Source organism: Onychomys torridus, chromosome 1 (genome assembly GCF_903995425.1).
Source record: "Onychomys torridus chromosome 1, mOncTor1.1, whole genome shotgun sequence".
NCBI lineage: Eukaryota > Metazoa > Chordata > Mammalia > Rodentia > Cricetidae > Onychomys > Onychomys torridus.
The window spans coordinates 138,885,531-139,151,591 of NC_050443.1; the positions used below are offsets into that span (position 1 = coordinate 138,885,531).

The following is a 266,061-nucleotide window of genomic DNA, read 5'->3' on the forward strand; positions in this document are numbered from 1 at the left end:
TGGGTACTTCATTGCCACCTTGATTAGTAATATTGTATAAATAACTCCAAGAATGGGAAGGCAAATGTTGATTCAGAAAGTAAACCTAATCATAGCATATATTCAAACAAAATAGAATACTAAAATTGTTCTCGTTGGAATAATTCACTACATTTATAAGAGATCTCAAACAAGGAATACTTAAAATTATTTTCTTTTTTGAATAAAATGTGTGCATTTAGGACTGTATGCTTATTTGAGGGTATAGATAAATGGATAAAGTGTCTTTTTGCCAAGAATTCTGTCACTGTGGCAGTGAAGGCTCTTGTTGATCTCTTGGGAATGTATCTTCTGACCATGTGAATTGTGAGCTGCTGCTATGCAGTCACATGAAGGACAGGGTCATAGCTGATGGCCTAGCATTTTCTCCTCAAGCACATCACTATTATGTCTTTTAAATGGAAGCTAAAGAAATAAAATTCCCTCTGTGACATCAGTCAACAGTGAGGTGCTCAATCTGTTTTACACAAACTTGCTTATAAAGTCCCTAACACATTTATTTCATCCTCACAATTATACAATTAGGAAAGGCAGAGCATAAAACAGAACTGCCACGCACATATCAAAAGCTGAAATCAATGACTAGCAAACAAGAATGCCATGACTGGCATCCAGGTCTAGTTTTGAGTACAGCATTTCTTTACCATGTTGCCAACATGATCTGAAATACTTGAAGGCACAATATTATATTGAAAACCGCTAGGTATGAAACAAAAAAATTGGGCCCAAATAAAAGGATTTTAGTGACAATAACGCTACACGTAGCTGTCTTCTAATGCTGGAAAATAACTCATGGACACTCCTAAGCCTACAAACTCATTCTCACAGTACATTAAACCACAGGCATGCACTTTGATCCCTTCTCTAGGAGGGTGTGAAAATCCTAACAGTGTGTTTCTTCCTCACTCAGTTTTCTTTACAGCTCTTGATAAACCAGCTCTTCTGGATTAAGCACTCACAATGTGTTCGTGGTTTTCAAACGTTTCTTTCCTTTTGAAAACTTTTGTTCTCTGTAATTTTCATGCCTGACAGGTGAAACAAAGCAATTGGAATGATGAAATACCAACACTGTGTTCTTCTCTGTATTCTTACAATGAAAGAAACACAGACGATACATAGGCCTCGAGCACACCTACTTTTGTTCATTGGAGGAAAAGTACTCTGTTGAGATTTTCCCTGATCTCTATCATTTTTAAATATAACTTTCTTTGAATTAATTTCTGAATCTCTTTTATTCCTTTTACCTTTCAGTCCTTAGGGGCAATATTCTCATTCATTATTTCTTTGGTTGTATTCATTGAAGTCACCAACTCTGAATAAAGGCTTGATTCCAATATGCTTAGAGTTCTTCAGAAAAATAAATCTGATGACTGTACAGACAACTTGTTTTGTTTCCATGTGGCTTCAACTAGTTTACAAATCCCAGGAAATGGTCATACATTAATCCTTTTTGTCCACAGCAAATGTAATACAAATACCACTATATCATCTCCAAAACAGACCAACAAGAAAAATATTGAATCATGAATAAGTGAACTATTTGACTTGACTCTCATATTTTAGAGCAAAGCAGAATGCAATGATCTTCTAAACAAGCACCCTTACACTATGTGCTTAACATACATTTAAATAATCAGTGACAATATTGGTTGGGAGTAGTGTTTTATTCATTTCTAGAAATTTAGAAAATCCCTTAGTATGAAATTCTTTATCAAAGGCAATGACAACATAGTTTTAAGGTAATATCATGAATTCCATCTTAAGGTCTTCCTAATTGCTAGAAACAAAAAAAATTCATCTTTTCCATGATAATATCAAATTAATAAATGATAGCTTCAAAGTCAACTTAAATAGGTTTTGCTTTTGAAACTTTAGAAATTGTGTTTTAAAATTAGTAAGCATTATGTTTCCTCCTAAAAAGTTAGTATGAAAATAAAATCTTCTCTGCACTCATCACTTTCAAATAATGTAAAATTTAAAATTTTTGGTGTAGATTCTCTGTTCTCCCTAGCTGTGGTCACTGGCTTAGATCTCAATACATTTTCAATTATTACTGGAGAAGTGTTTTAGGAAATCTGTCTTGTGACACAATGCATGCACCCCAATACTAGTGAGTGACTGGTCTCTGAGTATATAGTGGGACATGTGTGGAAATGTAGGGAGTTTCGGTTGGAAATTCCATTCTGACACAGCTATGTTGTGGACAGCTACCTCAGGTGTTATGAATACCAAGGACTTCTTTGGTGAGAAAGAAGTGGAACACTTCTGGGTACAGAAGGTGGGTCTGGCTGCCACTGTCTCATCAGGGCGTGTCCATATTCATCCAGCACAGTCAGCTCTACATCACACACAAGCTCAAACAATAATATAGTTGGTTGGTCACTGTCTTGAGTATCTTAAAAAAATAGTATCTTAGGTTGATGTGCTGTGTCCAAAATGAATCACAAATGCTCATTAAGGAAATTCAGTTTATTGACACTGCACTGTTTTTATGAATTGTTCAAACAGTTTTAAGAAGAGAGAGCACCTTGCATACTTTTTACTCTTTTACAGGCAGGAGGAATAAACTCATTCAGCAAGAAACTAACTGCCCGGCTAGCTCAGTCGGTAGAGCATGAGACTCTTAATCTCAGGGTCGTGGGTTCGTGCCCCACGTTGAGCGCCAGATATTGGTGAAATTATTAAGGCCACTCCACGTAGTTAAAAGGGAGGTTTATTTTGTGGGTACTTACAAATGAGGGGGTAGGTTACAGGGTCTGGCAAGGGTATAGCGCAGTCTGGCGGTGTTCTCTGGAGAACTCTGCTCGGTCTACCTCCAGCGTCCAGAGTCCGGGAACCAACAGAGAGACCTCTTCCCGATCCTTGGTCTTCCGCTTCCTCCTCCGCCCCGCCTTGTGGGCGTGACCATTACCAAAACCTCAGTGGGGGTTGGAACTTCCAGGCCAATGCTGGGATGGCTATCCACTACAACTAACATTGCTATAAGTCCACCACAATAAAACATGGAACCATGAAGAATTTTAAAAATTATACTCCAATTCAAGACATTAAAGACAAAAATAGAGTAAACCAAAAATAATATTCACCAAAAGGTCACACTGTATTTTTTTAACATGAATACATCCATGCACACTTATTTCATTATTTTATATTTTAAAAGATGAACATGAAGTTATTTGAGGTAGAAATTGATTGAGCAGTTTCTTCATTCATTGATATTTCTGAACTTCTTTCTGTGTTTTTAAATATATAAGATCCAAAAGAAATAAAGATCTGACATATCTAATTGCCCTTCTAAGAGCTTGGCCCTTCATGCAAGCAGAATAGACGGCACTTTAATAAACTGAAAGAAAACACGTGACTTATTTCTTATCCCACTTCTAAATTTTGTTTTCAGATGCACACTGCACATGGAAAATACACAAAATTTTATTGACAGAAGAGTACAGTCACCCTTCATAGCTATGAGGGATTGATTCTAAGACTCCCTACAGATAACACTATCCAAACATCCTTAGTTCCTGTATCTGCGTTTGTCAAGCAGGCATAGACCACCTCTCCTCCTGTCTGCACATCTTCCTCTGGATTAGTTACAATGTATCATTGAACTTAAATGCTTCATGAATAAGTGCAGTGTGCTACATTTCTCAGGGAATAATCATAATAAAAAATTCTCTAAATGTTTAGTACTGATTCAGTTTTCTTTTTCTGACTGTTTTTGGTTCACAGTTGGCTGAAACTATGGATATTGAAGTGTACTATACAGAGGGTCAACAATCTATGTGACAAAAGAGGATTGAAAGGCCTGTCCTTAAGAAAAGAGACCAAAATCAAAACAAAAATATCATTAGAAATTACCAAAAATACTGCAAGACCAAAATTTCAATGCTGAGACTAAGAAGGCAAGAAAGGCAGCAGCTTGGATTCTGTAACTGAGATGTGTACCATGGGGGACTGGAAAATTACAGCTGTTTTTTCTGAGTCTAAACTGTCAGGTCACAGCACTTCCTGTGTGGTTACCATAGAAATAATTATACTACAGGACTCTGGGTTTCAGATGCGGTCAAACCTTAGAGCAGAAGCACTGTTTTCTCTGTTTGCTCTCAGTGCCCTACAATTACAAAGCAGATAAAATTAAATTGCAACACTGAACATTTAATAATAGTTCCATAATCAACCCAGTAACTACACTGGAGTGGGAAAGTGAAGTTAGTGGCTCTTTTCCAACCTCAGAGTAATTGCAAATGTTGGAGGAAACAGGAAGTCGAGGCCAGTCAAGAGGGGAATGGCCTGATGTTAATCAAGGAACTAGGGATAAGTATTCCTTTGAAGGTATAATATCAATCTTCAAATGAACTTCTTTATTTGAAGTACTCAAAACTTTAAAGGCACCTTCTTACTAACAGCATATTCACTCTGATTATTTACATACAAGTTTTATTCCTGAAAATTCCATGTATATGTGATGAGTACACACACACACACACACACACACACACACATACACACACATACGTTTCAGCTATCTTTGCTCATGAGAACTACAGTGTTTTCACTTCTGCAATAAATTCTGTTATCTGGTACACAATCTCAACAATCTTTAGGGTCTCGCTGGGCTAAGACATGTTGATAATCTCCTTATGAAATGTTTCATATTTCTCATTTGGGTGTGGTGAGTCATGTAGGGGTCCTGGGATGACAATAGTATTATTTTAGACATTGTGAAGAACTAGATGACAAAATTACTTCGAACGAGCCTATATTTTAAGAGTGTGTATTTTATTGCTGTGACTGGTTTGTCTTTTCATTTATCTGACGTTGATAATTTAATTTTCAGGCTGCAAAGCAAACAATTTACTTTATTATGTGTGTTTACACATCACAGTTTATCATTCCATACTAAATCTCCTTTCTACTTAAGCTTATCTCAAGGATTTAAAGTGATTCAGCCAATTAAAGAGATAATGCATGAGTGTTGTAATGTTTACATTTTGATTATTAGTGATAAACAGGTATGCTATGCTTAATAAATGGAAATATTAAAATAATATATGGAAAATTTTAACAAATAATTTGTTCAGCATGGAACACCATAATAAATTCTGAGGCATAAGATATTGATGCCATTTCTAAGAGTCTGAACAATTATTTAGGAGAACTGAGTATTCTAGACATAAATTAAAACAACCACACAGAATATGGCAGTAGGAAAGCTGTGTATAGGAAGGGTGACTACCAGAGCTGGGGACATACTGAGAAGCTTTTTCTGAAAGCTAAACATATAGAATATCACTCATAGAGAAGTAAAATTCCAAAATATTCCATAGCTGAAAAGCAATATATATATCAAGTTTACTTACACAGTTTAATTTTAAACTGTAAGTTAAATGTGAAATATGTAAAGTTCTGTGTACTGAAATCTCTACTGTATACATTTATACCCTTCTGGAAACTTGGTCCTGGTTCTCAACAATATCATTCCCCATCCTAGTCAGTTTAGAGGTAAGAGCAGTCTCAAATCCTTCCAGTTAATTAGTCAGCTGGTGTTTGTTACATAACCAAATAACTCCAGCATGCTGTTTGCTTTTCTGAGTCTTTTGAACTCTTACTCAAAACTCTGCCAAGGCATTTCTGTCATTTCTATTTAATTTAATGTGAGGCTTCTTCCCCTTCCCAAGCCCCAAGCTTGTGGTACCAATTCAAACAGAATATTAGAACTATTCCCTTTACCCTTGCCAGGGATCTTTTAGTCATGGGATAAGAATTCCTTACAGAAAAAGTCCAACTTATCACATTCATCTTTCACAATCATCAACCCCTGCTCCTGTCTAACATTATCAAGATATACTCTCTGGCATGCACTTACAATTCTCTTTTGCTACACCTTAATTATGTCTTGAAGTTCCTTTGGTGAGTAATCCCATTTTTTAAACTTCCCTGATTTATGCCAAGTCTTCACTCTAATTACAGAACCAAAAGGTAGATCAGAGAGGAATTGAGGCCATGTATTAAGGAGGATAAGTATCATCTTCCAGGTCTTCCACCTAAGTTGAAGCAACAGCACAGTTTTCAGCCCAGAGAAGACTACTCTTGTACCAAGAAAGTGGAAGCTCCTCTTGGAGGCCCAGGAGTTAAGAGGCCAGTGGGCTCACATTCTTAAGCAAACACACCCATGATCCTTATTCAGTCTGAGTGTATCACTTGTTCCCTTTTAGAGTTCTATTCATTAAGCAACAAAGGCAACTCTAATAATAAACATTAAGCTCTCATATACTTGTACAATTTTTAGAATACATCCTACCTTTTAATCCTGAGTTCAATCTATCTTTTTTTTCTTTAAAAACTATAGATTTCTCTAAATGTTATCTTGAAAGCTTCTAACTTCCAAACCATCTCCCAGTTGATTATTGACCAACTGCCCAATGTATCAATATCCTTCTCCTGCAAGACAGAAACATTTAGCAACAACCAAGTACCTAAGAGTCCTGATGATTATTCTCTCTTCATATCTCAGAAAGGCTTGAGACATCATCACAAGGCCACAGTGACAGGTGATATTGACTATCAGCTAGACAGGAGATAAGCATATCAGTGAGAGTTTTTGTAGATGGATTAGTTGAGATGGGAAGATCCACCACTCCATAGCTAAACTACAGGACTGCATCAAGAAGAGAATGATGAGTACCTACAATCATTGTTCTCTGCCTCTTGACTGTGGATGCAATGTGACTGGCCACCTCAAGTTCCTACCACCATGACATTCCCACCATAACAGATTCTATCTGTGAAAGGTAAACCGAAATAAACTCTTCATTCATTGCTTCCTTAAATTATTTTTCTTAGATAATTTGTCACTGCAGCAAGAGAGAGCCATATCCACTGAAAATATTGCAGATAGTTGTATGACACCTTTTGGCTCCCAGGAGCCAAACCTAGGTTCTCTGCAAGAACAACAAGGACATGTCTAAGAGCTAATTTGTCTTTAAAATTAGAAGTATACAGCTACTAGGCTGAAAAACAACCTGATTCGCTGGGTGGTAGTGGTGTATGCCTTTAATCCCAGCACTCAGGAGGCAGAGACAGGCAGATCTCTATGAGTTCAAGGCCAGCCTGGTCTACAAAGCGAGATCCAGGACAGGCACCAAATCTACACACACAGAAACCTTGTCTCGAAAAACCAAACCAACCAACCAACCAAACAAACAAACAAACAAACCAAAAACAAAAACAAAAACAACAACAAAAAAAAAACAACCTGATTCTATGATCATTTCCTAAAGATTATGCTTCCTAGCACCACTTGGAAATGATCTATTTCATTTGGGTCTCACATTAGTTTTCTTAACATTGCTTTAAGAAAGAATAACAAACATGATGGTATAAACCACAGAAACATAAAATAATCACACTTCTGGAGTCTGGAAGTTGCCAACCAAGGAGCTAATGGAGTTTTCTCCCTCTAAGCTGTGAAGGTGAATCTGTCTCTTATCTCACATTTTGTTACTTGTTGGATGGTTTTTGCAATCCTTTTGTGTCTGCAAGGATTTCTCTGCTTTGTGCTTCTGTGATTTCATGATGTCTGCTTTAGTATTATTAAATTTTGTTTCCTTATTTGGACACACAAGGAATTAATATCATAGATACAAAAGTAACATTCAAAGTCACATTTGTGGATTGCCTGCGGGTGGAACAAATGGACAGACCACATAAATGACAAGAATTCTTTGTCTCCATGAAAAGCTAGTAATACCATCTGGTTTTATATGACTTTATGTTTGCAAAGATGGTATATATGATGTTTCAATGAAATGATAAGCTGCCATACAGTGGAAGGTTAATGTCTATCTTAGTTAGTCCTTACAAGAACTCTGTATAGTTGTATCATTACCTGAGATTATGGTCTAACATGTCCATTGTCTACAAGAAAGATTTACCATTGATCTTTAATTCACAAATTATTGTACCAAATATCTTCATCATATGCTTAGTGAAAAACATCTCAGTGGTAAGGCAGTCCTTAATATTATAAGAAATAAAAGGGAAGACACAGGTTCTTCTTAGAAAACAAAAATATGAAAAATGGGGCATTGTAACAAATTTTTCTTTTTGCAAATTAGTCAGACTTAGTGTAAATATTTATAAATTTAGGTGACTGGGTTTTTGATGTTGTGTCAGGCATAAAAATGAAGATAAAGTCATTAGTACTATTGTTGGATAAACTGAGTTTTTAAATGTGATTTATATGAAAACATTTATGCAAAAGGGCCAATAGATTATGTACAAAGATGATCTGTTTGGAGGTAGTGCTTATATGCAGAGGACAGAAAATACTTCACACATAATTCAATAGCTTTTCAGATGCAGAACAAATATCTAAATAAATCTTATGGGGAATTTTTTTGTTCAATATGGAAAATTCTGATGCTAATTTCAGAAAGGCTCTACTCAGATCCAATACTAGTTAACTTGTAACCCTGTGAGAAATCAGAACTTTATTTGGGAATATCAAAAATAGATAATTCTCTTTACAAAAGCAAACTCAGTGTTCTGAGCTTGGTCACTGGATACATACATAAAATATTAACTTACAAACTCAGGCCACCTCCCATGAACATGTGCAGGAAGACATGCACTAAATTACAAATTCTTTCTTTGAAAGAAGAAACAACTTTGTCTGAATGTTTACATAATTGGACAATGAGCCAATACAGCAAACAATGTGAACCCAACATATATTATAATGTCACCTCAATTATACTTATTTGTGTTTTCATGTGTACTTTCCTCCTAGTTTACTCTGACCTAAGGGCCTCATCCTTGCTCCTCATCATAGTATAGCTGAGTGACTCCTAGCAATCAGTGGAGTCCAGTCACTGAGAAGAGTGACTCAAGGTCTTCCTTCCAGGCCCCATTCATGTAAATAGTCAATAGCTGCTGGGCCAGTTAATATCTATGTAATGAACAACAGTTCCTATTCTTAACTTCATTGGGCTGATGTCCTCATTGGTGTGACATTCATAAGTAAAAGATAATTCAACAAAATCTAAAGTTATGATTCTTCTTTTTGTTGTACAAACTCAAAACCTATTAGATTTCAAGATATTTTAACCTATTAAATGGAAATAACAATACCACTCATCTGATGGACATAACAGGCATATACACAAAAGAATATATTATATATGAAGATATCTTTCCTTAAGACTGAAATTAGTTGTCATTAAGAGGATGTGATAAATCACAATCAGATAAGACAATGAAGCAATAGACAGCATAGTTTCCTGTCTACAGGCAAAAATCAAACTCATCATAAATTGTATTCATACATTTCATTCTAAATTGCTTATACATTCAACTAATTAGAAAGTGAACTAGAACACAAATACTATTCTTATTTATTTTGTTTAATTTTGTTGTCGTTGTTAGTGTTTTAAATTTATTTTGTTGAGACAGAGTTTACTCTGTAGCTCGAGCTGGCTTGGAACTTACAGCATAGTCCAGGATGGCCAGACACTCCTGGTAATTCTCCTGTGTCAGCCTAACAAGTGCTGAAAGGATGTCCCATTCTTTATCATAAGCTACTGCTCCATTCTTTGTCATTCTTGACAATCCTTGTAAAGGTGATAAAGCTCAGTTATCACATCAAATCATTTTGCTTAAGAAGCCATTGTAACAGGAAACTTAAAGAGTTCTTATTAATGAAGTCAAACCCGAGGCCAGTTATTGGGGTGATTGCTGGAAGATCAGAGACACAGAACTAGCCACAGTTTTCTCACCTCACCAGTTCCTCAGCTGGTCTTGTTTCCTCAGGCTGGAAGTTTCTGAGTCCTCTTCCCAATGGCTCTCAGCTGGACTGTGCTGCTCCAAAGCCTGAATACTTCTCCAGCCAAATGCTTAACTAACTAAATGCTTTACTCACTACATGCTTTTTTCTCCTTAGTTCCTGGCCCTCACACCTTATATACCTTTCTCTTTCTGCCCCCACTCCCTGGGATTAAAGATTGGGTTTCTGGGATTAAAGGCATGGGTCACCATGCTTAGCTGTTTCTAAAGTGGCCTTGAACTCACAGATCCACCTGGCTCTGCCTCCCAAGTGCTGGGATTAAAGGCGTGTGCTACCACCGCCCAACTTCTGTTATGGCTTGCTCTGACCCATTTTCTAGCCACCATTTTTGGCTTTGTTCTACTGGCTGTCTGTTCTCTGACCCCAGATATGTTTATTTCGGGGAACACACAATATTTCAGGGAACACAATACCCACCACAAGTCATCATTTGTATCAACTCCAAAAACTAGGAATTTTTTCCCATATGTGTACATGTGTATATATATTCATGTGTGGTATTCATGTGATCAGTGCATATATGAAGACCTGACATTAATGCTGTGTGTGTGTTTTCCTTAGTTGCTCTCTACCTGAATTTTTTCAAGCAGGGTCTCTCACTAAACTTAGAGCTCACTTACTCAGCAAGACTGGCTGACCAGTGAGCTCCAGGGTTGTTTCCATTACTGCCTTCTCCACATAGGACTGTGCACAGCTGTAGTACTTGGCTTTCTTTCTAACAGAGCCATCTCCTCAGTCCTACTAATAGTGATTTCTTAAGCTTAACCTATTGTAAGCTTAAACTTTTTCTGTAAATATCATTTGCTTAGTTCACTTCACAAACTATTATTTTTATTGTTTGTTTTTCTACAGAGGAGATAAGGCTGAGGGTTTTGTTGTTTAAGCACTAGCCTTATCAATTCTCTGATAATCTCATGCATTGTATTTTGATCATCATATTCATGCCCTCCCAACTCCTCCCATATGCATGCTTTCCACCTGGCCATTCCATTCTACCTAACTTTGAGATTTCTTCTTTTTTATCTGTCTGTTTCTTTCTCATGGAGAACTGCAGAGCTGCTCTTTGAAGTAGACACTTCACTGGTGTATGGATGACTTACCAGGGGTTACACTGTTAAAGAAAATGGAGTCTCCTTATCCCAGGAGCAAATAATCTTCTCATCTAGTGGTGGGATTTCAAGCTCATCGTCCCCTGTGTGCTGAAATTTGTCTGGATGAAATTTGCACAGATCTTGTACAAATTGTCCCAGCAATTATAAATTCATATGTGCAACTGCCTTGCATGGTGTGGAAAACACCTTCCTTGATGTTATTGACTACCTCTGGCTTTTAGAACCTTTCTATTCCCTTGAGTGGCCATGAGGGATATGATATATATGTCATATTTAGGGTTGAAAACATCATAGTCTCTTATTCTCTGCACATTGACCACTTTGGCAAGGTCCCTCTGTTAATTGCCATCTACTGGAAGAAGAAGCTTCTCTGATGATGGTTAAGAGATGCTGAGATCTGTGAGTATAACAATAGGTCATCAGGACTCATTTTAATACTATGCTTGTTTAGAAAGTTTATCAATCAGTTTATAAATAAAGAGTTTTGTTTTTCTCTTTCCATTTTTCTTTCTGCAATTTTTTTCAATGAATTTGAAACTTTTTACATAAAGGACAATAATTATCCTAGTAGCCACCTCATTTTTATATAAAAGACACTGAATATTTTCTGCCTTTGAGAAGAATGACCAACTTTATTCTTCCATAAGTTTGTTGTAACTTCTTATCAGAATTTTTTTTACCTAGTAAATGATAAATAAATGTTAATCACTGTAACTAGCTAGACAACTATTGTATAAGTTACTTTTCTGTTGTTGTGATAAAACACCATGACCAGAGGTGTCTTAATGAAAAAAGCTTATTTTTCCTTAAAGTTTCTAGAGGAAACACCCATAATAGTAGGTGAAGCATGACAGTACACGCAGGAGGCTGAGAGTTAGCATAGCAAAATGCACACAGGAAGCAGAGAGAGAACTTGGTAGTGAGGAAGATTTTAAGTTCTCAAAGCCCATCATAGTGATGTTTTTATCCATCCACATGGTTTCATGTTCTAAGGGTTCCTGAACCTCCCCTAAGCAGCACCACCTACTAGTAGACAAAATCTTCAAATACAAAAGCCTGTGAGGAACATTTCTCATTCAAAACACTCTACCTATATAATCTCTGAACTATGCTTAATATAGCTTGAAATTTTACCATTTTTACCTTGTTAGACTTTTAATATCCATTCAGTCATCTTCCCTTTATTAATGTGATGTTTCCTCTCTTAAAAATCATGTGTTCTCACCAAATTTTATGTCCTAAATGAATACCTCTGTTCCATTTGTAGTATTGATCAAAACACTTATTAGTTCCTGTTTTAAGTATTCAAGACCCACCATTGCCTGCATCTACATCTGTTTCCTCTTTCTAGTTTTAGTTCCTCCTCTGATACTTCTCTAGAAACCCTATGTCCCAACATTCTTTAAAGTATCTATACTGCAGTCCTACACATAAATCCTTATGATTTTTTCACCTAAGAAGACGTTTTCTACCTTTTGTCTCCATGGTGATCCTTAAAATAGTCCTCACCACTCTTGGCCTTCAAACTCTGGCTTCATTATTTACGTACCAGTCTTTCCTCTCTTTGTAGTCTATGGGACCTTCAGTAGAATCCACACCCAGTTCCATACTTTCATTTCAAAACATTTACGCTTGGATAATAAATTGCTGACTGTATGATTGGATTGATATTTAAAATCCTTTAGGACAGAAAAGCAATAAGGGTAAATATCTAATACAATAGTACTTTAGTAGAAATCTATTTTTCTTATCAGGAATGTGCTGGTTTCTTTGTGATATGATTTCTGGAGAACAAAGGACACTAATGACATCTCCAAATGTCTTAAGATTCCAGTTGTCAACCTATGGGAAGTGCTGAGGGCTGTTATTCTTACTCCTCCTAATAGTGCCTTTGTTCTGCAAGCTTCAAAGGATGTGAGCTTGTTAAATGAATTTATCCTACATGTTAACAAACAAGATATTATAGAATGACCCAGAAGGAGGATACAGAAAAATTAAGCCATGATGAAATCAGTTGGAAACCAAGACAAAGGCAGACCTACTCCTGTCCTGGTAGCCTTTCAAAACCAGATTTCTGGTCAAAGAAATAATGTTTTATTAATAATATTAATGATTTGTTATTATGTTTTCCATCATTTACAATTCCATGTTACCAACAGTTGCTGAACATGGAATTGGAAAATATGTGCACTTGGACTGTGACAAAGCTGTTATGAAGCCACTCAGTCATATTACTGACCATAGATGATACTCCTCATTGTATGGGAAGATGGCCTGCAAAGTGTTAGACACTCTTTAAGTGATACCACACTTTCCTGGGTGTTGCCAAGTGGAGTGTTTAAAAATTATTTTACCAGTAGTCTGAGGTCACTTAGATCTGAGATTTGTGAGTAACATGAAAATAACATACTAAGAAGCCTCCCTGACTCTGCAATGATGGCTCTTTGTGTGGAGCAAAGACAAATGCGTTGTCTAACATAAGTTCAGAGAACCTTGCTTACTCATGTGTTCCCATGCTTTGTAACTACCAAAGTTTCTCCTGTTTTCACTTTTCTCATGTAAGTCTACTTCAGTGAGTCATATTTAACCTCTTTACATTTTCACTCTGCCCTCTGTTCAGGGGAATTGAGAGAATTTAGTAGCTACTTCGATTATTCCTTGTGTTCTTAATCTTTTATTGAGTTTGCTCAAAGGAAAGGAGAATGTGAAAGGTTTTTTTTTTTTTTTTATGAACTTTTTGTATAGCTGCTTTGTCTCTTGTTTCTGATAACTGTCACTATCAACTGTCTCTCTGGCCTCTTTGCTGTTGCTCTTCCTAAGAAATAGCACAGTACCTCATTTTTTTTTTTTTAATTTAAAAGAACCTGTAAATTCCACCTTGTAACCTTCTAAACAAAATCATTTTTAAACCTCATTAATTGTTCAATTTTGATTGTATCATTTCTTATTATGTTAGGGATATAACTGATACTCTAATTAATCTAAGGCATAGTCATTTCATAATATTTCTGAGTCAGATTGTTTCAGCTATAGAAACTATTCTTTTTCCAGATCGTTGTATATTTGATTTTAATTATAAAGCATTTACTTTACCAGATATTTTTGAAATTAAATCAGAGTTTGATATTTTTTATAATTCTTATTGACATAAATGGGCATTTAGAAATGTGTTGGTTATTATTTTGCCAATTTGACATAAGCTAGATACATTTGGCAAGAGGGAATCTCAACTGAGGACATGCCTGCACAAGGCTGGCCTATGGGAAAATCTATGTAGTATTTTCTTGATTCATGATTGAAATGGGAAGGCCCACATCGCTGTAGGCAATAACACCCCTGGACAGGTGACCCTGGGTTGCATAAAAAAGTAGGTGAAACAAGACAAAGAGAGGAAGTCACTAAGCACCATTCCTCTATGAACTATTTCAGTTCTTGCCTTGAGTTATTGCCCTGACTTTCATGAATGATGGACTACCAACTGTACAATTGAATAAACTCCTTTCTCCCCAATTTGCTTTTGGCTATGCTGTTTATCACAGCAAGAGAAACCCTAACTAAGACTGCAGGATAATGAAAGAACATTGAACATACTAATGCAATATAGGTTAAAATATTAGTTTGATACATATTGGTGTGATATAGAACCAGCAATTTTATCATAGTAGTGACTATGAATAGAAGAAGAACAACAATTAGGTTCCACTCACCAACACTATTTCTGTGTCCTGTTACAGTAGGGTAAAAATCTGGTGATGTAATTTTCATTTAACATAAGGTTGGTGACACAAAAATCTACTTTGATGTCACCAAAATCTTGAGGACCATATTATGAGGTTAAGAAGTTTCTGGGGAGTGGGAGATGGCACCCTAATAATTTGTTTCCAGAATCCAAGCATGGAGTAATTCTGGTCAGGATGTAAGTAGAGTATCTGACTCTATCACCTGAGGCCAACTTGGGTTAGTCATCAAACTAAGATGATGTTTCCAGTGTGTGAAGAAAAGACTGTCTTCTCCCTGACTGCCAGCAGACCAGGAATAAAGGTGCATCACTGATACCTTTGGGAAGGGAGCATTACATCATTCTATGATGTTCCAATGACTACACAATGTGTAAAACCTGTGCATTCTGCTAAAAGCAGGATAGTATGAGATTAAAATTCCCTTTTCTTGTGATATCATTTCTATTTTTCATTAGCTTTGATATAATTTTATAATAGCAATTGTTTATATACTTTTCCTTTTTAAATAATGCAAATGTAATATGTTTACAGGATCTTGGAGTCTTGAGTAAATACTATGAATCTCTCAAGAAGAGGAGGATTACCTTAAAAGGCTTGACAACAGAGCCATGGCACAGGAAGTCTGCCCTGGATGTTCCACTGCTGGGAATTGGCTCTCAGAGACAAGTTCACCCACCCTGATGAGTCAAGGCATTAAAAATGATGAAGAATATGGACTTGGTAAGCCATGATTAATTGCTGAATGGGATGAAACTCAAACAGTATATGCAAATGTTAGAATTAATGTTAACTTTTAAAATGATCTCTTTCCTTTTATATACCTTCAATATCATTGTTTCAAGTAGTGTTTATTTTTTTACTTTCCTAAGATTTTCACTCATAGAAGTACAATACAATTCTAGAGAAATTAATACAATATTTTGATATTAATCTCCTATCACTAGTTTTGACGGCACACCATTTTGCTCTTACGTATTTTACTAGGCTGCTAGATTGATATTTTCATGCTTCTCTCCAGCAATGGAAACAATATTTCTTTAAATGAATTTAAATGCCATGAAACACTGAACCAAATAACCAAGACAAAGTTGCAGAATACATACAGAGTGAAAATTTTAATAAGCATTTATAACATTTTGAGGGAATGCTACAAAGAGTAGACTATGTAGTAAAATTACATTCTAGACAGATGTTCTTTTCAATCCACTCACATTATGGGAATGGCATAAGGTGCTGTAGCAGTGAGAAGCCACACCTGAGGAGGATGAGAGACTTCATTTTAATCCTGTTTACTGGGATTTGGCAGATCTGCAGAGCAGCACTCTTCTTGATACTGCTCCATGCATTTAGCCTCCTTTAGTCTGTAGACCCATCACTTAACTGTTCTTGGCTTAGAGGCTAATATGTTTAGATGAGGGAGCTGGGGACTGTGTCTGGACTCCTCACAGACAAGGAGAAGATGGAGACATGACCTTAGAATGCTTTCCACATTCTCAGTCCCCAGACAAACAGCTTGGGGCAATATGATTCCTCTGTCTGGAGGACCATGGATTACAGAAGCATCTCTCCTCAGGGATACAGCATTTAAAAGCAAGATTGAGAGCTCTGTGCTTGTTCTTCAATTCCTGTGACCACTACTTTTCCAAAAGATAGAACATGAAAGTTAAACAAGAAATGGATCTGCAAATCACCAAGTGAGCTGTCCAGGGAGGGACTGGGATCACATGTGATTGCATGGAAGAGAGAAGAAAAGCTGTGTAACTAAGCCTCATGATTTGGAGATTGTGTCCAAAGCATAACTCAGCCATTATTTACTTACATCAGAGTGAAGACAAGATCTCCTGAACTACATATGCCTGAATTTTGCAGCTAATTCACTCAAGAACATCCCTATTTATTTTCCTGTAAAGACCTTAACTTCATCTTTTTTCGCCACATAATCAACAGATATGTTCACAGTGAACCTAAGTGACCATTTTTTTCACAGTCAATAAAATATTTTTATTTATCCAGTTCTTTTTATTTAAATGGGTGTTCCTGATGAGACATTTACCATCAATCTCTACTACCCGAGGTTGATTTCAGGGGCCCATTTTATAGAAGGAGAGAACCAGTTTCCTCAAATTGTTGTTTCCTGGACATCTTCCTAAGCCACATGGAACACACACACACACACACACACACACACACACACACACACACCAAAAAAAAAATTAGAACATAGGTATTCCTAATTACACTTTCTACACATAGAAAAGTATCTAAATTTTAAATACCTTTATTTTGTTTAATGAAGAGCTCTAGGGAGAGCAGGCTAGAAGAAAAGAGGAGGAGAAGAGAGTTTCCAGCCCCATAATCTTTCCTCACCTACCTGTTTTCTCCTTAGCTATTCATAATCTATTTACAAGCCTTTGGGATAAGACTAAAATACTTTTAAGTTGGATGTGATGTAGATCACCCCAATTATTGACTCAGCATCTCATTCTCCATAATATACAACCTGCTATTAATGATTTTATGTGTTTATTTCTTATATATTCACAAATATTCAAAGTGAGAGGGGCTCCACCTTCATGAGACATGGAAATTTTCCTTTTACATATTCTTGGTATCAACAAGGTCCTAAAACTATTTTAATATCTACATGCATTTTAATGCTAAATTACTTAAGGGGACAAAAATATCTTTGTCAGTACACAGTCCGCACAGGACCTGGGAATAGGAGGTCAGGGAAACTGTGAATATACATGTTTTCTTTTCGTTTTGAGTCCTTGGGTTTCAGTCAGGATGTATTAAGTCAGATTTATGACTCAGAAACTCAGTTTTTCCCTCTCACGCAATGAGTCAAAGAGAATGGAGAGTTGGCTAGAGCTTAGCATAGACTGCCAAAAAGAAAAGCCCTGAGCCATCAAATATTCTCCTTTAAAATCCAGAGCAGGAAATGAAGTGACTAAGTACTATTTATAGTAGTCTTTAGTCTATTCCAAACTAAGAACTTCAACACCCAAAGCAACTTATGTAGTTAAGGTGTCATTTAAGAATTTGGAAATACCAGTTATGCACTAACGTGACTAACAATAATGAGAATGTCCTGCCTTGTTTATATTTCTTGAATATGTAGGAACATGTTAGTCCTCTTTTTAAAATTAAATGTATTTATTTATTTAACATCTTGACCACAGTTTCTCCTTCCATTCTCTTCGACCAACCCCCTCCATGCACTATCCACTTGCCTTCTGTTTCTGTTCACCAAGGGACAGGCCTCCCATGGGTATCGAAAAAGCACGCCATACCAAGTCGCAATAGGACTAAGCACCTACCCTTGTTTTAAGGCTGCACAAGGCTACCCAATATGGGGAATAAGTTCCCAAACACTAGCCAATGTGTTAGGAACAGCCCCTGCTCCCATTGTTAGGAGTTCCAGAAGTAGAACAAGCTACACAACTATCACACATATTAAAAGGGCCTAGGTCAGTCCCATGCATGCTCCCTAGCTTTTGGTTCAGGCTCTGAGCTCCTATGGGCCCAGATTAGTTGTTTCTGTTTTTTTCTCCTTTGTTTGTTTGGTTTCTTGTGTGTGTGTGTGTGTGTGTGTGTGTGTGTGTGTGTGTGTGTGTGTGTGTAATGTCCTTGACCCTTCTGGTTCATACATTCCTTCTTCCCTCTCTTCAGCAAGATTTCCCAAGCTTGGCCTAATGTTTTGTCTTAGGTCTCTGCATCTATTTCCATCAGTTACTAGATGAAGGTTCTCTGACAATTGGGGTAGTCTTTAATCTACGAGTATAGCAGAATACCATCAGGCATCATTACATTGACATTTTCTTCTCCTTTTGTGTTTGGTTCTAGCCTAAGGCTCTAGGCAATCCAGCCTATTGGTTCTTGCACTCCAGAAAGTGTCAGGGGTGAGCTCACTCTTGTGGCATGGGTCTAACACTGGACCAGTCAATGGCTCACCACTCCTACAATCTCACACCATATTTACTCCAGCACATTCCATAGGCAGGACAGACTGTAGTTAAAAGTTTCTGTGTGGGGGGTGGTGTCCCAGTTCCTCCATTGGAAGACTTGCCTGGTCACAGGAGATGGCTAGTTCAAGCTATATATCCATTATTGCTAGGAGTCTTAGCTGGAGTCATCCCCTTGTAGATTCCTGTGAGTTTTCTTGCATAAGATTTTTATCTGGCCCAAGAACACCCTCACTTCCAGTCATCTGTTTCACTAACCACCCCCTCCATTCACTTCCCAACCTGATACCTGATGCACCCAACCTCATCCATCCCAAGTTTACCCTGGAGATTTCTTCTATTTCTCCTTCTCAGGGAGCTCTATGAATCCCACTTTGAGCCCTCAATTGTTACCTGGCCTCTTTGGCTCTGTGAATTCTACCATAGTTATCCTTTACTTTACAACTAATACCCACTTATAAGTGAGTATATAACATATTTATCTTTCTGAGTCTGGGTTACCTCACTTGGGATGATTTTTTTTTTCTAGGTCCATCCATTTGCCTTCACATTTCATGATGTCATTGTTTTTAACAGCTGAGTAATACTTCATTGTGTCAATGTAAGACATTTAGCTTACCAGTTTTTCGATTGAGGAGCATCTAGGTTATTTCCAGGTGTAGTTAGAGTTTTCCTGCCTGGCCCAGTCAGGACAAATCTCTCTTACCCGCCAGTCCCACAGTTGCTCAGACCCAACCAAGAAAGCACGCAGAAACTTACATTGCTTACAAACTGTATGGCTGTGGCAGGCTTCTTGTTATCTACTTTTTCTATCTTAAATTAACCCATTTCTGCTTATCTATACTTTGCCACATGGCTTGTGGCTTACCAGTGTCTTTACACGTTGCTTCTCATGGCGGTGGCTGGCGGTGGCTCCCCAGCCTTCTACTTCCCAGAATTCTCTTCTCTCTTGTCCCGCCTATACTTCCTGCCTGGCCACTGGCCAATCAGAACTTTATTTACACAGAGCGATATCCACAGCACTTCCCCTTTTCTTTTTTTTTAAGGAAGGTTTTAACTTTTACATAGTACAATTACATATAACAAAACAATTATCAAGCAAGAATTACAGTTACAATATTAAAGAAGATATCCTATCTATCTTATATTTATGAGTCTAAGGTTTTATATCTAACGTATCTTTTATCATAACTGAGGAAATTATAACTATCTAGTCTTCAACCACATCAAAGACCTCAGAAGGATATAATATTACCTGAGAACCAGGAGAAGGATGCAAGCAACCGTTTGATTTCTTTTGTCTAAATTGGGGGTAATATACTACCAAGATTGAAATGCCTATTAACTGTGCCTTCCAGATTTTGTACCCCATCCCCTATATGGAAAGGTTAACTTGGGGCTTTAGATCCAGACACTAGAAGTGAGTGAGGCTACCCTACCTGTGAATAGTACTATACCAGAAACTACTGATGACTACCCTGTAAGATGAATAAGAAAGGCCCTGACTGTCTTTGGGGCCTGGCCTTTGTGTGGCTCCCATGCCTGCATGGATTTAAGGCCCTTTCTGTTTATAAGAGGAGGCACTTATTTCAATGGAGATTATACCTTTTTATATTATGACACCATCTCTGCTTCTGACAGAGTTACAAATGATCTCTATGTTGTCATGTGAAAACATTTTGCCCTTTCTGCCACCTCTGTATGCATAAAGACCCCCTTTTTCTTTACCTTAGCCAATTTGTCCATGCCAATACTAAATTGCACTCAAGACTTTTATAAGCTGGGACCCTGCTGGAATCCTGAGGAGGTCTCACAGGCAGTGGTGGTGCACCTCCCTGCTTTCCTTTGGGTACCTTTGACCAATGTAACACATTTCCATAGGGTGGAATTGATGAAACAAACCATAATAAAAAGAGACTTTGGAATAGCAGCAGCTATAATGGCCACTATCCTGCTTGCTGTGTCAGGTGGTGCAGCAGCCACAGCCTCCCTGGTTCAAATGGGAGCCACCGCCTCTACACTTACTAAGGCCATCGAAGAATCAGCCTGAGCATTAAGCACTCAACAGCTGATTAGTTCCCATTTCCAGTCAGCTATACTCAGTTTGCAGCAACAACTAGATTTATTGGATGAAGAAATCCAGACATTAAGATGGCTGGTAAGAGAAAACTGTGATCCCTGATTTTCCTCCTTTTGTTTAACCCCTTACTCAGTCTCAAATATAACAAAAACTGGGAGTCAATTAAGGTAAATTATATTGGGATCATGGAGCACAGTATTCTTCAGCTTTTCAATACCACTCTCTAATGAAATTTCGAGCCTGAACTCCACACATGTGAAACCACTGGAGGTGTCCACAACATTCTTTATACAAATTTGGGATAACATAAAATGAATCCTAAATCCTTCAACAATTATAACATGAGGAATGATAGGGGGGATGATACTCTTAATAATTCTGTTGCCAGAGATGGGTAAGAGCCTGTCAGACAGGCTAACCTAATACATAGGTACAATCACATATTGGGGGACCCCTGAGGTGAGAACAACAAGATTAGAGAAAATAACTCTAATTCACACTAGCAGCCATAAAATAAAATAAAATGGGTGATACGAGGCCGATAAGGCCTAATGCACTGGGCCATGCCATAAGCTAACAAAGAGCTCTGATATGCACAGTAGTAGGCCCAGAGGTAAATCTAAACACCTATGGATACGTGATTTTTTTACAAGGAAGCTCAAATTACACAATTAAAAAACAAGCATCTTCAACAAATGGTGCTGGCATAACTGGATGTTGGCATGTAAGAAAAGACAAATAGATCCAAATGATCACCATGCATAAAACTCAAGTTCAGGTGAATCAAAGACTTCAACATAAATGCAGCTACATTGAACATGTTAGTATTTTAATACATGATCTTTCATAATGTTCAGGGAAAAAATGTCAGATAAATATTCAGAAACTTTTATATTTTTTGCCCTGGTTCTCTGGAGTAATGAGTGGGGAAGGAAAAACTAAGCTTTTAGGATCATCTCCTGGCATTCACTTCTTTTGCCCAGGAGCCACTGCAGAAAGACAGAAGTGAAAGGACAGAGCAGGAGAGACAATGTACAGGGTTGAAAAGGAGAAAAAGGTTAACCACTGGGACTAACCTGCAGTACTGTGATAAATGGTTTGGGAGAAGACACATAAAGATAATTTTTAAGGTTGGATCACTTGTTATATGTATAATTTTTCTTTGGAAAAGAATTATGTAAAATTGAAAACATATTTATCAGATGATGAGTTTCAGTCAGAGATGAGTTTTCTAGAAATAATCTAGATAATATGTGCTGAGTAGGGACCAGCTTTATAGACTTAATTTTTCATGGAATTTTAAAGTTCTCTAGAAAAAAAACATAGCTAATAAGACTAAAAAGACGTGCTTTTCAATGCCAATTGGAAAACACAAAAGAATAACAATAGATTAACATGATAATAATAATAATAACTATTATCATTATTACTTTATTTGTAACAAGATCTCACTCTGTGACCCACACAGGTTATCACACTCATTTAAACATTGTCCTTCTTTAAAACTGTGCTTTAATCTTTATTTAGTATAGGTGAGGGGGATCATATCTAACGTCTTTATTACTCCCTTTCTCTTTCAGTTTTAAAGGGGGCCTACTAGTATATATTCTAGTTTCAAGAACTAGTTTTGTCTTTATAGCTCATAGTAAAGAAATAGGATGGCATGGGCACAGATTGACCCTAAGAAGGAGGTTCAGAGGAGACAGTGATGCGTTTTTCTAAGTCAATATCTAAGTTGAACACTGTGGTGGTTTGAATAAGAATTGTACCCGTAGGTTTGTTCATATAGCTGAATGCTTAGTCTCCAGAGAGCGGCACAGCTTGAGAAAGAGTAGGAGGTACAGTCTTCTTGGAGAGAGTGTGTCATTGGGGGTGGTAGGCTTTGAAATTTTAAAAGCCCACATTAGGCCCTGTTCTCTCTCTCTCTCTCTCTCTCTCTCTCTCTCTCTCTCTCTCTCTTTCTCTCTCTCTCCCTGCCTGCAGATAGGATGTAGCTCTCAACTACCACTCCAGCACCATATATGTGGCCACTGTTCTAGACTAAAACCTTGAAACTGTAAGCCAGCCTCAATTAAATGTTTTCCTGTATAAGAATTGCCCTGGACAATGAAATTCCTCATAGGGTTTCTGAGTGCTGAGTGTGCCCTGTGGCTGCAGTGGAAGCCCAACATGGCAGAAACTTATTGGGCATTCATGAAAAATTCTCCCCTTCCAATGCCAATGGTGATTGAAAGCCCAATAGGGCCAGCTTTGGCAAGCATTAACATAAGCCTAGGAACTGCAGCCATGTGGTTGAATTCTCCAGAAGAGCTGCCAGCTTAAGTCGTGCTGGGATCAAGAATAATGGGCCTTGGTGGTTTGTGTTCCTGGAGTTGTGTCCATGCCAATGGATACCCACACACTCCAGAAGAGAATTTAACATCACTGCTGCCATTGTTGCTGTTATAACAGTGATGACCGCCACTACTACTGTTTCTGAGATTGCCATTTCATAACTGGTTACTACAGCTAACATAGTGGAGACCCTGGCAGCAAAATAGCTACCACAGTTAACTAATTTTTCATTCTACTGGGCATGACAAATTTAAATCAATAGTTATATACATTTTGATTGGCTTTGAAAGTTATAAATTTACAAACTCAAGTTCCATTTGCTCCCAGGATACCATCTTACAAGGACTCCAATTTGCAGTAAGGCTCATTAAGGAAGGGAATGGCTCAGTTGCCTTTAGCCTACTGGCTATGGGTGGGTTAAGACTTCTGTTGGTCTTTTCTGTGTCAAACACACAGATTGCAAGCCCAGCACCACTTAGAGATCTTGGGCAACAGTTAACTCTGTAGCTCTCACATGATTGAGTCTGTATGATAATGAGTATTCAGAGACGGGTAATTCCTGGGGGGCGCTCGCCAAACCTAAGACAGAATGCCTGTGTGGCCTGGACAGGTGTCTTCATGACGGGTAAGGTGACCTGCTGATGTCACAGGCAACCTAAGTCAGAAGCTCGTTTTTTTAGTAAAAGGTAGGAACCTGTAGGTCCCTGGTCCCTGTTTTGGGTAACTGTTGTCTTGGTTGCCGACCTTGACCTTGATATCCTCCCTATGCTAATTCCCTGAGAGATTCCACCCTCTTGAATGCTTAAGGGAAGCTCCTTGTCTATGTAACCAGCATATTGGGTATTAACTGCTTAGATGTAAGATTGTAAAACATCAGGAGCAGGGGTGGGGATTTAGCTCAATGGTAGAGCACTTGCCTAGCAAGCGCAAGGCCCGGGGTTCGATCCTCAACTAAAAAAAAAAAAAAAAAAAAATTAAAAACCATCAGAAGTGAATTTCTGCTCTCTGGGGTTCTCCCATTGTGCTGTAAGCCTGTATTTAAGACCTCCTCCCTCCTTCAATAAACGGCATTGGTCATTCAAAAAAAAAAAAAAAAAAAAAAGAAGAAGAGGGGATCAAGATCATGATGGGGAAACCTACAGAGGCAGCTGACCGGTGCTAGTTGGAGCTCACTGACTCTAGACTGACAGCTCAGGAACCTGCATGGGACTGAATTAGGCCCGCTGAATGTAGGTGACAGTTGTGTGGCTTGATCTGTTAGTGAGGTCCCTGGCAGCAGGACCAGGACTTATCCCAGGTGCATGAACTGACTTTTTGGAGCCCATTCCCTGTGGTGGGATACCTTGCTCAGCCTTGATTCAATGGGGAGGGGCTAGGCTCTCCTTTAACTTGGTATGCCAGACTTTGTTGACTACCATGGGAGGCCTTACCCACTCTTAGGAGTGGATGGGGGTAGAGTGGGAGGGAGGTGAGGAGGTGAGAGAAGGGGAGGGAAGAGGAACTGGGGTTGATTTGTAAAATGAAAAAAATAAATACATAAATATATTTAAATAAAAAAAATTGCTCTGGTCATGTTGTCTCTTCACAGCTATAAAATAGTAAGTAAGACAGACATATATAAATATTCTACAGAGTGTTATATTTTATGATTTTCTTGTTTATATCCTCAGTGATCAAATATTGTCAACTAAACTTTTCAATACCAGATTGAAATCAGTTAGTGAATAAGAAAGTAACAAGGTTCTGAGGCATAACTTATCCCTCCATTTATGATCTTCCACATTTTTGTTATTTTATTTTATTTTTTTTAAAAAAATTATCAATATAAGCTATTCAGCATATATTTGTACCACTAAATCAATGAGGTTGCTTACTTATCAAAGTAGACTATCTCCTCTATTAGTAACAAGGCAAAAAAATTTTGCTGGGTGGTGGTCACTCACAACTTTAATCCCAGCACTGGGGAGGCAGAGCCAGGTGGATCTCTGTGAGTTTGAGGCCAGCCTGGGCTACAGAGTGAGTTCCAGAACAGGCACCAAAACTACATGGAGAAACCCTGTCTCGAAAAAAAAAGAAAGAAAGAAAGAAAGAAAATTTTATAAATATGAGTTCAGTGTTCATGTCTGAAGCCTTTCATGTTTTCATATGGATGTTGGCAATCTGAGACATTAAAGGATTTTCACCTCAGCAGAGATATGAATGAACAACATACAGGATGTTCCTGCCAGCCAAATGCATCTTGAGATGTGTGCAAAGAAATACTATAGATTTTAATACTCAACTTAGCACAGCATGAAATGGTTCCCTGTAGTGTTCTAGGATTCGTGCCAGTTTCTGTTTGATGGATATGAACATCTTGCACAAAATGAATATCTTGGGTCACATTGAGGAATCATTAACTAGAGAAATGATTTTATCCTCCTCTGTGTGGGACTTAGTATCACTTCTCTCATGCAAGGTTGGCTTCAGGTTAAAACTTGATCCCTTCCCTGAGTACCCGTGTCGGAATTCTTTGCAATAGTATTGACCTGACTCTTGAAGGTGAAAATCTGGGTGTGCCTTTTGTGGATAGATTGGCATCAACAGTAACCAGAGGGGGTATTGTTTTTGTTTTGTTTTTACAGGTGGTACATTGGGTGGAGAGAAAAAAATTAACAACTTTGTATAAAATAGTATCTGTTTTATTAACTTTAGATGAATTAGATAATAAAGTTAAGACTAAAATACAAAGCACATTTATATTCTTCCTAAAAATTGTAAGGTAAAATGGAATATGTGTGGTAGTTTGAATGAGATTGGCCCCTAAAGGTTCATATATTTGAATGGCCAGACAGACCCCAGTTACTGGAAACTAGGGAAAGATTTGGAGGTGTGGCCTTGATGAAGGAGGTGTGTCAGCAGGGATTTCAAAAGCCTATGACATTCTCAATGCCAATAAATTCTCTATCTCTTACTTGCAGATAAGGATGTAAGCTCCCAGTTACTCCTCTGGCACCATGCCTGCCCGCCTGCTGCCCTGTTCCCTTCCATGATTGCCACAGCCCCACTCTCTGAAATTCTAAGTCCCCAACAAACTCTTTATCATTAAGTTTCCTTGGTCATGGAGTCTCATCACCACAGCAATAGAAAAGTAAGTAAGATAATATTATTGCTTCAATTCCCTTTTAACAGATGGTTTTCAAAATGGGAGTTTTCTTCTGTACTTTAATGATAACGTATAAAGGTGGCAAGAATCGACATATTGATAGAAGTAAATCTGATAGAAGGGGGTGTTTAACTCTTAGACAGAGTATAAGTCTACAAAAAAAGATTCCCCTCAAATTCTCTCATCTACGGCTAACATAAAAATAAAGATGATAATAATATCTACAGAATGGCTTAATAAGTAGCGGCTGTGCTGTCTGAACTACAATTTAGTTTCACATTCACACACCAAGTTTGCAGAGTATCAGTAGTGCAGGTATGGCATTTGGCAGTTTGCAAAGGGGAAGACTCATCCCAAGGAGGTTATAGCATCCTAAAGTGCAAACTCAAAAATGTTGAGGCACTAGTAACAAAATTCAGGTTTTCAAAAAGTCAAAACCTACTTTTTGAGCTTTATTTTCTCTCGTCTCACCTCACCTTGCCTCGCCACGCCTCCTCTCCTCTCCTCTCCTCTCCTCTTCTCTCCTCTCCTCTCCTCTCCTCTCCTCTCCTCTCCTCTCCTCTCCTGTCTGTCTCTCTGTCTCCCTCCCTCCCTCTCTCTCTCTCTCTCTCTCTCTCTCTCTCTCTCTCTCTCTCTCTCTCTGTGTGTGTGTGTGTGTGTGTGTGTGTGTGTGTGTGTGTGTGTGCCTGTGTCTGTGTACAAGTGCATGCTGATGTCAGCAGACCAGAAAAGGGTATCAAATCTTCTGGAGCTGGGTTTATAGGCAACTGTGAGCCACCTTGTGGGGAGAATAGGAAGCAGAACCTTCTGCTCTAAACCATACTAGAAAAGATCAAAACAGAGCTTAGAGTTCCTGAAATAATGAGAAAAATATTCTGTAAGGTATCAGTGACTGTAGCACAAGGTAATTGTTATGAAATTAAGCAAGGTTTTGTTTTCAAATACTGGACATCAGAATGAAGAAGAGAAATAGATTGTATATTCTGAATATCTTCTGGAGGTTGGGTGAATATCTGATTTCAAGAGTAACTTAAAGAAACAAAGGATTACACAGGTATTAGAATTAAAAAACCATTTTTAAATATCAAGTTTAACCATTTATTAGCTGTTGAAGAATTATTTTTCTTCTCCAAAGAGTGAAAACTTAGGCTAAGGAAAACTATGATGATGATTTTCAAATCTGTACTGTAGACTTGTATATAGTGAGTAGTAAATTGGGAAGACTTGCATGACATGAACAAGGTGTTCACTTCAGACTCAGGCCCATCCCAATTTTTTTAAGGTGACTCTTGAACACTATCCTGTTGTATTTAAGAAATTAACTTATGTAGTCATTTGAGCTTTTCTACTTTTTTTTCATTTTTTATTTTCACCGCTTTTTAGCAGTGACAAAGGACATGTACCAAATGCCACACAAAACAAGAAAATAACCAAACAAATGGATTTTATGAGAAAAGATAAGCAGAGAAATTGTGATGAACATCTTTATTTTGGTAGTGTTGTGTGACATAAGTTCTGAGGACTTAAAATTGATCCAACTTAAAAAAAATTGATCCAACTTGGCATCTGGCATTAAATTTCTGTTGAAAGCTACAGTGTATATTATAAATGGTGCTATGTTGCACATTATATGGTTCAAAGTTGTCCACTGCCCTCCTGACATATTTAGGAATCGACATACATTTGTTTTCCTAGAAGTAAACACTATGATTGACTCATGGATCCTCATAGAGGTTATACCATATGGTAGTGCTAGATGACAGCTCCCCCTTCTGACCAAAAGCATCCATGAGCCTATGCATATGCATGGCAGACCACATCCTTCAAAATTTCTTCTAGGGAGGGCTTCCTTTGTAGCTCTATGGTTGGCAACACATCTAGACAAACAAACAAACAAAAAACTACATAGTACCTATCTGAATCTTCATTCCTGTCCCATTCACATAACCTTTAAAAGATCTAAGGGAAAAGAAGGAAAAATCATGTATTCAAAGGCATTTTTGCATTGCTCATGGAATTAGTTCAATTATCTATGCACACAGTTTTCATTTTAGAGCTCTATTACTGTATTTTAATTTCATCAAGGCAAGAGGTTTGCTGAAATAACTAATATCCATGAGAAGCTCTGTAGCATGAACTTTAAAAGTTCTTGTTAATAAAATCAAACCTGGGAGCCAGGTATTGGGGTGATTACTGGAAGATCAGAGAGACAGAACAAGCCACAGCTACCTCACCTCGCCAGTTCCTCAGCTGATCCTGTTTCCTCAGACTGGAAGCTTCTCAGTCCTCATCCAGAATGAATCTCAGCTGAACTACTGCTCAAAAGCCTAAAAACTTAACCAGCTAGTTTCTGGTTTTCACACCTTATATACCTTTCTACTTTCTGCCATTACTTCCTGAGATTTAAAGGCATGAGTCACCATGCCTGGCTGTTTCCAGTGTGGCCTTGAACTCAAAGAGATCCAGAGGATCTCTGCCTCCCAAGTGATAGGATTAAAGGTGTGAAAGCCACCATTTTCTGGCCTCTATATCTAGTGGCTGTTCTATTCTCTGGCCCCAGATAAGCTTATTGGGGTGCACAATATTTTGGGGAACACAATATCACCACAAAGTTCCAATGCAAATGTGCTTTTCAATCACTTCTTTCAAACTCTTCATTTTTTGAGCCAAATGCTAGAGACACAGAAATGAATAAAGCAAGACAGACCCCTGACTTCGTAGAGGTAATAATGCAGTGGGGAGAGGGCAGGCTCACCTTAATTCATACTTCTCTGGAATGTCTGGTATTACAAAACATGTCACATGATTTCCCAATGAGCCCTAATCATTTCCTCCATGTTGTTGAGATATGTGAACCTACTGCAATACCATTGCTCAAATACAGTACTTGCTCTATTCCTTATTAAGTCTCTTCTCTTTGTAACTTCCACTGGTGTTTTAAGTGAGTCAAATAAAAAAAACCAATGGGTAGAGATGCTGTGAGAATAAGATCGTGTGATATGAAAAATGTGACATTCAATGGTGGTTATAAGCTTTAAGTCAGAGTCAGATATGCCTACATAAATGACTTCCTGCTATTTTTAAGATCGTCCAATCATCCAAATATGAGGCATCATTTTCATAACACTTCTCATGCTGTCATTTACAGCAAATGATGGAGAAATACCAAGCATTGCATGATTTGCAGAATCCCCAGAGGCTTGGAAAGAGCAAGGAAGAGCATCAGAACTAAACAATTTTGTAGTCATTCTGGCGTGTGTTTTTGTTTGAGGTGACCTTCTGCTACACTCCAGAGGTTAAGCTATTCAGATGAGACTTTTGAAGCCAACAGCTAAACTCTCTAAAACAGACTCAGGAGCTTTTATATACTAACTCAGGAACTGGCCATAGGATACTGTTCGGTCGCTGTTTTCTTTGAGAGCATTGATTATTGCAGCCAAGTAACTTAACAAGCACAGGGTGTGTGTGTGTGTGTGTGTGTGTGTGTGTGTGTGTGTGTGTGTGTGTGTGTGTGTGTGATTTCATGTCCCTTGCCACCCTGAAACACTGCCTGTTCAGCTGTCTTCAAAGAAAAGGGCACTGTACCTTTTTCAGATTGCAATGGGAAATGGGTGTCTTTACCAGTCACTCTTTCTTGCCAGTAAGAGTTCATGCTGAGGTTTCATGCTATGGAGTGTGTTCCAGTGAGCAAGCAGGAGAGATCCATGCTTTGTTTATTGCTACTGTTTCTTTTTTTTAATTAAAAATATTTGTGAATTTATTTCATGTCTAAGGGTGTTTTGCATAGAGACAATGGCAGGGGATTAGTTAGTAAATGGGGGGAGTTTACACAGCAAAACATGAGTGAAATCTTTGAACTTGACTTCCAGGTTATCAAGTGATTTGGTGATTCATTTGCAGGCATGGTTCTAGGTAAGCAAGTGTGCTACTAAGCATGGCTCCAGGTACTTGGACCTGACTAGGGACAGTGACGGAATGAAGAACAGATAAACAGACAGGTACAGGGAAATCTGGGATCAGGTAGTCTGACTTTCAAATGGAGAAGACTCAGTGCTGTAGAAGCTCAGTGTGTTTATTATATGGAGCTGAACAAAAAGATGGGGTTATTGTAAGCAACTGAATAAGGCAGTAGGATTACGTTCCATTCAGGTAAACAAGGAACAGGGTTTATTTTGTATAGCTGGCTCAAGGGTACAAGTTTGGTTAACCTTGCTTTGTAGGGGAGCAGTCTTCAGGTCATAAATATCCAGGGGGGAAAAAGCTTTACAGTATACATCCTGTATACTGTAAATATTTGCACTTGGTTCCCTAAGAAGTCTTTGTCATTTACTGCTGAGCTATATCCCAGGGAAAGGCATTGCCGTTTTATCACTGGGTTTGAAACTATGGGGTCCTTAATATGGCCGTGCCTTATCTCAAAAATATACATTAACTTATGATTTCACTCACTTGGGGCTTCTTCTTTTGCCTACTCCTGACAAGCTGAATTTAATCACTGAGACCCAGTACAGGAGGAAAGTATTGACTTTTGCAAGTTGTCCTCTGACCTCTGCACCTACATTGCTGTCATGTTTTTATCCATACAGACATGCACACAAATGTGCACATATAGGTGTGCATACATAGACATACTATATTTCAAATAAATAAATACATAAATGGCTCATTTTAGCCACCAACTAATTTGATTGCATACCACTGCTAACTGCTCTTCTTCATGACCACATTCACTCAGTGGATATCCTAGCTTGTTTTTTTATAACCTCTAGAAACTCACTTAAAAATTGTGAGAGTACAGCTGATTTGAAAGTATAATTTTCTATAATAAAAACAAGTACTTACAATAATAAAATGAAATAATACAATGATGGAAATTTCATTTTCTGTTCTTTCTTCTAACATCTACAGGTTTTCATAAAAGAAACAATGAGCTTATGGGGTAAAAAAAGAAGAAAATCTATTCAAAGCACACCAAGAAAAGAGAAAAGGGGGCTAGAAAAGATATGCTTCACTATTCATAGTGGAACCTGGGAGAGGGCAAATTAGAATATTTTGTGCACACTTGCCACGTTATGGCTCGAATATCATTTCTAGTTTTCATATATCATATCCACACATTTCAACCACACTTTATAAAGTGAAGCACTAGGTTCTAGGATGGGGAAAAAAGAGAAGAATCTTAAGAGAGACTGTGGACTATTAAGAATTCACCAAGAAAGGGCTTGTAGAGCCAGGCTTATTGGTGTGTACTTGTAATTCCAACACTTGGTAGGCTGACTTAGGGGGATCATGACTTTAAAGTCAGCCCCTGATACATAATTCTGTCTCAAGCGAAGGAATGGAAAGGGGAAAAAAAAGAAAGGACACAATTCCATCATGGAAAAGAAAAAAAATCTGTTAAAATAAAACACAACTCATTCAAGAATCAGAGAGATGATTAAGCTTTGTACCAAATGGTGAGAAAGTATGAGTCAAACTGTGGGTAGAATGAAGCAGTTCTCCAGGAAAATTAGGAATAGCATTAATATTAGGGAGCTCTTTTTTGCTGTAGACTCCACATAGTGTCCTGTTGGAAAGTATCAGGGGGAAAGTGGGCCCAATGTGGAGGCCCAAATTACTCAGGGTCAGAGAATCTGAGCTTGCTTTACCCAGCAGAGCTGCATAAGGGGATGATTTGACCACAGTCCTGGTCCTGGTTACCAGGTGTTTGGAAGGTTCTACACTTGGCTGTGCGGAATGCTTTGATCTTGCAAGGGGGAGGTCTTTCGCCCCACCCCTTGGCAATGTGATAAAAAAAAATCCATTTGAATAAATGGAGAAGGCCATTGGGTATTGGCCCCAGTTTTCCCAAAGCTATCCTCCTTGCTATCTTTCTACCTGATATTTTCTTATCTATCTCTCCTCCTCATAGGAACCCTGGAAAAGGTGGAAGCTGGCCTCCACAGCCCAGATAAGAAAAATACTTGTAACTTACCTTGGTTAGCTCCTCTTTGCACTTAGTGGGTGTGTCTATTCTAAGGGACACACCATGAAGAGAGATTTTATTGCTCCCTGGGGGACCAGCCTCCAGCAGTACAGGGCTCAAGGGGAAATCCATAGAGTCAGAATATACTAGACTTTTTTTTTCTCATATCCTCACCAGCATTTATTATTATCTCTTCTCTTGAAGATAGCCATTTTGACAGATTAAATGCAGTCTCAAAATAATTTTAATTCACATTTCTCTGTTGCTAAAGATTTGAAACACTTCCAATAGTGTATATCGGACAGTGTGTTTCTTTTTTTGAGAACTTTCAATTCATGTCTTCAATTTATTGATTGACAGATTCTTTGTGTTTTGTTGTTTAATATTTTCAGTTCTTTATATAGTCTAGGTAGTGCTCCCTGCCAGATGTATAGCTGCCATAGATTGTCTCCCAATTTTTAGGTTACCTGTTTGCTCTGTGATAGTTTTCTGTGAAGAAATGTTTTAATCCATGCAACCTCATTTTCGCACTTCTTGGGGCCATTTCTTGTGCTATTGGATACCTATTTAGGAAGTTCTTGCCTATGCCCATATCTTTAAGCTTTTTTTTTCCCTCATTACTTGAGCTTTTAAATTAGGGCTTAAATCTGACTTGAGACAATTTGTGCAGGTTAACATTTTGAATGTTTTCATTCTTCTATATATGGATATCCAGTTTTTATACACCATTTGTTGAATTAGTTTTCTTTTTTAGTCTGCTTTTGACAATTCTTTCAAAAATTAGACTACTATAGCTACAAGGTTTGTATCCCATTACATTGGTCTACATGTCTTTTTCTGTCATTACTCTGTAATCATTGTCACTTGGCTTTGTGGTGTATTTTAAGGTCAGGTATTATAATACTGATAATAGCATTCTTTTCATCACAAACTTCCATGTTCTTTTGTTTCCAAAAGATGCATAGTGACTGTTCATACACTATTAACAAGTACAGATAGAAAATGATCATAAGGCTAATCCTTTTATAACAACATGAGAAGTTTTCAAGGACCTCAATATTGATGATTAAATGGTCATTTGGCATTTGAAGCAAATAGGAAAAGTTCCAAAAAAAAAAAAAAAGCTCAACAAATGGGTATGGACTGAGATGATGGAAAAATTAAAAATCATTGTTTTGAACTTTGATTCTTTCTTATTCTATACAACAATGAACTATTTCTCCACCACACTGTACAGTGTAATTAAAAAGTGACTTGTGTAAGACATTCCACATAGGCCATCTTAATGGTTGGAGACAGAATTTTATTAAAAAAAACCTTCCAGAACCAAAGTTGTACCCAACAATGTCATGAGGACTGTTTGGTAGTCTTCTGCCCATCCTATCTACTACACTTCTGAATCTCACTGAAACCATTACCTGATGTGGATGCTCTTTGAACGGATGAGATCCACACACCCCCAATCTGTGATGCTTACAGCTGACATGATGAACAGAAATGATTCAACTCTTCTCTGTGATGATACAAGGCAACACTTCACAAAACTGACACCTAAAATGTTGAGTGAATTTGGTTATGAAATTGTGTCTTGTTGTATTAGTTAACATTTCTATTGCTGTGTTAAAAAATAGAGGTTTATTTGTGTCTTATACTTCCAGGTAACCATCTATCACTGAGAGAACTCAAGGCAGGAACCTAGAGGCAGGAACTGAAGCAGAAGACATAAAGAATGCTGCTTACTAATTGTCTTGTTCTCCATGGCCTGCTCAGTCCATCTCTTATATAATTAGTATCAATTGTCCTGGGGTGGCATCTTGACCTATGGGGTGAGCCTTGCACATCAGATGTTAATCAGAACATTTCCAACAGATTTACCTATAGACCAACTTAGGAGGAATTGATTTACTAAGATTTTGTCTCCTCAGATATGTCTCAGTTTGTGTCAAGTTGACAAAATCAGCTAGGAGAGTCCTTTACCATATTCACCAGACTTGTTTTTTTTTTTTTCTTACTAACAAACTTCCATTTCTTCAGGAATCCTGAGAACTTTTGGCAGGGAAAAATTCATCTATAACCAGCAGGATGCTGAGAATGCTTTCAGGAACTCATTGACTCCTGATCCATTGGTGTTTATGTTACAGGGATAAATGAACATCACTAGTTGACAAATATATGATGATTGTTATGATTTTCATTTTGATTAATAAATATGTGTTTGACACTCATTGTAATAATTTAAAATTCATGGATTCTGAATGATAATTACTTTTGTACCAACCTAATAAAATCAGTTGGATTCACTAAGCAAAATGTCAGCTGTTTATATAAATATAAGAATAATAGAGACATAAAAACATGACCCAGTGAGTTGAGCATGTGGCTCAGGGATAGAGTACATGCCTAGCATGTTGTGGAATATTAATTTAAGATGTGTTACATTTGTTTATGCTGTGAAATATTTGTTTAATGATGCAGAGACATGTTACATTTGTTTGATTAAATAAAATTAACCTGCAGCCAGGAAGCTGAGTCAGCAGCTAGCTGGCAGGAAGTGTTAGGAAGGAACCACATGTAGCTAGGATTCTTAAGTTGGGGCTCGAGCAGGAGGAGGGCTGGGTTTTTGGAGATGTGAGCTAGGAGAGGAGGTTAACTACTTGCTATTCAGCCTCTCTGAGCAAGCAGAATTTCACTTGAACCTTTGAATCTTGAATTTTATAGAGGGATAGAGATCTAGATAATGTTCCCTTTAGTGATACATCTGGTGCCTGAGGGAACAGAATTCCTGCCTGGCTATGGCCAGTGTGGCTGAACCGGTACTGGTAGTTATGAAGTTGTAAATGCTGATTAGGGCTGCAGTTGCTTAAGGGGCAGCTACTCAATTTCATGAAAAACACCACTACCATTATAACCTTTGTGGGCTATAAAATTAATTGCTGAAAATCTTACAAACATAGACTATATTATCATTCTATGCAACCAAAATGTGCAGTGATGCAGTGATTGTCCTATGACATTTAAAACATTTCTTAAAACAATACTGTGTTCTTTTAAGTAAAATAATGTTTTAGGAAGCATGGGAAAATTTAATGTTAAATCTGGAATTTATTTTGGTTCCATGATACTTGCTGTTAACTAAGATCAAATAAAAAAATGTCCTGAAATTGTCATTGATCAGTCAAAATATGGAAAGACTTTTTCAAGATTTAAAGACCTCAAGGTTGATATGTATATTTCTCTCCTTTAAATTCATGCTGAGATTTACTTGGTGCTGTAATTGTATGAAGAGGTAGGACTTTGAAGACACAATCAGACCATCAAAGCCTTCCTGGGTGGGTTTACTGCTTTAACAGAAATAACACCAAGACTTTCCAAATGGGCAATTTTTCTTTTTCATAGGTTGACATCAAGGAGGCCCTTGTCAGTTGGGCTGGTCATTGCACTTCCCAGTCAGAAGACTACCAACTCATATATCAGAGCTACTTGAAATAGATAGAGGTCTTACCTATTCATTTTAGTCAGTGTTAACCATTCATAGGGAAATTCTCTTTAATAAAGTATTCTTTAATATTTGAATCATTTATTGAATATAGAGAACAAGTAGAAGCATCTCTGGAATATATATCTGTATATCATTTAAAATCTGTGTATAGTACCTTAGAAAGTAATTACAAGAATTTACCTTCTTCAAAGAAGCACTGAGTACCTTGAAAAGGTTAAAATATAAAAGTAACCCATCCTTAGCTATAACCCCAGACCATTCTCTAGAATATTTCTAGAGTATTTTAAAATAATATTTCCAAAACATATGTCAGAATTCACTTGGCCTCTTATAATGGTCTTTTTAAAAAGGTGAACTTTAATGTTGATTTTAGCATATGGTATCACAGTAGTGTGGGTGCTACCTTCTGGATTAAATGGCAAAACATTGTTAGTCTTAAATTTAAACTAAACCTTGATTTTTCTTTCAGATTATTAACACAGTGACAGAAGGAGGGATTATAAATAAAACAAGCTTTATCCAAATTAGAAAGAGCTATCAAAGAGAATTCACAAAGTGAAAGTGAACCAAGAAGGTTGCATTGCTCTAAAAAAATGTTTATTACAACTTTGGTGAGCAGAGCATAACTACACATGAAACTGTCTGAATCTCTGGTGGTAAGGACATGAGAAACAATGGTGCTTAGCCATTTGTTTTTGTAGCTACCCTGTCTTTGTTGCCTTACGTATGGCACTAGCCAAATGGTTCACCAATCAGAATAGCCCAGAGTAGTGGACCTGGGAGCTTCAAGAAGGCCCCTTCTAAGCTACATAGTGACTTTTTTTCCCCCTGTGAGTAAAATGTTATTCTTAAAACCCTCAGTATGGAACTTATTGGATCAGAAAGAGAGAGCAGCCTTCTTGGTCCTAGGCTGGTGTATTTAGGGCTCTAGGTGAGATAAATGCTTAGAAACCTTGTGCAGAGCAAGTCTCCTGCACTGCTTGCCAAACTCTTGCGTGATCTTTTTAGTCAAGTCAGGAGACTAAAAGTATATGTGCCATCACCCACATGGACTTAGCTTGCGGGTGCTGAAGCAAGTTCTTGAACTTCCTTGCCGACTCCTTTCCTGCGGCAACTTTTCCACCTCTTTAGCATAGACAGGTAGCTGACATCCAGACAGCCCATTTGCACTCCCAAATCCAAATGTCATTTAGAGCAAGGAAAAGAACTTAGATACATGCTATCCTTATTTTATTAAGGAAATTGCTAATGCAGATGCTCCTTGATTTATGTCCCATTAAATCCACAAACTTTTAAACTCAAAATTTTAATGTGCATTACCTGCCCCATGCCATAGAAATGTAGACTGTGCAGTGTTACCTGTTTCTTCATGAACCCATTTTCAACCAGGAGCTGTGGCTCTGCCACTGCCCAGCGTTGAATGAGAGCACATGAAGTCTTTAAAGGATGGCATTTTGTAATTGAATTCATACTGATATTTGCATCATTGTAAAGTAAATCAGAAGAAAACTGAAGCATCATAAATCGGGGGACTATCTGGACAGTAATGTATTCATAGGGAAGGATGATAGGCAGCATGGCAAAGCTTTTGACACCCTCTTTTTTGTACTCTTCACTGCAATCAAGGCTGTGCTTTCTGTCTTTAGCACAGCTGATGAGCACATTGAATTAATCATAGGTTTAATTTCTGTGTGGGCTCCCTGTTCCAAATCTCTCATTGGCCTTTAATTAAAGCAGCTAATTATCTTTCAAATCCTAAAGGCAAAAAAATGTTGATGGATTATTATCTTCAGTCTTAAAAGGCCATTAAAAACAAATGCTGTAATTATGCTGGCAACTATTGACTTTATATATGAAGTGTTTATAAAATATGTTATAGTTATTATGAATGTCTTCATCAACACTTAAATGTCACGATTCCATTTTAGTATATATGCCATTTTTCCTTCCTTCCTTCTTTTAAAGTTGGCCATGGTAAATGTCAAGATAATGGTGTATTTTTCTTAAGTTAGCATTATGACTCTAATTACCTAAGTACAGTGTAGTAAGATCTAAAGTCTGGATAATTTAGGTAGTTTGAACTTGGATGATAGTCATGGTCAAAATGACTTTTATTTGGGGAATTTCAACAATAAGTATATCTTAAAATAAAACCATTTAATTATTTGTTAAAACAAAATTTATCCACATGGATTGTCAAAAGCTACCCACTTTGGAAAATGAGTAATACAGCATGAAAACTTTATTATTTTATGCAAAAGAGAAAATTAATATTTTAGAAATGATGGGTTATCTTAAAATGTGAGTATGATGACAAAACATTTATAGAAACAAAAATTATGTTATGGGGCTGAAGAAAGGGCTCTGCATATATGCCTGAGTTTCATTCCTGTCATCCATGTTCAGTGGATCATAACCACCTGTAATTCAAGCTCTACGGGAGCCAATACCTTTGGCCTTCATGGGCACCTGCAGTTATACACACACACACACACACACACACACACACACACACACACACACACACACACACACACTGACAAACACAATTAAAACTTTGCAAGTCTTTTAAAAGATGTTTTCTGACAGTGCATGACTCAAACTGCCTGAGTGAGCTGTAAAAAGCCTGGCATCCATACAACACAGAGATTCACATAAGTCCTCATGGTTCCAGATTACTTACTTTCTTGAAGTTATCTAAAAATTGTAAACCACGATTTGGGTGTTTTATAGATAGAAAATAAAATATGTATTGTGTGCATGTTGAGATGAGAGAGAGAGAGAGAGAGAGAGAGAGAGAGAGAGAGATCACATCCTGAAAACTCAGGAGGTTATAGGATAAAATAATAACTCAAATGACATTAAGTCCTGTGACTCATGACTTGTAAAATCACCAAACTTTCTAGCCAGTTAGACATTTTCTGTATATGATGTGAAGAAATCAAGCTGATACCAACTTGGAAGTCATTTCTAATGGCTAGCTTTTATAGTACTGGAAGGTGCTATGCACACTAATAGGAGAGATATGCAATCAACAGTATTGCCCAATTGTGAACCCTGAAAGCTAGAGGAACACATGGTTTGGCAAGACATGCCCACTGGCACAATAGTGGCATGAATGTTATGGGAGTACTCAACAACTTTTGGATTGGATTTAAAACTCTCCTCATAAAATAGATTTTTATGCCTGGCACTGTTAACTGACCTCCAAAACCATAGCTAGATAGCTCATAGGCCCCAAGGGAGAACCTGATACTATTATTCTGCCAACTGAACATAGTGATAAACTTCTTCCTAAGTTATTATCTTTATAACAATACATTAGTGCATCTCTCATCATTCAGGGAAGTTTCTTTTTGCAGTAGTTGATTGATAACAGAGACCTGTAACTAGTCAACATGTAGAGAAGTAGAGACTGTAGAGTACTCGGCTCCAGATGGGACATCTATATCATACCCTCTCTCCCCAGTGCTTAAGGATCAGAGGAGCAAGAAGACTGGAAGATCCAGAGCGGGTAGACATCTGTAACAAAATAATTGGTGGACATGGCATCACAGCTGCATGTATGAACTCACAGCACATGGAACTGCATCCACAATGTAGACATTATCAGTCAAGCCCATATCCCAGCTCAAAGTGGAGAGAGTTTCACAAAGCCATCTTAGCTGAGGAGGTTTTCGGGAAGGAGAAGGGATCATCAGTTTGCTTGGGGATATGGTTGCTGAAAGGCTACTCATGCTCCAGTAGATCTTCTGACTGTGCACATACAACAGTGACACAGAGAGGATTAAAAAACAACAACAAAGATAGAGGAAGTGGAACAAAAAGGAGGCTGGATTTGTTCAGAACATATCATGTGTTTTAATATATAAATATATACAGGTATGAATACATATTATATTAATCATTTTTAAAAGAACAAATTTGTATTATTTTGTGTTACTAGTAACACTGTTAAATTCTATGCAGGTTTTATTTTTTGCCACACAATAATTTGGTGATTGGATAAAGAAATATGATAACTTTCTGAAAGGTCACATAACAGAAGGAACCCAAATCAGAGAAGGGGGGAATACAATGAATTATTTGAATCTTCTAATTAAAGTAAGATAATGTTATGCTGGACAATATAAGTAGAGATTAAATAAATGTTAGGGTCACTTTTTAGGAAGAACTTTACAAGCATTTGATGGGTACAGGGACAAAGAAACTATATGACAGAATCAAAATCAAATAACATAACTGTTTTATGCATATTATGATTACAGAAATAATACACATTAATGAAAACACAAAATATTTTATGCTGGGAAAGTGTTGATCAAAATCATGCAATCACATATCACTTGATGCTTTCCAAGTTTTCTACAGAGTAATTTAAATTGAAATTGAAAAGGAAGAGGGGCTGAAAAGACGTCTCAGCCTTTGAGCACTTGCTACTCTTTCATAGGTCCTGGGTTTAATCTCCAGCACCCGCATGATGACTCACATCTAAGTCCAGTTCCTGGATATCTGGCACCTTCTTCAAACTTCTACAGACATAAGGCATGCATATGGTGCACTAAAACACATGCATAAAATCAAAATGAATAAATCTTTCTTGAAAGGGAAGAAAGAATATCCACCATTTCAAAAATCACCTCAATGTCGGACATCTCAAAGTATTTCTGGAGGTCCATGGGATGAACTGGATGGCTTCGAACTCTGAGACCTCCAGGGTCTGTGATTCATAAATAGTGATCTACAAACATCCACCATCACCTACAAGAACACAGACACTTCTCTGCTCTTGCTGCAGTCTTCCTGTTTGACCCTGGAGAAACAATAGGATGTGAAAGCTGTATCTGTCACTTCCTGTAGACCCTCTGCCTAAACCCTCCTGTGGCTGTGCTAGTGTTACTTCCCAGGGACCATTGCCTTTCTTTCTCTTCAGTTCTTGTCATTCAGTGGATGTGGGTTGTCTAGACACCTTCTGAAAACAGTTTCCCAACCAGCCTGCTCCTTTCATTTTCTGCTGGGCAGAAACAGAATGACAGCCCATACACATGCAGAACTGTCTCATTTCAAACCTCATTTATGATGTAGGAAGGATTCAAATGAGGATTACAGACTCAAAAGAAATTTGAGAGAATACAAAGCCCTCTTAGGAACTTAAGTTCTAGGGAAGAGTAAATATGTTAACAAGGAAACGTCATATTGAAATTGTGAGTGGAAGATCATGATTCTGGACCCTCTTTCAACTCAGTAAAATAAGATCTGCAATGTGACTAGTCAGCACTGTGGCTTGCACATAGCTATACATTTTCTACTATATTCTATTCATTTTCTGCTATATACTAAGAGACGCTGAGGAAAATCTACAAACCTACTGTTTAGTACCAGGCTATAAAGATAAATTAAAGCTATTCTTGCCTTCTGCAGCATTGTAACAATAAACAACAACAATAATAGAAACTATGCACTTCCTGTTTGCTTCCTGAATGTTCTCTGCCATGGACTGATGTGTTGCACACCATGCCACCCTCATAATATTCCTATCAGTTACCTGTTTTTAGTGTTACCTTCTTAAAGTAAGAGGAATCACATAGCTATTTAATAGAATAATCACAATTCTATAGATTTGCAGATATTAAGTACTAATAATTCTGGCCGTGAAACTAGCCCTCGTCATCATTTTAAGGAAAAGACATGATAGAAAAATGGACTTGGGTTTGTTGTTTGGTAATTTGTTTTGTTTCAGTTTATCACCAGCCTTTTCATAGGCCATAAAAGTATTTCTCAAATTTCTCTAGTTTTGTTATGTGCATGAGTATATATGTATTCAAGGATGTGTGTGTGTGTGCGCGTGTGCCTGTGTCTGTGTTTGTGGAAGCTAAAGGTCAAGTGTTGGATGTCTTTCTCAATTTCTGTTGACCTTATTTTTTGAGTCTCTTTTCAGGGTGTCTCACTGAATCTGGAGCTCACTGATTCAGCATGCTGGCTAGTCAGCAAGCTCAGGCATCCCCTTGTCTCTGTCTCCTTAGTGCTAGGGTTTCAAGTGTGGACAGCTGCACTCAGTTTTTCTTGGGTGCTGAGGATTAAACTCTTGTCTTTAAGTTTGCTTGAAAAGCATGTTACTAACTGTTACATCTCTCCATCCACCATAAATGTGTATTTTAGGACACGGTCTCACTGCAACTGAGGATGAATTTAGACTGGCAAGGTTCTTGCCAATGTGAATGTTTCACAGTGTTGTGTATAAGATATCACTTATGTGGAGAGCAGTTATAATTACAAATGGAAAGTGGAAAGAAGAAAACAAGTGGACAATTAGCAAGAATGAAAGCTTATAAGAAGACAACAAAGAAGGAAAGTTGGAAAACTAGGGAACTGGGATTTTTCCTTGGCAGCATTATAAGCCACTGACCAGCAGGTGGTGGTAGAGATCCATATTTCCACATCCTGGCAGGCTGGTTTGGAGTCTAATCCCCACACACAGAAGGCAGAACAAAATAGATGCTGAAGCCAATCACTCAGCATAGTCGGCATGGCATTGAGAAATGGCTTTCTAGACTCTGTTGATGGGGGATTAGATTGAGGCATTAAAATATGTTCTTGATGATGTTCTTCTACTCATATGCATGTGAGGGAGGCAGCCAACTCCTACTTCCTATCTTACAGAAGTTTATTCTAATACAGTGGTTCTCAACCTTCCTAATGCTGTGACTTTTGAATACATTTCCTCATTGGTGAAAATCCCCAACCATAAAGTTATTTTCATTACTACTTCATAACTGTAGTTTTGCTACTCTTCTGAATCATAATGTAAATATCTGGGTGCTTCTAGAGGGAAAGATAACAGGGAGAGGAAAGAGAGGGGGTAAACAGAAGGTGGGTGGTAAACCACATCCAGACATGCAGGTTTGAGAAGGAGAGCTATAGCCCTCCAAAAGCTTATGGCTTGCTCCTTCATCTGGAAGCCAAGGGAATCCCCTAGCCAGAAGGGGAGGAGGGCTACATGATATGTGCAAGGGATTGAAGTTTAAGTTAAGATTCGTTCCTTTGAGAATGCTACTGTTCAGATTTGGATTGGATTGGTTTGTTGAGGAATAAGTTTGTGTAGCCCAGGCTGGTTTCAAACATTTCATGTAGCTGAGGCTGTCCTTGACTTTCTGATCTTATTCCTATTGTCTACATGCAGGAATAGGCAAGCACCACAATGCCTAGCCTAGTCTACCTTCTTTTTCTTTTAATTTTAAAAAATTGTAATTACACAATCCCCACCCCCTTCTCCCTCCAACCACTTCAGTGTCCCTGTCCCAATTCCCTTTCAAACTCATGGCCTCTTTTTATTTAATTATTATTGCTTAAACACACACATCACTGAGTCTTTAGTGTTGTATGCATATGTTTTCTTGATGAAACCAGAGCACAAAGTGTTTAGATTTCAGTGGCTCTCATAAGTTTAGACAAGGCATCTCAGCTGTAATCAGGTCAATAAAATATAGACAAATTCTATCAAAATATATTTTTCATAGTCTAAGTTTGAGTAAAAGACCACCTAAATAGATTTTCACAGACTTATATAAAATTAGAACTGGAAAAAAAATGAGTTTATTTTTAAAATAGTTTCTGAAATGTTGCCTAATATTTATATCCATGTACAAGATTAATGTCTCATAAAACTCTAGCGAATGTCTTTACTATGTGGTTAATTCGATGAGCTGGGGATTAAAGAGAGGATATATCTCCAGATTTTAACATTGTGTTCTCTCTATGATATGCACTACACCAAAGAATGATATTTGGGCTTTTATCATGGGAATCAACAGACACTGTCATAGCTCAGGTACCCAATGAAATAAAACAGTTACTGTCTGAAATGTCTTCATTGGGATCTTATGAGGTCTGATGAATAAAACTGATCAGTCGCCCAAGAGGGACTACAAATCAAATGGATCTTGACTCACACCACAGCTCTTCGACTCTCTCCACACCCACCTTCCTCCAGCTCTTCAAACAAACAAAGGTGTGTCCTTCTATGGTAGGAGTTCTCAGAGAATTATTTTCTGTCTTTTATTCTGCCTTACCTACACCAGACCTAGGACAGATAAGTAATTCATACATCTCCATTTTAAAGAAAATGCAGATTTTTCAAAGGAGACCTTGCCTCTTGATGGATGTCGCCCTTATGCAACTGCATCCCACTTCAGTTCTGACAGAGTGATTTGCTTCTTAGTCCCTACAGATCTACTGCTCACTTAGCCTTTGGAACAGTTTTCTCCTCTCAGGCCAGGGGCTTACTTTACCACAGTACTTAGAAATGTTTGCTAAATTATGTTGTGATTTCATACATTAATAGTAAAAACAAGATTTTCTTATCAGTCTGTTGAACCCCATTTTCCATAAAACCTATCTGAATCAGTCTTTTGTTCATAGCACTCTACCAAAAATAATGTTGAAATATAATGTACAAAAAGGTGAAATGATGGCCCTTCTAGAGATATAAAAATGAGAATGTTAAAGAATACCTTTTAATAACATGAGAGAATTAGATGAATATCAATCATGGTAGAAAGGAAAAGTCAGTCAGCAGAAACTGACATGGGACAAAGGAAAACTGGAATGAGGAGCCAAGGTACCAAGATGGATTTCCCAACCTCAATTCAAGGTGACCAGAGAGCCCAGAAGAACATCTGGACATCATTTATGAAGTTACAGAATCACTCTACACAATGAAGAAGGTCAGAATCTCATAACTCAGAGCATCACCAGACAACATTTAATTTTCACGGAAATGTGGTTTTCTCTAACATTATTAGTAACATGAATCAATAAACAGTAATATTAATAGAAAAATCCCAGAGCTAGATATTGGGGTGAAAGCTGAAAGATCAGAGAAACAGAACAAGCCACAGCCAACCTCACCTCGCCAACTCCTCAGCCGATCCCGTTTCCACTGATGCCCAGACTCAACCCCTGAGGGTCTCTGTTGAACTACTTAGGTAGTCACTAGCTTACCTCTACAAAATTCTCAGTCTGAAGTAAGAGTTCCTGTTTCCTCATGCCTTATATACCTTTCTGTGTCCTACCATATTACTTTCTGGGATTAAAGGCATGTGTCCTTCCCCAGCAAAGGCATGAGATCTTAAGTGCTGGGATTAAAGGTATGTGCCACTACACCTGGCTCTGTTCCCAGTGTGGCCTTGAACTGACAGAGATCTAAATGGATCTATGCCTCCCAAATGACAGGATTAAAGATGTGTGCCACCACTGCCTGACCTCTATGTCTAATTTAGTGGCTGGCTTTGTCCTGTAATACCCAGGAAATCTTTAGTGGTGTATACAGTATATCACCACAATTATTTTTTCCAACACTGTTAATTAATGATCTCTACCCTGAAAAGTTCAATACCATTTCTCAGAAATCATTGTTTCTAGTATTAATAACTTTTGGCAAGAGTAATGCCCTTCTTTCTTGGAGAGAGAAAACTGCTGTCCTATATGCTGCTGTTTATATGCATAGGAGTATCTCATTCTGTGGACATTGTGGCCATATGGTTTTGAACCAAAACTACCTATATCAGCCTCCTCAGTTCACATTATATCTCCAATTCTAACTTCTCCTAGATACTCTTGATTTGTATAATTTTTCTTACATCTACTTTCAATTTGTCATCTTCAATCTCTCTCTCTCTCTCTCTCTCTCTCTCTCTCTCTCTCTCTCTCTCTCTCTTTCTGACCTTCTCTTCTCTTCCTCCCACCCTCCTTCTTTGTAACCCATTTTCTCCTGTTTCTTATATAGTTCTGTTGCTCAAGTCATATCTTCAGTGTCATTGTGGATGTCTTCCCTTTGTTGCTCTAGGCTCATCCTCTACATTTTAGCTCATGATCCATGAAACAAAATTAAGATAAACATCATTTGCAAGTAATTGTGTCTTCAGTGTACAAAAGCTATTTCCATAGGTACTTTGTACCATATTTGGGAAATGGGCAAAATTCCTAGGCAAATATCATCTATCTCAAGATCTGCCTTCTCACCATACATCTTATACCTCCTGGACGTTCAGGCTGTCTTGCCTCCCTTTGAGTATGCTATGGCAGACCACTGTCTCAGCATCTATTCCCTTGTCTGGCATGCCTTTCTTTAGATATTAACCACTCTTCTTTCAAATATCCAAGGGTATATGTCTACCAACTAAAATGACAGCCTTATTCCTTTTCAGTACTGTTCACTTTCCTCACACCACTTCATATTATTTTACGATACTAACAACCTGTAGATTGTTCTGGTATCATTCCTTTTTAGAATCTAAGCTTAGTGACAGCAAGAGTCTTGTCTATATTTTCCAGTGATTTATCATTTATGTCTATAAAACTCCCTGCATCATAGTCTCATTTAGTCAAACATGCATGGATGGAAATGAAATAACAAATGATACAGGAACTATGTCCTGGGGGCTCTTAATGGTAAATGATCAAAATGATACTCTTGAATCTCACAAATTTCAATAAGAAACAAAGGAATTTCCTAAATATAAACGACTATTTGGAAGGTAGTGATGGGTGTCAATGTGACTTTAAAGTTAGAAGACAAAATCAGCGTTAACTTCTCAGGGAGTTAGGAGGAAGAGGCAGATTTGAAAACATTGTAATGGATTCAGTTACAGTTTGTTTGAATCAGAGTACAAATATGCTATTCATGATATAATCAGTTTTAATTAATACATTTCCTTGAATAAAATGGTTATTCAGTGACTTTCTACATTCTGGAATGAAACTATAAATATGGCAAAATTCATCATTCATTATACTCTCACTCAACTGCTTCTTCATTTTATAGTTTCTCATTTGGAGCTACCCACCCTTTTTACTTTCTCTCACTGGATTCAACTGTTTAATGAAGCAATCTCAGATTTATCCTACATACACCTTAGATAACATTTCAACAACTCTCTTGTACTCAACTCTGTCTCACTAAGTTATTTTTCAAACATTCCTGATGATAGTAAATAACAGAATCCTGTTCTTATTAAAATGCCAGCATGAGAATCACTTGGGGGCTTGGGTATTTAGCTCAGTGGTAGAGCGCTTACCCAGCAAGCACAAGGCCCTTGGTTCCATCCTTAGCTACGGAAAAAAAAAAAAAAAAAGAATCACTTGGGAAGGAGAAATTCAAACATTAATTTCCATATCTTATTTAAATTATGTAAAGTCAAGTTTTTGAGGACAGTTGACAATGTATTAAATCTGCTTTGAAAATAATATTCCAAGAACCTCACTATTTCTGTGCCTCTGTCTCAATCCAATTGTCTCCCATGTTGAGCTGATGACAAGGAATTGGCCAAAATCTCTGTTCTAAGAAGAAAAGAAGACCTCCTCCCAGTAGTCCCATCAAATCTCTGGGACAGAATCTAGTAGGAGCTTCACTTACTGTATCTCTAACCTAGCTATAACAAGATTGAAAGGAAACTGGAAAAAGATTTACAATAGGACCAAAATATAATAATATTCAACATAAATTAATTGTATTCAAGTATGAAATCTAAATAAAGTAAAAAATAATTTTAATGACACAAAGTATCATAGATACATTTGTGTTTCAAATATTAATACAAAACTATTACAGAAATCAAATTATAACTCTAATAGGCTTTTATATGGAACTAAAAAATGATTATAAAATATGCATATACTAGCATTACGCTTTCATACTGATAGTCTTTAGGAGACAATCTAGAAAGCTGGCGAAGTACACTTATCAGTGTGTCCTTGGATATTTTCAGAAATGACTGGCATGTATATCAGTGTACTAAGGAGGAAAATCCTCCCTGAATACGAAACAAAAGGCAGGAGAAACGACTTTTTTAAAAGATTAAGTCAGAGTGAACTAATCAGAGTAAAGAAAACTGATAGAATTAATAAAGATTAACAAGAATTATTAAATCAGTTTCCAGGATATGAGCGGGATAATCCTGCAATGACTATCTGCACACTACAGGGCTAAGAACCCAGTAGTTGCTCCGTCTATGAGGCTGGGTGTCTCAGAAGTCCTTAAGTGACTCTTAATGCCTGGGGGATTCCTGGAGAGTCCCTCCCCAATCTTCAATTCATGTTGGAAGATGGTACAAATAAGGTCCTGATGTTAGTGAAGTATAATAACAGCAGAAGCAGAAGAAGTAGAGGAGGAGAAGGAACAGAAGGGAGGAGGAGGAAGAAGATATACTCACCAAAAAGGAATGAAGGCAGGCAGGCCAAAGCAGAATACTTTCATTCTGACCTCTGTATAGCTAAGCTTCCACAAGACATTCTGGCCTCTCTGGAAGTCTTTCTTGGTGAATCCTTCAAGGAAGTTCCCTTATAGACCCTATCAAAGACATCTCTCTTAGATTGTCCTAGATCAAGTAAAGTTAACAACCAATATTACATGTCATGGAGTCTTCCTATGCAACCTAAGATATTGTGGAAATTTCTATGCAATTCAAGCTAGCCTTAGACCCATAGCTAAGTCTGAGTCTTAGCCTCATAGACTTGATCCTCAACTTCTTAGAGTGTATATTTTTTTCATTATTTGCTGTTTTTACTTCTCATAGATACCATAATTCATATTCCCCAGGCTTTGATAAGGGATTTAAACTAGGGATTTTTCAGGAAGCTTTCTGACCTTTAAGCTTTCAGTGTGAAAATCAATCTAATAAATCTTTAGAAATTTTATGTGAACTCACTAATTTCTATTTCACTGAAAAACTATAATAAAGTATCATTTACCAATAATCCATCCATTTATGAACACTGAATATTGGGGTAGAGGGAAAACAAGGTTCTTCCAGAAACCTAAATATAAACTTGCTGTAATCAATAGTACATGGCATTGGCACAGGCATAAATAAAATATGTTTGTTTCATAGGGTTGAACATCCATACAAAGAGTCAATATGTATGTGGTTATAAATATAACTCAGCAAGAAAAGCTAGTTAATATAATAAATTGTGGAGATATGGTTAAATTGTTCATCTAAAAAGAAACAGGATTTATTTTTCCAAATGAAAAGAAAACAGTTTGATTTTGACCACCCCCACCCCCAGATACAGCACTTATTCTGCTGTTCAGGCTGCCCTCATACTCATGGTCTTCCATCCTGCAGCTCTAGTTCTGGATGTTAGGCATGCTCCACCAAGCATGGCTTCCTTACTTTTTCTTTCATGGAGAAGTGGGGGAGTTGACACAAGCATGAACACCTCAATTCAGTTTCTATTTTCCACATAAAAAAAGCTTTGTTCACCATCATAGGCCTGTTCACCCAGTGCTGAAGCAACAGGCAGGACAGCCCTTGGTGTTGGCTGGCCAGTGAATCTAACCAGATTTATAAACTTCAAACTCAGTGAGAGACCCTGTTAAATAATAAGTTTGAGAGTGATGAGGACGATATTTGAACTCCAGATGCTCATGAGCAGACACATGAATACACCACACACATGAACATACAAAAAAGGGTAAATACATCAGAAGAAAATCCAGCAGATTGTTTGTATAAATTTGGAGAAGTTCCTTCATGTCATGACAAAAATCTTGGAAATTGTAATGGAAAACTTAAAGATATTTGTTCTTTATAAAATTACAGACATTATGCATGCCCAAAGTCTTGTTAAACAAAAACAGAGAAACTCAAAGCTATAAAATGTTTGTGGAAAATGTCCCATTGTATTTAGAATTAATAATTATTCTAATTTAGAACTAGATCATTAAGTATAAAAATTGCTTTGGGAATTCATAAGATACTGTGTATATGACTGTACTCTCACTGTATATATGACAGTAAGAAAATTCCCAAGCCTTTTCAAGCAAAAGGCTAAAAGAATCACGCAATTAAAATTTATAACCTTGATTACTAGGGGAGAGAGAGACACTTTCTTCAGTGGGGTGACACCCACTGAAAAGGTACCCATGGTACTGCAAAAAAAAAAAATCTAAAGAAACCCACTGGGTCTCTCTCTCTCTCTCTCTCTCTCTCTCTCTCTCTCTCTCTCTCTCTCTCTCTCACACACACACACACACACACACACACACACACACACACACACACACATGCTCAGTAGAAGAAGAAGTTGAAAAGAAGAATATGATCAGTGGGAGAGGTTGGGGCCAGATAGAGTAATGTGGGTAAATATGATCTAAATATATTATGACTTATATGGAGATGTCATCTTATTGGGTATTATTAATATATATCAACAAAATGTGAAAATAACATCTATTTGCAAAAAGAATTTTATTCAATTACACTCATAGAAGAATATGAAAAATTACTCCAGTTCTTTATTTCAGAACAAGTAAAAAATGGCCAAAGGTATTTGGTAAAAAAGATATGAAGTAAAGGCTAAGATCTGGAGAAATAGTCTTCCACAGGGAAGAATACACCAATTTGTTATCAAATACGAAATGATCAGCTGAGAAATTATATGTATACAAGTAATATTATACAGACTGAGTGGGTTATATTTTGTAGTATTTATGTATGTATACAGATACATATTATGCTTGTAACAGCAATTAATAAATAAAAGACTCTGATGATTTGAAAAAGAGCAAGGAGGGGTATATGGGATGTTTTGGATGGAGGAACGTCCAAAGCTGAATGATGTATTTATATTATAATCTCAAAACTAAAATAAGAAATGTTGCAAAGTGAAACAGAGAAGAAGAAACACAAAGGCAGTGGGAGTAGCTAGTAAGATCTCAATGTGTTTCCGCCAGGATTTCTTTTCTTTCTGTCCCCAAATACAAAATTGCTTAATGGAGTTGCACTTTTGACCACGGAAGAATTCTAGAAATGTGAATCAACAGAGTAAACATCCTGCTTTTCAGCTCTAACAACTGTTGTGAGCAAAGACAATTCTGAAAAACACAAAGAGACATGCTATAAATGAACAACCCCTTCTTCACTAGCTATAAATTATGAACAACAATAAAATCATAGTAACGAAAATACATTTTTTTAAAATTGGAATTGGTTCTAATTGATGGAGAAAATCCTGTAGCATCACCACCAAAGGAAATTGAAAAAAAAAATGTCTTGGCCAACCTGTTGACCTGAGACCATGGCAACTGAGAGCTAAGATAATCTGTTCCTGAGGAAGCAGGGAAGCAAGGGCAATTATTCACTATTGAAGCCTTCGTGGGTGATCTCACTCTGTCCCAGATGCATTTCATTATGAAAGAATAAATTAGCTAATGCTGCCAAGGTCAAGTTCACCTAAGGTAACAGGTTGAGGATGTTTCTGATCATGGGCCTATTGAGCAAACTTACATTTGATATCAAATAGGCAGAAACAGAAACTAATTTTAAAAATGTCAAATGTTGATATATAGATCAACTGAAGAACTTTAAAAATCTTGCTTGCAGAGTGCTGATAATCTAGCTAGTAGTTTCACAGCTATGTGAATGAATGCCTGTGACTCAGCAATTCAGAACAGAAATGTATGTATGTGGTCACCAAATACCACATGCAAGACTTTTCACTGTGGTATTTTCCAAAGCAGACACCAACTGGAAAATGCCAAAGTAATTTTATCAGCAAAGTTAACTACTTGTGCGATGCCTATCTATAAGAACTCTGCAGAATTGGAAGTGAATAAAATTCATCTACATTCTACATGAAAAAAAAAAAAACTAAAAACAAAAAAAATTGGATCATCTAGTAAATGCAATGTGGTCCAAAAAGAAACTGGAAATAACAGAATGTATGCTTCTTGGTTCTCAGAAGAGTCAAAAGAATACAAGGCATGGAGAGTAGGACCATGATGCAGCTTGAGGCATGGAAAGCAGACACTGGAAGGGATGGTTGGCTCAGGGGTGGTGCAAGGACTGTGAATATATATCCACTTAAACCTTAAGTTTTTTTTGCAAATTTCTGTATGCATATTGTATTTTAATAAAATAGTTTCCCCAAAATATGTGTTTGCAGGATGGAACATGAAGCACTAGGGAGAAATGAGCAAATTAACTTTCTTTTAACAGACAGAATTATTTTTAAAACAGTCCATCTGTAAACCAAATACAATTCTTTCTTTGTACAACTAATTTGATGTCTATCTTGTCTAATAGCAGGGAAAACAACAGCTCTGGTTTCTCCCTCTAAACAGAAGACTGTTCTTGCTCCTGCTCCAGAGAAAAATTGTCATGAGTTTGGCTCCATTTCCCAAGTTTACTGAAATGTATAGAGTAAGAATATTAACTTGGGTGATATCATTCTTTAAGTCATATCATAGTCCTTGGAAATTTTAACTTTGAAAATCCTTTTGGAACTGCTATTCTATGATTCAGAAAGGATCTGTGAAGAGGACTTCCAGTGTGTACTATAGGCAAGACTTTCTGTCTACCAAGCTGCTCCCAAGTAACTACACAGAGGCTTAATATCAATTTTAAATGATCAGCTAATAGCTCAGGCTTGTTACTAACAAACCCAAAATTGTTCAGTTAACTCGTATTTCTTATCTACCTTCTGGCACTTAGTGGTACCTTCTTTCAACATGGCACATTCATTTTGTTTTTCTCTGCATCTCCCATGATTCTTGAGACTCTCTGCCTTTCTTCCTCCCAGTGTCTTTGGGGTCTTGCTGTCCCACCTATACCTCCAGTTTAGCTACCAGGCAATTAATTCTTTTATTAACCAATCAAAAGATGCCTTGACAAAGACACATCTTCACAGTGTATAGAAAGATTATTCCATAACATCCCCCCTTTTTGTCTAATAAAACAAGGTTTTAACTTTAGCATAGTAAAACTATATATAAAAAAGTTATTAAGAATTACAGTTATAATATCTAGTCCATTTGTATTTGGCAAATTTAGATAAAATACTCTATTATTTATCTTATCTTTGTAACTCTAAAGTTTTATACCTAATTTACCTTTTATCATAACTAAGGAAACTTTAACTATGACTCTCTAGTCTTCAACTCCATCAAAGACCTTAGAAGGGTGAAATGTTATGACAGGAATATCTAGCTGCCTGGAAAGTCACCCTAGAGTCTGCTGTAATGTTTGGACATCCAACTTTGGCCTACAGTCCTGGTATATTTGACAGACATTTTTGAGAAAAAGGGAATTTTGAAGCTCTGCTCTATCTTCTATTAGCAAATTTTGGCAGTCACCTCTTTTGCATCCTGCTGGTCCAGTTTGGACAGTATACTGTCAGCAATTGAGGCAATGGCAGTTTCTTTGCCCAAATGGCTAGCTTTTGCCGTAAAGAAAGAAAACTCCATATGGAGATCCTTTGATATTCATCATCTTCTTTCGAAGAAAATTGGTGCTGTCATCAGCAGAGTGTCTCACTATCATGAAAAGCCTTAGGTTATCAAACATATCAAATGTCATATTCTGTAGGTCTTTGAAGTGTTTCAGGACCATCTCTCTATCTAAATATATATATTTATGATCTTGAAAAATACCTAACATGACTACAAGTTTGACTATTATAGAAGACTATTAAACTATATTTTAGATATATATTATATTTTTAATGAGCTACATAAACACAATACCTCCAAAAGAGTAGAAACATACATAAAGGAAATAACTTTAAATTTGTATCAGTATACCAAAATCCATAGCAATGTAAAATAATTTTGAGATTAATAGTTGTTTTTTGGATTAAAGTAGATTCAATAATCTATTCTTTTTTCTATCCTTTCTATATCCCCCTTTTTATTTTCAGAATAAGATTCCTGAATCTAATCTCCTTTGTTCTGTGTTTTTCCTGACCATTACCAATAACAACTTGTAACCAAGCCCCCTTAAATGATTTAAAAAAAACTATAACCCATCTTTTGTGAATGTGTACATTGTCTTTTACAGACCACTTCCTGTTTTCTGGGGGCACTGAAATATTGGGAGAACTTTCAGAAAATTCAGGATAATGAATAAGTTTTGGCTGGAGTAGTCTATAAGGCTGGATCATCTCTCCTTGAATGTAGAACTCACAAACTGTAACAGTGGCATTCTAAGATGTGGGATCACCTGAGCCATCCATTTTCATTGGTGTTTGGTCCTCTTGTTCTGAAAATACATAGACTTTCAAATGTAACATACATTACAAGTATGGAGTACATGGTATGTACAAGGCAGTTAAAGATAACTTTTTTGTTTTATGTTTGAGCCAGTAAAATATACATTATTTATTTGGTAGTTTTTCTGGGTTTATTTCTTTATGTCTGTAGCCAGGATTTCAGGGTGTCTTCCATGATCAAACTTGTTCCATGTCAACCTGGAATGAATCCACAGTCCTCATTTCCTGTGGAAATAAAAGAATAACTCATTCACAAAGTAGAATGTCATTTTGACTTCCATTTTGAAGTCAAGACATTTAAAAAATATATAGGTTGGTTTAATTTAGCAGTTTTTATAATCCAACACACTGGTGGAGCTTTCTCTGACAGCACAAGCCTAGAGGTAGCAGCTGGGAGACACCTCCCTGTACCACTGCCTGTGTGGGAAACTATGGAGAAACTAACTACCATGCAGCTTAGTTCATGGTATGCTGGTAGCTCAGGCACACAGGAAGCTACCTGGAGACCTGTTTCTATACCATAGATGGCATGAGAGACATGAGACTAGAAAGTGCATTTGGTTCCATTTTTGTATGTTTAGAGCCCTTTTTTTTTTTTAAAAAAAAAAGCTTTCTCAAGTTTTATGTGGATATATGTGGTCAGACATTGGGTGCCATTTGTAGGTGGACTTTTCTTTCACACCTAGCAATTACCAAATAACTAACAAGGAGACAATTATAAACAATTATAAACAATTGGCTGATATGTCATGCTTGTTTCTAACTAACTCGTACATTTAAATTTACCCATTATAGTGGGTAGCTATTCCAGCTTTGACCTGGAAATACCACTCTCTTTGAGGCTTTGGTAACTGTCATGCCTACAAGGCAGAGCCAAATATCTTAGAACATATTAAGTTTTAGATTCAGGTTCCTTAGGATAGGATACCTTTTAGAATGATCTTTGTAACATGCCATTTACCTATGCTCCAGACTTCTCTAGATTTTAGTATGTGTCTCTTTTTTGATATTGTTCATGTTGGTTGTAGTTCCATCTTATCTAGGTCATTATCCCTTATTACTACTGGACAATAATTGATAACCATTCCCATTGTACATAGTCTTGAATTAGTTTCCACTTTTGACCTGGAAATACCACCCACTTTGAGGCTTCGGTAACTGTTATGCCTACAAGGCAGAGCTGAGAGAGGACCTCTGAAGACCCGAGATCTGGATAGGGGAGCTCTCTTGGTTCCTGGACCCTGGACACTGGAGGTAGACTGAGCAGAGTTCTCTAGAGAAAACTGCCTGACTGTGCTACACCTTTCAAAGACCCTGTTACCTATCTCTTCACTTGTAAGTTACCCCACAAAATATACCTCCCTTTTAACTACTTGGAGTTGCCTTAATAATTTCACCAATAACCTATATTTCTTCTCTTCTCTGTGCTATACAGCTCATGGCTTGTTATTTCATTTTCTACACATCCTGCTTCCTCCGAATCTGCTCCTGACTTCTGAGACTCTGCAATTCTTCTTCCTAACATTCTCCTAGTCTGGCTCCCTTGCCCACTCTCTTCCTGCCTAGCTATAGACCTATCAGTTCTTTACTTACCAATGAGAACAATACATATTCACAGTGTACAGAAGGATTATTCCATAACAGTGTACTTTGGATACTGAGTCAATGTTGAATGGCTTTATATTACAGATACATATTTAGGTACCACTAAGACATTAGGTGGCTTGGTTCTACCTTTTGATGATGTAAAAACCTCTTCTTATTCTACTTGATTTCTAACTACCCTACTGGCATCTACTCTGAGATGGATGTTTAGCAATTTGACAGAGGTGAGACTGCCAGAAAGACTGAGATTATGGCTCAGTGGTAGAGTAACTGTGTAGGAAGCAGAAAGCTCTAGCTTCAATTTGTAGTGCTCAAATCCTCCACCCTTAAATCAGGCACAATATCAAAGGATATTCCGGGGATGTTCAGTGATGTTCACTGATGTAGAATGCTAGAAAAAAGTATAGGGGTGTACAAGTTGTTTAGAGAAGTCAAGGAATGAAAATTCTAAAAGAATAACAAGTTGAACAAGGATGGAGATTCTAAGAGTTATCCACAGGCTACCAAAGAGATTTACCTTGTTGGGATCTTATCACAAATGTATTACAAAGGAATTTTCAAGTATACATCTTATTTGCATGTATGACAAAAGGTAGAATAGATCTTGAGCTTTCATGAGCATTTATGAAATGATAACTAAACATATACATTTGCATATATATGTAACACAAGCACACATGCTATGTATTTTTATTCACACACACACACACATTTATATTATGCATATATACTTTTTCATCATTTGTCTCTATCCTAAAGAACAATTAGCAATTACATTCAAATGAACTCCTCTGTCTCTGCTGTCTAAAGTTTCTGGCTTAGGGTAAGTACACAAAAATTTCCCAGTATTACTAAACAAGGTGTTATGAAGGAGTAATACTCCATGACTAGCAGTGACTAAACTAGAAATTCTAAGACTTTACATTTGCAGAGTTTAGTCTTATTTTATTCTCTGGTTTTCTATACTCTTACATCTTTCCAACCTACCTCAATTAACATAATCACGCTAATGTCCCAGAGACATGCCTATCATTCTGATTCAGAAAATCCAATTTATACAACCATTTGTACATATGCAAACCAAAATACTTAATATAAGTTCTCATTTCTTCAAATACTCATAGTTTATGTTGCCCAAATTTCAAATATTTTCCATTCTATTATATGTCAAATGTTATTTTATGTTTACTAAATATTTAAGTCATCACCTTAGTCTCTTTTCTATTATTAAAACATAGAAGCATAGACTGTGCTACATATAAAGAGAAATTTATTTTAGGTTTTAGCCCAAGTTTGAAGGGGTATACCTACTGATGGCTTTGTAATTAGCAGTATCAAGATAGCATAGGTTACCATCCTGTGATAAATCCAGTGACAGAGGAAGTATGAAATATCTTGTGAAATTACCCTTTCTCGAGATGTCTCAATACTCCATTAATTGCATCTATAGCTTAAAGCATGTATCAGTGTAGAACCCCTAATCACCTTAATATCACTTATATTAGTGTCTCATAGTTTAGCTTAGATTAACTAATTTAATTTAAGCAAAGTGGATACTAATTTCAACATGAATGTCAGAGAAGAGAATCTATAATTAGCAATCACAGATAATTTCCTCATTTTCATGGCTTTGGTCTTTAGTTTTTTATTAATTTAAATAAAACTTGTTTGTTGTAGCTTCTGTTCCTTTCTTTCCTTTGCATGCGTTGCTAATGCATTTTTCCCCTTATCTGGCTTGTTTTTGTTTCCACTCATTAATATTCTATTAATCAGTAATATAAAGTACCAATGTCACAAATTAGTTAATTGTATTATTATAGATTGTGTTTTGTTTCTCATCTAAGAAATCTCTCTCTACTGTTCTAAACAAATATGTTTTTTCTCATTAAAGCCTTGATATATACTTGAATTTTTCTTTTTGGATAGCATAACTTAGAAATTTATGTCAATTACTTCATATATATATATGAAATATAAATATATATATATATATATTGGAAATATCCCCTGATACATGCTGCTGAAGGTTATTGCCTCTGGGTACTTATTGCAGAGGTCAGTGGGATAAGGGACAAAGGGGCAGGGTTCTAGCCTCTCCATCTACTTCAGCTAGAATACAAGTTTGTATAAATATATTGAGATGCTGTCAAAGATTTTCTAGAGTTCAGACATGTACTTTAGAACTCATTGCCTTCATGGAAATTATAAATCTTGAATAAAACTTTATACAGATTTTAATTTTGCATTAAGTTTTTTAGTATAATTTATTTATTTGTATTTTATGTACATTCGTGTTCTGCATAAATGTATGTCAGTGTGAGGGTGTCAGATCCCCTGGAACAGGAGTTATACACAGTTGTGAGCAGCCCTGTGGGTGCTGGGACTTGATCCTGGGGCCTGTAGAAGAACAGCCAGCACTCCCAACCATTGAGCCATCTCTCCAGCCCCTGCATTAAATTTTTGTGAGTAGAGTGATCTTGGTTGACCCATTGCTCAATATTTATAAGACATTTACTGAAAAAAGTTAATATGTGTGTGTGTGTGTAATGTGTTAGACACACATATTTCCAGTATTTGTCAAAATTAAGTATGTAGAACTTTCTACTACATTGTAGATGTCCAAATATTGTTAAGGACTTCATCTTTGTCAGTGAAAACAAATGGCAATTTAATTAAGCAAAGTGGAATATATTATGGTGAATAGTTGTTTAGTTTCAGTGTAACAAGATGCTGGTAAGCAAGGCCAGATAACCTAGGCTTTGGATACTAATTCTATGGGTATCTGTTGCGATTACAGGACTGGCCTTCAGTGGATCCTTCTTGCAATCCTAGGCAGGAAGGTTTGGGAGTTATGAGTGGAACCAAGGTCAGAAGATAAGTCTCTTCAAGGCTGAGAGAAGGCTTCTTTACTTATGAGCTCCAAGATTTTTGTAAGCCAGGGTAGGCATTTCTCTTGGGGATTGGTGGTTGTAAGTGCTGGAAACAGAGGTTTCTGATGGAGCCTGTATCCGATTCAATAGCTGAATCTTTTTTTTGTTGGCATGACTCAGAGGTCAGAGGAGAAAACATTATGACGTTTTGGGAATGCACTAAGGAGTTCTCTTTCCAAAATTTCCTAAATACAGCTGACTTTTACCTAAATCTTTTCCTCTCTCCTCACACATTCATTTATTTACACATTAATTTCATTTTTACTGACAGTGCTATCTAGCAGCATTAGGGATTTTGCTATATACATATTTATCAGTTAAGCTGTGAAATCTACTGCCGAATGATTGTAGTTGGGATCATTGGATATCTGCTGCATGACTGAACCGATGGTAAGTACTAGATATACATGATAGAGAAAAGAGGACTTGGCCCCTGTACTGATGAAGCTTAAAGAGTAGGAGAAGGGCTTGGTATTTGGACAATGAGTGAGTCTCATATTAGGCAGAAATGGAGGATGTGACCAGGGAAGCAACAAACGAGTCAAACTCTGCTCAGTGGCTCATAGAAATAAATAGCACTGTAAAGGATGACAGAGAGAACAGTATATTTAGTAATGGCATTTTAAACATCTGAACTCGGAGGGATTCTATGAGTCATTACAAAGAAACATTCTACAGCCTGTCCATCACAGTTTACTGTAAAATGCATTCTAAGCAGAGATAACAACAAAGTCTTTATGCGTGACTTTTGGGTGAGTCCAGATAATGGTGTTTATAGTCACATTAAGGATAGACAGTTGGTACTCAGCCAGAGAGACCCAAGACTTCCCTGAGTTCCTGAAGAAAGGATAAAGGAACTTTAGTTCTGTGTCCTTGTCAGACTGGGTAAGTCCTGTCTGAGGCTAGAGGCAGTGCCTAGGATGAGTCAAGGTTACAGCTTCTGGAGACCTGATTTCATCCTCATGGGCTGTGGTGATCAGTCCTTAGGCAGCTGTGTCTGAGGTATCTTGTGTTCTCTTTGCCAGCATTGTCTGACTTAGCTCTCTGCTGACCTTGGCTGTTTCCCCTCTTCAATAGTGTATATGATGTTATGCTTTTTAATAAACGTTCTTGGCATAAGTCATCAGTTTATGCAGGACCTTCTGGCCCCAGATACTGCTTTTGCATCTTTATTTCTCACCTTCTTTATTACTCATCCCTATCCTTCCCACTTGACAGCTTGCCATTTACGGTCCTTATTCCTGGGTTCAGGTCAGTCTCTAATCTCCAAAAACAACTTGAAAGAGAAAAGAAGTACAACTCTATTTGTTGTACCAGGTATTAGACATCTGTGTGCCCAAAGTTGTCTGTATCCTGCCTCTTCTGTTTGTGGGAAGCTGCTGTTTGTGGCATTTGTTTTCATTGTCTGTTGCATTACAAAACACCCCTTTTGCTATTTGCATTTCAGGTTGGCTATAGCACAGTATTTGCTTCCTTATTTAAAGTTTGAATCTTAGATTTTGTAGGGAAATCCCATGTGAATCTAAGCAGCAATTGCATAACCACATATTTGGAGTCCTTAAAGCACTCTAGAGTTTACAGTGTGAGTATTAATTTCTGCCTTCCTTTAGAAGATGTTTCTGGTCTATTTTAATATTGCCTGCATTGATATCACATCTAAATTATAAGCTTTACTTAAAAAATAGAGAATTATAACATAGAAAAAAGCCAAAAACTTTTAAAATTACAATGAAAATATATTATTTGGAAAATGCATATTCCAGGAGGATTTTATGCCCACTTTTATTAGATAATGAACAGTTTTTCTCACTGGTCTTCCATTTTCCTGATGTTATCACAAACTCTAGGAGACAGGTATAAGAAGGGCCTGGAGACAGATGCAGCCAGGTATCCTAATGTAAAGGAATATTTAAACCCTGTGTCTGTCTTCATGTCTTAAATATCATGACTTAAAGGACCTCTCTCAGCTTGGATGGTCAGCTAAGCACATCTACATAGATTATTTACCACTCTTAAGTTATAGTGAATCCTGTGGGTCTACTGATTAATATATTTATGATAATACATGGTTTTGATAGAACATTTTGCCACATTATGATGTGTCAGACTATATTTCACAAAATAATTTATTACTTAAGAATGAAGCATAATGTATGCAACTTAAATTTATTAATTTATACACAAAATGGCAAAGAAAAGCTATTTTCACTTTATCTTCATGGTTGCTTTATTTTCCTGTAGTAGAATATTAATTTTAGATGTGTTACTTTTGTTTATGTTGTATTTGTTTAACTTTGTGAAGCTGAGTTACTGTGCCTGCCTTAAGCACTGAACAGCCAACAGCAAGGCAGGAGATAAGATACGAAGAGCTGATAAGCAGAGAGGATCAAGAGAAGGAGAAATCTGGAAAAAGAGTGAAGAAAGAAGGAGCCAGAAAAGGGGGGGGACATCAGGGGCCAGGCACCCAGCTCCACAACCAGCAAGCCAAGGAAAAGTGCAATTTACAGAAGAGAATGGGATAAGTTAAGGAAAGCGGGCTAGAAACTAAGCCAAGCTAAGGCTGGGCATTAGTAAGTAAGACTAAGCCTCTGTGTGTGATTGATTTGGGAGCTGGGTAGCAAAGAGTAAAAGAGCAAAATCCCCAACAACAAAATTTTCCTAGTTTTATTCTCATACATGTTTATATACATTGTTAAACACATGTAAGATATAAACAAGAATTATAGAAAAAGGTCCAAAAGTATACTACTTAATTATGCCTGAGAAGCAAAATTATAAATTAGATTTTAGAATATAAGTTAAAAATTTAGAAATGGCTTTGCCTGGTTAATGAAACAGTGGTTAAAATACCCATATTTTGGGGAAATACCAGGTAAGCAGATATCAAGACACCCTGCAGTACTTTATCATCATTGATGCTGAGCCTACGGGAGATTTGACAACCATCTTACTAAAACGCGTATGAAATAATGTAAACAATTTCCAAAGGCTTTACAGAAAAGCACAAACAATCCAATTTGTTCCTTTTTAAGGAAAATGTTGACCTAGTGTTTGGACTTTCAGACCAAGTCCAGACATATTTCTCAAAGGTTTCTGAACTGCTTAATGCCTCTGCCTCTGCTTCTACTGCCAAGTCCTGGCTGGGCTAGGCCTGTCTGGAGGGCCACACCTTCCAGCTGTTCTTCCAGCTGTTCTTCCAGCTGTGCTCTTGACTCCAAGCTGGATTCTAAATCCTCTTTAGACCACTACATTAAAGTTACAGCCTGAAATGCAAGTTTATCTCTGTCTATTTTGAGATTATTTTTGAACCTGGGCTCACTGGCAAATTTAATTAAAAGTGTACACAGTACTGGGTAGTATAGCTCCATTTCGAACTGAATATCTAATATGAGCAGAATTTTATGTCCTGCCCCTCAAAAAAATTCATATACTAAGTTTCCAACTCCATGTACCTCAGAATGTGACTATTCTGTATTTGAACAATACCATGAAATGTAAACAAGGATCTTGATATTAAGAACTAGTGTCATTATGAATCAGTAGATATGTGTACAAAGGAAATGTTCATAGGACTCCACAGGGATAAGGAAGTCACTTGCAAGTTAAGAGAATGGGCTCAGGAGAAACTACCCTGAGAAACCTTGACCTTGGATGTACAGCTTCCAGAATGATGAGAGCAGATTTGTTATTTAAGTCACCCAAACTCTTACACTTTGTCATAGGACAGTCCTAGCAACTTCATACACATGTGTACTTAATAGATAAGCAAATTAATAATAAAATAAAAACATCAATATCTTCAAAAATTAAATTTTAACACAGAAAATGAGAATTATATTAAAATACAAATTTTACATGAAATTGAATTCTTAATATAGAGAACAAATATTGAGAAAAAAATAAGATTCTCCAAACAAGGAGGGGGAGGGAAAAAGGGATGCAGGGTAACACAGGAGATACAATGAAAATTAAGGGCCATTTGAGGGTCTTATGAAAACTTAATACAGTAGAAGCTTCCTAAAGTATATACATATATGAAGGTGATCTAAATGAAATTGCCAAATAATGGGGAAGACCAAACCCCAGCTGGATATCTCTCATCATCTAATGAAACCTCAATACTTGGAATGGGTTACATAATGAATTGTTGGCCAAAGGGTCCCATGGAAACCCCTAAACAACCCAGTGTGTGGCAAAGACTATAGGTTGATTTCCACAAACAAACAGAAAGATGCTATTGCTGAAAATAACATCTACACAACTCATTGATCAGTGCCTTGCTCAGCCATCATCAGAGAAGCCTCCCCTGTAGCAAACAGGAACTAATGCAGAGGCCCACACAGTAGGACCTGCAGAGACTGTGAGACCTTGGACACTCAGTCCTAAAAGGAATGTTTCTATCAAATCTCTCCCTTCAGGGCTCAGGGAACCCTACAGAAGAAGATGCAGAAAGAGTATAAGAGCCAGAGGTGGTGGAGGACACCAGAGAAACAAGGCTGACTAAATCAGCAGGATCCACACAAGCATGAACTCACAGAGATTGAGGAAACATGCCCAGGGCCCGTACAAGATGAGGTCCTAGAGGTGAAAAGAGAGGGCACAAGTCCCCATTCCTAACTCAGAAGCAATCTTCATTTGATAACTGTGTGTGTGTGTGTGTGTGTGTGTGTGTGTGTGTGTGTGTGTGCGTGTGCATACATACTTCTAAGTCCATTTAGTGTTCATCTTATGTGTATGAGTTCAGGGTTGACTGCTTGGGATTAGATAACCCATCAGGGTCTTGTCGCTGGAGAAGAGTGAATTCTCCCCTCTTGGCTTCTATTGGTTACCTATAGTTCTTCATCTATGGTTGGGGCCTTCCATCCACACTAGGATGTCAACTGGTATTATCATTGTGCAGATCTTATTTAGGTAACCATATTTTTTAGATTTCATGGATACAGCTTCCTTGTCATATAGAAGACACTATCTCACAGAAGATGTCCTTGTTCTCTGTCCCTTAAAGTCTTTCTGATTTCTCTTCTGAGATGTTCTTTGAGACTTAGGTGTAGGGGTTTTATTGTTGCTATATCAACTGGGTCCAGGTTCCCCATGGTCCCTTGTTCTCCGCATTTTTACCAGTTAAGGATTTTTGAATTGTCTTTGTCTGCTTCATAAAGAAACTTTCTTGATGAGGGGTGAGAGGTACACATGTCTATAGGTAAAAGGATGCCTCTTGCTTTTTAATGAGACTGAAAATATCTTGTTCATCATAGCTTATACAGTGATGGTACTCAAGGGCATTTCCAAAGCAGAGTATGGAGTGGGAGATATGTGAGTGTATATGTTTGCATGTATGTGTGTGTGTCTATGTTTGTGTGTATGTGCATATGTATTTGTGTGTGTATACACAAGCATATGTATGCATGCTTTTATGCATACACATGTTTGTTGGTATATGTATGTATGTGTCTATACATACATGCACACATGAGTCTATGTAAATATGTATGCATGCATTCATGTGTGTGTGTGTGTGTGTGTGTGTGTGTGTGTGTGTGTGTGTGTGTATGTGTGTATGCTTCATGAGAAGGACACTATCTTATTAGGAAGTTGACTGTTTCCCACCACTACCTTTCTGTCTTTATGAAGAAACTTTTTTTTTTAAGTAACAATCTCTCTTGCCCATTGACTGGAAGATTTCCAAACCCAGATCAATACTTTTGCAAATACAGGTAAGAGGAAAAACAGGACAGAGGCCAGAGTAAGGCATTCAGGATACTTCCACCATTCCTTCCCTGGGTCTCTAGGACCAGTCAGCTGGCATTTCTCCCTTTAGTCTGAGTCTTTCTAGTTCCCTTTATCAACCTCTCTTTGGCAGTCTTCCAGGCCTTGTTATATTGCCAACTTTCTCTGCAACTGTCTTGGAAAGCTATGAAGGCACACTTTGTCTCTGTCAGTGTGGGGTGAACTACAGCTGAGGACAAGGGGTGGAAGGTGACACAAATCTTAAGTCCTTCAGAAAGGAGGTATATGAGATCAAACCAGGGGACAGTGTCTGCTCTGGTTCAAAAACCTAGACACATACTTCAGCTCTGTCTTGTGAGCTGTTAAATAACTCCACCATGCACAAAGATCAACTAAATCTGATCCTCTTGGGACAAATGCATTCTTAACACCTCAATATAGCAGGACATTCCAGGTGGAATAATTTCTTAAAGGGAAAGCAATTTCAAAGGCTGATCATCAGCTTTAATAGATTTGTTCATCCCCATTTTGAAAAACTTGGGCCTAAAAATGTCATCGGTTTCAGTGGGGAAACTAGAGGAGGCATCTAAAGACAGAGAATTTTTGGCAAAGCTGAGTATGTCCTAAGAAACTGAAACTGTCTTGCTCACAACAGAGACAGAGCCCAGAACTGAGTCTGCTCAGTTGGGGGAATGGCCAAGAGAGAACATCCAAGCCTGGAAGACAAGCTGAGGGGTGGATGGAACTGTGTGGGGCGGAGTCTGGGGCTGAATGGGAAATTTGGGAACAGGAAAGAGGGCCAGAGTGGATTCTACAACCAGAAGGAAGCTGGGAAATGCCCCCATGAGTGGAGCCAGTGAGAGGTATGATATCTGGAGAGAAGAATTGGGAGGAAGGGTATAGGTTTAACTGACCACAGTATCAAGAAGGAGGAAGGAGGTTGAAAGATAAAATCATGTTTATTTAGCTGGTAATAAACAAGCAGGGTCAAGAAGTTCAGAGCAGGAGCCAGGGAAGAGCAGAGCCAAGATGTCTGTTTCTTTGAGCTTCAGAGTCCCTGTGTACAAATCCCCTGAATTGTAGGCTTTGGAAATTAATCCTCCCATGGTCTCTGCCAGTGCAAGAGAAGGAAGATGGCCGTTACACTGAAAGGAATTTAGATTTATGTTCTCAGCTGGGTTAGTAGATTCTTTAGGAATTTACACCAACTGTGCATACCTGTAGCTCTAAAATTAAAAGTTCAATTCTGTATAGTAGGATCAAAGCGTTGATTTAATAAATAAGTTCTACTTAGTTAGGAGTGCTTTTGCCATATCTGGATAAATTTCATGTTTTCAAGCGGTGACTGAGTAAATGACTTGTGATATTTTTGCTATCTCCTGTCAGGACAGCTGCAACTTACATAATAGGCTTTTTTTCTTTTCTAAACTTGGAGTTTGGGGGTTGGTGTGTGTTTGAGGTTTCAAAGTCAACTTTTAATGACAGTACCCACAAATGATCTTCAGTAGCCAAAACATTCTCACACAGAAAGGAAAACAAGTCTCCAAAATGAATGTTAAATTAACAGGTCACCTTAATGATAACCTTCAGATTCTGAACTACATCACCATATTTCTAAAACAAAGGTTCCTAAATATCCAAACTCTATAAGCTAGACATCCAAAAACACTGAGCAGGGCTTATGGAGCCTCAGAATTGCTTGAACTTTTATCTTTTATAACTGTCATTTAATTCTGTCATTTTTATAAATGAAAAATTTCACTCCAAATTTTTTTTTCAGTTAAGTCTCTCCTTGAAACAATTCACCCAACACCAAATTAGCTGATGTATATTAAGGAGGCATGTGCAGATATCTATATTGCAGTCCATTTATGAACCTGAGGTAGTAGTACATAAAGCTTGTTAGGAGAAGGCAATGAGAATTGCCTTACATTCCCATTGTTTAAGAAGAAAATCATTCCGTCAGTAATAATCATGGCAGGTAAGGCATACTAGGCACTTTAAAAGAATAGGGTGATGCATGAAGTTGTGAGATTGAAACCAAACATTGAGTGGAGATTCCAGGAAATTGAAGATTCCAAAGGTGTGAAAAGTATGCTTTTTTTTTTCTTTTTTTCTTTTGCTTTTCTATGGAAAAAAAGCACTTGGTGAGCAGAGTCTACAAAAGGGAGAATCCCTATGAGCTGTAGCCTACCTGGTCACAGGAATAAGGCTTACCAAAATTTTGGGGGCACATAGCTTGTTTGTCTACCATGTTTCCTGAATGTCAGACACAGGCCAACAGAGTCTCATATTGCCCTGATGGGCTTCAGTCTTGCTTTGCCCCATTCAACATTTCCAGGCTCCTATTCATCTCTTTAGAGTGGAAACTTTTACCCTTGTCCACCAGTGTTTATGTTGGAGGTACCTTGCTGTTTTCAACCTTACATGGCTCCAGAGCTAATAGTATGCCTTGAGTCTCAGAATAGACTCAAGACTTGGAATTTTTAACATTGAAAGAAATTCTAAGATGAAATGAGTTCTTTATGGTTGACTGGGTGCATTGTGTGTGTATGTGTGTGTGTGTGTGTGTGTGTGTGTTGTAAGAGGTGGATGTAATGGTGCAAGGTGTAATGGCAGAATGACATGGTTTGGATATGAAGTGTCCTGAACCAAAAGGCTCATATACCAAAGGTGTAGCCCATAATGGAACAATTAATGGAGGAGGGCCTTGAGTAAAGTGAGACCATCTCACCATAACTACCCCAGGCAGTTCAAATAGTTAAACTGATAATATGTGCAAAACACCACTTGTTACAAAGTTATTCAGAAAATAGTAGTTTTGGTTTTAGACAAGAATATTCTGCTTTGATGGCTTAATAGTTGAAAGGAAGCTTTACAAATAATGTGATATCTAAAATATATTGAAAGTGGAAATGTGGGGTTACTAAACAGGACTATGAATGAAAAGCTACAAAACTGAACAAAACACTTGAAAAGGTTAGGAGGATTAAAATAACTTTGTGATTAGTAAATGAGATATGATTACTAGGGGATCAGCCATGAAAAGAACTCTTCATGAGCTGGAACCTCAGAATGGCCCTTCAATCTTCAATCCCTCTTATATCCCCTTGACCCTAGAGATTCAGCCATGATGCATTTTATAGGTTTGGTCTCTCTGTTCCAAATTGTCATTTCCTCATTTCGTAGGATTCCCATGAAATATTTTCTAGATTATATCACTAATTTTCTGGTTTAGTTGTGATGGTACTCAGGAATCAATAATAACAGCAATGTGGTTTAATGGCTTAAAACTTGGAGTTTATATTGTAACGACAAAATGACTAATGGTAAGTGACAGTTTCCATTGACACTGCAGTCCTGTGACATTTGGGGTGTGTTTCTGTATACGGCTACAGTGTCTTTAATCATTGCCTCTATAATTAAAACAAAAAAAGATGAAAGTCACATATGTACAATTCTATAATTAGGAAAGTAAGATTTCCTAGAAGTCACTCACATGCTCCTGCTTAAACCTCATTCAATCACAGATGAGAGTCTTAGCTTACCAAACTGCCACTGCAAATAGAAGGCCTAGGGAGTCAGAATGCTGGATGTGTTTGTAGTGTCAATAGCTGATGATTACAACATGCTTTGTGTCTGAAGATCTTGTCTCCATAGTCCACTCTGATTATCTAGTTATCTTCCAAGTATAAACACCCAGTCACACTGTTGGGTTAGCTTTGCACATCAGCCATTCAGTATCATCTGTGACTCTTGGCTGACTTTCCAGAGTCAGCAGACAAAGCAAACTTTTAGATTTTCTATTATATCTTCTGTGATTCTCTCTTCTTGTTATCAATATGGACATAAAATTTTGTACCAAATTTTAAGTTTAAAAGTGCAGTGCAGTAATTGGGCCATGGTGGTGAAAGCTTTTAATCCCAACACTAGAGAGGCTGAGGCAAGTGGATCCCTAGTTTGAGGCTAGCGGTGTCTACAGAGTGAGTTTCAGTATAGCCAAGGCTACGCAGAGAAACTTTGTTTCAAAAGCAAACAAACAATCAAAACCAAACAAAACACATCAGAAAGTGTGACATTTTTAGTATTTTCTGTTCTTTTTATCTAATATATCCTTTTCAATGTACATTGTATACCTAAGTGTGCCCATTTAGCCTTTAAAACTCACTTGCTGCTGTGAACTTGATTGTGCTTGCTCCTTCTTTTGTTCTTGATTTTGGAGTAGGTATTCTGTTGTTTCCCTCAGATCTACTCTTCATAGTCCATACATGCATCTCATCAGCTACTGGGAATTTCTCCTGCTGATGACTCTCAAATGTATTTCATGAAAATGAATTGGGCAATGTTCCTTCTGTTTTAATTTTGTGAAAAATTTGAGGGAGTATTGGCATTTGATCTTTTTTTGAGAGCTAGATAGAATTCTGTGCTAAAACCATCTAGCACTGAACTTCTTTTAGTTGGGATAAATCAGTTACTGCTTCTATTTCAGTAGGGGTTATAGATCTGTTTAAATTGCTTTTCTGATAGTGATTTAACTTTGGTAAGTGGTATCTATTAAGAAAATTATCCATTTCTTTTAGATTTTCCAATTTAGCAGAACACAAATATCAACGTATATCCTTATGATTCTCCATATTTCCCCAGTGTCTGGTGTTATGTCTTCCTTTTCATCTCTAAATTTGTTAATTTGGATCTTCTCCAACTTTTAGTTAATTTGGATTATTGTTTGTCACTCTTATTAAATTTCTCCAAGAACTGACTCTTTGTTTCATTGACTTTTTGTATTTTCTTTTGTTTCTATTGTATTGATTTCAGCCCTGAGCTTGATTACTTCTTGCTATCTACCCCCTTTGGGTGTGATTTATTCCTTTTGTTCTAGAGTTCTCAAGTGTGCTGTTAAGTTACTAGTATGAGGTCTCTCTTTAGATGAATTTCTAAACAGTCTTATTAAATAAGAAACACAGAGCCAAATACAGGAGTGCAAGCCATAGAGATCAGAGAAATAGTGAGAGCCACCAGCTAACCTTAGCTCACCACACCACCATAGCCTCCCAAGAGAACCAACATCTTCCTGTCTAGCCTGAGTCTTTATTGCCTTGCTGTTGTTCTGCCTTCTTATTGGCTCTTAGCCCAGCCACCACACTTTCTAAGCACTGCCTGTATATACAGACCTCCAGGTCTCTATGGTTGGTACTGTGATTAAAGGCTCGTGTCACCGTGCTTGGCTGTGTCTTTGAACACACAGAGACTCTGCCTGCCATGTGATGGGATTAAGGTCCTGTGCTACCTGCTGAGCCAATTTACTGGCATTTATTTGCTTTTTCTTTTCTTTTTGCTTATTTTAAAGTATTAGTCTTAATATTTTTGTAATATAAAAACCACTTTTTATTCAGTGTTATTTCAGTCAACACTAGCCACTTTCTAAAGAACATAATGCAAATGTTTTAGTAAAATTCAATTTTGCAAAGGTGATGACTTTTATATAATACTCTATTGTTGGACATGTTATAAGATCCACTGGGTTAGAAGAATGGACAGAATAGAATTAAAATTTTTATGTATTAGTCACAATAAATAAGAAAAACTCTACAAATAACTTGCATATTTTCAAAGCATTATATAGTTTGGCTTAATATTTTGATTTGTTTCAGTTTTTAGTTCTCTTTCTTTTTTAAATTTTTTATTTTATAATTTAATTTAATTTTACATATCAGCCACGGATTCCCCTGTCCTCCCTCCCCCAACCCCCACTCTTCCCAACCCACCTCCCATTCCAATCTCCTCCAGAGCAAGGACTCCCCAAGTTTGACTACCTAGTTCAGGCAGGTACCAAAGTAGAGATCTTCCAGCTTCTGCCTTTTAAGGACTAGCTAGGATTGTTTAGGGATAACGCTTCTAATCTTATCATGTAAATAAAAATGTAAGATAGCAATCAATTTATATTGTAAGCTATCACTGATATTTTGTCATGAGTGTCCTTCAATGAAAATAGGTCATATATCAGTTCCATTAGAAGCATACATTTATAAGATGCTTCCTTTACTCAAAATTTTGTTTGTGTACTTTTTCAAAATCACAGATGATGTGATTTTGATTGGTCAATGTGAGAACTCGCTCAAAATATGAGTGATTTCTCAGTATAATGTAGGGTTGCGGGGAGAAGAACAGGTAGTGACCTGATTCATTTCTGTCAACTCTATAGTAGAGAAAAGATGTACAAATCAGGTGCTATTACACATGGTAAGCACTGAGCCCCAGAAAACCCGTGGACTTTTGAGAAGTGAAGACTGAGAAGAAATGACATTGTAGCCACTGCTTTCAAATACTTGGAGTTCGCTTGCTAGTGGTCATGACCAGTGCTTGGAAAGTATCTTAAGTTGCCACATGTAGTGTCGTGTGTGTGAGTGTGTGTGTGTGTGTGTGTGTGTGTGTGTGTGTGTGTGTGTGTGTGTGTTTGTGTGTAATCTAACTTGATGTATCCTAATCTTATTTTTAATTAAAATTCTACCAATTCCAAGTGGTCAATTCTTCAAATTATATTCAAGTAAAACAGACCAAAGCCATAATAACTCAGGCTTCCGTTCTTCTGTTTTACATATTTTACTTTTTTCCCCCTTTTCACTGGCTATAAATACAACCTGCCCAGATGGTGTAGTGGGCTATTTGGAATAACTTTTGGGATAACTGCTTGAATCTGTAATTACAAATATAACCAACCAGGATGTAAAAACATAGGTTTTTGGTTTTGTTTTTAATAATTTCTTCTTTAAGCAGTGTGATTCAAAACACATCAACAGGGACTGAAGAGATGGTGAAGCAGTTAGGCACATCTATTGCTCTTACAGATGACCTGGTTTGACTCCCAGAACCTATATGATAGCTCAAAACTGCCTACAATGTCAGTTGAGAAAGGGTCAGATTCCTGTTTTTGGCTAAGCATGTACCTGATGTGCATCTTTTATGCTTAAACACATTTAGGCAAACACACACAATAAAAATAAATAAATAAAAGTAAATATTTTCAAAGGCTAAGAAAAGAATCCTCAAATACATGTGTTACCTACACACATAGTATAGAGAAGATAAGTAACTTAATACGATATGATTAAGGAACACTGCTGTTGTAAGCTTCTTAGTTTTCTCCTGCTTTTAGGTGTTATTACTGACATTTGAAAGTGTGACGTATCTTATTCTTCATGTGAGTTATTATCAAGGCTACTTTGGCCATGTCTGTTTCATCACCCAGCAATGCACACAGGTAAAGACATTTCTAGAAATAGCTTCTCCCGTCTGTACTTTTTCTAAAGAATTATACAGAAGTCCCTGACAACATTCAAGTCCTGTTAGATACCAGAGCTCTACCTTTTGTTGGCAATGACCTCAAGTCTTTTCTTGCCTGGGGAAGTTTCTGCTTGATGTGCTCACCTTCTAAAGAGCTTCAACCCTGTCACAGAGGCTCTGCCATTATCTGTGGCATGAATAAAGGACATGCCAGCTAGAGTGCTCTACAGTGTGCAAGGACTGCTCTAGAACACTAGTCTTTGACAAATTGTTTAATCAGCTTTCCATAAGATGAACACAGTCCTTACTGAAATGGTGTAATTTACATTCTAGGAATGACAAAGAGCCTCCTCTTGATTGATTTGACAATGAGGGTAGCTGCCAGCTAAATCTGGCAAGCTATACTGCTTTAATTGGCACATAGATTTTAATCAATGTCCTGTATTTAGGCATAATAAATTCTCAGATAAGAATGAAGCTTGTCAGAAAGATGATCAGATCAGGTATACAGCTGACTAAATCTTTGTTGGCTCATTTATATAAAATGGTGTGTAAATATTTTCTGTCTGCTTTGTCTCCCCAATGCATTGTGAGTTCCCAGAATCTTCATGCCATATTTATTATTCAATATTTAATTTCTATGTGTAGAATAAATAAAGATATGAGTGGACCAGAAGGCCTAAGGTCAGTTCTCCCTGACTTATTTGTTTTTGACTGATACATGGTTCCCTTTTCCCTCCCATCTCCAAGTGACCACACTACTTTATTCTCAACTACAAGATCAATGAGTTTGGATTCCACATGTGAGCCAGGGCATGCCCAATTTGTCTTTCTCTGCGTGACTTAACTCATTTAAAGCAAAGTGCTATGTGACTTCTTTGTAAGGCTGAAAAATGTTTTGCTGTGTATATATGCCACATTCTCTTTGTTCACTCTGCTACTGATGGAATTTGTGTTGATTCCATGTCTTAGCTCCTGTAAATAGTGCTGAACTAAACAAGGAGTGCAGATGTTTCTCTGACATCTGGTTTCCTTTGGAGAATAAATAAAGATTGCTGGACTATGGGGTAGTTCAATGTTTTGAGGAATCTCCTTACTGTTTTCATAATGGGCTACTCATTCTCATTCTGACTAACAGTGGATGGATTCCCCTTTCTATGTGTTTTCACCAGCATTTGTTACTTTTTACCTTATGGCAATAGATATCCTATCTCATATGAGGTGATATTGCAATACAGTTTTGACTTGTGTTTTTCTGATGGTTAGAGTTAAATGTTTTTCCTAAACCATCTGTGTTCTCTCTCTCTCTCTCTCTCTCTCTCTCTCTCTGTGTGTGTGTGTGTGTGTGTGTGTGTGTGTGAGAGAGAGAGAGAGAAATGCCCAAAATCCAAACAAACAGCAAATTTTCTTCATTTATAGACTAGAAGAACTGATGCTGTTAAATTGTCCACAGACACACACATATTATTCTGTGGGTCTGAGACTCATTGAGATCTTTACTATATAACTTCAAATATCTGCCTTCACAGGTATAGAGGAAAGATAATCAATGCTGAGGCACATGTAGAACCATAAAATCCCCAAATACCCCAAATGATTTCAATCAATGGAAATGAAAGTGGAGATTTTAGAGGATTTGGTATTAAAATAAAGTACAAATGATAGTAACCAATATAGCATGGGATTGACAGAAAAAAAATACACACAGAGCACAGGAAATAAAAGGAGAGCCCAGAGCTATGCCAGCATACTTATAACCAACTGGTGTTTTACAAGTTTACCAGGAACACAATGAGGAAAGAAGAATTTCTTCAGTAAATGATGCAGAGACACTGAACAAGCACATGCAGAAGAAACAGTGGATTGAAGATTTGAACATAAGACTTGATTCTACGAAAATACTAAGAACTGAGAAATCCTTTAGGACATTGATTCAGGCAATACCTTTTAGCTAAGCTCTCAACACCACAGGCAACAACGGCAAAAATAGACAAATGAGAGAGATTACACCGGACTAAAAGTTTACTCAGCAAAGGACATAATAATAGAACGAGGAGTCAAACTACAGAATGGTAGGAAATGTTTTCAAAACCCACATTAGACTAGATGTGAATCTATAAAAAAAATCAGAACAGCTCAGCAGCAAGGAAACAATCTAATTTTAAGAAAAGAAAAATATGTAAGACCAAGCTGAATGAATAGACATCTTTTAAGTCAGCTCTCTATGCTCTTCCTCACTGTCTTTGATGTTTATCCTGCAAAGAGATCTTATTCAAACCCAGGACTTCATTTATCAACTCTACCAAAAAGAAAAGTCTCCAACGCTGCCCTGTTTCCTGAACTCTAATCTGTCTCTGGACTGTCTCTCAACTATGTGGCTCTGGCAGAAGCCCAATCTATCATCAGCCAAAGTGTACTTTACAGCTGAATGCCCATTGCTTTTAAATGTTGTCCTTTTTATCCCCCACACACAACCTTGAATCACCAGCAGGCTGGTTCTCTTCTTTTCCTCACTGGATATATTCAGAGAGTTTCAGGTCAAGGTTTTCCACTTTGCAGTGTTCAATGGCTTGGTTCTTAAAAATTAGTTTTCCTCCACTAGTCGTTAAAATTTATGATCTTAGTAGTAAGAAATTAATCTCTTTGCCTCAATCCTGTTATCTTTTTATATGATACTAATAAACAAAATTTGTCAACTATTTATCACTTGTCTGCCAATTGCATTCTCTTAGGAATTTGAACTGTATCACTAAACAAAAACACAAAAATAGTTGTATATACACTCATCATGGAAGACTGTTACTTTTTCTTCTTCTTTTTTTTTTGTTTGTTGTTTTTGTTTTTGTTTTTTGAGACATGGTTTCTCTATATAGCTTTGCTCCTTTCCTGGAACTCACTTGGTAGCCCAGGCTGGTCTCGAACTCACAGAGATCTGCCTGCTTCTGCCTCCCAAGTGCTGGGATTAAAGGCATGCGCCACCATCATCTAGCCTTTTGCCTAACATATAGAGGAAAGCTGAGTGGCAGCTGCAGGCACTGTGCTGGCCTGGGCTGTCAAAGTCTCTCCAGTCTCTCTGGCATGCAGTTGGAGACTCCATGGCCACAACCAGCCATAGCCCTTGGGATCATGGAACTTTATTTCTTGAATACTTTTCTAACTACTAAATTGTCTTCATCCCCACCAGGAACTTTCTGTTCAGAAATGTCATCAATGGTGATCCAATGCTTCAGAGAAGACATATGCCCAATGGCTAGCTGAGTACAACTGAGCTTAGATATGGAAGGAGTCATTGTCCTGTCCCTGTAAAGAGGTAACCCAATAGCTAATACGGGAAAAAAAAAAAAAAAAAAAAAAAAAAAAAAAAAAAAAAAACAACTTTAAAAATGGTGATGACTTGGATATAAAAGTACTGCAAAATGATATGTGAATTTCATATGTCAAAATTTTTGATACTCTATATATAATGGCAAAAGTTCCTAAAAGCAGAATTCCCTTCTAAATTGAATCATGAAGATGTAAAAAAGCTTGGCTGGACTAATATCCAATAAACACATGAGATCCAAAATAAAATATCTGCCAACTGTTCCGGAACAACACAGACAATTGACGTTTTTCTTTCCTATCCTGATCTTCTGGCCTCATAAGAAAGACATTATTGCTAAATCCAATATCATGAGATTTTCCCTAATGAAAACAAACACACACTCATTCACACACACACATATATTTATGTAAGTTTCAGCTCTTACATGTGTAAGTTTTTTATATAGTTTTTAATTAACACAGTCATTCCATTTATGTCCTCTTTAATTTCTCATCAGCAAGATTCTGTGGGTTTTAGCACACATTTTTTTTTTTTACTTTCTGTTAGGTTTATTCTTACATGAGGTTTGTTGTTGATGCTATTTCATATTGGATTATTTTCTTAATCTTTTTTGGTTATTTGTCATACACAGGAACACAGTTGATTTTTCCTGTTGATTTTGTATCCTGCTGCTAACTGAATTTATGATTACTACTAATAGTTGGGGGTAGATATATACAGTTATTTTTATATGAACAATAATACATATTAATAATTGATTCTTCTTTATTTGTAATTTAGCGACTTTCTCTCCCTTGCCTCTTACTAGAAATTTTACTCTGAGAGGTAGACAGGACAAAAATAGTCATTTCTATTTTGTTGTTCTTCTTGGTGGGAGAGTTTTAAGTCTTTCACTAGTGAATGTGATGACAGTTACAAGGTTTGCATATATGACCTTTAACATGTTGAGTTATTTTCTGATTTCCAGTGTGTTGATAGTTTTTAACATAAGAATCAACCATTAAGTGCCTTTTCCACTCTGACTGACACAGCCAAGTTTCTTTTTTAATATGATAGAGTATGTTGACTGTTTTTATGTGTTGAATCATTTTCACAATACAGTGATAAATCCTAGTTGGCAGTGGCTTATAATTATAGTGCTTTTACTGTGTTATTCTCTTTATGTTACCAACTCATGGCTGAGAATTTGCATTAGAATTTATCAGGGATATTGATGTACAGTTTCTTGTATTTTGCCTGGTTTAGGCTCAGGACAGTCCTGTCCTGGTAATCACGATACCAGGTATTTTCTTTTTTCTATTTTTATGGGAGCTTATGGGAAGGGTTAATAAATCCATTAATATATCTTCTATTCTCCTGGATGCTCCTTACCTACCTCTTCACTCAGCTAGCTCTCATTCTTCTGTTCTTATCCCAAAGCCTCTTACCCGTGGAGATCATCATTAGTCTTTCTTCTTTAGCATGGTTTCTCAGACCCTCATTTATCAACAGCACCAGATACAGTGATATTTCTAACTCTGCAATTATTTGTATAGACTTCATTTCTATCTGCTATCATAATACTGGAGTAGCTGAAGGAAAGAATATTATTTCCTGTATCTGTCCACACATCCTGGGTTCCCCATGCCAGGCACATATTTGACTCTCAGTAAATTCTAGTTGATTAGCTGGATATTGAAGGAATCCATGGATGATTATCTTCTTTGCTTTAGCCACCTACCCCCAGGCTTTTCCTGTGATTCTTGCTTATTAATTCTCAATCCCTCTCTTCAAAGCTGGTTTGGGTTGTGTTTTGCTACCCCCTTTCCAGACCACTCTTTCTTGGGTGCTCAGAAAAGTTTCCGCTGCTGACTCTGTCCTTTGGACACAGCTGCCTTACACAGTGAGCTGAAAGCAATAGATGGATCAGATCAGTTCAGACAAAGATCTCCAGTACTGTAACAGAGCACAGTTGTCGTCATGACTGAAGTCATCAAGTCCTAGCTATGACAAAGCATTGGAGCACATAAAAACAATGACAATAAATGTCATTTTTTGAGGCTTTGAGGATGTGAAATTTACACTTAGCAACATTGAGTAGATTTCAAGACAGCAGTGTTTTTGTTCTGAATTGACTGCTGTGATCAGGAAGTAAAGGCAATTCTATGACTAGGCTATTTAACAGTTATTATCTAGGCAGTAGAAAAGAATGGCACACAGCCAAAGCTGTAATTAGTGAAAGGTATTTGGTCTTTTTTGTGGTTTGTATAATGTGCTTGCTTTTGTATGTTAGGATTTGATTACAGAGTGCTCTGATTGTTGTTTTGTTCCATCAAAGTCACGGTGGCTTTGTCTACGTTTGTCTTTTCCTGAAATCATGTTCAGAAGGGGAGCACCATCTCCTAGCTGCCAGTACCATGCTAGCTTTCCACAGTAGGAAGGTATTGTAATAGCTCCTGGATTTCAGAAGTGCTTTTCCTTCTTAGAGTGAGTCACCTCAGTGAGGAGCATGGTGTTCAGGAGGCTTTCCATACCAAGTCTGTTTGTCCTTAAGTCTAAGACTACAAGCCAGTTTCTAGACAGGCAGATTGTGATGCACAGATCACAGACTTTTAAGAAAGAACATTTTGTTTTTCATTTTATCCGAGTTTCAATAAGTCTTGCTATGTTATTGAATTATGAAGTTAGATAAATAAAATCCCTTCCTTACTGAGAGATGCAAGGCATTTATTGGCCTGTACTCCCAATCATAACCACACAGATGAGTGGAAAAGCACAGCAGCCTTCAACATTTCCTCCCAAACCCACAGCTTCTCTGCAAAACTTGAATATTTTCCCCAAGATTAGCTATACTTTAACACCAAGGAAATGGACAATTGGACTTTAAAAAAGGAAAACTGACACCGATGCCCTGTGATGTGGGCTAAGACTGCTAAGAAGGGGCCAAGTGGACTCTGCAGTGTGAAGACAGTAATAAGTACAGGCTGCTGCCTTTTGTGCACTTTGAGGTTTTATATTAAAGTAGATGGTTATTTGATAACAGGAGTTTCATGGCTCACAGGAGCAGGAAGCACTGTGATTTACCCAAATTCTTCTGGGATCAGTGAAGCCCAAACTATAGAGGGTTTCAGAAAATCACTCTGTACTTCCTTCTATGAGAGGGCTTTGATCTTATCTAAGGCTAGGCAAAGGCAATAATTTGTCTCCAGGTCAAATCTGAGCTGAGACAAAGCACTAAGCTGTTGCTGACATCTTCTTGACTAAAGCAACTCAAAGTACTACATGGTTATGAGTTTTTGTAAGGCCAATTTTACAGCTTAATTAAAGCAAATAAGATATATATATATATATATATAGTGTGTGTGTGTGTGTGTGTGTGTGTGTGTGTGTGTGTCATACTTTGAGAGGAGGAGAGAGAGAGAGAGAGAGAGAGAGAGAGAGAGAGAGAGAAGATGGGGCATTAGAAATGTGTGTCTGAGGATAGAAGCCCCTCAGCCATAAAGGGACTCGGAACACAGGGACAATCTAATCTTCAGTACTTGTGTATCTGGCCTCGGTCAGTTCTTTTCACCATTCCCCAAAGGTTAACCGCTTTCACATAGTTCTTTCCTTTCTTTCCCTTAGTCTTATATGCACAAGTCTCAGGTTAATTATATTAGTCAATCCAAATAAGACAAAACTCTAATATTGGTGAATAATAATGAATTAGAAAAATAAGCCAGTGAAAGCATGCAGCCCTCAGAAGCCGCGGTTTGTCTTCAGGTAACTGATCATTTAACTAAGATCAATTTTTAAATGGGCTTTGAGAATCGGCAAGTTTCTCAGTTATTATATGTTATTTTTAAGTTACTCTCCTTTTAATACAATGTATATCAGAATTGGATATTGGCTAAAAATTCTGTAAATTTAAAGCTGTTATATTTTTAAAGTGTAAGTAAAGTTAAAGCATGAGTTGACAAAACAAATTTCCCAAACTGGGAATGGATATTTAATTTTAGAGAAATACAATTCTTCTTCAGATGTCTTAAACTATTTTAAAGTTTCTTATTTTCTTGCAAAATGTTTTTTACAGGCTTCAAAGAAAAGATGATCAAATGCAAAAACTTCATCGTGATGAAACTTGGAATTTGTCCCATATTTTTGAAAACAACTGTTATGAAACAAAAAAAAATTTCCAAAGAAAATTAAATGTCAAGAAACTGCTGTTGAACAAAATGGTGCATAACTAAGAGTTATCTTTAGATTTCTTTTTAAAAATAAACTCATCCATGTGGTAACAAAATACATACTACCAAAATACACAATTCATCACTTATGGGTACCAACAGACACACTTATCTATTAATTATTAGATAACTATTGGATTATCAGAAACATCCAAGGAAAAGAAACAATTATTTCTTTAAATTCAATAATATTTTATTCATATATGTAATACAAAAATGTATTGATATTTTGTACACTGATACATATTTTACAAATAATATTTTATATATAGCATTATATATATATATGTGTATATATATATATATATATATATATTTGTCTAAAAATTATGGTCTAATATACAAAGAACCTAAAATTATTACTGGAAAAAAAAGGATAGTTTGTAATGGATCCATCCAAAACTGAGAGGAAGTTACATATGTGTCTAAAACATTTTTTACTGAGTATTTCTAATGAGTCCATATTCTCTAGAATTGCCAAGTACTGACTTTAGACTATTAAGTAGTGTTATAAAATTATTCTACAAAAAGAAAGAATAGTTTATTTGTGATTATTAGCAATTAAAAAATGCCTAAATAACTTCAAAACTGCATGACCTTTATGATACCAAATGTATTAGTCAGTATATAAATTTTATCCCTCAATAACATAAGTAACACACTTATAGCATTTCTACCTCAATATTTCTGTAATACTAAAATTTATAACAAATATTCTTCAGTAGCCACAAAAAAATCCTTAGACTATTAAACTGTTTCTAGAATTTGATATCACATTTTCAACAGTAACAAAGTAGCAAAATTTCCCTCATCTAGGTAAGCAAAGTGCACACCTATATTTTTACGTAGCCCAAATAACACAGTTCACCCATGTAGAAAGTAACTATAGCTATTATATCAAGGACAAAAACTATTTAAAATGTAAGTGTCCTACCTTCTGAAAAATTAAAACACTGAAGTGTTTGTCACATTTAATTTAGTTCTTGTGACAGAGAACAGATCTTTTCTGCTTGATATTTATCCCCTCAACATTTTCTGAGCCAGAAATCAGCTGGTTTTGACATCTTCATTCAATAACAACTCAAAACGCTGTATTCATTCCACAAAATAGAAATCATGTTTCAGCCAGTGCCCAAATATGAGTACAGTCATCCATGCTCAGCTTCACTCTTGGCAGGTCTAATGTCAGAGAAGATAGTTTCTTAGCGTCCTTTGTCTCTATCAGTCCATCCATCTTAGTCTTGTCAGGAATCAAGTCTTGAAGTTCTAGTCTCTTAAACAAACACACCTTCATGTGTGGGGCAGAGGCACAAATCTCCATTTGTGTAAGTTTCTTAGCCACAAGAGTTCTGTGTAGGCTTATTAAACAGAGAAAGAAAACTTCTTTTCTTCAACAGATTCTATTTCAAAGCACTTCTCTGAGGACAAAGCAAAGCTACAAACAAAACCAGAATCCACTACAGGTGAAACTGAACATTGTCCAAGAAGGAAACATTATTTTAAAATTTACATGGAGCATTTCCAGGTACAGGAACACAGGCATGCTTTCTCTTCTTCCTCCTGCTCCACAGTGATCTGAAGTGATCCAGAAGAGACTCCTGTTTCCCAGCTAGGAGGCTGTGACCATCGGCTTCTGCCATGGGGATAAGTGTGTGGTCCCTCAGTCTCAGCACACTGAAGTGATGTGCTAGCTTCACTGTTAGTAGCTTGGTAGGATGTAACAGAATACATCTTGGCTTCTTGACTATATTTCATTTGAAGGCCAGTGAGAGGAGGTATGAGCGGTTGCATTGCAAGAGAAAAGCAACAAAGCCCAAAGATAGTTTCATCTTCATTGGGGATTTTTGTAGCTCCTTCAAACACTTCCTGAAATAGCTGATGCTGACTCACTTGCTTTGGGGACACTTTCATTGGGTCCGACATTTTCCTGGCACTTTGTTATGAGGTCTCAGATTATCAGTGTTGCCTGGCAACCCAGTAACATACTAGACATTTTTATTTTGATATACTTAACTTAAACATTTTCAGAATCTTTCAGAATGAGGACAGATGGTTTTAAGATTTTACATTTGATTTCTGTTAAGAAAGAATGTATTTAATTCAAATTTATTCTCCTAGCCCAAGAAATTCTGAATTAATTTCTTATGTGCTGGAGAGTTCCATTTATAGGGATGTCAATGTCCTCACCATTTCCTGCAGTCTCTAGCCCAGATGTTCTTATCTCTACCCACACTCAAAGAAATCTCTCCCCACAGACAGTTTAGTTAGAATTTCTGCTCCTGAAATACATGTATAATAATACAACTAATCCCTTCTTTTTCATGTATTTTTCATTTTTATTTGTGTGTGTGTCTGTCTGTGTGTCTTACTTGTGCACATGAAGGTAAGAAGAAGGTGTCAGATCACCAGAACTGGAGCTACAGGTAGCTGTGAGCATCTGATGTGGGAAATTCCTAAGGTCCAGTGCAAAGGCAGTACATGCTGTTCAGAGCTGAGACATCTCTCTAGTCCATATTTCTTTGTTTTATCATCATGACAAGATAAGAGATTAAAAGAGAAAGGGGAAAGGAAGGAAGGGGGGAGGGGGAGAAGTGGGAAGAAAGAAGTGGAAGGGATGTGACTAGAGAGGAAGAAATGGGAACAAGTTTAGAACTAAACCACCAGCTAGGGAATTGCTTTCTCTACATACTAAAAGCTAATTTCCAGAGAATTTATATAGAGAATAAATATCCTCACAGAGTATGTATCTGTAAGATTTAAATATAACTTGGTAGGAATGAAGTATATACCCTGCCAAATTTAACATATCAATTAGTTTTTATAGACTTTCCAATTAAATTCTTTATCACAAGATTATTAATGTGTTAACAAATGCATTCAAAACTTTTCAAAGAAAGGAAATTTTAATAACATGTATCTACAGAATGGAGTAAGAATATATTAGATCATATATAACAGCTGGTTACAAAGATTGTATATAGAACAGGATGTGATTTTGCCAAAATTAAAAGGGGGTACAGTAGAAACAATACAACTTGACACCCCTGAGAAGAGTGAACCTGATTTGAGGAAATATCTCCATTCAATAATCCATGAGCATGTGTGGAGGTCCATTTTCTTCATTGCTAACTGACATAGGAAGGCCCAAACCAATCTTTGAAGTGCCAACCCTGGACAGGTGGGCATGAGTACTACAAGAAACAAGCTGAACAAGCCGGAAAGTAAGTGTTCCTCTATGACTTCTGCTTCAGTTTCTAGACTTCCTACCTTGTGCCCTGGTTGCTGGACTGGAACTTTTAAGCCAAATCAATACTCATCACTCCCATCCCCAAGTTGCTTTTGGTCAGTGTTTTATCACAGCAATAGAAACACAAACTAGAACAGATGAAGAAATTTCAACATCAATTTTGGGCTGCTGAGCAGGATGCTTTTTCTCCTGCAGGTCTAGAGCAGTTGCTACAAAAAACTCTAAGAGCCTATGGTAAATAGAGATAATAGGTGATCTCATAGGCTGTTGGGCTACTGTTGGTAGGAAATAACAGTGTTTGGGGACAAATCTATGTTGCATTTGGCATATCTACCTTTCTTTCCTTTTTTTTTTTCTTCTGACCTTTACACAGAGTGAATTTTCCAACTTGGACCATCATACTGACATTGCATCTGAACTGATCTACTGCTTATAAACTGGGTGTTTTGCAGCCAAACAAGCTATAGGTTAGGTGAACAGCTAATCATTGAGTTAGAGATGAACATGAGATGTTTCAATTATTTTTGCCATTAATGTTTTTCATCATCTAATATTGCATTGCCTTCTCTCAATCTGGGATATTACTTATGATGGATGAATAAAAAACTTAAGCTTGGTATACATATGGTTGCATATAAAAGAGAGAAAACATTCATAGGCACCACATTTCTATTAAACTGGAAATTTGGGGATTCAGATGTCACAGAGCTGACATTCAATAAGGGTTTTGTAAAGAAAAAGGCAATCATTTATTTTCAAAATGTAAATATCAATATTAATTTCAGGCAGTGTATACATAGACAAGTTATCAATTCTCAAAAGAGACTGTACAATGTTAAAGGAATCACTTTTCTAAGTGAACATGTATGTACCTCAAAATAGAGGATCAACAAATAGAAATCCCAACCTGACAGCATTTTTAGATTAGCAATAGATGAGTCTATTAAGGCTAGACCTTTAATATCTCCCATCAGAAATGCATATACTGTCCATAATAACAGACTGGAAAATATGCAGTTGGCTAAAACATCACCACTGGTCAGTAGTGTAATCAATATCTAAAGACTAACTCATCCAGTATCAGCAAATTGTACTTTCTTCTCAAGCTAATCTAAAGCATTTACAAAGAAATACAACATTGTAGGCCATAAAACACCCCTTAATAAACTTAAAATGATAGAAATCATATATCATTTGCATGGGAATCACAATGGAATAAAACTAGCAATCAATCACAAAAAATAATCAGAAAAACAAACAACAACAAGGGTCCATGTACACACAGAGCCAACTAATCTTTATTGAGCAGAGAGAGGAATAAAGGCATTATCATCAAGCAAAAGCTAGTATGGAAACAAAATGTAATGAACCAACTGGTTCTATGCATGAAAAGATAAATGATACATTTATCCGTGAAAAAAATCAATTAAAAGCATACAGTAGGATGCCAACTATAACATTCTGAAAAGGGTAAAGTTATAGAAGTAGTAAAATGTTTAGTGGGCACCAAAGATTGTTGAGATGAAAAAAAAAAAACAAAAAACTGAGAAAACAGACAATTTTAGGGATGAAAACAATCTGTGTGATACTGCGGTAGTGGATACACAGCATTATTCATTTTCAGAGACCCATAGAATAGTGTGTGAAAGTCAGTGTGAACTTACAGTCCATGGGTGGTATGAGCTGTTGACAGCTGAGTTTTGTGTGTGCCATGAAAGAAGCTACATGATATTCTTTATACTTCCAATTCAATTTTGCCATCAATGTAGAATGTCTATAAAAACAGTTTAAGAAAAACTTCCTTTTCTGTGTGCTTTATACTTCTATGTTTAATTTCAACATGTAAAAAATTAGAGGTCTGTTATATGTTTAAAAATAATTATTGCCATTCTAAAATTATGTAGCTCAGTTTTTACATACTGGATGCTTAATTGTGTCCATGTATAATACATCTTTAAGAATTTCTTATACCCCTAATATGTCCCCAGTAATGAACGTCTACAGAGGAACAAATGATAATTCCTATTCAACTGGAGTAAAAGTCATGCAAGTAAAGAACTGGGATAAGATGCAAAGAAATAGCCACAAGGAAAACATCCTTTATATCTTAAAAAAAAAAATCTTTTAAATTCCTCTTAATAATCAGATACAATAATGCATGTAAATCTTTTGAGATGTTTGTATGTCTTACTCACAAAATACTATAAATTGTAACATTACTACTGACACTGTTTTTATTTTAAGAAAGGTAGATTATAAAAATGGAGTAAATTAAAGGCCAGTACCACCACAGTCAGCCTAGCCTACAAAGAGTTCCAGTCATGGCTGCACAGTGAGACCTTGTCTCATAAAAGCCTCTAAAGAAGCCATAAATTAAAAGAATTGCTTAATCTTTTCTAAATATTAGTATTTTAAAGTGAGGAATAACATATATAATTATATGTGTATATAACATTTAATATATATTTAATTATATGCTATACTTAATAATATATTACACATAATAATATATATTGAGTATGTAATTATAATTCCTTAGTCCAGCTTTTTTCATTTTGAAAATTCTTTTTCTTTCTTTTTTTTTTTAAAGGGAGTGTTCTCCTCCTTCCCCTTATTTATTCCTGAGCGTCAGAGTTACATTGTCAAAGCAGGTGATATATTTTCAAAAGTTGAAAAATAGAAAAACAGCAACAGTTAAAAAAAACAGAAGGCAAGAAAGTCAGAAACACAACATTACACATGCATGTTTAACCAAGTCTTCAGAGATAAACGAGTGAGCACTTGGTAAATACACTTTGGGGAAATAATGCCCAAAGGTTGTGTTTGCTGTTGTGCTTGGTGTTTGCATGTGATCTGAGAGACCAGATGACCAGTAATCTCCCTTGCCCTTTCTTTTCCTTAGACCCTGTCAGCTTTGCACACAGCTTTTTTTTCCCTTGGCCAGCACCCACTCACTAGTCCTAAGATGTCTGGGATGGTTAGGATTCAGCAAGTCACACCTTAGCCTGTCAGGACCTGGGGCCTCCTGTGACCTGCATCAGCCCATCGCTTCATTTCACCTCCAAAGAGCCCAGAGACAGGTCTACCTTGTTAAGCTCAGATTGCAGGAAGGCCAAGGCAGACAGCAGTTACTCTTGGCTTTCCTGTCATATCTCCTTATGTCCGAGATATACAAAGTCCTTATTAACCCCATCAAGGCCCAGGCCAAACAAGGAGAACTTAATAGATGGGTAATAGGACTGCAGAGTTTTAGATTTACTTTAAGCAATGCCAGTACTTACTAACTGCGTGTTAGACCAAAATGTATGACAGTTTCAAAATTTTTGATTTAGTGCAATTTCTCAGTCATTTACTAATGCCTGTGATGCTGAGAAAACATGCTATTTGTTTGAAAACTTTGACTTACCACACCTTAATGGTTTTCATTTTCACAAATGCCCTGAAAGTCAGATGGTAATATTTTCTGAATTACATTGATGTCATTCCCATACTCAATGAACTTTACCTACACTGATGGGAAGTGCTGGACTCCTCATTGGGCCAGTGTGGCCCTTCAGTCTTTCATGTGGTGGTGAGACCAGTCACCTAAATATTCCAATTTTCCAAGTTTCTGTCTACAAATTAAATGATATAAGTATAATTTGAAAAAAATACATAATTTGCAACATAAAATTCTATGCATAGGGAACTCAAGGGAAGAATGTTTTTAATTTTATAAATTAAATAGCTTTTGAAGAAGAAAATTTTATAGCAGAATAAGGGATATGTTCATCAGGTATGTAAAAAGCATTTTGAAAAAGCCTGTTCAGTATTCCATAACTAAATAGTAATCACTCTGCCTGCCATGACTTCCAATATCACTGCTCCATTTTCAATACAACAGGGAGCGATGCATTTCCTAATGGCAAGATGGTGTTAGGACCTAATTGGGTAGGCCTTGATTGCCTTTCCAGCTGCTCCTTATTCCTAAGATTCCTGATCATGCCCATGACACAGGCATGATGGGAGAATCCTGTGATCATGACTAGATGGCTGACTAATTCTTCCTCAAGACTCTTGTCACAGAGGTATCCAGAGATTGTTATGAAGAGCTTGAATTTCACCTCTTTAAATAACACGTGGGTTGATTGTTCTTATACTTGGTTGATTGAAATCATGCATGTTGCATTGTATCTGAAACTTGCTTTCCTATAGCATTCCTCTTTGTGTGCCGTGAAAAGAGCTTAGGGCTCCCAGCAGTGTGCAATATGGGAGAGAGAGAAGGGTAGGTATGAAGGAGTCTACCACAAGAGCCCAATGATTTTGAGGCAACGATATGCCTTAAGTCATTTTACCAAAATTCTGTTTGCGTTATTGTTCCAATCTCGAATTCTCCCTTATAAATACAGCAGCCATCAACTGTAAGCCACAGACTCTGAAGAAATTGTGGAAGAGTGTGCAAAAAACCTTAAAGAATATATTTTTTGTAAAGCATCAATCCTTTGAAGAACTGATGGCGTTCCATCATATATAATGGGAGTCAGGTAGACAGCCTCTACCTGCGTTTTCACATTGGCCTTCAAATACCCTGACATACTTTCTATGTTTGATTAAATGTCCTTAAGGCTAATTCAAAGACCTATTTTCCATCTTTCTTCCTTGATGTGGTCTTTATTTTCAAATTCTAGTTAATTGTGATTTATTTTATGATAAAATAAATGGGTACTTTACATTTCTTTATGTAGCCACAGGACTAGAAATACAAACAAATTTACAACTATACTTCCCATGTAATTTAGATCTTAAATAATAAGCCTGAAGTAACATAATTTTGCAATACTAGAAATTACCTTCACAAGTGTAATTTCATAGTATGTGAGAATTCAAGAAATTAGAGAGCATTAGAAGCCAAAGCATAAACTGAAAGCCCACTTTATCATTCCCTGAGGAGCAGATCATGAGAAAATACAAAATGTGAGCACTTGAATGAGGAGCTAAATTTTTTCATAATTGGTGTTCTCATAAGTTAAAATTAGAGTAAAATTTCTCAGATGTATCTTTTATATAGTATCTTTTATATAGTACATAATGTATTCACAGTAATGATGTCTTTCTGTATTTTGGATGATGACATAGATTAAAAATAAATGTTTAAAATATTTTCCCAATGCACATATTTTTTAAGTAAGTAATTTTTCTGTGCTTATCCATTGTCCTCCTCATTCCTAAGCTAACAACAAATGTGCAACCAAGAACCAGCAAAGGCTCAATGCCATTTCAAACCCTACATTTGGGTTAAATGGTAAAATACGTTCTTGTAGAAAGTTGGAAACACTCATTTGACAGATAAAAGCCTTGGATTGGTTGTTGCTGCTTAAACCATTTATAAAACAGTGGCCCTTTTTCCCTTTTAACATTTGCTTTTTTGTACCCACCATCTTTGAAGCTTAAAAAATGCTGCAGTACTTAGCATCTCTCTTCTTAGTCTAAATTGAGTTAATTGGAGTCTGTCATTTGTTCCCAGTTTGTGTTGGAGAAGAATGATTGAACAGAGTCACAGACTCAACCACACCATTTTATTGTCTGTAGGAGACAAAAAGCCAGTGGGATTTCCCTTATTAAGTTAACATCTACTGATTTCAAAATGTTTCAATGATACAAGTAGCAGCGGGGGCCACTGGGAATACCAACCTCCCATCAGTCCCTCTTTTCTTTCATTCCCCATACAATCCAGTTAATTCAAAGGTGATGGAGGAAAAGAAACATGCTATATGTCAAAATGACAGAGCCTATTACATGATCTGAGGAATGAGTAGCAGTGGGGATTGTTATGGGTGAACTCTTATTTGTACCTTTAACTGAATTTCTTTTCTGGCATGTTTTATTAAAATCTCCCTACATATTTATGTGGATGATATGCATGCCTGAGTAATCTCTTTGGGTCACCACCACCATGATTTGATGAATATGAGAAAAGAAAGATAAAATCTTTGTGACTCTGTTATATTCAAGACATGTACAAACCAGAAGCTAGGTTCCAAGTTGGTAGCTCAAAGTCAAACTTTGCTTTGGAACATACAGTTTCCAAAGTCAACTTTTATTATAAAGGAAGACATTCCACCCTTCAGAATTAATATGGTCTAGGTCAACTCTGAAATGCAACATACAAATATATTCTTTCTAAGGCTTAATAAATATTTTTGTAACATTTTGTAAAATTTAATGGTTAAAATAGAAACAAATAAATGCTCAACATTAATGAGTCATTGAGGTCAGTAAATAGAGGCTTTTCTTTTTTAACTCATAAGTATCATTAACAGCCATTATATAAAAAGAACGATCTTAAAATTCAACCCTTTAGAAAATTCTAATTGAAAATCACTAGGAACCATTTGACTGTGAATAAATGCAAAACAAATGGAAAACAGATTTTAAGGTACTGAGATCAGGCGATGGGAAAGAAAATAAATGTCAGCTGCTTAGGTAATCTACATTGACTAAGAAACGACAAACATGCTTCCAAAAAGGATATTAAGGACTTATCCTAAACACATCCTCCTCACAGCTGGAGATTCATGGAAGCAGCAGCCAAGTTGTCTTCCAAAATAAAACAGCATGAGAACATTGTTCATTATTAACAAAACTCTGTTTTAATTGACTATAGTACAAAAAATTACTTCTTAAAAGTTAGTGATAGTTTATTTCCACCAAGTAGATGTTCTTTGAAGAGAATAGTCAAAGGACAACCTTGGCATATCCTCACTTAGGTAAGGTATAGAGAAATACAAATTTAACTAGGCTAATTACACTGGGAGGATACCACATTGTCATGGATTTTTGGTGGGCTCTTTGGAAACGTAAGTTAAATAACAAAAATGATTGAGCATTTTATTATTGGAAGCCAAAGTTCAGTGACACCTTTTTGGGTCTGTTGCTAACTTCTACACGTATTTGTAGATGCACTATGCAGGGCCATGGGACACCTAGTGGTTTGTGATCTTTAATTTTACTTGCAACCACAACTTAGATCAAACTGCATTTTATCCAAAATCCCCAAAGAGTATGTTCAGTTCCAGATTGTTGGCTGATGCTTGTTTGACACAGTGATAGATATTACTATGAGGACCGATGAGACATATATAGAAATTGGCTGAGGGTGGGGTGTGGATAATGATACTTAGTGAATGTTAAGGATAACAGTCTGCCTGGATGATTTGAGCAGAAAACTATATTCTGGGAATTCTTGTTTTTTTTTTTTTTTTTTTTTTTGTTTTTTTTGTTTTTTTTTTTTTTTTTTTTTTTTTGTGTGTGTGTGTGTGTGTTGAAAATGCACAGTTAAGTAGCTCATGCTTTGCTTTTGTGAGTGAGAAGCCCTTTACCTCAGGCGTATCCATCCTGGGGCTTCTTGAGATCATAGAGCCATCTGTTAGTGAACAGGATACACATTTGCATGCTGAAACCACACAACAGTGCTTGAATACCATAAACTCAGGTTTCCTAAGAAAAAAATACCTATGTATTCTGAATATTACAGATAATTGAAATGTTCTCACAGGTAAAGAGAAAAGTTTGTTCTATGTAGTCATAATGTCTGGCCATTCAAAGTCCAGATATAAGGGTGGTTGTATATGAGTAAGTTCAGTATTACATAACAGAATGCCTGTTTGCATATTTTATAAACTACAAACACTGGCAATTTTTAACTGTTATTTTCATTGATTGATTATTAGTGTTTCCAACTGAAAACATAGTGAGAATAATGTATATAATGAAAAAAATAATGATATGTAAACAGATAACATTAAAAAAGTGAAATCACATATTAGCTTTACATATACAGAATATTGTACAAGTATGTAAACAACATGAGAAGCAATATAATTTCTCCCATTTCCTCTTGTTTAAAATGGCTAAAACTTGGAAGTATATTATATATTTCATATGTAAAGTGAACCTCAATCCAATCACTACATTTTTTTCAGAAATAATTTATCTTGTTTAGATCTATAAAATATACAGTTGAGAAAATGGTACCAGGTATATTTATTATGCTCTTAAAGTAGAATTCAATAACCTATTCCACAGTGACAATTTGAAGATTTCTTATTGAGGGGCCATATGTTATCTGTGGGTACAGTATAACACAGAGTAATTAGATGATAAAGCTGTCACAGATTTCCTAAATGTGAATACATTAATCACCAGATGTAGATTGGGGAATTTTATTGTATTAAACCTGAAAATATAACAAACTTTTACATTCATAGATGATGTTATATGCTAATACATGAATGTGTGTAAATATTTATATACTATAGAAATCGTTCTTTTATGTTCTAATTAACTTTTCTGTCCTCTTTTTTTTCAACTTTGATATTTATAATAGTCACATTTATGGCTGTTTAAATGGTGAATAACTTAAATGTTTTCTCACTAAAAAGAGACATAGCTCAACTTGATTGACTTTTATGTTGACTTTTGAAGAAGAAGGGAAAACAGTTAATTCCCTGTTAATAAGAATGAAGAATTTGTAGAAGACAAATTGGATGGAGTGTGTGTCTGTGTGTCTGTGTGTCTGTGTGTCTGTGTGTGTGTATGTGTACATGCATATAGAGTTACAAACTGTAAAACAAAATTATGAATATTCACAGTTCACCACTTATTTTCTTAGTTTTCTGAAGAAACAGTTTTCTGAGAAAACAAATTGTTGAAAGGTCTACTATCTATTTAAAGAAAATCAATATTTGTTGCAAGTTTACCACATTATTTTCTCCTTTTTTAACCTTTCCATTGATTCTACAGAATAGCTTTTCTCTAGAGATAAACTATTTTTAGGTTCTTGATAAAAATAGTAATTGGAGATTTGCCGTGTTGTTATTTGATACTACATTAGTTATCATTGAGTAGCAAAAAAGACTGAATATAATAACGTATCTTTCTCTAAGTGAATGAGTAAGTAACTAACTTTAAACTTTCCCTTAATTCACTATAAACTATTTCAGAAATTGAATATTTTTATTATTTCTTAAATAATTAAATTAAATAATCTATACCAATATTTAAATATATCCAAGTCAATGTCTTATTTTTAACACTTGGATGTAAGGAAAATTATCAAATTTTACTTTTAAAAGTTATATACAATTTTCTAAAATAAAATTTTCATTGAAAGACAAGACAAGATTACATGCTCTTGTTATTAAAATGTTTAGTATAAATTTCCAAACACAAAAATCAGTGAGAAGGTGGTGGAAACTGATCATCAAGATTGGATGTTGCTGGGCAGTGGTGACACACACCTTTAATCCCAGCACTCTGTGAGTTCAAGGCCAGCCTAGTCTACAGAGCCAGATCCCAGACAGGCACCAAAACTACACAGAGAAACCCTGTCTCGAAAAAAAATAATTGTGTGTCTTTTTTATTGAATCACTGTTTGCGAAGTTTCTTTTGTGCTATGTGGAGCTTAGATGACTTCATGAAGATTACATAGATTCATAAATTCTTCTCCCTGAAAATTACCATGTACTCTCGCAATTTTTCCTCTCTCTCTCTCTGTCTGTCTCTGTCTATCTATCTATCTATCTATCTATCTATCTATCTATCTATCTATCTATCTATCTCTTTTTAAAAAACAAATTCCTTCTTATCTTATTCATGATGTCCTCTGAACAGATCATTGTGATATTTATTCCCATGATGTAATGCTTGTCAGGGCAAACATACCGTCTATCCAGTGACTCCATAAAGAGGTAGTAAACTGCACTCATAAAATGATTACTCTATGCATAAAATGATGTGGCAATAAAAACAAAACATGCAGAACCATGCTTTTAAAAGAAAACAGTTTTTACAAGACAAATTCCATTTCAGGAAGTCTGTTAATACACTTGATGATCTTGTGCTAGAATTTTATTGTGTGTAATGATACTTGTAATATGTAATACATCATTGAAAGCATAGAATGGCATTGTTTCACATATTTTTACTTAATGACTACAGTTACAGTGGGATTTGTGGTTCAGAATATAAAAAGTAACTCCTTGATTTCTGTTACTACTTTATGAGCTAAATAAATCTTTTCTTTACGTTTCAATATACATATTGGAAAGATTTTTATAAGTGTATAATGCCAAACCTAACCATGTAAATATGAATATTTACCTACATGGATCACAAAGAACATGCCAATTCATGCTTAATGCTAAATGTAAGTACAGTAATTCTTTGCACCTTTCCTTGAAAAACATATTCAACCTTGTTCTCTGAACAGAGATCATGAATACTGTCACTTTGTATATTAGAGAAGACTTTTGTATCTCTACAAATACCATAACTGGAAGTCAACTTTGCCTTTCTACATTTGTGTATTATTTTAAACTTTTGAAGTTTAAAATGTTCTATGGTCAAAAGCAGAGCTGGAGAGTTGAAGAATGTGTTTGAACTTTTTCACATAGTTCACACATTGGTTGGTCTTCCCCAACATACCCTTCATTTCTTCATTTTTTTTTTTAACTTAGGCAGCCAATCATATCATGCACAACACCCTTTTTCTTTTACTAAAATTGACTGAGACCATTGGGGACTTAAAATTGACTGAGAATATTGGGGACTTGGTTGAGATGAGTACTCAGTCTTCCCTCCCTTGGGACCTTAGTTCAACAGATGACTCAGCACTACCTCCACTGGGAGCTAGGTTCAGGTGAGTATCCTTTCCCTTTGCTAACTTGTTATAGAAGTTTTGTAACTTCCTGTATAAATAACAGTCTTACCTTGTCATAGAATATCTACATCTTTATGTTGGATTCCTGATAATCCCTCTGTTTCTCTCTTAACTAAAAAGCCAGAGATAGGAAATTATGTGTTTTTCTTTTTTATAAAACACATACCATAACATAATTTTTACTGTCTTGAAATATTTCAGAAAATCAAAATTATTTTGTTATACCTTAACCTATTTAATTAGAAAGAGTTTAGAAGGCAGTGATTTGTACTTTATGACGTTGAATGAGTGGTGAGTTTGATCACTACTGTTCTTCTTGTAATGCATTTAAGAACTGTTTGACTAATGCCAGAAATAAAATTTCTCTAGAAGTATACTTAAATTGAAGAAATTTCTGACAACATAGAAAGGCTGACTTAATTATAAAAAATGGGAATAGAGCAAATCAATAGACCCATCATTAAATACTGTTGTGTATGGAAGTTCACTTGAAGAAATTGGTACTCAGAACCTTTCTGGCAGTTTCCATTTCTGTGAATCAGGCTGTACAAATGGCAAGTGTGAATATCTAAAATGTAGAAGAGAATCTTTGCAAGTGACTTCAGTGCTTCTGTTTGTAAAGGAAAAACTCTTTTGAAGGACAACATTGACTGAAGGACACTGTGATATTCAAATGGCTTTCCTTCTTTCCATTTTGATAGCAGCAACTCATCTAAAGAGCACCCATAAAATGGTATGCAGGTTACTTGGCACTTGAAATTATTACAGGTATCAGTATTCTAGTTTTTATAGACTGTAAATGTACATATAAAGAAATGAGGGATGAGCAGCATCGTGGTACTTTTATTGCTTGCAGTCAAGATTTACTCTACTCCCTCTACTCACAGAATAGCTAGCTCACTAATTTTCATCTAGTAACTAATGTGAACTTTTTCTTGATACATTAAAAAAGTTTAAGATGGTATCTTCCACCATTCTTAAACTATGCTAGCTATCTTTATCATTTTTATACAAAAGTAAAAACAAAATCCTGCATCATCATTCCTCTGAAAGATGGTATTGAAAAATGATTGCAATAGGCTAATGTCATAGAGTGTGAGATTTCAGAGGAACTGGTACAAAAACAATTCTCTTGCTCCAGAAAGATTTGGTGCCTTGTGTAGTAAAATGACCTTCTAAAGCCAGAGGTTGTTGAAAGAAGATAACTTGTCAAAGGTGGTTTTGCTTAGCAGATTTGATTTCACTGAACATCAGGGGACTACTCTCCAACATCTCTACAGAGGTTCTGTATCAAGTTCCCTGAAATTATCATCACCGCGGGGCTTGTACTGCCAGGCATAATCCAGGGCAAACACATTTTGTGATGCAGCCAAGTATATGACTTCAAGAACTCATGATGGGAATCCTTTTGCTCTGTAAATTGATAGTCACAGCCAGAGAGATTATGTAAATACTCAAGGGAATGAAATGCCAGGCAGCGAGTGTAACCCTATCTGGGTTGCAAAGCAAGAGACAGTATGTGCTTGGGACACATATACCAAAGAAGAGACTTGTCTAAAAATGGAAGCATGGTTACTTTTTATAGCTCTATTCCTCATGAGTATTTACAGTGATGTTAAATAAACTTCACATTGACAATGATACTGCCACAGAGCTGACATTATTCTATATCTTGCTGCCCACAGTTCTCTTCAAACACATTTAAATGTCTGAAATCATAACAACTAACCATTTAGTGAGCTCTGCTTTCACAAGAAACAGCTTTGAAATTAGTTATAAACTCAGTACATAAAAGGAAAATTTCCTCAAATCACTTCCTTGAAGTGTGATGATGCACATGACTCATATTTTAGGAATTCTTTATTGTCAAATACATTTACCTTCTGTTAACTTCTGGGATTCAGTTATCTAACAGATAAGTAGAAGTAATAGACTCATCATCACCAAAATGTGGAGAATTTTCATGGTTGGGTATCACTCAGTTCTATAAAGGCTTGAAGGAGACAGATTGACTACAGATTAATCAGATTAATGGGGCTCAGAAAGATTCCCTAAGATGAAGTCATATCAAAACTAAAGATATGAAGTAAAAATTAACACAGTAAAGAGAAAGAGGGAAAATAGGGGGAAAAACAAAGAAGTATAAGGGAGGGACTGAGAGAGGGAACAAAAGATGGTGGGAAGGAAGTAGAAGACAGTGGGCAGCTTGCATACAGAGAAGACACCATATTCTAGTTCACATACTCAAATCAAAGACTTCTATTGTCCTCAGAAGTGATCCAAAGCTCTGCATTTATGGGAAAAGGAGTTGAGAAAGGAGCCTGAAGTGAACCAGGCATACCATGAAGCAGATTTAACACATGCCAAGGAACTTACATTTTATCTTCTAAGCAGCAGTGGGAGCAATTGAACAGCCAATGGACCTGCACTTCACAGAGTTTGGCCTACTTTGTAAAGGAAGACAGAGTGAAGGAAGACTGGTGGAGTGCATTCTCACCTGTTACTGAATTTTTCTCACCCCTATAAATGTTTTATGTTCAATAAGTACCTGGGGAATCATCACTTTAAATAACTTCCTCTTTAGCCTAGGATGAAAAAGCAATACTATGCTAGAAAAATTTCTGAATATTTCTTTAGTTTTCTTTTCAGACTAAAATAATTTCTCTGAGAAACTTGGTCATATAATAATAATCCCATCACTAAGCATTCAGAGGGAATGGAGAAAGGAATGTTTGAAAAAAATTATTTAACTATGGACTATTGTGACCCCCAATCATTGATAAAACCTTTGACTGTTATATTGCTTGATGGTAAGCTGAAGCAAGGCTTTCCCATTAAGCAATCATCCATGCTAGGAGGTAGCATGACTTTTAAAGAATCAGCTTTCCAATCCTTCTCTGTCTGACAGTGCCACATCACTGTGATGCCTGATCACAGAAGGATTCACCTTCAGATATACTGCCCACAATGAGAGCCAGTGAAAATCATCAGCTACCTGATTCTTGACTTTGAAACAAAGATGGTTCATGAAAAGCTGAAAGCTGTTTAACTTCAATTAATTTTAACAGTGAAAGCAAGAAGGTTCTAAACAGTGTCATGGGCACATGAGTGTGGAGATGCAGATCAGTTTGGCTGGCTTTCTTTCTTTTCATTCAGCTTCAGGTCCCCAACCCATGGAATGTTGCCACCAACATTCAATATGGACATTCCTACATCAACTAACCTAACCTAGGACAACAACCCACAGATCCAGGAGCAAAGATTTCTTCCCATGTGATGCTAAACCTTTTTGAGTTGACAATCATTGAAAATAATTCGTTTTGAAGATGAGAAAGTGTATGTTAGTGTTTAATTTGGGATTTCTCGAGATATAATTGAAGTCTAATTACTATGCCTTCCTCTAAATAAGTATCCAATGAGCATTTGGGCATATGATGTTTGCATGAAAGCAAACATTGACAAGTTTAAATGGCAGATGCTTCATCGCAAAGTACTGATTAAAATTAGAAGCACAAAAGAATAAATGTTGTCCTGCCCTTCACTTATCCATCCCCACATTTTCTGCTTTTGAGTGATTCATCTAAGAATCCAAGCTCCTGGTTGGAATCAAAATACTATCCACTTGATACAGAGTTTTGAGCTTCTACATTCAGCAATGTTTCAATGTATACAAGCAGTAAACATAAAATGTCACTTAAAGAGAAAAAAGACAGAAGAATCATTGCATTAGATGCAGCAAAAGCATTTAATCCATTTCAACATCCTTTTAATGATTGAACACCTCAATAAATTAAGCACCGAAAATCGTTCCTCAGTATGTCAAATTCACAGTGTGCATAATTTTGAGTAGAGAAAAGTAAAGTATGTTCTCTAAGAGAAGGGACATGACTGGATGTCCACTTATACCAGTCTTTTTTTGCCACTTTTTTAAAAAAAAATAAAAATGTATTTTTATAAAATATACTTGAGTTGTGTTTTGCCCTTCGCACAAATACTCCCAGATCTCCCCTCTTCCCTTCCTATTCAAATCTCTCTCTCTCTCTCTCTCTCTCTCTCTCTCTCTCTCTCTCTCTCTCTCTCTCCCCTCTCCCTCCCCCCATCCTTATCCTCTCTCTCCCATAGAAAAAACACAAAAACAAAAATCCAAATGAACACAAAACTATGGAATCCCAGAGTTCCCTTTTTGTATTATTAGAGGTCCTGTCCAGAGCATCAGAAAAAAAAAATTGAAAGGTTTCAAGTAGAAAAGGAAAATGTCGGATTGTTATTCTCATTGGTGAGTAGCGTGATTTTGTAAACTTTAAAACCTGAAGACATCAAATACACACAATACACAGACACACACTGAAAATCAATTTCAGTCAAGATAATATTAAGAAAATTAGCATAGAACCAGAAAAGAAATTCTCAGGACATAAAACATAAACGAACAAACAAACAAACCTAGCAATAAAATGACTCTTAATGACATTCTGTTATACTCATAAATCAGCACCTTGCTCAGCCATCATCAGAGAGGCTTCCTCCTGAGTCAGAGGGGAACAAATGCAGAGACCCACAGCCAGGCATTATTCATTCATAAATAGGATGTCTCCATTCAAATCCTTCCCCTCAGGACTCAGGGGCCCCCAGCCCCCACAAAAATATAAGAGCCAGAGAGGATGGAGGTCACCAAGAAAACAAGGCTCTTTAAATCAACAGCATCAATGCAACAGAGACTGAGGCAGCATGCACAGGGCCTGCATGGGTCTGCGCCAGAAGGGATCCTATACCTGAAAGAAGCAGGTACATGCCCCCATCCCTAACCCAGAAGCAATCTCCAATAGATAACCACTTGCAAATGAGAGTTTAGTTTTCTTCAAGGAAGTATCACTATGGACACAAACTGCTCTTTGAGGCAGGCTGCATATCCAGCAGAATATGGCCAACAAAAAGCTAACGCAACAGCATCATTGGAGGTTGCCTCAGAATGTCATGTCAGGCCTATTGTTTCTTAATTTTATCTTTTTATTTTATTTTACATATACATTTATATATATTAGATTATATAAAATGTAAACATATATAAAAAGAATATAGGTATACTATATATTTTTTTCTTACCTCACAGATCCTTTGATTATATATTATGGCTTTCATTTTAGTGTCTTTACAAGATTTCTGAGTGTGCAAGTGGGTCTATGGGGCTGTGTATGATTCTTGTAACTTTTGGGGGGCTCTTTTTCTTACTTTTGGTTATTTTGATCTATTTTGATGTACTAGTCTTGTTTCATATTATTATATTTTATTTTATTCTTGTCTCTTAGAAGCCTATTCTTTTCTAATGAAAGACAGAAAGGGGTTGGACATGGACTGGAGATGAGGTGAGAAGAAGGAACTGGGGAAGTAGAGAAAGGAGAAGCTATAATCAGGATATATAATATGAGAAAGGGGTATTTTCAATAAAAGGGGAAAAAGTTCAAAAAATGTTAAAAATATTTTTCATGAAATTGTAGAAATAACCAAATAACAACAAAAAAGTTGCTATATTTTGACCTCTTTAATGGATTGTATTGTCTGTATGCAAATGTATCTCAGATCCAGAATCTAAAGACAGATACAGTACATTTGACCAGATAAAAATAATTCTGTAAATGTGTTATGTTGTGTTATCAATAAAGTAAAATTTTATTTTTCCTCATTTAAAAAATAATAAACATAAGAAAATTAGTAACAACTTTATTATAATTAACTTTCAGAAGTTATTAAAGCAATCATATTCCTAAGAATTACAAATCATCAAACACCTTGAGAAATCATTTGCATTCTGGTTACTAATTGTGGCTATTGCCCTCTGTTGAAAGTACCTATGTTTGTAATGACTCCTGTGTTCACCAGTTTCAATAACAAGCTAAACTTTCAAGAGGGTGTGAACATTTATCATATGTACTTTGTGCTCCCTGGTCAGTACATAAACTCAACTCACCCCTAATTTTAGAAAAGCTGTAATGGTAATTCTTAATTAATCATTGATTCTTCTGCTATAATCTTTGGTGTTTTATTATTTGATTAGTTTAGAATACCAATGAAATATTAACTAAGATTATCAATGCAGACACTTAATCTACAGAAGATAACTATATCAAGGATGACTATGCTAAACCAGACAAGACTATTTCTCTCAAAGAACTTAAAGAAAAAAAAAAACAGCGTGAGTTGTTCACAATAGTTCAGAACTGAGCTTATAGAGGATCCTGGACAATTAATCTGTGAATATTGATGACCTGTAACTTCATCATAATCTGTGTAGAGAAAAGATCCCAAGAAAGTTTTAACCCAGAAGCTGGGACTGAGTCCTTCAAGATCACAACATTGAAGTGCAATCCTCCCCATTGAATGTTTTCACTGTGAAATTTGTAGATTCAACAGATTGCTATGCACCTGTTGCCATAATTTCAGACTTGAAAACATTCCAGAACATAGTTCTGATCACAAAGCCCTGACATTCTTCCTTAGAAGTTTGTTCATTTCAATGGGTCATACAATTTCTCTTTCAAATAATACTCTGTCATGTCAATCATTATGACAATTAGTTTCCATATATTATTACTTCTAGCCTATTTCCAACAAATACTTTTTTGGGCTAATGCATAAGATGATATATTTGCATGCCATATTTAATGGAACATATATTTATAATGACACATATAACATTTTTATCATAGAAGTATATTTGAAGAAAAGTTCATAAAATAATATTGACTTATAATAATACAGCACTCAGCTGCATATTATATTATACTCTATTTTATTTTTCAAAATACTGATCCTAGCCTATAAGGCTGATTTGATCCTTTGACAGAAAAAAAATGCTTTGATAATTATTTGAACTGTTTATTTGATTTTGAAATTAAATGTAAAGAATTAAGTATATTTTTACTTTATGAAATATTTTTAAAATGGTAAGTATAAAAGATTTGAGGCTTTAGCCTATAAATGATAGAAATTTGTCAAAATGCTTTAGCAAAGTACTGGGGAGATATTGGACAATTTAAAATTATTCTGCCCACAGCACAGACTATAGCTTGGAAGAGGTGGGGACATGCTAGGTGTCAACCACCAGCTCAGGAGCCTGGCTCCTCACTGGACAGTAATGCAGAAACAAATCTCTTCATTTCATTCTTACCCTGCATGGTCAGAAGGCAACTGGAATGTCAGAGTTTTCAGAAGATGTTGTTGTAGTTTGCCAGAGGTCTGGGCTATTGTACAAGAAGGTTGTAAAATTCACTGTGCTGGAGGACTGGCGTTTAGTAACTTCAAGATCAAAAACCAAACTGCATGTTAACTGTGTATGCTCCATTATCTAATTATTTCATCTTCTCGGTCAGTGGCTTGACCCTTGATCCTGTCTGTAATGTCCAGCTCAGTGTAAAGTTTATCCTAAGCCTTGGGGCTTGAGAAATAGACTGTGATTCTGAGTAACAATGAAATTTTTCTTCAGAGAAACATTATCAGGTATTTTCTCTACCAATTTCCATTTTGTTCTTTCTGTATAAAATTCTCTAAAGAATCTAACCTGTACAAATGAGAAGAATTAGTGGCAGTGAGGGAAAAGTTATTTTCCATATCCCTAGAAGAATATGAAAGTGTAGAGACAAATCTACAGTCCCTTAAATCAAAGTGGATATCTCTGTGAAGATCTGATTCCAGTAATACATTTCTCAAGGTCCTAGTTTTGTAAAGAGTTGGCATCCTCTTCCTCCATTTTTATTCTTTCTATGTCTTTTCAAAAACATTTTAGGCTAATTATTGAGAAAACTAGTTTTCACCATGACAAAGCTGAAAATGAATGACACTCTCCGTTATTCATAAACACATACCCCTTTATCTATTAAGCTAGCACCTAATAATACTGGCACCAGCTGAAACGGGTTTACAAAACTCTAAGGAGCATAAGATAATGATCTGAACAGTACAGTATAAGAGCAGGTTATTCAAAGCACGCTTTCTCTCCAAACCCAGCCTTCACAATAACACACTCTGTGTGTAGCAGTCTCTGGTAGGGGATCAAAGCACTAACACTTGAGCTTGTATCAAAAAAAAAAAAAAAATCTAGTCATTAAAGAGCTAAACAATGAAATCAGAACTGTCTTTCAGATTGACTCAGGATATGAAGCCAAAAGAAATGGGCTAAGAGTGTCTTTCCAGTAAACGGAGGGACAAAGAATAAAACCAGTCATGTCCAACTTGAAGTAGACTCCTGAAGCGCAGGCACCATGTCAATTGGATACCTGTAGACATGTTCATCTCCATCATGCCAAACTGATGACCAACTGTACACATGTGATAAGGAGAAACAGGTTAATTTAAGTTAAAAATAAAGCTAGCCAGAAATAAGCCTAAGCTAGACTGAGCATTTAAAACTAGTATTAAGTCTTCATGTCATGATTTGGGACCTGGTTGGTGGTCCAAAGAAAAAACCTGGTACATGAGTCAGCATTACTTCTTGCATAGTGAGTCAGCACTTTTGGTTCAGATAAAGAATGTAAATAGATTATGTTATCTAGTGTTAACCATTAAACTAAATTCTACAGCTTTATCAAATTCAAAGCTTTATCAAATTATTACTGTTTGGTGTTTTCCTGGTAGTTTGTAAGTCTACTGAATATTTTTCTACTACTACTTTAATGAGAAAAAGAAAACAGATTCATCTCAAAGGCACTTTTTAACCTTAAGTCTTTATAAAACAAAGCCTTTAGGAAAGGATACTCACAAATTTAAATATATGTGTGTGTGTGTGTGTGTGTGTGTATACAGAAAATAAAATATGTCTGAAGTGTAAAATTTCCCATAGAGTTGTATAGAACTCAATGTTTCTACCATCCAGGTGGCATGTTAAATAAAAGTCACATCTGGAGAAATCTTTCATCTTTCACAAGCATTTGTTGCTCTTGCAGAGGACCAGAGTTCAGTTCTCAGCACCCATATCAGGTAGGTCATATCTTCCTGTGAGGTCAGTTCCAAAGAATCCAAATCCAACTCCTTTTCAGGGAACTTTCCACAGGCATCTGCATGTCCCTAGGCATTCTCTCTCTCTCTCTCTCTCTCTCTCTCTCTCTCTCTCTCTCTCTCTCTCTCTCTCTCTGTGTGTGTGTGTGTGTGTGTGTGTGTGTGTGTGTGTCTCTCTCTTCTCTGTCTCTCTCTCTGTCTCTCTCTCTCTCTCTCTCACACACACACACACTACATGTAAATAAAAATAAGTATAAAAACAAGTATAAATTGCTACATGGTTTCCTACATTTAGTAATCCATCCATCTCCCCCCCCCCCCACCTCCAGGGAAATGTGATTTTCTCTACATTTAGAATTTGACTTTGAATTTCTTGCTGAGTGAGTCGGCATTATTTCTTACACAGTGAGTCAGCAGTTTGGGTTCTGATAGAGAATGTAAACTAAGTGCCTTATCTACTGCTAAATAACCATGAAACTGAAATTACAGCTTTATCATTTCCCATGATATTCTCTTAACCTTCCACCCCTTTACAATTCAAAAGGTCTTTATGTTTGGGCTTTTATAAAATGGGATACTCCCTGTGTATACAACTCAAGTCCTATTTGTATTTCGTTCCTGTGGCAGTGCCCACAAGAGCATTTTTGTGGTAGGCGTTGCTGTTTGCACCAAACTTTAATTCATGCTTGACTAATGCATACCAAAATCCAGTAAACACCAATGAATGACATGTAGCTGCAGTGTCTTGCATGTGAATCAGGCCTCAGAAGTCTATGACTTCAATGTCCTAGTCTTCATGGGAATAATGACCATTTGGGGGCCAGGAGAAGAGAAACCATAGAAAGTGCCATCACAATTAATACCCCCTACCTGGGCTTCATAGAGAGTAGAGCAGGCTTGGGAACAGCATACACTATACAAATCTGCCAGAGGAGGCTAAGTAACAAGGCCCCTGGCCAACCTGAGTGCATAGTTTTTCCTCAGCTCACTGGCTAATGCCTATCCTCAGGAGTGTGTTCCCTTTCTTAGCAAACTGTCTTGATCTCTATTTCTACGTATCCATGCTCCATTGGTTTGTCACAGGACAACACAGATGTGGCTTTCTCGACAGGTGCTGTTAAGACATTTCAGTTCGTGCCCCAGTGACTATCACGCTTTAGTGGGGACTTGAGGACAAGTGGTTCTGAGTGTGTTGATCATCTTAGCCCAAGCCTTGTGAAAATGGATGCCTTCTGTTCATTAATAACCATTTGTATAATATTAACAACAGGGGAATATCACAAAACAGATTAGAATGTCATGACAGATATACTATTTCAAGAAATTTTTCTATCCCAGGTTATCTATACTATGTGAGTGAGACTCTAAGTAAATCTTTACATTTATGAATACAGAAATACTATCTTGGGTAGGATTCAGGCTATCCAAGTGCCAGAAAGACTGTTAATATGATTCATTATTCAGGTCTCTAATCTCTTGTACTGTTGTGAAATCTTTTCCTCCACAATTTGAAAAGGGTTCCAGACCACAAAATGTCCTTGCGTCACAAGTAGGAGAATGTGCCAGTGTGTTTCCACCATTCTGTTGAGCTATTATTGGATGAATTTTAAGAAACTATACTCCATCAGAAGGTGAGAACGTACTTTCAATAATCTTTTAATTCAAAAATCTGGGATTTGATATCACACGTGCATTCATCCAATTAACAATATTTGTTTGGGCTTCAGCCAGAGCAGCATAGTACATAGGAAAAAAAATAAAGATGATTGAGATATGATTGCTGGTCTTGAGTGGTTCTGATTTCAAGATAAGGACCTGGTACATTATCACATTATAAATCAGCATGACTGAGATGACAGACAAGATTTCCAGGCCAATAAAAATAAAATAGCACAGCTGAAAATGGAAAGGAGACAGAATTTCGATGATGTAATTTGAACTTCTGAATCAAGCTACATCTCTGAAGACCTCTCTGTTCTTTTAATTGCTTGGCTCGGTAATTTCTCTCTACTTTATTTTGTTTTGTTAAGATGTTTTGAAGCAAGTGTGTGCGTGTGCGTGTGCGTGTGCGTGTGTGTGTGTGTGTGTGTATGTGTGTGTGTGTGTGTGTGTGTTTGCTCCTAAAGATCTCCTAATAGAGAATAAAAAGTAAGATTAAAAACATAAGAAGGAGGTCATGCTTAAAGGCCTTGGACACAAGTGACAGCGGAACTGAAGGACAGATGTGTCCATGATGACTAAGGTTTAGTGCCTCCTTAGATGTGTGAGTAAATGCACCTGTTTGGTTTCTGGCCTGCTGATGGATACCCAATGTGAGGAAGCGGTAACCATGTCACTCTGAGGTGTGCAGGAAACAGAGCCAAGCTCTGTGCACAGACCACAGCACATGCTGCACCTGAAGCTAGAGTGAAACACTCTGACTAGGCCAGCTGAACTCAGCACCACAGTAAAGGAAGGGTGAATCTCTGTGTTTAACCACCATGCCCACCACTGCTGTGAGAGGCATGGAATCTAAGTCCTCCTCTTTGAAGCTGATCTCTGCCTACTAGCACTGAGCATGACAGGAATTCAATCTGTAATTCCCAGAGGTGTAAGTGGCAGTGGCTTCATAGACACAGTACAACTAGAACCGGAGTCTGCAGCTAGAAAGGGATTCCAACATTTCAATTCAAATGCTTGGGCCAAATCTAGGAATATTGTTCTCTTGTAATGGCATGAGGAAAACAGGGAAGGCTAAAAATGGACAAGGTAGTCTAACATGCACAAACCCTGAGTTCAATATAGTAAATAAACCATGCAAACTGAACTCACAGAAATAAGCATCCTGAACATCGAGGTTCAGGAGCAGGAGGACTTAGGGTAAGAAATAAAGAAGACAAGAAATAAAAATGACAAAAGTGATAGCTGGGACCAGGAGGTCTTACATAAGCTGATGACTTAGGCCAAGGAAGTTTATTAAGATGTACAGCATCATATACACCATTATTGAGAGGGGAATGGCCAGGGTCAGCAGAGAGCTAAATTAGATAATGATGGTACAGAGAACATAGGATACCTCAGACACATCTGCTTAAGTCCAGTGGTCCCCAGATAGTACCACCTTGACTCAGACTGGCCTTGCCAAGTTCATTCTTGGACAAGGACATAGCACTAAAGTTCCCTTCATCCTTTCATTAGAACCTTTGAGAAGGCCTTGGATGACTCTGCTCCCCAAGTTATGTATATGCATATGCACCACTGAACAGAAGATAGGCTTTAGCCTCACAGTCATTCCAATCAATATGAAGCAAAACTCCCTTGAAGTGTTATTTCATTACTAATGCCTTGGAATTGAGTACAACAATCTTAAAATTATGGTATACTAATACCATAAAATAGCCTTTCTCTTAGCCAACATTTCTGTTTCTAAGTTTGTATCTTAAGGATACTTGTGTGTGTGTGTGTGTGTGTGTGTGTGTTTACATATACCTAGAAACAAATATATAACATAAGTATGTATGTAATGTATATATTAAGTGCTGTGGATATCACTCTGTATAAATAAAACTCTGATTGGCCAGTAGACAAGCAGGAAGGATAGGGTAGGCGGGATAAGGAGGAGAAGAATTCTGGGAGGTAGAAGGATGAGTAAGAAAGACACTGCCAGCTGCCTCCATGAAAAGAAAGATGTAAGGTACTGGTAAGCTGCAAGCCACGTGGCAACTTATAGACTAATAGAAATGGGTTAATTTAAAATATAAGAACTAGATAACAAGAAGCCTGCTGCTGCCATACAGTTTGTAAGCAATAGAAGTCTCTGAGTGTTTACTTGGTTGGGTCTGAGCAGCTGTGGGACTGGCGGGTGAGAGAGATTTGTCCTGACCGTGGGCCAGGCAGGACCAGAAAAACTCTAGCTACAATTCAGTGAAGTTTCATTTAATTCAGGCAAGCCTCAGATTTGCCTTGTAGCTGATAATGTTCTCAGATCTTCCTGTCTCCACCTTCTGAGTGCTAAGACTACAAGAATGAGATACTATTCCTAGCTTATTCAGTATGGATGGTTAATGCAGGGATAGAGGGATATTAGTTCAGAGAATATAAATGCTTAAGATGTTCATTTCAGTATCCTATATAATATCAAATCTATTGGGGAAAGTTCTGTGCACTAACAAGATGAAAATAGATCCTAAAATACCAAGACATGTATGTAGAAATACTTACTAAAATTAGTGCGAGAAATGTGAGAATTACTAAATTACTAAAAATGTGAGAAGTGGTTGTAGTAGCTTTTGAAATGAAGCAGTATTTAAACATGTGTATGTGATACATGCTCTAAATCTATAGATTCAGACAAAGGGACCAAGTTGAATCAAATAAGGAGACAAGGTAAATCATGTGCTAGTGCTGTGATAAGAACGATGAACAAAAGGAGATCTCTTAGAGAAATGCTGTTTGGACAACAAACAGCCAATCCCAGCTAAATAAATTTTAACTGTGAGTGGTAAACCTGGCAAACCTTTAAAAGAGAACATAGACATAAGTCATTCTGGTCTTGGGGAAAGCAATTAGTCATTTAAATTATATAATTCACCCGAAGATGAAACTTTTATAATCAATTGAATTGACACAAATAAGGGAGTTCTGTTCCTCAGAAGACACCTAGAAATTCAAGCTATTATAGTTTGTGAAGAAAGAACATCAACTGACAGATGGTTAGTGTGCAAACTATATAAAGAAATAGAAGGTGGGCAAAATCCTAAACATAGAGTGCACTGATGAAAAATATAAATAACCAATAAACAAAAAACAATCTCATACTCATGAGTAATCAAGCCATTTCATATTTAATCCACATCTATTATGAGTAAGTGGAAGAGTTTAGGGAAGAATAGGAAAGGGGGTGAATATGAACATAGGCTGTGATCATTGCCTGTGACATTCAGAATGCAAATTCCATCAACCATAATTGGTTTTCCAGGTATATGTAGAAGCTGGTGATGAAACTGGAAAACAGACTATTTAAGGAATAATAATTACTATTACTACAAGGCATGAAGCTAAAGTTCTGAAGGACTAGAAAGTTGAAGGTGCAGAGAGAATTCTCACTTTATCTGGGAAAAAGGAAATGCTGTAGTCTGTGGTGGGTATTGTGTTCCCTGAAATATTGTGTGTTCCCCAAAATAAACATATCTGGGGTCAGAGAACAGACAGCCACTAGAACAGAGCCAGAAATGGTGGCTAGAAAATGGGAAGAGTAAGCCATAACAGAAGTTGGGCGGTGGTGGTGATTTCCTGCAGAAAACTGAAAAGAGACTCGAACACAAAGACATGAATAGGCAGCTAATCGAAGCCTTTTCTCTAGAATTAATTAGTACTCTATATGACCATTATTATCTTAACAAAGTTTAAAATAGTAGTCTCTTAAGTCTATGAGTAGTTGGTGTCAGACTGAACTCAAGAAAATGTGTGCCAGGTCATGTGAGATCCCACTGCTGTCAGAGAAGATGGTAGTGATGGGTTCTAATGGAAAGTAGGAGACTCTCTGTGGTGATATTGTGTTCTCCAAAATACTGTACACCCTAATAAACTTATCTGGGATGAGAGAACAGAACAGGCACTAGATATAGAGGCCAGAAAATGGTGGCACATGCCTTTAATCCTATCACTTGGAAGGCAGAGATCCATTTGGATCTCTGTGAGTTTAAAGCCATACTGGAAACAGCCAGGTTTGGTGACTCAAGCCTTTAATCCCAAGAAGTAAGCCTTTAATCCCAGGAAGCTATGGCAGAAAGCAGAAAGGTAGATAAGGCATGAGGCCCAGGAACTAGAGCTGGTTAAGCTTTTAGGCTTTTGTGTGGTGGTATTGTGTTCCCCGAAATATTGTGTATGCTAATAAACTTATCTGGGGTCAGAGAACAATATTAAACATAGAGGTTAGGCAGTGGTAGCACATGCCTTCAATCCCAGCACTCAGGATGCAGAGCCAGGAGGTTCTCTCATCCCAGATAAGTTTATTAGGGTGTACAGTATTTTGCAGAACACAATATCACCACAGTCTCCTACTTTCCATTAGAACCCATCACTACCATCTTCTCTGACAGCAGTGGGATCTCTGTGAGTTCAAGGTCACATTGGAAACAGCCAGGCGTGGTGACTCACACCTTTAATCCCAGAAAGTGAGCCTTTAATCCCAGGGAGTGATGACAGAAAGAAGAAAGATATATAAGGTGTGAGGACCAGAAACTAGAAGCATTTTGGCTGGTTAAGCATTTAGGCTTTGGAGCAGCAGTTCAGCTGAGACCCATTTGGATAAGGACTGAGAGGCTTCCAGTCTGAGAAAACAGGGTCAGTTGAGGAATTAGCAAGGTGAGGAAGCTGTGGCTTGTTCTGCTTCTCTGATCTTCCAGCATTCACCCTAATACCTGGCTTGGATTTGACTTTATTAATTAAGACTCTTTAAGATTCATGCTACATCTGGTGCCCAACGTTCATGGTACGAATTCACTAAAAAGCCTCTTGCCTGTGGCCTTGCAGACCACAGTTCAGACCTGAGCTATGCTCGGCCGGGGGCACAGGCTAGTAGGTTTTATTGAAGGAGGCAAAGGCAGGAGGATCCCGAGTTTGAGGCCGACCTAGGAGACTTGCTAAGGAGAAGTTTAGGCCGGGATCCAGCCACAAACAGTGGCAGTGGGACCATGGAGGCAGTGACTGCTGCTCTGAGTTGCAAGCTCCTTCTCATTGTGTTGGTGACTTTGGTGATGCTGCTGTCTGGGACAAAGGCTTTATCATTGCTTGTTCAGAGAAGAATTGCCAGGACCATCATGTTACAAGAAAGCATCGACAAAGGTCAGTTTGGAAAAATTTGGCAAGACAAATGTTGGAGAGAAATTGCTGTGAAGATTTTCTTATCTAGGAAAGAATATTCATGGTTCCTAAGAGACAGACATTTATCAGACTGTGATTGCTCCAAACCACAGAGGAGGCACAAAAAAAAAAAAAAAAAAAAAAAAAAAAAAAAAGTCAGGGAACCATGACCACACCTAACAGCAACTTTGAAAATCTTCAAAAAAGGTGAAAGGATCCCACAAACTAATTCCACATGGACTATGATAAAGCCATTAAGCTGATTAATACCATGGGAAGATCAACTTTGGACTACAAACTGGTCAGGACAATTTCGAGATGGCTAGCTGAGATGATCCAGCCTGACAGACTACTTGAACAAGGACTTGTGAGAAGCCCTGAACTTTCCTATTATGCAGAAACTGGACAAATGATACAGGACTTGACAATGAACCCCCAAATTTTCTTTTCAGGATCCCCTAGAGATGTCTTCACCCCCAGAAAGCAGGAAGTAATTTTAAGAAAATGATACCCACATTCCCAAGAGGTGGGATGGGAGGTTTTTGTTCGTTTAATGAGTTACAGATATTGTCATTGTTTACAATGGTTGGTTACAAGTTGTTAATTGTTAATGGTCAGGAAAAAAACTGAACAAGGAGATTAGATTCAGATTTTTTGTTTTAAAAAAAGTGAAAAAGAGAATATAGATATGAGGTAGATATAAATCTACTCTGATAAAAAAGATAAAGGAAAAATGGGTAGATCACTGTATCTACTGTAAAAAGAAAACAGGAAAGATATAAAAATGACAAAAGGTAGATTACTGAATCTATTATGAAAAGAAACAATACTTTTAAAATGGAACTACTTTTTTTTACATAGGATAAGTAAAAAAAATTTTTTTTTGTCTGAGTTTATCAAATGTTACTGGACTGGAAATTGTCAAAATATATATAATGGCGTTTTTTTGTCTGAATCTGTCAAATGTTAATGGACTAGACATCTTTAATGTAATCTTGGCTATGTATATTGTATACACTTATTGGATATGATTTTTCTTGTATTAGTTATAAGCTTTTTAAATTTTAGACAAAAACAAGGGAAATGTGGTGGTATTGTGTTTCCCAAAATATTGTGCATGCTAATTAACTTATCTGGGGTCAGAGAACAGTATGGCTACAATATTAAACATAGAGGTTAGGCAGTGGTAGCACATGCCTTTAATCCCAGCCCTTGGGAGGCTGAGCCAGGTGGATCTCTATGAGTTCAAGGTCACATTGGAAACAGCCAGGCATGGTGACTCACACCTTTAATCCCAGAAAGTGAGCCTTTAATCCCAGGGAGTGATGACAGAAAGAAGAAAGATATATAAGGTGTGAGGACCAGAAACTAGAAGCATCTTGGCTGGATAAGCTTTTAGGCTTTGGAGCAGCACAGTTCAGCTGAGATTCATTCTGGATGAGGACTGAGAGGCTTCCAGTCTGAGGAAACAGGATCAGCTGAGGAACTGTCGAGGTGAGGAAGCTTGGCTTGTTCTGTCTCTCTGACCTTCCAGCATTCACCAAATAACTGGCCTCAGGTTTGATTTTATTAATAAGACATTTTAAGATTCCTGCTACATCTGGCACCCAACATGGGATTAAAGGCGTGCACCACCACTGCCCAGCTTCTGCTGTGGCTTGCTCTGACCCCAAGGCAACTTTATTAATATACAAATAAAATCATATTTAAGTAAAAATAAAACATCATCACACTTTCAGCAGCACAGTTCAGCTGAAAGGTATCCAGTCTGAGGAAACAGGTCCAGCTGAGGAATTGGCAAGGTGAGGTAGCTATGGCTTGTTCTGTCTCTCTGGTCTTTCAGCAAAGTATTCACCCCAATACCTGGTTTCAGGTTTGATTTTATTAATAAGACTCTTTAAGTTTCGTGCTACAACTCTCCTTCACATGGAATTTTGGTTGGCTACCGGGCAGAAGGACACCAGCTTAGCCGTACTTGCAGAGATAGAAAGATGTTGAATCCAAAAGCAGACATAGAGAAGCCACACGTTAAAGATGTATGCTTGGAGGAAAATTCATCAAAATTCTTCAGGGCTTTCTACTCTGAATTGTGGGAATTAGGTAAAGAGCCTTCCCTTTCACAGAGGATTAGCAGAAGGTAGTATTTTGTAATCACTGAGCTGTCTATGTGTTTATTTATTTGGGATATGAGAAAAATAAGAATTGGGAGTAAAACATATGATTATGATCATAGAAAAACTAACTTTAACCTGAGGCAAAAGAAAAACAAGAAAGAACCTGTAAAAGTGAACCTGTACCAGAGCAGGAACGCTGTCACTATGGTGTGGCTCTAGTCCCTGCTTCCTGAGGCAAAGCTGCATTAATTTTCTGGGAAGTATCCTTGAACATTAACCAAAAAGTTAACATTGATTCTCTTCCTTCACAGGTTTTCCTGTGGGAGGTGGAAGTCCAGGGTGACAATTAAAAATTGTAACTGTAAATTAGTAAAGAAAAATCTGTGTGTTGCATGTGCTACTGGAGCTTCTGGCTCATATCAGTTTGAGCCCTCTGTTGCCAGCTTAACCAGGAACCATGATCCAGGGATCTGGAAACAATGATCCACTAGCAATCTACCAAGAAGATATCTTAGTTAGGGTTTCTAGTGATATGATAAAGCACACTTACCAAAAGCAACTTGAGGAGGAAAGGGTTTATTTCAGTTCATTCTTCCATGCCACAGTTGTTCTCCATCATTGAGGGGAATCTGGACAGGAACTCAAGGAAGCAGAAACTGATGTGGGAAGTCATTAAGGAGTGCTGACTACTGGCTGTCTCCTGTGGCTTGCTAAGTCGGCTTTCTTATACCATCCAGGGCTGCCTGCCTAGAGGTGGCACAACCAATATTTTGTTGGGCCCTCCAACATCAATCAACAATCAAGAAAATGACCTACAGACTTGCCTACAGGCCAAGCCTGTGGAAGGATTATCTCAACTCGAAATTCTTTCTTCCCAAATGTTCCTAGCTTGGGTCAAGTTAACATACAACTAGTCAGCATAAGATATCTCTCACAATGCTCAGTTCTTTCTTCTAATATTAATGTCAACAACTTATAAAATGTTAAAATATATGGAAGAGTAAATCAAACAGCATGTTATTCTCTCTGGACCCCATTTGGCCAGGGGATGGGTAAGAGAGATCTTTACAGATCAACATAAGATTAGAAAATATTCATAGATGGTAGGAAATCCAAGTGACTAAAGGAACCACAAATATCTGGAAGACTCTGATGATACGACTCTGATCTCATCAAACCTTACCGGTTCCTTCTGGACATGAGGCAAAAAGAAGTTCCTACTTAGATCTTTACAACAGTTAGAGTAAAATTGTGCTCATAAAACCCACAACCGTTCTCAATGTCATTGCTGCCTTTCTGGTAGTCAGCACAATTCTTCACAAGTGTGATTGGAACAAGCATCAGTATCCAAACATTTGAAAACAGTGGTAGGTGCTCAGTACTAGCTCATGGTACTTCCTTGGTGAGGATGCAGAATGCTACAGGAGTTAGCACAGGTTTACGAAATGAAATATTTTCCAAAGCCAGAAGCTAAAAGGGACCAAGGTGTTCTGACCTTACTTCTATATTAAATGACAATGATTTTACTTATTTCAGTCTCTGAAATTAAATGGTCTGCCTTTTGGAAGGAGACCTTAAGCAGCCTCTTTTTACATGCTGATCAAGATAAAATAAATATCCTTTTGGCTTTATTAAGGAAAACTCCTAATTCAAACATGTAAAAGAGTGTTTTTATGAGGATCAATTTTTTTTGATGTACTCAAGTAGTCATTACCATAAAATATTTTCATTATGTCAATTTCGATTGCCTTGCCCTGGATAACTCCCTATGTAGCAAAGGGAGGTCTATGCATACAGTATTGAAAACACATCACCACTATTTTGAGTATCCACTATTTCTTCGAAATTTGTACATTAGAGGGATTGAAGTGCAGAAATCACTTCAGATTTTGGAAAGTAAAACAAAAATATTATTATCAGATGCACTTGCCAGAGTCCTTCAAAGACTGAAATGTTTCCAGAAACCAACTTCTTCATAGAGTTTATACTTTTCACCGATCATTTTAATAGACTGTAGGTGTTTATGAAATATATGGCACCTACATCTAAGAAATTGTCCTTTGTGGAGAAACATGCACTGCTGAGTTTTTGGAGGGAAAGTTATTTCCTAGAAGTATCTTCCTTTGGTTCAAAGAGAGTCTTGGAAATCTGGCTCAGGAAGAACCATGATTCAATCACCTGAGAGGAAAATGTTTCTCATGTTTACACACCATTTCAAAAATGCTTAAAGTCCATGTGCTGAATGGCTGTCCTGCTCTGTGAGCTTCTGCAGCCTCACTTCAGTGAGAAATGAATCTTAACAATTAGGATTCTTTCCAAACCCTTTTCATACATAACCAGGATAGCTTATGGACATTTTGAATTAACACCCACTTTGGGCTTAGTCTTTGAAGGAAGGAAAACTTGAAGGAAACTTTCTCTTCAGAAAACATTCAGAAACAAGAAAAATGCACAAAAGCTGGCCCTGTAGATCATCCTGGAAGTGCTTTCCAGGTCATTGTAAACAAACATCATGAATGGTGTCAAATTCCACTCTCCACAGGGCATCTTTTGCTGGCTCCGCTTCAAAGTATCAAAGTACATTCACTTATAAAGTCAAAGTATGTTCCTCAAGCTTTTACTATCCCTGATGTCATAGAGTCCGGTATCCTAAAAAGAGTCATCCATTGTAAATAGACCTGACTTGTGGCAATGTCACAAATGGGATTCTCTGTGCTTCCCTTTGTATTTTAAAAATAATTTATTGAAATGAAATCTGCACATTTTAAAATGTTAAATTTTTTAAGTATAAAATTAAATGTTTTGATATAAACTGCTCACTAGCCTTTTTCTACATTCATACTGTGGTGCACCACTATCCTTATCTAGCTGAAAAGCATTTCTTATACCTCAAAGTAAATCTCATCTTTGTATGATTCCTCTTGTTCCCCTCTCCAGAGACAGCCATCCTGTTTCCCTTTTCTTGATCCTAAATATGAGACTTCTCACAAGGGCTTTTGCTGCCTGTGACCTCACCTGAAACTGTCTCTTTGCTTTTGTGTCCAACATCATTAAGTTTATTCTAGAGCTAAGGGCATTGTCTCTTTGTGGTCACTAAACTGCTAGAGCCTCTCTGCTATTTTATCTACCTGGATGCTCTGTCACCTGTCATGGCTGTGTGCTGTCTCTGCAGCTATGAGTGATATACAGCAGTCTTCAGATAAAGCATTACAATGGAATTCAAAGTGTGCCCATGTCCCTAAGCCTCTGTGAGGTATCGTGTCTTTCTCTTCCCCTTTTCATTCACTTTGTCACATGGGTAACAAGGATAAATTGAGAACTCCTTGAATTTCTCTGTCCATGTGAAAAAATGAAAATTAGTTAAGGACATCTCACTTATTAATTTCACCATCCACTGTCCCTACCAGCATGATCAAAGACAATGTTTAGAAGAGAGGAGGCTGGGTCAGAAGCAAATGTCTGTAGCAGAGGTTGAAGTGTGATCAGATTAAACTCTCATCCCTGACAACTAACACACTACCAGACACAAATTTAAGTGGTACTTCCATTTGCACTGATGGAGTTTATTGGCCAAGGTCTTAACCCCTCTTGCAAAAGTGCTCCTGATGAGTAACACTAATTTTCTGCAGACACATTCAAAGATGTCTGTGTACTTGTGGATTTTTATCTTGATTTAGCTTAATTTGAAACTCTAAATAGTAGCATCAAACTTAATATTAAAGCAAATAAGATCATCGTGTAACGTTTGACATAAAGTTAATGAAGAGAATCTATGAAAGGTAAAAGAGGAGAGGAAGCAGGCTGTAATCGGGAAACACATTTCCAAACATGAACATCTATAAGTCTTTTTAAAAAAATCTATAATGGAAGAGAGTAAGAAAATTCCCAGAAGTTGATTGCTATCCATAAGAAAAAAAAACAAAACCTTTTTAAAACATGTGAGACTAAAAATGAAGAAATCATTAAAACATGGCAGTTTTATGAGCCAGTGTAGTATTTATTAAATGATTGTGCTCTTTCTTTTCTGATTAAAGAAATAATTTTCATTTCATTCATTATAGCAGGCTAGATTACAAGGGAATTCAGTTTACAATTTACAACTAAAAATTCAAGGTAAGAGTGATAAATGTGCAATTGGCCCACTAAGAAAGATTGAGAAAACCCCAGAAGTCAAAAGAACAGAGGAATCTGAAATCTTGGAGAAAATCAAGCCGTTCCTTCCTGTCAGGGTTTTCAGCCTGGATGGATGGAGGTTTGAGCAGCCAGAAAAGTGGAGCAGTAAGGCCTAGAGAGGAGGTAGGACTGAGACCCATAGCTTTCAATGACTTCTACCCACTCAAGAATGTAATAGAAAAACATTTCCTCTGAATGACTGGATAGGGGTGTGGTCATAGCCTCAGCACAGACTGGATGGAGAAAGATCCTTCCTTTCTTGACATTCCATAAACAAAGATGAAATGCCCTTGTCAGTGTTTCTGGTGTTCCAGTACTGAGAGTTAGCAGTGTGGTAACTCCCAAAGGCCAAGAAAAGATTATCAGGAAATTACAGATGAAATGTTCCTTCTTCCTATACAGCTGTCCAGCAACAGATACAGTTCCATTGTTTACATGTAATTCTGACAAAGTATAAATTGAGGACACTTAGAAAATCTCATTTTCAATCTCCTTGGCTGTATGGAAGTCTTTGTGAAACTGTAGTCTTGTGCAGTTCCCTAAAACATTTCTGGATATGTTATCTAAACAAACGAGTCTTCAAAGACATTCAGATGTTGGAAGTGGTTGCTGCTGTGTCTTGTGAAACATATCCTTTTCCAAATGAACCTGCATGGGCTTTGCCAAGTCTACTGTTTCAACAGATACTTCAGAGTTTTCATTAATGTCAGTCCAAAGGAGAACTTCAGACTTTCTTCTTTACCATTTATGCATAAAGTTATGATACAACCCATAGTTCTCCAGAATCCTTTAGTTAAACATGACATTATTTGTCTTATTTAAAAGCAGTATCAAATATAACATTATAAATTACTGAAAGTCTATAAAAATGTGTAGAAAAATTAATAAAAACTGCAATGGATTATCTAAGCAGTGGGTTGATGAGAACTGAATAGAGACATGGCAAACTAGAGGCTTAATAACTTAATCAGGATGCAGAACAAGGGCAGGATGACAGGAGGTTTGGAAATAGATTGAGTTTAGATTGAGAAAGTCTCACAATTAATGAAAAGAAAAACTTGGAAATCTGCAAAACTAACAAAGGTCATGAAACCTAGATTTAAGTAGCAAAATGATCACAGAAAAGAAGAAAATTACACATTAGACACATGATAGTAAAAACAATAATAACCTGAAGAGCATAGGAAAAATCATTTGCAAATGACTGAGAAAAAAATTAAGCTAACAATATAAAATTATCATTTGCTCAAATCTTTATTACAGAGAATTCCAGAACAAAAGGAAGAGTTGCCTTAATTTCTGATTCTGATAATGGAAGAACCAATAATTTGTACTGGTTCTTCCACTGAAGAAGGAGTAATTGACTAGAAATAGTAAAATATATATATAAACAAATCTCTAAGGTGTATGAAGTATTCAAATTAGATAGTGACATATCATCAGGACAGAGTCTACAGCTGCATAGGCCTGTTAAGAGGTGTTTCAGGTTTGGGTTTACAGTTCTCGAAGCATCTTTTGATTGCAGAAGGTCCAGCTGAACATCTGTTAGGAGACACTACAAACTTTCTACCTCCTGGTACATAGGCTACAGTGTGTATAAAGTATAGGGTAGTCTTGAGGTGTGTGCCCAATTTTGATCCCAAAATACGATGGATCACAGCTGTCTGAAAAGACTGGAGACACCAAGAGTTTTGCAGTATCAAATATAGGAAGTGCATATCATCTTAGGTCTCTGCTTACTTCCACAAACACAATTTTAAGCTAAATTTCTAATGCTTTTTCTTTTTTTTCCTTTTTGGCAAAGTAAGAGGAAAAGAAAACACCAACATAACCTTGAGAAAATTACAGAAAATACAAACACATATGGTTGGAATTATCAGAAACAACCTTTAAAACGCTAATGTTAAAAAGTCAATGGCAAATTTTGGAAATGTTCCTGGGAATTTAAAATGCATAGCAATATTTTGTTAACTAAAAATGGTCTCTTGTAAAAACTTCAGTGAATAAAATTCTTATTACAATGTGAACACTCTAGAAAGTAGAATTGATGAACTAGTGAGGGAAGAAAGTATATCCACAATGAAATGTAGAGTGAAAAATAACAAAAAGTAGAGAAAACAGGATACATGACTAATAAACACAGTAACATACTCCAAAACAAAACAGGAATGCTGGAAGGAACAGAAACAAAGTGTAGAAACTGTATCTGAGAAAGTTTCTCCACAGGAGTGGATGAAGGACTCAGACTTAAGGACCACTGTGTCCTTGAAGCAAGACAAAATACAAAGAAATTGAGTTTTAGGGACATCTCAGTTAAGCTTAAAAAACAAATAAGAGAAAAAAATAAAGAAAACACATAAGAAGGAAATAACAGAAGAGACAAAATTTCTCCAAAGGACCAAGCATTAGTTTGGTAGCAAAAGGAACAAAATGGCACTTGGATGGTTATGTTTAATGTTCCCAGATAGCAACCAAGCTAGAGTTACTTATTCATGAAGCAAGAGACTGGGGAGGATGGGAACAAGAAAAAAAAAGAGAAAGAAAGAAAACTGAAAGGAAAGGGAAGAAAAAGCTGAACAAGCCTGGACAAAGCTATTGGCAGGGAAAAAAAAAATCATTTTGACAATATGTAAAAATCCTTAACAAATTTCAGCAATCAAGTCAGTAAAGTACAATAAAGGGTATTGGTTTATAATAAAGTGTAATTCTTACTAGAAATAGTTTAGTTGGACTTTGGATTAATGTAACTTACCTACCCTACAGTTACCTAACTATATGAAAGATAAACATCTGGACACATTTATAATGCATTCTTGAATGAAATAAGAATTTCAGAATGAGAACACCCCCCCCCCAAATGAAATCATCAGTCATTATTGCAAGAGTGAAAGACTAAAGGCTTTTTCTATGATCAGAAACATGATCAATTTTTTTAATCAATTTTTTCAGTGTTTACTGAACATTCTAGACAATGTGATCAGGAAATGAAATGAAGTAAATGGATACTTCAATTGGAGAGGGAAAAATAATAATTTCCATTTCTCAGTTGAAGGATATTGGTTGTTTCTATGTCCTACCTTTTGTGAATAGAGCTAAGCAAGTATCTGTGGAGTAGAATGTCAAGTTCTTTGAGCATATGCCAAAGTGCAGTGTAGCTGGGTCATATAGTAAATTTATTTTAGTTTTTTGAGGATTCTCTAATGAATTCCAGAGAGGTTGCACCAATTTGCATTCTCACCACCAGTGAATGAGGCTTCTTCTTTACCTACAGCCTTGCCAGTATTTGTTGTCAGTTGTTTTATTGATATTTGGCATTCTGACCTGGATGAGACAAAAATCTGAAAGTGTTTTATTTGCATTTTCCTAATTGCTAAGAAAGATGAGCACTTTCTGAGTTATTTCTTAGACATTTTTATTTTTTCTTTTGAGAACTCTATTTAGATCTGTGGCCATTTTTTAAAAAAAAGGGTCTTTTTTTTTTTTTTACTGTTTTTGAGTTCTTTATATATTCTATATATCAACATATCAAGCATCTGTCATATGGATAGCTGTCAGACACTCTCTCCTACTCTGTGGGCTTCCTTTTTACTTGGTTGATTGTTTCCTTTGTTTTACATAGTTTTTTAAGTTTTATGATGCCCCACTTTTAGTCACTGGCCTTAATTCCTGAGCAACTGGAGTCCTATTCTGAAAGACCTCTCCTGCATCATTATCTTACAGGGTTCTGACTAGTTTTTCTTCCAGCAGTTTCAGTGCTTCATGTTTCCTAATGATGGATTTGATCATCTGGAGTTTCTTTCTTTTTTTTTTTTTTTGTGCTCAACATAGGTCTAGCTTCTTTGTCTGCATGTGGACCACTGGTTGTTGAAAATGCTGTCTTTTCTCTGGTGTGAAAATTTAGGCATCTTTGTCAAATTCAGACAGCAATGGATTTGCACACTGAAGTTTGTGACTTCAATTTTGTTCTACAGGTCTGATTGTTTCAGTACCACACTGCTTTATTATCATACCACTACTATTTTGTAGTATATTGAAATCTAACATAATTTATCTAGCATTATTCTTTCATTCAGGATTGATTTGGCTCTTGATGGACTTTTGTGGGTCCATTTGAATTATAGAATTTTTTATTTGTGTTAAGACTATTATGGGGATTTTTATTTTGATTTCATTGGATCTGTATGTTGTTTGTGGTAGAATATTCATTTTCACAATATTAATTCTATCAATCTGTAAGCAGGGAAAATGTTTACATCTTCTAATGTCTTCCTCAATCTCTTTAGAGATTTGAAATCCTCATTTATAGAGGACTTTCTGGATACAAACACAGTTCCCAAAAGGAAAAATAAAAGTGACTAAGAAAGATCTCAGAAAGCACTCATCCTTCTTAACAATTAGGGAAATGCAAATGAAAACATTGAGATTTCATTTTGGTTCATCCAGGTAAGAATGGCAAAAATAAAAATATAACTAACAACAAGTGCTGGTGAGGCTATGGAGAAAGAGAAACCCCCATTCACTGTTGATGAGTGTGGTAGGTATTGTGTTCCCTGAAATAAACATATCTGGGGTCAGAGAACAGACCTCCACTAGAACAAAGCCAAAAATGGTGGCTAGAAAATGGGAAGAGTAAGTCATAACAGAAATTGGGCGGTGGTGGTGCACGGCTTTAATCTCAGCACTTGTGAGGCAGAGCTCGCTGGATCTCTGAATTCAAGGCCACTTTAGAAACAACTAAGCATGGTGACCCACGCCTTTAATCCCAGAAACCCAACCTTTAATCCCAGGGAGTGGGGGCAGAAAGAGAAAGGTATATAAGGCATGAGGACCAGGAACTTAGTAAGAAAAGCATGTAGTTAGTTAAGCATTTTGGGTGGTTAAGCATTCAGGCTTTGGAACACCGTTTAGCTGAGATTCATGTGGAGGAGGACTCAGAAGCTTCCAGCCTGAGGAAACAGGATCATCTGATGAACTAGCAAGATGAGATAGCTGTGGCTTGTTCTGCTTTTCTGATTTTCCAGCATTCACCCCAATAACTGGCATCAGGTTTGTTTTTATTAACAAGTACCTTTAAGATTCATGCTACAGATGAGAATGCAGATTGATGCAGCCACTCTGTAATTCATTGGAGAATCTTCAAAACCTTAGGTTTGTTCCTGGATGTTTTGGAGGCTATTGTGAATGGGAGTGTATCTATGATTTCGTACACACCATAATTGGTAATTAGTATATAGAAAAGCTAGTGATACTGCTTTGCTAGAACTGCTGACAAACTGTAAAGACTTCCAGTAGAATTTTTGGGATCTGTTAGGTAGACTATCATATCACCCACAAACAGAGAAAATTTGACTTCTTTTCCTCTTGGTCTTCCTGTAATTTCCTTCTACTGTCTTATTGCTTTAGCTAAGTCTTCAAGTGCTATATTGAAAGGGACTAGGGTCAGCCACATGTCACTATACTGATTTAAATGGAATTCCTTCTGCTTTTCTCCATTTAGGATGATCTGACTGTGGCTTTGTCATATATAGACTTTATTTTATGTTGAGGTATGTTTGTTTAGTATTATTCTTCCTATGACTTTTGTCATAAAAGTGTATTGGATTTCGTCAAAGGTCTTTTTCTTCCATCTAATAAGATGATGACATGATGCTTTAAGTCCATTTAAATGGCTTACTACATTTGTCAATTTATGTGTATTAAATCATACTTCTGTCTCCTAGGATATTTTAAAAAGCTATAGGGAAGCATACTACTTGATAAACTTAATAAAAATATGTGAAATACATTTGTGTATATATATATATATATATATATATATATATATATATACATATATACATATAGAGTTATTCTATATAGGGTGAGAATGATCCCCTCAAGAGCCATGGACTGACTATATAACAAAAGCCCCAGTACTAAGTGTGGAAATCTTCTCTTTGAGTTGTTGTTCAGAGGGATCCAAGAGACTCCAAAAACAATATAGACTCGGCCCTTACTCCTGGATACCTCTAATAACTTGAAGGTAAGACTCTATTAGAAAAGAAACCACATGTTTCAGACATGCAACTAGGAAGAATCAAGTTAGAACTAACCTGAAAGCCTCCTCCCTAGAGTAATTCTTATATTATCTGAACATGTTATGCAGGCTGCCAAGAGAGAAAAGCAATCAATAGTTCTATCCAGATCTAACACCTATGAACTACAACAATAACTAATATGGCCTGATATTCCTAATAGTTCAGTACTGGTACTTTCATCTTGAGGTTAACCAAGAGCTGTATGACTGGACTTAAGTTCCTTCTAAGAGGAGAGAAATCATGCTTGGTCCTGTAAATCTAACCAAATAACCATGGATAAAGAAGCCAAAGACCCTAGAGAAGAACCTATTATTGCCATAAAATAATAGAATTTTAACTGTATTCTAAATACTTTTTCCCCAGAGATGAGTGTAGCTTTCACTCCTCACCAAAGAAACTTGTGTGTGTGTGTGTGTGTGTGTGTGTGTGTGTGTGTGTGTTCAACAGATAGAGACTATTGCATAAATCTAAAAGTAGTTAAAATAAGGAAAACAGCAGACCATGGAGTGCCTGACCCCATTTGGAATCTACAATGGAATCTCTACACCTAAAGCTCAGATAACATTATAAAATAGAGGTCAGAAAGATTGAATGAGCCAGAGGACCAGGACATCTGCTTTTAGACATAACAGAGAAGCTTCACCAGTGAAATCACAACAATACGGTAGCCTGAACAAGACCTGTGAAATGACGATATAAGTCAACATGCCAATGGAAGGGGAAATTTTTAATCCTTTGCTAGATGAAGAGTTAAGCCTATAAATGGGTGCCAAGAGAGGAAAACTCAATTATCTCTAGCAACAAGCTCCCCTGAGGGTTATCTAATCACAAGTAGTCAGCCTTAAACAAATATATATATTAGCGGCTTATATGCATATATAGTACATAAGAAGAGACCATGAATTTGAGAGGAAATGGAGGGGTGTTGAAGGAATTAAAGAAGAGAAAGAATGATAGAAATGATTTAAGTAAAGTATTCATGTATGAAATTCTTAATGAGAAAGTAAACAAATTAACTGAATAATAATGATATAATTTATAACAATCTAGAAGGTACAATTCAAAGTGCAGCAAGAATTTACAATGACAACTAATATGCAGAATGAACTTAAGAACATCCAAGTCAAGGGTTAAAAAGTTTTACATTCTTTGAAAAGAATAGTGATGGAATTTAAATATTCTTATGAGCTTATTAAACATTTAGGTCAATCATTAAAATCTATTTCTTCCCATCCAAGTACTAACAAGGCCTAACCCGCTTAGTTTCCAGGACCAAACAAGATTGGGCACGTGCAGGGTTTTATGGCCATAGACTAAAATGTATTTCTTCCACACAAGAGCAGGCCCCAAAAGATGGAAGTGATTCAGGATGACAATCTGCATCCTTCTCTGGCTTCTGCATGCATACCCACGGGCTAGAGCTAGAATACCAGTACACCATGTGCACACACACACACACACACACACACACACACGGGGCCAGGAGGAGAAAGCAATGATAAGCCACAGGCATGAGTGAGGATAAGTACAGAGCAGGACTTGATGGCCACCACTCCAATAACCATTCTTTCTGCTATCCTTGATAATTCCATGTGTACAAGCCCGAAGCTTAGGGGCAGTGGACAGTTTTTATTTTACCTTGACATTAGATGTGGACATGTAAGTAGATTCTTGTCTACTAACTCCAAGTTCTAGGAAAGCCTCAAAACATAGATAACCATTATCTTTTTATTACCCATTCTGAATCCTGTAATACTTGATGGGATAGGAGGAGTTGTAGCAGGCTTTATTTATAAGGGGTCAAGAGGCAAGTGTACCTAAGAAATGCTGGGACAGCAAGCTGGAAGAAACCTCTGCATGAATCTACTTTTACACTTGTGTTTCCAGAGCCAAGCTGGAACTTGTCTAAGAAAAAAACAAAATAAAAACCCTCCCATTTCCACCTGAAGTATTTATTTCAGGCAGGGAAATCAATTCCCAGCTAATCAAAGACAAACAGAAAGCACAAAGTGCATCAGTAATCATGATAGTTATAAATGTATATTGAATACATAGTAAACCATAAGTTAAATATAATTATGCAGTAAAGGCAGAAGAAACACATCTCAGATTCAGAGCACTCCAATGATGTGTTCTTTACACCCAGATCCAACACAAAATTGTAGGTTGAAAATAACCAGTTTTTTTTTTTTTTCATTAAATAAACTGGTTGTACAGGAACACAAAACAAAAACAAAAACAAAACAAAACAAAAAAACCAAGAACTCTGCAACATTGAAGTTTAGTTGCTTTGGTTTGGTTTGGTCATCACCAGAAAGAAGAAACTCATGGAAAAAGAAAGGCCTAAGGAATTAAGCTTTTAGGGGGAGGAGGATATAAAATGCAAAGTAAAGAGGAGTAAGTGAAAGCAGACTAGAACAGAACAAGACCACCACGTGGTGGTGTGGCCTCACAGTAGCTCTCAACCAGGTTCCCCAGGAACACTTGCTATTCTGCAGGTGACTTGGCCCCATTCCAAAGTTTCTGACTTAGCAACTTTGTGTTGGAAAGATTTCCAGCTGATGTGAAGGTGGTTACCAGTTTGGGAGCCTCATCTTTGCCCTCAGTGGTTGGCTGTGCCATAAGAAAATGGGCCAGGAGCTGCTGCTGCTGCTGCTGCAAGTTCCACGTACACAAAATGTTTCAGATAAACCCTCATACCTGAGCTCAAACCAAGCCTAGCAGCTGAGAATATTTTTTTTTCTCATTTGCTCAGTGATTTTGATGTTCTAAACAAGCAAAATATCACCCTTCAGCTTTTTCTGACACAAAAATTTGGGTTCTTTGTGTAAATGTTTGAGAGGGTGTATAGAGCACAAAAAACAAATAATAGCCCACAAACTTGCAAATGCAAAACTACGTATGATCTTGTGCTTAGGAAGCCAACATCCAGCTAATATGTAAAACCACAACTCAGGAGACCAGTGGAATTGTGGCCACAGATCTAGATTTATCTGAAAATTTTCAAACGTGGGAACACATATAAGTAAGCAAATGTAAATACAAAGACTGTTTTTATAGCTAGTAGCTTTCACAAATACCATATTTTACTTCTTCAATAAAATAAATACACATTTATGTTGCAACTGGAACTGCAAGATTTTCAAGAAGCCTAACCACTGAAGAGCCTTTTGTTCTAAAGGACAGATAGAAAGCTCACCTGTATCTGAACACAAATATTTGGATATTAGCAAATAACTGTGTTGACATGACGTGTAACTCTCACCTCCAGCAGAATACAAGAGATGATTCTTGAGCCAAATATGCATGGTCCTGGCCCAGGAACACAGGTTTCCAGTTGCATCGTTATATCTTAAAGTTATAGAACAGAAATCATAAGTCAAGGCACTTTTCAAATAGCTTGTTGGGAACAACGGGTAGGTGGGAGTCAGCAAGCACGGAAATCTCTGTTGCAGATCCGATGCCATCCTTGATGATGGCATTCCTAGCTTTTAGGCTGGTAAAGGCTACTGGTCTTCTAAGTTAATACATTCTGAAAGATTTTATCTGATATTAGCAAGAAAGTTAGAACAGACACAGAGGCAGGCGTAAGTAGCTATTTAAACACCAAAGTCAGAGGAAGCTAATTTGGCTATGCACCTGCAACATTCCAACTCTCTATAATTACAAAATTCTAAGAATTTGGGTGGCCTCATAGAATCTTCAATGTAGGTATGGTTTCAGGGAACCTCAGTCCACGGTTCTCCCTGTTGGCCTCGTATCATATTTTGTGCATTTGGAGGTTGAATGTTGTTTTATGCACTTCAGTAGGCAGAAGAGCTCTCCCTAAAATCCAAAGTCAAGTAGACAGAAGAACAATCATAAGGAAAGAAAATAATTGGCAAATAATTGAAGACATTTTTAACCAGGAAACACTAGCTTTTAATGTATAAATGTCATGGGGATTGTCATTAGAGGTGTATTGATTGTTTTGTATAATTGGAATTTAAAGATTTGAAGAATCAATGGAGTCAGGGTTACCAATAGATACACATCAGTCTAAGCATGTCATTGGATTTCCCCAGACTTCAGTATGTTATATATTAATATGCTGAATATCAGCAGCAACATACTAATTCAATTGGTTTGATTAAGTTAATATTTTTCTTGGTAGGAAGAAGTTTTATTGCTTTGGGCACTGGGAATTTGAATTTAAAGTAGAGGCAACTCCGCAGCCTCAAATAGAGTTCCTCTTGGAAGAATTAACATAGGTCTTTGTCAGTTTAAACAAGTTCATTTTTATCAAAACTATACTAAGTAATGAAAGAATTATTTTGTGAAGATATTGAAAATTTGAATCTTCTTAAAGAAGAAAACTTTATTAGGTTAAGCAAGCAGTCAGTATAAAAACATGGTTAATGTGAGGATGTAATATCATCTTTATTGTCATTTCACTAAAATGAAGATCATCGTTATTTTTATGATTTGAAAATTCTAACATCTCAAACAGTGTTAAAATTCCTAAATATGACAGGATTTAAGAGCTACAAAAGAGAAAGAATTAAAGGTTCTGGCAAAGGGTTTGGAGTTCTGTTATTAGGGGCACTCAATTGTAACCAAGGATGGATATCACCAAAATTTCCTGAAGTCTGCTCTGGTATGTCCTAGGAAGTTGATGTGTGTTCCAGGTGAGAAATCTGGCCCTAAGGGTTGATCTACTGGAGTTTCATAGCACAGAAGGGTTTTTAATGTACTTGATAGGATTCTTTGCACTGAATCTGAAAGGAGGCATTGACATGGTTTCTTTTCTAATTGCAAAACCACCTGGTTTTAGAATTAATTCCTTTAGTTTTGTTGGAGGGAGGCTTTTGTTATTTTTATTTATTCTTTTTTTTTTTGTTGGGATGGGTTCTCTGTTTCCTGTTTTTTTTTTTTTTTTGAAGAAAAATTCTATAATCAATTTTAAATTTTTAGTAATCAGTTTTTAAAGTGTGTAATGGTTCCTTTTAACAAAGATTGTTCATACAGTCCCCTCCTCAATTTTTTGATACCTACTTATTATTTTATATATATATTTTTTTCCAAAAGGGGCAAATCTTATATTTAGAAGAACTAATTCAATTGTATTTGGCTTATGAACATATTTATTCATATTTTACTTTTAAAAAGTTTATACATGACTATTTAACTACCAATCAAGAGAACTACAGAGCAGATTTTATAGACAGATTTAATAGGCAGATTTAAATATTTGTCTATTAATTTTACTAAACCCATAGATCAAAGCTCACTCAGTCATCATCAGAGAAACTTCCTCTTGTGGTAGATGGGACCTAGTATAGAGACCCACTATTAGACAACATGCATAGAGTCAGAAATGTTGGGAACATTCAGTCCTAAATGGGATCTCTTCATCAAAAGTGTGAGGAAATTCTGTGGAAGAGGAGGCATAAAGATTGTTAAGAGCCAGAGAAAATTTATAACAACAAGGTACATGTCTTCCAGGCACGAAGCTAATGTATATATGAACACATAGGGACTATGGCAGCATGCCCAAGACCTGCAAGAGGTTCACACCAGATGGGTGTCAGTGATGAGAGGGTGAGTGGACATGAACTCCTTATCCCTACCAAGAAGCTATCACCAAGTCACAGTTGCCTGGAAAAAAAAAGTTAGTCTTCTACAATGGAGTCTCAACAGGTATACAAAACAGACTGCAGGCAGGCCCCCATGTCCAGCATTAGGGCCAAGATAAAATGAACTCAGTAGCACTTTGGGAGATGTTCTGTCTTATATTGTTTTGTTTGGGTTTTTGTTTGTTGGTTTGTTTGTTTTACTGGTCTTTTGGTACTTTGTTATGGTTTCCAATTTTGTGCTTTTATGAGTTTTGTTTGTGTGTGTTGTCCTGTGTTCTTTTTTTTTTCATTTATTTTTGTTTGCCTGTTTGTTTTTTAAAGAGAGAGAGAAAGAAAGGGCATAGAGTTAGGTGGGTATGAAGGTGGGTGGATCTGGGAGTCGGGGGATAGGAAATCATAAATCAGGATCCATTATATTTTTAATTATCAATAAAAAATAATAAATTAATATTTAACTGCTAAAGTAAAGCTTGATAATCACCATATAATCTTAAGAAATGCCCCAAGTAGAAACAATTCTTTGTAATAGAAACTTTCTTGCTGATAGGGTGGCAGCTCTTACCAGTGGGAAATCAAACAGTCTTTGCGCCTGGATAAGAGCCAGTCATTGTGGTTTAAATGCCCATTTGGTCAAGAGATGAGACTGTAAATCCGTGTTCTTCACGAAAGTTATTCTGTAAATATTGCTAAGATCAGATTAGTGCTTTAAGAACCTTGTTGTAAACAGAGTAAGGCTACAGTTCTACACCAGTGTGTTGAATTTTGGCCTTAGGAATTTTGAATAACCTTTCATTACATCCAACTCAGTCATATCCACACCATTTTTCTTTCGGGTTTTACGTTTACAAATCTTCATATGATGTATGTTAACCTTCAATTTTTTGTCCTTAACTGCTGTTTCCATTTTGAGACAATCATTTACTTTTAGAACAAAACTAAATTATAATCTAAAGTCCTTTCTCATCCAGAAAAAATTTTCTTTATTTTCTCCTTTAAGCCTCTTTACCAAAAATATATTTTATATCTATAGCTACCTATATCTCTCTTTTTAAACCATTTTATGTTTTTTTCTGTCTAATTTTTCTTTAAAAAATTTAGAAAACATTTCCTTAACAACAACAAAAAATGAGTGTATTAAAATGCACATGCTGGAAATTTAAACCATAAACAAAACATGTTCACAGTCCTGGAGATGTTTCTGCTTCCTTTTTCCAAAAAATGTTCTACTAACTATGCATCAGTGATTTAAGTCTTACTATAATAATAAACACTGAGAAATTACCTTTGGAAGAAATCATTGATTTCTCACTTGGGTCCACAAGGTGATCAAAAGTAGGAAGAAGTCTGTCATGTTTGCCCTTATCTGCTATTGCTCCTAGTTCTTTGGGGTCCTTTGTTTATTTCTGTAGTAAACATAATAATCAAAAAGTGCTGACTTCTCAAATTGTCTCATTTTCAAATCTGAAGGCATCGATATAAGCTTTTGACTCAAATATACTCAAAAGCACATAGGAATCTAATTTATAGTTATGATGCAATGAAACCAACCAATGTCACTATCTATCTGTTGCCTTCTGTAGCCCTCTAAGCAGGCAAGAGAAACTTAATTTGAAAATGACATTTTTTCCTTTCTTTTCATTGTCTTTAGTCGTAAATTCTAGAATGAACTCTGAAATGTCTGTGTTTCAGGCCTAAGCAAAATAAGAGCCATGGAAAACATTTTTTTTTCAAAAGAGGCAGGCTCAGGGCAAATGCCAGTAGACAGACATTAAGCCCTATCTATTAATGCCATGATTACAATTTAAAAACAACTCTCCAATGTTTATATGCATGTATACATGTTGAATCAAGCATAATGATAATATTGATATAATAATAATCTTAGTGAAAAGTAAATTAAAAACATAAAAGTAAAAATGAACCTACTGCAGGTTTGCAAGTCAGTTATTTTGAAAAATTCTAGAAGCAGATTAGAGTTTTCCCATAATACTTCAGTCACAAAATAACACTTTAAAACTGATGGCATAAATGCAGTTATCATGAACACATCCAACACAATTACAATAAATCAGAGTGCACTTGCAGAAGTGATAAACCATTGCATTCTGACACAGAACTTCCTTAGAGATGGTAAAGGCTCAGGACGTGAAGCTTTTTGTGCAGACATGTAGAGCATCATCACTTCTGTCTTAAGAGCTGGTAGACAGAGAAGCAGAGGTCTTCACAAATAGAAATTCTCTCCTAATTTTCATTAAATCTCTACTTTAGCAATTTCAGTACATATAGGATTCATCCTAGGTATTCTAACCCCCACCCTCCTTTATCTCCTTCCTACTCATGTCAACCCCATTCCTCTATACAAATCCTTTTCTCACATTCATGTATTTGTGGGTTTGCGGGGATTTTTGTTGTTTGTTTGTTTGATAATCTATTGATTTTAATCAGGGACGTCTATGTGGCCTTGGGGTTGGATTATCCATCAGAGTTTCATTCATTCACTAGTTCCAACACAATGGAAAATAATGACTATTTTTCTTTAAAAATTATTCGTAGCCAGTAGTTCACTAGGGAGATAGGGCCTCATGAGCCCATCTGTGGTTCTTACACCAATGGGAATTTGAAATAAAAGTCATAAAATCTTGTTTTTCAGATCAGCAGCATGATTTGAAATTCTTTAGTAAATACAAAAGTGTTTAATTGTAATTTTTTTTCAAGGAGTCTAGATAGTGTGGGCCATTCACCCTCCCTCTAGATGCCATCTCAAATAAGCCATGCTATTCATTTGGTAAAGAATTTTTTCTTCTGGGACATTTATTACTAGAGAAGACAGTAGAAGAAGAGGATGATAAATGAAGGAAGAAGGAAGGTCAGTGGAGAGGAAGGGGGCTAAAAAGTCAGATTCTTCAGAATTCACCTTAATTTCCTAATCGTTGCCACATCACATATATTTTTTAATGGTTTCTAAAACACATTTTCTTTTGAAAATTAGAAATTCCTTATTTTTCTTATATACCTTTTTTACATCATGGTTAAATTGTTTGGGGTTTTTAAATAACTTTATTTAATTTGTTCTCTTAGATGCCTTTCAATTCTGGTTAAAGTATGTTGCCAGCTTTTGATCTTGGTTTGACTGTACAGTACCTCCAGATGAGCACATACATACTATTGTGTTTTATTAAATGCCATTGGTTTTATAAAACCAATTTGAGAATACCAAACATTGACCACTATTTTCAATTTCACATTGAATTACTGTAATTATAAAGCATAAAACCAGCTGGAATACCAAAAGACAATTCTTCTCCACATATTTCCTCATTCTTTCAACCTGTTCCCCATTTTCTCTCCCAAATCCCACTCTTTTCTAAGCTAGCTAACAGGATTTGCTTCCTGCTTAAGAGACATTTCCCTTAGGTCTCATTCCAAAATGGTCCCCCCTAATCTGCCTCAGTTGTATCTCTTGTGTGCCTTAGCTTTCGTGGCTGAGCCAACTGATTCCTTTCAACCCAGGGACAGGGCTTGCTGTCTTGGGCTTCACTGTGAGGCTTTTACACTTCTTGTTGAGTTTCCATTGTGATTGCCACCCTGCCGAGCTGGTGAGATCAAGAGCCTCTTTATTTGGCATCTTTATGATCAAGAACTTGTATAGATTGCAAGACTGCAGTATGCAATAAAGCTCACAGGAAAACACCGAATTAGATACTGGGAAAGTGGCAGGACAGAATGGCAAGATTATGGCAAAAAAAATGATCTGAACACAAACATAAATAAGTGAACAAATGAAAGGGTATTCAACTCAGAATGAACTAATGAACTTCTGTCAAACCAAAGGAAAGTCTGGGCCGCAGAAAGAATGTCCACCCAAGAAGACATGCTTGATTAAACATTACAGGGATCATGTTATCTAGTTCAAATCCAGCAGATTTCTCAGCTTGAGGTGAATCATGTTGAGGATCAATATCTGTCAACATGAACCAGTACTTACTTCAAAGGAAATATGAGCCTATTGAGAAAAACAGGAGTGGATGGCCTAGTAACATGGATTTAGTTTGCCCCAAATAACAGGTTTTGATATGGAAATTGTTTCATAAACCTTTATAGAACACAAGAAAGTCATAATCCAAATCATCTTTCAAATATATTGGTGGGTATATAATGTAGGTGGTTACAACAAAGTTGGTAAGCTCTCCTTTAGGTCTCAGAGATACCTAATGGCATTCTGAGATGTGGTCAGTGTTAGATTACTAGTTTAATACAATTCTGGAAGATGTTACCTTGAAATCTCAAAGATGTCACGTTAGACACAGAGATCATCAAGGACTGGATATTATGGGGGACCACAAATGGCCCAAGATAATTTGGCTGTGGCTCAGCCATACTGAAACTCTTCATAGTCATGAAGTTTTAATATGTAATCAGCCCTATGTAAACTTTAACATAGATGTGACTTTTGTTTTGCTTTGTTTTGTATTTTAGTAGTTTGGATCATGAAGGAAATGATATGAAGAATGATTTACATCAAGAAAAGGAGGTGATTTTGGCATCTCTGAACTCAAGCTTCCAATTAGCAGGGAGCTACTTTCCTGTGCCTATTGAAAGCTTGTCTAAAACCAACACAAATGTATTGTTTTATAGTTGATATCAATGGGTGTTCCAATTGCCATGACCATAGATTCACAGTTTTGGGACTCAGACATCTGAAATCAGATTCAGTGGATGATATTAAAGCAGTGAGGAGTGTCTGTTCCCTGCAGGACTCCTAGGGTAGCATCTGTGGCCTTGCCTTTTCTAGTTTATAGAGTTTTGTTCATTGTGCTCCTTGGCTCCTGGCACCATCTACCAGCCTCAAGGTCAGCAGCACAGCATGTCCTTTCACTAGTAACTTTGCCTTTATCAGCTGTGGTCAAATCTCTGTCTCTCTCTTATCAAAACTTTTGCAGTTCAATTATATAACGAAAACTCAGGAATGTCATCTCAAGATTCAGAATCAAATCTGAAACTTTCTTTTACCATTTAACATTCAGTTTACAGTAATACCTTTGGGACCTAGAGAAAATATTGAGTTAATTAATTAATTAATTATAAATCACAACACTTTAATCATGCATAATTTCAAGATGTCAGAATTAGCATTCTAATAGTTTTTTCTCATCTCTGTGATCCATATCTGACAGGAACAGGTCAAGGTATGGAAGTACTTATTTTGGTGCATGGATTCTGAGATTTCAGAGCAAAGCCTTTGGATCCATTGATTATGGACACTGGGAGAGAATATCAACATAGCAGCAGGAATGTGGCAGAGGAAGTCCATCACCTTCTGACATAGAGAGAAAAGGGGACCAGGAACCAGTCCACATCTTCCTGCAGCCAGAATCTACATGCTGAAATTTTCAAAGACCTTCCCCCCACAAAACAGTGTCAGCACCAGAAGATTAAATATTCACTACATGTGCTTCTGGAAGAGAGTTCATACCCAAACCATTAAATACACTGAAGTTGAATTTCAGCCATTTGATGCAACTTTACCTACTGGTTTTCACTTGACTTTGAAAACACTCATGGGGCTGGAGCAATGACTCAGTATTTAAGAGTACTTACTATTTTTTCAGAACATGAGTGAGCTACCAACCAGAACTCATATAGGATGACTCAAACTTATAGGAATGAGGGTCCAAAATGGCAAGGTATTGAGTAGGAGAACCTGTAAGGAGCAATGAAGACTAGAAGTAAAGAAAACAAAAGCAACAGTGGGGACCAAGAGGCCTTGCATAAGTTGATGACTTCTGCCAAGCACATTTATTGAGATATACTATTTGCAGGGGGAAACATTCCCAATGTCAGCAGAGCACTAAGTCATACAATGTTGGCAAAGAGAACACAGAATATCTCAGAAACCTCTGCCTACGGACTGATAATCACATCCCAGCTAGAAGAGTTAGTTCCCCCACAATGATTCCTCAGAAGCACTGTTTCCAGCCCTAGACTAGCCTTGACAAGTAAACTGGACAAAGACACAGAACTCAAGTTTCCTTTGTCCTTTCATCAAGGGTTCTGAGAAAAAAATCCTATCCAGAACACCATCAAGAGTACTAAATGAAGGATTTCAAATAGAAAAGCAGAAGTCAAATTATTACCATTTGTGAGTAACATGGTTTTGTAAATTTTAAAAAACAAAGACTTCACAACCACACACACACACCACACACACACACACACACACACACACACACACACACACATTATAAAAATAAATTCAATCAAATTACAGGATAAAAAAATTGTATAATCATCAGTAGCAACTTTATATTATAATGAACTTTCTGAAAAAGAAAGCATATTTACAAATGTTAGATGATATCAAACCCAATGAAAAATCATCTGTATTCTAGTCACTTATTGTAGCCATTGGCCTCTACAGAAAGCATTGTGCTTTGTCATCCCTCCTGTATTTACCAGTGTCAATAACCAGGTAAACTTCCAGTGTGTGTGTGTGTGTGAACTTTGATCAGATGTACTTTTGTGCTCCCTGGTCGGTACATAAACTCAACTAATCTTTAAGGGTAATTCTTAAAATAATCTATAATCTTTCTGGCATTGTTTGATTAGTTTGTAATCCCTAGGAAATATTAACCAAAAGTTGTCCACTCATCCATTTTCTAATCAACAGGCAGTATCTAAATCAGGATAATTATTTATTCTTTTCAAAGGGACAAAAAACCAGCCTGGGTTGGTTCACAATAGATTCAAACATGAGATTACAGAGGAACCTGGGAAATAAATCTGTGAATGTTAATGGCCTGAAGCATCAATATTATCTGGGTGGAGAAAAGACTCAAAATAAGCTTATGATTCTGAAGCTGGGACTTATCCTCCAAAAGCACAATGTTGATGAGAACTCTTTCCATCAAATGTTTCACTGTGAGATTTGTAGATATAACAGATCTTTATGAACTTGTCTCCACAAATGAAAAACTTGTAAATTTTTCAGAATACCATTTTTTTTTGTTGTTGTTTTTGTTTTTTGGAGGGTTTTTGTTGTTGTTGTTGTTGTTGTTTCATTTTTTTGAGACAGGGTTTCTCAGAGTAGCTTTGGAACTCATTTTGTAGACCAGGCTGGCCTTGAACTCACAGAGATTCACCTGCCTCTGCCTCTTGAGTGTTGAGATTAAAGGTATGCACCACCATCACCTGGCCCAGAATACCATGTTGATCATGGATGTCAGACATCCCTCTCTAGAAGTCTGCTAAATAGGTCATGTGATTCCTTTTTAAAATCCTACTCTGGGATGTTAATCAACCTGACATCTGATTTCCAGAGGTTATGATTTCTAGTAACTTTATTTCATCAAATACTTATTGAGGTAATGTATAGGTTATATGTGTGTGTGTGTGTGTGTGTGTGTGTGTGTGTGTGTATAAAACACAACATATGCTTTTAACAATACATACCACACATCATTTGACCATAAAAGTATATTTGAAAAACATCATGAAAGCATATTGACTTACAGTACATTTAGTGCATGGCTATATATTATGTCCTACTATAGTTTCTTTTTCAAAATGCTATTCCTAACCCATTAGGCTGATTTAATCCTTTGAGAACAAACTTTGCTTTGATAATTACTTTGATTACTGGATTATTCAGCCAAAAATTTCTCTGCAAGAAATAAAATGATATCCAACAAACTCAGGATGAACTAATTGTCTCTCTACCATACAAAGACTGGACCCCAGAAACAACTTACCAATACAATGTCCCCTGAGAAGACAATGTGTTTAGCTGTGCACAATTGGCTCATTCTTGTAACTGGGTCCAAGCGACTCTTAAGGTCAAGATAAATTGTCTTAAGTCATCAGAACTGTCATTCCCAAACTTCTATAACTTCAAAGGAAATAAGAAACAGGTTATTCTTGAGTGAAACATGAGTGACCAATGCCCAGGAGCATGGATTCAATTTGCCCCAAATAACAAGCCCCATTTTGGAAATGTTTTCATGAACTTATAGGTATATATCATAGGGAGCCCATGATAGACCATGAAGATACCACCCAAGTCCAACTTGGTGAACAAATGAGTTTTATTGAGATCACTTATAGGAAACAGGGTGAGGGGTTACTTACAGGAGCACAAATGACTCACAGACAGTTTATCAGCAAAGCATACTATAGCATGGATGACAGCTCTCAAGAGCTGGGAACCTGGAATACACTGCATAGCCTGCAGGCAGTTCAAAACATTGGATATTGCCCTTTCCAACGGACTCAGTTAGTCTAAATCTCTTTCAGGCAACTCCTGAATTTTGCTTCCTCCAGGCAGTTAGTATTGTATCAGAGTCTTTTTTGCAACTTAGCTTGTCAGAAAGTGACTCTCTGCACCCTATATTGTTTACTCTTGGAAGGGAGGAGTTTGATGAAACTGATCAGTTTCAGGGACTTCCTGTTTTGAGTGGTTTTATGTTCTGTCTTAAGGAGCTTCCCTGAAAGATGGAATGTTTAATTCACGAAGGAATCTGCTACACAACAATATAAAATAAGAAAGTCACAAATCAAAACATTTTTAAATACATTGATGGGTGTATCATATAAGCTGTTACAGCAAACTGGGAAAACTCTGCAATAGGTCTCAGAGCTATCTAATGACATTCTGAGATTTGGGCTGGTGAAAGAGTTAATGCATTCTGAAATGTTACCTGAAAATCTCCAAGCTGTTAAGTCAGACAAGTAGGATGACAGCAAATGTTCCAAGATATTTGGCTCTGGCTCTACAACACTGGAATTCCATGAACAACTGTTTTTAATCTGTCAATATGTCCTGTAGAGTATTTAACAAGTGGGTTTTTTTGTTTTGTTTTGTTTTTTGAGTGTCCAGTTTTCATCATCAAGGACAGTAGGTGACTTGGGCATCTCTGAACTTGCGCTTCCTTTTAGTAGTGTATTATTTTCCCTTGGCTATTGTAAGTTTGACCAAAATAGAAAACAAATGTATTCTCTTACAGTTTTGGTTATATGGAAGATGAACAAGTGGTATGACAATAGAGTGTAAAATTTTGGAACCCTGAGATCTGAAACCAGATTCAGTGAAAGATAATAAAGTGATGAGCAGCATCCATTCCCTCCAGAGGTTCTAGGGGAGAAACCGTGTCTGTACCTCTCCTGTATTATACGTTTTTTCTTGCATTCCTTTCACTCCTTTGCTCGGGACTCTTCAACCAGCTTCAAGCCAGCAGCACAGTGTTTTCTTTCATTGGTCACTTTGCCTTTGTTTGCTATAGTTAAATTTCTGTCTCTCTCATGTCAAAACCTTAGTAATTGCATTTGAGGCTATGGTAGTTTAAATGAGATTGGCCCCTGGGCTCATATATCTAAACCTGGTTGGTCTCTGGTTGGTGGGAAGGATTAAGAAGTATGGCATTTGGGGGGAGGTGTATAACTTGGAGTGGGCTATGAGGTTTCAAAAGCCCATGCCAGTTTTCATTATTTCATTGCCTCCCCCAACCCCACCCCTTCCCCCTGCCACCCTCTCATGGTTGTCTCATCATGTGGACTTTTAAGTACTGCTCCAGCAACATCTGCAGCACAATGAACACTTTACTCTGTAAGTTGCCTATGTAGTGGTATTTTACACAGCAAATGAGGAATAACTATGACAAGGTCCTTCTGTGAATACCTAGGAATGTCATCTCAGGATGCTGACTCATATTTGAAAACTTTCTTTGACTTTATAACAATCACTTTCCAGGGGAGATGCATTCACCATCACCAGTTAAGAAGTGACGGTGGGCAGAGACAAGTAGAAGTAGAAACTTTCGGCTCAGGCCTCACTGCAGCTGGCCCACTACAAAAGGGGCTTTCCACTCCACGGAAGGGTCTTTCCTCAAAGTTAATTCTTCCAGGAAACATTCTAGTAGACTCACCCAGAAGTATGTCTCTTTGTTTTAGTTGATTTCAGGTCCATTCAAGTTGACAACCGTCACATAGCTATCTTCCTGGACATGGATTTGAACCTCAGCACTCATATCCTTCTGCTTGTCTCTCTTTGGAAGGGTTTCTGTCTTTTGTAATAGAAAATATAGGCTTTTCTGTGAATATATACTCTTCTAATTTATTAACAAATCCCACAAAAAATTACCACGTCCTTTGAAGTATTTTCCTGGTTTTTTTTTCCCAAAAATTATGATTAATGGGACAACTTAGAATTTTTTAAATTTAAAAATGATACTAAATCTCATGAAATGTCTCTTAGCCTGCACATTTTTTTTGCCAGCTACTCTAGTAGGAAGTGTGAAGCACAAGGCACTTGAGCCTGCGACTCTCTGCTCAACCAGGAGAACATGAGAATACACACACACACACACACACACACACACACACACACACACACACACTGAATACATACATACATACATACATACATACATACATACATAAAATGAATTGTAGTATATGTTCCTAACCAATATGTATTTGATTGTTTTCTTAAAGTAATACTTTAAAAGGAGAGTATGTGGACCCATGATCTGAGTGTGCTGACATTTTGTTCAGTTTTCCAGTGATTGTTGTCCTGTGGCAATGCTACAAGACAAGGGTCAGGGCTCTGCATTGGTGAGTGCTCTGTACTTGAGCTGGAAAACACCACGTGATATAAACAGGAACTGTGTAGGCCATGCTTCTGCCTATTGCAGGGTAGCTCATCAAAAATTTGAGGGTAGGCTTCTCCATGACAACAACAACAAAAAAAAACAAACTTTCCTGTGATAAAACTAACCAACTGTGTTAACCTGTACCCCACACTTCCCTGGTGAAAATATACAGACATGTATTTCATTCATGACAAGTTCAAATAATCAGGGATTCAATAATTGGATGCACTTGAGGGTAGAGTAGAGGTAATTTGAGAAAGTAGAAAAGGGTTGGCTGTAGTTAGAGTTTTTCTGCCTGACCCAGTCAGGACAAATCTCTCTTACCCACCAGTCCCACAGTCGCTCAGACCCAACCAAGAAAGCACACAGAAACATATTGCTTATAAACTGTATGGCCGTGGCAGGCTGCTTGTTATCTACTTCTTCTCTCTTAAATTAACCCATTTCTGTTAATCTATACTTTGCCACATGGCTTGTGGCTTACCAGTGTCTTTACATGTTGCTTCTCATGGCGGCGGCTGGCGGTGTCTCTCCAGCCTTCTACTTCCCAGAATTCTCTACTCTCTTGTCCCGCCTATACTTCCTGCCTGGCCACTGGCCAATCAGAACTTTATTTACACAGAGCAATATCCACAGCAGTTGGCAAATCCGAGTGAGGACAGTAATCTTTGAAGCTCCGTGTCCACGTGGTGGTTATTTTCTTTTCTCATTTTATAGCTACTGTTTGAACTGTGGTCTCACGGTTTTTAAACATTCTATAAATGATGCATTTAGGTATTAAAGAGTTTGGCAAATCATAAAGAAGGAGAAAGACCACCATTTCTACCATGTCTTGAAATCTCTGTTCTGACTCAGTGCTCCTTTCCTGGGGCTCAGCACCAAGCCTGACACCACTTCTATCCAATACTTCACTCAAATGACTGAGCTAGCATGATTTAAGTTATAAGTGCAAAGGTGGGTAGGCAGAATTACTGCTAATAAAATGATGGACATGTTGAAGGGCCATCTACACATAAAACAAATGTAGGAAACATGGAGAAGGGCAGCTACAAAAGATCTTCAAGTAGTCCACAGCAATGACCTCACGATTGTGTCCAGTGTTTTTATTTTCTTTCTCTACTGTGAGGAAACAAAGTGGAAAGTGTAGACAAAACACTGAGTGCTGTGTTGGCAAGCTAAATTTTATGGGCCAAGGCCATCTCCTGGATCTTGGCTGGCATGGTCCATAAGGTTCAGCAAAACCCTATTTAAGCTCATGCAATTATCTTATAAAGTCTTTAATCCACAGTTAATTTTAGAGAACTTACTATTCAGTACGTACTCCAGTTGCATCAGAGGCCAGGGATACATGCCATATTTTAGTTGCATGAAACAAACAGAAAAGCAATAATAGAATACGTGAAGAGGCAGCGAACTATGGCTACATGGAGAATAGTAAGTGAACAGAAATTAGCCCATAAATGCATACATTTAACTTAATAAAGGCATATTAGCTTATCAATCATACACAAGCAAAAGATACTTTTTACAATTATTTAAACCTAAACCCTAAATATGAGCAAGAATGATATTGCATCGGACATCAAATTATAGTCATCAAAATGTAAAGGCATAGCTACCATGGGGCTAACTTAACCATGCTGAAGGCAGCAGAGGCTCTGGGGGTCAGGCATGAGACCCATGGACCATCTGAACAAGACTCTGAGCTCCAATGGACTCTCCTGTATCTTGAAATCAGACTATGTGAAAAAGAAAAAAGTCATTCTAGTCTCTTTAGGCTACTGCAACAAAATTCTGCAACTTGGTTACTTTGTAAACAAGAAAGAATTCTTTCTCCAAGGTCTGGAGGCCAGAAGTCCTCCATCAGAGTTCGGCACTATCAGGCAGTGTGGGCACTGATTTCTGAGTAGCAGACTCCTGACTTCATGTTAGATCTTCAATCGAAGAAATTGGCAAGAGAGGCGGGGGCTAATTCTCACTGATAGAGTGCTTGCTCAGCATGCATGAAGCTCTGGGATCAATCCTTTGAACCACAAATGGTCTTTCCCTTCATGGCACACTTCATCCCAAAGTTGCTACTTCCTCCCACCTTGCCACTGTGGGTTAGGACTTCAGCATGTGCACTTTGAAGGGAAGCAAACTTTCACTCCATTGCAGACACCCATCTCACCATACAGTTCCTTTTCGTTACCTAATCTCATTTTAATTTGAATGAGTCATATTCGTAGGAGGTTCAGGTACTCCTGTAAGGGAGAGGTTTCTACCTTGTCAGGAACTTCATCTGAATGGACCCATGGATAGAAGTGCGGTCTAATGACAGTGGTTTCAGTGATGGACAATTGTTGTAGCTTGTACATTTCTTGGGGTAAGAACAAGCTTCATAGGCTGGAGAGATGGTTCATTGGCTAACAACACGCACTGCTCTCACAAACAAAATGATCTCTATTCCCAGCTCCCATGTTAGGTGACTCACAACCACCTAACCCTCCAGCACCAAGAGATCTGTTACATCTCCTATAGTTGTCTGTACTCATGAACACATACCTCCCTCCCACACTTGCATGGTTTTTTTTCTGGTTTAAAGATGAATCCAAAAACAAAACAAATCAATCAAACAAACAAAAAGCCTTGTGAAGAGTTGGAAGCAATCATTACCTTAATTTCTTTTTTTTTTTCTCCCTTGTCTGTGTGTAGGAAGATAGGATAGAGCAATTTTGCTTGTCACAGGGAAAGAAATGATGAAATATTCCATGCTGAGGAGCCCATGTTAAATCATTAGCTCTGGCATATGCTGAAAATACCCAAATGTGACTCCAGTCTAGAAATAGGCCTTACCTGGTGCCCATCATCATACCAAAGCTAGTTTTTCCCCTGTAAGGGAAAAGGGGGAAGAAAAGGTTTTTTATTTGTGATTCCACTCTGCAGAATAAGCTTTTCTAAAAAAACTAAGCCACCAAAATACGTCTATCAGGCTTGTGGTTTGGGGAAAGAAAAGATCAGCTCAGCTGATCTTTTTTGAAGATTGAAAAATGCCTGCTGCATATATGCTACTTAGTAAATACTTGGGAAACTAAATGGGCAGGCATGGTAACTGTCTCCAAAGTTTCCATTAGCTACACGCATAATGCTTGACTTGAAGAGCATATTATTACGTAATTATCCAAGACAATACAATAAATGATGTTGCTCATTCAGAGAGTAAGATGGATGGTATGTCAAGTATGTCGTGCAGCCTGTGTTTTTACCTTCTAGATACCAAATGAACCAGTTTTGAATCCACAAACAACTGTGACTCTGCAAAACACAGCTGTTTGGGCATTGGCCTGAGCACCACTCTGTGTGTTATGTAACAGCTGTTGAGCAATTGTACATTTAACTCAAAAAGCATTAATGAAAGAGAAAACAGTTCAATTTTTTTTTGAAAAATACACGAGAGAGAGAGAGAGAGAGAGAGAGAGAGAGAGAATATTTAAAGAACGCAGAAGTTCCAATTTAGATTCAAACAAGGGAAGGGTATTCAAGGACTGCTGAATCTAGGGAAATGGTGAGTTTTGTGGATCTGGCTTGCCTCCTATTTTTACCTATACAATTGCACTTTTAAAAATGTGCATTTATTTGCCTGTTGTCTGTTGCTCATTTTAATCAGCATAGAACATTTTGAAACAGAATTGGTATAGCCCGTGAAGATGAAAGTATTTCCTCTCTGATCCATGAGAAAAAATTGGGCAATCCCTGCTCAGATGAATAAAAGGTTAAACATAGTTTCTGTGCATGTAACTATTCCTGAGGAGACCCCAAGCTGATTTTGAGCCTATGTGGGGATCATCTTATGGATATCAAGATAGAGTTGGAATGGAGGAATAACAGACTGGAGATGCTTTGCCTGGAGTGAGATTTCTGCCTTATACTGTGAGGTCTATGATCATACGCTGTATTCCTCTATGTGTTTACAAAATGAGAAGCTTGGGTCAGGGTGGAAAGAGAACCAGGTTCCCAAACTCCTGTTCCTGCCCCTAGCTAAGTCCCCATGCAGGGGAGATGGCAACTGTACTACAAAGAAGTTATCGATAATTCTTAATAAACAGAGCATCCAAAGAATGTTATCTTGTTCCTCCCATATCTTGTGCTGAAGCGTCAGCACAGAGGAGCATTGTATTCAAAATGAAAACATTGGAGATAAAAATTGCCCCTTACAAAGTTCCCAGCTTAAAACATTCAGAATTTAAACTCTTAGGGAGTGATATTTACATTCTTTCTTTCTGTACTACTTAGAGTAATGATTTACAAGCATAGACGTTTCCCAAATCAGGCATTACTTTCGCTTTAAATGAATTTTCACAGCTGGCTTGGACGCAATGCTCTTTGAGGGTCTGTGAGTGATAGTGAACTCTGATTGAAAAGTCCTTCACAGTTTTCTGTTCCCACCGAAAAGACATAGACAATTTGAGAATTCTGATATTGCATGAGGTTGCTGAATTTTTTAACCCGGGGAAGATAGAGTCTAGAGAGAGAGGGTGTTTCTCCCTAACAGCACCCTGATCTTCTGGGGCAAGAATGGTTTTTGCTAGTAGCCATGTCCTGCAGACTCATAGTCCTCTACTTCCCAGATCCTAGTGAAAACAGAGGGTTTTTTGTTTGTTTGTTTGTTTGTTTTTTGACTCTTGCTCCTTTCAAAATCTTTGATTCCCAGTCTGTTACAGAAGGAAAAGTTACATTGTAGCATAACAAAGCATGAACAGGCAAGAAAAAAAATAAATAAATAACTGGCTTCCAGTGTCAGGAGCAGCTGCACACACACCCTCAGCACAGGTTTGGCTTTGTAAACTAATTCATCTGTAAATAGTGAGCAGTTTCCAGATGGAAGTTCAGGGCTGAGGTGCAGGTTCCTTAAGGATTTACATTTAAAGGCAAAGGCTCCCAATCCTAGGTGTTAGAAGAGAGTAGTGTCCTTTCTGCCCTGCCCTGAGACTGTCCATCCAATCATATCCCAATATGCAAATGACCCTTCCTGCATGCAGATAAAAAGGAGCAAGTGCTCTATCAGAACCAAATTGCTGAGCCTGTCACCTGTGTTCCAGGAGCCAAACCAGCAATGTCTTCCCCTGCACAACCTCAAGTTCCTGCCCCGCTGGCCAACTTGAAGATCCAATATACCAAGGTAAGACACTTGCAAGTGGAGCTTTCCGTGGGGTCTTGGTTAAAGCATAGGTCGATTGCAGTTTCTGTTAAAGCTGTTTGCTAACATAAAAATATAATGCTTGCAAAGTTAGTGGCCTGATTCAGTGATGAATTCTAAACCATATCAGACAACTTCTTGTAAGTTTATATCTTGATATATATCTTAGGGAAAAGGATTTTACTCTGTATGAAAGGTTCCTGTGCCAGAGTGCAGTGAACCAGAGTGAGCAGCAGTTCTATTAACCCTGTGCAGTGAGCTCTTATGGTAAGGCAGACAAACAGAGGAACTTACTGGAAGGAACCAGACATGTGGGAACAGCTTTTCTCCTCTGTCCTTCCTTCCTTCCTTTCTTCCTTTATTTCTTAAGGAAAAATAGCACACTAAAACAGGATAATATGACCAAATGTTTGATAATACTGTGTCGAGGTTGGACACAAGCCTGAGCATCGAATGGAAGCTGTTGCCAAAACCCCCAAATGGACTTGAATTACTTATTTTGAGATAGAAACTATGCTTATTTATTTCTCCAGGAAAGTTTGTTATTGTTGGAGATTGTTGGAGAACAAATGTGGTTGTTAGCTGATAAATATTTAGAGACACAAAACTTCAAAAACTTTAGCCAGGGAGAGTCAGAAAATGATCTGGTTGGGGTTGCCCTGAGACTCTGAATTTTTCCTTCCACATAATTTCATGCCTACCTTTGTCACAGATCCAAATTAAGAAATAAATTTCTCTCTCTCTCTCTCTCTCTCTCTCTCTCTCTCTCTCTCTCTCTCTGTCACACACACACACACACACACACACACACACACACACACACACATGAAAAGCCACTTAAAATTAACTGTGTTGTATATTTGAAAGAATAAAGTGAGAGATGAACCGCTCAACTCTGGGGAGAGCCATGTTGTCTTCTGAATTAGACAGTGCAAACCAAGGGTATTAAAAGAGGTGATAAGGGCCCAAGTGATGGCTTTGCACATTTATTTCCTTATGCATGAATTTGGGTGGCTTTGAAACAGTGACGCCTTTTGCATTTTCCTAAGCACATCAAATGTGGGAGCTGCCTGTCTTACATGTGCTCTTGCCTTAGGACAAGGTCTTCAGAGAGGAGTGAGCCTTGATTGTGACTGAGGAGCAGCTAGAACTGTACTAAGCCTGACTTTACAAACTTTTGAAAGAAGGAAAATGCTTTTCAATTTAGGTTATTCTTTTTCTTTTTTCTTTCTCTTTGTCTCTTTCATTCTTTCTCTCCCTCTTTCTTTCTTTCTTTCTTTCTCTTTCTGTCTCTCTCCCTTTCTTTCTTTCTTTTTTTTTTTTTTTGTCAAATTGGTAGATGCAAACTCTAGTGAGTCCACAAGCTCCAGACCCTCACAAAGGTCAACTGTGTGTACACACCACACATTTCAATCTCCCTCCCTTACTCACTTTTTCTTGTTTGGAAGAAATTCTTGTCAAAATCTGTACACCCAGTGTTTCATGAAGATTGGAATGAACGACACTTTTTATATAGTTACAATTTAATCACTATGAAGAGTTTAGTTTACATGATCCCAGCTTGGAATAGATTTTGGTAGTTGGGATGTCCTATAATTCTTTACTTAATTTGTCTTTTATGAACTTTGCTGAGTCTGTGAGGTGTGTGTGTGTGTGTGTGTGTGTGTGTGTGTGTGTGTCTAGAAAGTTTTAAGTGAAATATTTTCCCACTGAGTTAAGTTTAATTTAGTACTTAATAAGGAAGTGTGAAAATGAAAGTACTAGAAAAATGAAGTATTCCTTAAAGTTCCAAGTACAAGGACAAGACCAGAAGTCCCTTAACGCAGATGCTTCCAGATTGAAACTGCTTCACTGCAAAGACATTATATAAGGGCATCTGAGGAAGAATGATGGGCCTAAGTATTTAAGAGTCAGAAATGCATTTATTTGGTGTTCAAATACTTCTCTAGTTAATAATAAGCAACATCACTCAGTGAATTTTGGTTTTTCCCTGTATGTTCTATATAATTCTGGTCTACTCAGTAAGCATTATACCATTTGATGTGCTGGTTACAGCATTTTCACACTTGGCAGGACACCAGTTATGTATGCCATAAAATCTCAGTGGGGAGCTTTCTGTATGTCTGTGCATGTTCTTTTTTCTGTGTGCTACTGAAGAACTGTATTAAATTTGCATTCCCTAGAGGGATTGAAACAAGGGCTGTTAGCACCTGGTTGCAAAGCATGAAAGGCAGGGGTTAGAAGTATTTGTCAAATTACCTTTCCTGACCACTGTCACAATTTATATATTATTTCCCCTACTGTTTTTTTTTTTTTTCTTTATTATTTTCTAAAGCAGGTTGGTGTTTGAGGCGGGGGGAGGAGAAAACAAAAAGGAATTAATAACAAAAACCAAAAGAATATCATCTAGAGTCAAATAGCTACATACTCTTAACCTCGAGTATTGCTCTCCAAAGCAAACAACTCACTGATACATTTAGGACTGTTCTCTAGTCTAGTTCCTTAATGATGGGGTAGATAAAATGAAGCTTAAAGTTGATGAACTATCTTGCAGGGCATTACAAAAGCCCCCATCACAACCCTGTCTTCGTTACCCATTCCCAGGAGTTGTGAGAAAATGCCACAAGTGCCCTGCATTCCTGCTACTGAGCTTTTGCATGAAGAGCTCCTTTGAAAGTTACAAGACCCCTTGTCAAACTCTGTCACCTCCACCTGCCTCTGTTGTTTTTTTTTTTTTTTTTCTTCGAGACAGGGTTTCTCTGTGTAGCTTTACACCTTTCCTGGAACTCGCTTTGGAGAACAGGCTGGCCTCGAACTCACAGAGATCCACCCACCTCTGCCTCCCGAGTGCTGGGATTAAAGGCGTGCGTGCCGCCGCCGTCGCCGCCGCCGTCGCCGCTGCCACCACCCGGCTGCTTCTGCTTTCTTACAATTGATATAGGATTATGAGGAGTCCCATTTCCTGGGGAGGTGGAAACACTCACAGCATTTAGTTATTAAGAAGCACTTGAGGCAGAGCCTGGCTTGTGGGGAATGGCTAACACTAGCAATCACAGTCCCATAAATGTCTTTGATTCGTTTCCCAGATCTGTTCCCACAGTGCCATTCTCCTGTTTTCTCCTACTTTTCTGTTAGTCTGTCTTATATCATTGCTTCACCCAAGCAGGTGTAAAGTTCCCAGGTTTACCCAGACTTTTAGGGTCTTAAGATTCTTTTCTCTCATAGGATTTGCTAATTCCAATTTTTCTTTCTTATGTCACACACTTTCCTTTACAAATAAATAATAGGAAATTCAAGACTACAAAATTTTCACATAGGGTTCAAACTTCATCAATAATTAGCTAAATTATTGAATCAGTTTTTCATGCTCAGAAGACATTTTTACCTGCTGGCAATATTTCATGCACACAGTAAATAATTACAACCAAAATGTGTTATGATAATTTCACCTACTTGCTCACAGCAGCCCTACCGGAAGCGATGATTTCTTTTCTGTAGATGAAGCATCCAAGAGGCTGAGTAATAAAAACCTACACAGCTCACAAATGACAAATGTAGACCTTGAATGCTGGTTAGCTGCACCCCCATGCTGCCATGGCCACTGCCATACTTAGGGACATAGAATTACACAGTGTGCACTTTTTTCCTAAATCCTGGAGGGCACTGACTGTGAGCTTTTCGGGATGCTTCTTTCAGACCATAGGAAGCTATTGGCCACCAGTTTGGAGAGAAAGGAGACAATAGAGAGGGCAGAAGGAAACAGTTCTGTTCACTGGACAGAAAAGGAAGGTCTGGGCTTGGAGAAACAGTGAGGAAGAGGTTGAGACACAGGTGCACATTTTCCATGTAAATTGCATTACTTCAAGCACTGTGGATGAAATTTTGGCTACAACAGGTGATTTTGTCCTTAGATGTCTGATTTCATTAATCTCTCTCTCTCTCTCATCTGTGTGTATGTGTGTGTATACATATTTATGTACAAAGCATTATGAACAATTGAGTTTTCTGTGCTAGGCACAATTGGAATATTGAGATTTCTAGTTACCTCCACCTTTTATCTCTTTTTAAATTTTTACAATTTACAAAATCAGGGTAGTTGGGATTTCAAATAACTCCTCCCTGCTTTCCTTAATTTCTCCCATCTTCTCATCCCTTTTCCAGTGTCCCCTTATCCTTTGTTTAATGCATTTGTTGTGTGATTGCTCCATAATCAGATATTAGAATGCTAATATGACTATTGTCTCAAGAAATGATATTCTTAATGGATTGATAAGGCAGCAACCAAGTAGCTAGAATACATTCAATTGTGGAATGTTCTCAAAACAGGAAAGCGAAAAGCTGAGATTTGTCCAGGGTAAAGTGGAATAGGAAATTACATGGGCTCGGAGAGTGCTTTTTTTGACCACACTGGCTGGTGGAGTCTGGAAGAAATCTTGATGCTCGGGGGGGGGGGGGGGATGGGGGGATGGTAGAACTACCTTCAAGATAAAGCTGACTGTGCTATGGCTGCCTTCATTTAGAGAAATTTTTTCTAACTTCTGATTAAAACTATATTGTATTTGCTCAGTGTTTGGAAGCAGTTTAACAAATAGCTGAATTTCTGTGATTATAGTTGTTTAATAAGACAGACCTGAATTCAATTTCCAGAGTCAGTACTTGTTTCTTAACCTAATCTTGGCCAAGCTTTAATCTGCTTCGATTTAGATTTTTCTATCTATTAATTAGCATTTAATAAAGATGCTACTTGGAAAAGTGGCTATGAGAATTAAATAAGCAGTTTATTCTTGTATAATATTAGAGGGACCAGCCTTAATATTACACATCCCAGGGGCTCAGGAGAGAAACTAGGAACTGTGAGGACTATTTTCGGAAAAAACAGAGTCTCAGCACACTGAGCTCTTTAGTCCATTCACTTTAATTCTCAATTCTCTTTTCAGCCTCTAGCTTTACAGTTATATACCCAAAAATCACAGTCCTCCCCTCCAGCCAGGTCAGCAGGCCTGAATTCCTGCAAGGTTATAAAGGCAGGTAAGTCAGTTATTCTTTTTCGACCTGAAAATGAAGTGTTTAAGGGAGGAAGTCAGCTGAGAGCTAGTATCGGTATATCAAAAATGAAATTTATGTGCTCAATCTATATTCCTAGGAGCAGTTAGGTAAGAAGTTGGGGTCTATAAAGTTAGTAAAGCTGTAAGAAAGGGGGGATCTGAGCTAAATTGTGTAAAGCTATTACTTAATGTCCACCTGACCTAGGGAGTGTCTCCTTGTGGAATTTATCTTAAATCAGGAAACTAGTTTGTGGTGAACTGGACTTTATTTCTGTTAGTTCTAGAATGTGGCTAAGAGAGATAGCTGAAAGGAGAGAAAGGGTGGGTTGGGGTGAAAGAAGCCTTTCCTGAGGCTGTTTTCCAAATACCTTGAATGTGCATGTCCAGGGAGTGATCAGTCCACACTGTTAGCCTTTCTTAGGGAAAAAAACAATTGGGAAAACCATGAAGGCACACATGATTTTCATAACAGAAGACAGCTGATATATAACAAGCCAAATAACACCAAAAGCTCCTTGGAATTTGGCTTCCTCTGAAGGAATTCCTTGATCCCTTCACTTTGCCATAATCAGCTGAGTTCTTATAATATTTTCCTGTGGCCTGTAACAGTTTATGGAAAGTAGACAGTGTCTAACACTTATTATTTGGTACGTATAGGTCTGATTTTGATACGTATAAGTCTAACACTTATTATTGGTATCTTCCCGAACTGTTCTTTCAAAGATGAACCCTAGAGTCCTGAAATGGTTCAATTTTCAATGCCAGTAAAATCTGTCATTTATTACATAATACACTATTTATCTCAATTGAGATTAATAAGTAACTAGTAGGAAAAAACCAGAAAATACTACTATGTTCCTGTTACCAAGCTTGGGAAGCAGAGCTCAGAAAACATGCTGACCTGTTCAAGGTTACCCAGCTCTTAAGATACAAAACCAGCCGGGTGATGGTGGTGGTGGTGGTGGTGGTGGTGGTGGTGGTGGTGGTGCACGCCTTTAATCCCAGCACTCAGGAGGCAGAGACACATGGATCTTTGTGAATTCGAGACAAGCCTGGTCTACTGAGAGAGTTGCAATTATACAGAGCACAGAGAAACTGTATCTTGAAAAACCATAAATAAATAAATAAAACCAGAATATAAAGATGATGGATTGTACCATTTCAGATGATGTGTTTTTATATGCCATTCTTTTCTCCCTGACTACTAAAGACAGTGATATTCCAATCTCATTCAAGAAAACTTCAACACAAATCCTAAAGTAAATAGCACATAACCTTTAAAAGTTATTGTTTCTATTTCTTAAAGACTGTCTGTACACATGGCTTTTCAAACATAGAGTATACTTACTGAAATTTTCACTTACTCCCTTCCAAAATGAGAAGGCTATGTGAGAAACATTCAGAGAGTGTGGTAGACCCATTTGAAGAGCAATCCAACCTGAGTTAATGCCTCTGTTCTACCTTGATGTTTTCTGTAGAGGGCAGAGGGCCTAATACTGTTAAGGAAGAAAGATACACAGAAGAACTTTTTAGTGCTTCTATAGATTAATTATGATTCAGAACATGTATGATGCATATTTTATATATATATATATATATATATATATATATATATATAAATATAATTTTGTCATCCATTGGACTTAGAGATGATGTAACTCAAAATAAATGCAGCAACATTGTTTCTTTCTACTTGATTTAAAGGGCTTTAAAATAAGGGCACATGACTAGGCAGTTACATTACTAGCAAAGGAATAATGTAAAACATTTATGTTGGCTGCTCTTCCTTTGTTTCCACCCCCTTGACTACAGATAGTTGCCTACCTTATGGTATTTCTTCTCTCATTTCCTTTTACCTGCTCAATTTTGAATCACAAGATTTTGCTTTGCTGCCTCAGGGCTTAGGTTAAAACTAGTTATAAGAAATTTAGCCTTTTTTTTTTTTAATGTTTAAGATCCACATGACATGTTCCATTTCTCATATTGTTAATTCTACCCTGCTTTTTATCTTTTCATTTTCATCATTTCTCATTGTTGTGGTACATTTTCAGGTTTTAAATGATGAGAAAATATACACATTATAATATTTAGCATTTCCCTACACGCTTACATCACCACCCATCACTCTCTAATGCTGTGTCCCTGCCTTTCAGAGTTGGCAACATACATAGGTGATCTGGAGTGAGGACTGATTTTTAGCATTTCTCTTCCTTAGAAAATCTTAAAATACTTTGTACATTGAAAATGAAATTTTTATACATTCTCAGTGACTAAGAAAACATTGACTTCCATTATAAGGACTTTGAGCTGATATCCCAGTTACCATTGTGCAGAGATAACTTGAATTTAGGTCACTTTGTTGGAGGAAGTTGGGAGCCAGCAGGCCACCAAATCTCATACCAACAGATCAGAAGAGAAGATATTTCCTATGCCCATTAATAAAACTCACTTTGATCTAAATCAGAAATATTTTGAAGAAAGTTCATATTTTGGTAAAAGGAGAAAGATTTATACAGTCTGAAGAGAAACCAGAGTGTAGAAATTTATTATTTAAAATTGTTTTTCACCAAGTAGAGGTAGACTTAATAACTTTGACTCTGAATAGGCATCTTTGTTTTTTTTAAGTTGGGACACTAAACTACATCAGCAAATAGGAAGATAGTATGTGTATTATTTTTAATTTGATAAATGCAAAGTACAAATGTATAAATCAAGTTTAAGTTGCCTAAAACACTCTTTTAAAATTTTTAAATTTATTTTACATACCAATCACTCATCCCTCCTCCCATTTCCCTCCACACAACCCCAGCTTCCCTCCCACCCCTCCTCACATCTTCCAACAGGGTAAGTTCTCCCATGAGGGGACAGCTAAGCCTGGTACATTCAAGCCCCTCCCCTCTTTATCAGGGTTGAACAAGGTATCTGACCATAGGTAATGAGATCCAGAAAGCCAGCTCGTGCATCAGGGATAGAACCAGGTCACATTGCCAGGGGCCCCTCAGACAGACCCAACTACACAACTGTCTCCCATATGCAGAGGGTCTAGTCTGGTCCCATGCAGGTACCACAGCTGTTGGTCTAAAGTTTGTGAGTTGCTTTGAGCTTGATTCAGTAAGATTAGACTACTAGCAATAGCAGTGAGGCTGCCTGAACTGGCCTATCCTGTTAATCAGATTGGTGGAGGGGAGCGTCAAGATCATGATGGGAAAATCTACAGAGATAACTAAAAAACTCTTATTGATATTTTCATCAGATTAAAAACAATACTAAAATAAAAATCCTGGAATTCCAAGATTATAAACAACAGCTTTGAAATTCCAGTGATTTCTGGGAACTTAGGCTTAACATCTCTTGTACGTATACAATACTATAAAGCACCATGAGGGCATTCATAAGTATAATACAGTTAATTATTAAATGTGATGAAATATTTTATTTTAATAGTATCATCCCTATCCACCAAGCATGTCAACAGCAAACAACAAATTGAAAGTATAGTTCTCTCCATAATAGGACATTTAATAGGCTAAAATGGGTTTAATAATTACTACAATAAACATTCATTGAACTAAATTTCTCCATATACCCATTTAATATAATTATAGGAAGGGTAGTTATTCAAATATATTTGTTCTTACAAGTAGCTAGAAGATAATAAAAATGTAAGTCCAAGACAACTTAGAAAGAGAGAATTATGGTAAATTATACCAATAAATTCACTATAACTAATAACTAAGAAGAAAGAAAAGATGTTGTAAGTCGAGTTCTTACAGATACATTGAGAATCATATAGTTTATGTTGAGTTCTGTCTTAATACTGGTATGTCTGGTGGAGAATGCATGTAATGGCAGACTACTGAGTTCTACTTTGTGGGTGATACTGATATTTGCTCTCTAGCCTTGTGGGCTCATTGTTGGCTTGCAGAAGTAGTCTCTGGAAGAATCCTCTAGATATGCTTGATCCCTTTCATGTCAGTATTGGCTATTTTAGTTAGTTCCTAAAACATACTTTTTGGTCTAGAGTCCAGTAGCTCAAATTTTCCTCTCTGTGCATTAGAGTCCACTACATGTTTACCTCATTTCAGCTTGATTCTAGTGAACCTGTTTACTGGGCTATGAGTATCTCAGGTTTGGTCTATGCATTGTCCTAATTCCACATCCCTTTCCCCAACAAGTCTTGCTATGAAATTTATTGATGAAATTGCTACTTTGGCTATTTGAATCCAGTTAACTGATTGATACTGATTAGAAAGTCTCTTTTCTTAGACTATGAACCTCCAGGAACAGAGCTATGCATAATATATTTCTTGTTTTCTCACAGTGTCTTGCATGGTATATGTCTCATACTTAGTCATTATTTGACAAAATATTTCTCTGATCAAAATGGTGATCATTTTTGCATGGCACAGCCAGTATAGTCATGATCCAACAGCAGCTGAGACAACATGAGACTTAGCCTATGAGCAGTCAGGGATCTGGGAAGGATTTACTGGTCCCTGTGCCTATCTGTTGAATTATTGACAACTAATGGATTCTGGGAATGGGACAGTCATCACTTTTACTTGTATATCCAATGGTGAGCCCACCACGCTCCTAATGGATAATTTCAAATGCATGGACACGCAAATAATCTTTGTTAAATTCAGATTTCAAACAAATAAACTAATAAAATAAAGTAAAAACCATGGATATAAGAAAGGGTGTACAGATAGGTTGGGAGGATTAATGGAAGTGTTGAAAGATTAGGGAAGTGAGGAGTTGCTTTGTACTTGAGGAGAAGTGTACTTTGTACTTGAATGAAATTGGCAAAGAAAACAACTCAATAAAAAAATTCGAAGTGGTCATTCCTGATTTGGTTATATAAATAAAGCTAAACAAACACTGGACTCACAGTTTTCTTTGGTATTAAAAGCTAAATCTGAATAATGCTGAGTCATGGGTGGTCACAGGGTCATCCAAAGCCTATCTCTTCAGTTATCTAAGCCTACCAGATAAACTTCAATCTTATTCTGAAGCATCTACTGCCTTTAGTATGAAGGAGCAGTGTACAGTTTAAATGCATGATTCTAATATCAAAATGGCGTGCACATTTTGTGATGGCTCTTTCCCCAAAAGAAACTGTGGGTCATAAGTCACCTATGGCAGGGATATCACTAAGAACTCACCAGCTGAGGACAAGAAGACCCAGGCAAGAACTAGCTGCTCTAACAATAGCATAACAAAATGTGGTCAGTTTAGCATGGGACTTTTCCTTTATTTCTAAGTGAAATTACAATTTTTCCAAAGGGGGTGGAATTATGAGTCTATCTACATATTATGAGACATTAGATCTCTTAGTTTATCTATGAAAATCTAAGGTATAGTGAAATTCCTATGGCAGAAATAAGACAGGTTGTTATTGATGGTGAGTGAATTTCTTGATAATTTTCAAAGCCAATTGTAATGTCTAATCTGGTTAGCAATCTCATAGGCTGTGAATATCTAACTTTAACACAGAGCAGAACATACTAATTTTATAGTAGGAGATATGTGTTACTTTCAACAACTTACATTCAGTTGGAGCAACTAGTCAACAGGTCATGAGGGGATGCTGCTTAACTGGTTTGAAATAAAACATGAAATGCTGAGGATCCAGCTGAGAACCTTAGAAAGGAAAGTAGAGAAGAGGCGGACCTGGTGACTGAACCATGAAGAAGGGTGAACTCATTGGCTAAGCTCAGGGTCTGGGACCAAAGGTCAAGATGAAAAATCACTTTTTCTTTTCTACTTAGTACGCACACATATTTGTGTGTATGTTTATTACATGTTAAATGAAACAAATGGTGGGCATTTTGAGACAGGGAGAGACATGCAATGTGTAAGCATTATCTCATACTTCAACTCCAGTTTTAAAAGCCTCAGACTCACTGGATATTTAAGTGATTTTATCTGCTTTTCCTGTATCTCCACAGATCTTCATAAACAATGAATGGCATGACTCAGTGAGTGGAAAGAAATTTCCTGTCCTTAACCCTGCGACTGAGGAGGTTATCTGCCATGTGGAAGAAGGGGATAAGGTAAATTCCAGCACCTACAAGTCCAATTTGCTTCTCACTGTTCTGAGCTCAAAACCCACTGTAAGCTCAAGGAAAGACATGAAAATATGGCTCCTCTGGCAGTTGGGTAAATGTTCTGTTGTCCTTGGCATAAGACAAACACCATCAATGGATACCTTGGACAAGGTGCTGATTTTTTTTTCAAGCTATTTTTCCTTGGCTGCTTTTCACTTGAAATAGTGTCTAGGTTCATTATGCAGACAGACTCATAGAACAGAATTCATCTTAAGCTAAAAGAGAGAAATATTTTATAAGCTTACAGTTGTTCTTACACATTTGCTAAGTGAGGCTAAAGGTTGATATAGGACTTTTAGAAGAATGTATTTTCAAGTTATTTTATTGAAAATCATTGATTTGGGAACAAGGAGATCATGGGACTTGATGCTATACTACATAGTGGCAAAACCACATTCTCACTACAGTATGTAAGGGTTTCTTTTTCCCATAGTCCCAACAGTAATTTTTTTTTTCTGAGACAGGGTTTCTCTGTGTAGCTTTGTGCCTTTCCTGGAACTCACTTTGTAGCCTAGGCTGGCCTCAAACTCACAGAGATCTGCCTGGCTCTGCCTCCTGAGTGCTGGGATTACAGGTGTGCTGTAGCCTAGGGAAAGTCAAAGATCAGGGAGAAGAATTCATACTTAGGCAAGCTGCAAGCCAAGTTGCTATGCCAGTCTGGTTGGCGGGACAGATAAGTCTTCTAAGACTGTCAATGATATAAAGTATTTGTGAGAAACAAGAGCTTGCTTCACAAGCACATTCCTGTTTCTGTTTCTTTTTTTAAATTATTTCTGTTCAAACAATTTGTGAGAAATCTAATAAACAGTGTCTAGCATTGCTTAGTCACCCTAGCATAACCTGGTAAAGTTCACAGTCACAAGAAAACTGGTTATGCTCTTGTTTCTCACAAATACTTTATATCATTGACAGACTTATAAGGTGCAGAATGGGCCTGCCAATGGGCCATATCCTGCCTTTCATGGTGTCACAAGTGTGGGGCAGGGGCCAAAGCAAATGCATGTTCAAAAGCCAAGAATGCCTGTGGGTGGGAAGTGTTTTCTTTTCACTTCAGTGCTTCTTTAGGAACTGCTGACTAATCCTGGGCATGAGCTAATTGATAATTGGAGGAATAAAACTAAATGTCCATTAAAGGGAGTGCTTCAGACAGGTGTGAAAGGAAACTGGTCTGATTGCTGTTTTCTCCATCTCTGCCTAGACTTAATGTGCCGGTGTACATTCCAGCAGAGATGGGAGCATTCAGAACCTCCCTAACTGGTCTTAGAGGCTCTTGCTTTCTCACTTTTATTCAAACTGCCTGCATACATTCATCCTGCAGTCTCTCACTTCAAAACTGGAATGTTTGACTTTCCCTAGGCTACAGCATTTGATCATAGAAAAATCCCACTTAATCTTGTTGTCTGGCTAATTAAATATATATACATTGGAAATGCCAGGCCTTGAATAAAAATATACAAAACGATAGCTTTGAAATGAAACGTATTTTTAAAAACCCTTATATGAGTAGTATATCAGGTAATGCAAAAGTTTTGATACATAATGAAATCAGTTAAACCATGATTACTATATAAATATTTAAAAATAAATTACATAAGGCAATATGTATGCCTTTGTATGATAATATGTTAGACTTTTAAAATAAAGCTAAAAATAATTAAATATTGCATGTGAATTAAAAGAATAGCAAGAAATCTTGCCATCTGAAATACAGTGAGCAATAACTATGCTGCCCAAAGCAGCTTTGTTAGACAGCCTGGCAGAGATACAACAAGTAAATATGGAGGTCAGATATAGGATCAAAGTTTGGCTTTATTTTCTGCTGTATTTCTCATGTATAATGTCTATTTACCTACATCTCAAGGTTTTTGATACTTAATTGTAGTAGTAACTTGGGAGCTATAAGGATCTTCCCTTTGGGTCAGAAGCCTAAAGCCCCTCTCTCTTTCTTAAATCCCTTTATTGAAATGAACTCACAAAGAAAAACTTCACACAACTAGATTAAGGAAACCACTCAAACAGAAACTTACCTAGTCCCAAACTATGCATCTCAGTGAGTTTCTACACAGTTGAAGGGCCATTCTGAAGCCATGGAGCTTCATTTGGGGTCTCACACTTTCCCTGTCACTCTCTCTTTGTGGATTTACCCAGCACAAAGACTACATCAGAGTTGAAGTTAAAAAAAAAAAAAAGTTAGCTTTTATCCTCTCTCACAATTCAAGGATCCTTTTGCCTGTGTTCTGTGCTGTGTCATCTACTGCTATTACTTTCTTTGTCTCCTTTACATGTTATTCTATACACATACAACAGTCTACATATAAACATCATATATTCTAGGCTAGGATCTGCACATGAGGAAGAATATTCAATTTTTTTTCTGAGCTTGAGTGACCTTGATTAATATTACACATATTAAATACATTCCTTTTCCTTTGGATTTCTGGATTTAATTTTTCTTTAGAACTGCATATACTATTCTATTTTCTATGTGAACCACATTTCCATTTATTTGTTGATGGATACTTAAGTTGCTTCCATTTCTTTGATATTCTAAATAGAAAAAGTTCATGGTAACTGTCTTTAGCACTAACTTGTGGCAATGAAGAACTTACTTTCCTTCCTGGAGGTCAGTAAGAGGCTCTTAATTACTATGGGCATTGAGCTGTGTTTCTGGTGACTATTGTGTTAGGTCAACACACTGAACAAGGACTTTGAAAAATGTGTGGGACTTTGAAAGGTAAAGGGACATGATGCTAGAACATTCACTATTTTAGGAGAACTTCAGGAGCCAAGATGAGAAGGGATGGCTCCTTCTGAGTAGGAGAAAGGTTAACAGGAAGTCTTGGCCTGCAAAGTGGGGCCAGAAAATGTTAGACCTTGAAACCAAATGGAGAGCCTTGACCTTAGGACTGTGGATGAAGCAAGCAGGAGTAAACATGAATGGGAAAGTGATAAGATTAATTATGTGAAGGATATTAGCTTTGTAGAGGAAGCTCCTGACAGTATGGGACAACAGAACTGATGTGGAAGGGGACAGAGAAGGCTGAAAGAACACACTAGAATGGTTTAGGATAATGTAGTCCCTTTCATGCTTGTTTCTCTTTGGGGACCACAGTTGTCTCCCTCTAGTGAACAGTTAGCATGTCATTCACATAGAAAATGTGAGACAACTGCTTCTGAACAAGAGCAATGAATTTCAAACAATATATCTTACTTTAGGACAGAGTAGACTACTTGCATCCACATGTTGGTAAATTAAACTGCCCTGGGATCAGAAGGTGTAGCTGCTGATGTAGACAATGTGTATGCAGTGTATCACAGCTGTGTGGACACTGAGTTCACAGGCTTTTTAAGCTATTATTTTCTAATAGAGTACAACTATTATTTACCTAGTCTTGTTTTGTGTATCAGAAGTAAATTAGAGTTAACCTAAAAGGTCTGTGGGTTATAAGTAAATTCTATGTAAATGTAACATCTATGATTTTAGACTATCTTTCCAGGACTTGAGATTCGGTTCTTCCTGGATACTGAGGGAAGGATGTATTTATAAAATGATAAGGTGATGATTGGTTGTATGTACCTCCAATTTAAATGATGTTTCAGAACAAAATCTTTACCTCAGTATCCTATCATTAGCCAACCTATAGTTAGAATGCTAGGAAGACACACAGATGTTTGAATCCCTCAAATATTACATGGTTAAAAGGAAAAGTCAGAATTCAAAGCTGAGTTTTTTGTTTCATTAAAAATTCCAGGTCCTTACTCTCTTTACGGCCCTACAGGATAATATACACGATGTGAGAGGAGAGTCATGACCCCAAAAGATATAAACATAAGAACAAATATATTAATGATAGCCCTGTGTAGGGGGGTTTCTTAAATAGTAAGGTTTGTTTCAAAACCATTTTCTATCTACACTTAGGGAGAGGGAGGAGGCTCAAGACAACTCATACTTGGCAAAGGCCAGTGACATAACACTGAAACAGAAGGATCCACACCAGAGCTGCATCTCACTGGTCTAACACAGAAGGGTGTAGGTGCATGTGTGTGCACGTGTGTGTTAAAGTATCCATAGATCACATGGGAAAACTCAGATTTTTGAGGTTTGCTTTTCCTTTTCTTCTCCAAACAGTGTTCTCTGGATTTCCTTAGGAAAAACTTAGAAAATTTGTTGTAAAACAAAACAAAATCTAAATATATACAATCATATGATACCTAAAATATACATTGTTCTCAATGGAACAAAGCAAAAACTACATGTACTTAATTCCACATAGTCATTATTCCTCAAAAGATTTGACAATAGTGTGTAAAGTAGTATAATAAATGAGTATTAGTGTGTAACTTTAAACATTCAGTTGTTTAAACCAAGATGTACTTCTAAAAGGATTCTTCCTGCCCCATTCATAAATAAAGATGGTCTTTGATTTATATGGTTGGACAGATAATTTTACAACCTTAATTCATTACTTTTAAGATTTTTTTTGTTTATTTTTGCTTTTGTTTTTCTAGACAGGGTTTCTCTGGGCAGCCCTGGCTGTCCTGGAACTATCCATGTAGACCAGGCATAACAAAGCAAAACACATTCAAGCAAAAAAAAGCAAACTGGACATTTTGTTTTGAAAATTGGACTTTTTCCAGTTTTATGATTTGTAGTACAATAGTTCTTGTGATGCTTATGGGACTCCACAACAGCCACACAGTCCTATGGATAAGCCATCAATTCTGTAACCTACAGCATATTAAGTTCATTACAAGAAATGATACATCCAATACTTGTTAAGGAAGACAGTCCATATTAGGTAGTTTAGGTCAAGCTGTGATTTTTTTTTTGTGTGTGTGTCATGTTTACTGAATGCATTTAACATATTTTCAGTCTGTAGCTCTCATAAATGCAGGAACACCTGTACTATGACATGATTTATTTCCATCTCAGTTTGCAGACATGTAGGCTCCTTCAATGTCTTATGGAATGCTTTCTGAGGAAGGTGATATTAATATAGCCTTCCATGCCTCTCCAAGTGAAGGCAAAACAGGTTCAGCTAAGTGCAAGCAATTCAAAATTATAGGGGGGGGGGGTCCTCCTTGATATTCTCATTCTCAGAAGAATTAAGTCTCTTAAATAAAGATTCAGTCCACTGGCCTATAGGATTTATGGGGTTCCATACAATGCCAGTCTTATAGACGAAATTTAGAAAATTAATTACATTTAAAATATTAATTTAGCCGGGTGGTGTGGGCACACGCCTTTAATCCCAGCACTCAGGAGGCAGAGCCAGGAGGATCTCTGTGAGTTTGAAGCCAACCTGGGCTACCAAGTGAGTTCCAGGAAAGGCACAAAGATACACAGAGAAACCCTGTCTTGAAACATATATGTATATAAATTTATGAGACAGGCAGTGGTAGCATACACCTTCAATCCCAGAACTTGGGAGACAGATTCAGATGGATCTCTGTGAGTTAGTTTGAGGCTTGCCTGTTCTACAGAACAAGTTCCAGGCAGCCAGGGCTACCCAGAGAAACCCTGTCTCAAAAAAACAAAACAAAGCAAAAAATATTTATTTACTATGTGTGTGCAAAGACACACACACACACACACACACACACACACAAATACGTGCACAGGCATCATGGCACCCATGTGGACATTGGAGGACAACTTGTCAGAGATGAATTTCTCTTTCTACCACATGAGTGTTAGAGCTGGAACTAAGGATGTAAGGCATGACAGTAAGGGCCTGTACTCAAGTGAGCCATCTCTCAGGGCCATGCTGTATTTTAGTAGTTGTTGCTTTATTCTACCTTAATTTTATACCTAGTATTTTATTTGAAACAAAGTTCTCACACATTTATACAAAGCAGCTCCTCTCATCTCAAATAACAATAAGGAAGAAACGTGTCCCTCATTTTACTGACAGATAAAATGAAGCATAGGGAAAGACCTTATGGTGAATTGACGAATAACCTAAAGTGGCTGAGTGGGTTGTACTGAGAGCCTGGCTGGCTGAGGATGTCTTTCTTGTTGGACATCACATTTCATTCCTTTGCTGATGGGGAGAAAAGTATTTCAGGCTCAGCTCAAGCTCTCAACTAACAGATACCTTCCGTGGCCTCTGGAGATTCTTCAGCCTGTCCTCTCACAGAGTTCCAATAAAAGAGTAAAGAATAATTTCACTGTTACTGTAAACATGTGTACATTCCTTAAGTGTGGGAAGAGCAGGCTGGCCACAGAAGGAAGGATCTGAGTGCTAGTCTCTTTCCTTATCCGCCTTACAAAATAACTGACAGAAGCAACTTTCAGGAAGGAGGATTTGTGGGCTCACCGTTGGAAAGGGTGCAGTCCATCATAATGGTGATGGAAAGGAAGAGAACACAGTGGCAGGAGCAGGATACCAGGACCCCATGTGTCTTACTGGACTAGAAAGCAGAAAGAGATCTCAAGATGCCACTGGATGCCGGCTATAACCCATGTGCTATGCCTTGTGGCTCCACACCTGCCCCTCACTTCCTGTGTCTATAAGGTGTCACAACCTCTCAAAACAGTGCTAAACCCTGAGTGGCAACTGTTAAAACATTTGAGCCAAAGTCAACATTTCACATGCAGACCAATGCATTATGTATTTTATAAGCCCTAATTTCCAATAAGATATGATGTGAATGTACCAAAACTTGGTACTTTAATTCATAATTTGGTAAAGGAGATAGTTTCCTTTACTTCTAAATCAAATGAGCTAATGTGTATAAACTAACTAGAACATTATTTCAAATAAAATAAACATTCAGTGTCCTATTACAATAGGGTAAAGTAACAACTATTAAAACACAGTCTCTCTATTCTAGGAGTTTAACTATTTGATAGACTATTGGAGTTTATTATAAATATTACTCAATTACTCAAGAGAAAACATTTCTGCATACTGTGGTGCTGTGTGTGGAATGTTCTGGACTTTGGGCTAACATAGGCCTAGCTTCTGTTTGTGAGGACTGTGTTCTACTTTATGAAGTTGTGACATGGTGCTTGCACATCTAGTGTTTTGAACATCCTGAATTGAATGCTTTGTGATTTCCAGGCAGATGTTGACAAGGCTGTGACGGCTGCAAGACAGGCTTTTCAGATTGGCTCCCCATGGCGCACCATGGACGCTTCAGAGAGGGGGCGCCTGCTGAACAAGCTGGCTGACTTAATAGAAAGAGATCGTCTGCTGCTGGCTGTGAGTATTAACCAATGCCAACAATAAGATACACAGGAGAGTTCCCAAGAGCACTCACTGCTCAAACTAGCCAGTTGATTTACTTAAAAGAGCACATGGACAAACATCCTGAGCTTTTCTCTAGAATTTCTCAGAGCCCTTGCCGTGGACAAATGTTCCTCTAACAATGTCCTTGATTTCTCAAATTCATTCATCATGGAGTATTTTAGAGGGAAATCCATGAATCTGTTGAAAGTGCCAAAATATTGCTCTAAAACAAATTTTATTTATATCCACCCCCAATTTTTTTTTACAATGCCTCCTTCTCCTGCCGTACATCTGCTGACAACACCATAGCAAAGAGAAGTGATTTTCATTTTCATGGGTATAAAAGAATTAACAGATAGAAACCAGATTTAATAGTGAGTAGAATCATGCTTATTTGGGGTGCCTACGCCTTTTCATTACTGTGGCTAGATATGTCAGCAAGAATATGAATGGGAGTGCATGCACTTGTCTTCTGAGTTATGCATTTTAGTAAATCCAACTGAAAATGACATGGTTCCCAGTTAGATTTCAGACGACATTTTATTATCTTCATTTTACTACAAGCATTACCTTTTTTTTTTTTTTTTTTTTTGGTTAAAAAAAATCACCATTGCCTCAAAGATGCTAAATTTTTTCAAAATATATATTTTAAAAAATGCAGTCAATAGTTGCTGTGACAAAACCACACCTTCTCAATATTCTATAAAAAGAAAACAGTTTTCCAAAACCACACCCCCTCAAATTCTAAAAAAAAAAAAAAGACAGAGAAGTTTTTCAAAACTTGCCTTCTCTCATCTGTCTGCGGTGTGAAGTGTTAACTACCTCTGCCGGCTTGAAATGTTGCAGAGAATGAAGAAGATACACATAAAATCAGGGGGTATAGATTCTTGGGGAGTGGACAATATAAATCGGAGGAGGAAGAGCTTTAGCTATTAGATGATCAACATGTAGAATGTAGGAATCCCAGGAGACCTTATAGTCTGAATGAAAAGAAAAAGAAAGGAAACACTGCAATCCCAGAAGCCCTGGAACTTTATATTCTGACTGCACAAATAGTTATGACCATGTTGCCTAAACAACAGTCACTGAAAACTGCTGAGGAAAATCTATAAATCCATGGTGAAAGATGTAAGTGTTACATGTGGATGAACAGACTTTCTGTCTGCCAAGAATATGACAATGATAACTCAGGCATCAAGAATGCCTGCAAACACCAAATTGTCTCTACCATTGGCTGGCAAGTGAGATCCTGTTAGAACTCTCATATGACAAGGAGACTACAAATCATCGTCACAGCTGTGCACCTGTGAAATGTGCCTAGTGTACAGACACAGCTTAGTTGGAAGGAATTCAGAATGTGACAGAAAGTGCACAGAGTCAGACAATCAGAATCTTATTATCTCCCCTGGCAGGACCTTGCTATGTGACCTTAAACAAGTCATTGTGCTCTGTTTTAAAATCAGTTTAGTTGAGATGATTTGAGATTCCATATAATTATAAAGCTCTCTTACATAACTACTGAAAATATTGACCATATATTCTTTTAATTTATTTTTTATTCCTATAACATTCCATACATTTATAAAATGGATATTGATCATACCCATCCACAACTATTTCCTACAAATTCCTCCTCGTGCCCTCATGCTACCTACTTTTTGTTATTTTGTCTTTTTTTCCCCCCCAGAGCTGAGGACCGAACCCAGGGCCTTGCGCTTGCTAGGCAAGTGCTCCACCACTGAGCTAAATCCCCAACCCCGCTACCTACTTTTTACACCTTCTTTTTACTCTTATAAGTAAATTTTGGAGTCCAATTATGTTGCTCATTCATACATGAGTATATGGTCATCATTTTTATTTGTATTTGTGTGTGTATGAGTGTTTGGCCCTCATGTGTATCTGTGTACTATGTGTATGACTGCTGCTCTCAGATGGTAGGAGGAGACATAATACCACATGTAACTAGGATTGTGGATGACTGTGAGCTATTATGAGGGTGCTGGGATTGAACTAGGTCTTCTGGAACAGCAGTCTGCAGTCTTAACCACTGAGCCATCTCTCCACCTCCATCGAGCAATGTTCCTATTCTAACATTCCTACTGAGATTGTAGACTGTGGTTTGTGTTGGTTTTTTAGACAATGGAAGCCATGAATGGTGGGAAAGTCTTCGCCCATGCATACTTGTCAGATCTAGGAGGCTGCATAAAAGCACTAAAGTACTGCGCAGGCTGGGCAGACAAGATCCATGGCCAAACAATACCGAGTGGTAAGTATACCTAGGAAAATAGCAGGGATGGTGAGAGAGGCAAGGCTACCATTGCAGAAATGATACTTTCAAACTCTGATAAAGATGTCAAACAATAAGGCAAGATTATTTTCTCCTTGACTTTGAAAAGCCACATTTTGAAGAAGAAAATTCTATTGTGTCAGCATGTCTTCTTGTTATCATGAGAAAAATAAAACTGTGGAGAGTGTAGATAGCATTAAAGTAAGAATGTTATCATAGAATTAATAAAAAATTCAAGTGAGGTGTCTAAATGCTCAAACTTTGCAGAGCTGGCAACTGAAATGACTTATTTGTGTTTCATTTCCATAACAACATTGATATTCTTCCTATAATGTAATTGTTTAAGAAATGTCATCCAGAACGAGGCAGGTATGCTTATCTGTACCCTTTTAAGCTCAGTGTTTTTAAACAAACTAATTTATATTAACATGTTTCAAAACACACAAAACAAGATGAAAACATATTTACTAGCTGAGTTCAAAGGTTTACACTGAAGTGTTTGTGCAAGTGTTACTCAGGGTACATACAGCAGAACAGACACATGAAAAATATTTGAAGTGGAAAAAGATAACTGGGATGACTTCAAGGACTTAAATAATCTACTTCCAGTTCTGACCCTAATATGCACTTCTTAACTGGAGGATTCAGTTTGAGAGGTGGTCATCAGGAAGTAAGAAGGAGACAACAGAGATACCACGAATGGGGCTCTTTTGTGGCTCCAAGTCCACTCTTAGGAAACACAGAAGCTTCTTAAAGTACCCACAGGTCTTGACAGAAAAAGTACTGGGGTGGTAGCAGTGGGCACCCGTGAGAAGGAAGCCAGAATAAAACACAGAACAACAAAATTCTCAGGGTAACCACATCAAAGCAAGGCACAGGAGTAGGCCAAACCCAGACGGAAGAGAACAAAGTTTCACTTCAAGCACTTGTTTTTCCTTGACTGAAAAACATGCATTTATGTTTGATAGGCAAAAGGAAAACCAACTATTCCAAGTCCGTAGAAAAACTGCTTACTCTGTGGAAACATTTTACTATTTTAAATCATTTACCATCTCAAATTTGGTGCTCCTGGGACATTTGAGATGCTGGGAACATTTGCGTGTGTCTCTGCCCTTACCCAGAGAGGTCCTCACCTCTCAGCTCCATCAGCATCACTCTGTGAACAAGGGTGATGTAGATGGCAGCCATCTTGGAATATGAAGAACAGAGAGAGTTAGCTGCCTGTCAAATCTTTCCCCATCTTGTCATTTATTTTCATGTATCTCAGTCTCTAGATTCAAACTGCTGTTTGAGGGCTCCATCGTTTATGTTATTAACCTTGTAGAGAGGATATTTAGTTTCCCTTTTGCTACTCACTGTGGGGATCCTCTAATACCAATCTCATATCATCCTGCCATGGGTGTATCCCACATTTGTCTTTAATGAATGGTGTGTCTACTCTGTTTTTCAGATGGAGATATTTTCACTTATACAAGACGTGAACCTATTGGGGTGTGTGGCCAAATCATCCCTGTAAGTTCTCCTTCATGACTCCCAATGGGGGAAAGAAAGCTGTAATTCCATTTGATCTGAAGCCCATGACCACATGAGTAAAGCATATATGATGGTTATATGTGAAGTAAATTCAGTAAGCATGACAGCCTGAAGCACATATTCCTGTAACTGAGCATCTTGGATAGGAGCTAGCTGGTTCAGAACCCCCTCAATACACTGCTGTACCCTTTGAGAGTGTTTTAATGTTGCCTAATAAGCGCTAACTTTTTATTGCATGGATTGTTTTGGAAATTGTGCTGTGTTCTGGTTTCACGAGCTTTGCTTTATAAGTATATGACAAGTGTTTGTCATGGTTCATCTATGCTGGGACATTTCAGTGGGACACAGCATGGCCCAGTACTCCCAGAACTTCCGTCTCCTCCTTGAGACTTCCCACAGTGGACAATAACTACAGCAAGATTGCTCAAATCTTGGAAAATATCATTTGATTTAAATGAAAGTAATAATCTCCATGACAACTGGAAGAGTGTGTGGCCTGTATTGTACCTTTAAATAGCAAGTTTGGGTACTCAAAATTCTGACAAAAAATCATGTTCTGGTTGTAACCAGATTTCCTCCAAGATTAACACAAAGCACTGGTCAAAAATAGCTGACGTAGTTTAAGAAGATAAGTCAAAAACAGTGAAGGGGTTGAAGATTTAGCTCAGTGGTAGAGCGCTTGCCTAGCAAGCGCAAGGCCCTGGGTTTGATCCTCAGCTCCAAAAAAAACCAAACCAAAACAAAACAAAAAACCAGTGAAATGCCCCAGAGTTTTCAGAATGACAGTGACTCCTGTTTAGTATGATTGATGTATATCATAGAACTGTTTAGTACTTCAAAGGTTTTAAAATACACTCGGACACAGCTACATCACTCTAGCAGCTAAGACTATTGGTTAATTTAAGCACTAGCTTCCCCTGTTTTGTTCTCTTGTTCTGGGAACCTAATGCTGGGCCTCACACATGCTAGACAGGTGTGTGCTTTGCCACAGCCCTGGATTTCTCAATTAATCCTGAAGACATCATCTAAATAAAGTAGAGAGGTCTCTTTTCAGGACTCACAGGTGGTAAATGCATTACATAGAGACGTGGTCGCATATCTTATTTCTTACAGGTAGCCTGTGGGTTTGCTGAGATCCAAACTCAAGAATTCACTCACTGGATGTGAACTTCCTTTACCTTTAACAATATTGTTTATCTTGGGCTAAGCACAGCTCTGTGTTGTGGAGAACACATGCAATATTCCCATGACCTGGTGTCAGGCTCCAGGATCCAAAAAGTAAAAATGAAGTCTCCTAGGCATTATATATACTAAAAGATATTATAATTGGGTAAATTCAATAAATGTGCTCTAGGGACACATAGGGAGAGAATGTCATGTGTTTTAAACCATTTGTAACCTTTGGCATGCTTAATTGTATAGAAAAACATAAAAGAATGTCTTCCTTATAGAATAAGAATTCAAAATAACAGGACTTGACTATAAATTTGGGAGTGTTTTCTATATGGTTAGTGCAGAATATTTATTATTTACTAGTAGCTTTATTGTTTAGCAATAAACCTAAGTGAGATGTGCCAGACACTTACACAGAACTTAGGGGTTTTTATTCCACATCTAGCAGGGCTGGTTGTTTTAGAAACTGGTTTGAAACAATGTAAAGAGTCCATTGTTCAATTTTGCTCTCTAGTGGAATTTCCCGTTGGTCATGCTCACTTGGAAGATAGGCCCTGCCCTTTGCTGTGGGAACACCGTGATTGTCAAGCCTGCAGAGCAGACTCCTCTCACTGCTCTTCACATGGCATCTTTAATAAAAGAGGTGAGTCTCCAGAGTCAAACGTGAGGGGTCCCCCATTTGACTTACAGGCCTCATTCGCGCTACTGTGAGCTTCTCTGTTCACACATGGCTCCTGTCCAGTCATGCAGATGAAAGCTACAGAACTAGAGGTTGGGACCTCTGTCAGCCAGCGCAATTGTGTCTCCACCTAAATAATGACAGAGGCTTATAGCGAGTCACCTTTTAACCTGTTGCCTCTGTTGTTCAAGTCTCGTGAACATAATTCCTGAGGAAATATAACATTCTTTCACTTGCTGAAATACTTGCTGCCATGGCTGCACTTATAACTGGCCTGGTTGCTTCTGTGAATTCCTACAGTTATTTTAGTTTGAATATGGCTGAAAGTTAGAGGCCACTGTGCCAATACACTTGTGGTAATATTGGGCGTATTTGCATATTATGCAAAGACTACATATAGCTGTTCATAGTCACTTGTCTATCATAGCTTCATTTTCGTTTTCTTTCATGTTCAAAGTGCAAAGAATACAGGACACTTATATTTAAATAACCAAAATGTGTGATTTCAACCTTTAAAAACAACTTATTGGTTTGGGACCTTAATATCCTACCAAAAACTCAAAAGGGCAACCTAGAATTTTGAAATCTGAAACAATGTCTTCAAGATATTTTTCATTTTATATTAAAATGGACAACATTTTTGTCAAGATGAGGCATTTTGATGCAAATATCTTGAAATTTTAATATATCCATCAAATTAGTGACTCTGTCTTTGTTGCTTTCAGAGGGGTAGGAATCACGCTGCACTACCGTCCTGGGAAGAGAGGCTTTGCTTATGTGATGTTTGACTGATTAAATGATACCTCTTGGGGTGTGTAACTTAGCTGCTCTGCCTGGGAAGTCAACAGTGAAAAACTGAAAAATGTGACCACTCTTTAGATTTTTATCTTTGCTGATGGTACTGAATGCCTTCTTTCTATAGATATAGTTTATCATACTTTTCTGGATCCTTTCTCAGAAGAATGTGTCCTTTCTGACATTTGGTAGAGCTAATCATTGGAGCTACAATCCATTGATGAAATATTTGGATTTGGGAGAAAGTGGTTCTCAATAATATCACCTTTGAGTACATTTTCATATGGAAAAAGAAAAGAAACAGTAATAATAAAGAACAAATATTTAGCCGACGGCAGTGGCACACACCTTTAATCCCAGCACTCGGGAGGCAGAGCCAGGCGGGATCTCTATGAGTTCAAGGCCAGGCTGGTCTACAGAGTGAGATAGGCCTCAAAACTACACAGAGAAACCACGTCTCGAAAAACCAAAACCAAAACCAAACAAGCAAACAAAAAACAACCAAATATTTAAGTGAAATTTTCTTAGTAGAAAAAGTCATAAGGTTAGAATAAGGAAACAGCTTCTGTCATGTACTCGCCTGTGTTACAAATTAAATTCTTCATCTGTTGACTGCTTGCCTCTTAACTTGCAGGCAGGGTTTCCTCCTGGTGTGGTGAACATTGTCCCTGGTTATGGGCCAACCGCAGGGGCAGCCATCTCCTCTCACATGGACATTGACAAAGTGGCCTTCACAGGATCAACACAGGTAGTGTCAATCTCTGAATGCCTCATCTCTAAGGAAAAAAAAGCATGCACTCCACAGCTGTTTCTCAGCCAACACTTCTTAAAACAAAAGTGGCTTCAATGACTTGTTATTTATTCTATCCTTGAAATATATTTATCAAGCACAAGTGGGTGAATTTAGGATAAAAGAAAATTTTCAATGTGTTTATTACTATCTCTTAGAAATATAGTCTCTGAGCCAGGCGGTGGAGGCCCCTGCCTTTAATCCCAGCATTTGGGAGGCAGAGGCAGGCAGATCCAGCCTGGGCTACAGAGTAAGTTCCAGGAAAGGCACAAAGCTACACAGAGAAACCCTGTCTCAAAACACCAAATATATATAGTCTCTGAGCCTGTCAGATAAATGGTAAAGTATCTGGTAATTATATATATATATATATATATATATATATATATATATATATATATATATATATAATTCAACCACAGTGATTTATATGAGTGAATATAAGTACAACCACTAGATTAAGAAAATTAAATAGTAAAATTTCACCCTTATCGTCTTACTTGGGACTGTCTACCCATCATACCCTGAGAGGGAGACAAATTTCATTTCCTTCAGTGTTTCTGCTGGAGAACCTGTGTTCTGTTTGCTTGATTTCACCATGGATTGGCACACAGTTGAAAACCAGGAACCAGCCCCCAAACACTACAAGATGTGGTAGGTAGAGGGAAAAACAGGCTTAGGAGATATAATTCTGGATATTACATGATTTTCTATGATAAACAAAACATGTAGAAATGATGCACTTTTAAGCAAAGTCATGTTTGAGTCACCCTACTGGGTCGTCTACCACACTACTCATTATTCGACAGAAAAGACACTGCATGCCTCATCAGTGTGGGTAAAAGGTGAACAAGAATATACCTTACTAAGCAGCCAACACCTACATATAAGTAGGATGGAGGAGGTGTACAGATATTTATAGGAGGTGAAGGAAAGGAAAACTCACCTGAAGCTAGATGGGTGCCAGAACTTGCTGGGGGTGTTGAGGAATGGTTTCTGTTTTAACTACTCCAGGACTGAGAAGCAAGAAGAACATTCTTCAGAATGAGCTGAGGTTAATTTGATTTTCTTATAATCACAGTTAGTTGCTTCAATATTTTATTAAACTTCACAGAGAGTTGAACTGATAAACATTAAATTCTATTTTTATCCTATTCTTGGCCTTCTAGAACACATTTTCTTTGTTTTTCATGGACAATAGAAAAATAGTGCATGTAGAAAAATTTGTGATTGAGATTTTTTTTTAAATATTGTATTCAGGATTTTCTGTGGGGTAAAAAGATATGAGGATGTCCACAGCATGCTGATAGTTTCTGTAATGGTGATGATGTAGGTTGATATCCTACCAGGGAAGGAAAAGCCAGGCAGATAAAATCTTGGGATTTCCCACGCCCTGCCATGGGGAACCCATGTTCATATCTAGGTCCAAATCCTATGCTGACTTCTCCAGTCCATCTGTGCTGAAGGCTTCTGGTCCTGACCTCAGATGTACCATGAGTGCTCAGTTGTTGTAACTGATCCTGAGTCATGTACCAAAATAAACATGTAAATTAGGAGATCAGGCAGCATCTGGGCTCAAATCCCAAGCTAACTCTCTAAGTACTATGCCTCTAAAATGTTAGGTATCTTTGCCAAATTTGACTTTATTTAAAAAGCAGGCTGCAGTATCTTGCTTTAGTCAGTTTTACATAATAAAAACGAGAGCCTGTAGACTAAGACATTTAGCAATGCTCTGAGAACTCAGAAAATGTCCTGGATACTTATGTTTTCCCAGGTTTGGGTTTGTTTGTGGGAATCTGCTCTTCTCACCTGACTCCCCAGTGTTCCCACACTGTCTTGTTACTCCTATCTGAAGTTCTAAGAAAATCATGAATTAAACAATGGTTCCCTCTGTGTTCCCACAGTCTGAGGGTCATAATCATGAGCCACATGTGTCCTTGTGGCATTATCTCTTCCTCTTGTCTGGCTGGTCTCACAGACTCTTCTGTTCAGGGTTAGCCAAACAATGGTGACCAACTACTTCTAAATAACAAAATGATAATAATATGATTTTAGAAACCACAATGAGGGAAAACAGCATTCGTCCAACGCAAATGCTCTGTGAAAGCTTGCTTATTCATTTTTCTCAAGGTTTGTTACCTGACTTATACTAAAGGTTCTGGGCCATGTTTATAGAAGCAAATGATAGATTGCATCTCTTATGATCACAGTAATAAAACAGTCTAGCAAAAATTTTAATATAATTTAGATGTTAAGAATTTTAAATAATTCATTTTTAAAAAGAACTGTAACCACAATGTTTAAGACGTATTTTCCCAAACACTGGTCACCTCTGCTTCACACAGAATGCAATAAGAGGATGAACAGTTTGGATTTTTGCCTTTCTCATTGTTTTCTTTGGGGAAATAAAAGTTTACCTTTTTGAAGTAAGGGGATGAAATCATGAGATAAAAATTACGTGCTTGTTTTCTGAGTCAAACAAGCTTCCAATTGTCTACCTGGATGTGCAACATACACAAAGTCTTTATTCCTCCCTCATATTTCAGCGTTCCTATTCATTCCTTCACCACATGTAGCTTTAGAAATTTTCTTCTGGCCTTACTCCATTAACCAAGACAAAAGTTAGCTATGCGAGCAGAACTTTCCTACTAAACTGATTAGGGAACTCCAAAAAGATAAAATTAGTTATATAGAAAATAGAAATGCCTTAAATGAAAACAGTCACGAAGACTGTGCCACAGAGACTCAGCATGGTTGCACACAGCACTGCCCCTTGGGAAGCAAGGCAGGAAGAGGAGCACATGTTTGCAGTCAGACTGAGCTACACAGGGACACACGGTCAGAAGTCAAGTAAAGGACAAAAAGGAAGGAAGACCATAGCGTGAAAGAGATTTAGGGAAGGCAAATTTCAGGGCTTCCCCAGGACATGACTGGTTTTTGTTTATTTCTATTCATCTAAGCTCGGGAATTAGATTTAGACTTATAAAATTATTAATAAAATGAAAATCTTAGTAGAATGATTATCTTTTTTTGTAACACATAAGTGAAATGCAGTATCCACACAAAAATGATCTCTACATTTGGATGCAATAGGAATGTTCCATTAAAATCCAACATGTAAAATAGCACAAGGAACACAGGGAGTTAAAGAAGCAGAATATAATGGGAATCTCAAGATACCAGGGTAAAGATCTTTACAGCAGAATGTGGTTGTGGTATACATAATGAACTACACGTCATTGTAAAAGCTGGATTGAGAGATGGAAAGCAGAAACTATTGTTTAGAAAATAACTTTCAGTCGAAAGAATCCAAAAACAGGAAGCAAAATAAAAATGAAATCAATATTTCTTTTTAGATGAAGGAACTAGGTAAGGAAGAAACCAGAATGGCAGGATCCCAACTCAGGGCAGGAGGCATACGGAGCTCAGAGCCAGTATCTTTTCTTCTGTGTCTACTGTGTAGAGTGAGTGACATGTGTAGGAGAAACAAGAGCACAGTACCCAAGAAGGCAAGGCAGGAGGGGGACCGAGATCCATTAACAACTAGCATATTGTGATAAGTACACAGGGATGTAGAAAATGGCAGTCTGGGCTGGAGAGATGGCTCAGCGGTTAAGCGCACTGGCTGCTCTTCCAAATGGCCTGAGTTCAATTCCCAGCAACCACATGGTGGCTGATAACCACCTGAAACTCAATCTGGTACCCTCTTCTGGCCCACAGGGATACATGCAGACAGAATACTGTATACATAACAAATAAATAAATCTTTAAAAAGAAAGAAAGAAAATGGCAGTCTGTTGGGAAATATTTTGCAGATATGTATGATACCATTTAGGGTATTCCAGGTGCCTTTTTATATGCTTCTTTGGGAAACAAGGGAAAAAGAATCATGCCCATCTAGAGTTCTCAAGAAGAGCTCAAGGAGAATCTGTGCTAAGAGATGAGCTCAAAGAAAGGAAGAACTGAGCTCTCTAAAAGTCACCAGATGATGAGAAGTCAATACTAGAGGTATTTCAGGATCTTTCTGATAAAGTACAGAGCAGAAATTCTTATGAAAATGAAAATAAACTCTTACCAGCCCACACATGGAAGTCAGCTCTCAGAGTTGCTGTGTTTACTCCCATGTCCACGAGCCTTTTCTGACTTGCCTCACATTTGCAGAATTGATGGCAAAGGCTTTTACACCTGAAGGTGCCAGATCTTGAGCAACACCATTTTATGTTTCTTCTAAATAAAATTAAATGGTGGCGCAAATATCCTATAAGTGGAAAGTATTAAATGAACCTATCTACATGGGAACAAACTAATCTTCCTCCTCTGTGATATTTGATTTCAGGTTGGCAAATTAATCAAAGAAGCTGCAGGGAAAAGCAATCTGAAGAGGGTCACCCTGGAGCTTGGGGGAAAGAGCCCTTGCATTGTGTTTGCAGATGCTGACTGTGAGTACAAGTCCCCTGTTAGCATCTCACCTTCTTCCTCCTGATGCCTGATAATGTCATAGTCACCTGAAGTCTCAAAAGTGACTTTGTCTCAAGGTGTAAGGAATGAAGTAGAATCTATTGTGACTCTGGAAACCTTTTAAATCGTCCCATACATTAGATAAATTAAACAAAATAAGATTAAGATTTTGTCCTGCGTTGGAATAGCTTGCTATTTCCCATTGTCAATCTGAGGTAGTATAAATGGACTGTGTCTAGGGTCTGTGATGCGATTTTGATAATTCCATATCTTTCTATCTTTAATTGTGTTGAGGACATGAGATACTTGAGACATTTGGAGCCAAAAAGAGTATAGCTGTCAGAAATTTCATAATTGCTTTCTACCTTCACTCAGGATCATTTATAAGAAGAATAAATAATATTAAACCTGTCTAAATAATTTCTCTGTTTTTCCAGTTAATGTTAGTAAATTTGAAATATGTTATCATTAGAATGTGACCACACCCATAAAATTGCAAACCACTCTGGTTTTACTAACAAATGAAATCCTCGGGTTACTTCTTACATAGGAGTCATTTCACTGAAATTCATAGTCAAGCATTCCTTTTACTCTCTCTTCAACAGTTGCATAATTACAATGAGATTATAAACACACGTAGTGCATGAAATTTGCTATTGTCAATGTTGTGATCCTCACTGGAGATTTTAGAACTTACTTCCTGGTGGCTAGTCAACCACAAGGTCCCTCTCTTATCACTCTCTAAACTCTCCTTGCTGTAATTGAAGCAGTTACTATTGGCTCAGAGATTGACCCCCATTTCAATAATATTGAATAGAATAATTTTCATTTAAAAAATTTACACACACACACACACACACACACACACACACTTTTTTTTTTAGAGCCAACAGTATTCTAGTAAAAACTATAGGCACACTGTACCACATAAACTAAACAGTGAATTTATAGGCATGTATGACACAGGCTTTAGATAGATTGGAAGGGTTTTGCTAGAGGAAAATCCATATGGTGAACAGTGGTTCTGAATGCTAATAGGTTCTTGTTGTTATTTTCAGAAAGATAAATTTTCCCATTGACCAAAGTATATGAATGTCTTGAGATTATTTAAGGCAACAGGTAGTTCATTTTTCATTTTTTCATATCTAGTTAGAACCCGTATCTGAAAGTAATCAGAAATAGCTCATTCCTTGGAAAGAGTTATAAAATTATTTGCTGGGATCAAAGGCATGTGCCACCACCGCCCAGCATATTTGGTGATTCTTCTTTTTACCATATCACCATTTTTCACCTGAGAAAAATACAGATTTTAAAATTTTATTTTGATTTAGATGTTGTATATATGTGGGGGGGGGAGCATGTACAGATGAGTATGAGTGCCTCTCAAGGCCAGAAGAGGGCTTCAGGGGTCCTGAGGAAGCAGCTACAGGAGACTGAGACCCATCCCTCATGGACACTGGGAACTAACTTCTATACATTTGAAGAGTTCCAAGTGCTTATTACCACTCAGCCATCTCTTTAGTGTGTATGTGTGCACAAAATATTTCTTCCCTAATGTGAATGTTTCCTTTGCAGTGGACATTGCTGTTGAGTTTGCACATAATGGAGTGTTCTACCATCAAGGCCAATGTTGTGTAGCAGCATCCAGGATTTTTGTTGAGGAGTCAGTTTATGATGAGTTTGTGAGAAGAAGTGTTGAGCGAGCTAAGAAATATGTTCTTGGAAATCCTCTGAACTCAGGAATAAATCAAGGCCCTCAGGCAAGTATAAACTAAAAAGAGATAAGCATTTCCAATACAAGAATAAAGAACCACTTAGAACTAATTTTGATAGAGTTAATGTTACCTTTTAGCTATGCACTTTCCTAGTGGATATTATTAGTCTGATATCAAATAAAAAGAGGCTAATTCCCAATAGTAAAGAAATTATTCTAATTTTGTGTTGATAAAATTTTTTAGATGTCTAGAAACAGTTTCTAATTTCTCCTTCAAAATCAATCTTTTACTTCAGCAAAGATTCTACAAGTATAAGCAGTCAAGCACTCCTGAACCCACTGCAGGGGCCTCAGTTTCTCTAATGTAATGATATCATAAGCATTCTTGAAGATCCTTGCTTCTGGGCTTCTGGCATGCTTCTTCCTGTAGTTATCAAAAGCCAGGCATTCCTGGAGGGGGTGGAGGGGGTGGGGGTGGGGTGGGGGGGACCACCACTCTGAGTTTCTTCTGTATAGTTAGATCCACTGTAAATATGAATGTCTTAGTCTCTCTCTCACCCAATGTAACCTTTTCATCTTGCACAGCTTTTGTTTATGCTCTGTTATGGTCTGCTCAAGTATTTGGGTCTTTGATTCTGAATTCACTCCTGCCTCTAGATCCTTCTTTTAAAATAGTGATCCTCCAATGTAACATGAATCTTAAAGAGTCTTATTAATAAAACTCAACCCGAGGCCAGTTATTGGGGTGACTGCTGGAAGATCAGAGAAGCAGAACAAGCCACAGCTATCTCACCTTGCTAGTTCCTCAGGTGATCTTGTTTCCTCAGGCTGGAAGCTTCTGAGTCCTCCTCCACATGAATCTCAGCTGAACTGTGTTGCTCCAAAGCTTAAACTAACTACATGCTTTTTCCTCTTTAGTTCCTGGTCCTCATGCCTTATATACCTTTTACTTTCTGCCCCCACTTCCTGGGATTAAAGGCATGGGTCACCATGCTTAGCTGTTTCTAAGGTGGCCTTGAACTCAGAGATCTGGCTAGCTCTGTCTCCCAAGTGCTGGGATTAAAGGTGTGTACCACCACCGCCCAACTTCTGTTATGGCTTACTCTTCCCATTTTCTAGCCACCATTTCTGGCTCTGTTCTAGTGGCTGTCTGTTCTCTGACCACAGATATGTTTATTTCGGGGAACACACAATATTTCAGGGAACACAATACCCACCACACTCCAACCCAAGGCAGTTGTGCCCACCTCCCACAATAGGGGACACTGAACTTATCTGAACACAGATTAAGTTGTCACAACAAGGTGAAAAGGATCTTGTAGCTGAAGTCTCTTACATTTAAACTAATCCATTTGTGTTTAGCCACATGGCTTGGTACCTTTTCTCAGTTCTGCCTTCACCTCTTGCTGTGTCTGGCTGGCGACTCCTGGTTTAGCCTTCCTGCTCCCAGAATTCTCCCCTTTGCTTATCCTGCCTATACTATACTTTCTGCCTGACTACTGGCCAATCAGCATTTTGTTTATCAACCAAATCAGAGCAACACACATTCACAGCATACAGAAGACATCCCCAGCAGGATCTATTCACATTTGGTGAGCAGAGGAAGGGACTCTGCTGAACATCCAACAGTGAACAGGAACTCTAGGGACTGGACATTGACCTTGGAGCTGTTATTCTTTCACATTAACTATGATACACTGTTTCTCACTATTGAATTGGAACAAAACCTCATTCTTGAGTTATTTAATAGCTATGGACCAAATTCAATTAGGAAAAAACTTAGGGAACATTGCTACTAGCTATCTGTTGAGAGAGGACCTTGAAAAAGCCATAAATCCCAAAGAGAACATAGTTAGTGGTGTCTTACAATTTATCATATAGATAACTTGGAAGACGCTCTTAGCATTTCTTCTTAGTCAAAGTACCCATGTAGGAAATACATAGGACAAAAGCAGTGCCCCGAGATAACTGGTAAGTGAAGGAATTATCTGCATCATCTTGGGCTCATTATATATTTTTAGTCATTGATTTCAATAAGTCTATAAAGGTAATTGGTGATTTTTATGATTGTTAATTCTCAAATCCCTATTTGAGTTGATCTGATAGTAAAAAAAAAAAAAAAAGATGTAATTCTTAGTATTTTTATTGTGATCGCTTCTCTTTCTAAATAAATAGGTATAAATATTTGGTTTCCAGAGATGAACTTGTATCTTTTTTGTTTATATGATTTTCCAAAACATAAAGCCTAAGGAATCAGAAAATTCCCATAGTCAAATAATCAAATCATATATTTTACTACCATTATAACATCATCGTGACATTTACCAATTCATAGACTGTTCTGATACCTGAGTACTATTATTAGTCCTATGATCTAGTATGATATACCTTAGCATTTCTTCTTTCTGAAGCAAATATTCAAGGACCAGATTCCCTAGGAGTGTTCTTTGGTCAAAGACAGAGGAGCATTGTGAGTGGGGAAATATATCTTGAAAAAAAAAAAAAAGAACTGAAAATAGTGATTTTTGAGAACATACACTGAAAATTTCTGAGACTAGAACAGAGATTTTCATGGAGTTAAAGGATCCCTGACTGTACTCCAACTCCAGAATATCTCAGTTAGACATATATCTACATAACAACTTAGCCTGGCTATATTGTCTAGTATGAAGTAATATCAGTGTCTTGACTTTTAAACCAACCCCTGGGATTTCACAATAGACTATAAATGAAAAGATTATCTTTCAGGAATGTTCTTTTAAGTATTGCTTACTAAAGATTTTGGAGCAATAAGTTGGCAAATACTATGCCAACTTTTCTCAATTTGTAACTAATAGTAGCCAGCATTTACTCTAACTGTAGAGGTTGAGTTAAGTGCAGATCGAAAGCACATCATACAAGCTTTTCGGATCCTTTGAATACTGAGAAGATTGGCACAGACCAACAACATAAAAACTGTCAGTGTCAACTCAAGGCAGAAAAAAAAAAAAAAAAAAAACAGTCCCAGACCTGACCCCATTTTTTACTCCCTTGATCTCTAATTGTTCCATTGAAGTGAACCCAGTCAACAACTCAGGCAGGCTATTTGCACCAATGATCGTGAATATAAGATTTACTCAATAATTCAACTCCCCCTACTGTGAAAACTAGGATAATAGGAAACCCATACGTCTCAGCAAGTGGGTTAAGTGTTCAGAGCTTCTAATATTGCCAACCAGAAATTTGATCTCTTTTTAATTCTTTCTTATGTAAAATATTATTTAAAACATGATGCTTCTGTGATAACTATCATGTTATTTAGACATGGTCCATTTAATGGAGCAGGAAGTTGTTAACCATTTTCTTATTAGAAACTGGGATGCAACTTAATGCATTGAATGGAGCAAGATCCCAACCTGTGATCATACATGGTATGAAAGGGCAGCCAGACCAGTAGAATGACCCAAGAATAGGCAGATTCCATCTCTGGAGAATAAAGGTCTCATACAGGCAAAAGCATTTGTTTCTCAAGTGACATACCCACTGGAAATGAATCAAAGCCCTCCTTTTCCCATCACTCTCTTATCTCAGTAAGGACCAAGTTTCTAGGCATATGTGCTAAATCATTAACAAACTTCTTCCAAGGTGAATAAATGACAACAGCTATGTAAAAGCTTTGTATATTTCCACCTTGCCAGTTGCTGTGATTAGTAAATGTACTAAGTTTACAAACCCTTAAGCTGTCCATCCTAAGAAATTCAGAGGAAAGACACACCCAAGATTGAAGAGAATGAGCTGAACTTCTGCCAAACTGACAGACTTAAGAGAGTATCCTAGATGTTGGTATCATTTAATGCAGCAATTTGCAACCTGTGGGTCATGACCACCAGAAAACGCATATTTCTGCCTGTCTGAGGAACTGAGACACTGCTTAGCAGCAAAATTGCAGTTATGAAGTAGCAATCAAAATAAATTTGTAGCTAGGGTTCCATAAGACCATCAGAAATATGTGTTGTCCAATGATTGTGACCCATAGGTTGAGAACCACTGATTTAATGATTTTCATTTATTTTCCTTCTCCTTGCAATTTCTTTCATCTAGATTGACAAGGAACAACATGATAAAATACTTGATCTTATTGAGAGTGGGAAGAAAGAAGGAGCCAAACTGGAGTGTGGTGGTGGACGCTGGGGGAACAAAGGCTTCTTTGTCCAGCCCACAGTCTTCTCCAATGTTACCGATGAGATGCGCATTGCTAAAGAGGAGGTAATGCTTCTATGTGGTTCTGTTTCTGGGCTTGCCATGTTCTTCTGTGTTTAACTTTTGTGTCCTCCTAAAACTCTCAGTTCCTTGAATAGCATTCCCCTGATACAGTTGATGATAAAAATCTTAAGTAATTTTTTATCAAGACTAATTAATCAGTGAGGAATCCAATGGGCCTATGAAAAGTTTGTTTCAAACACAGAACAAAGTCCACAGCGGCTTTTATAGATGCTCCATTCACAGCCTTAAAGGAATGGGAGAGGACCCTGTCATTTGTAAAATAGGAATAAATGTGCACGTGTTGTGTTACATATGCCAGGCACTGAACAACATACATTGAATGATCTCAGTTATAAAAAGAACATTAAAAATGTGAACGTCACAGAGACAGAGTGGACTGGCTTTGTAGGGGAAGTGGAGCTGAGTTCTGGGGAGCACAGCCTATGTAGGCCCAATAAATATGGTAACCAGATAAATCACATATAACTAAAAGGAACTAGTGTGCAACTGAAGTAGTAATATACATCGTGATTATGAAGGCTTTTGCTATATGCAGAGATATGAGCATTTGCCTTAAACAATGAAAGTGTTATGAACTACACACAATAAGAAGATATTGTGACTCAACTATACAGAATCATAATTTCCCTATTCAATGAATTTATACTCATGTCCCTGATATGACAGAAGATTGAGAGGTTATTTTCTTTACCTCTACAATGTCAGCAAATAAGGAGAAAAGGGGAAGATTCAGCTTTGCAAGAAGAGGAAATAAATATAAACAACAAAAATAAAACACATGTGTGTGGATCATCCAACACACTTAGATTATTTGTGTCAATTCACTCCTCAACTGCTTTTGGATTTCTGCACTTATTGGACAACTCTTCTTTGATTACAGCTGTTGTTCTTGTAGACCTTGATTAACACAGGTACAAGGACAGAAAAGCAGAAAATCATATTTATCCATGAAAGCATTTATTATGTCCCTGTACTGTGCTCACTAGAACAGCTCATTTGCTGCTTCAAAATGGAGCCCAGAGCCTATACTGTGTCAGTTACGTTGCTACATGTCCTAGCAAACTCACTTGTTTCCCAGTTACAGTATTCACAGTGTTTTGCTTCACAGTTACAAGGTCATAAAAGAATTTAGAACCCCAGCATCTGCCCCAGCCTTCAGGGAATTGCCATTAACTGTCCCACATCACTCAAATAGACTCAGAACCAGAAAACCACTTGACATCTCTGAGTTTTTGCCAACAATGCTCATATTTCCCAGGAAAATATACTAACATTCTAAGAAACCTGTCTTTCATTTAATTTTGATTACTATCCTTCCAAATACAGAAGTTTAATATCTATGAGAAAACCAGTTGTTTCTTCTTACCTGTGGGGTGAGACACAGACTGAGTTGTGTGGGAGCTTTATTGACTAGATTCCAGCAGAAATGAAAGACTGGCTCATACTGGAGTAATCAAGTGTGATGATAGTCACTGCCAGGGACGTTAGGCTTTACTTAGTGTAGAGTGATTCTGGAATTAGGCTTCTAGTAATGAGTCATTTTGTTTGGTAATGGTGTATAGTACTGAGTAACAGGGGAATAAAAAAGCATGTGCTATATTACACAATATTTATAAATACAAAATGATGCAAATAGAGTAGAATGGCTGATACTTAAATCAAAGAACACTGGTGTTTAAAGCATAAAAATTGTTCTCAATCATTATCTATTTGTTACTCTTAGAGCAAAGGACTGTTTTCTTGGTCTTTCTGTCTTGTACAGTAACTTGCACAATGAAGAAAACTAGGCTTAGAGTTTAAGATGTTTGAAAGGAAATGATGCACTTAGTGACTTGATGTTTGGTCCTTATATTCTGGGCAGTTCTATCACAGCATGTAGGAATAAACGCTGCCATGATGATTGGTATCTGCTACACAGAGAATGTCACACATGACCACAATATGTTTCCATGTTCACTGGTCATGGCCATTTGTTTTGATCCTTACATGTAGGTCTGACATGAGAAACAATATCTTAGCCAATGCACAATGGTTTCTAGGGAAATATATGCAGTGTATTTAAAATATACTGTTAATCTATTTTTGTGTCAATCTTGTGTAGATATTTGGACCAGTGCAACAAATCATGAAGTTTAAATCTATAGATGATGTGATCAAGAGAGCAAACAATACTACCTATGGCCTGGCAGCAGGAGTCTTCACGAAAGACCTGGATAAGGCCATAACTATGTCTTCTGCTCTGCAGGCTGGGGTAGTGTGGTAAGTGCATCTGAAGTAAGGGGTGCCCTTCCTGTATCAGCCACATGGGCAGGCTGAGTTGACCGCCTCCAGACTTGAATTTTTATTTGAAATTATCTGACTGACTAGAAAAGTAATTGTCTTATTTTTTAGGGCAAGTTAACTTTATCCAACTTTTCCAAGTTACCTGTCTTAAACATTTTATGGATGTTACTTTGTACATTGTAAGAATTATTAGATAATTCCAAGGCATATGGCACTATTTTGAACAATGGGGATAAAAAAAAATCGTTTTCAAGTTTAATTACATTAGACAATGTTTTGGTGCCTTATGCCTACCAAAAGTTAATATTGTTGTTGCTGTTGTCATTATTATTTCCCACAATGAATTCTGGACCTTGTGCTTTGCACAGTCAAGGCAAGTATTCAAACCCTCAGCCCCGTCTTCAGCTTTATTATACATATAAAATGTTAAACTTGAGCTTATTGAGTTGGTGAGTCTGGTTTTGAACTCACTCTTTGATCCAGATTAGCCTTGTACTTGCCATCCTCCCGTTTCAGGCTCAACAGTAACTGGGATTATGAGTCTGCATCCCAGGCAAAGTGGTATTCAACTTATACAGTAGACTCTTACTCTGGGATTATTTTTTTAGATATGTTATATTTTAAAAGAACATAATAAATTTTGTGAAGTAATTTTCTCTCACTTTTGACCTAGTCTGTTCTTTGAATTTTGTAGTTTAACTTAGGTAATTCTCAGGCTGTGCCTCTCAAACTGCTGCTTGGCCCAGCCAACTCTATATCCTCAGCAGCCTTTTCTTCACCAATCCTCCCTTCTCTCAGTCCTGGCTATAGCACAAGCTTATTTCCACTCTCTCAGCTAGTCCAGTTAAGGAAAATCAGACACTGAAAAGCACCCTAAAGACACAACCAAGCAATTCTTTACCCTCTTGATGGCTTGAAAAATCTTTCCTTCTATCAAAGGAAGTCACTCATTAGTCACTATTAACTCAAAGTTGCAATATGTTTCTCCTATTCATCATTTAAGCTTACCTGAAAACTACTATTTATTAACTGTATCTGTGGTTAAAAAACAGGAATTTGCTGAGGTTAAGGAATTCATCAAGACCATGCAATGACCAGCAGAGAAATAGCCAGGACGTCACACCCTCTAATAAGTCCTCTTACAATCAGACACACAAACATACACATAATTCATACATACATACATACATACATATTACAAAAATAGGGGAATGGAGCTGGAGAGTTGACTCATCAATTAAGAGAACTTCCTGCTCTCGCAGAAGACCCAAGCTCAGTTTCCAGGACTTGATTGGGCAACTCACAACCACCTGGAACTGATGTTCCACCTGATACATTTTTTTTTGGTCTCTGCAGGTACCTGTACACACATAGTATATGTACATACACCCAGGAACACTCACATGCCCATAAAAATAATAGGAATATTCAACTAATAAAATCTATGTGAATATCCCATAATCTGAATAACTTCATAGCTGAAGTACTTGTGGTCTCTGCAGATAAGGGATTCTCAACCTGTGTCTGCTGAGAGCTTATATACACATAACCTGGGTCTAGGGCAATGGCTCAGCTAAGATGGAAATGATGTGAACACAATTCTCAAAAAAATTACAAAATTCTCAAAAAATTAATTTAAAAAGAATAATTTGAAAAACAAATCATGAATTTTATGTTACCCTTGACTATGACATAAATGAAATAAAAAATTAATTAGTAAAAAATTAAGAATGCAATCATGGAAGATATCCAATGTTTCCCTCTGGCCTCCAAGTAAACACACACACACACACACACACACACACACACACACACATACACACACACACACACACACAGAAAAATGTATACATGTATCCACCACACAAATACATAAATGAATGAGTTAATAAATAAATAAATACATGTAACATGATTTTGACCATAGAGGATATTAGTCAAACATCTCAATATATCTTGGGTTTGACTCTGGTCATAATTCATTTAAAAAGTACTTTTTAAATTTCCATGTAATTATATTATTATTTTAGAATATATAATTACTATAGAATTAGCACTAAGCACCAGTTCAAAGTCTGTTGCTTCTTGTTTTGACTTTTATTGTTTTCTGATCTGTCATGAAAACAATCAAATTCTTTTATCCGTATGGTAAATATGACTATTGATTAATATATATTTTTCCTATAATAAGCACACTAGTAAATTTAGTTACTATATCACATAGGTTCATTACCTACACTTACTTATTATATATCACGTACTTCAAATAACATGTTTTCTGCATCATCTGACAGAGATCAACAGCCCCGTAAAACACCACTTTCTCTAATATAATTTCTATAAAAGAATTGTTTACAGCCTGCAAACGACACTGTCACCACCCCTCCGCTCTTGCCTTGATCTTCTGTTGAGCCGCTCTTTAATTCTAGGCCTGCTATTATAATGCATTTCTCCATAGAAACACCTGATTTTTTTTAAATAAAATCTTATTAAAATGTTAATTAGGTCCAATTTCTGCCAACACTTTTGAGTAGTCAATATATCGACCAATTAATGAAACTGACTGTGTATTATGACACTCATTGCAACTGCTAAAGAAGGTTGATTTCAGCCTGGTTAAGTCCATCAGCATTATAAAGCTGCCTACTGAAGCAACAGAGAAATCCCAGCCTCCAGCAAAATAGACAACTTCTTTTCACTGCACGTTGGCTCTTTCCTCTGTTGTGATTCAGACGAATCTGGCTTTATAACTTTTCACACTTAAAGTGGTACCATTTATTTGTTTCTAGGAAATACATACATTTGCTTTCTGCATTCTAAATTATGGCACTGCTTTTTTTAAAATCTTATCCCAATGAGTATACTATAGTACAAATTCTAATTAGTCTTGATTAATAAAAACCTGGAGTCAGATATAGGAGTTAATGCTGAAAGATCAGAGAGACAAAGGAGCAAGCCACAGCCACTAAATGGGCCAACTCCTCAGTCTGAAAGGAGGCAGGCTCCTGTCTCCACCCACTTTATATTCCCCTCTCTGCCGATCCATATCACTTGTCTCCACCTCCCTATTTGCTGAGATTAAAGGCATTTGCCTCCCAAGTTCTGGGATCAAAAGCATGAGATCCCACATGCTGGGATTAAAGGCATGAGCCTCAGCAGGGCGTTGGTGGTGCACAGAAGCAGAGGCAGGCGGATCTCTGTGAGTTCCAGGCCAGCCTGGTCTACAAAGCTAGTTCCAGGAAAGGTGCAAAGCTACACAGAGAAACCCTGTCTGGAAAAAACAAAAAAGAAAAAAAAACAAAAAAACAAACAACAACAACAACAAAAAAAAAACAAAGGCATGAGCCTCCACTGCCTGGCTCTGTTTCTCTTTTAGACAGAATCAATCTCATATAACCCAGGGTAGCCTTGAACTCCTGATCTTCCTGCTTCCTCCTCCCAAGTGCTGGATTAAAATGTGTGCCACTACTGCCTGACCTCTATGGCTAACTAGTGTTTAGCTCTGCCCTCTGATCTTCAGGCAACCTTTATTTATTAGAGCACAAACAAAATATCACCACAGTATATTATACTGAATAATAGATTTTTTAAAAAAGACCTTTAATTCTTTTCATTTCTAACTTTGTAATTATGGGGTAAGTTAAGTATTATCTATAATGTCCTTCTATTCTTTGCTTAAGGGTGAATTGCTATATGGTCTTGTCTGCCCAGTGCCCTTTTGGTGGATTCAAAATGTCTGGAAATGGACGTGAACTGTGAGTAAAAACTTGTATTATAAACATATTTTTGTGAAAAGGATTATTACTCCAAGGAGACTAGTCCATTTTCACCACCTGAAGTAAAGTATGACTGCATTCTTCCTTAGAGTTTCTTACTACTGAATAACATTTAAAAATTTGAAAGTACTCCCAAAGTGCAGAAAAGCAATAACAGAAGGAATATACTTTATTAAGTAAGCTCTGATTGTCCATAAAGGACAGTGATAAGTAACCCACCTTGGTAGCTGAATTGCTTCCTGCTTTTAGGATTGCCTATGATCTAAGTGACTATAAGTTATTTGGGAAACTTTTCAGAATGTAAAACGATAAACTAGTAGTCTAGAGATGCTTTTGAATAAATGTGAAAACATTCTAGGTATTTAAGTATAGCCCTTAAATGGATTAAAGTTGCCTTATCCCAAACTAATATGCTTCTAGTGAAGTCTGCCAAAATACTAGTGCCTGTGTTAAACAAGGCATTTGCTACAAAATTTCTCCAAGAATTACTGAGGTGACTATCTCTAATGACCCCTGAGAATTAGATTATGGATTATGCTTTAATCTTCGTATTTGGGAGACAGAGACAGGCAGATCTCTGTGATTTCAAAGCCAGCATGGTCCATGTAATGAGTTCAGGTCATCCAGTATTATATAGTGAGTCCCAGGCTCTCTAGGATTTCACAGTGAAATCCTGTCTCAAAAAGGAAAAAATAAAAAGGGGGGGGCAGAAAAACAGAATTAAATCAGATGGAAACAGGGGTCCCAAAGAGCCAAAATTGGGGATATGCAGTTCCCAATGTGTTCAGTGGTAACCCAGGGAGCCCAAGCCTTGATTTCTGAACCTGTGGTCAGGCTGGCACTGGAACAGGTTAAGGGGCAAAAATCTAGCACTTCGTAATCCTACTCACTTCACATCTGTTTACTTTATTCACTTGGAAATGTTCCAAATTTAATCTCTCTCTGTACTTCACAGGGTATTGCTTTCTTCAGTCAATTAATAAAAATGGGAACAAGGAGATATTCATAAATATTGTGTTTAAAACAAGAACTAGAATGGTTTTTTTTATTTTACTTGATTATATTTATCAACTCTAGCAGTTTCCCTGACACTTTATTAAAGTTAATTTCTCAGCACAGAGGGGAAAGCAGATATGGCCTGATACTAAAACTGTTCCACATATTTCATGTTCTGTGACAACAAGCTTGAGACCATGCAGAAGTTTAGTGGAAATGCAGTCCCAGATCTCACCCAGAGCTGGGCATGAGGATTGGTAGCATGTGACAAAGGCCCCGTTGATGTGTACAGCAAGGACTTAGAAGCACAGAACTAGTAAGGCGTGGAAAGTACAGAACTAGTAGGGCTTAAGGCATAAACTTTCTGAGCTAAAAAAAAAAGAACTGTAAACAGGTCGATAATCCTGAGTTCTGTCTTAGAAACTTAGAAGATCCTAAGAACGTCAACCTTCAATATGACCACAATTACATATATGATTCTGCATTGAATGCTGAGTGAGATTGCATCTCTAAATATAATGGAAAACTTATCAAAATCATAGGTTAAATTATCTACCTCTTTGAGATAAAACACTTATTAAAGTACAATCTTCAATAGAATTTAGAGAGCTGAGTTGAAACTCTTTAGTTACTATGAAAAAATATTCTCATTGAAACCTTCAAGAGGCATTTTTAAAACTTGAATTACCCACAGAATAATCAATGTAAGGAGATGATGTTTCTAGGGAGGATAAGACATCCTCTACACCCACATGAGAAGGGCTTCAGGAGCAGTGCTGGTTAAGAAGGACCAAGATCCTGCTCTTCTGCAAACCTGTGTGTATATAGGTATTATAACATTGAGAATGGTCCTATGAGTGTGTAATTTTATCTTCTTTCCAAAACCATGCAAAGAATAACTGAGTGCAATCTGCCTAGACAAATCATCCATCAGGTGGAAAGAAACCATAATTTCCAAAATTGGTCTGGGACAAAACCCTGATTAAAAGTAACTGTGGTACCTACAGATAGACTCATCTCAGCTGCTGTTCACCTGGGGTTGGCGTAAAAGTTTCCTGAATGTATTATATGAAATTGTTTAATAAAGAAAGCCAACCTCTGCTAAAATCCCAAAAGTCTGAATCAGTACAATCTTTAGTTTCTTTTCTCCCTAAATTATATACAATCAATCCAAAAGATATAAAACTCCACCAAGAAAGAGTAGGAGTTTGTTTTGTCCAGAGTCAAAAGGCCTTGTTAAAACTCCAGCTTCAGAAGAAGAGAGCACCCTGAATGAAAGTGGACCTTGGTCATTCTATAGCTACTCACCACTTCTGCAACAATGCAGATGATGAATTCAGGCTCTAGTGCAGATGGTGGATGGTCTGCTGATCTTCAGTGACCATACAATACAATGTGAGCTAGACATCTCTTACTTATTAATCTGATAAAAATCTGACCAGGTTGAATTATGATTTAGGTCATATAGTCAACCAGATTAACATAAATAAAGAATATTGTCTGTAAAAATAAACAGGGCAGAATTATGTAAAATAAAAGACTAGAATATCGCTCTCCATTGGGGAGTTTATATGTGGTCATGAAGCTTATGGTCAACTAGCAACTATATGAACTAGCATGTATTCAGTAAATATTTTACATTGTCTCTACTCAGATAAACAAGAAAAAACTTGCACCAAATTACCAAGGATTATATTTGGTTTACACTGCAACACTCAATTGTGTTTATATGTAATTTTTCTTTCTTCTCTAGGGGTGAGCATGGTATTTATGAATACACTGAGCTCAAGACAGTTGCAATGAAAATCTCTCAGAAGAACTCATAAAGAAACCAGCAGAGTGAACAGAACCCCTTCAGTAATGGCTATACATCTCCTGTAGTCACCAGTATAGTGGTGTTTCCTTTAACTTTTTTTTCTATTGATTTCTTAAACATAAGTGATTCATCAGTATTAATGTCATGCATAGAAAACATGTAGTTTAATCTGAAAGAATCATTAACCTTCTAATATGTGACCCCAATTCATATCCTAAATTGAAAGGGTAGATTTAGGTACAAACTCTCTGTGACTGTCATGATCACATGCTTTCCACAGTAGCTACTTGTTTAGAATATTTACTTGGTAAGGAGGACCAGTCATGATTTAGTCTCTGTCCCTCAGTGACTCCTTGAATTCCTCAACATGCATAATGACTGCAGAGTAGGTTGCTCTGTTCCCTGTGGTTATTCCCTCTGAGTGTTGTGAAATGTCTTCTAGAATGCCATGCCTACTTGTCAAGTGAAATGCCTAGCTGGAATTACAATGTAAAGCTTAATAAAGGCACTCTTGCATGATTTTGTTTCTCTGGGATTATTTTCATGAAAGTCTGGGTTTGATGATAAACTCTACTGGTCAGTCAAAAGCATTAAACTGAGCGAATACATGCAATGCAAAACAACAACAAGAAGTCCAATCTACCCCTCCTCAAAGAGGTAGTAAAAATTTACTTTTTAGAATAATCTTTGAAATAATTGATGAAGAGTTGAGACAGACATAATTAGTAACCGATACTGATGCCTTCAAAGTTCTGAGCAGATGTGCTGTGCCACTATAACACTTAATAATTGTTAACTCAGGGTAGTTTACTTCTGGAAAACAAACACATATTCCCTGACATAGCAAAAGAAGGGAGTGTGTAATGGAAATGAGGCTTTTTGAAACCCAGAGTTCAGTAATGTGCAAAATGGTAGAGATGAATTCTGAGGGAACTGGGAATGATTTCATGAAGGAATTCAACTAGATATGACTCTTAATGATAAGCTAATTTCCAGTGCATAAAGGTGCAGAAATGTCATTTTTTACTATTATTCATTGTAAAAAGAGTGGAAACATTCTATATACTATGCTCTTCTGCAGTTTCCAACTCTGTACGGAGCTTAGATTACAGATTTGAAGAATTCCACCAAGTGCTTAGTTTCGATTTATGATGACATTTTCCCAAATTTATTTTAGCAATGAGCTTGCCTTTCTGCTCACCTCATTTAACACCAAGCACATTCAGGAAGCCTTGCTAGAAGGTGCTGTTCTTGCATTAGGAAGCACTGCTGCTAGAAGAGGAAGTACCCTGAAGATCAAAGGAGCCTCTGAGATCATGTGCTCCTTGTAGGCCCATGCACCCATTATGCCCTCCAACTAGAACCTTCTCCTGGCCTGTACTCCCTTGTGGAAAGCAGGGTGGATTCAAATAAAAACAAGAGTTTTATGTGCTTTGGTGTGTGTATTCTAAAATGTTCTTAGTTTGATGACTTAAAATTTAAAGTTAAGGATCTCTAGACCATAACTTTCCAGATTCCAATTACAAATAAAAAAGTTTATCATGGCCATGCAGCAGACACCCTGACAGGGATGTTATGATACTTTGATAGCTGCCTTCACAGAGTAGTGTGAGAATCACCAAAAGTCAGTGGCTCCAAAGACCTAAAGTAATTGCAACTCCAGTTTTGAGGTCCTCAGACATCTATAAAATTATTAGTTTTGCCATCATTAAAATTACAATGTAAGATTTGCAACATAAATACTGCTACTTGGAAACCTGGAGAAATAGAAGTCTTGGGAAAGTTGAAAGGTGTTTAATCATAGAAAACAAACAAACAAACAAAAGAACTACAGAGGATGTAATTTCTTTTTTATTTTTTATTAATTTTTTGTTTGATTTTTTTTTTTTTTTTTTTTTTTTTTTTTTTTTTTTGGAGACAGGGTTTCTCTGTGTTGTTTTGGTGCCTGTCCTGGATCTCACTCTGCAGACCAGGCTGGCCTCGAACTCACAGAGATCGGCCTGGCTCTGCCTCCCAAGTGCTGGGATTAAAGGTGTGTGCCACCACCACCCAGCCATTTTTATTTAATTTATCTTAATTTACCTTTCCTTTTAATTTTCAATTTCTTAAACCCAAAACAAATCCTATATTTTCACAAGATGCATTCAAGTTATGCATACATTTGTCAGCAGGCAGGCGTGTGAATAGTGTGGCTATGCACCTCACCAGAACACTTCTCATATCTCACAGAGAAGGCTGAGCACAGAACAAGACAAAAACCAGAAGCAGGTTTCAATATTTGAAAATTAAACCTTTCTTGTGTAAATAAGACATTACAGGATTAAACAAAAACCTCTCTGCTTTGTACTAGCTTCTTCTAAGTGTCCGGACGTTGTGTTTTATTAATTGTATGAAAACTACACCAGCAATAATTCTTAAAACCTTTCCTTATTAACTCGTGTGTGGGCGATTTTATGAAGAATTTTGCTTTACTATTGTAAGTTACATTTATATAAATATATCTTCGTTGTCCACAATGTCTATGCAACAAAGAGATTTTCATCTTCACACATACATACCAAACTCATTGGCAGAAAATGAAATTTACCATTTAGGGAGGGGGAACGTCAGACCTCAGGTACAGGTCATCAAATGTTTAGTCTTGCTGGAATGTTTCTCTTTTCCTTTTTGTATCTTTATTTTTACTCCATTCTTTTTAAAAGACATGTGCTTCTGAAAACTATTTTTGAAATAGCCAGATTGAAATGTGTGAGTGATGGGAATATTTCTTAATATCAACACAAAGCAGAACTGACTTAAGGTGGAGATCTTAGCTATTTCTTCCTGTAATTCAGAAAATAAAAAAAGATTACCTAAAAAGCCCCTTTCCTGAGGCAACCTAAGTCCCCTCCCCACTTTCTCTGCCTATTTCATCACTCCTCTCTTCTCTCTGGAGAAGCTCAATGTGTTCACTACTTCAATGTTGAAAGTCACCCACCCCAAAGCAGTTCTAAAGCAGGTTTGTGGACTGGTTCTTCAATTCTGGTTTATCTCAAAGGAAAAAAAATGGTTAGAACCACACCATGTAGGACAATTCCCATCACTGGAAACTCAGGTTTCTCACCTCATATAGAATCTACAGCAAGGCAAGAGCAGAGCCACCCACCCTGGCTCAGTGTTCATCATTGTGAATGACTTCACCTAGTGCTAGGAATTTGATTTGTTTTTTCAAGACAGGGTTTCTCTGTGTAGCTTTGCATCTTTCCTGAACTCACTCTGTAGCCCAGGCTAGCCTCAACCTCACAGAGATCCACCTGGCTCTGCCTCCTGAGTGCTGGGGTTAAAAAGGTACATCACCACCACCCATCTTAACTTATTTTTAAACTATTTAAAGCTTATAGAGGAAAGGCCAGAGCAGTGATAGGAACTCTCCTACACCATTTACTTAACAATTTTAGGTATTTCCTAGTCTTGACTCTGTCAGTCCCACTCTCTACAGAGACTTATTTCCCTGTAGGAACATTTCGTAGATTTCAGAAATTCAGCTCAAATTACTTCTCTAGACCTGGAAATAGAGTTCTTCTTTCACAAAAGCACACTGAAATTACCTTCTGCTGAAATAACTGCATGCTGACAGAATACTGGTATCTAATACCCAGGTCTTCACCAATATTTCATAATTGTCCCATCAAACCTTTTGTGAAAGTCGCATGATAGAAATTGATGGAGATCACATACTGCATTTAATTCCTGTGGTCTGCTTTTCTTTCACTCTTTGTTCTTGATATGGATATATCACATAGTTACTTCAGTCAGATTGTTGATACTCCCAGCCTCAGAAGGAGAGCTAAGAAACGTGAAATTCAATGTTGCTAACTGAAAAAAAGCAAAGGGGATAGATGGTTTGAAGGGGAAATGCTTGTACATGAAATGTTTGATTATTTACTCTAATCCAGGATATTTACATTAAGAGAAAAAACCTGTGTCTTTCTTTTTGGGCAATTGTAGGGACAGCTATATTCTGGGGAGCAGTATCTGTACTTTGTGTTCATAACAGAAGTTTCTCACATTTCATTCTGTAGCACACTCACTCGAGCTCTGTCCCTTAGACATAGAAAACTAATGATGGAAGAAACAGCTCTCACCCCAAACGAACAAAAGAGAGGGTACATTCTGGGCTGAATATGTGTGACCATTACCCAGGAACACAGATTCAGATCCCCCGCATGCTTCAATAAGATAGCAATTTCATGAGCTTTTTATAGTAACAGAACTAAGGCAGTCATGAAACACCACACTCTTCAAATACATCAGTGGGTACATCATGTAGGTGGGTTATAGAAAGCGGGAAAGCTCTATAATGGGCCTTAGATGCTATCTGACAACCTGCGCAGCTCTTTGCTTAGTGGACACTGGAGGTCTGTTCTCACATTCCAAAGGACTTACCCCATGATTACAAAGATGTGAGGCCATGCTCAGAGGAGGGCAAAAATGGCTAATAACAGACTTAAAGATGTTCCCATGGAATTGGTCTGTGGACATGCAAAATTCTAAACTCTCAATATCATTGACATCCTAATCAGCCATTCAGTCTTTGTAGTCATAGGTTCTTCCCTGGAATTCTCCAGATCACCAACTTTCTCATGGCATGAGGCAACACTGCTTAAAATTAAACCAATAGAAGTCACTTAGCTATAGAGAAATTTCATTGTCTTTTCAAGTGAAGTTATACAAGAAAGTATAACTTTAGAGTCAAACTGTTGCTGAATTGTGGTTTCAACTCTCATAATAGCCATTTCTTTGATTAAGAATCAAATTTCCCTCGCATAGTCACCATCCAGCTGCTGTGGGATGTTCTGTATGTTAAATGTGTTGCTCTGATTGGTTAAAATAAATAAAGTGCTGATTGGCCAGTAGCCAGGCAGGAAAACTCTAGCAACAAATGGTGCCCAATGTGGGGCAAGAGTTTCCACCTAAAACCTGAGAAAAAAGATTCTAAAACAGAGCTAAAAACAGCTTCCTAATTGTCTCTGTCAAGTTAGCGGCAGCCTGCTGGGTTGAGCTACTATGGCAGGTTCCTGGCGTGTGCATCTGATCTGCAATGTGGCGGGAATGAGGAGTATCCAAAGGCACTTTACACTGCTGCATGATGGATTTAGCCTTTTCTAGTTAAAAAATAAATAAATAAAAAATAAAATAAAAAAATGCTGCCTGGCCCACAGTCAGGACAAATCTCTCTTACCTGCCAGGCCCATAGACGCTCAGACCCAACCAAGTAAACACACAGAAACTTACGTTGTTTACAAACTGTATGGCCATGGCAGGCTTCTTGTTATCTACTCCTTCTATCTTAAATTAACCCATTTCTGTTAGTCTATAAGTTGCCACGTGGCTCGTGGCTTACCAGTACCTTACATCTTCCTTGTCATGGCAGCAGCTGGCAGTATCTCTCCACTCAGCCTTCCACTTCCCAGAATTCTCCTCCTCCTTGTCCCTCCTACTCTATCCTTCCTGCCTGGCTACTGGCCAATCAGTACTTTATTTATTTTAACTGATTGGTTAAAATAAATTTGACATTTGACATACAGAACATCCCACAGCACTTCCTCTTTTCTTTTTTTCAAAAAGTAAGGTTTTAACTTTCATATAGTAAAATTTCAGATAACAAAACAATTATCAAGCAAGAATTAAAGTTACAATATTAAAGAAGATATCCTATCTATCTTATATTTGTGAGTCTAAGGTTTTATATGTAACTTACCTTTTACCATAACTGAGAAAATTATAACTATCTAGTCTTCAACCACATCAAAGACCTCAGAAGGATATAATATTACCTGAGAACTGGGAGAAGGATGTAAGCAACTTTCAAGAGTCTTGTAGGGTAGACAGAGACAGCTGGCAGCCTGGATAGTCACCTAATGTTCCTTTGTAAAGTTGGGGCATTTGTCTTCAGCCCACAGGGCTAGAGTCTCTTGGACACTTTTTTCAGTGTCCTGTAGAATGTTTGGCAGTTTCCTCTGTGAAGCAGGAACCTGAAGGACCATTTTGTCAATCAAAGTTCAGTGGTCACCTTTCTATGGGTCCTGCATGTCCAGTTGATCAAGCAGTCCAGGCAAGAACAGTTTCTTGCCCAAATGGCTATTTTTGCCAAGGTGAAGATAAACTCCATATGAAGTGTCTTTAATGCCCATCCTCCTCTCTGAAGTAAATCAGTGTTGCCAGGAGAAGACATGTCTCACTGTCCAGAAAGTCTAAATTTTAAAAATATTTTAAATGCCATATTCTCTAGACCTTTGAAGTGCTTGAAGATTACCTGTTTATCTGAAATATATCTATGTATACCTAGAAAAGTTAACATGACTATAAGTTTGACTATCATAGAAGACTAATTGATCTATATTTCTTAATTATCCATTACAATGTAAATGAGTTGCATAAACATAATACCTCAAATGAGAGTAGAAATATGTATACAGTATAAGAAAATTAACTTTAAGTTTGTATCAATAGACTAAAATCTATACCAATGTAAGGCATTTTAAACAAGTTTTTGTTCTTTAAAAGTAAGTTCATTAATCTACCCTTTCATCCTATTATATCTATATCATATGCCCTTTTTTTTTTTAAAGAGATCATACTTATAGTCAACCTGATTTAAATAAATATATTGGTTTTTCTCTGTCCCACATCAGAGGGCTCTTTTGATTTGGAACATAAGAATCTCTTAATCTTTTCTTTTAGTAATATGCCTGGGTTTAGAGAGGAGTAAGCTAATTCCATCTCCAAAGCCAGCTTGATAATTTTGGAAATTTGGGCATAGTTTTTCTTACTACTTCCTGCTGGAAGGGGGCACTGTATCTTATGGGGACATAAAGAAAATTTTAGGATTATGAAGTAGTCTGTGAGGGTAAACCTCTGAGCAAGTTGCCTTGAAACCATTCTGGATGTTGGATCATCTGGGCCATGGTGTCATCAGAAACCTTTTAGGTGGTCTTAGCTGATCAAACCTGATGTATCTTAATCTGGAATAAATCCATAGCCTCTGGCTTTCTGTGGAAACAAAAGCAGAGACTCTTTTCCAAAGCAACATATCCTTATATCCAAATTTTGAAGTCAAGGTACCCTTAAAATTTACGTATTTGTTTAACTCAACAGCTTTTATGATCAAATCTTTTTCTATAGTTAAAAATCCCAAAGACAACATAAATCAGATTCTCTGTGTAATATCCATCTTTGTAAAATTGAAATGCCGCTGTGGCTGTTGGCTCTGCCCACCTTAGCTTCCCAAAGTGGCGGTGGTACAGTTTACCGCTAGCTCTGGGTCTGGAGCCATGTGTACCATCAACTATCAGAAGCAGTTCTATCAAAGCAGTGCATAGCCCAAAACAACTTTTTTTTTTTTTTTTTTTTTTTTTTTTTTTTTAACCAGAGCTGAGGACCAAACCCAGGGCCTTGTGCTTGCTAGGCAAGTGCTCTACCACTGAGCTAAATCCCCAACCCCATATCTGTGTTTCTTATTTAACAAGATAGTTACATCTACATCCAGCAGATGAGAATGTCTCTTAATAATCAGGACCTTGGAGCCCAAGTACAAGGTTTATATGAACTCTTCTGAACTAACTGTGAGATTAGGGAAACGTTGCTCTGTATTTCTAAGCTACTATTTAAGTTTTATTAAAAGGGATTAACAATAACTACACACTTGTATTATTCTAGTAAACAAAATGGCATTTTCTTAGTAAGATCCTCAGATTACAAGTGCTTACTGATAAATAATACATATACTAATTTACTTAATAAAAATCTGGACCTAACAGTTATTCAACAAAAGCAATCATTACTCATAGATGCCAAATCTTCCTCTTGACCTTGGCATTGTAATTTTGTTTTTTTTTTTTTTTTTTTGCTTGCTCATTTTCTCAGCCTTCCTTTAAATTGTTAGGTAAATTCAATTAAAGCCACTAGGATTGCATTTTATTTGCCTGTTCTTTTAAAACTGCTTTCTTTTTAATTATTGTCTTCAGATAAAAGGGAAGATTAACTATCAAAGAAAGAACAGGGTGAAGAAGAATGTCAGCCCCAAAGTTGGCTAAGCACACTTTGTTCTAATTAGATGAATTTCACGGCCTTTCACCACAGTCATGGGGATTAATCTTTAAGCTATAGGGAAGATAAGAGAACAACAAACTGAAGAGTCTGCTTTCAAATGCAGCTAGTAGCTACAGTGATGTTGGTCACCTACCGTTTAATTCAGAGACTCAGCCTCATGAAATCAATGGAGAGAATTAAAAGCCTGAAAGACAAGGGGCCCACTGTGAATTTACCCCTCACTCATGGAATCCCACGTGTCAGACCTGGAAAGGAGCCTGATATTCTTCTAGCCCCATAACCAGTAACTTTCTTTTACAGACTTGTGACTAAATCACCATGTAAGAAGTTACCAAATGATGAGGGGCAGAGTTTGATGAGACTGGTTGTCTCTGTATTAGTCTCTTTGTCCCATGAGACTCTGTAAATATTTCATTATACTTGATTAAATATGGAACATCCATCCACAATTTATTTGTATATTTTGTTCACTTGTCTGAGAAAGGAAACAGTTCTATAATGTGCATTTTTTTTATTTTACCTCTATGTATTTACTAATACTCATTTATTAGGACTCATTGATTTTTGTCTAAAAAAAGAAAATCTTAAGTAGAAACATTAGTTCTTAGGTAACGCAATTAGTTCTCATTGCTTCCAAAGCACTCCTGATAATTTAGGAACAAAAATTAAAGACACCATTCAATTTATTACATGATTAGTAAAGAGTCAAAATGGAGGAAATTCTGAGCATTGCAGTGAAACCTTGGGAATAAAGTTCTTATCCATGGCAGCTGAGTAGCAAGTAACTTTCAATGATTATTTGCTTTGCACAATAATGAGAGAGCCTGCATGTACAAAGCTTTTTTCAATGTATTAGAAAAGATGAGTACATTCTAAACTGTTCACTCATAAGCTAGAAAGCACAAAGTGTCTTGTACTTATAGTAAGATAATCTGCAATAGTTCTTATGGAAGAAAAATATTATTATTATTATTTTGATTTTGTGGTTATTGATTTTGTGGAAGGTGAATCATAGCTGGACTTGTAAATGAGTACAATCCAAGCAGGTAAAGTAGGAAGGAAGCTCTACACTGGAAACGAGGAATTAAATTAGTAAAGTGTCTTTTATATGATAAATGCCCTATGTTTCTGGCATTAAATGGTAGATGGGCAGTTTGGGAAGATCAAGGAATTCTTGTATTCAAAGCTAAGTCATAAAGCTTAAATAATGAGGGACAAAAAACTGTACTTTAAAATTAATGGTAACATGTTGAAACTTAATTTTATTACATTATTGCTCTGAAGTAATTATATTCATATGTATTTATCTTATAATAAATTGGCAACCACAGAACTTTTACCTAATTTCCTCAAGTGCAACAATTTGTGAAACTCTGGCAGAATTTTATAAGTGAGACACTGAAGTCCTCACAATCCAGGAGTAGAACAGCTCCAGCATCACATGGGTCCTGATGTTGGCTTTCATGGACTCGCTTTGTCCCTTGTCCTCACCTCTGGAAGGTGACAGCGAAAGTAACTTTGTTGTTTTGCACTGATGTTTCCTCAAAAGCCATTGTGGTTTCTCAGTTCACAGAAATATATTTTTCCTCATTTTTTGTATCAAAGTCTGTTGTGGATGTCTTTCTGTATGCTGTGAATATGTGTTGCTCTGATTGGTTGAGAAATAAAGCTGTTTGGCCTATGACAAGGCAGCTTAGAGACAGGCTGGAAATCCAAACAGATAGACAAGAAGAGAAAGGAGAGGCAAGGAGATGCTGCCAGCTACCACCATGAGAAGCAAGACATAAAAGCACTGGTAAGCCACAAGCCACATGGCAACTTATAGATGAATAGAAATGGGTTAATTTAAGATATAAGAACAGATAGCCAGAAGTTTGCCATTGCTTTACAGTTTATAAGTAATATAAGCCTCTGTGTGTTTACTTGGGTCTGAATGGCTACAGGACCAGGAGAGACACAGAAAAATGTCAGCTACAGAGGTTCAAGTCATTCAAGTAGATCTACTGCATTCTTAATGCTCTCTAGTGGTAACAGTATACCTAAGCACTGGCATTCATGGCAGGTGACTCTGGAGAAGAGAAGTATGGAAGAATGCTTTCTTGTCAATGGCCTCAAGAACCAAAGAATCTCCATGTCCCTCTCACTTCAAACATTGACACTCACAGCCCAAGTGCCCAAGTCTTTTAAGGCCAAAGAAGTGACTATGATGATGTTATGCTTTCCCAAAATTATTAGACTCCTCTCTGATGATTTCCCAAAGTAAAAACATTTCCACAGCCTTGCAAGGGGGAGGGGCTTGGACCTGCCTCATTCAGCTGTGTGTGCCAGGCTCTGCTGACTCTTCATGAGAGACCTTGACTTAGGGAAGGTGGGAATGGGGGGAGGGTTGAGGGGGGGCTGGGGGGTGGGAAGAGGGGGAAATTTGTGGTTGGTATGTAAAGTGAATAGAACATTTCTTAATAATAAAAAAAGAAAATTGAAGAAAAATGTAGAGAGAAAATGAGAAAGTTCTTAGACTTCATGAATATTTTATACTAAAATTATGACTAGTGGGGAAAAAATCAATGAAGATTTTTAGCAAATAAAGAATCAAACAAGAGACAGTTGCATGCAGGTACTGAAAGAAGAGAAGAAATGTAATCAGGTTTAGTGGTAGCACTTCCCCATCATTCATTTAAATAACACACATAAGGCCTTTTGTAGAATACTTTTTTGCAACCATGTTGATGAGACCTCAAAAGTGTAACTTCTGGTATTTCTTGGAAACACAATCTCTCAGCAAACATACTCTTCCTTTGGCACTCACATTCCCCCACCCTACCTCTGTTCTGCAATGATTCCTGATCCTTAGGTTTGAGAGTCATTTTGTATATGAATCAGTTGGGACTGGGCTCCACAACTCTGCATTTTGATCAGTTGTAGTTTTCTGTAATGGTTTCCACCTGTTGCAAAGAGAAGTTCCCTCAATGAGGGCTGAGAACGACTCTTATCTGTGGGTATAAGGTAAACAATTTAGAATGCAGCTAGGGATTGTGGTAGTTTAATAAAGTAGTAACTGTAGGTTCTCCTCCAAGATCCATGACTGTACTAGCCTTGGAGAAATGGCTAGGTTTTCACTAACATGTATTGATCTTGTTGATTGAGCTGTAAGTCCAATTAGAGTTGTTGATTACTGCCAAGGTAAGCATGTCATTACTGTACCCTTAAGGTTATGATGGCATACTTAGAATTCTTAATGTCTAAGAGATGTAGTAACTTGTCCAAGTTCATACAGAAATGGAGCAACAGGTAAAGGTTATACAGAAAACCTAATTATATCACCCCAGACTGTTAGACAATATTTTCACATCTCTGGTTATAAGAGAAACATCAGTGCACGTGACCATGTCTAGAAAAAGAATAGTTCAATGTCCAGTAACAGGAAAGAGGGAGTATGGTGATACATTGTGTACCCTAACAAAATTTTCCTGAAGATTAGAGAGACAAACAATACTGCCATGAATTACCTCTAGGACTCTTCAGCCTGAAAAGGCTTCAGTTCCTGTCTCCTTATGCTTTATATACCTTTCTCTGCCCAGCCATCACTTACTTTCTAGTGTTGGGATTGAAGGTGTATACCACCACTGCCTGGCTCTGTTTCTCTCCTAGACTGAGTCAATCTCATGCAGTGCAGGATGACTTTGAACTCACTGCCTCCTGAGTGCTAGGAATAAAGGTGTGTGCCATCACTGCCTGGCTTCCATGTTTAATCTAGTATCTTGTTCTGTCCTCTGATCTTCTAGCAAATTTTGTTAGGGTACACAATATATCATCACATTTTGTTTTTCAGGAAAATAAAAACAATCATCTTAAAGAATTTAAAGACCTTTCAACAAATAAACATCCAAAGAAGAAGAGAAAAAATTACCAAGAAAAGAAATAATATGACTTAATGTGCTCTCCAAAGTCTGCAAAAAGATGATGGGACCCCCAAGCACACACACCATTAATCCCAGAACTAGAAAGGAAGCTATGGCTGGGCAGAGAAAGGTATATAAGGTATGAGGAGACAGGAACTGAAGTCTTTTCAGGCTGAGGAGTCGTGGAGGTAAGATGTGGCAGTGGCTTGTTCCTTGTCTCTCTGATCTTCAGGCAAATTTTATTAGGGTACAATATATCACCACAAGGGAGACTGCAGGAAAGAAGAAATATGGCATTGTTTAGATGCTGATGGAAGGTAATATTTCAAAGGAGGAGTTCATGGGGAAGTAATAGTTAATGCCACACACAGGCTGTTATGAATGGTATGTCCCTCATTTCCAAAGGGATAGTCAGCTTTCATGTACTCCACTTACCATTCATACATTCATGTTTTGACCTCCGAGTGCCTCATTCTCTTCCATATTTAACACTGAATGCCATGTGGAGCAGGGTGAAAAGAGGCAGCACAGACATACAAGGGATGAGATAGAGAGAACAGCCTATGCCATTGTGTTCTTCCTTTGTGCATAAGCCTAAGCCCAGTTACCTTTGCATCTAATGGGTGAACAAAGGCATCAAAAGCACACATTCATAGTGAGGAAATAGAATAACACATGGATTTCTGAGTCACATAAACAAACATTGGAAGTAAACGAATCATTATTATTGCATCAAAAGTGTTTCTGCAACCAAGACTTACAATTTTGAACAGCCTGAATGTGAGAGTTGCAGCCTGGCAGAAGAAGGAACCCTTAGGCTGAGGGCTTTGCCCCATCCTACCCCTAGCAGAAAGGACTGGAGACAGATAACAAGTTTACTTATAAGCCACCTGGGAAATGAGTGCATGTCTTAAACAACAGAAAAAAGAAACGGGGGGCAGTACTGCTTTTTCACTGGGAGGTGCTATTAGCATGCAGAGATCCCTGACCTCAGAGTGGGGCAATATGTAAAACGTGACTGGGGATGGGTGGTAAGGGATAGCAGGTCATTCTCTGCAATGAGGCATAGTTATCCCTTTTTCTTTTACTTTAGTCCTTTTGAGTCATATTTGATAGGGAGCAAAATAGTATGTGTGATTTTCATGTAAGCAGCTGTGACATAATGGTATTCACCTACCAGGGATGCGATTAATAAGTCACTCATTACAGTTAAATTCCCAGGGCATTTTGACTGTGACAGGTTGTTTGTCATAGAATTAAGTTAGACTAAATTGACCATGAAGTCTAACCCTTCACACCAGAAATTGACAAAGAAACCATCTATGCGAGTTTAAGTTTGTAAATGGGAAGAGAGTTCATATATATTTAGTCCAAAGAAAGCGTTATATAGTATAAAGGCTCTTAGGGGGTTAAGTAGAGTGGCTGTTGTTATTTAGGGAGTAGCAATACTGTACAAACTATACTACATTCGCATTGTACTACATATTGTAAGTATTGAAAGATAATTTCAGGTGTGGCAGGGGATGTGTCCACCTTCTATGTCAATGAAATGACAATTTCTATAAGGGACTTAAACACTGGTGTATTATATTATCCACAGGGGAAAAACTACATAAAATGAATGACACCCGAGAGTGCATGGAAATTGATGTCTACTAATTTCATTCACAGAGATTAAAATATTCTTTATACTCATAAAATTTATTATAATATTTAGATGTCAAGTGCCATTTTAATTTTACATAATGGCTCACCTTTCTTCAAGGGAACAGCTATCTATTAAGTTCAAATGGGAACTTAGGTCAGGCAAAGACAGATAGCTTGAATTAAGATGGAATTTTTTTCTTACTTTTCTCTTTCCCTGACTGTACCTTTACCTTCTCCCAATTGACCAAGCCTATTTCTCATGCTTCAGTTTGAAATTATTGTAGAGACAGCTTTGGTAGAGGATTAAGAAATAGTTTGCAGTTGTCATAGTTCTTAGAAGGTTATTACTATTGTGACATGGATTTGTGTCCTCTATATTCTTCAGACATTTCCATTGTTGGGCTTCATGCTAGTCAGTTTTAAACATCACCTCAACATACTTTAGATTTACCTAGAAAGAGACTCTTAATGAGGAATTAGCTATATTAGATTAGCCTGTGGACATTCCCATGAGGGATTTTTTTTTTTTTTTCTTAATGGACTAATTCGGGTGGTAAGAGCCATCCTTTATATGGGCAGTACCAATTCATAGGCTGGGTCCTGGAAGCTTTATTTTTTTTTTTCTTTTTGAGCTGAGAATTGAACCCAGGGCCTTGTGCTTGCTAGGCAGGCACTCCTGGAAGCTTTAAGAAAAAAGAAAGCCAGTTGAGCAGAAGCAAGTAACCATCATGGGTGTATTTGTTTCTGCTCTTGATTGTGAATGTGGTCAACCAGATGTCTCATGCTCCTCCATCTGAGACTTTGCTGCAATGATCGACTGTAACTTAGAATTGGAAGTTAAATGAACTCTTTGCTTTTTGTCAGGGCATTTGTCACAGAAATATAAGTGAAAATATGACAGTTTTCTTTTACCAGTTGATATATTTGAACAAATGAGTAATTGTTTATTATGTCAGAAATTTATTCCATCAGAGCCAAAAAACAACAAGTCAATATTCTTTTTTCATTGAATGATTCTATAACTACCTTGATGAGCACTGCTACATGTATTTCTTACACAGTATATTAATGAACTAAATAATGTACCTGAAATATTCACATTTAAAGAAAAGGAGCTATAAAAAGAGATAATAGGTAGAGGACTTGCCTAGTATATAGGAGGCCTTATGTTAAATCCCCAGTGTTGAAAAACATAGTAAAATAAAGGGGACAAGGCCTTAAAAGTTCAATTAAAATCAAACAGAGCTATATGAGTGTGCCCTAATCCAATACAACTTGTGCAATTATAAGAAAACATTAAACCATGAAGATAACTAATGCAAAGAAGGGAAAAGATCTTCTGTGGATAGTAAGAAGGTCTGAAAATTAGCCTGAGTTACTCTCCTTGACATATAAGACCTCTAAAACTATAGGTATATAGCCACATTTCCTCCAGCCTCCAGAACTGTGAGAAAATAAATGTGATTAGGGAATACCAGTCTGAAGGATTTTGCTGTGGCTGCCCAAGAACTAGCCATGTCAGGCACTAGTGCTCATTGTGAGTCTTTGGTGGACAGCCCTCATACAGCACCAAGGCTCCAGCTTTTTACTTCTGGAGAAAATGATCAACCTCTTCTCATATGCTCAGCCTCTCAGGGGAGTAGCAGATGTTGGTAAGCCATAAGGGAAGCCAGCTACCTAGGACATGAACTAAGTAGTCTCAGTGATTCCTTCCAGGTTTCCTTTTACTTATCTGAAAACTGCTTTACTCAAAAAAAAAAAAAATTCTTCCTTGTAATTCCAACCTCATACAACCCAAACCATCTCTCTGGGTTGGTGAATTGTAGCACTTCATCCTTATTTTCAATAATTTTTACAAATTCTACATATTGTTTAACACATCCTTTGTATATCAGTGACTATTGAACCTCAGATACTCAGCTGAAACTCTACCACACCAGCCATATATGAGTAGGCATTTCCTTTGCACATGCCCAGTATGTAAGCTAATTTCAGAAATAGTGTTCTCATTGTTTGTGTCCTTGTTTCTAAAATTTCTACCAAAATACAATGAATATTTTGAAATAGCTACTTATCCATTAGTACTGCTGTTATTGTTAGGTAGGTTTCATGTTTTTATCTAATACTTGGCAAATTGGTCACATTTGTTAGGGAGCTAGCTACAGGAGTATTGGTCTAGTGGTTGCATTAGTTACAGGAGCAGGCAATAATATTCCTAGGGGTTAAGGAGTCTTTGAGTGCCGAGGTCTTACTATGGAGGGCTGAACAGAATAGAGCAATCAGCAGTAGGGCAAACACGATAGTCTAAAATCTTCCAACTTTGAACCTTGCACATGAGCTGTAGGATTAATTCCAGAAAAGTGACCCAGCCTTCATTTTCTAATAATACTGTGTAATACTGCAATTGCTGCCATATCTTGTAATTGTTAATTTGTTTTTATGCCCATGCTTTATCATGCCGTAAAAGACTATCAATAACTCACAACTGAGAGTTATTCCACTTATAGAAATCCATGCCTACTTAAGTATGAATATTTACACACAATTTGATGGAGTTTATTCATCTCTGAAATCCACCCATGGGTCTTAGAAGGTAAAAGATCCTTTACACAGGCTAGTTCAAATAGCCTTGTTAACATGCATGGAAATAATACATTATTGTGTTGTTTAATATTTTAAATGTAAGATGTTACCAAACATTCATTAAATGAATTTTGTATGTCAAGAACTATACAAAACACTTTGATATATCATGGATTCACTGTTATTTTAATCCCCTGTTGCACGTGAGAGAACAGGTTTAGTAATGATTACATGAAGTTACTGTATTTGGCAGACATTTCAAATTCGGATCATGCTCCTAGGAATGACATCTCATAGTTCTTCTTGGACAGTCTTTTCTCCTGTTGTGGATTTTGTTTTGTGAGCATCTGACTGATCTTTCTGGATTCCTCAGTACACACCAGATGGGCTGCATTACAAGTAACTCCTTCTGATTTTTGCCTGTTCTTTCTACACAGAAGCTTGTTGCTCATGTTGATGCTGATACTGAAGGAACCTCAATGTAGATCTCTCTTCTAAGCCATCACTGTCAAATGTCTGTGGAAAACAATGACCATGTGTGAAGATACTTTTCTGTTGTTATTTTTGATATAATTGGATGTTGGCTACTATGGGTCTCTAATGGGTGAAGACTAGATAAGGTATAAAATATCTCCAAGTTCACAAAATAGGCAACAGCAACAATGTATTATCTACCCCAAGTTTCTATAGTGCCAATATTAAGAAACCTTGATTTAGGAGGATAAGGTCAGGAAAGATGGCTTTGAAACAAATACACTCTCCTTGAAATGATCTAATTAACTTCTTTCTAGAAAATTTCTCTTGTTTTTATCCTCAGAAATTGTGATGTTTCTTTTCATTTAAATTTTGTCCTTATTACAAAATATTTTACGTCGTGACCAGATGTTATCTGATCTCCTGTCTCCTCTGATACAATAATAATAATTGTAGCTGGAGAGCTTCTCTCCAGGTCCCACCAAGCCCCAGCCTGTAGCCTCCTTATAAAATAAACACACATATTCTTATATTACTTATAAATTGTATGGCCATGGCAGGCTTCTTGTTATCTACTTCTTTGATCTTAAATTAAGCCATTTCATTCATCTCTAAGTTGCCACATGGCTTGTGGCTTACTGGTACCTTACATCTCACTTGTCATGGCAGTGGCTGGCAGATCTCTCTGCCTCAGCCTTTCACTTTCCCCAATTCTCTTCTCTTCTTGTCCCACCTATACTTCCTGTCTGGCTACTGGCTAATCAGTGTTTTATTTACTAACCAATCAGAGCAACACATTTAACATACAGAACATCCCACAGCACTTTTCCCTTTTTTTAAAGAAGGTTTTAACTTTTACATAGTAAAATTACAGATAACAAAACAATTATCAAGCAAGAATTACAGTTACAATATCTAGTCTATTTATAATAACTAGTTTATTTGGCAAAATTAAAGAAGATATCCTATCTATCTTATATTTGTGAGTCTAAGGTTTCATATTTAACATCTTTTATCATAACTAAGGAAAAGTATAACTATCCCTAGTCTTTAACTACATCAAAGACCTCAGAAGGATATAATACTACCTGAGAAATGGGAGAAGGATGTAAGCAACTTTTGGGAATCTTGCAGGAAAGACGGAGATAGCTGGCAGCCTGGACAGTCACCTATTTTTTTTTTTTTTTTTTGTAAAGTTGGGGCATCTGTCTTTATCCCACAGATCTAGAGTCTCTCAGTCATTTTTCTCTGTGTCTTGTAGAATGTCTGGCAGTTTCCTTTGTGAAGCAGGAACCTGAAGGACCATTTTGTCAAGCAAAGTTCAGTGGTCACCTTCCTATGGGTTCTGTATGTCCAGTTGATCAAGCAGTCCAGGCAAGAACAGTTTCTTGCCCAACCTGCTATTTTTGCCAAGGTGAAGATAAACTCAATATGGAGTGTCTTCGATGGCTATCCTCCTCTCTGAAGTAAATTGGTGCTGCCAGGAGTAGACATGTCTCACTGTCCAGAATGTCTAAATTTTTAAAACATTTTAAATGTCATATTTTGTAGGTCTTTGAAGTATTTGAAGATTACCTATTTATCTGAAATATATCAATGTATACCTAGAAAACTTAACATGACTATAAGTTTGACTACCATAGAAGACTAATTATTAATCTGTATTTCTTAATTATCTACTACAATCTAAACGAGTTACATAAACATAATACCTCAAATGAGAATAGAAATATATATACAGTATAACAAAATTAACTTTATATCTGTATCAATAAACTAAAATCTATACCAATGTAAAACATTTCAAACAAATTGTTGCTCTTTAAAAGTAGGTTTAGCAATTTACCCTTTTATCCTATCATATCTATATTATAACATCCCACAGCAAATAATAATAATAATTTGCATAAGCCTCAATTGGTTTTCTCCTATGAGATAAGGAAACCACTGTCAAAATGGACTTTTCATGCAACACGTACTCAGCTTGTGATATACTCAGCGTGTGATATCACTCATCTCATCACTGTGTTCTCTTTCTTTTTCCCATGTCCTTTGTGAATCCAAATATAAAGCCAGAAAAAGAGGTATCCTTCTTTGTTTCCAAAAAAAGTAGTAGCTCCTACATATGCCATAAAGTTTCCTAAGTTCCAGTGTAATCTAAACAATTTAAAATTGAATTTGACACTATTCTTTCTGATGTGGTAGCACACAGCAAGAATTATAGTCCTTGGGAGCCTGGAACATAGGACATCAACCCCAAGGCCTGCCTGGACTATAGGACTAGCTCAACATTATCTTAGAGTATGTAGTAAAAATGTGCTTAAGAAAAAAAATCGGGGCGGGGGGGAGATCTACTGCGATGGTTACTTTTGATTGTAACCTCAATGAGATCTAAATGTCTGAATACTTATGATTGTCAACTCCAATGAGATCTGAATGTCAACTAAAAGGCACACCTCTGGGCAGATCTGTGACAGTATTTCCAGGAAGGACTGAGTGAGAAAAGATTCTCCTCCAGAGATGGATATACTTGATAATGGAATGACAAGACAGAAAAAGATCCCAGAGAAAAGCCTTTAGTTGATAGTGCATTTCTTTCTGTTGCTGTTGCTCCTGTTGCTGTCAAGCCTTTACTGCTATCAGGTTCCAGCTTCTTCTATCTTTCAATGTAGACTGAAGAACAAATGCACTCCAGGAATCTTCCAGTCTTTCACCTCAGATTAGGACTCTGGAGAAATACAGTTCTATGGAGTAAGCAACTACTGTGTTCTCAGGCTCTCTAGCAAGCAAAGAGGTGTTCCATCATGGGACTACCTGTCTCTTTTGTGTAAGCAATGATAGAAAATATCGCTTTATAATGTATATTTACTGAAAGTTTCTAAGTGTGTCCTGAGAAGGAACCTTCTCTTCAGAAGCCACAGGGTTGAAATCATCAGAAACCAAATCCAAGCCACATCATATAATTGGCTGATTTACAATACAATTTTAATTCTTACCTCTGATTAATTCTTGTCATTGATTGAAAAACAGTGGTAGCCCACAGCATGGGATAGAGACATGTTGGAAGACCCTAATAATCTCAGGAACACTGAAGTATCTGATTGTGTAGTCTGAACAGGTAGTTCCCCTACTTTTCATGGCAGATGCCACCACTACAGTGTTCACATTAGCTACAGTGTCACCCTCTCTACTCTGTGTCAAGAAAGTAATCCTGCATTAACTGTGAAACTGACAATGACTCTCCCTGGAAGAGATGTCAAACCTTCTAATGCTGGACCATCAATGTCCACTCATCTTTGCCTATAACCCTATAACAGAGTCAAGCAGGCTCTTATAATACCCCATGAGGAGGTCACTACAGCCTCAAATAAAGTCTTGCATTTTCTAATTTATTAGAGCATATCTAGAGAGTATTATGGTAATGGATTTTTAAGGGTCTGTGATAATATCAGAAAGAACATAAATCAGATTAAATTTGTCTATAAGAGTCTATTGAGCAGAGATCCTGAGTTTAATGCTGCAGCTTTCACATAAATAAAAAAAAAAAGTGCTAACAGATTATTTGAATGGTTGAATGACTTAGGGGTCAAAGGACAGCGTGCTGTGCCTAGTGCTGATGAAGGGATTCAAAGACTCAGGGACATGGGTATGCTAGAGTGGGCTTTCTATTTTAAAAACAAAAAACAAAACAAAACAAAAAAAAAAAACTTAATCCTCCACAAAGGTAAGGCCAAGACATACTCTTCCCCAAAGTTTAAGGAACAGATTTGGGCGGGAGGACCAGAACTGTTGAAGAGCTCTGTCATTGTCCTATCTGCATGCTAGACCCTACAGTGACAGACATGGCTGCTCAACTGGAAAACTTAAAAATGCCATGGGTCTGATTGTGACTGGAGAGTAGTCTGTCTCTTTCCATGATTATCCTTGGCATTGCCCACATGGTGGTGGGACAATTATTCATTGGCTCAACATTATGGATTTCTTCTCACCAATACTGAACTGGCTGTGGCTGCCACTGAGTGCCAAATATGCCAGCAAAAGAGATCAATTCTAAGCCCCCCATGTGTCACCATTCTTTGGGGTTACCAGCCAACTACCTAGTGGGAGTTGACTACATTGGAGCATTTCTCTTGTGCCGGACTTCATCCTTAGTGGAATAGAAACTTATTTTAGGTAGAGATTTGCCTTTTTTTTTTTTTATTTGCACAGAAAGCTACTACAAAAATTATAATTCATGAATTTACAGAATGCCTTATCCACCATCATAATATTCCACATGTGTAACACTTATTGCTAAACAGTCTTATTAAAAAAACAAAAACAAAAACAAAAACAAAAAACCTAGAGCCAGATATTGGGGTTAAAACCTGAGAGATCAGAGGAATAGGACAAGCCACAGCCAACCTCACCTTACCAGCCTTCAGCCTCCAAAGAGACCTACTTCCTGTATACCCATGCCTATATACCTTCCTGTTCTGCATCTCGCTTCCTCTCTCCACCCAGCTACATCACTTCCTGTCTATCTGTACAGACCTCCAGACCTCCATGGTTAGTACTGGGATTAAGGGTGTGTGGCAGCATTCCTGCTGAGCTCCTGGCTTGGTTCCAGAGAGCAGCACCTAGCCTTAATCCTTCCTTTGTTTAGCCACACCTTTTGTTTCTCTGACCTTTTGTTTCTCTTATGCCCTATGTGAATCTTATTTGAGAGTCAAGCATCAGAGAGTCTCCCAAGGATCAAAGGCCTATGCAAAACTTGGTCCAGGCACACACACACACACACACACACACACACACACACACACACACACTGGAAATGGAGGTACCTGTTAATTCAAGTAATTTGCATCTGGCATTTGGTCTCGGGAGCTCCTTTTGGGTTGCTTTGAAGGTATGGAAATTAACTATCTAAACTGTAAAAAAGAGTAAATAAATATGCCCTAGGTGAAGGAAAAAGGGCTTCAGTCCTTCGAGGCTGGACCCCCCCCCCTGCAGTCATGAAAGGCTAGATTCATTCTTAAGATGCCTCTGTGTCTTCATTCCATGGACCAGTGTGAACCCACACACCCATGTAGTGACTAACACAGCTACAAGGGTGTGTGTCACTATGCCTGACTCTGTTCTCCAGTGTGGCCTTGAACTCACAAAGATCCAGATGGATCTCTGCTTCCTGAATGCTAGGATAAAAGGTGTGTGCTACCATTGCCTGACATCTATGATTAATATAGTGACAGGATTTTTCCTCTGATCCTTAGATAAGCTTTGTTATGATGCACAATATATTGGGGTATAGCTGGAGAGCTTCTCTCCAGGTGCCATGAAGCCCCCACAGTCCCACAACCCACGTATAAAATAATCATTCAGATGCTTATATTACTTATAAACTGTATGGCCGTGGCAGGCTTCTTGTTATCTATTTCTTTTATCTTAAATTAATCCATTTTTATTAATCTATAAGTTGTCACATGGCTCGTGGCTTACCAGTACCTTACCTCGTTTGTCATGGTGGCAGCTGACAGGTCTCTCCGCCTCCTCCTTCCACTTCCCAGAATTCTCTTCTCCACTTGTCCCACCTATACTTCCTGCCTGGCTACTGGCCAATCAGTGTGTTTTATTTATTAACCAATCAGAGCAACACATTGACATATAGAACATCCCACAACATTGGGGGACACAATATCACCACATACATGGAATTCCCTCTGACCACAGAACTCACATCACAGGCAAAGAAATGCCATAGTAAGCCAGTTTAGTGATTCATAAAGTGTAAATGGGAGTGGTACAACTCTCAATCACTCTTAGTAACCCACTAACAAAATATCTGCTTCCCATGACCTCAACATTCTGATTCCAGAAGGAAGTGCATATCCCTGTATTGGATTGCTGGGGAGATGGCTACTAATTTTTCTTGATGTTACCTTCCAGCTTCTTTGGCTTTCCAATATGAGCTAAAGACTGGAGACACTCAAGGAATATTCTAGATCTTCAGCACCAGATTGCAACTATTGAGACATCCAGATCTATGACCTAGGCAACTACCAGATTCTCAGTCTCTCTGTTATATCAACAGCCATTGTTGGGCTACTCAGTCCCTATCCTGTAGGCCATTCTAATAAATCTTTTCATAGTATCTATGTATCCCATAGGTTAAATCATTAGAGAACTTTACTGAATACTACCACACTTAGAGTTTTCAAAATAAAATAACCATAATGACACAGATATATATGAATAGAAAATAACTTTTACTAAAGCATTCATTAAAGTCAAGCCCACTTTTTGGAGGCTGGATTAGAAAGTGACTGTAGGAGACTTTCGTTGCCTAATCCTGAGTATATATACCTTAAGTTTTAGTTATTTCTTATCCACAGAAAAACTAAATATAAGTAGATCAATGATTTTTGCTTAGTCAGCCACCAGTAATAGTGTCTCCTCTTCACCAAACCCCATCTCTTTCTGTGGTAATTATTAACCCCTGAACTTGACCTAGATTCTCACCTTGCCAAGTTCCTTTATCTCTTTGACCTTTGTTCCTAATGGATACTAGGCTAATCATTGCAAATCCTGACTTGCAGGTCAGAGTTCAATGCTCTGAGGAAAGTGTTCTACTGTTTGTATATATGAGGTACAATTGCAGGGACTTTGTTTTCTTTTCTCCTATATTTCTGAGGTTCTCAGTCAGCTAGGTGTCCATGAGAAAAATATCCTCACATCATTTTAGGCATCATTGCTAGGCTGTGATGCTTGTTACATTAGGTATGTTTGTATACTTTTATTTAGGGTACTTTCCATTTTCAATGTGCTTATCAATGTGTAACACTATAGTAAATCAAAAAGAAGCCATATATTGGTTCATATTGTTGCACCTGCAGCTTGGGCAATTACAGTTGTCCCTTAAGTTGAATTCCTGTGTTGTTACTGGAGACACACCCTCAAAGGGAATCCTGGGATCCTAGTCCTTTCCTCTCCCGCTTTGCTTCCTGGCTACCATGAAATAAACAGGCCTCCTCCTTGCTGTGCTCCCACGATGATATTCTGAACTATCATATACCTAGCAGCAGGGCCCACGAGCCATTAGCTGCCACCACTGAACAGGGAGCTAAACAAATCTTTTCTCTTTTAAGATGATTTCCTTGGGCTCATTGTTGTAATGATGGAAAGTTAACACTGTATTTTCCAAGGTAATGTGTTGTTAAATGTAACTCATTTTGAATATATAGTGTTAATTCTCTGTAAGACACAGGAGGGCGGAGATTTTGACCACTTGTATTTCTAGCACCTTAAGAAGCTCTGTCTTTGTGAAAAATAACACAAAATTATGAAGGAAGGAGTGGGGAGAAGAAAAGAAAGGGGGCAGAGAAGAGTGGGAAGAGGAGCAGAGAGAGAGATGAATGAAAGGATTCTACGTGAGAAGAAAACAGTCTGGGAGAGCTCTTCATGTGAGCTCAGTAAACATAATTTTTCACTCTTTGACATATATCAAACCCTAGATTCTTTCTGTGAGAAAAACATCCTTTTTCCTTCAGACTATTTCCCCCCAGATTTGGGCACAAAACACAACACAACCCAGATTTCATCCTAAGTCATGTGCTTGAACCAATGAAATAAATCTCTCCTCTCTCTCTCTCTCTCTCTCTCTCTCTCTCTCTCTCTCTCTCTCTCTCTCTCTCACACACACACACACACACACACACACACTCAATCAAGAACAATTTCGTTTTTAATTTTATAATTTATTTTAATTTTACATATCAGCCACAGATTCCCTTGTTCTCCCTCCTCCCACCCCAATCCCACCCTCCCCCCAGCCCCCCCCCCCCATTCCCATCTCCTCCAGGGCAAGGACTCCCCTGGGGATTCAGCTCAGCCTGGTAGATTCAGTCCAGGCCGGTCCAGTCCCCTCCTCCCTTCACCCAGGCTGAACAAAGTGTCTCTATTTAGGCCCCAGGCTCCAAAAAGCCAGCTCATGAACTAAGGATAGGTCCTGGTCCCACCGCCTGGGTGCCTCCCAAACAGTTCAAGCTAATCAACTGTCTCACTTATCCAGAGGGCCTGATCCAGTTGGGGGCTCCTCAGCTATTGGTTCATAGTTCATGTGTTTCCACTGGTTTGGCTATTTGTCTCAGAGCTTTTTCCAATCATGGTCTCAACAACTCTTGCTCTTACAATCCCTCCTCTTTCTCACCAATTGAACTCCCAGAGCTCCACCTAGGGCTTGGTCATGAATCTCTGCATCCGCTTCCATCAGTCATTGGATGAGAGTTCTTGTAGCTGGAGAGCTTCTCTCCAGGTCCCACCAAGCCCCCACAGTCCTACAACCCACGTATAAAATAATCACTCAGACGCTTATATTACTTATAAACTGTATGGCCATGGCATGCTTCTTGTTATCTACTTCTTTGATCTTAAATTAACCCATTTCTATTAACCTGTAAGTTGCCACGTGGCTTGTGGCTTACTGGTACCTTACATCTCGCTTGTCTTGATGGCGGCAGGCAGGTCTCTCTGCCTCAGCCTTCCACTTCCCCCAATTCTCTTTGTATTGCCTATATTTCCTGCCTGACTACTGGCAAATCAGTGTTTTATTTATTACCCAATCAGAGAAACACACATAACAGACAGAACATCCCACAGCAAGTTCTAGCATGACAGTTAGGCTGTTTGGTTATCCAATCACCAGAGTAGGTCAGTTCGAGTTTTTTTTCAACCATTGCCAGTAGTCTATTGTGGAGGTATCTTTGTAGATTTCTGGGGACCTCTCTAGCACTTTGCTTCTTCCTTTTCCATGGGGTCTTCATTTATCATGGTCTCTCTTTCCTTGTTCTCCTTCTCTGTTCTTGATCCAGTTGGGATCTCTCTCTCTCCTAAGCTCTCTTTCCCCTGACCCTTGCTCTTCATTTCCTCCCCCACCCCCAACCTCACCCATCCCACCCCCATCCAGTTTGCTCATGTAGATCTCATCCATTTTTCTGTTGTTGGACAATCCCTGTGTCTTTCTTAGGGTCCCCTTTACTAGGTAGCCTCCCTGGAGTTGTGAGTAGCAATCTAGTCATCCTTTGTTTTACATCTAGTATCCACCTATGAGTGAGTACGTACTACTATATTATACATGTGGAACTATAAGTTCCCAATCTCAATTCTATTCTGTTTCTCCTACACTATTGTATATTTGACAAAAATCCCTTCTCAATGTCTGGGCAGCTTCATCTATGAGTCACCACAATGAAAAGGGCAAGAGAAATAGTAACCCCTTTCATTTCATTTTCCTTGTCATATACAAAGACACACATTCTTGTGGGATCCTCTATTACTGTTTTTTTTTAAGCTGAGGATCAAACCCAGGGCCTTGAGCTTGCTAGGCAAGTGCTCTACCACTGAGCTAAATTCCCAACCCCCCTCTATTACTTTTAAGTCTGGTCCAGAAAACTCACATGATGGAAATCAGAGCCTCTTCCTGTCAGAGAGGCCACCAGATTGAAAGCACATACAGCTTGGCTTCCATATGCCAGAGTGAGCACACTCACCTTGGCTACCACAAAACTTAATGGCATCTCAGGCTTTAGGAATTGCTTTCTTTGACTCCTGCTTTGTTTTATTTTGTTTTGCTTTGCTTTTTTTTTTTCATCATGCTTTTGTTTTGTAATGAAAGAGATAAGACTAGAGTAGAACAAGACAGAGAACTGCTTTCTTGACATCTGCCACTGAAATTTCAAAGTTGCAATAATAATAGTAATAATTTATTAAATCCTGCTCAGAACATCATGGATTCATTTAATCTGTTTAATATGGTACAAGGACATTACTGATTCCATTGTTCATAGAAGACACTGGCTGAGGATTTGGCAGGATGGGAAGCTGCCCACTGTTAAAAGTGTCCTGATTGTTGGAAGTGGTAAAAACCAGTCACTTTCTGACCTGGGAAAAGTCTTTTATAATTTCCAAAAGACAGAGGCTTAATGGTAAAATCAAGGCAGAATTCAAGCTTCAATCCTTCTTACAGCAAAGCATGTGCTCTGACTTTTGTGCCATGAACACTCTGTGTTTCCTTAGCTCAACTGTGCTTTGCTTCAGTTCAGAGTGGTCACTCCTCAAGCATAGGTCTCCAGGACAGCTTTAGCCCTTTGCTGGTGAGTTCTTGAAAGAATGTTTTAGAACATTCTTTACAAGCACTTTCTTTATCCTTGGACTGAACATTCAAGGCATGGCCATAGTAGTGATGTCTTTGAATTCACTGAGAGCTCTCAGTCTAGAATGATAGGAGGATGGATAAAGAGTGAACTAGAACACAAAACAAGATCATATCCTTGCACAACATGTGCTTAGTAGCAAAGAGACCTACTAACTTGTAGAGTTGACATTTCAGGCTCTGTAAGTCCTTGCTGAAGCAGATGCTAGCTATGGCAGGGTGTTTATCAATGCCTCTCATTTCTAGTCACTGCATGTTCATAGCACTCATCAGCCACTATGTCAACCCAACTGTCTCTAGGCACTGATGAGTGTGGCCCATAGGTAGAAGCAAGGTCACCTGCAGCTGAGAATCAGTGCCTAGAGGCATATCTTGACAAAGAACATCAAGTCAACAGGCTATTAATAATGGGATGTGATTTTAATAAGGAAATATTTACAGACCAATTGCTTTAGAAAACTCATCTTGTTCCAATCTCAATAATCTCCTAAGCTGTACAAAATGGAAAGATTTCAATTTGACAGGTCAGGGCATTGAGAAAAAAGAGCTGAACTGACAAAACTCATGAATACAGACTAGGAGAGCTGATGCTTAAATCCTGCCTGTCTAGTCAATCAGGCCCTGAGACATGAGGAGTGTTCCTAACACATTTCTGTGCTTCTTCATTTTCTCTCCATATCCCCCAGCTGCACCTAGGACTATGAACAGAGAAGGAAAATTTATGTTTTATGCCTAGTTATATCCACTCAAAAATACTGTAGTTAATCTTCACATACCTCATTGCTGCAACTTATTTTGAATGATTTAGTTTGTGAGCCTTACCTAGGGGCCCAGAAGAAATATCTAATAATTCTGAAGGCTGCTTTCTATGTAGAGCCTAAAAGAAAACTCTGAAGGTAAGAAAATGGTTTAGCAATGATCAAGTGCAGCCAGTTATTTCTATTAAAGTGATTTCAGAAGACACATGTAAAGAAAGCAGGAATGACAGGGAGAGGAGATGGAGAACGTAACATCTAGATGTTGTCTCCCTTTTTAATAAGAGAAGAACAAGGAAATCTAAGGATGAGAAGGGTGTTTTCTTTTCTATTCAATATTCTACAATTGATTCTGAACACTTCCAGTAGGTTGTTATCTTTATAAACAGGGAATGGTGTAAAAAGTCTGCCATTGAGATGACACAGCCCTCTATTCATTCCACATTTCAGTAGGCCACTAAGTCCTTATTCTGGTGACCATTGTATCTGTGCTCTTTTGTTTCTGTGGTCTGTTTATACACCAGCCCCACTAGTAGAGCATGAAGATCAACAGAGTTGCTGGAACCATCGCTGAGAGACCAATCAATCAATGCGCTTCACTGTGCAGGATCTGTGAATTGAGAAGTGGTGAGAGTGTCAACTAGGTGCAGGGCCTGAGTGGCCGACACTATCTCACTATTAGAATGGGATGTTTGGAGGGCCAGAAAGAATCAGGACTGTGTGGCAGATCTCTGGACGTCAAATATGGATCCACATGCATGGTTATGCACTGGTGCTCCTTGGTGCTGGGCTGTGGTTTCCAGGATTAGATTTAAAAGTCTCTAATAGGTAGGATACTGTTTATGTGCCTAACTTAAGTTCCTTGTCTTTGTACCACTTGAGTGGGGAAGAAAATTGCCTGATTTGCTAGTTAATGTAATGAACAGAGAAATCAACTAACAAAACGCAAGGCAAGGAGGTTCTCTTCATGTACTTGCAAATGACATCAGGAATTAACGAAGGAAACAGTGGCTTGACAACAAATTTGCTACATCTAGTACTACATGAAGCAAAGATGATGGCCAGATCTCAATTTAACCAAAGTATATTTTTCAGATTTCAACAGCATTGCTTCTCAGCCTTTTGGCTAAGCTCATGTATAGATTTCTCCAGCAAAGCTAAGGTTTCCTCCGTTTACCTCATACACACACACACACACACACACACACACACACACACACGCACACACATACACATACATACATGCCTAAATCTCTAAATATATATATATATATATATATATATATCCAATATTTCTAAAATTATTAAAATAATACTCCCAGTAATATTATCCACATATGAAACAGATCAATTATTTCTGGTCCAATACCTTTCAAATGATCAAATCTGCCCAATTCTGAATCTCACAAACTCCGATTCACATTGTTAGTTCTACACTTAAATGTCACTTACAAGTTTTATTCACTGACATCTTAATTAAAATTAGGTTCCCATGTCCCTAATTCTTTTTAAAAATGGATTTATTGTTTTATAGCATTTAGAGATATGTATAATCTTATTTTTATAATGCCTGTCTCCCACTATAGGCCCAGCTCCCGTGACATAGTATATATAATGGATGAAACAAATGAGTGTAAAATGTTATTGACAGTGACCATGTATAGAGTCACCCCTGTTTCTGGCAAGTTCTGGATACATTTTGTGTGTTTGTTTGTTTCTTTGTTTCTTTTTGTTCTAAAATATCTGTGATATTCTTGTATGTATTTAAATAAAATTATTTTTCTTGAGCCATCTGTAATGAGTCCTTCCTTACAGCAGAAGTGTCCTAAGACATATCCAGAAATGAGGTCACATTGACATAACAGTCAAGTAGGAGAACAAACTGACCTTCCCACATGAACTTCTGAAGTCTAACCATTCAGCAAACTGGTCTCTGACTCCATCTGGTGAAGATACACTCGCCTGTGAAAATAACCCACAATTAATTAAAACAGAGGCCATGAATTTAAAAGTGAGCAGGGGGGAGTTTGTGGGAGGATTTGGAGAAGGAAATGGGAAAGGGGAAATTATGTAATTATAATCTCAAAAAATAAAAGAAATAATTTTTAAAAACTGAAGCTCCCAGAAGCTCTGCAGTAATAGTACTTCGGGCAGTCATTTGCTTCTTGCATCCAGTCCTCTTTTCTGGTCTTCTCAAAAGCAGTTTTAAGGTCCTTTGGGAGTCCAAGAATGTGAGTCTGGCATGTGCCCCACACCTTTAACCTTAGCACTTGGAAGGCAAATATGGGCAAATTCCTGTGGGTTCCTGGCCAGCTGTCCTAGCAGTTCCAGACCAACAAAGGCTGTACACTGAGACTGGCAGAGAGAGAGAGAGAGAGAGAGAGAGAGAGAGAGAGAGAGAGAGATGAAGACCTTACACATCCCATTGTCTGGCTTTGCTTTTTGGAGAATTTCTTCCAGTAGATGTCCTAGCAAAGGTTTTGGAAAGTTAGAGATGAGAGGAGAGATATGCTTCTTACCACAGACTTGATTGTTTCTTCAGATGCTGCAGCAATCACTCCACCACTTTATACCACTCCCCACACCTACTGTAAGAACTTCCCTCTCCCTCTGAGTGGCAGTCCTAGCATCTACAATAAGAAATGCTTCATTTGTCATTTTAAAACTGACAGAAGCAGTCCCCTTCCTATGACCCTTGCCTCTGATGACTCCATCCATGGCCTGCATTTATGCATCTACCCATTTTACTATAGGACTGCTGCAATACCCACTAGCTAACCCCACATCAGATTTGCTTTGAAAAATATAGGTTCTGACCTGTCTCAATGCCTGAATATCCTGAACACTTATCTATGGCTATTTAGAGCACAATTAGAATTGTATTGGCTTTGGAAAATGACATTACTAGGTTCTCTTCTAGGGTCTGTAGCCTTTCCAGCCGTAATAGTCCATTAGGTATACTGTACCAGGCATAAATTCCCTCTTCTTGGTGAGCCTTAAGTCCAATTAGACAATTATTGGTTACAACCAAGATAAAAATGTCACTATTGTGCCACTGGGAATATCTTTCATAGCTGGTTGTTGCAGTTTGTAGGCTTTATAGCTAGGTATAACTACTGATAGTTTTTCTCCTTTGGCAGTTTGCACAGCACCCTCTGTATTTTGGGGTTGTGAGCCTAGCCTTTAATGGCTAAGCCTTCTCTCCATCTTGTGCAGCTCCTTCTGATACTGTGAGAGGCAGTCCTCAATGAGGAGGCTTCTAAGTCAGTTCCAACATGATTTCTCTAAGTCTTGTGTCTGATATATGTGGTGACTTCATCAGTAGGACATACCTTCAGGTTCTTAGGGATAATCAAGGTCAATGGTGATAGCCTATACTCTTAAAGCTATTAGAGTATAAACTATTCACACTCCCTTGACAAAAGCTGAAAGGGATGTTTTCCATGCCCAGCTTTTCATTTTGTAAGGTAGTCTATGGCTTTTGGGGATAGGAGACTATTACAGAAATCCACAGCTAATCAAAATACAATTAATCAGTGACCATGGGGCACCCAGAACTGACTGGTACATTTACAATCCAACCTGCATACCCAAGATTTAAGGGACATTGCACAAGAGGGGCAGAAACACCTTAAGAGCCAGAGAACCACAAAGTCTGCTGCTAGATTGCATCTTCTAGACATGACAGGGAAGCTGAACTCATGAAATGTCAGCAATATGGCTGCCTAAACTAGACATGAATAATGGCGGCACCAGTAGACATGAAAATATGGATGGGGAGTATTTCCCAAGGTGCTACCACTAGATGCAGAGCTATAGACAATCAATGGTTGTTGAGGGAGAATCAGTCTGCTATGGGGACAAGCCCCCTGATAAATTATTCAATTCTGAGTGGTTATCCCTGAACACATATCCGTAATAATACACAATAATAATTACAGAAGTTATGAATTTGAGAGGCTGTAGGGGTCTTAGAGAAGAAACTAGGAAAGGAAATGGAAAGTAGAAAGGACATAATTATAGTACTTATGTATGAAATTCTCAAAAGAAATGAAAAATTTTTTGAAATAAAAGACAGATATACAGAGAACCATTTAGGAATAGAGGGCCAAGAAATAAGTCACACATATGGAGCGAATTGACTTTTAGCAAGGGTTTCAAGATGATGTAACAGAGAAATGATAGGCTTTGCTATATATGGAATCAAGAAGACCATTTGAGGATTTAAAAGCAAGAGCCCAAAATAGCAGAGAGAAATGCCGAGCAAAAGCTTGACATTATTTGAAATTTCCATTTCCTCCAAGTGGAAACTAATGGCCTACTATGATGAAAAGATGCGCATAAAATAAGCACAGTATTGTCCTTGCTGTGTAAGCACCAACTATGAACTGCTTTAAAACCTGGCCACTACCGAAAATTAATACTAGAAACAATGGAGACATTGTGACATTCCACCCTAAGGAGTGAGTAAATAAAATGGAGACATTCTTACTATAGGAGTGTTATGAAACTGAAAATTCCAATGATCACTTACCCTATATTTCCTTCTACAACTTGTTGCTAGTTCATATAGTTCCTTGCCAGGACTTCTCACAGGTATGAACTAACCAGAAGACACTTTGTAGAATGAACTACAAAGGGATTTTGAACTCTTAAAACACATGGTAAACTGTCTTTCAGAAGGGTAGAATAGGGGCTAAGGGCAAACACAAAATGATTGCCCCCCAAGTGTTGCTTCTATAGTGCCTTTGGGAGCTTCATTTGGTTTTTATTTTTAATGTTTCCACCAGGTAGAGTCAGAAGCCAGATTGTTAGAGGATTAACTTGCAAGTGTTTGGTTAATGTTTCTTTGTCTTCTGGTAGGATGAGAATATCAGAATCACCAGAAGACTGCTTCTCCCCTCCAGTGGTCTTGCTGATGTGTTTCTTTGTTGTCATCACTTTTTCTATAACTGTTACATTACACAGCCCCCACCTGGGACTATGACTGAGGCCTCTTCAGACAGTGTGGACTGGCTGCTTTCCACTCTGCCACATCCCTGGCGATGTCCCCTGTGAATGGTGGATTGGTAACTTGCCTTACATATGGTTAAAAGCATTAAAGAAACCCATGCAAAATTTAATAAATACTGACCACCATTAGTAGAACAATTACATTTCAGTGGCTAGAAAAGAAAAGAAAACTTCTATCTTGTCCTTTTCTCCACCAAACCAAAAAAAAAAAAAAAGACTGCCACCCTCAAAATCCCTCCCTAGTACTTCCTGTGAGTCTATCTTTTTTTCCAGATTCCCTCCAACTCTCTAAGATTACTTTCTGCCAACTAGTCTCTGGCTCCACTTCCTGACCCAAGGTTGATTTTGCTTAATTAATGCAAATGTAAACTTGGAATTCACAGTGTAATCAAATATTCCACAACAAATGATTTAAGAGTCATTGCTAACTGAGAGAGATCTCCAGAGAGAGGAAAGGAGAAAGATTACTTACAGGTTGTCAATAGTAATGCCCAGATATACTAATAAAACTTTTGCATACTCACAGCTCCTAGCTGCTTTGAATTCTTGAGACTGAAAATGAACCTCATGTCTAGAGGGTGAAATTTTACATCCATAGCTCTCAGTGGAAGTGGTTCCCAATTATGTCCTTTTTAGCTTGCATTTTCTTTTTGCTTCTCTTTCTTCACACCATCTCTCCAGCCATTTACCTCCCTTCTCTCTTCCATTTCTTTCGCCCCTCTTTTCTTATTTTTCCCTTCCCTTCCCTTCATAATTGTATACTTTCTTTCACAAATATAGGACTTCTTAAGGTGCTAGAAATGCAAATGGTGAGAAACCCCTGCCCTCATGGAGTGTACACAGAATAAACGCTGTGCACTAAAAGGGAGTCACACTTAAAACCTTGCACATATTAGCTTTTTATCATTGTGACAAAAGTCCCAAGGAAATCATTTCAACAGAATGAAGGGGGTTTTGCCTCCTCTTTCAGACCTGGCAGTTCAAGGCTGGTGAACCCTGTTGCTGAGCAGGCTGTGGCTTAGAATATCATGGTGTCCCACAAGGGGAAGGAGGCCTGCCTGTCTATTACATGGTCGCCAGAAAACAAGGAAGGAGAGGAAAGGAAGAGGCCCCCAGGATCTCCTTCAAGGTCATGACCCCAGTGACTGCATTTCCTTCTATTAGGTCTTCCCTCCTAAATATTCCACCACCTCCTAATAACACCACAGACTGCTACCCAAGAATTCAGAACAGAGGCTTCAGGGGAACAGTTCAGATCCATGTCAGAAAGAGATAAGGCCTGTGGAGATGCTGAGTAAGGTAAGGGATAGTAGGAGGACACAGGGGTGACTTTGTGATTTACTTGGGTTTTCACAATTGGCTTTTGGGAGATTTTGACATTGGTACAAAACCCTGAAGGTAATGAAAGTCAGTCATGAACACAATGCAGGGAAAACTGGACCAGGGAAGTAGAACTACTATTACCATTGCAAAGGGCTTGAGGTAGATTTCTGCCTGGAATACGTGGAAAATACCAAGAAGGCGTTTTTAAAACTTCTTCTTTTATACAATACATCCTAATCATAGCCTCCCTTCCCCCTACTCCTCCCGGCCTTCCCTCTGTACTGGCTGGTTTTGTGTGGCAACTTGACGTAAGTTAGAGTCCTCAGAGGAAGGAGTTTCAGTTGAGGAAATGCTTCCTTAAGATCCAGCAGTAAGGTATTTTCCCATTTAGTGATAAGTGGGGAAGGACCCAGTACATGGTGGGAGGTGCCATCCCTGGGCTGCTGGTCCTGGGTTCTATAAGAATGCAAGCTGAGCAAGCCATGGGAAGCCAGCCAGTAAGCAGCACCCCTCCATGACCTTTGCATCAGCTCCTGCCTCTGGGATCCTGCTCTGTTTGAGTTCCTGTCTTTGATTTCCTTCAGTGATGAACAACAATGCTGAAGTGTAAGCCAAATAAATCCTTTCCTCCCCAACTTGCCTTTTGGTCATGGTGTTTCAATAAAGCTATAGAAACCCTAACTAGGACACCTCCCTTTCATTCCCCCTGATCCACTATTCCTCCATTTCCCTTCAGAAAAGAGCAGGCCTCCTAGTGATACCAACCAATCACAGCTTTACTTGACTTAATAAGACTAAGCACAAACTCTCAGATCAAGGCTGGATAAGGCAGCCCAGTGGGAGGAAAGGGTCTCTAAAACAGCAACAGGGCTTACCAGGCATGAACTGCCCAGTCTGAAAGAGGAGGCAAAACACCTTTCATTTCATTGAAATGATTTCCTTGGGACTTTTGTCAAGGCAAAGTAGTCAGAGATACCCCTCATTCCCAGTGTTAAGAATCCTACAATATCCCAAGCTAAACAACCACAGCATGTATGTAAAGAACCTGGGGCAGACCCATGCAAGCTCCATGCTTGCCTCTTCATTCTTTGAGTCCCTGTGTGCCTTGCTTAGTTGATATTGTGGACCCATCTGGCACTTACAATCTTCCTTTGCCCTCTTCCCTAGGGTTCCAAAAGCTCCACCTAATGTTTAGTTTTAGGACTGGAGTGAAGGAAATATGGGAATGCAGTAAGAAAAGCTAATAATGTTCATGAGATACCCTCAGAGGGTTTGTGGGGAAAAGAAACATGCTTGATTTAACCTGCTTAATTTGTGTGTTAACTTTGGTTGTGAAGTTGCGAGTAGCCTGGTGTGTTAGGAAAGAAATCAAGTTCAGGGACAAGTATCATGACCTATGCTGCAGATGAAACAAGTTCCTCTCTGATTTATCACTGTGTAGCACATTGAGAAGCACACTGCAAATGGAAAACACCCGAAATAAAAAGGGCACAGATAAAACATTCATCACAGGTAAGCAATGGATCCCAATGTGGGGATCCCACCATGGTGCTGAGCTGAGAACCTACCTTTCTGCTGCTGCTAACCACTACATAGGAACTTCTTTCTTCTTAGGAGAAAATGTCTATGGACTGAGTACTCAAAATTCAGAGTACTGTTTCTACTGAGTGTGTATGATCACACCATTGCCAAGGCAAAATGCTCGGTGCTGATGTATAATAAACAGGTGCTGATGCAAAAACTATAGCTCTCATTTTAAAGGGAATAAAAAAAATAGTTTATGCTGGAACACTTTTGAGTGACCATGGCCCCAAACCACAAATTTACCCTAATTCCATGGTCCAATATGGAATCAGTTTCATGAAGTTTTATAGAGCAAAGTGTAAACGGAAGGTAATTCTTAATTACCCTGCAGCCGCTTCTCAAATTACCACACAGAGGCTTATACTAATTATAAGTATTTGGTTGATGGCTCAGGCTTATTATTAACTAGCTCTTACATTTAAATTAACCCATTTCTATTCATCTATTTATTGCCACATGGTCTGTGGCTTACCAGTCCTCCAGCAACCTGCTTCTTGGGTGGCTCCCAGCATCTGTGTCAACTCCATCCTTCTTCCTCTAAGTCCTAGGTTGATTCTTCAGCCTAAAGCTGTCTTCCCATAGGTGAAAACATCTTGAATATCAACCGATTAGAGAAATACATAGTCACAGCATACAGAAGGACCATCCCATAGCAGCAAAGAAAGTCATAAATAAAGGCAAGTTTAAAATACAGTGGTGGATACATCAGAGATGTTAACAAGATGGAGGAAACTTCCTATAGGCCCAAGACATTACCTGATGACATAACTTAGCTTTAGGAATCATGAAAAATAGTGGTCTGCTGAGTTAATAGATTCCAAAAAAAAAAGTTCTATCTATTAGTTACAAGATGTTAGTTAAGACACAGTGATAGGCAATGGAATAGCTGTTCTGGAGGGCTAGAACTAGCCCAAGATAAGGCAATTAGCCTCTGGACCTGCAGGATTCCCATCTCTCCACAACACTGCCATCCTAATCAGGTCACCAGTCTCTGCAGACACAGCTTCTTTTCAGGCGTTTTCATTAACACAGAGGATTTTCTTCATATCTATAGAGATTCTGGAGACTTAGACTCTGAACGCAATTTGGAAGTAGATCAAACCAAGCCTTTCTAAAATCATTGTTAGAAATCAGAGACATATGAGAAGGGGAGAAATGTGGGCTAGTGTAAGCAAAAGGTCTTTGGAGGTGGATGTGCAAAACAAGAACTGGTTTGGGACATGTGAAGTTTCACAGGTAAAATTCGCAGATGAAGTCTATAGTGATGCCAAGGAAGCAGCCCTGCGCTTAGTGAAAAGTGTTAGAGTATGGAGAGTTAGTTTATGGGAGTCCTTACCTGCTTGCAGGAGGAAATGGGGGATAGGCTGGGGGGAGGAAGCCTGGAGGGGTAGGAGGAGGAAAGAGGGGGATCTGTGATTGGTATGTAAAATGAATAAAAAATTCTTAATTAAAAAGATTTCTTAATTTTTGAAAGATCATATCTTTGGAAAATTTTTGCTATGATATATTTCCTGAGTGTTACTTCCCTATAGTTAAGTCAGATGAATGGTCTCTGTGAATTTCACAGAGCGTAGGGTTTTTTTATTATTATGGTGATGAATATATGCATATATATATATATATATACATAATATGAATGTATATTTATGATGCACTAAATTTTATGGGTTTCGTTACTATGGCATTTTTAGACACCCATCTGTCTAGTATATGCTATTGGGACTTTTTCCCCCTTAAACAGTGAATATTTACTGAATTGCTTGGTATATATAACCAGAACCACAAGGAAGTATGCAGGTATTAAATCTATGCAATTTCTCTTGAGGAATTACAATGAGTTTGAATATAGCTCTTCTAATGTATGTGGGGTTCTTAGTGCAAAGTAAAGTACTCAGTACAACCCAGGCCAATTCATAACTTAAATCTCTGCTCTGATGATGCATTAAAATAGTGTCAATGTGTGAAAGGACATTTAGTCATCACCTCAGTTAACTGGATCTTTATGCCTATGATACACACCTTGGGTTCAGAGTCTTTTGTGCAGTGTTTTATTTATATGATGTCTGGTAGGATGATAATACATTTTTCTTCCATGTTGTTCTTAGAGAGCCAAAAATAATATATTTGTCATAACTCCTTTGATACTTCTACTTTTAAAACAAACATCTGTTTTCATAAGTGTTGGCAGTGCTGGCCCAGCTGCTTCAGTTGTAGCTTCTGGAATGCTTATGATGAGCTATAGAACTCATCACCTACATAAACAGCTGGTTGGTACCCAAAAAAATATATTAGTACATTTTGGGTGGTGGGTGGGGGAAATATATATTCAGTGACAATATGAAATATGTTAATAATTTGCTGTAACAAGTAGCCGATGGTTTATTAAAACTAACGGGTACATAATAATAAATGTTTTCCATGGGGGAAAGAAGAAAAGAGGGGGAGGAGGAGGATCCCAGTGCAATATGACATGTTATAAAACTCTAATATATTCCTTACCTGGCTTTTAGAGCCATGTACTTGGAGGGTAAGGCAGGTGAATAGAAAGCTGCCTGGGATACAGAGTGAGTTCAAGGAAACCTTGAACAAAGTTTAAGAGCAAAACTTGATTTGGAGAGTTAGTTCTGTTGTAGAGTAATTTTCTATCAGTTATGAGACTCAGAGTTCAGTCTGTAATAATACACACACACACACACACACACACACACTCACACATCAAATATAATAATGTGTAAAAATACCTTACAGAAGAACACAATCATGTTCATGTTCAGTGTATAACTGAACTGCTCATTTCTATGAATCGTGTCAGACATGCCTGCTCTGTTCATTTTTTGCATTAATTATGTCCTTACATTGATTATTTTCTACAGCCCTCCGAAGTGTGAGCTACTGATCCTCATTACATCGATCCGATAAGGAAAAGAAAACCTGTAATTATTCTTTTACCCTAAGTAGTACCCTTCTTGTTCGTAGGAGAAAAAGGAGGAGGAGAAAGAAAAGGAGAGGTGGCTCTGTGAAGCGAGTCTTTAGTACCAGAGACAACTCTGTTATGTAAGCTCTTGCTGAGTTTTCTTTTAAGGATGTGATACCTCCTTATGCACAGGCAGGTGTGTTTCTGGTCTGTTTGTTCTTGTCTGCCTTCAGCCTCTGTGATGAGTAAGTAACCCAAGAGTTGGTATTCAGTGGCTCAGGATCTCCCTCAGCCTCTACTTCCTGATGGTGGGAGTCCACGCCTTTGCATTGTCCCCAGATTTAGAGAGTTTAGGAAGAGAAAAACTGGGCTCATGGTAAATCCCACACAGGAATTTCACTTTAGAAAGGTCGCCCATTATTTTCAAAAGACCGGAAGGCTAAGATATAGATTTACTTGGCATACTTTGTTTGTTATTGGACTCAGGAAAAGAGTTAGGATCTATGATCCACCAGAGAATGTGAAATTAATGTCTTCATGTCTCTGTTTGTCATATGTTTTGTCCAATATGTGAAAATGAGCAAGTAACAGGATGACAGGAAAGAAAATAAATCCTGGATAATAAATAGATTCTCTAAATATGCCACAGGCACACAAGAAATCCATTTAACTAGAAGAGGAGAGGAAAGAGGGGGCAGGGAGACTTCACAGCTAAGCTCACTACTAACTTGGTTCTTGAGGACAGCAACAATCCTAACTCTTAATGAAGTGAATTTTTTCCTCCAAATTCAGTGTCTGTGCATAGAACACCCACCCCCATCTTGATTTTTATTTCCCCATTGTTTAGTTCCACATTTTAGTTTTTCCCACTCTTTTGTTTTTCTTTATTAGTCATAATTTAACTATAAGAAAATGTCAACTCTAAAGACTTTTTCCTATCTCTTTTACATTTTTCCTCAAGACTTGTTTTGCAAAAAAAGCTGTCATTCCCTAATTTGTTTGGGAAAACAAAGTCCTTTTCCTTTTAGAAGTCATCAGTGAACTCTTCACAATCTCAGAATGTCACTGAGACTCCATAATCACGCCTCCTCGGATGAACTAGGATACTCAAGAGATCACTGTTCTAATGACAGAGAAACACAGGGACCTTTGGAGTTTTTAGAGCAAAAGTTAAGAGAGATGGTGGTTGCACCGTTATTCTCCTGCATGAAAATGTGCTCAGAGGAAAGTGAGAGCTTTCTCCCACGGTTCTTCTTTAACAGGCCTGACTTCTCTCAGTAGATCTGATTGCAAGAGCAAACAATTACGAATATAATAGAATTACCTGAAAGATCAGGCCTTGAACAAATAAAGAGAAGAAAGGGATACTATTTCTGTAATCTGAAAAGCCCCAATGACTTCTTGGGAAACATTAATACAAAAGGACAAAATTACATTTTGCTAGCCATGTCTTAAAGGATGAGGGCAAGGGACTTGCATGTTGCCTGAAAGCCAACACCAGGGACCCATATGGTTCTGGAAGTTCCTGGGCTGTGAGCGTTTCAGTGTTTCACTATTGGAATTCTGGCAGAGTTTAGTGAGTCATTACAATTGGAGAGAACAGGTACCATGTATGTGGTTTCCTTTCTATATTGAAGATAAGTACATAATGAACCTAAAATTATTTAAGAGCAAAAACAAAATCTATTTCAACCTCAATGAATTTATCATTCATTTTTAGGGTCTTTCTTGTCTCACTAGGTTGTTATGGCTTGGTGTTGAATATAGAAATGTTATGTTCTTTTCATCAATTTTCCATCTTGCATGAGATGCAAACAAATATGACATTTATCATGCAAAATGCACCTTCCCTTTTTGGTTCCACATTTCTGGGCTAGAGCTGGCTTCCTCCTTGTTACAGATGATTCATTTGTACTTGAGGCCAAGGCCTTGCAATGTGATTCCTATGTAATGAAATCATACAAAATCTGGGTTTTTTTTTTTTTTTGTCCATCCAATTAATTGCAGATTTTTCTTATGAGCAATCACAACATACTGCGTGCATTCTACATCATAATTAAATAGTTTTATATGTACTTTCTTCTTTTATAACTACAGGATCTTTCATTTTTATGTTAAGTGAATAACCTCTGAATATCGCCCACTACCAAGCCACCAAGGACAAGGACTTCACACTCTGCATTTCCTCCTTGGTGCTCAGTATTCCTTCTGTGGCATTAGTAGCTCAGCAATTTCAGTGCAATGTTTCCTAGCCTCACTTTGGAAGCCAACAACTAGTATCAAAAGCCTGAAGGTTTTCAAGTGTGCTAAGCCACTATGGAGGATGAGTTAGACAACAAGAAACTTTTATAGTAGATAAGAATTAAACTCTATCAGTTTTTAATATGAGAATGTGCCATAGAGGAAATTTATCAGGACAATTAAACAAAGTTTGTAAAGGGTTAGACAGCATAATGTTGCTGACCCTAAATTTTCTGAATCAGATAATCCTATTAGATCTTAGGAAATAACAACCTAATTTTGAAGAAAGCAGAAATGTTTTAGGCTAAAAAGACATGATGTCTATAAAGCAGATGACAAAGTATTCTTATGTGTAAAAAAGTCACCTCATTCCTTTTTTTGTTTTGTCTTGTTTTTCAAGACAGGTTTTCTCTGTGTAGTTTGGGTGCCTTCCTAGATCTCACTCTGTAACCACCTGGCTCTGCCTCCCGAGTGCTGGGATTAAAGGTGTGTGCCACTGCCACCTGACAAAGTATTTCTACATAGATAATTGGAGTGTTAGTACCAAGGGAGAAACATTTAAAGTTAGTAAATAAAGAATGCAGAATATTTTTTCCACTGTGTTGGTATCTTCCCTACAAACTTCAAATTCCTTTAAAGTTCTGTTTGCTGTTTTAATGTTCATTATATTTTCCCAGAACTGATAAATTCTTAAGTAAACGACATGATAAAAAGAGGCCAAACAGAATTCTTAACTTGAGTGAAATCACTTCAGAGTGTTGCAACATCACCCTTTTTGGAACATCTGCATAATCAGCATTGTAAACACTACATTCTCCTGAAACTATTTAACACATGTGCTAAAGTAGGTGTTTGAAAGCATTGCTTTTTCTTCATTGTAGCTCCTTCACAGAGTACCTATGTAAGTTTGTAGTGATTGAAGAATTTTTATTCTATAGAATACTTTTCCCTCATGGAATATTAAGAATCTAAGGCTCAATTTAGAGACTTAATCTGGAGTTGCCTCCAGTCACAAAAGGGAGTGATACTATTAGGAGAAGCATGCCTTGTTAGAGTAGGTGTGGTCTTGTTGGAGGAAGTGTGCCACTGTGGAGGTGGGCTTTGTGGTTTCATATATGCTCAAACTAAGACCAGTGAATAGACCACTTTCTATTGTCTGCATATCAAGATATAAAGCTCTCAGCTCCTCCAGTACCATGTCTGTCTGCATGCTGCCATGTCCCACCATGACAATAGTGAACTAAACCTCTGAACTGGAAACCACTCTGTTAAAAGTTTTCATTTGTAAGAATTGCCATGGTCATAGTATGTCTTCGCAGCAACAGAAATGCTAACTAAGAAGGAAGTTGGTACCAGGAGTGGGGTATTGCTGTGATAGGCCTGGTCATGATTTTGTGTGAAGGAATATGGACATTGGAACAGAGGATTAGAAAAGCAGTGGAATGCTTTAAGTGCTGCTTAATGGGCCATACTAGTAGGAGCAGTGGTGCTGAGTGTGGGAGCCTGGCTCAAAATGTTTCAGAGGAAAAGAATATTAATATGTGGGCTAGAGATCATCATTGTGATATTTTGGTGAAGAAAGTAGCTGCTGTATGCCCTTGTCCAAAAAGGCTGCCTGAGGCTAAAGTTAAGAGTTTTGGATTAATTCTCTTGGCAGAGGAAATCTCAAAACAACCTAGTATAGACTTTGTCCTTTAATGCTAATGAAGATTTATAATGAAAAGGAGCAAGCTAAGCAGGGTAAATTACAAAATGTAAAATTTGAGGAGAAAAGGAGTACCAGGAAGTGGTATGGAGCTAAGACCAGTTCAAGGAGATAAACAGATTAAGAAATGGAATAAAGGGAGTGGGGACCTCAGTGGGGACCCAGTTTCCAACTTGTGAAAAAGAATTAAAGAAAGGCTTAGAGCCAGTTGTGATGGTACACACCTTTAATCTGGGCACTCTAGAGGCAGAGGCTTGTGGATATCTGAGTTTGAGGCCAGCCTGGTCTACAGAGAAAGTTCTAGAACAGCCAAGCTTAGGCAGTGAAGGTAACCATCAAAAAACAAAAGCTGGTGAAGATAATTGAATAAACAGCAGAATCTAGCAGCTTCAGCCATGTGGTTCTGGAGTTAAGGACAGAAGAAAAGCTCTATGGAATTTGCCTCCACAATTAACGAAAGCTGCTGAGGCCAGGCAAGTGTCAGGAGTGTCCCTGAATGGAGACCTAGAGAAGCCATTGTATGAAGCTGTGAAGGTAAAGCCTGGATTGCCATGGAGATCTGAAGACGTTGAAGATGTCAGAGCCATGGCATACCTGCTGAGGAAAGCTGCTAACAGGGAGTAGAAACAGACCAAATGAAAGAAGTATGTTTCAGTAACAAAGCTGAAAGGAGTTAGAGATCTGAAGAGCATTGTAACATCAGACATGGAGATGCAAGTTTGGAGTTGTCTTGCTGGTTTTTGTTTTTGCTTTGGTCCAGTATTTCCTCACTATGCTCCCTTCCCTGTGTTTTGGGATGGTAATATATACCCTGTGCCATTATATGTTGGAAGTATGTGATATGCTTTTTGATTTTTGATGTTACATGGGATCACAGTTAAGAGATAGCATGAATATCAGGAGAGTTTTTGAACTTTAAACTTTTAAATAAGTTTGATGCTGTTATGTGAGACTACAGGGACTTTTGAAGTTGGACTGAATGCCATTTTACATTATGATGTGGTTACAAGCCTTTGAGGGCCAGAGAGTGAAATGTGGTGGTTTGAAAGAAAATGGTCCCCAAAGGAAGTGGCGCTATTAGGAGTGGCCTTGTTGGAGTAAATGTAGTTTGAGTTTTCTCCAGTCTTGCCCAGAACCACGGAGCCCACAACCACTTATAAAATAATCACTCAGAAACTTATATTAATTAAACTACTGGGCCATTGTATCAGGCCTACCATTGACTAGCTCTTACGCTTAAGTCAGCCTATTTCTGTTAATCTATATGTTGCCACGTGTTCCATGGCTTTACCTATTGACTTTACATGTTGCTCCCTGGACATCAGGCTGGTGTCTTCTCAGACTTCCACTTCTCAGCCTCTCTTCTCTGTTTGTCCCGCCCATCCCATACTTCCTGCCTGGCTACTGGCCAATCAGCATTTTATTTATTCACAATATACAGGACATCCCACAGCAAGTAAGTGTAGTCTTGTTGGAGGAAGTGTGTCACTGTGGAGGCAAGCTTTGAGGTCTCATATATACTCAAGCCATGATCAGCGAGCAGACCACTTCCTATTGCCTGTATATCAAGATGTAGAACTCTCTCCGCTCCTTCTCCAGCACTATGTCTGCCTGCATGCTGCCATTCCCACCATGATAATAATGGACTGAACCTGTAAACTGTAAGCTACCATATGTTTTTCTTTATAAAAATTGCTGTAATTATGATGTCTCTTCACAGCAATAGAAACCCTAAGACAATGATCATGGAACTGATTTTTCCTCATTAGTGTCTTCATCAGTATATTATTTTGCATAGTTCCAGAGTACTGGTACTACAACAGAAAGTTTTCATACCTTCCTCCAGTCCCTGAGGCTTTCTAGAGAATTTAGCCACTGTCTCTAACTCTCCTTGCTAGACAGTGTCTTATTATAAAAGTAGGAAAGCAGAATTACATCTCCATTAAAAAGATAAACACTGAAACACTAACAGGATATTTGAGGGTCACATAAAAACATAGCTTGGTTAATTTAGTATACTTTGAGAAAGCAACCTAGTAACAAACAAGTTTAAGGCTGTAGTTAAACATGGACAAGTACACAGCTATATATCTGGACCAATTTCAAAAATAACAACAGCAGCAAAAATGTATAGCTGCTGGCTCAGTGAGTAAAGTGCTGACCCTGGGAATACTTTCACCTGAACAGGAATTGAAATCCTCAGCCCCTACCTAGATACAGGGTGGATGGAGACATCTAGCTAGCTAGACTAGACAAACCTGTGAAGCTTTGATTCAAGTGAGAGACCATGCCTTTATATACAATATGGAGAATAACAGAAGAAAACATGAAATATCAATCTGTGGTCCCCACAAGCATAGTATACACTTGCTAAAACATGCATATTTATACTCACATAGATATGGACATACACGCATACTGCTTGCATACCACACTTGTATGCATAGCTCCCGCCCCAGAATAAAACTTTACACATCATTAGGGAAAGTGTAAAATTTTATTTTTTCATTCCTTTAATTTTGGAAAGAAATGACTATAAGCTGTATCCTTAGTTGGATGGATTTTATGTTGACAGAAAGAAGTAGAGATCCTTGTCCAATTTTTGTTCAACCATTTTAAGATAAATCCAGAAATACATAACTCAACAAGTAATGGTGGAAGAATGATAGAGGAAAAGGAGAGAAAACTATTCCATGGGACACATCATTTAGAATCTCTACCTAGGGTCTGAATAGTATGCTCCAATTCTGTCAAATCCTTTGAGCTTCCTGGAGAGGGAAACTACTTTGTCCCGTGACTATTTCTGTATACTGAGACCATATTTATGACTACTAAACTGAGTTCTTGCTCAGCATTGCTTACCCAGAGACTAAGAAGAAATCTTCTAACTTTAGAAAGTTCTAAAAATTATTGCTCGCATGGATTTGGAACAAAGAATGGAATATAAATAATTTTTAGAGACATAGCATGAGGCAGTGTGAAGCAGATATTTTCTGTTTAATCCTATAATGTCTTATTTATATAAGAAGATTTAATTTCTGAATGTTCAGACTTGCTTCTGGATTTCATCTTGTTCTGTGCTCAGCCTTCTCTGTGATATATGAAAATGCTTGGGCGCAGTTACACTGTGATCCCTTCCCACTTATAGACCCACAGCTTAAACATGTCATGTAAGAATGTAGGCACCGTTCAGTTTTAGGAAAATGAAGCTTTCTTCTGTATTTGGTCATATTTCACTCTCATACTATGTGAATCATTCAGTTTACAAAAGAGCCATTATTAATAACCTTACAATGTAAATAAAATTGTAATTCTTTTAAGTTTATCCAGTTTAAGAAAGCTGAAATTGCAATTGTTTCAGGTCTCAGGAGCCACTGACTTTCATTGATTCTCACACTGCTATTCATGGCTAGGGCAGCTATTAGAGTGTCATAACACCAGTGTGAGAACTTAGAAATAATAAACTATTTTAATGTAGAATCTCAGTCTGGAAACTGACAGTCAAAGCATTCCTAACCTTAAATCCTAATTCGTTGAACTACAAACATAATAGAACACATGCACCAACGCACAAATATCTCTTGTTTTACTTGAGCCCACCTACCTTGTTTTTCGTGTGGGAGCACAGCCCAGAATGAAAAGGTCCTTTATGAAGGGCATAACAGGAGCGTGGGCTGTGAGGACATCACTCCAGAGGCTCCTTTGATCTTCAGAGTGCTCCCTCCAGTGCCAGAGCTGCCAGGCAAGAACAGCAACTTCCAACATGGTTTCCTGAATGTGCTTTGGTGTTAAAAGACACGAGAAGAAAGGCAAGCTCCTTGCTAAAATAATTTTTTGAAAAATATCATAATGAAACAAAACTAAGCAGGTTATAAGACTTCTCAAAACCTATAATATTTTTTTCACTTACTGTAACTTGAAAATTCAGGAAAAGTGTGTAGACTGCCTCAGATACAGTTCTGTGAATTGTCCTGAGAAATAATAATGCTCTCATTCCCTTTGTTCTCTGAAAACCAACTCATTGTGAAGTTCATTACCAGTCAAATTTCCTTCATGAAGCAATTCTCAATTCCCTCAGACTTCATCTCTATCTCTTTGCATGTTACTGTACTCATGGTTTATATGGTGTATTACATTGATGGACTTTCGTATGTTGAACCACCCTTGCATCCCTGGGATGAAGCCAACTTGATCATGGTTGATAATTGTTTTGATGTGTTCTTGGAGTCTGTTTGCCAGAATTTTATTGAGTATTTTTGCATCCATGTTCATGAGGGAGATTGGTCTGTAGTTCTCTTTCTTTGTTGCATCTTTGTTTGGTTTAGGAATCAGGGTAATTGTAGTCTCATAGAAGGAGTTTGGTAATATACCTTCTGCTTCTATTGTGTGGAACAATTTAAAGAGTATTGGTATTAAGTCTTCTTTGGAGATCTGGTAGAATTCTGCAGTGAAACCATCAGGTCCAGGGCTTTTTTTGGTTGGGAGACTTTTAATGACTGATTCTATTTCCTTAGGGGTTATTGGACTATTTAAATGGTTTATCTGGTCTTGATTTCACTTAGGTATGTGGTACCTATCCAGAAAATTATCCATTTCTTTTAGATTTTCCAGTTTTGTGGAGTAGAGGTTTTTGAAGTATGACCTGATGATTCTCTGGATTTCCTCATTGTCTGCTGTTATGTCCCCCTTTTCATTTCTGATTTTGTTAATTTGGATGCTCTCTCTCTGTCTTTTGGTTAGTTTGGATAAGGGCTTGTTTATCTTGTTGATCTTCTCAAAGAACCAACTCTTTGTTTCATTAATCCTTTGTATTGTTCTCTTTGTTTCAATTTTATTGATTTCAGCTCTCAATTTGATAATTTCCTGGCATCTGTTCCTCCTGGGAGACTTTGCTTCTTCCTTTTCAAGGGCTTTCAGGTGTGCTTTCAATTCACTAGCGTGAGATTTCTCCAGCTTCTTTATGTGGGCATTCAGTGCTATGAATTTCACTCTTAGCACTGTTTTCATAGTGTCCCATAAGTTTGGGTATGTGGTGTATTCATTTTCATTGATTTCTAGGAAATCTTTAATTTCTATCTTTATTTCTTCCTTAACCCATTGGTGATTCAGTAGAGCATTATTCAGTTTCCATGAGATTGTGCATTTCTATAGATTTTTCTGTTGTGGAACTCTAACTTTTAACTCTAACTATGGTGGTCTGAAAGAACACAGGAGGTTATTCCAATTGTTTTGTATCTGTTGAGATTTGCTTTGTGGCCAAGTATGTGGTCAATTTTAGAGAAGGTTCCATGGGGTGCTGAGAAGAAGGTATATTCTTTTTTGTTTGGGTGGAATGTTCTGTAGATATCGATTAAGTCCATTTGAGCCATAACATCAGTTAAGTCCATTATGTCTCTGTTAAGTTTCAATTTGGCCAATCTGTCCAGAAGTGAAAGTGGGGTCTTGAAGTCTCCCACTATTAATGTGAGGGGTTTTATATGTGATTTAAGCTTTAGTAATATTTCTTTTACATATGTGGGTGCCCTTGTGTTTGGGGCATAAATGTTCAGAACTGGAACTTCATCTTGGTGGATCTTTCCTGTGATGAGTATGTAATGTCCTTCATCATCTCTTTTGATTGATTTTAGTTTGAAGTCTATTTTGCTGGATATTAGGATGGCTACACCAGCTTGCTTCTTAAGACCATTTGATTGGAAAGTCTTTTCCCAGCCTTTTATTCTTAGGAGGTGTCTGTCTTTGAATTTGAGGTGTGTTTCTTGTATGCAGCAGAAAGATGGGTCCTGTTTTTGTATCCATTCTGTTAGTCTGTGTCTTTTTATAGGTGAATTAAGTCCATTGATATTAAGGGATATTAATGACCAGTGATTGTTCGTTCCTGTTATTATTTTTATTTTTTGGTGGTAGTGTGTGTGTACTTCTCTTCTTTGGGGTTTACTTCTGTGGTGTTATCTATTTCCTGTGTTTTCATGGGTGTATCTGACTTCCTTAGGTTGGAATTTTCCTTCTAGTGCTTTCTGTAGGGCTGGGTTTGTGGATAAGTATTGTTTAAATCTGGTTTTGTCTTGGAAGGTCTTGTTCACTCCATCTATGATGATTGAAAGTTTTGCTGGGTATATTAGTCTAGGCTGGCATCCATGGTCTCTTAGTATCTGCATTATATCTGTCCAGGTCCTTCTGGCTTTCAAAGTCTCCATTGAGAAATCGGGTGTTATTCTGATGGGTTTGCCTTTATAAGTCACTTGGCCTTTTTCCTTTGCTACCCTTAATATTCTTTCTTTATTCTGTACGTTTAGTTGTTTAATTATTATGTGGCGTGGGGACTTTTTTGGGGGGTCTAGTCTGTTTGGTGTTCTATCGGCTTCTTGTATCTTCATAGGCATTTCCTTCTTTAAGTTGGGAAAGTTTTCTTCTATGATCTTGTTAAATATATTTTCTGTGCCTTTGAGTTGATATTCTTCTCCTTCCTCTATCCCTAATATTCGTAGGTTTGGTCTTTTCATGGTGTCCCAAATTTCTTGGACATTTTGGGTCATGACTTTGTTGGTTTTAGTGTTTTCTTTGACTGATGAATCTATTTCTTCTTCTGTATCTTCAACACCAGAGATCCTCTCTTCCATCTCTTGCATTCTGCTGGTTATACTTGCCTCTGAAGTTCCTGTTTATTTACTCAGATTTTCTATTTCCAACATTCCTTCTGCTAGTGTCTTCTTCATATTTTCTATTTCCCTCTTCAGGTCTTGGATTGTCTCCCTTGCTTTTTCATGATTTTCATTCAAGGATTTATTGTTTTCTTCTGCTTTAATTGTCCTTTCCTCTAGTTTTTTATAGCGTTGTTCCCATTTTTTGTTTGTCTGTTCCTCTACTTTATTTTTTATTTCTTCTATATAAGGCTCTAGCTTCTTCATGATGTTACTTATAAGGTTGTTTTCTTCTTCTTCCATTCCGTGATGTTCAGGTCTAGCTGTTGGAGAAGGGCTAGGTTCTGGTGATGCTGTATTGCTGTTTATTTTGTTGTATGTACTTTTGCCTTGATGTCTGCCCATCTCCTCTTGTGTTCGTTCTTGGTCTTATCAGTGGACTTGGTCCAGAGAGAGTTGACAGATTTAGGGAGCCTCTCTCTGGTCCAGATGGAAGCTCTGGGCCAGATGGGAGCACTGGTCCAGATGAGAGTGCTGGCTGGATAAGAGCTTGGGGGCTGGACTCTGAGTCTCAGGAAGTCCCTGGGGTCTCCTTATTTTCTCCAGATGGGAGCTCCTCTTGTCCAGATGGGAGTTCCTCTGGTCTCTGGTCCAGATGGGAGTTCCAGGGCAGGATGGAAGCTTGGGGCTGGTCTCTGAGTCTCAGGAAGTGGCTGGGGTCTCAGGCAAATGGGTGTGGGGGCAGGGTGTGGAGACTGCAGTGTCTGCCTGCAGTCTTGGAAAAGGGGAGCCTTCCGGCAGGGCCCGCCGATTGGCAGGAAACTGGGACCAAGTTAGTTAGGTCCTCCCAGGGTGGCCTGTGTCCAGCGGTGGGACCCAGGCACAGTTGCCTCTCTGGCTATAACCCAGGCACTCACCTCTGGTCCAGATGGGAGTTCCGGGGTGGTCCAGCAGCTATATTCTTAATAACTGGGAACTGGAAACAACCTTACATCTTCCTTGTCATGACGGTGGCTGGCAGTATCTAAATATGTTATTTTGATAAATAAGACAGACTCAGTGAAAATAGCAATGTGAGATGAATCCAGAGTAGTGAAAATTCAGGTGAAGCAGAAAGCTCTTTATTATATCCCAGGAACAGAGTGGTGAGGTGAAGGAAGATAGTCATGCATCTGCTGCTGTCATATGGTGTCACCAACACTTACATCAACCCCAAATAACCAGCATATGACACTGGTCAATCTGTTACCTAGCATCCTCTTATGAGTATACCCTGTTTTTTATGCAGGTTGTAATAGTAGAATTCACTTCTAGACTATTTGAAGTCAGAAAATGGCCAATAAACACATTTAGTCCTGTCTTAGTCATTGTTCTAGTGCTGTGGGAGACACCATTACTAAGGCAACTCATTCAACAAAAGCGTTTAATTAGGGGCTGGCTTCCAGTTTCAGAGGCTTAGTCCAGTGTCATCAGAGCAGGGAGCTTGATGAAAGAGAGGCATGGGTTTGGAAAAGAAGCAGAAAGCTATAGTCTGACTTGTAAGCAGAGAAAAAGAGAGAGATGGGGGTTGGGGAAGCCAAGTGGCCAGGAGTAGAAGAGCTTATACATAGGTTTAAGTTGTAAGTAAGATTTGGAATTGGACCTCATGAGCCTATCATATGAAAAGAAAATTTAAAAAAAGACTCACTGTCTTACCTGGGGTTTCTATTACTGTAATAAGACACTATGACAAAACTCATCTTGAGGAAGACAGGGTACTCCATTTTATAGCTTGTAGTTAATTATCCAGAGAAATCAAGGCAGGAACTAATGCAGAAGCCATAGAGTACTACTTACCAGACTGCTCCCTAAGGCTGGTTCAACTCATTTCTTGTATACCCCTTAACCACCTGACCCAGACCGGGTGACACTGCCTGCAATGGAGCAGGTTCTCCCACAATCATCACTAATTAAGAAAATGTTCCACAGGCCAAAGTAGTGAGAGAATCTCCTCATGTGATGTTCCCTCTTTGCAAAGAACTCTAGCTTGTGTCATATTGACATAAAATGAGCCAGCATACTCTCCAAGAGTTTTCCCTTGACCTTCACATGCACAACTAAATTCACAAGCACACACACACACCACCCCATGCACACACACAAATCAAACTGATTTTTAAAAAATGAGCCCTAAACTTACAAGTTGAAAAGAGCTAGTAACTCTTTTTATAGTATACATATCTCTGACTTTTGATAGAGTTAAACATAATTTCATAAGGTAAAAGTATATTTAGGATATATGATACAGCCAACATCATGTATTAGCCTAGTTGACCTCATAAGAAAGTCTATTTTGTAACTGTAGAATATCTCATTTAATTTGTTAAATATTGTATACTAGGTCTTTCAGGACTAGCTGTTCACCTGTGTGATCTTATGACTGGATCAGCAGCCCAGGAAAACACTGTACTGCATATTGTTGCCCCGTGAATAGGTCAAACTTCAAATGACATTGTAGTTTCTGCTAAATGCATGTTACTTTTGCATATTCATAATTAGGAAAACTGTAAGTCCAACCACCAGAAGTCTGGGACCCTCTGCCTGTTTTAATGAACAGGAAGGGTTTTTTCAGAAGTAGAGTCTGGTCTGAGTGAGAGATAGTGTTACTAACTACAAATAAGTATTGTTTTACATTCATGTATCATAACTAATGCTGAGCAGTGAGGAGAAAAACAAGCATATAAAATGAAATGCATGTATTTAGTGCTGATTTTTCTAAGAAAATACACATGCACTATATATTTTGAGTGGTTGCTCATATTAAAATGTATATTTTTGACATTATTTTGTGTTACAAACATTTACTGTTTTCTTTTTCCAAATTATAGTCAGAGTTTAGTGTGGGAATGAAAGAAAACCACAAAAATCTGAGTTAGCCAGTATAATCTACAGACACCACAGTTTTTATAGACGTACAACTGTGTGTTAAACAGACCTGTGCAGCATGGCTTTCATGTGACTCTGTCTGCTCAATGTTTTCTTCGTGGGTTTTGGCAAATATGGGGTATCTTGGGCCTCCTGTGTTCCCAAAGAGGTGGTAGAGAATCTTGCTCTGAAACAAATACCTCAGCCATGGGAAAAACATCCCTACACAATGCTGCTGGAAATGAAAACCTTCTCATTGTGTCTCATGGATTGTGTTTTCTTCTTTTCTCACTACTTACATTTAATATTTGCAGGGGCAGAAATAGAGCAGTGGTGCTTAATTTTAGTGAAACATCAAAAGCTCAGATCAATTCTAGTATCTGCTTATTATCTATGTAAGTGTGGAGGTATCTTGCTGTGAACCCATTCATCTGAATATTTTATGCACACTCTGTTTATCATCAATTTGCTAAGGAGAGAACAGAAAAGTGAAGAAAATATCCTTCTCCAGTATTCAAACTAGACAGACACACACTGTGAAAGCAAAGTTGTCCCTCACTCTCAGAGGAATTATTCCCAAGATCTCCAAAGATAACCTAAACCCAAGGATGCTAAATTGGCAAAGTATTTGCATGTAACATACACATGCTCCCATACAATATAATGCTGTAGAATATTCCTTTACACTGAGTAAATATTGTCACTGTGATTGGTTTAGAAAAGAAGCTGATTGGCCAATAGCTGAACAGAATAAGGTTAGGCAGAAGAATCAGACCAGGCAAATGCTGGGAGGAAGAAAGACAGAGTCTGGAGTTGCCAGCCAGATGCAGAAGGAGCAGGAGATGAACACAACATGTTAATAAGGTACTGCCACATGGCAGAGTATAAATAAAGAATATGGGTTAACTTAAAATGTAAGAGCAGGTTAGTAAAAAGCCATTGGTTGCGCATTTGTAATTAGTATTAGCCTCAGTGTGTTTATTTGAAAGCAGCTATGGGACGGGAAAATTCTACCTACAATGTAAATCTCTAGATTACTTCTGATACCTAATACAAATGCTAGATAAGTAATAAGAACACCTTAATGTGTAGTGAATAAGGTACAAATACCTAAAAGGGGTCTATTAGTTGGTAATCACACAGTCATGATAGGCTTCATCCATTTCAGTAGCAACACATTTCTAATCCGTATGGAACTTGCGGGTGCAAAGGATCCACTATATTCTAAAGCAAAAAAAAAACATTGTGCCAAAACTGTTTTGATGCTTAATTTTTCCTATATTCAAATCTAGGAGTTGTCTCACATTTTCTATGTGACAGACATACTAAGTGTTTACTAGGTGGAGACAGCTGTGATCGTAGAAAACAACCCAACATGAAAGTGACTAGAGCATCCTACTCAATTCTAGTGTATCCTTTCAGGCTTTCCTGTCCTCTCCTACATAGGCTTTGTTGCTGCATGCTGTTGTTATCGCCCATTCAGTCCCTTCTCTTCCCCATCTCTATAAGGCTGCCAGGCTAATTATAATATAATATAACATAATATAATATAAGGCTGCCAGGCTAATCTTTGTATAACTCATCTTATCCCTTCCCTTGCATGTTAGCACTTGCTGGTTTCATCCACAATTCCAAGGGCAAGGTTCTCTGGTTTCCAAGGTACGACAACTTCTGGCCTGACTTGGTTATTTTTCTGCTGGCTGTACCTGAATCTGCTGTTTAAACCTGTAATTGCGGCTCTGCAGTTACTGGCCTGCTTCTCAGGCAGTAGCCTGACAGGACTTTTATGTCCTGCCAGATCCTCCTCCTGTGACTGCCACCAAATGTAGGGTTGTTTTTTTTTTTTTTTATCTTTATTAAATTTTTATTCATTTTACATACCGACCACAGATCCCCCTTTCTTCCCTCCCCCCACTCACCACCAGCCTCCCCACCACTACCAGCTCACCCCCATTCCCTCCTCTGAAAAGGTAAGGCCTCTCATGGGGAGTCAGCAGAACCTGGTGCATTCAGTTGAGGCAGATCCAAGACCCTACCCCTGCATCAAGGCTAGCAAGTTGTCCCACCATAGGTAATGGGCTCCAAAAAGTCAGCTCATGCACCAGGAACATCCTGATCACACCTACTTCCGGGTCCCCCTAGATCCACTCTTTACACCTTTTTGTCTTCTCTGAAAAAAAAAAGAAAAAGGAAAGGGAAAAAATACACACCAAGTCCAATTTATGTTACCACCATATTCATTGGAACATGGTCCAACACCCAGTGGCCAGCCCCTTAAAGAAAACTGAGTCTTCCCCACACTTCCCCCTGCCCGAAGCCATCAACTGTGAATAGCTACACCAGTGTATGATTATCACAATTTTTAAGGGCTCTCTTAAAGCATTCATTTCTATTGGAAAGGTTTTCAAGTGAATTTGACTATTCACTCTGTAATGTCTTATTGATAAAGGTCACAAATTCAAGTTGCCTCTACTATTTTTCTAGTACATTGATGTTTGTGATAAATGCACTAACCAATTTAAACTTTTGCTGCTTTGACTGGAAACAACCTGTCAATTGATATCTATGGTCTGTGGTACCACCTAGGGCCATGTTGGGGTCCATGGTCCTGCTGCTGCGGGAGGCCATGTTGATGTCTGTGACCCATGTTACCAATGAAGGCCATTCAGATGTCCTTGACCTTTGCTCAAGTGTGAAGCCATGTTGATGTCTGTGGACCCTGTTGATACCAGGAGCTATGTTGGAGTCTGTGATCTGTGCTTAAACTAAGGGCCATATTAATATCTGTGGTCTAAGCTGTGGTTGGGAACCATGTTGAGGTCTGAGTGCTGCCTATTGAGGTTAGGTGGATGTCCATGGTCTGTGTTGCCACAGGAAGCCATATTGATGTCCATCATCTGTGTTACCACCAAAGGCCATGTGGGCATCCATGGTCTGTGCTGCTGCCTGAAGCCATGTTGAAGTCCATGATCCAGGGACCATATTGTGTCCATGACTGTATTACCCCTGAGGCTACACTGATGTCCTTGACCAAAGGCTATGTTGGTGTTGGTGGCCCATGCTACAGGAGAGGACTGTGTTGATGTCCATGATCTGTACTGCTCCCCACTGAAAAAAGGAGCAATCTAGATAGGAAGCCATTAAAGAGACCTTTTAAATTTTGTGATAAGGATGCTGAAGTGTAGTTTTTTACATTTATGGCTTCTGGTGGAGGTACAGGTGGGGAAGGACTCAGTTATCTTTAAGGGGCTGGACACTGAGAGTTTAACCATGGTCCAGTCATTATATGGGCAATACAAATTGGACTTGTGAATTTTTGTTTATTTGATTGATTGATTTTGGTATTTTTGTTTGTTTCTTTTTCTTTGGGGGGGGTCATAAGAATGGGGGACATGCCTGGGAAGACTGGGAAGTGAATATGATGGTGTGCATTATGTAAACTTCCCAAATAGTCAATGAAAATTATTTATAGTTAATAAATTATGGTAGAAAGGATGTATTTTTCAGGCATTTATGATCTGCATTTGACTCTATCACTATACATTTGACAAAAAGCAAGGAGTAGCCATGCTACACGCTAATATCATTTTGTCCTGAAATTCCCTCCAAAGTACACATCTAATAATTTTGATTTCACAAGCACTCTCATGCTGTGGATATCTCTCTGTACAAATAAAATGCTGTTTGGCCAGTGGCTAGGCAGGAAGTATAGGCGGGACAAGAGAGAAGAGAATTCTGGGAAGTAGAAGACTGGAGGGAGACACAGCCAGCCGCCGCCATGAGAAGCAACATGTAAGACACTGGTAAGCCACGAGCCATGTGGCAAAGTATAGACTAACAGAAATGGTAATTTAAGATAGAAGAAGTAGATAACAAGAAGCCTGCCACAGCCATACAGTTTCTAAACAATATAAATTTCTGTGTGCTTTCTTGGTTGGGTCTGAGCGACTATGGGACTGGCGGGTAGGAGAGATTTGTCCTGACTGGGCCAGGCAGGAAAACTCTAACTACACTCTCATTTCAGAACACTGGCAGAATGTAGCAAGGTTTTTGTTTATTTATTTATTTATCAGAATGCCACCTTATTGTCCTGGATACTACCTCCTTATGGAATGCTCGATTCCACCTGAAACTACAGGAGTTCAGTCTTTACTGTAGAGTTTCTTATAATCATTTGGACCTTCCCCATCCCCATCAGTACAGCCTATTAATCTCTGCTTATATCATTCCAGGTACTCTACTCTCTATCTAATTCTTCAAACTCTTCAATATTCCCCCAAAAAGCTCTTCCAAAGGCATTAGATCCACCCAACATGTTTATCACAGCAACAACTATTTTAAGAAAAGAAAAATCATTTTCCATGTCAGTTACTTTTCTTATCATTTGAAAAAGTATCTGATAGACGTAACTTCAGAGAATAGGAACTTTGAGCCATCGTGGCAGGGAAGGACTAACAAGAGTATCTCAGGCCATGTTGACAGAAACATGTTGAGTAAATGGACCTTACATTTTGTACAGAGTGAGACCACAGCAGGGCAGAGGCTGGCCCTCAAAGGCCACTCCAGGGGAAGCCTTAGTTAGTCAGGGCCTATAACTTCCTCAAACAGCACCACCAGATAGAGAACATTTGTTCGAACATGAACCTGTAAAGGAGAGTTCAGATTCCAATGACAACAGGCCTAGTATTCTCATGGGGAACTTGCTTATTACCCCTAACCTTAGACACCCATGTTGTCAGGTCACTTAAGAGCAAATGCCCAAGATGACTTTCATGATCTGTTGATGGCAAACCTGGGAGACCCATGTTGCTCAATGTTATTAAAAGATGGACCCAAGAAAGTTTTAGCTCAGGCATATTACTGCTTGTAATGTCTGCCTTCTCAGAATAAGAACAAGTTTTGAAAGCCTTTTGGGAAAGTATCCTGTGTTTGAAAACTGATCAGTGGGGATGAAAATTCACTTAGGACTCCACAAAATACAGACTAGTCATCCAAATGGACTTAGACATTCTGGTTAAGTTTTCATACAGGAAAAACAAAAAGAAGATATTGAAGAAAGCTTACTGGATTTCCTATTTCTACAATGAAACATTCAGTTTTACAGATATCTGAGGAGACCAGATGCTGTGGATATCGTTCTGTGTAAATAAAGTTCTGATTGGCCAGTGACCAGGCAGGAAGTATAGGCAGGACAAGAGAGTAGAGAATTCTGGGAAGTAGAAGCCTGGAGAGAGACACTGCCAGCCACTGCCATGAAAAGCAACGTGTAAAGACACTGGTAAGCCACAAGCCATGTGGCAAAGTATAGACTAACAGAAATGGGTTAATTTAAGATAGAAAAAGTAGATAACAAGCAGCCTGCCACGGCCATACAGTTTGTAAGCAATATAAGTTTCTGTGTGCTTTCTTGGTTGGGTCTGAGTGACTATGGGACTGGCAGATGAGAGAGATTTGTCCTGACTGGGCCAGGCAGGAAAACTCCAACTACAAATGGTGCCCAACGTGTTGGCAAGAATTTCCACCTAAAACCTGAGAAAAAAAGATTCTAAGACAGAGCTAAAAACAGCTTCCTAATTGTCTCTCTCAAGTTAGCAACAGCCTGCCGGTTTGAGCTACTATGGCGGGTTCCTGGCGTGTGCGTCTGACCTGCAGTATGGCAGGAATGAGGAGTCTACAATTGACACTTTACTCTGCTGTGTGGTAGATTTAGCCTTTGCCAGTTTAAAAAAAAAAAAAAAAAAAAGGTTTCTGGGCTATGAACTGCTTTGATAGAACTGCTTCTGATAGTTGATGGTACACATGGCTCCAGACCCAGAGCTGGTGGTAAACTGTACCACCGCCATGTTGGGAAGCTGAGGTGGGTGGAGCCAGCAGCCACAGTGGCGTTTCAATCTTACAAAGATGGGTATTACACAGAGAATCTGGTTTGTCTTGTCTTTGGGACTTTTAACTGCAAAAAAAGATTTGATCGTAAAAGCTGTTGAGTTAAATAAATATGTAAATTTTAAAGGTAACTTGACTTCAAAATTTGGATATAAGGATATGTTGCTTTGGAAAAGAGTCTCTGCTTTTGTTTCCACAGAAAGCCAGAGGCTGTGGATTTGTTCCAGATTAAGATACATCAGGTTTGATCAGCCAAGACCACCTGATGACACCAAGGCCCAGATGATCCAACATCCAGAATGGTTTCAAGGCAACTGGCTCAGAGGTTTACCCTCATGGACTACTCCATAATCCTAAAATTTTCTTTGTGTCCCCATAAGATACAGCGCCCCCCTCCAGCAGGAAGTAGTAAAAAAAAAAAACTACGCCCAATTTCCCAAAATTATCAAGCTGGCTTTAGAGATGGAATTGGCTCACTCTTTCTCTAAACCCAGGCATATTGTTAAAAGAAAAGGTTGAGAGATTCTAATGTCCCAAATCAAAAGAACCCTCTGGTGTGGGACAGAGAAAAACCAATATTTTTATTTAAAACTGGTTGATTATTTATGCAATCTCTTTCTAAAGATAAAAAGGGGATATGATATAGATATGATAGGATGAAGGGTAGATTAAGGAACTTACTTCTAAAGAACAATAACTTGTTTAAAATGTTTTACATTGGTATAGATTTTAGTCTATTGATACAAATTTAAAGTTAATTTTGTTATATTGTGTATATATTTCTAATCATGTTTAAGATATTATGTTTGTATAGCTCATTTTAAATTGTAATGGATAATTAAAAATAGATTAATAATTAGTCATCTAGGATAATCATACTCATAACCATGTTAGTTAAGTCTTCTAGATATACATAGATATATTTCAGATAGATAGGTAATCTTCAAATACTTCAAAGACCTACAGAATATGGCATTTAAAATACTTTTAAAATTCAGACTTTCTGGACAGTGAGACATGTCTGTTCCTGGCAGCACCGATTTACTTCAGAGAGGAGGATGGGCATTGAAGACACTTCATATGGAGTTTATCTTCACCTTGACAAAAATAGCCATTTGAAGAAGAAACTGTTCTTGCCTGGACTGCTTGATCAACTGGACATGCAAGACCCATAGAAAGGTGACCACTGAACTTTGCTTGACAAAATGGTCCTTCAGGTTCCTGCTTCGCAGAGGAAACTGCCAGACATTCTACAGGACACTGAGAGAAGTGACCAAGAGACTCTAGCCCTGTGGGCTGAAAACAGATGCCCCAACTTTACCAAGGAACATTAGGTGACTGTTCAGGCTGCCAGCTGTCTCTGTCTGCCCTGCAAGACTCCCGAAAGTTGCTTGCATCCTTCTCCCGGTTCTCAGATAATATTATATCCTTCTGAGGTCTTTGATGTGGTTGAAGACTAGATAGTTATAATTTCCTCAGTTATGATACAAGATAAGTTAGATATAAAACCTTAGACTCACAAATATAAGATAGATAGGATATCTTCTTTAATATTGTAACTGTAATTCTTGCTTGATAATTGTTTTGTTATATGTAATTGTACTATGTAAAAGTTAAAACCTTCCTTAAAAAAAAAAGAAAAGGGGAAGTGCTGTGGATATCGTTCTGTGTAAATAAAGTTCTGATTGGCCAGTGACCAGGCAGGAAGTATAGGCAGGACAAGAGAGTAGAGAATTCTGGGAAGTAGAAGCCTGGAGAGAGACACTGCCAGCCACTGCCATGAAAAGCAACGTGTAAAGACACTGGTAAGCCACAAGCCATGTGGCAAAGTATAGACTAACAGAAATGGGTTAATTTAAGATAGAAAAAGTAGATAACAAGCAGCCTGCCACGGCCATACAGTTTGTAAGCAATATAAGTTTCTGTGTGCTTTCTTGGTTGGGTCTGAGTGACTATGGGACTGGCAGATGAGAGAGATTTGTCCTGACTGGGCCAGGCAGGAAAACTCCAACTACAACCAGAGCTGCAAGTCATTTTAGAATTAGGCATCCATAGAGCAGATATGTTGACACCCATTTCATGTTCCTCATACCATTCTCTCAAGAGGCTTAAGAGATAATAAAAAAAAAAAAAATTGAGTATGTGTAGGGCTATCTCCTGACCTCCAACTTTCCCTTATACAGGACATTAGAACTTGCATAAGAGATGTGCCTTGTTTATCCGTGGGAAAAAGGGATGTTCTCTCCCAGACAAGAAAACACTAAGAGAATCTGAGGAAGCTGGTCTTAGGGTTCCTTCCATGTAGTCTTTATTCCAGTTTTTTTTCTAATATGCTCTACAACTCTCCACTCTTCATTGAAGTTGGTGGTTGGAAGAGGTCTTAGGGTAATGGGTGGTTGTCTGGAGGACCTAACAAGTTCATTCTCTGGTGTGAACAAGAATTGGAAATCTGGGGAAAGCACAAGATCAGACAGTAACAACAGGGAAACAGTGGGCACCAAGAAAGTGAAAGCACCTGATATAGAGACCATGAAAGCCACAGATCGAGGGAACTGAGAAGCAGTAACCAAGGAGAGAAAACCAGGAATGCAAAAATGGCAGACTTTCTTAGAACAGACAAACAGCTCCATTGGAATGAGAGGGTTGCCAGAACTGGGAGTCTGCCAAGCCTCTCTGGGTCAGATGTTTCATAGGATCCCTAGGCTTCCATTTTCTGACTCCTTCCCCTTCTCTCTCATTGGCCTCCCACTTCATGGGGTAGAATTGTGCTATTCTCTTCTGGAAGTTCCAACAGAACAAGAAGCAGCCCTCCCTCTCAAAGGAGCCATCCTTACTTTCAGGATTTGTGTCAGCTGCCCACCCCCTTCCCCAGTATAAAAACACTGAGATTTAACTCCATAATAGTTTCCATTTCCATATAAGGCTTCAGTCACATGATATTCAAGTGAATGCAAATTCTAAGTAGTTGTTACTCTGTCCTTTGTTGCTAAAGTCCCAGTTAGTGAAACTAAGGTGGAGAAAAGGGAATATGCATTTCTACTTTCATTCCCCAAGACTCTGGTTGTCCCTTCAGAGATACTCTTAGATATTTATACTGCTCTAAATTTTTCTTATCTCTTACCCCTAGTCAAAAAGTCATATGCTGACTTGCTAGTTTCTTTCCTCAGAGTCAAGAAGAGCAATATTGCTGTGGGATGATCATTCTGTACACTTTGAATGTATATTGCTCTCATTGGTTAATAACAAGCTGACAGGTCAGCAGCTGGGCAGGAAGTTAGGTGGGAAAGACAAATTGAGAACAATGGGAAGAAGGAGAGGAGAGTGAGGAGAGATGCCAGCTGCTGGAGAAACAAGACATGCTAGAGGACAGCTAAAGCTACAACCCATGTGGTAAAACATAGATTAATAGAAATGGGTAAATTTAAATGCAAGAGCTAGTTAGTAATAAGCCTGAGCTACCAGCTGGGCATTACAATTAATATAAGCCTCTGTGTGATTATTTAGGACCAGGAAGTTGGGATAGAAAACATCCATTTACACAATCTATTCCTCCTCTGAAAGCACAGAATCCCTCAGTGTTCTCCCAAACCTGGACTGGCCCAAACTTGCCATGATGTAGGTGTTTCTTCACCATTCTGTCAAACCTTCTTCACTCATGCTTTGGATGCCACATTACAAGTCACACAGAGAAAACTGGTAAACACAGACAGCATCGAAATGTAAGTCTACTTTCCCATCTTTAAACTTTCAACTAAAATAAAATGAAATGTTTCTATTTCTTTATGCATTTTCTCACACAGGTGTGAGGGAGCTGTGTCCTCTCAGGCTGTAATGTACCCCAAACCAAACCTAAAATATAGACATCTTCACAAGGTCTCATTGACAGTTACTTTCTTGCAATTGTCCTGTTTTAGAACTCGGAGTAACTGGGACTCTAGGTGTGGCAGAGTGGTCCTATTCTGTTCATACCTGTTCAGGAAGCTGGACAGGAATTTACTTTGGAATTACAGTTCCCGTGGAGGTAATAAGGGAATATTAGGATATCAGAAGTGAGACAAACTGGAAGAATAAGAATAGTGATAATGAGTAAGCAAATGCATGTTTGAATAAAGGAATGAATGAACTGAAGGGTGAAATCACACAAGGCAGAGAATACATGATGTCTGGTTTTGTTCTCATTCAGAACTCTGAAGAAAGGACAGAAAAGACAAAGCTAGTTTTCCCATTCTCTTTGTTTATTTTGAGCACATATTGGCTGGGCCACATAGAAAAGGGTCATGTAAGAAAATTTAAAGATACATTTTTTCTGGACCTATATTATGTATATATTATTTCAAAGGATACAGGAGAGGATGTACATATACTTTTGGATGACATCTTCATAATTAATATACTGATGACCTTGAAGAAGTAATGATCCCTCCTTGAACTTCTGTTTCCTTCACAATGTTATTTTTTCCACTTCACTGAAATTTGATCAGAATGATTAGAAATTGTGATGGATATACAGAACCACACTCTTCAAACTGTTGTTCAATAAACAGAACAGTCATTGCCTATTGAAAGACCTTGAAGTCAAGGGTGTATATTTCAATAGAATATCTATGGTTCCTGTGAAAAAATGGAGCTCAGAGCAGTATCTCCTGTTTCTCGATCACCTAAAGTATGGGAAGGACAAATTCCAGCACCTCTCATTTTTCTTTCTGAAGACTTCAGCCATTGAATCAATAAGTAAGCCATTGAATTTTTTTTTTTATCTTTGGTCTTTCATTAGTCTCTCTGATGATTAATGTGAATTTAGAAGTTTCCTTATTCTAAGTGTTTCAAAATTGCTTTGGAATATTTAAAGAATCTTATTTTAATATGTGGATACTGGGTATGAGGTTGGTTATTTATAGAATTGGGTGTCATGTTGACATCAAGGCAACAGAAACATATAAATATCTCTTAGACTGATTGTAGTTACACATTAAAAAAGAAACCATATACTCACAATCGGAAAAAAAATTGAATCAGAAACTCTAGTTGGAATCAATAAGAATTTTCACAGTTTCATTGATATTTCTGTGTCTTTGGGGATGATTGCTATATTGATCAAGGATAGAAAATACTGTTCAAAAAACAGCTGAAGCTAGGTGGTGGTGGCACACGCCTTTAATCCCAGCACTTGGGAGGCAGAGGCAGGCAGATCTCTCTGAGTTCGAGGCCAGCCTGGTCTCCAAAGCAAGTTCCAGGAAAGACGCAAAGCTACACAGAAAAACCTCTCTCAAAAAACCAAAACAAAACAAAAAAACAGCTGAGTATCCAGCTTTGACAAACAATGAATTTTGTTCCATGTTAGTGGGATTATAAAGCTGATTAGGTGTCTTGAGGCTCTAAAGAATATTGTATAGGTAATGTATTTTTTCTGGATGGGTAAAATCTCTTTTTTCTCTGGTACCTCTCTCTTTCAAGTGCCTACCTTGGAGGGCACTTCCCAATCACATGCCTTTATGATAGAGTGGCTTCAATATTCATGTGTTATTTTACACCAAAGAAAATTGAATTTTCATTTTGTGAAGCCTCTACCAGTTGGAGTTACTGCTGGTGGCAATGCATCTCATCTGTCCTGAGGAATCCAATAAGATCAATGAGATGCTCAGAAGACAGAACACATGGGGTGAGGGAAGAGAATGTGAGAAGAGCTATGAGACGTCATCTCTAGGAGAGCAATGTGAGTTTGAACCCAAGTTTGCCAAGGGCAGTAAGTTCACATAAACACCACCCAAACTGTCTCTCACTAGTATTTGAAACAATTATGTACCTCAGAAAGTGGTAACAATAAAAGAATTCATGATGTATCAAAGTGTCTTTTTAAAACTTTTGACACAGAAAATGCAGTCAATGAAATATTTGTTAACATCTCAGTTTAAAATATGAAATAATACAGGAACTTGTATTGTTTTCCATAGATGTCAATCATCCTGTTTAAGTTGGTCTGTGTAAGAACCTTGTAACACCTATGGATGGATCCCATAGGTGTCTAAACTCCACACAACTGTCTGCAAAACTTCATACATAAATAAATTTGCAATTATCTAAGAACAGTAACTCTTAGATGTGAGATATTGATAAGGTTTATGCTTAATAAACTATAAACATAGAAAATTAAGTTAATAAATAATAGATATTGTAGCAATAATATGATCAGAAAGTGAAGGCTGGTTCAGTTTTGTGAACTCACTCCTATGGCCCTAGATGTAAGAGTCATAGTTGGAAGATTTTTTTTTTAATTGAGGAATTCAATTTCTGTATATTGCTCAGTTTCTTAGGGTTTCCATTGCTGTGAAGAGACACCATGACCATGGCAACTCTTAAAAGGGAAAACATTGAACTGAGGTGGCAGCTTACAGTTTGAGATTGCATCTATTATTTTGGTGTGGAGCATGGTAGCATGCAGCAGACATAGTCCTGACTACATCTTGATGAGAAAGCAATAGAAAATGGTTTGAGTTACTGGGTGGTATCCTGAGCATACGAAACCTCCCTCAAAGCCCACCCCCACTGTGACAAACTTCTTCTAATGAAGCCATACCCACTCCAAGAAAGCCACACCTCCTAATAATGCCACTCCCTATGAGCATATGGGGCTCAATTACATTCAACTACCATATTCCACTCCCTGGCCCCCATAACCTTTTAACAATAATCATCACGCAAAATGCATTTAGTCCAACTTCAAAAGTCCCATAGTCTATCACAACCTCAACAATGTTTAGAAGTCCAAAATCTCTTCCAAGACTCAGGCAATCTCTTACATGTAATCTACCTGTAAAACCAGTATCAAAAGGCAGATTACATACTTCTAACATATAATGGCACAGGATATACATTGCCATATCAAAATGTAGGGAAGGGAGCATAGAGAAGAAACACTAGACCAAAGCAATACCAAAAACTAGCTGGGCAAACTCTGCATCTCCATGTCTGATATCAAAATGTTCTTCAGATCTCCAGCTCTGTTTAGCTTTGTTGACTGAAACATACTTCTTTCTCTTGGGCTGATTCTACTTCCTGTTAGCATTCTCCTTGGCGGCTATCCCAGGACTCTGGCATCTCTAACAACTTGGGTTCTTTTCGGCAATACAGGCTTCAATTTCACAGCTTCACACAATGGCCTGTCTACTAGGCAACCATTTGGGAACATCCCTGACACCTGGCCTCAGCTGCTTTCCTTAGGCATAGAGGCAAATTCCATAACCTGTTTCCTGTTTCTTTTATACTTAACTCTAAAGCCAAAAACACATGGCTGAAGTTGACAAGTTCTGCTGCTTACTGAGGCTGGAAACCCCCCCCCCCCCATTCAATTACATCTTCAGCAGCTTTCTGTTTTCCATAGTTTTCTTCACTCCTTAACCTTGGCTGTCCTTGAACTTGCTCTGTAGACCTGGATGCCCCAAACTCAGAGTTCCACGAGCTTCTGTCTTCAAGTGCTGGGATTAAAGGTGTGTACCACCACAGCCAGCTCTAGGCTTTTCTTTAATTCCTTTTCACAAGCTGGTCTTGACCTGAGGTTACCACTCCTTTTACTCAATTTCTTAATCCATTTATCTCCTTGAACACAGGACGGAGCTCCTTTCCACTCCCTGATGCTCTTTTTTCTCCTCAAAATTTACATTTTTTCAGTTTACCCTGCTTAGTTTGCTCCTTTTCATTATAAATCTTCACTAGAGTTACCACTAATAACCACACAACAGAGTCTATACAAACATGTTTTGAGATTTCCTCTGTGGATGGAATCAATTCAAAACTCGTCACTTTAGCCTCAGGCAGACTTTTCGAACAAGGGCAAAAAGCAGCCACATTCTTCACCAAAATATCACAAGAATGATCTCTAGGCAACATTAAAATTCTTCTCCTCTGAAACCTTTTGAAGTAGCCCCCACAGTTCATCAAATCCCACTCACCACCACTGTCTTCCATGTTCCTACTAGTATGACCCATTAAACAGTGCTTACAGCATTCCACTGTTTTCCTAACCCAAAATACCAAAGTCCATATTACTTCCAATAAAAAATATATTCAGGCCTATCACAGCAATACCCAATCTCTGGTACCAACTTCTGTCATACAATTTCTATTGCTATAAGAGACAACATGACCACAACAACTCTAATAAAGGAAAACATTTAATTACGGTGGCAGCTTGCAGTTTCAGAGGTTCAGTCCATTTTTGTCATGGCAGGGAGCATGACAGCATGAGGGCAGACATGGTTCTGGCTACATCTTAATCAGACAACAACAGAAAATGATCTGAGACACTGAGCAGTATCCTGAGCATAGCAAATCTCAAACCCCATCCCCACAGTGACACACTACCTCTAACAAGGCCATACCCACTCCAACAAAGTCACACCTTCTAATCATGCCAGTCCCTACAAGCTTATGGGGGTCAATTGCATTCCAACTACCACACTTAGCTTCTATAGCCCTCATTCATGAAAGCTCAGTATGCACAGAGACTGCTGAACTCCCCAGAATATTATTGCCTGGTACTCTAACTAATGTAGCTACTAGGCTAACACCCCTGCTATGAGCTTCTTAAATAATGTGACCAGAGTAACAACTATAAGAAAAGACCATGAGACCTAACCATCAGTAATGACACTGGACAAGAAGCTATTTCTAGATATTCATTGTGTTTTGGTGGAAACACTAGCAATGAGAAGGCAATTGATGAGAACACTGTCTCTGAAGTTAGCTTACACACTGGGCATGTGTAAAGGAAAAGTCCACTCAAGTGTAACTGGTGAAGACTTTCAACTGGGCTTCTGACATTCAATAGCTGCTGAAATACAAAAGATATGCTAAATCATATATAGCACTTGGAAAAAAAATATTGGAAGCAACAATGAAGTGCTGTAAATCACCCTCCAAGAAGGTCGATTTGGGCAGTATGAAGTTGGAGTAATGGGAAGGAACTTTTTGAGAGATGTATTTATTGAGAGAGTTTGAAGGAAGTCCTGGATGGAATCACTGAAAAAATTTGACTAGTGTTTTCTGCAATAGATTTCCCCTGAGTTGTCTAGCATCTGCTTCTGCCCTGAGAGAGACATCAAGAGAACAGGAAAAATGATGGCTAGGGTCCCTAGAGGTAAAAACAGAATCCTGCTGTCATGTGACAGTTGCACTATAATGGCTGAGTAAGCAAGAGACAGGGATGCCTGACAAGGGCCACCTGTTACTGTCTAGGCTGTCATAGCAAAATCCTGCAGACTACTGTGCCCTAAACATGAAATGTATGTTCTCCACGTTCTAGAGGTTAGAGGTAAATGGACAATTTTGATCGGGTTTGTAGAGCTCTCTTATCAGCTTGTAGACCAAGAACATTAATTTTTAGAGCTTGCCATATCCCCACCAGGTCTTTTTTCCTTTTTGCAGGAATTTTTCTTTTGTTTAAATAGTCACCTATTGTTAAATAGTCACCTACATTAAAACCTACTTGTTTGGCTTCATTTTACATTTTAATTTGATTTAATCCATTTTAAATGGAGATTGAACACATATTAAGCAAGTCATGTATCTCTCATCCCTATCTATAGTTCTTTCCCTCTTTAAGTGTTTGGGAAGACAGTTCTGTTCATTAACATACTGGATGTGGAAAATACATATAACTGTGCTCATTAGCATAGTTATCCTAGATCCATTCAATCAAAGAAGAGCGACATGTTTTATAGCTGTAATAGGACAAAAGTCCTGGAATAAAATGATTGTTCCTGTGATAGAGTGGATAGAATGGTAGAAGAACCTTGACACTGGAAATATCTGAAGAACAAACTAAAAATACCCTCAAGAGAACTCAAAGTGCTCAAGACGAACACAACAATACCAACCTTTGAGAACTTTCACAACCGAAAACTACTTCTTGACCTTCCACCCCAGACTATCTCCACCTTAGATTTCAACTAAAGAACGAAAACTTTGCTCAACCAACTGGTCGGTAGTAAAGATGTAGGTTAGCAAAGAAAGGGAAAAGAAGCAAATGTCAGTGTTGATTCTATCAGTTAATCAGTTTTGTTTTGTTTTTTAATCACAGAAGCTCCCATTTGATCATGACAAGTAGTGGCCTTGAAAAAGGTTTACCCTATGTAATACATACTCCTTGACATCTTAATATTTTATGAAATATTACCTGCATAAAGAACCCTTAGTCTCTGTGAATTAAATTAGTATATAGTAGTAACTGTCATGCATAGTTAGAACAGAACTCCTTCCATTTGATATAGTTGTACACTGAACATAATACAGGAGGACTTATAGAGTAAGATTGGAGGAAAAGCTGGCTCTTCAAACTCAAAGCTCAAAGTTGACAGAACAAGGCAACTAACAACCATGTGTGCATCACTGCTCTCAGCTCACTTCCAGCCCAAAGTGACAGGTAGTCAGGAAATGTCTTAGTCTGTAATCTTACAGCAAGTAATCCTGCATGCTAGTCATCCACTTCACCTTGAACTCACTAAATAACCACACCCATCACAATTAACCTCTAACAGCTACAGACTGATAGTTTTGGCCTGAAGGTCCATGAAATGTCTTTTGATTCATAAACTTAAGCCTAGAGGGAAGGCTTTGTGAATTTCTAATGGGTGGGGTTTGATTTTGAGGTCAATTTACTCTAACTTCCCAAATAGTTCTATGGCAAACAATCTGCTGCAATCAGCACACCCTGGGAACTTAATTGAAATGAATGACAGGCAGGTGTGATTGGCTGCTTCCTTGGTAGCTGTTGTACACCATCATGTCAGAGCTGCTTATCCTGAGTTGTTTCTGAAATGCCTTATAAATCAGACAAGATTGCAGGGGAGTTTCCAAGGCCCATCAAAAGCACTCATTTAAATTTCATTGTTGACCTATATGGGTCGAAATGACAAGGAAAAAAGAAAAAGAAAAAGTGACAGTGCCTCATTGCAGAGAATGTCCTGTTATCCCTTATCAACTGTCATTGCCTATCTATTGTGGCACTCTGAGGTCTGAGAATATTGACACCCTGGTAGTTCATCATAGTGATAAAGCAGGGCTGCTTTTGTTTGTTGATTTTTCAGAACTTGCAGCCACTCCACAGGCAGGCTACAACTAAACGTTTTCATCTGCCCAGCCCTTTCAACCAGGAGCAGGAAAGGACATGCCTCTCAACTAAAGGTTCACTGATCATCTGTTGTAGTTCTTACCTTGTTCAGAACTGTGTGTAAAGAGACTCAGTAGCTCTCTAATAATGATTCTTTTACTTCTAATATTTGTCTAGAGATTCAGAAATCTTTGAGGTACTCTACACCTTTGTCATGCATGTATACTTTGATGTCTTTGTCTGTCTGTTAGATGGTAAGGTACCTGGGATTAGATTGTCAGCCCAGGCACAAAGAGGGAAGACAGAGTAACACAAGCTGTTCTCTCCAATATATACCTTTGAATTTTATGCAGTCTGTTCTCATCTTGCTCAACAGTGTGCTTGGTATTAAAAGGGGGAAGAAAACTAGGCTTTAGGATGTCAAAATAATCATTACAAGGTCAAAACATGAATGTGTGAATGGCAAGTAGAGTATATGAAAACAGGCAATCCTTTGGAAAGGAAGGGACATAGCCTTTATACAGGGTGGAGTGTGGCATTAGCTAAATTACTTTTTAATGAAACCCTCTATGAAATGTCTGTTAGCATTGCCTTCCATTTTCTTTCCTGTAGTCTATTTTCTTCCTGACACTTTATACTTGTTCACTTCCTGACATGACAGCCTGAGACAATGTAATTGGACTTCAGCATAACCTTGGACTGTTATTACATTTCTTTGTGAACTTGAACAGATCATTATATCTCTTAGACATTAAGAACTCTTTTTTATTCTTCTCTCATATATATATTACATTATTTCATATTTACTAGTTTCTCCTCCCTCTCTCTCCTCTATTTCCCCTCTCCTATGATCAATCCCCCTCCATCTCCCCTCAGAAAAGAGAAGACCTCCAAGGGACATCAACCAAACATGGCATAACAAGCTACAATAAGACCATGAACATACCATCACATCAAGGCCAGACAAGGCAACCCACTATGAGGAAAGAGTCCCACAAGTAGACCAGAGAGTCAAATATAGCCCCCATTCCCACTGTTACAAATCCTACAAGAACACCAAGCTACTCAGCTATAACATATATGCAGAGGACCTAGTCAGACCCCTACAAGCTCCCTGATTTCTGCAAGCACCCATGAGTTCTGGTCAGTTGATTCTGTGGGCTGTGTTTTCATGATGTCCCTGACCCCTCTGGTTTCTCTGATACTTCCTCCCCATCCTCCACAGGACTCCTCAAGTTATGCCTCATATTTGCTGTGAGACTCTGCATCTGCTCCCATCAGTTGCTGGTCCCAGAACACTCTGTAGGCAGGACAAACTGTAGGTCCAAGGTTTTGTGGCTAGGTTGGTGTTTTCAGTCCCTACACTTGAGGCCTTGCCTGGTTACAGAAGATAGCCAGTTCAGGACTAGTATCATTTGCTAAGGTTAGTCTCACAGATTCTATGGAGTTTCCATTGCACTAGGTTTCCACCTCACACCTCAAAATGCCCCCCCCCAACCCAGGTGTTTCTCACTCCCCATCCCACATGATCTCTCTTGTTCCCAGCGCCACCCACCACAGTCCACCAGCAAAATCTATTCCATTTACCCTTCCCAAAGAGATCTTTATGTTCCCTGTTAAGCTCTCCTTGTTACTTAGCCTCTCTGGGTCTGTGGGCTGTGTAGCATGATTACCTTTTACTTTACAGCTAATATCCACTTATAAGTGAGTACATGACATGTTTGTCTTTCTGGGTCTGGATGTCTACCTCACTCAGGATGATTTTTTTTTCTAGTTCCATCCATTTCCTTCAGATTTCATGATGCCATTGCTTGTTTGTTTGTTTTTAAAGATTTATTTATTTTTTTATGTGTACAGTGTTCTGCCTGCACATATACCTGCAGGTCAGAAGAGGGCACCAGATCTCATTACCCATGCTTGTGAGCCACCCTGTGGTTGCTGGGAATTGAAATCAGGCCCTCTGGACGAGCAGCCAGTGCTCTTAACCACTGAGCTATCTCCCCAACCCTGATGTCATTTTTTAACAGCTTAGTAATACTCCATTGTGTAAATGACACATTTGCTTATCCATTCTTTTATTGAGAGCTATCTAGGTTGTTTTCAGTTTATTCACAATAAGTGAATAAAGCTGCTATGAACATAGTTAGGCAAATGTCCTTGTAATAGGATGGAACATCTTTTGGGTATATGCCCAGGAATGTTATAGCTAAGTCTTGAGGTATATTGATTCTCAATTTTCTGAGAAACCACCATATTGATTTCCAGAGAAGGAGAACTCTTATCTAGACTTCAATACAAAGAAAAAAGATGAGAAAAAGATAATAGTTCTGCCATATGAAAGCTTAGCAGAACATGTTATAAACCTGAACTATACGCTGAGCCTATTTCATCCCTAAGTGAGAATTGTCATTCTAGCCCAGTGGAAGGATGAGGCAAGAAGATTGCAAATTCAAAGGCCTTCTGGGTTACAGAGTGACCTCCTAAAATGTATGGGCAAAAATAGAACAAAATCCTAACGGTTTGTCATGGAACATGAATGCATAAGAACCAGCTTACCTTTCTCAAGGCACAGTCTAGAAGCAAGCGTGAGAGACATGGGTATAACCCTGAATGCCAACACCAGGACCCATGTGATACTGGGGCTCTTCTGCTCCTGGACTGAAAGGACTTTAGTGTTTCACTTGTGAAATTCTGCCAGAGTTTTGCAAGCTGTTACAATAGTGAAAAACTGAGCAAAAATTATATGGTTTCCATTGTGTTATTTAAGAGAAATACATGTAAAGTTCAATGTCAACACGTTTCCAAACTATTTTAGTTTCCTTTTTGTCTAATTGCTTAATATATCATAAGTTGACTTTGAATACAAATAATATAAATTCTTAAACTTTCCACCTCTCATTAAATGACAAATACATAGAATGTTTACCATATAAAATGCACCTTTGTAATTTTATTTCTCATTTTCAAGCTAGAGTCTGCTACTTTCACATGCTTGGGTTATACTCATTGTACAAGGGACCTATGGTTGCCTTCCATGAGATCAGGATGAAACCATTTTTTTCCAATTAAAAAAAATGCAAAATTTGTTAATATTAATCATAGATAGGGTGTTTTCTATTCTGTGATTATATAATTTTGTATGTATTTCTCATATTTTATAATAGATTGAAGCATTGCACATGCAAGAACTTTCATTTTTATGTGAAGCAAATAACATATGACTGTCACCTACCATCAAATTGACATAGGACAAAGAATCCACACCTAGAGTGTCCTCTACATGTCTATGTATTCCCTCCACAATATTTAGACTCTTCATTGACCATTCAGTAAATTTAATGAAATTTTTTTGTAACTAAATTATCAAGACTTTAAAAAGTAACAGAGAAAATAAGACAAAAAAATCTCACTAGACTAGGCATTTGATGATCTGTGTTTGAGATCTGAAACTGCTGTTACTTGAAGAGAAAAATTCCAGTTTCTATCACTGAGCTTGCCATTTGGGAAAATGAAAATTATTTTGTTCTATAGATATTGTGGACATGAAATCATACTTATAATTGCAAAAATAAATCCCTTGTAAAGTTCCCCACACATAGGCTAACAATAAATTTTATAACATTCCCAAGTTTTAATCATTATTGTTGGTGCAGCTCTCATGTAATTAATGATATACAAAATACTGTCTAGTGACTCTGGACCAGACAATGTAAAGCAGAAAATTTTTGTTTAATCGTGTAATGTCTTATTTATACAAGGAAGATTTAATTTTCAAATAATTAAACCACTTCTGGCTTTTATCTTACTCTGTCCTCTTCCTTTCCTGTGATATCTGAGAAATGATCTTATGGGGTGCATTGCCACAGTATGCACGTTTCTACGGACTGACATATTTATACATGGATCAAACACATCTCGTAAAAATATAGGCACTCTGGATTTAAGAAAATTTAATTCTCCTCTCTATATAAGCATTTTTCATTCTCAGTAATAAAATACCTTTCAGGTTTTCCACAGACTTCCATTTCTCCAGCTTTCAAAATGGCAGTAGTTATGTTCCAAATCATAAAAAGGCAATCAAATTACAAATCTTCTAAGTTTATGAAAGCTTAGCAAAACCTGACATTGGAGTTCAGGAGCCATTGAGTTCATTCTCACACTGCTATGCCTGATTAGGGCATCTGTTAGAACACTGCGATATCACTGTCACCCAGTGTCTACTATTCGGAAATGATACATTGTTTTATTACAAAATCTGAGTTGATCAAGTGCTCATCTAAAGATTTCTAATCATAAATTTTAAGTCACTGAAGTAAGACTATTTTAGAATAAGTACACCCATGCACAAATATTCTCATGTTTTCACTTGAGCCCAACTTGTTTTCCAAATGGGAGCCCAGGTCAGAACACGAAGGTCCTCATTGCAAGGCATAATGGGAGTGTGAGCTGTGAGTGTCGCACAGAGATCATCACCTCAGAAGCGCCTTTGATCTTCAGAGCACTCCCTGAAGCACAGAGCTGCCTCTAAAAGAACAGCACCTTCCAACATGGTTTCCTAAATGTGCATGCGTGTTCAATGAGGCAAGAAGAAAGGCAAGCTCATTATTAAACCAAATTTAGGAAAATGTCATTATAAACCCAAACGAAGCAGGTCATGAGACTTTCCATGCCCTACAATGTTTTCACAGTGTAACTTCAAATTCCTGGAGAACACAGTGTGCAGAATGCCTCCGGATTTATTTCCATGAATCATCCTGAGAAAAGACAGTGTTCTCTTTCTCTTGATGCTCTGAAAATTAACTCACTGTTAGGGTTCCTGTACAGCCAGATTTCCTGCAATAATTCATTCTCATTTCCCACGAATGTATAGTCCTTTACACATTACTGCACCCAAGGATGCAGATGTCTCGTTCTTACTGTTTTTCCTCCCTTTATTTTTTATGTGCAAGCATTGTATAATTGTTCTCCAGTAGATTACACCATCTTGAAGTGCTATAATGGTATAACACTTATGACCAGAACTGCACAGTAACTCAATAAGTGCTTATCAAGTACTGATCCCATCTGACTCAAATACATGCTACTGACTTCAGATATCATTCTGGCAGGATGTTTCTTTGCTGGACTGAGGATGAATAGATAACACCTTTATTTACTCAATTTAGCTCTTCTTTCTAGTTATTAGATATTTTATCACTATAACTCAAACTTACACTTTAAAAATTCATGTTGTGACCTGCTGGACAGCTCAGGAGGTAAAGGTGCTTGCCACCAAGCCTGAAGAGATTCTACATGGTAGGAAGGGAGAATCAATTTCCCCTTAGAATTCCTGGATAAGATGGGCCTAGAAGTCACACTGGAAGAAGTGGCTGATTATGGTTAGGGAAATCTATCATTCCATCAGCTGCTTCCCTAGTCTCCAGAATCCATTCCACCAGCAAGTCCCATCAAGCCCCATTCTACTGAGCTTATTGCTGTGACTTCAGTTAATAAAGCTGCCGAATCTGGCCGACTCGAGCAAGCTAATTGGAAAGAGCTACACCATGAAATCTGCAAAGGCTGTGCCTGTGGTGATTTCAAAGAGAGGTCTGCAGTGACTGCTGTAGCACCATCCTAACAATGGATCCTGAGACTGTGGAAACTAGGCAGGAGCTCTAACCCTTGTTTTAGGCCCCACACAGCCACCCTTGCTGACAGACAGACAGGGCCACATCAACTGTGGCTCAGCAAACTGCCTAAGCTGCCCTGGCTCACAGACAGCAAGTAGCTCTGCCAGAAAACAGATGCAGAAGAGGAGTCTGGAGTCAACAAGAGAAGAACATCCCTTGCAGAAACCAGCACCCAGCCCATTCTGGACTGGGACTAGGAAATAATGTAGCAGATTATCCAAGGACACAGAAACAACATCCAAGACAATTATCTCATTTTCTTATATTTCTCACTCAGCTCTCTGTCCCCCCTCCACACAACATCAGTTGTAGCACGCTAAAACTGTTCCCTCCAGTTCATACTTTTCTCTGATTCATGCTGTTTCTCCATCTCTGCCTTCTTCCTTTCCTTTCTATTATCCATACCCTTCCTCTTAGTAGTACATCTTCCAAAGCCCAGAAATGAACCCTGTTTATGGCACCTAGATATAGATCTTACCCCTTCTTGTTAGTCTACTGTTGTCCAAGATGCCAACATATTTACTCTCTCTTTTTCCTTGGCCTCTATTATTTCCACTTCTACATGTCTCTGTCTCCTATACTTTCCACCTAATAAACTAATACTAATCATAAGTCTTACCTTGATTGTTTACCTCTTTTTTCTTTTCCACTCATACCCACAATACCTAACATTGTCAATATTGTCAACTATTCACAGTGCTATCAAGATCCTTTTATTCATGAAAATTCTCAGTACTTAACAAATAGCTGTTTTGTCACCACCTGCCCCTCTGTTAATCACGGTGGGTCAACAGCTGGATAGTGACATTTGCTGAAGACAATACTCAACCCAGAGAAATGAACTACAGAAAGAGCCTGTTGCCTGAGAAATCATGATAACAGAGGAAAATACCAATATAACTATCTCATAACCTAGTCTCTCTTGAACACTGCAAACACCTCCATTAAAGAAGACATACAACCCAAATTGAAATAACAATTACAATAAAATTGAAACAATGATCTAATCTACAGGGGCAGATCCCAATGCAAACTGCAGGTAATAGGAAAATACTGAGGCAATATTTTTCCTCAAAAAAAATTATCAGTCACATAATAATGCCTCCAACAAAAACAACTTAGATGAAATGCCAGATAATTAATTCAAAAAAATGATTATAAATATGGTCAAATAATTCTGCTAAACTCATTGCTCAGTGCCTTAATCAACCATTATCAGAGAAACTTCTTTCTGTAACAGATGGTAGTAAACAGAGATCCACAGCCCGATCAGAAACTAAGAGACCTTGGAACATCCAGCCCTAAATGGGATGTCTTCATCAAATCTTCCCCCAAATCTTCTTCATCATAGGTTAAGGATTCAAGCTGGTACTTCCTTAGATACCTTCTTCCTAATGTTATTAGTTCTCTTATTGTTAATCTGTTATTTTGGAACACAGGTTTTATGTTAATCTAATCTATGATCCTTAATCATTGTCACTAATATTTGGCTTCAGAATTCACATTTATGGTTTGAATGTGAAATATCCACTACAATTCATGAGTTTGAACCCTGGATCCCAAGCTGCCAGTGACGTTTTGCAGTCATGCAACCTTTAGGAAATGGAGCCTCCTTTGAGAAATGGATTCCTGTGGAGTACTCAAGTTTTATACACATCAGAAATTCCTATTTGCTCTCCGACTCCTGACCATGGACTCAATTCTAGAGCTAGATTCCCAATACTCTTCCTAAATCTTTTCCATCATATTGGAATATTTCCCCTGGGAACTATAAACTATAATATACCTTTCATATTTTATACCATGTATTGTTAATTATTTTGTTGCTGCAAAGAGGACAGTAGCTCAAACAACACTCTCATGTTCTACTGTAGGATGGAAGTATATTTTTGTTTTACTAATTTTTGAATCTAAGAGTCAGGACTATTGCACAAATCTCTCATTCATATAATCAGCCAAGTCAGTGCCAGGTAGCAGCTTCTGTCCAACTACTTAGCTCTATGATTCCTGGGGAATTATCCACATTTAAAATATATGAAAGAAGAGAAGACTCATGATGGAGACAGAGCATTTCTTTGCAAACGACTGAAAAGTTACAATATGAATTCAGTCCCCATGATTCCACAGGGAAGTCCAGGGCCTGTTGGTGTGAGGAGTTGGAAAGAATATGGCTCATTTTAGGATTAATATTGTACCAAGGATGCGGACCTGCACAGAGAGAGTCCCACTGTGTTTCTAGTGGCTGAACACCTGCTTTCTCTATTTCAGAAGTGAAAAGGAGGTAGAACATGCTGGTGTGTTCTGATCTATAAGGTCATTTTGAATGTACTTCCATAATCCAATCAATTCCAAGTCAATTTATAATCAATACTAAGCTCATTGTAACTTAATTTTCCTTCTTTCTTCCTATTAGTGTCAGGGTGGAACCAATACTATCACTCATCTGAAGTGTGATATAGTTGTGCTAAATCAAATTGGGGAAATCCTTCTTATAAACTTCAAATAGGACATTATGACAATGTTGGTCTATCCATGGGTGAGCATTAAGGTAGAATGGTAATGTGCAGTGAGATCCTTCTATAAGTTATATGGACCTCAGGAACAGATTACTTTCAGTGTTACCCTGAAGTTCATTCAGTGTTTCTTTTCAGATTTTCATTTGTAATTGAAAAGTCATGCTTAGCAGATCAAGAAGCTCTATATGAGTGACTGCTGAACCATTTCTCTTCTCTTTTAGAAACTGAGTCTAAGTGTAATATGATATTATACCTGGGTTGCTTTAAGTACTTGTTCACCTCTTATGGGTGTCAGAATGTTTTGTGGAGGAAGAGGAAGGCATTCTCCCTTCAGTTATCAAATCATATTGTATTCTATGGTTAAGATTACACCCATCTGTGTGACCTTTTTTAAAAGGGGGGAGGGGATGTCCACTGTATTCCTGAATAAACTGAGCAGCTATCTGTGTTTCATTCCAACCTAAAACAACAAAAAAAGAAGCCTTCTTCCTACTGTCTTACTTTTGAAGTAACAGAAGTTTCTATGTACATTTGTGTGAATCACTTGAGCTATAAGAACAAACTAAAAGGATAGAGTGTATCAAATTTCCTCCAAATGTTGAATTCTTTGGACATAGATTATTGCATGTCTCAGTCTTCTCTAGAGAAGTTGCTTTTTTAGAGGATAATTAACACAGAGATTCACACCTGGCTAAAATGCAGAAAATAAATCTCTATGGAATGTTCAGGAATAAATGGGACTTCCATATCACCACCCCTCTCTCCAAGGCCCAGGGAACATCATGGAAGAAGAGTAAAATATTAATGGCCAGAGATCAGGGAAGACCGCTACCAAATAAGGTCTTCTGGACATGACAGGTTCATTGTACTTGTGAACTTATGGTGGTTGTGGTTAACTATGGCAAGACCTGGACAAGAAAAAGCCTGTCAACATTACAATATGATGCAGAAGCACAGAAGTCACTTTCCTCAGAGGAGCAGTTAGGAGTTGATGGCCGCTGGTGGAAGGAAAGTCTGTTTTCTCCAGAGGTATGGCTCCTGGTAGACTGACCATGCCCCACCAATGGTTCTACACTCTTGTGTATATGGGCAGCAGTAACTGCATTCAATGGGTCATAATAAATGTAACAGTACCTGAAATTGGGAGGAGGATATACATGGATGCAGATCTGGAAGGAGTCATAGGGGAGAACGAGTTTAAATATGATCACAATAATACATATATGGAATTTTCGAAGAATATGTATTTTAAAAATTCAAGTTGAACAAAATCATGTGAGAGTGCCTTTATTAAGCTTTAATATTTCTAATTTCTGCTAGGCATTTCATTTGACAAGCAGGCATGGCATTCTAGAAAACAATTCACAACAATCAGAAGGGATAACCACAGGGAACAGAGCAATTTATTCTGCAGTCATTGTGCACATTGAGGAATTCAAGGAGTCACTGAGGGGCAGAAATTAAATCATGACTGGTCCTCATTATCAAGTAAATATTCTAAACAAGTAGCTACTGTGGAAAGCACATGATCATGACAGTTAACTGAGAGCTTGCACCTAA

The 266,061-nt window shown here is 37.7% G+C and overlaps 1 protein-coding gene and 1 non-coding gene across 6 annotated transcripts; one reads left to right on the forward strand and one right to left on the reverse strand.

The window, feature by feature from the left end:
* Positions 1–64,813: 64,813 nt before the first annotated feature.
* Aldh1a1 (aldehyde dehydrogenase 1 family member A1) lies at positions 64,814–187,891 on the forward strand. Of its 5 annotated transcripts, none has more exons than XM_036207311.1 (15): positions 64,815–64,896; positions 74,499–74,624; positions 142,322–142,401; positions 153,416–153,520; positions 160,642–160,782; positions 162,946–163,075; positions 164,547–164,608; positions 166,317–166,445; positions 167,911–168,024; positions 172,403–172,505; positions 174,100–174,284; positions 178,319–178,483; positions 180,603–180,760; positions 184,465–184,539; positions 187,310–187,891. In XM_036207311.1, exons 3-15 carry the CDS (start codon positions 142,336–142,338, stop codon positions 187,380–187,382), a joined length of 1,506 nt encoding a protein of 501 aa, XP_036063204.1. In that variant the 5' UTR covers positions 64,815–64,896; positions 74,499–74,624; positions 142,322–142,335; the 3' UTR covers positions 187,383–187,891. The 5 variants fall into 5 exon arrangements, with proteins under 5 accessions (XP_036063235.1, XP_036063204.1, XP_036063230.1 ...); XM_036207337.1 differs by lacking the exon at positions 74,499–74,624 and adding an exon at positions 131,775–131,786; XM_036207319.1 differs by lacking the exon at positions 74,499–74,624.
* On the reverse strand, positions 74,317–74,446 carry LOC118576931. Its single transcript, XR_004944121.1, has one exon. It is a non-coding gene; the product is annotated as a small nucleolar RNA SNORA44 (small nucleolar RNA).
* Positions 187,892–266,061: the final 78,170 nt, after the last annotated feature.

Excerpts from the sequence above, each read along its gene's own strand:
- Aldh1a1 (XM_036207311.1), top strand. The coding sequence starts at position 142,336 with ATGTCTTCCCCTGCACAACCTCAAGTTCCTGCCCCGCTGGCCAACTTG. Across the intron at positions 160,783-162,945 it reads GAGATCGTCTGCTGCTGGCT|ACAATGGAAGCCATGAATGG; the intron begins GTGAGTATTAAC and ends TTGGTTTTTTAG. Across the intron at positions 184,540-187,309 it reads TCTGGAAATGGACGTGAACT|GGGTGAGCATGGTATTTATG; the intron begins GTGAGTAAAAAC and ends TTTCTTCTCTAG.